The sequence below is a fragment of the Notolepis coatsorum genome (genome assembly GCF_963971535.1).
Source record: "Notolepis coatsorum genome assembly, chromosome: 18".
Taxonomy (NCBI): Eukaryota; Metazoa; Chordata; class Actinopteri; order Aulopiformes; family Paralepididae; genus Notolepis; species Notolepis coatsorum.
The window spans coordinates 53,149,079-53,414,225 of record NC_140182.1 but is presented as its reverse complement, the minus strand read 5'-3'; the positions used below and the strand labels follow the sequence as shown (position 1 = coordinate 53,414,225).

The 265,147-nt window shown below is 43.2% G+C and overlaps 4 protein-coding genes across 4 annotated transcripts in view; 1 reads left to right on the top strand and 3 right to left on the bottom strand.

The window, feature by feature from the left end:
* Positions 1 to 45,715: 45,715 nt before the first annotated feature.
* chtf8 (CTF8, chromosome transmission fidelity factor 8 homolog) lies at positions 45,716 to 61,705 on the bottom strand. Its single transcript, XM_084334792.1, has 3 exons — positions 61,452 to 61,705; positions 53,303 to 53,426; positions 45,716 to 46,984 (listed from the first exon to the last, which is right to left on the bottom strand). The coding sequence occupies exons 1-3, from the start codon at positions 61,469 to 61,471 to the stop codon at positions 46,709 to 46,711; spliced, it is 420 nt and encodes a 139-aa protein (XP_084190918.1). The 5' UTR covers positions 61,472 to 61,705; the 3' UTR covers positions 45,716 to 46,708.
* Positions 61,706 to 63,331: 1,626 nt separating this feature from the next.
* On the top strand, positions 63,332 to 141,186 carry utp4 (UTP4 small subunit processome component). Its single transcript, XM_084335345.1, has 17 exons — positions 63,332 to 63,440; positions 63,665 to 63,837; positions 65,871 to 66,059; positions 88,752 to 88,836; positions 94,646 to 94,735; positions 96,960 to 97,171; positions 97,521 to 97,692; positions 101,648 to 101,739; positions 103,798 to 103,894; positions 107,553 to 107,617; positions 113,312 to 113,434; positions 113,788 to 113,944; positions 120,098 to 120,204; positions 122,252 to 122,347; positions 123,275 to 123,460; positions 128,422 to 128,532; positions 140,976 to 141,186. The coding sequence occupies exons 2-17, from the start codon at positions 63,679 to 63,681 to the stop codon at positions 141,090 to 141,092; spliced, it is 2,058 nt and encodes a 685-aa protein (XP_084191471.1). The 5' UTR covers positions 63,332 to 63,440; positions 63,665 to 63,678; the 3' UTR covers positions 141,093 to 141,186.
* A 32,128-nt stretch (positions 141,187 to 173,314) lies between these two features.
* On the bottom strand, positions 173,315 to 194,012 carry LOC311245365 (uncharacterized protein; the record flags this gene model as incomplete). Its single annotated transcript, XM_084335208.1, has 2 exons — positions 173,315 to 175,389; positions 193,841 to 194,012. The coding sequence occupies 2 exons, from the start codon at positions 194,010 to 194,012 to the stop codon at positions 174,230 to 174,232; spliced, it is 1,332 nt and encodes a 443-aa protein (XP_084191334.1). The 3' UTR covers positions 173,315 to 174,229.
* Positions 194,013 to 252,188: 58,176 nt separating this feature from the next.
* LOC311245364 (neuron navigator 2-like) overlaps positions 252,189 to 265,147 on the bottom strand; it is a gene marked incomplete at its 5' end in the record, with an annotated part of 206,362 nt that continues 193,403 nt past the window's right edge. The window contains one exon of the mRNA XM_084335207.1: positions 252,189 to 253,140. Within this exon, the coding sequence (XP_084191333.1) occupies positions 253,039 to 253,140 (102 nt within the window). The 3' untranslated portion in view covers positions 252,189 to 253,038. The remainder of the gene's footprint in view (positions 253,141 to 265,147) is intronic.

The following is a 265,147-nucleotide window of genomic DNA, read 5'->3' as shown; positions in this document are numbered from 1 at the left end:
TATGCCGTAAGATGATAACAACCAGACTAATATTTCAATATAAAGATAAATTGTTGCTGGTCTTTGTGTTGTCCTGGCTGACAAAACAAAGCAGTCTGTTTTCCCTCCAAAAGTCCTTTGTTCTCGTTCTGCCTGCTTCCTTGGTGTTGATGGTGGGTGAGATGGTGAGAGAGGTCTTGTCCTTGGTGGTGTTGGTTGGTTCCAGAGTGTTCTTCGGTTGTTTCTTTTTTTGTTCCTCTCCCACCATCACACACCCATTATTATAGTCCAGGCCGTGTCTCCGAGTTGATGACATCATCACATTCGTTCCTCCAATCACAGGACTGCTTAAGCTGGCATTTGAAAATAGGGGTTTGGCTTATAGGCCAACCCTTTTCACAGTTACTGCAAAAAGAGGCTGTCTTTAACCCTCTACCTTAATCAAAGTTTAAACATTGCATCATTTTCATTTCCTTATATCTTTTACTTAAACACATTACTTGACTTGTTAGTACTTTGATGAATCAAAGTTTATATTGATTACCTAAACACAGATATATTTCTTTATTACTAAGTCTGTTTGACTTTCAGAACATATATCTAAATCATTCTGTTAGCTTAATAGAATACATTTCAATACCATATAACAAGCTTAACAGATTGCAGAATGTGTAACAATCAATTTAATCATATTGAACATTAATTGAAAATAGCACAGACACATTAACTAATTGTAGACATTTTAGTATGACCAAACACTAATTATATTTTAACTTACTTATTCAAATTACTATTTTAACAATATACCAGACAAATAGTTAGCTTGTTTGGAGATGTTCTGTGTGTGTGTGTGTGTGTGTGTGTGTGTGTGTGTGAATGTGTGTGTGTGTGTGAATGTGTGTGTGTGTGTGTGTGTGTGTGTGTATGTGTGTGTGAGTGTGAGTGTGTGTGTGTGTGGGTGTGTGTGTGTGTATGTGTGTGTGAGTGTGTGTGGGTGTGTGTGTGTGTGAGTGTGTGTGTGTGTGTATGTGTATGTGTGTGTGAGTGTGAGTGTGTGTGTGTGTGGGTGTGTGTGTGTGTATGTGTGTGTGAGTGTGTGTGGGTGTGTGTGTGTGTGAATGTGTGTGTGTGAGTGTGTGTGTGTGTGTCTCTGTGTGTGTGAGTGTGTGTGTGTGGATGTGTATTCGAAAATGTGTGTGTGTTAGTATGTGTGTGTGTCTGTCTGTGTCCCCAGGCCGTCTTTGATCACTGTGTGTGTGTCAGGAAACTTCAGCGAGATAACATGTCTATATGACCTTTTGGTCTCTGTTTGATCTTTACAGAGCCCATTGTCCCCGGCCATAGCAGATGTTCCTTGGGTTGCGGTCATAGATAGAATCTTTTGACCACTCAGTTCATGTGTAAATCGACCTGTGTGGCCTACAATGGCAATCACTTCTATGTAACCACACACACATTCATATTTCTTATTGTTTTGAGGCCTAAATATTTCCACATATTGAAAATCCTGAGTCTATGTTTGGGAATTTACTACAGAACGTTTTACTTTTTCATTCATAGATTCATACGAAAATACCGTCTAGAATATAAATATGTTTTTATCGTTTTCTGCAGTAATTCCTAGAACGTGAGATATAGGCATAAACGCATATATAGATTATCAAATGCCGTTTGTTGGCGATACACGCTATATAAAAAATTTCAACTGTACATGATCCTAAACGTTATGACTTATCATGCGCGGATGAACGGGGGGGGGGGGTCGTTTATAATTCCGTGATCGTCAGTAAATGCTTTATGTAGTATGGGTGATATATTGATCAGAGCAGTTTGCATGGATAATAATAAACAAACGCGCTGAAAATAACGTCAGCGTCCTCTTACCGTTCGACGATGAGACTGGAGGAAAAAGATCCCACTTATTTGACGGCGATCTCCTAAATCCATTTCCGGTTTGTATAATCATAATAAATGCCCAAATCGTATCGATTATTGCGTTATGGCAGCGATCGCTACACACGGACGTGTGTCTACAGTCCCGCAGCAATATGCGAGTGCCGGACGCATTTGCCAGATGCACCGGAGATCTCCAGAGATCCACTTCTACTTCTTGCAACTCGCCGATCATCCACCAGGCGGCAGTATTGAAGCGTTGCAGAGTTGTGCAGGCTCCCACTGCATCAGACCAGGCTCTGTGAGGGAATTATGAATATCATGGCGAAAAAATGAAATATGATCTCAATAACGTTGTACGCCGTGGAATGGCAGAATTCGCATGAACTTGAAACACGTCGTAAGCCGTTTCCGGCATGGGATGTGTTAATAATCGATATCGATTGATAATAAAAAAATATATAAATAATTTTTTTGTGACCTGCAACAGGGCAGTTTTAAAACCAGAGACAGTGGACAGACTTGTCTTGCCTGCAACTTAAAGTAATGGCTTTGCTTGTCCAAATGACAATACTGACCAAATTGAGATTTCTTTTTCGCTTGTCCATTTATTTTGTTTGCTTTCTAATTTAAAATACAGTTTGAAACCGTCTGTACACAGTAGGCTATGTGTGCTAGCAGAATAGTCTCCAGTCGCGAGTCAGTGTCACGGTGCACATGTGCGGTGGTTTGTCCACTAAAAAAGCTAAAAAAGATAGAAAAGAAACTAGCAGAGCCAGAACTATTCAACTCCCCTGGAGCCAGAGCCAGCAGAGAAGCTTGTTTACTTTCGCTTTTAAACCAGCTGCAGCCTGAGAACTGGAGTGTGAGAGGCTGTAACACTAAAGATGGCGGCAACGACAAAGAATTGCTGCAAAATAAACATACATCTGTTGTTAATTTTTTTTTAAATAAACGTATATTTTACTTTAATACTTTAATACTTATAACAATATCGATAATTATCGATATCGAGTGATATGATAACATTATCATATCGTTATCGTGATATCATTTTTGGCCATATCGCCCAGCCCTATTGTAATTGTATGTCTGTATGTGTGTGTTTAAAAAAAAAAATCACTCACCCAACCCTACTTGTAGAGGAATTACATCCTTATCTCTTTCATGGTGGCAAAAAAGTCAATCAAATACTCCGGGGGCCTTTATTTCATGCAGGTGGTCCAGGGGTTGTTTAGGACACCTGCCTTGCGGAACAGGAGTATGGCCAGCAAAATAGCTTCCCTCGCTTAGAATGAATGAATGAATGAAAACTTTATTTAACAGATTGCAGAATGGGTACAATACAGTACGGCTCAATACACACAATTGTTAAGGGGATGCAGACCAGAGAAAGACGTTTGTCTTGTTTACATCAGGGTCCCCCATTTTCAATTCATAGTGACATTTATGACATACGCCTTTCGATACATGACATCATGACATTTATGACATAGGGACATACATGACATACATGTATATAGTACTGTTATATTTGTGACATATATGATATGCAAATAATTATACAGTACTGTTACCCAGAGATCATAACAGAAAATATATACATATGATGGGGAGGAGACTGTCCATTAGGAGGGGGTGGGTGGGTGGGTGGGTGGGAGAAAATATATACATACAGTGGGGAGGAGACTGTCTATTAGGAGGGGGTGGGGGGTTTGGACATTTACGGTGGCCAGTTTCGAATTGCAGCCTCCCGTAAGAGCGGTTTTGAATGTGGGTAGGGATTCAAATTTGTTTACGGCTGTGGGTAGGGCGTTCCACATTGTTGTTGCATAATTGCAAAACGTGTTTAGTCCCTTGTTTGTGCCGAATCTGGGTTGCACATGATTTGTGGAACTCCCTCTGGTGTTGTGGGTGTATGTACATGGATACCTGAGTGGTGTAGTGTATCCTAGGTAGTCAAAGTGGGCAGGGGTGAGGTGGGTTTTAGGAGTAAGGTCAAGTAGTAGTCTGACCAGTTTGTTTTGTGATGTTTGTAATCTTGTTTTTAGCGCCTTTGAGGTGCTTTGGTACCATGAGGTGCAAGCATAGTCGTAGTACCCTTGAATGAGTGCTCCTGCCAGAGTCTTCAGGGTATTCTTGTTTACCAGAGAGGAGATCCGGTACAAGAATCTAGTTCGTTGGTTGACTTTTTTGATTACATTGGATGCCATTTTGTCACAGGAAAGATTTGCCTCTAGGATGGAACCCAGGTATGTAATTTCATCTTTCCTTGTGACAATATCGTCACCCACTGTAACTGAGAAGCCGTCGGTCTTGCTGAGTTTGTTATTTGATCCGAAGAGAATGGACTCTGTTTTACCCAGGTGTAATGATAGTTTGTTATCAGCGAGCCATGACCATGCCGCAGTATTTGCCCGCGTCCACCTCTTGTTTGATGTGGTCGTTCAAATAGAGAAGGCATGTGTCAGTGGAGTGGGATGTTCTGAAGCCAGATTTTTCCGCAAGGTACTTTTCGACCTGTTCATAGAATTTTTTTTCCATGACTTTCGAGATGGAGGTAAGAATAGAAACAGGGCGGTAGTTGCCTGGGTCTAATTTGCTGCCCTTTTTGTGCAGGGGGGTCACTCTCGCAATTTTGAAGTCCTTGGGGGACGTGTCCCTGTTTTATGGAGAGGTTTATTATGTGTGTGATGACTGGGGTGATGGCGGCTGCTGAGTCTCTGAAGAATTTGGAGGGGATGTTGTCATGTTGTAGCCGATCCAGTTAGCTTAGTTGTTTGTAGTTTTCGATATTAAAAGAACGTTGTCCCTTACTCCTTCTCCTCTGAACAATACAGTGTAAGTGCGGTGTAAGCCTTCCATTTTCTTAAATTTTCAATTGTTGTTCAAATCATAACTTGTAACTTGAAATCGTTCACTATCAGAAACTCTCTCCATCACCATCCATAGTTATTTGGCTAGCTAGAATGAAGGCTATGATGACGTTTAGCTTTTAATGGGATTTGATTGGTCCGAAGCCAAATGTCATCTGGCTTCCATTGGTGGGCGTTTTGATGTGCAAAGACCATCCACAATTGAGTTAAGCTCTAATCTTATTGGGTAATTATTATTTTTTTTATTTCAAGGGAAGCCAAAGTTGAGTTGGCTTCAATCAATCAAATGCTACCAGAGGCGAAGCGTCTTAGCAGGCAAGCCAAGCAACTGCTTGGAGCCCCCGCCAGTAGGGGGCCCCCGAGAGCTGACAGAATGTACTCAACAGCAGCGGCCGCAACGCCTTCTGCCTTAAACAATCAATGGATAATATGCAATGAAATGACAGTAGAAAAAAAAGATAAGAGAAAAAAGTCTGGCTCTTAAAACTGAAACTTTGAGCCAGCATCAGGACCGACATGTAAACAAGAAAAATGAGGACGAATGATGATGAGGAAAAAATAAAGAAAGACAGTGGTAAGTAGAGCAGAAAAGCTACCGATAATATAGATGTGATTTAGAAATAGTAGCGTGTACAGGCGAGAAATGGCAACGTTTTTAGTAGGGAAGTCCGATATTATCGGCCTACCGATATTATCGGCCGATATTGGCATTCAAATGTGATATCGGAAACTATCGTTTTCTTTTTTTTACATTTATTTAACCTTTATTTACCCAGGCAAGCAAGTAAGAACAAATTCTGATTTTATTTATTGTCAAAAGTATGCATAATGTTGTGTTAATTCCACGACAAGAGATATGTAAGGGATAATGTATAGCTACGAGTATTATTGCGCGTTGCCCCTAGCAGCGGTGAATTATCGAGAAATAATTGACCGCTGCTAGGGGCAACGGAGCGCTATTGACCAATCACAATCAAGCATTTTGGCTAATTTTAAAACGCCATGTAATAAGTAGGGATGTCCGATATTATCGGCCTACCGATATTATCGGCCGATATTGGCATTAAAATGTGATATCGGAAAATATCGGTATCGGTTTAAAAAGTATATATATATTTTGTTCGGCGGTCGAGCTACGCCACGCTCAGGTAGGGGGGGAGCAAGTTTTAGTACTAGCGTTTCACTACTGCTGGTTGTCCTGTGTGACGCGGGGGGGCTGTGTATTTGGATGACTGTGACACGTTGTTAAATGTCTTTCCATTTATCATGGCGTTTTTTACGTTTTAGTAGGGATGTCCGATATTATCGGCCTACCGATATTATCGGCTGATATTGGCATTGAAATGTGATATCGGAAATTATCGGTTTTCATTTTTTATTTTATTTTTTTTACATTTATTTAACCTTTATTTACCCAGGCAAGCAAGTAAGAACAAATTGAGATTTTATTTATTGTCAAAAGTATGCATAATGTGCATAATATCGGTATCGGTTGATATCGGTTGATATCGGTATCGGAAATTAAGAGTTGGACAATATCGGTATATCGGTATCGGTAAAAAAGCCAATATCGAACATCCCTAGTTTTTAGTGAATTGCACGTATTGCTGCATAGCGTCGTTTTCTGGGATTAGACAGGATTACTCTAAAACTATAGTCATATTCACCACGGTATAAAACGGGAATGTATGGATGAAAAATTATTTCTTCAACACATATTGAACGATAGATAGTCGATGTCAAATGGGCCATAGTATTGTATCCATAGCTATAATATAGAATATAGTTATAGCCCTGCAAACACCGCCACGTATTCCTATATTTTAGAGCGTCTGCCTTTTAACAACACATCACGCATATCGCTGTGGCGTCCATTGAGTTAACCTAGCTAGCTAACTGCAAAGGACAGGAACAATTATCAATTATAATATTCAATTATCATGTTTTTCACACTAACATGCAATCTTCTAGTGTCTCATTGCTTCATTTTGTGAAAAATATGCACATTGCAATATATTTGCTTTTCAAAAGCTCGTAAACACTGTTGGTGACTTCAGCATATTAACTTATTTATAAGTTATCATTTAACTTGGGCGGCTATGTGCCGTAGTGGGCAAGGCGCTCGCCACGAAATGCTGGAGACATTTGCTTTCCGTTTAGCTGGTCGTCCATACTAATACACATTGGCCGTATTAGGGGGTGGGAAACTGATGGGTGGGGATCGGGCGTTGTGGACAGCGACTCCTACAGGTCGGTTGGTGCGCCTGCGCAGTAGAATCAGGAAGTGTCGGGGGCAGCGTGAGCCTCCCACGCGTTACTCCTCGCCACTGAGAGATCGAGCTGCGCAGGTGAAAAGATGCGACTGCTGTTACCTCAAGTACCGGAGGGGACTTGTGCTATGTATGACTTAGTCCACATTGCAGCCGGCTTGTGGGAGGCAAGGAACAGCGTCCGTGACAGGGGAGGGTTGAATTGGATGATACGAAATTGGGATGGGAGAAAATATAGAAAATGGGAGAAAAAGTGGATAAAAAAAAAGAAGTTATTATTTAACTTATACTTAACTCTATTTTGGGTTATATATGCATACTGGCCAATCGCGTCTCGCTCTGCCATTATGAGATGTCATCTCCTCGCACCTACTGTGCGCGTGAAAAAATTGCACATGCATGTCACTTGCACGTGACCACGCCTACTACGCGCGCGTGTCTACAAGACACAGGGAGTGGTCACGTCCACGTCCTCCCTTGTTTTTTTCCATCCGTGGATCTGCTCATATGCACTTCAACCAGGTGAAACGTTATTATGAAGCAAAAGGAGAAATTAAGCGATGTTGGACTTCGCAGGTGGTTCGCCAGCCCCCGGACCCTCTTTGGCGCGTTCAGACGGAACGTCTGCCCTTTTCTGGTCTGTCCGCGATTCTGGCAGTGAACCAAGCGACTTCACGCGGCATTCGGCGGTCGAGCTACGCCGCGCTCAGGTAGGGGGGAGCAAGTTTTAGTACTAGCGTTTCACTACTGCTGGTTGTCCTGTGTGACGACCGGGCGGTGTGATGGCGCAGGGGGCTGTGTATTTGGATGAATGTGACACGTTGTTAAATGTCTTTCCATTTATCATGGCGCGCGCAGCTACTACTAATTCTGTTGCTTTTCAGGACGCTGCTCCCACGTGTGTTGTCCCGCCGGGGCTGTGTTCAGTTCCCACCGTTTAACCATTACACTGCTGTAGGTCAAACGGTATCCGAGGCTTGTCTACCCTATGCATTTATGAATTGAAAATGGGGGACCCTGATGTAGACAAGACAAACGTTTTTCTCTGGTCTGCTTCCCCTTAATAGTTGTGTGTATTGTGCCGTGGTAAGTGTGCCCATTCTGCAATCTGTTAATAAAGTTTTCATTCATTCATTCATTTATCCCTTACACGGGTGGACGGTCTGACGACGGGGCTCAGGACAGTTGTGCCGCAGTGGAGGTTACTGCATGACTACTAGTGAGGCAGTGCTTTACTAGTAAATAGAATTGGTCAGCAGCCGCCACTGGTGTGCCGTGCTTAGAGAAGCGGGTGGCATCGGTCCTTTGTCCTGACGTGGTAGAGCGGTATCCCGCCCGGTAGCCGACGCCAAAGGGCGAGTGGGGGGGACGTGTCGGACCGACGCAGTAGAGGGCAGCTGGCAAGGACCATGCTGCCTGGTCTGCACTACATATCAATGTGTTGGAATTGAAGGCAGTGCTTCTAGTCCTCGGACGGCTCGGCCATCATGTGATGGGCGAGCATGTTCTGACAGGACGGACAGCACGACGTCGGCGTCGTATATCAACAGACAGGGAGGAGTACGCTCCCCCTGTCTCCACCGGGCGGCGGCCAATTCGGTCCGTGGCTGCCCGGGATTCTATACGCGTTCCCCCTCATACTGTACACCTGATAGCTCAGCTGTTGGGGCGGGTACGTCAGGAGCGCGGGACTTTGATCCTGGTCGCACCGGACCGGGGCACAGCTGTGTGGTTCCCGGCCCTGATTCAGCTCTTGGTGGCCCCGCCGTGGCCTGTTCCGTGGTCACCGCAGGCCCTCTCTCAGGCACGCGGAACACTGTTTCTGCCTCCTGTTCTGGGGCAGCCTCTAATGGCTTGGCTGCTGAAAGGGTGAATCTGGAGGGGATGCGTCTTAACTCTACTGTGGTTAACACCATCCAGAACGTGCGCGCTCCGTCCACTACCGCGATTTACGCAGGGCGTATGGTTCGAGAGTGGTGTGTGGTTGGGGGCCTGGACCCGGTGTCATGCCCCCTGGACTCGGTTCTGTCCTTTCTCCAGTCTATTCTGGATAGGCGGTCAGCCTCGACAGTGAAGGTATACGCCGCGGCTATATCTTCTTGTCATGTGGGCTTTGAGGGCAGAACACTGTTCTGCCACCCTCTCGTGGGACGTTTCCTGCTTGGCGCACGCCGTCTCAAGCCTGTGGAACGTGCTCTGTCTCCGAGTCGGGACCTCCAACTGTTCCTGGGAAGGCTGTTGGGGGCCTCGATTGTCTTTAAGACCACGTTCCTTTTGGCCATCACCTCCGCTAAACGCGTGGGTGAGCTGTGTGCTCTCTCGGTGCGGTCAGAGTGCCTGTCTATTCGGGCCGATGGCAGGCGACTGTGGCCTAATCCTGCCTTCGTGCCAAGGGATATCCGGAGCTCTTATCGCTCCAGGGATATTGTGCTTCAGGTGTTTCACCCTCCTCCTCACACTAGTGAGTTGGAGGCGAGCCTTCACCTGTTGTGTCCTGTCCGTGTGCTGAAGGTTTACCTTAATCACACGCAGGATCTCAGGGCTACCAATCAACTGTTGTTTGTTACGGTGGCTCTCACGCGGGTAAGGCGCTGTCCAAGCAACGCCTGTCACATTGGTTGTGCGAGGGCATTGCCCTCTGCTACACTTTGGCTGGACAGGTTCCCCCTGCAGGCGTCAGGGCACACTCCACCCGTGGACTGGTGACCTCCGCTGCCCTGTTTGGGGGGGCCTCGGTGGAGGACATCTGCGCTGGGGCCTCCTGGTCCTCCCCCGGGTCCTTTGTTAGGTTTTCCCTCATGGACATGACTGGGGGCTCTGTCTCCCAGGCAGTCCTGGGGTCCGGGACCTCTCCTGCATCCCGCCATGAGGTGGGCTAGCAGGTGTGTGTGGGTGTGGCCCGCGGAGTGCTGTGTCACACGTGGTCCCGCTTGCACTGTGCGTTCTGGGGTGACTGTAGAGCTGCCGCGGTATTGATGTTTTCCTTACCGCACAAATTTGCGGTAACCCCCCCCGACCCTTTCTTCTTCTTATTATTATTATAACGTTACTACTTATGATTAATAAAGGCATTCATTTTGTGGCATTAACGTTATATAGTTACACGTTCAATAACATCAGCGTATTTACCGGACCATAGCAAGGCAAGCATTACTCAATTCATATCTCAGTTCCTTTCTTTGCTCAGAGTGTGCCGAGTTGTGCCCATTCTGCGGTCTGTTAATAAAGTTTTCAATCAGACAAGTGTATAGAACGAAGGGCTTTTATTATAACATTAGTTGCAGTAAAATAATTATGCCTTGTTTAGTACTCCTGAGGAGCGATGGTAATCCACTCCGGCAGGGAGCTAACGTTATTAGCCGTGTTGTGAGCTCTGATCAATGGCTGACTATTAGGAAGTAAAAACCTAATACGCGTTTGCCGATTGGTGGTAACAGCAGAGGCGGGTGCAAGCGGTGTGACGCAATTGGCAGAATCGACTGTCAATCAAAATTGTTCCGTTGCTTTGGTTGAGAGTATTATTATAAAAAACAGCAGTGATGCGGTATTCAGCTCAAATCTGCGGTGGGCGTGATGTAACAGCGATACCGCGGTAATGCAATAACCGCGGCAGCTCTAGGTGACTGGTTCCCTTTTTCGCACATTGGTTGTAGTTGACTGCCTCCCCCCCTTCGTTAGGATGGGCAGGTGGACGGGACTCCCCTCCTCCCTGGCAGGGGCTTATGGGCCCCACGCATCCGCTCTGCCCCTTTTGATCTCATAATGGCAGAGCGAGACGCGATTGGCCAGTATGAATATATAACGAAGGTTATCCTATAACCCTAGTTATATGAATACTGGCTGAGCGTCTCGCTCTTCAGCGCCCTGAGGTCCCTTGGATGTTTTTCACGTATGGAATTCAAACTTGGGAGGGCGTGGACGTGACCACTCCCTGTGTCTTGTAAGCACACACGGGAGTAGGCGTGGTCACGTGCAAGTGACGTGCATGTGCAATTGTGCGAGGAGATGACATCTCATAATGGCAGAGCAAGACGCTCACTTTAAGATTCCCCTTTTTTGTGTGTGTCTGCGTGTGTGTCCTACACCCCTGACAATTCTTTTTTTATCTCTCCTAGGGTCATTATTGAAGTTTTTTGGCACCCCACCCCCTGCCTATAATGTGCAGGAGGATACACCAACCGAGGGGGATGATGAACTAGCACATACACTAGCCGAGGTACATGCTCCCTTTCAAAGTGCTGATATTCATAATGAAGGTTATCCTATAACCCTAGTTATGAGTATAGCGAGCGCTCTGCTCTATTGGAACTGTCCCTTTAATATGCTATCATGAAAACTTTCAACCACGTGCACGCACCTCACCTGCCTGACCACGCCCACATCCGCTCACATATAAGCGGGGTCATGGCCATACAACGAGCTCCTTCCCCAGTCTTTCACCGCCAAAACGGAAGACACGTGGGGTCCTCAGTGAGTCAGAGCAGAGCGCTCGCTATACTCATATAACTAGGGTTATAGGATAACCTTCGTTATATTTCGTTATAGCTTTGCGCTCTGCTCTATAAGAGTGGAGCAGAGCGGAAAGCCCGACAGATGTACCCGCTGAGGTCCCCTACAACCATCAGAATACCGGGGAGGACCCGGACCCCCCCGCCCCCCCTAGTGAGGGGCGGGAGGGAGACCGGACCCGAACTGTGCGAAGAGGGAACAGTACCTCAAACGCACAGGGTGAGCAGACCGCAGGACTTACCTTTCGTTTAGAAGGGCCCGCGACTACTCGGACGCGCATCCCGCATGCCACCAGGGAACGGACGTGAAGCAAAAAACCCACGTCACAGCCCACAACATCGTGGGGTCGGGGTCAAAAAGCCCCAACCCCGTGGCAAGGCTGTAGCAGCGGGCGCGGAGGAGGGCCCAGCCCCAGGCCACATCCCGGGGGCCAGGACCCCCTGAAAAAGGGGCCTGGCGAGGTCAACAAGGCCACGGCATCGAGACCCCACCAGACGGTCACTGGTGACACCACCCCCCACATCGCCAGCGTATCAGATAGGGCCTAAAATAGAAGGCCCCTCTCCCCCTGGCACGCCACTCCGAAGCGCTCCAAGGAGGCTTCCCCCCCACAATGTCGTGGGGCCAGCTGGCGCACCGTGGAGACAACCCTCCAAGGAGGTTGATCCCTCAATCCAGGTCGACAGGCCTTAAGAGCAGAACTCGACCTGCGCCCGGAGCACTGCGGACTAGACAGGCGCCTAAGGGGCTTACTGTAAGAACAGTATCCCGGCGGAAAGGGTGTTCGGTATGCCGTGCACCATGTCACAATCTCATGGGGTCACGAACATCACGGAGTCGGAGTTAGCCAACCCCGCCAGCGAACATATTCCACCACGAACCCTGACCCTGCCAATTTATTAATCCTGCGGGGTCGAGGTTCAGAGAAAGAGTTTGACACAATTGGCAGACGTCATGAAACATGCAGGGGTATACTCTCGGCAGCCGGGGTCAGACCCGGGCTCAACCAGAGAGTCGACGATGCTACCAACACACCGGGGAGACAACCACCCCCCTATGTTTACTAACAGAAAATGGTTGCTCCCTTAACCCATTAAGAAACCCCGGAACATAACTGCGCGTATACACAGGCTATACAATGCAGTTCAAGGCGTTTCAGGTTTAAAAAAGGGTTAACCCAGGCCAACAGGTCAACGAGGGCAAGGCAAGGCCCGACCTGGGCCTGGAGGACCGGGACCTACACAGGGATGCATAGAGGAGTTGACAGAAGCAACCTCCCCGACAGCCCCCTCCCATCCCCGGTTTAGCAAGGAGGGATGGGTGAAAACGAATGGAGAAGGACCAACCCACATAACATTGTGCAAAAAGGTACAACACAGTATGGACCAATGCACACCACTGTTAAGGGCAACTCGTAGTGGCATCTATATGACACACACATTCATGACATCAACCCCTGTGACGTCCGCCCCGCCCTGGCATTTTCCCCCCGGAAAAGCTCAGGGTCCTTCGGGATACCAGAACTTGTCTGCGCCCCGGCGGACAACGGGTTAAACTGATCCGGTCCGGCGTGACCAGGACCAGTCCCGTGCCCTTGTCACGCCACCGCCCCCAGTCCTAAGAGGGGGGTAGTTACGCGTGTCGATCCAAAACATCACAGGAGGCGCCACCAAGATGGTCAGTATGCGAACGCACCGCTCCCGGTTGCCCACCCAACGGGCGTGAGACCCCCCTGCCAATGTTTGATCTACTCCGTCATCTCCCCCCGGAGATGTACGCGAGTCCTCGAGTCTAACCTAGTGCACTGGCACTCGGTAGAGAGGAAAAAAAACCTTCCCAGCCGACCGCATGAAAAACAGCGGGTTTATGATGTTGGGCAACCAAGGCGGATTCAATCATTGAAAAACACCCTGGGCCAGCGCTGATTGGTCTCGTAAGACCAAACGCTGATTTATGAAACAGCGTGTAAGCTAGTAAAGAACCCGAGAACAGTGACGGCGAATTTCTAACAAGAAAGAGCCCCACAAAGTTTTCCCTTGCTGTCTGGGACGAGCAGCAGGAAACCGGTCTACAAGAGACACAGACATGGGCTCTCAACGACGAGTCTGGGGAAGAAAAAAAACGTAAATTCTGCTCTTAATGTAAGAGGGGAAGACAGCAGTGTTCCCAGAGAGACCTCAACGTGAATAAAACAATTGAAAAAGGTTCATGTAACAATTGGACTAAGTAGACAAAACGGCCCAATATACACTACTGGTAGAGAGCAGAGCAGAAGAACCAATAGTCCTGACTGCATTGCATCATCTATGCTTTACAATGACAGCGGTCTGTAGCACAGGCTCTGAAACTCACGGACATGTCTCTTGGCCAATAAGAAAAAGCGTCTGTGACGTCTTCAATGGCCGGGGAAATCCTGTGTCCCACCTATCCTAATTTGGTGTGGGAAACAGGGAAATCCCCCCCCCCCCCTGTGACGAGCTTTCTCTCTCAGACTTGTCAGGGAGACTGATAGGTAGAAAAGGCACAACCTCTCGACCAATCAGTTTCGTAAAGGATATACCTGTATCCGGGGGGGGGGGGGGTATTTGTCCACCCCCCTCAACCGCTTCACCCCAGATACGATGCAATAAAAAAGCAGAGCCGTGACACCAGTTGCATAGCGCACTACATGAAAGCACATACACCTGTAAGGTAATAGCTTTACATCCTGTACGCCACCCACAGCCGATAACCTCGTTTGTGTAAAAAACTGGTTTTATCCACGGCTCTGGCTTATGTGCGAAACACTTGCCACCCGCTATTTTTTTACCTTTACCCTTAACCCTTTCAGTGCCAGCGACGACATATCTCGTTTTATCAGACCCCCATTGAGTGCTGACGACGACAAATGTCGTTTGTTTGCCGTATTCTTTTTTATTGGCGATTTTAATTCATATTTCATCAATCAAGCCTCGGGTTAGTGCTGCAGAGTCTCTCTGAGCTCAATTGGGAAGATACCGCCCCCTATCATCTCTCCCTGTGTAACTGCACCCCATCAGCTCAGACTGATACAGGGGGAGTGGTTAGTTTGCTCATTTAATTTTTCCATCAAGGCATCTGAAGAGACCAAGTGATCGCCGGCCCTCAGAACAGCGACGATTATGTATTTACAGTACCAACACTAATCAATAAGCGTCATCGATATTTGGAATGGCGATCAGGAATTGGAATAATCTTTTTGGATAACATCTGAGCTCAGGTAAGGAATCTATTTTACCAGTCTTAGGATAATCAGACCTGTTTTCACGAAGATATAAGCGTTTGCCCTATGCTGTGTGTGGCTGTGTGGCTGTGATCGCTGATGAGGAAATAAGAGAATCGATTTTTCAGCCCGCGTCTATAGCGTGCATAAGTACACATATACTATCGATAATCTAGCGTTTATTTGAAAACGATTCATATTTAGGCCGAAAAATGACAAAGTTTTTGTGTATTCTAGAATATTCCAGTAAATGGCTTTTATCACGGAATCTTTATATTTTCCTTGAAAACGAGGTCTTTTCAAAATGCTATAAAACGGAAATGAACCGATAAAAAAACAATCCGTTTCGACAATGTTGACAGCAAACAAGTCATTGATAAACGACAGGCAGATTAGACACATAGCCATAATTTAAGGGAGAATATGCGTTCACAACGCTATCATAGAAGTCGGTGGTGGCATTTAACAGGGTTTTACCATGTTCACCAGTGGTAATCAAAGTGTTAAAGGGGAACTATCTTATAAATGGCCTTTTTGAGTGTTTAGCATTGTTTCCTAGCTATGTGAACTTATATTAATATGATCTATGTCTCTAATTCTCATATTGGTGCATTCTTCCAATTCTCCTCTCACAATATTCACCCTCACTGAACTGAGTCGTTTGAAAATGTGCCTATATGTGATGTCATATAGTCACTGCTGCATGTTAATGTGGCTCCTCAGGCACCTGCACCTGCACCCCAGTCCACATCAGCTCAAAACAGCTCGAGATCTTGAGGTAGAAAAATGCTGTTTTTGAGGACTTGATTAGAAATACAAAACAATGAATAAAAAAAATATATATATTACAGAGGTGTTCCATAGACTCACAGGAATTGTGTAAAAGTGCCCAAATAGTGAAAGAAATAGTAAAATAGTTCCCCTTTAAGCAAAGAAAAAATATCAGACTGAAGAGAGGGACTCAAAAAGTCCTTGGTTCACATGCTACATAAAGCACAACTCTGTAAGCTAACAATAGCACACCAGTTGTGGACTCAAATGCTACGTTTACCTAAAACGTATTTACATGAAACACACACAACTCTCATCATACAATGAAGCCCCAAGTTCACTTTTACCACGTAAAAAAGAACACTGGCTTAAGTAGAGAGAAGGACATAAGCCCTTGGCTAAGTGCTAGAACTACAGGCCTTGTAAGTTATACACAATAGCAACCAACGCATGTTCAGAGAAAACTGCACAAACTCTCAAGCAAGAACGCAACCCTAGCATTCTTAGCTGTGGGTTTATATTGCACATGCCGTATCCCCCAAAATACAGTGAATCAACACACGTTTTGTAAAATATTTGGGGGGAAGGGGGGGGGGGGGGGCAGAAGGGGTAAATGTAATTTGTGTCTCCCGCCGCGCGCGGGGTGTCGTTTGCCCCCACGGGCAGCTGGCCTGGAGGGGCGGTGCTCGGGAGCCGTCTGGCCACGTCGTTCCCTATCGTTCCCCCCGGGCGCAGGATGACTGGCGGCAGCCGTGGCGGCGTCCTCTCCCCGTCCACTTTTAGGCTTCTTGCTGGCAGGGCCAGCAGTGGCGGTGGCGACGGCTGGAGTCCTGCTCCGGCGGCGCCTCCACGTCACGCCTCCGGTTGCGGTGGTGTCGGGCCGGGGGAAATGGGGTTGCAGGACGGACCGCTGCTCCTCCAGGTCCTTGCATCTCCTGCATTGCCGAGCCGAAGAGTCGGAGAGGGGGGCCATGAGGAGGGGGATCCTCCGGTGATCCGTCAGTGCCGCCTGCTCAAGCCATAGGTGGCGCTGGATAAGAGTGGCCAGGGCGCGTTGTTTCCCCGCAGCTATCGCCTGTAGCTGCGAGAGATGCAGGATGGCTCCCGTCGCCTGGGTGTGGAGGTACCTCTGATGGTCATCCAGTACCACCCCACCCGCCATCAGCCCCGACATGAAGCGCGCTAGCTGCACGATGTTGGAGGTCGCAGCTAGGCTCTGGGTCAAGGCGATGTATACAGGGCTTGACGTTAACTTTTTGGCTCACTAGCCACTGTGGCTAGTGGTTTTCCAAAGTCACTAGCCACTCAGCATTTTCACTAGCCAAAAATCCCCGCACTCGCGCCCCCACCCAAAAAGTAATAAATATAGGTAATTTCTTCTTCACTAACCCCTGCTGGGGACAGTATCATTGTAATCATACTGCTACACGCCAACTGTACAACTGTGCTTCTGACTGTTGACTCCATTGGTTACTACTGCCTGCAACCAGTGACTTAGCCGCAAAAGGAGCTCCAGTTGGGGCAACGGCTGACTGGGACAAGATGGAGGGTGTAGATGTGGAAGAGTTGTGTTGAACCTAGCAATTACATTGTTGCTCCAAACGCTGTGAACATTATCATTGACACACCTATGCCTTGGCTGTGTTGAACCTAGCAATTATATTATTGCTCCAAACGCTGTGAACATTATCATTGACACACCTATGCAGGGCTTGACGTTAACTTTTTGGCTCACTAGCCACTGTGTCTAGTGGTTTTCCAAAGTCACTAGCCACTCAGCATTTTCACTAGCCCTGGGCAGGTGTCAACGTCAAGCCCTGGATATATACCTGGTCACTCCAGACAGCCAACTGCTTAGCCGACTTCCCCTGGGGATAGATGCCATTGGGCTATCAAGCCGTGGCACCCCCTCCTTCAACCCCTGGACCAAACCCACCACCCGCGTGAAAGGCACGTAGGTGGAGGTGAGGCCGACAGGGAATGCAGGGAATTACCTGTCCCCGAGCCACGTAAGCCTCCATTGACGGGAAGAATGGGCAGACAATGCTCGCCTCCCTCACAGAACGGCGTTGCCAGAGATTACCTATCATGTCATCGGGAACAGGTGCCGGCAGTGGCGTCGGCAGCGGCACACCGTTAGCACGGCCGCTGCTGTCATGAGCTCGGGGAACAAAGCATGCAACTCCCTTTGCATACCTTCTTCCACTTCGCTTCCATCCCTCGCGTTTGGGAGGCTACACTCACTGTCTCCATAGGATAGGTGGGAGCCAACATCCAGTGCGGATGATAGCAGGGCATCTCGTCTCGGAGGTGGTGACTTTAACCCAGTCCCGGAGTACGAGGCTCTCCAGGAAGACACAACACCCTCTGCCACTCCCCGAAGGGGAGAATGCTCTGTCTCCGCTGGAGCGTCGAACAAGAATGCCCCCGCCCCCTCCATGTAATCCTCTGTTTCCATTGGATGCGATGGAGAGGAGACGAGGGAATCCTCGCTCGGTGCCGGCCCGACACAGCCGCTAAACTGTCCGCCCCCGCCGCTCATCATCGTATGACAAGAATGAGCCGAGGCGGAGAGCCTGCATCGCAAATCCCCGGCCACCATTGGGACCGCCAGCCTGCCGGCTGATTGCCCTCCAGCGGGGGAACCAGAGCCGGAACTCGGCCACCTCACAGGAGATGGGAGCTCGACGGCCCATCGGCGACGCACACTCTCCTCCGGACGCCGCTGAGGCGCACCTGCCTGCCACAACCATGGAGCCAGGAACGCCCCACGATGCATGGAGGAAGCCGCGACTGTGAAGCGCCGGTGGAGGTCAGAACGATAATCGTCTAAACCCTCCGGTGGTGAAGACATTATACCTTTCTTTTCCCGAAGATTTGCGAGAGAGAGAAAACAAAAGCACAATGTCAGCACAGCTCCTTAACTAAACTAACTACTTTAAGCACTGAACTTGAAGAGGTGCTATACACGGACTTCACCGTGGTGAAAGTAGGGAAGGAGCTGGTTGTATGGCCATGACCCCGCTTATATGGGAGCGGATGTGGGCGTGGTCAGGCAGGTGAGGTGCATGCACGTGGTTGAAAGTTTTCATGATAGCATATGATTAAAGGGACAGTTCCAATAGAGCAGAGCGCAAAGCTATAACGAAATATAACTGTTTGTCCAGGATTCTTAACCTCTTAACACTTTGAGTGCCAGCAGGGGGCGCACGATTTAGGGCTTGAGTGCCGGCGCTGTAGTCAATGGGAGGGCGAGCACATTTACAAACGCATAAACTATATCTTAAATTATGGCTATGTGTCTAATACGCCTGTCGCTTATCAATGACTTGTTTGCAGTCAACATTGTCGAAACGGATTGTTTTTTAATCTGTACATTTCCGTTTTATACCATTTTGAAAAACGTTCGTTTTTGGAAACTTCCAGAAAAAATGGTGATTCTGCAGGAATTGTGCTTTAGTGGAATACACAAAACACGTTGTATTTTCCCTGTTCGAGCTCAGATAGATCCCCAATGGTAACGTGAGGCTAGATTGATGAAAAATGAATGGAAATCGCTAATAAAAAAAGATTAAATAACGAGCTTTCTCGTTGTTGGCACTCAACGCATGGCATGAAATAGCGAGATTTCTCGTGGCTGGCAAAAATGGGGCTATTTTTTTGTTTTGTTTTTGACGATTGCATACCCAAAGTAATTTGCTATTTATTATACTTTATACTTATAGCACATGCATGAGTCTGGGCTCTTTTGAAAGGTAACATTCTGAGGTGTATTACACATTATACAACGGCATGCAAATTTCTCGATTCTGATTGGCCATTTACATGTCTTTATTGGCAACAATCCACGGTCCTGGGCTCAGGACCCGCCCACAACCGAATCACATATCACTCCCCGGCTCACTCCGGGAGAAAACAAGATCGCGGACAACAAATGGATATGTTGATAGCACCATAACGACTAAATATGAAGCGATTCTGTCAAGGGGAATGTGTTAGTCCTTTAAACAATGTTGGATGATGTAATTGATGGGTCTTGAGTCAATCTAGAACAAAAGAAAAATCGTGGATTGATTGATTGATTAAAATTTCTACTTCCTTCCCACTGACTGCAGCGTTCACTCTCACACTGTCCGACGCTGGCGTACCCACAAACACACACACACACATACACACACACACACACACACACACACATACACACACACACACACACACACACACACACACACACACTGTGACACACACACACACACACACACACACACGCACACACACACACACACACACACACACTCCTGTCTGCAACAGCGGGGGAGTCAGACTGAGAGAGAAGCAGCGCTGTTTTAAGTGAGCATGGTCTATTGAATTGATTGATTGGTTGATTGCTAATTTTATTACTGTACCCCTGGTTTCCAACTGGTTAAGTTTAGGCTAAAAGAAATAAATAAAAAAATAGGGCGAAGAAAACGTTTTTTTCCTATAGGGCAAAGAAAACGTTTTAATTTGTTTTACCTACTTTATATAGAAGCATCTAAGAATGAAGTTCTATGGAAAGTAGGTCTGCATTCCCTTAACAATTGTGTGTATTGAGCCGTACTGTATTGTACCCATTCTGCATCTGGTAATAAAATTTTCAATCAATCATTCCAATAATACACAGTTGGATGTGTTAGTTGGTTGGATGCACTTCAAGCTGCTTCCACATGAGGCAACTTCTCTCAATCATTCCAATAATACACAGTTGGATGTGTTAGTTTGGTTGGATGCACTTCAAGCTGCTTCCACATGGAGGCAACTTGTCTTTTTTGTAGTTGTGGGAACTACTTTTTCTGGCGGATGGTTTTTTCAATAAATCTTCGATTAATGTGTGTTTATTGTATAGAAATAAGGTTGGATGAATCTGGCAGTTGTATAAAAGCTTTACACCACTTGTAGTCGTGATTTGTGACCAATAAACCATGCCTAGGGGTGGTCGTTTATTGGTCACAAACCACTCCTGCGCGTGATGTAATGCTTAAATAATCACTTTGAGTGCTAAATAGAGTAACAGAGGTTTGAACACATTGAAGTAAAAGTTTTGTGTACTTACATTTCTGTTTAGTGGTTGCCAAATGCCTGTTTTTAAGTTCCAGCTGAGAGGTAGGAGCTGGAAAACATAACGGTTCCATAGCCTGAGGTCTTATGTAGTACAGGTCCAAAGTTTATAAAAATCCCACAGAAAATGAGTGTTTCACAAAGGTTTTTGTAATGTCTGTACCGGTAAAGATTCGGCGTGATTATCCAAAATGGCCATCCACTTCCATTAATTTCACCTCTCGACTCAAAACAAATGACTTCTTTGTCTTCTTGTCCCACCCTGAGTGGAGCAGACGCTCCTTGGCTACAAAGGTGGTCAATAATTTTCGCCATCAGTGGTGACTGGTCAGTTCAGGACCGTTCACAACCAGACGTGGTCACTCGTCAGAGCGGCTTGTGAAATGACACTCGCTGGATATTTTGTCTTGTAACTTGAGACCCGAAGCACACAATAGGTTGAGTGAGGTGACGATCGAAAGGCGGAAAATTCAACTTTCCAACAACAAATGCAAATGCAAATGCAGCCCGGAGCCAGCAGACGAGCGCAAAGTGCTGCAACGTGCGCGCAAGTGTGTGATGGCCCGCCGTCGGGTTAGTCTTAAATTATATAATCTGAATTGTAGGCCTTAAAAAGTAAGATGGGTCTTAACATTGTATTGGATTAGGAAATTACTTCCATGTTGCGATAACTTCTGTATCATGTTTAAATGTGTTTGGGGGGAAATGTCCAGGCTACAAAGTAAGCAGTATGGTAATAGCCTATCAGTTCATATGGAATTACTTCTTAGTAATTTTCCTTCCTTATTTCTTGCTGGTATAGCCATGAAATAAGTATTCAATTTTATTGAAAGTGGTAAAACAGTCTTAAATCTTAAATGTAACCTGTTGAAACCTGCAGGAACCCTGTCCGTCAACATCCACCTTCAGTGAGACTACTGTAACATGTCACCCACCTCTACAAGCAGCAGTATCACCTCCACCACTAAAGGTTTGACCTCAGAAGACCCTGCACAATGGCCAAGTGTCATAGGCCATACCCAACAATGTGATATGGTACCAAGGGGACCCAATATAGGTCAAAGATATTGTTTTCAGTTCTTCACACAGTAATTTGTTCAGCTGTTTCTTGTTTTTGATGGATGACAGGATAACTGTCTGGGCTTTTTGTTGATCATTGTCTCCCTGACATCTCTGGTGACGGACATACGTTGACTTAACATTTTTGTCATGGCCGGCTCAAAGACCATGACAAATAAGCAGACGGTGCTATTAAAGCAAAAGTAATATAAAATGTATTGTTATGTATTGATCGCACACACACACACACACACACACGCACACACACACACACACACACACACACACACACACACAGGGCACACGCTGATATCTCTGTGAAAATAGCTCTGATTATGCTAAGACTGGTAAAATAGATTCCTTACCTCAGATCAGATGTTCTCCAAAACGATTATTCCAATTCCTGATCGCCATTCCAAATATCGATCGCGTTTATTGATCCAATGCTGGGTACTGGAAATATGTATTCCACGCTGTTTTGGGGCTCGGAAATTACTTGGATCCCCTCGGGTGGCTTGCCCGAGAAGTAAAATGAGGAAGCATGTGTTTTCATGCAATCCATTCCAAAGGGGTGCAGTACCACAGGGAGACGATAGGGGGCGGTATTTTCCCAATGGAGCTCAGAGAGAGTTTGCAGCACTAACGTGAGACTAGATTGATGAAATATGAATTCAAATCGCTAATAAAAAAACAAACGACATATCGCGTCGTTGGCAATGAACGCCGGCATGAACAAATGGACACATGGTAGGACACATGGAGAAATGTTCCCCCATAATAATAATACATTTAATTTATAACGCATAAAAAAAGAATAGAATACAAATGGATATATAAGAAAGAAGAACACATAGCAGAACAACATATGAATAAGACATAAAACTAATAAAAGGCCTTTCTAAAAAGGTAGGTCTTGAGTCCAGGTTTAAAAGTATTAACAGTTTGTGGTGCTCTCAGGTGGTTGGGAGAGAGGAATGTCCTGGCCAGATAAGGAGATGGTGGTGATGGTGGATGACTGGACCTGGAGTGGGGTACCAACCAGCATGGCTTCCGTTTTGGAGCTGTTGACCTGTAGAAACCTGTGGTTCATCCACGCCTTAGTCTCCTCCAGGCAAGCAGTCAGTGTGGGGGGTGATGATGGTGAAGATGGTGAAATTCTAATGTACAGCTGGGTGTCGTCAGCATAGCAGTGGAACGACACACCATGCCGGCTGATGATGCGGCCGAGGGGGAGCATGTACAGGGTGAACAGCAGGGGGTTGAGGACAGATCCCTGGGGGACACCACAGGTGACGGGTGGGTAGAGGATGTTGCACCTCCCAGGGAGACACACTCAGTCCGACCAGCCAAGAGGGACTGGAACAAGCCCAGGGCTAGGTCACGGAGTCCGACGTCGGAATGGAGACAGTCCAGGAGGATAACATGATCAACCGTGTCAGGCAGCCGATAGGTCGAGAAGGACCAGAATGGATGGGGTAATATATATATATATATCATAATGTGATGAGTGTCTGGTGAAGAGAAATAACCAATGTCCAAGTATCCCTTTAAGTAAAAAGTGAACAAAGTTTGGCTCGTTGGAGGAAACTGCTCCACTTTGCAGAATTTGGTTTGGCTGTGAATCAGGCTGTACTGTTAAAAGACTAAATGCTGCAGCCTCAACCTTCAGCGACAGGCATTCATTCCCATGACATACTGTGGTGTTTTAAACAGTCTTTTTGGATTTCGAGAGAGGAGACTCCAAGGAGACTATACTAGCCATCCCTGGCCCCTATCCATAAGACATGAATCCAGAGATACAACAATGTAGTCCATTAAAGGAACACGCCAACATTATGGGAAATGCGCTTACCGTCTTCTCTAGAGTCAGACAAGAAGATAAATACCAGTTTCCTCTCTGTGATTTCAGTAGAATGATATCTGGCTGCAAGCTAGCCTAGCTTAGCACAAATGAATGGAAGCAGATTTTGATCAGCTAGCCTAGACACAACACCTCTCCTGGTCCCTGCTTACAAACAAAGATCACGTGACGCCGTCGTGTCACGTGAGACAAAAAGATGGTCCGACCAATCAGAGGCCATGCTTCAGACGCTCTCGAGGACGTAGACTGGGGGGTGTTGCAAGGAAGCACGAGTGACGTCAGCGAGTTCGCGGATACCGTTGTGTGCTTCATAACACCACTCGCTGATAGTATTGTCCCCGCGAAAAAGGTGCGGGTCGTCCCAAACCAGAAACCGTGGGTGGACAGTACTATCAGAGCAGCTCTGAAATCTCGCACCACTGCCTACAACCTGGGCAGAGAGTCAGGAAACATGGAGGAGTATAAGGCTACAGTCTATACTCTGCGTAAGGCTGTTAAACTTGCAAAACGGACGTATGCTGACAAAATGGAGACACAAATGGCACAGAATGACACAAGAGGCTTATGGCGGGGACTGAGGACGCGCAGGGGGGGGGGGCAACCGCGGGGGGCGGGGACGCTCTCTCATTGTCGGTACACAGTGTGAGAAGAGCATTTATGCAGGTGAACACCAGAAAAGCTGCTGGCCCAGATGGTATAACGCATACTTAAGTCCTGTGCTAACTAGCTAGCCCCTGTGTTCACCGCCATATTTAATCGATCCCTGGCGGAGTCAGTGGTCCCTGCCTGCTTCAAGATGTCTACCATCATCCCTGTACCAAAGAAACCCTCCCCAACAGGTCTCAATGACTACAGACCGGTGGCACTCACCTCTGTGGCCATGACATTTTTCGAGAGGCTGGTCAAGGATCACATTTGTGCCTCCCTCCCCAGTGATATGGACCCTATGCAATTTGCATACAGGCCAAACAGGTCCACTGATCATGCGGTCTCCCAAGTACTGCACAGCACCCTCTCTCACCTGGACCGCCAGAAGGGGGGCTATGTGAGACTGTTGTTCATTGACTACAGCTCAGCGTTCAACACCATAGTCCCCACCAGACTGGTGGACAAGCTGATCGAGCTGGGTCTGAGCTCCGCTCTGAGCACCTGGATACTGGACTTTGAGCGAAAGGCCCCAGGCGGTCAGGGTGGGGGGTCAGACCTCCAACACCATCACCCTGAGCATCGGGTCCCCCCAGGGCTGTGTTCTGAGCACCCTGCTGTACTCACTATACAGACACGACTGTGTGGCCAAGTTCAGCTCCAACTCCATAGTGAAGTTTGCAGACGACACAGTGGTGGTGGGGCTGATCTCGGACAACGACGAGAAGGCCTACCGGGAGGAGGTTGAGGTACTGGAACGCTGGTGCCAGGACAACAGCCTGCTCCTGAACATTGGTAAAACCAAGGAGCTGATCGTGGATTTTAGGAGGAGACAGCAACAGACACACACACCACTGAGGATAAACGGGGCCACCGTGGACAGGGTGAGCAGCTTCAAGTACCTGGGGGTCCACATCTCAGAGGACCTGACATGGACAACACACATAGACTCAGTCGTAAAAAAGGCGAAGCAGCGCCTCTACTACCTGAGTTTTTTTTTTTTTATCCACTTTTTCTCCCATTTTGTATATTTTCTCCCATCCCAATTTCGTATCTTCAAATTCAACCCTCCCCTGTCACGGACGCTGTTTCTTGCCTCCCACAAGCCGGCTGCAATGTGGACTAAGTCATACATAGCACAAGTCCCCTCTGGTACTTGAGGTAACAGCAGTCGCATCTTTTCACCTGCGCAGCTCGATCTCTCAGTGGCGAGGAGTAACGCGTGGGAGGCTCACGCTGCCCCCGACACTTCCTGATTCTACTGCGCAGGCGCACCAACCGACCTGTAGGTGTCGCTGTCCACAACGCCCGATCCCCACCCTTCAGTTTCCCTCCCCGTAATACGGCCAATGTGTATTACTGTGGACGACCAGCTAAACTGAAAGCAAATGTGGAGCGCTGGGCTCGAAACTGACGAGCCCAGCGTCTCCAGCATTTTGTGGCGAGTGCCTTGCCCACTACGCCATGTAGCCGCCCTGAGACAGTTAAGGAAGTTCAGAGTATCTGGGAAGATACTCCAGTCCTTCTACTCCAGAGCTGTAGAGAGCATCTTGACTGGAAACATCACTGCCTGGTATGGCAACAGCACGGCACAGGACAAGAAGGCCCTACAGAGAGTAGTGCGCTCAGCCGAGCGTACCACGGGTATTGCACTACCAACCCTGCAGGTCCTATACAACAAGAGGTGCAAATCCAGAGCCTGCAGGATAATGAAAGACCCTCACCACCCCAACAACAGCCTGTTCATGCTGCTGCGGTCAGGCAAACGCCTGCGAACACCAGTAACAAGGACAGAGATACTTCGGCTCAGCTTCTTCCCCCAGGCCATCAGAGCCTTGAACACTGAACTCTCCACACACAAGCACATATGAGCACACACACAACACACACACTGTACACGCTCACACACTAGCAGCCACTTTAACATGAGCACATACACACTCATGCTGCACACGCTCACACTTATGGACACTTTACAGAAGGAAAGGTCACTTTAAGAATAGTATAGTAGAGCTTGAGATTGTATAATATAGCATTGTATAGCAGTGTACATAAAGACCCAGTGCCTCATCCGTAGCTAACAGTGTACTGCACTACCACAGGACCTAGCATGGCCTACCATGCTCTATAAATAACTCATGTACAGAAACCGATATGCCCTACTTTGTTACTTGTTTATTGCACAATGTCGCTCTATTGGTTGGATTCTTATTATATATTATTACTATTGTATTATGCACATCGTTGCGGGCAAGACCCCCCGCATTTCACTGTATACCTGTATGCCGTGACAAATAAAACTCTTGTATCTTGTATCTTGTGTCAATATCCACTTCCATTTATTTGTGCTAAGCTAGGCTAGGTTGCAGCCAGATAGCCTTCTACTGAATGCACAGAGGAAATTGGTATCTATCTTCTTGTCTGACTCTAGAGAAGACGGTAAGCACAATTCACACATTTCTTTTAATGATGACAGCATCTGCTTTAGAGTTCCCAGTAACACGGCACGGTGGTGTAGTGGTTAACACTGTCGCCTCATAGCAAGAAGGTCCAGGGTTCGATTCCCGCTTGGGGACCAGGGCCCTCATTCATCAACGTGACGTAGAAAATGTTCTATTTCCATACTTAAGCACAGAATTCAGAATGTGTGCACGCACAAAAAAAACGGGATTCATCACACGTGCGTACACAGGTCCTACGCATACCTGTCATGATAAATATCACCTTGGTCCTACGCCGAGGCTCGTGCACACTTTCACGTATTTGCATACCAGAACCGCCCCGATTAACCATATACGGTAATGGAACACCCCCATGAAATGTGGAAAAGTGGACTAACCCAAGCGAACTCTGAGAGACTTCACTGAGAGCGAGATTGATCACCGAGGTCCGACCAACAACTTGAACGTATAATCTTAAGCCAAGGATGTTGACTGACCCAGTCCTGCTACAGAACCAGCACACACGCCAACTCTGCGCTCTACAATGCCTATTGTGTGAGCTCGTCATGAGCCCGTGGTTCTGATCAGAGTCATTATGGTTTCAGTGGATAACCCTGATCTACATTGTGATGTTTTAGATACCCCAGTAATAACATTACAATTGAATTAAATACAATTAGGCCTGAATGAGACTCCGGCCACCGGCACATTATCAGCCAAAATGCGCGTTTATTGATGGAGCAAACTCTGAGAGATTGTTCACAGAGGCGCTGCCGAACCAAGATATAATATGATGTGTATAATATAATGTGTGTAGAGGCATATGATACAATCTATTTCGTTGTTGGTATTAGGTAGCCTATGAATTACATATAATAGCAGCCAGCCTACATTATTATGCAACAGTAACTTGCGCATATACTGTATAACACAGCCCTGCGAAGCCTGCATACAGTAAACTAACTTGATCATTAATCTAGCTGTTGTATCTTTACGCTTATGAAAACATTAAATAATATGTATAGGCTATAGGCCGCCTATATTCTCAAATGGCTTAATGGCTATCCGAGTCCTCGATATCCTCGCGGACGGACCAGTATTTATATGATCATATCATATTCATATTCATATCATAGTTTACTCTATCAGCCTACCAGCATGTAATACGTTCTTTGTTAGAACTCAACTCGTTATTATTTTGCGCATAGATTGCAGAAATACGGGAACGTTTTGATTTAGGCTTTGACACAGAATACAAGTCATGATATCACCCACACGACATATGTGTCCAGAGCATGTATGCTTTTCATTCATGTAAGACACATTTATTGCAAGGGTTTTGTATACACATACACTCAACAAATAACCTCTGTCTGTTCTCGTTGCAATGCGTTTATATCGTGGGTGTTCATATGACTTGTATTCTGCTTACAGCTTCGGGGTTCCACTTATTACGTTTAACAATGGCAAAGCCTTTTAAATATAATCAAAACGTTCCCGTATTTCTGCAATATATGCGCAAAATAATAACGAGTTGAGTTACGCGGAGCGCAGTCAGTGCTTATTTCCGCGTTGTAAAAATATTCTACCACCGGGCGCCAACTACGCATGGTCCGACCTGTGCTTAAATATACGCACAAAGTCAAGCACAAGTTCAAATAGATAAATCCCACACTTTGCTTAGAAATGATCGTACGCACGGCTTAAGCACATATCTGTGCGTACGACAAGTTGATAAATGAGGGCCCAGCTGGTTTCCATGATGCCAGGTACCCAGGTGGGGTATATCCCAGGCCTTTCTGTGTGGAGTTTGCATGTTCTCCCCATGCTCGCAAGGGTTTCCCCCCGATAAGATAAACCCAATTTAAAAACATGCATTGGATTGGTTCCCGGGGCGCGGCTCACGTTGACGCCCTATCTGCTCCCGGCTGCCCATGGGGGGAAGGACGACGGGATGGGTTAGGCGCAGAGACTCTATCGCATCGGTGACTGAGAAAAACACAATGCATGTGTGTGTGTGTATCCCGTGTGTGTGTGTGCCGCTAATTGCATGTCCAGTTTGTTGCATGCCGATTAAAGACCCCCTAAAGAAGTCCTGCATTATTATTATTATTATTATTATTATCATTATCATTATCATTATCATTATTATTATTATTATTATTATTATTATTATTATTATTATTATTATTATTATTATTATTATTATTATTATTAACACAACTACTTAATCTGATCACTTTCACTTATGTTCCCATTACTTTACCTTCTAAATCTATTTTTAACAGTACTGTAGAGATTTGGGATTTGGGTCGGTTGGTCAGCCGAGCTGTCACTCTGCACTCCGCCATCCCGGGGCGCTATTGGTCGCGCCAGCCGCGGGTTGACAGAGTCGAGAGTGCACCTGGGGAGGCTATAAGAGGGTGGAGCACCTGGGGTGCGGCCTCTTGAGGCATGGGAAGTAGTAGGGATGAGTCACTTGTACAGAAGTTATACCTGATGCTTGAAAGAAGTACAGTGAGAACTAACAACCTGCCTCGAGAGTCGTATATAACGGTTGCACTTCAAAACGTTACACTGGTGTCAGAAGTAAAAATACGGAGAAAGAAGAAGGCGCTTCGCTCGGCGTCGGAAGGGGTTCGCCGGAGGTGTGCTAGCTTAGCGTAGCCTAGCTTAGCTGCAGTTAGTTGGCTAGCTAGGCGCAGCGGCATGGACATCTGTGACGGATCGAAAGAGGACTGAGCGAAAGAGGAGGATGGAGAAGAGTGGCCGGAAGATACTGTAGTTGACGGAGGTGTGCTAGCTTAGCAAAGTCTAGCTTAGCTGCAGTTAGCGGCTAGCTAGGCGCAGCGGCATGGATATCGCCGGCGGGTCGAAAGAGGACGGAGAGGAAGAAGGAACGTGCGGGTGGTCAGGAGACATGGACGAGGACGTTGAGAGCCATGAGGAGGCGAGAGGGTTCCTCGGAGGCTTCGCGGGGTGCCATTTTCCGCCGGACGGGGGTCAGAGTTGACCCGGGAGGTGAGCAAAGATGGCGGCGCCCATGGCACATGGCGGCCTCGACGGCGTGGACGACCGGAAGACCTGGGGAGCCGCTGCTGGGGTTGGCCGAGGACATTGGTGGCCTGGCCCGGCGGGCATGAGGACATGTGCAGAGTGTGCGGAGCACACAGCGAACTATGTCGTGTACAGAGCCGTGGTCAAATGGAACTCTCTGCATTGGTAGAGCCATGATGGAAATGGAACTCTCTGACGGGGTTTGATTGATTGATTGAAAACTTTATTAACAGATTGCAGAATGGGTACAGTACAGTACAGCTCAATACATACAATTGTTAAGGGGATGCAGACCAGAGAAAAACTTTTGTCTTGTTTACATCAGGGTCCCCCATTTTCAATTCATTGTAACATATTACTTGACATATTATGACATACTTGACATACAGATAGACAGTACTGCTACATCTATACATTTATGACATACCATTATCTGAAATGATTTATAAAAAAAAAAAAAGAAAAAAAAAAAAACCCTGACTAACCTTACTGTCATGCACTTGTCCTAATAAACTAACCTACACTGTAACACGCAACACTTGATGAACATTGTTACTCAGCTGATAGAGTTGTACCCTTCTTGCTGTCTTGTCGTACAGAACTTGTAAGTCGCTTTGGATAAAAGCGTCAGCTAAATTACTAAATGTAAATGTAAATGTAAATACCAGATTTGCAAATACAGTACTGTTTGTGATACAAAAAAAGTCCAGAAAAAAGAGTATATACATTTGACGTAGAAACTGTACATTGGAGGAGGTTGGGTAGGTGGGGGGGGGGGGGGACACTGTACAACTATACAAGCAAAACTGTACATTGGAATATTGACAAGACCATACTTGGTGATTTACTGTACATTGGAGGGGGTTGTGTTAGGACATATACAGGGGCCAGTTTCGAATTGCAGTCTCCCGTAGGTGTTTTTTTAGAGTGTTTTTGAAAGTGGGTAGTGATTCACATTCCTTTACAGCTTTGGGTAGGGCGTTCCACATTGATGTGGCATAATTGCGAAACGTGTTTAGTCCCTTGTTTGAGCCGAATCTGGGTTTAACATGATTTGTGGAGCTCCCTCTGGTGTTGTGATCGTGGTATTCACTGACCTTTGGGAAGTATTTTGACATGTACATGGGTACCTTGGTCGTGTAGTGTATCTTGTAGACCAGGCCCATTGCAAGTTGCTGTACTCTGTCGTCTACTCTAAGCCATCCTAGGTTGTCAAAGTGGGCAGGGGTGAGGTGGGTTCTAGGAGTAAGGTCAAGCAGTAGTCTGACCAGTTTGTTTTGAGATGTTTGTAATTTTGTTTTTAGCGCCTTTGAGGTGCTTTGGTACCATGAGGTGCAAGCATAGTCGTAGTACCCTTGAATGAGTGCTCCTGCCAGAGTCTTCAGGGTATTCTTGTTTACCAGTGAGGAGATCCGGTACAAGAATCGAGTTTGTTGGTTGACTTTTTCTATTACATTGGATGCCATTTTGTCACAGGAAAGATTAGCCTCTAGGATGGAACCCAGGTAGGTAATATCTTCTTTCCTTGTGACAATATTGTCACCCACTGTAACTGAGAAGCCGTCGGTCTTGCTGAGTTTGTTATTTGAATCGAAGAGAATGGACTCTGTTTTGCCCATGTGTAATGATAGTTTGTTATCAGCAAGCCATATGCAGATTTTGCCTAGTTCTGAGCTGAGGGTTTTTTCAACCTGTAACTTGTTCTTGTCAGAGACCAGCAGGGCTGAGTCGTCCGCAAACAGGAACAAGTTGCAGTCACAAGCTGACGACATGTCATTTGCATGAATTAGGAACAGTAGCGGACCTAGTATGCTTCCTTGTGGAACACCACAGCTTACTGTGAGGGGGGGGGGGGGGGGGGATAGGGTACCGTTTACCTCCACCATCTGCTCTCTCCCCTCCAGGTAGGATTGCACTGTGAACTGTGTACGGTGTATGGGGTACTGTGAACTGTGTACGGTGTACGGGGTACTGTGAACTGTGTACGGTGTACGGGGTACTGTGAACTGTGGGTACTGGGTACTGTGAACTGTGTACGGGGTACTGTGAACTGTGGGTCGGTGTACTGTTTGGAGATTTAGCTACTGTGTTTAGCGGGTATGGGGGTCGGGCTAGCAGTTAGCGTAGCGTCGCCCCCGTGGTTATGTGTAGCCACCAGCAGCGTCTTGTAGCTAGCTGCTGGCATAGCATTGTGTGGGGTGGGAAGCAAGACGTCTCTGATTGAGGAGGGCGTCTCTCTGTCGGTCTGGGAACAGGAGGACGCGAGCAACCTGGAACCAATGGGATTTGGTGGTTGTCGTCTCTTGGGGCCTGACAGAGAGGGGAGCATCCGGTAACCAACAGAGCACGTCGGGGCAAGCAGTGAGCGTGGCATCGTAACCGGTGGTTAGGTATAGCCACCGGAAGCATCACGTGGCTAGCTGGGGGCGACAGTGGGCGACAGTGGCTTGGGAGGTAGAGCAGTCGTCTGGCAATCCGGAGGCTCCCGGTTCGATTCCCGCTCCTCCCGGGCAGCGTGTCGATGTGTCCTTGAGCAAGACACTTAACCCCTAATTGCTCCCGATGAGCAGGTTGGCACCTTGCATGGTTGCCTCCGCCGTCGATGTGTGAATGTGTGTGTGAATGTGTGAGTGTGAATGGGTAAAATGTGAGTAACAAATTGTAAAGCGCTTTGGATAAAAGCGCTATATAAAAAAGCAACCATTTACCATTTATAGCTGCTGGCCATAGCATTGTTGTGGGGGGGGGTAATTGTGTTGACTGTGGGTGGTTTTGGTTCGTCTCTCGGGGCGAGGGACTTTGTTGTGGGGGGGTAATGTAGCGACCCTGGGATTTGGGTCGGTTGGTCAGCCGAACTGTCACTGCACTCTGCCATCCCGGGGCTGGCGGCGACGCTATTGGTCGCGCCAGCCATGGGTTGACAGAGTCGAGAGTGCACAGGCTGACCTGGGGAGGCTATAAGAGGGTGGAGCACCTGGGGTGCGGCCTCTTGAGGCATGGGAAGTAGTAGGGATGAGTCGCTTGTACCGAAGCTATACCTGATGCTTGAATAAAGAAGTACAGTGAGAACTAACAACCTGCCTCGAGAGTCGTATATAACGTTTGCACTTCAAAACGTTACAGTACCAATGGATTGCATCCAGTTTAATTAAATTTGGGATTCAAAATGGTGAAAACAACCCAATTTGACCTCACACTCTGCCCTCTTTTGTTGATGCTCTAATCACAACTGTTGCACGTATCAAGAAAAGAGGGCGGGGTATGAGACAGGTTAATTGGATGTTGGTCGAGTGATTATGAAAACTAGCTTATTACACATGGGAGCTAAGTTGCTATTTTCTTACTAACGATCACTCTTAACACATTGAGTGCCCCGCCCCTTCCGGGAAGTGCATCTGGCCTTGCCGTCCATTAACCCCATGTAATCGCTCACCTTGTTTGTAGAGCTAAACCTATATTTTATATTATAGCTATGGGTCTAATAACGCCGTCGATTGTCAGTGAGTTGCTTCCAGTCAACGTGCAAAAAACGGATAATTTTTTCATCTGTACATTTCCGTTTTATACCGTTTTGAATATGAATATAGTTTGGGTGCTTCTGAGTAATTCCAGGAAAAAGACGCGATAATAGCGTTTTTGTGTAATACACACGGTCATTTTTGCCTGATTATCGAATCTTCCTGAAATCAACGCTAGATTATCGTTATTATGTCTCCTTGTGCATACATGAAATGGGCCCTGGAGCGCGGCGCTCCCCCCCTCCTGCACCAAACGGTAAACAGCCACACACAGATAGCTTCAATCGCGGGAGAAAGAAATATCAGATCAACGCAAGATTGGATATATCTTCCTGAAATCAACGCTAGATTATCGTTATTATGTCTCCTTGTGCATACATGAAATGGGCCCTGGAGCACGGCGCTCCCCCCCCTTCAATCGCGGGAGAAAGAAATATCAGATCAATGCAAGATTGGATATATAGAGATTTACCTGGTCCTTACCTGGTCTCTGATGTAATGCAAAAAAAATAATCCAATTATCTGATTGCCATTCCAGTTATCCACAGCGATCCTGTCTCCGACGTTATTGGGCATTGCACATGAACGGGTGGGCGGGGTCAGTTGTCCAAGCCATCCCTACAAGCTCGTGTTTTTGAGTGTTTAGGACCCGCCCCCACGCCGCAGCTCGGTAGAGAAAATAAACGACACCGTTTCTAATGGAGTGCAATAGCGGCCGAAGGCGTTAGAGGGCGGTATAAGACCGTCTGCCAGCTCAGACACATTCAGAACAGTATGCACAAGGTGCCCCGCTGAATTATGAATGGCAATAGCGAATAAAAGAAATACCGTGAGAAAAACGTAGATCTACGTTTCCGGCTCTCAACCGTCGGGCGACAGAAACGTAGTTCTATGTAAAGGGCACCTAAAGGGTTAAAAAAAATTATATAAAAAGATGTGACACATGACTTCTCAACTTATGTTGGTCTTCGTACCAATATGTTATAAGCTGCCGATTACTCATTTTGAACCTGGCAACATCACATGTTATTCAATATGTGCTGTCTCTAACTACTGTATACACAAGAATTTGTTGAAAATAGCACATCCCTTTTTAGAGTGACCACCATCCATTTGGCCTGTTTTTGCATTACATGACCCCTTTAGTAAAGACTACATTATTTCACTGTATCCCACTCCAAACGGGCAAGTTAAGCAACTCCAGTATGAATCACCTTTGGATTAATGAGGTTATGTGAGGAATGCGAGTCACTTCAGTCAAATCACTTAGATGGTGCTCCAGGAATGGATTTGAAAACAGTTTCGTGAACAAATCACAGTCACAGAGTCCAGTCAGCTCAATGGTGTTTCAAGCATGACTTTGAAAAAAGAGAGAGAGATATCCTGTTAGTGTGGTGCCTGGTGTGTGTGTATGTAGATCGATGGTGCTTAGTTTGTTTACTGCATATGTGTGTGTGTGCCTGATGTGTACAGTAGGTCTGTATGTGGATGTATGATACTTGGTATGTGTGCGTGTACCTGTGTGTGTGTGTGTGTGTGTGTGTGTGTGTGTGTGTGTGTGTGTGTGTGTGTGTGTACTGGGGGAGGTGTCTGTACATTGCAGTGAAGGAGGAGAGATTTCATGGCAACTGAATGAATCGGTCCATTCAGCCACGGCTGAGCTAAAGGGTGGCTTTTTACTTCTATGGTTTCACCTCCACATGGAGGCCAGCAGGGAACCGCCCTCCTAAAACAAACACTACACATCTACCTACGCATATGTACCCACACACAAACACACTGTAAACACTGACTACCTTTCAGAAAGCAGGATTGAATGCTAGACCGCTAATCCAGACGGAATACTCCGAAAGTTTGCCAACACCAACTAAATCTCATCTGTTTTATTCCACTTTGTTTCAGATACACTTGTTGTGTGGTTGATGTAATGGATGTGTGGTTCGTTGCTGTGTGGTCCAGTTAATTGTAATCCACCTTGTATGGTTGATGGCAGAGTCGTCCCTAGATTTATGGGGGCCCTAGGCAAAACATTATAGTTTGTGGGAACCCTTCCGATTTACCTAAATCACATCTCAGGACCAGAGTGGTTCAGCCATTTCAACATTTTGCCGTTTTGGTTGAAATTATGTTTGACATGATGATTAACATTTGGAGGGGCCCTCTGATTGGGCGACTGATCTTCTTACGACCAATTAGAGGGCCTTGATTAAATGATTACACTGCTAATTCGGCAGTCATACTGAATTTCTTTTTCTTTTCTTCTAAATCAGATTGCTTAAGAAAGGTAGGGTCTTAAGCACAGTGCTGCGCTGTTCGGTGACACTGGTGGACAGCTTGTCATATGGTCGCCATCAGATTAAGAGATCAGGTTAATTTTTCACTGGCCTGTCCGGGTGTCGGGCAAGCAGCTTGGGTTTTCCGCATCCCTGTTGATCTATTTGCCATGTTCCTAGTGTGTCCCTGACACCTGAAGTCCTTGCATCTCCACAAAGTACACTTTTCCTGTTATTTAATCAAAACATTTCTAAAATATATTTTTTTGTATTACACAGTGAATTTGGAATTTATTTCATGGTTGCTGGGGTCCTTAAACTCAATTAACACATACGATACAATGTAAACCAAGATACAAATTAGTTCAGTGACTAAGGTATTTACCAGAGGGCAGTGGTTCACTTCTAGACACTGAAACTGTTGTGTGGCTGTAGAAGGCCGGCATCTCACACCCGCCCTGAAGCATGTACACTGGTTTTTCAAAGAGAAGGAAATCGGTATGTTATTACAGGGCACTTTTGTTTAACCCTTTCATGTTTTTCTTGGAACGTCCTCTCTCCTGGAATTCTAGAACTACAGTAGCTATTGAAACATCACCATTAGAATGTTCAGGTTTCTCAAGATTCTGTCTCACATGTGCCAAAAAGGCTGGATATAGGAAGAGGGAAGACAAGTGGGAAAATGTATAGGAGGCTATGTCCTCACTGAAAACTCAACACCACATCATTCATGGAATTAGTGAAACTGACAAGTGCAATAGCAATCAACTGCTTAATAGCAGGAATGTCAATTTTTATATTGTGAATAAAATATTTTCTCAATTTGATGTCAGAACTAGCCAAATCATTAGCATAACTTAACCTTCTTGTTTGTAAATCATCAAACAAGGTGAAATACGTCATCAGTGCAAAATATAACAAAAAAAATTCTAAGACCCTAAACATGGCAAATATGTTGCTCAATCAAATAAGCCTATTCTACTTTTACTGGTATAAGCCATTTTATGTCTCACACCATTCATTTAGTAGAGTCCCTTGTCTGCTTATTTTCCAAGAGCTGATGACGGACGTAGCTAAGGAGTTCCATGTCTCTGTTCGTACACCTCAAAGGGTTGAAATGGACTTACTCAGTTGCCCAGTGAGCTTGAGCCATCCTCCCCTAGCTACACTCTCTGAGCATCATGAGTAGGGATGGGAATCGAGAATGGGAATCGATTGGCAACCGGTTCCTAATTGTCCGATTCCTGGAATCGCATGCCTCCGTGACTATCGATTCCTCTTATCGATGCCATGTTTTTCCGACAGTTGCACATTTAAAAACAATAACCTAGCGCCACGCATGCAGCCATAGCAGACTATTTGATTCCTTGACTAGGAAAACCTAAAGGGCTCGATATTGCGACCGTTTTGTGTGTGCAGTGAAAACTGAAAGTGCTTTGCATCCTAGTCATTAATTTACATGGTAAAGTAACGTTAACCACTAGCTAGCTAAATAGCCATGCTCATTGCAGAGAGAGACAGAGAGAGAACACTGAGCTGGCCTAGGTAGGTTATTGCTAACAAATTATCTTTGGCAATAACGACATGTTGAATGCAACTACAGTTCAATAGATTAAATTAGTTCTCAAATACATTATTTTATTTAAGTGTATAGTTAATACATTTTTTACAGTTTTTGTATTTTTCTGACATGGGGGCTCAACAATAAATGATAAATGACAATCAGAAATGTCAAGTTGCATGTTGTTATTCTAACCAGCTTAATTCTGTTGCATTTCCAATTTATTTATTTAAATTATAAATGTATCAGGAATTGATAAAGAATCGTATCGATAAGCAGAATCGATAATGGAATCGGATCGATAAAATCTTATCAATTCCCATCCCGAATCATGAGTGTATCGGAGTTGCAGATATTTTACTCAAACTGTCAACTGGTGAAGCAGGAGAGGGCAGGACACACAGCAGACAACTTTACATGATTACTGAAGTCATATATGTTTCAATCAGAACCATATCTGTCGGATATACTGTACATGAAGTTGAACATAACTCTTCTGCTGACTACACAGTGTGTATATATATATATATGTACAAAAGGCTGGGAGATTTAGGAGACTGTCCCTTTAAGACGCCGTTTGTCTGGTTGTGTGTGGCTTGCGACTCGTGAGTAATAAGATAGTACGTTAGAGAGTTGAAGTTCAGTCCGTTAGACACACTCGTTGAAAGTGAACGTTAACTTGAATAATTATTTGATTTATGTGGGATCCATCCTGTAAGATTCAGATTGTTAGTGCCCGCAGTTTATCGTTTCACCTGTTAAATAGTGTTCAGTGATTGATTGGAAGAGGTTAACGTGATATTTCCTCACTGGTTAAATGTGCTAAATATTTTATATACTCATATTTATATATATATATATGATATAATTTGTGTTCATTTGTATCATTATATATATGCTTATGTATGACAGTTCTTGTTTATGTTTCAGCCGTGAATTGCTTTACACCTTATCAAATAACTAATAGCAACTATTGTTATTCCAGCTAAATGTGATGACAACTGGATATTGGCAGAAAGAAAATAAACCCTGATGGACAAGAATTCCACAAAAGGAAATATACATCTCCTCACCTTCCTTCGTGTCCTGATCGATGCACCATCCTGTAAAACTGTTAAATATATATGCACTAGCCCTAACTAAAGTACCTCACTAACAAATGGTCCTTTGAGCCGGATAACAGTATACAGGATGGAGTTGGATGAAGAGATGTATCCTGATGTGAGGCCTAAACGGCAATTACGTCTACCTGTTAGACTTCAAGGCTACGAAGTGAACTACATGGAGAGATGTTTATATCAAGCCACAGAGAGGAGAGTGTTTGTTCCACGTGAGGGTCCAGTCCACGTCTATTTGAAAGGCAACCGGTTTATGCTTCCGCGTTCGCGTTTTGCGCTCTGCTTGGCCACTGCTGTTTCTGGTCGCACCAATCGTGTGCCGGCAAGTTCTTTCACTGGTTAAGCTTAGGCACTCTTTCGAAGTTGGTTAAGGTTAGAGTTTGTCTTAGAGCATGGCGATAGAACGCCAGCCCTGATTCCAAACTCTAACCTTAACCAACTTCGAAAGAGTCGCCTAAGCTTAACCAGTGATAAACTGGGGGCGGTCAGGTGGCGTAGCGGAGATTGCGTTCGTCACCAACGCCGGAGACGCTGGATTCGCCTGTGCTGGATTCGCCTGTTCGAATCCAGCTCCCGGCGTTGCTATCAGCTTGGCTGGTCGTTCACACTAATACAATTGGCAGTATTAGAGGGTGGGAAAGCTGAAGGGTGGGTCCTGGGCGTTGTGGACAGCGACCCCTACAGTTCGGTCGGGGCGCCTGCTCAGCAAGGGTAGGATCTAGGGAGAGATAGTGCGGCCTCCCACACGCTACACTCTCCCCGGTGAGAATCTGCGCGGCCAGGCTGGCCTGCCGGCTGGCTGCACATGCGTCGGAGGAAAGCATGTGACAGTCTCTCGGTCTCTCGGACCAACAGTAGGGGAAAGTGCGCAACAACCAGGAAGGGTGGGATGGGAGAAAAATCGGAAAAAGGAGGGGAAAAAAGATAATAAAAAAAATTAAATAAAAAAAACGTTAGGTCGTTTGCTGCTGGTCGAGGTGGAAATGGGCGTGTCACGCGATTGGGTGCACATGTCACATGACCAGAAACGTCAGTGGCCAATCAGATTCGCAAAACGCATAAACCGGTTGCCTTTCGAATAGACGCGTCCAGTCCAGATGACCCCCTCCCACACAGCCCAGGCTCACTCTGGTAACTTCTATGGGAATGCTACTCACAGTGAGATTCCTCAGCTAGCCCCAAGCCGTATCCAGAGGAGAGACTGGGATAATAGTGTCCTACCTGAACATACAACCTCATATCACCAGGGCCCATACCTTGACTACCATCTCCACACTGAAATCAGAAAGAGGAGAACGTAAGGCTACTCCAATCACAACATGTCTTCCAGTCAGGTCTAAAGGAACTTAACGAAGCACAAAACAAGATTAAAGAGCTAATTGATGTACTGTAGCCCGCTCACTAAAAGCAGCAAATGCATCAATCTAAAGGCCCAGCCTCAACGTACCACACCCCCAGACCCTCACCAGCTGGCTCTGTAGCCTCAGTAAATTACCCCACTACAGCAGCACCAGAGGAAGGGGAGGAGGACTGGCCTGAGCCTCCACCATGGCCTGAACCTGACGAGGACGGACCTGCATAGAGGCATGTACAGCCTTACACTCGAGGAACAAAGGCTAGACCGTAGCCAATCCTACTATGCCCCTAAAGGAGCTGTATATGCTCCCTCTAAGCCTCCTCCGCCGATACAACGGCATCCCCAGCTTCAAACCCCTGCTCCACCAAGAGGGATCTCACCTTACCCCCCTACAGCTCCTGCTCCATGAGAGGGGGATCTCACCCTACCCTCCTGCACGCCCATCTCAACCGCTCTCTCCCCCTATTCCAGCCTATGCAGGTTCAATGCACGCCATGCCTGTACAAGCCTACTACCCCACACCAGCTATAGGAGCGGCACCTGGCATGCTGCAACTGAACTACATTATGCAGCCCCATGCCTCTGAACAAGTGTATAGAGGTCCCAAACCCACTATTCCAAAGTTCATTAACCCAGACCCCAGTGAGTTTGCAAGACTTCGCATAGCTCTAGAGAACCTACTCCCAGCTAATGCTACAGAACTATTCAAGTATCAAATACTTGTAGACCACCTGAAGCTGGAGGAAGCGAAGCGCATAGCTGATGCCTACCTACATTCACTAACCCCTTATACGGACACCATGACAGCCCTCTACAATAAATTCGGTCAACCCCATCAGCTTGCATTAAATAAAATTGCAAGTGTCCTTGACGCTCCTGAAGTCAAGCGTGGAGACACTGTGGCATTCCAGAAGTTCTCCCTCCAGATACAATCACTAGTAAGCCTGCTGCGGACCTTGGGTCCAGAAGGGGAAGTCGAACTGAACTGTGGTTCACATGTAGCTCGAGTGCTGAGTAAGCTCCCTACAGAACAGCGAGCTGACTTCCGACGGCATCAGTTCAAGCTGCCCGGAACCACCCACACACTGCATGATCTGTCAGAATGGCTCTCCTATGAGTCATGGTGTCAGGGCTTTGACAGTCAAACCACTGTAAGAAGCAGTAACAACAAACAGAATATGAAGACAGAAGGTCGCTCAGGGAAACAAATAGTGACAGTCCTGCATGGTGCTGGAGTGCCTTTGGAGAATGCCTCCCGAGTCCCTACCATATAGGGAGCGTTCAGCAAAGACAAAGGTCAAGACTAATGCATACTGTGCCTACTGCGAGAGCACTGAACATTACCTCAGTCAGTGCAGTGGCATTACCAAGCTCTCTAAAGATCAGCTAAAAGATTGGATCCAGGTTAACAAACGGTGTTGGCGCTGTGCACGGAAACATCAAGCAGCCCAGTGTACACTGAAGAAACCTTGCAACATATGTCAGGGAAAGCACCTCCTGGCTCTTCATGAAATAAAAGTGAGACAGGAGAAGGGCAGTCGAGATGTAGCAGTTAAGGAAGAGAGCTGCTTAACCAGCTCTGCCTCCGACTCCCTCTACCTTGACCGACCTGCAACCGGGAATCGGGCTAAAGGTTGTACCTGTGCTTGTACATTATGGAGGGCGGACTGTAGACACTTTCGCTATCCTCGACGACGGCTCTGAAAGGACTATGCTGTTACCAGCAGCAGCTAAGTCTCTTGGAATAAAGGGCACTCCTGAAGCGCTGCCTCTGGGTACGGTCTGCCAGGACATCCAGGTGCTCCATGGACACACTGTGTCTTTCCGTATCTCTCTGGCTACCAACCCGCAGACTAGCTATAAGATCGATGGTGCCTTTACAGCTGACCGCCTTAGTCTAGCTCAGCATACTTACCCTATCGACCGCCTCCAACAGAAGTTCAAACACCTACGTGGCATTCCTATGACCCTGCCTTAAAGGAAGCCAGGCCATCACTCCTCATAGGCTCCAACCAAACCCATCTAATCACACCTGTTGAGCCAGTCAGACTCTGCCCACCTGGTGCCCCAGCAGCAGTCCACACCAGGCTTGGGTGGACCCTTCAAGGCCCCATCCAATTCATGGGGCGGCCAGACCACTCTGCGCAGTGCCTGTTTACCTCATCCCCACCACTAATGGACGAGCTATACAAGCATGTCGAACGGCTCTGGCAAGTAGACACTAGGGCTGTCCCCGACTAAGGATTTGGATGGTCGACTATGATTGGCCAACATTTTCCGTTAGTCGACTATTGGTCGACTAAAAAAGAAAAGAAAAATATATATAATATTTTAATAAAATAAAATAAAATTAAAAAAAAATTATTTTATTTTTATCATTCCATTTGGGCTGTGGGGGGTGCTTAATGTCTGAAGGAGTCGACTGAAGGCTTCTTGTCCTCTGCAAAAGCATGCAATTGGTCCACTGATGGATACATCTTGATATTTGTCTAGTCTAGTGTGTTCATTAGATGGGTGAAATCCTCTTTCAGTGCCTCTGTGCCTGTTTTTGTAGGCAGTTAGCCTCTGGTATGCGTGCCATTAGCGTTAGCCACGCTTCTAGGCCTCTTTTCTTTTGGAAAGAATGATACAAAAAAATATATATAATTATAAATATATATATATATTTTTTTGTATTCGACTAAGAGGTTGGCTAGACGACTACGGCTCCTTTCGACCGATTAGTCGACTACTAATCGACTAATATGGGTCAGCCCTAGTAGACACTATACCTTACCGGCACGAGAAAGAAGTGACTCGGTCAAAGCAGGATCATCAAGCCAAGACGGTCCGTACAGAGGTAGATGGAATCCTGAGGTATACTATACCACTGCTGCGCCACGCAAACATGCCACCACTGCATGCATCAAAGGAGTCAGTCATGCCTATACTGCGTAGCACTGAGAGGCGTCTCTTGAAGGACCCTAAACAAGCAGATGCCTACAAGACAGAAATGCAGAATCTCATTAAAGTAGGTGCTGTGAAGGAGCTCACACAGGAGGCTGCTGCTAAAGACGGCTGGTACATCCCCCACCATCCCGTCAGCCACAACGGAAAGAATCGCCTAGTCTTTAACTGCTATCATCAATATCTCGGGCAGACTCTGAACCAGTATCTGCTTCCTGGTCCTACCCTCAGTGCCTCTTTGCTTGGAGTCTTGGTGAGGTTTCGTGAACATCCCATAGCAGTTAGTGGAAACATCAAAGGAATGTTTCACCAAGTACGCCTTCTTCCTGACGATCGCCCCCTGCTGAAGTTCCTGTGGCGTGACCTAAAGGTAGATGAGCCCCCAAGAACATTTGAGTGGTAGGTCCTGCCCTTTGGTACGACCTGTAGCCCCTGCTGTGCATCATATGCTCTGCAGTGCCACGTCGCCAACCACAGCCAGCCTGGAAATGACCTTAGATTCTCTGTTGAGAACTGCTTCTACGTCGACAACTGCCTGCAGAGTGTGCATACAACCGGCAAAGCCAAGCAGCTGGTAGATCGGCTCAGGGACCTTCTGGCATCTGCAGGCTTTGATCTGCGTCAGTGGGCCTGTAATGATACAAGTGTCTTGAGTCACCTCCCCCAAGAAACCAGATCTGAAAGTCTGGACCTATGGCTAGCACAAGATAAGTCCAACCCTCTGGAATCAACACTTGGCCTCAGCTGGAATTGGGAAACCGACTCCTTAGGCTACAAGTACAGACCTGTGACCTATGAGGCACCTACTATGAGGAACATTTATAGAGTCTTAGCTTCTCAGTACGATCCCTTGGGGGTACCCGATACCCTTCTCCACCTGAGCAAAACTCATCATCCGACAGCTGTGGGATAAGCAGCGTGGTTGGGATGACCCCAACTTACCTTCTGAACTCCTGCAAGCCTGGTCAATCTGGGAGGCTGAGCTTGAGTCCCTACCTCGCCTTACCTTTCCACGTGCATATGTGCCAGCAGAAGTCCACTTAAAGGACGCCACTCAGGAAGTGCAAATTTTTGCAGATGCCTCTGAGCAGGCCTATGGAGCCGTAGCCTACCTGAGAACTGAGGACAATGAGGGCCAGATACACCTGTCCTTCATCTTTGCTCGTTCCCGAGTGGCTCCAAGACGTCTGCACTCCATCCCCCGCCTGGAGCTCTGTGCAGCTCTTGTGGCAGCACAACTAGCTCACGTCCTTGAGAAGGAACTCACTGTGACAGTGGCTCGTACAGTGTTGTGGTCAGACTCCACGACTGTGCTAACCTGGCTACACTCCCAGTCCTGCAGCTACAAGGTATTTGTGGGAACCAGAGTAGCTGAGATACAGGAGTTAACGGAAATTTGTATCTGGCGCTACATAGACTCTGCGAATAATTCCGCAGATGATCTGACTAGAGGGAAGACCCTGGAAACCCTTATAGAGCCAAACCGATGGTCACAAGGACTGTCCTTCCTTCTCCAGTGCTCAGACACCTGGCCAGAGAGACCCAACACAGAACCACTTGAGGACCAAGTCGAGCTACGAAAAGCAGCTTTCTGTGGAGTAACAGTCACTTCACCTATCTCTATCAGCCTGGATGGAAAGGCATACAACACCTGGCAGGAGCTCATGGATGCCACTGCTCAAGAACTCCATGGCCAGACCCCCTCTAATTTCTCGCCCAATGCTGATGAGTATCACAAAGCAGAAGAAATCATCCGTCGGCAAGCTCAACAACAGTCATTCCCTGAGGAGTACAAACTCCTTGTAGGAGTTGCTTACTTACCTTGGCTCCTGAAATAGACATGTCTACGGACCTCATAAGAGTGGGTGGTGGGCTCCGGCGTTTAGAAGGCGTAGATGACTTGACCGTGCACCCTGTTGTCCTGGATGCCTCCCACCCTGTCACAGACTTGCTCATCCAGAAGTCCGATGGTGACCTGCACTATCCTGGCCCGGAGCGAGTCTTTGCTGAGCTGCGGAGGTCATTCTGGATAATTTGTGGGTGGGAGGCGATTCGCAGGCACCAGCGTGCTTGTGCTGAATGTCAGCGCTGGAGAGCCAAGCCTTCCATCCCCAAAATGGCTGATCTTCCCGCTGCCCGTCTCCGATTACACAAACCAGCCTTCCACTCTACGGGTGTGGACTGTTTTGGGCCCATGTTAGTAAAGGTTGGCAGACGCCATGAGAAACGCTGGGGAATTATATTTAAGTGTCTAACAACCAGGGCGGTACACTTAGATCTCCTCCGAAGTTTGGATACGGATGCGTACCTGATGGCCCTGAGGCGATTCGTCGCCAGAAGAACAACCCCTGCAGAGTTGTGGTCAGACCAAGGGACCAACTTTAAAGGAACGGGAACTTCGAGAGGCCTTCACAAGCATCGAGCCTACCCTACAGAAACTTGCCCGCCATAGGATTAAGTTCCACTTTAATCCTCCAGCGGCCCCACACTTTGGTGGAGTAGGCCGGGAAGCTCACCCCGGATCATGAGGTTGATAACAATGATGATAATACTCAAAGTGTCTATGATAACGATAATAATGATGATGATACTAATGACAGTGTCAATGATAACGGTGATAATGATAAGGGAAAGGTCAATGATAACGGTGATAATGTTGATAGCCATGAAAATGTCATGGACGATGATGATGGTAATAATGGCGATGGTGACAATGACAATAAGAATTCTACTGATTATGTTATTGTTGATGACGTTGCTGAGGACTATGGCGGTGATGATGAGACTCCAGTGTCACCCATGGAGAAGCTGGCGACGGCGAAACCCGAAATCGTCATGCCCAGGGCTAACAGGGCAAAGAAGGGAGGCTCCCAGCAACGGAGTGCTGAGCGGGCGAGACATGTCGCCCCTCCCTCACGGTCGGAATTTGTAGATTAGCTTTTTTTTCTGGAAGGTACTTTTCAACCTGTTAACTTTTTCCATGACTTTCGAGATGGAGGTGGGCCTGCCTAACATGCAGAGGCAGCTCATTCTAGTACTGTACAAACTGTACTTTCAGACCAGTTTGGACTCCATTTATTAAATGTTTCTAGTTTCATAGGAGACTAAGAAAATACAGGTGTTAAGTTTCATCAATTGCTGAATTGCGTTGAAATAAAATATTTCTGAAAATATAATACATGTAGCCTACCAACCCTATACACTTCAGACAACCCTCAATGGTAGTAATAAAATAACCAGATATGACGACTCAAACATTTATTTATGTACAAAAGATGAAAAACTAGTCATGTTTTTTTTGTATCAAACATGTTAAGCAAAACATCACTATTCTGCTTAAAAAAGAACATAATGTTGTCAGTAAGTATAAGCATGTTCCCATGTTAGTGGAAGTCAAGGGGGGGGGGCAAGAAGCATACCAACCATATTTAGAATGCTTCATGGCCCCCCCATTGACTTCCACTAGCATGCTTAGCATGATGCTAGAAATGTTCTGCTTCCAGTATACCAAAAGAAAAAACCCAATGTGTTAAGTGCTTTTTGTGTGGACTGAAAGGGCAAATCAGACACTATACTCTTAGGCTTCTTATAAATGTGGATCATCCATTTAAAAGGGCACTGCACCAAAAGACAATACACATTTATTTTGCACTCTAAACAGTTTAGCACACATTAATTTAGTTTGACAGTTATTGGGAGTAAATGAGTTTGAATATGGCTTGAATATAAGGACTGCTACCTTATCATTTTATTGAACTGTAACTATTTTCCTGAGCAATACTTTTTTTTGTAATAAAACCCTTCATATAATGGCACGGCGTAAGGCATAGCAGAACTATCAAATCCAGAAAGATATGATTCAATCATAACCATTAAGCAATAATCAAACCATTTTACCACAACACCATGCTCATTCATATCATAAAGTAATTTACCCCAATGTCCAACATAAAGATACTCTGGCACCCCCTGGTGTAATAATCCCTCATTCACAAATAATTCTCCTCATTACTTTGAAAAACAGACAGGAAACGGAACTTTTTTGAATCCCCCAACCAGCCACAGTGACTGGTGGAAGTTGTTCAAACCGTCAATATGATTTCTAGAACAGAAACAACCTCCAAACAATGTCTGATCTACTGCTCGAGTTACTATGTGAACTAGGAAAGTGTACCAGCCACAGCCCTGGCGTTGTACTAAGTATTTGACTGGTAACTAGTCAGCTGCAGCGCAGTCCTACACCTTCTTGGGCACATTGGTGATGATGGGTTTGGGGCGTGTCTTGAAGATGAGTTTCTTCTTGATGAGGGCAGAGACTGTGTAGGAGGTAGAGCCGCCGGAGCCTTGCTGCTCTGTTTCCATGGCTTCCTGGTTGTTGTCATCGTCGCCATGGCCACCGACAGTACCGTGGGCGTGGCCAGAGTGTTTGGTGAGGACGGCGAAAGGTTTCTCCAGTTTGGCGACCTTCCCGTACAGGATGTGATGCCCTACAATGAGCACGGGCACGCCCCCCTGACGGTGGAGAGGAAGGAGGAGAGAGGAAGGAGAGAGGGAGGAGAGGAAGGAGGAGAGAGGGGAAAGCAAGGAGGAGAGGGGAGAGGAAGGAGGAGAGAGGGGAAAGCAAGGAGGAGAGGGGAGAGGAAGGAGGAGAGAGGAGTGGAAGGAGGAGAGAGAGGGAAGAGGGAGGAGGGAGGGGAGAGAGGAGAGGAGAGGAAAGGAGGAGATAGGGGAGAGGAAGGAGGAGAGAGAGGAAGGAGGAAAGGAGGAGGAGGAGACACAGAAGAGAATGTGTCAGAATGTAGGATGTAGCTCTTTGCGTCACAACACCAGGTGCCGAGACGCTTCCTTTTATCATGCAGAAAACTCTCCTATATGCATGGCAAGAACAGTCTCAAATAATACATGCAGATGTCCAGAATCACTATGTACAAAAAAAACTGCAATAATGTGTACAGACATCAGAAATTTAACAATAGCAATCTCCGACTTCTCTTAGCTTGACCGAGGAACGCAACACTTGTGATAGGCGGGTCAAGAATAAGCCAGAAAAAAGCATTTAAGAAAAGAGGGCAGAGCTTTTGATTAGGCCTGCACCGATATGCAGGGTTCTTACACCTTTTCCAAAGCAAAATTCAAGCACTTTTCAAGCTTTTTCAATGTGCCTTTTCAAGCTTTTTCAGCATCTTATGCGGCTGTGGTCAATTAAATATTTACTCAAAATGATCATTTCGCTTCTTCCATCCCATTAAATCAGATGTTATTGTGCTATAAACAACCAAAATGATGTAGACTTGGCATCCTATATAAGCTGGCTGAGCGAATATGAAACAATCACTCAAATAATCACCAGATAAAACTTCAATTTCAATCAAATATTTACTGAAAATGTGCAAAATAAGAGAACAGTCTTTGAGGTAGGCAGTCAAACAGCTCCTTGAGCCTTAAAATGTATACAAAATCAAATCAACCTAGAATTAGTATATAACCCCCCACAGTGTGTTCAGTTGGTACGTCCCAGCAGGGACTAGGATGTAAGCTATATGATGGCCATGTTATTGGTTGTAATACAGACGCACAGTTGACACACGCTCTAGTCTCCTCTCTTGATATTTCACACAAACAGCTACCCCAAGCTAAAAGCAATTGGTTTTGATAGTCTATCAGTGAGCTGGATGCAATCCTACCTGGAGGGAGAGAACAGAGGATGGAGGTAAACGGTACCCTATCCCCCCTGCGTGTAGTCTTTTACCAACAAACTTGCAGTTCCGCATTCGGGTTGTGCGATCTGATTGGCCACTGACGTACGCTCTCTCTACGCCCAAACAGTGCGTTACGCTAGTTCTGCCTCTAACCTCTAACAGCCTGCAGCCTGCTAGCATTGTCCAATTCATATCAATCGAAATAACGTATTGTTTTCATCTATATTAACGTGATTCCATCAACACAACATAAATGTTCAAAACACGACAAGACAGTTTGCATCACTTCCCACGGTTCTCGGCACTTATTCTACCGGTAGTGCGGTAGTTGTTGCCACGGTATTGGGTCTTTGGATGAATACTTCATTGGCGGGGAAGAAGAACACTGATAGCGGTGTGTGGACCGTCCTGCGAGCCCCAGGCCACCGTCCCGCGAGCCCCAGACCACCGCCCGCGAGCCCCAGGCCACCGTCCCGCGAGCCCCAGGCCACCGTCCCGCGAGCCCCAGACCACCGTCCCGCGAGCCCCAGGCCACCGTCCCGCGAGCCCCAGGCCACCGTCCCGCAAGACTTGTTTCCCGTGCCCCTAAAATTCGACCTGGTCTCGTCCCGTGGGGCTCGCGGGACGGTCCACACACCGCTATCAGTGTTCTTCTTCCCCGCCAATGAGGTATTCACCCAAAGACCCAATACCGTGGTAACAACTACCGCACTACCGGTAGAATAAGTGCAGAGAACCGTGGGAAGTGATGCAAACTGTCTTGTCGTGTTTTGAACATTACGTTATTTCGATTGATATGAATTGGATAATGCTAGCAGGCTGCAGGCTGTTAGAGGCAGAACTAGCGTAACGCGCTGTTTGGGTGTAGAGAGAGTGTACGTCAGTGGCCAATCAGATCGCAGAACCCAAACGCGGAACTGCAAGTTTGTTGGTAAAAGACTACACGCATCCCCCCCCCCCCCCCCCCCCGCAGTGAGCTGTGGTGTTCCACAAGGAAGCATACTAGGACCGCTACTGTTCCTAATTTATGCAAATGACATGTCGTCAGCTTGTGACTGCAACTTGTTCCTGTTCACGGACGACTCATCATTTACATTTACATTTAGTAATTTAGCTGACGCTTTTATCCAAAGCGACTTACAAGTTCTGTACGACAAGTCATCAGGAAGGGTACAACTCTATCAGCTGAGTAACAATGTTCATCAAAGTGTTGCGTGCTACAGTGTAGGTTAGTTTATTAGGACAAGTGCATGACATTTCATTCATTTCATTCATTTCAGTAAGGTTAGTTAGGGTTCGATATTTTTTTTTCAGATAATGGTTGAAGAAGTGCGTCTTTAGTCGACGGCGAAAGATTGGACGGGTTTCGGCTGTCCTAACTGGGGTGGGTAGTTCATTCCACCATTGTGGGGCAAGGACTGAGAATACTAGGCGACTTCTCTTTGATGACCCTCCCGGAGCTTGGATAGGAGTAGGTCTGAGGCGGCCAGAAGATGCAGAGCGTAGGGGTCTTGAGGGTGTGTAGTTAGAGACCATTGACCGGAGGTAGGCGGGAGCGGTTCCCTTTGCTGCACGGTATGCTAGGTCGAGGGCCTTGAAGCGGATTCGTGCAGCAATGGGGAGCCAGTGCAGGTCCCTAAGAAGTGGGGTGACATGGGCCGACTTCGGTATGTTTGAGATCAGGCGGGCCGCTGCGTTCTGAATGAGTTGAAGAGGCTTGGTGGCAGTGGCCGGGAGGCGTGAATACTTTCAAATGTTTGTTTCCGCGTTCGAGTTTTGCGCTCTGATTGGCCAGGTCATGTGACATGTGCGCCAATCGTGGGACAGCAAGTTCTGCGCCTATTTCCGGGTCTAACAGCCTGCAAACTACCTGGAGTTCTATCGCCTTAACCAACTTCGAAAGAGCGCCTAAGCTTAACCAGTGTAGAAACTTGCGGTCCCACGATTGCCGCCATGTCACATGACCAGAAACGCGCGTGGCCAATCAGAGACGTGGAAACAAACATTTGTTGTCTAAAGTATTCAGGCGGCCGGGAGACCATGCTGGTCTCTGACAAGAAGGTTGAAAAAACCCTCAGCTCGGAACTAGGCAGAATCTGCACCTGGCTCGCTGATAACAAACTATCATTACACCTGGGTAAAACAGAGTCCATTCTCTTCGGTTCAAATAACAAACTCAGCAAGACCGACGGCTTCTCAGTTACAGTGGGTGACAATATTGTCACAAGGAAAGATGAAATGACATACCTGTGCTCACTAGCTCACTAACGTTACTGGGATTAAAGCAAGCTTTCAGGATTAATTGATTGAAAATGTTATTAACAGATTGCAGAATGGGTACAATACAGTACAGCTCAATACACACAATTGTTAAGGGGATGCAGACCAGTCAAATACTTTCGTCTTGTTTACATCAGGGTCCCCCATTTTCAATTCATCATAACATATATGACATACAGGACAGTACTGTTACATCTAGACATTTATGACATACCAGATCTACAAATATACAGTACTGTTTATGAGTACAAAGAATCTAAAAAGAGAGTATATACATTTGATTGCTCATTGGACCGATGCAATCAATAAAAAACACTATCACCAGCTGATATACTGTATGTTTGCCGATATATATATATCTGCCTGGTTTTGCTCATCGGACCGATATTATTGATATATGAAAAAATCACCATTGGCCGATACTGATATGGTCACCGATATACCGTGCATCCCTACTTTTAAGAGGTCAATTGCTGCATAAAGACATCTGATAAGCATGAATGTAGCGGACATACAAGGGGATTGTGAATATATGACATATCAAATGTCTTGAGCAGGTACTGTAGTGGTTGAGCTTACATTGTCCTCACTACTGGCCCGGTGGAAGGACATTGCAGTAGGGCGGGGCAATTAATCCAGTTTCAATTTCAATTACGATGTTACAACATGTTTCTCCAGTTATTTTGAAACGTCTCAGGTAACTTGTAGAAGATGATAGAAAGGCAGCCTTTGGTCGAGAAGAAAGGTAAGTCGTCGTTCAGTAGTCGTCATATGATGTTCTTAAATCAGTGAGTAATCGTGTTTAATAAGAGACAATCATCATCATGGACAATCAATGGTCATCATGGTCCAATCAACATTCATGGAACAACCCCTCCTGACGTGTATTTTCTTTTCTTTTATTCTTATTCTTATTCTTGACTTTTGGCTAACTAAATGTTCATTGTGCATCTAATGTGATGCATGTGAATCTTCTCATGGTTACATTGCACGGTTTGCTGCAATCAGCTTTATTTCCATCATGAGTAATGCTGGCCCTGATCAAGGTTATTTTGTTGTTAAAGAATAGTGCAAGTTCTTCACACTTAACCGCTGATGACTGAGGAGGTGTAGGGGCAGTGTTGAGTAGTAGATTAATAGTGGAAAAAAGGATTCTGGAGTTTCCAGCGTTTTCTGTAATGATTTTAGAGAAGTAGTCTTTCCTTGCTAAGCGGATGGTTTTATTATAAGCAGTTAAAGCATCTTTGTATATATCACAGCATATGGTGGTTTTTGTTTTTCTCCATTTTCGCTCTGCTGCACGATATTTCCTTTTTTCTTTGTTGACCGCATTATAGTTCAGCCAGGGCGAGGCTCTGGCTTTCTTCTTTTTCATTTTTAGTGGGGCGACAGAATCTAATACAGATGACAGTGCAACCCCCCCCCCCCCCTTCGATTTTTTTCTGGGTATTTGATAAAAATTATAGTCTGGTGGAGAAGCCTCTATCATTATTGATGTAACTGTGTCATTATTGAGCCATGTCTCTACTAGGCAGATGCAATCTAAGTTATTTTCTTTAATCAGATCATTTACTAAAAATGTTTTATTATTCAGTGATCTGACATTTAGGAGGGCTAATTTTATTTGTTGGACTTCTTTAGAGGAGGTCTGCTTTGGCTTGACCTTGATGGCTTTGAGGTTAATAGCAGGTGAACGCATTGATGGTGTATATCTTTTATAGGTTTTACCATGCCATTGGCTGGTTAAGATTACCGGTATGTTTTGAAAGATGGCATGGTGTTTGTACTATTCATTTAATACCCTTTTTGGTGCTAGCAGACTGTCCATCTCCTCTAGTGCGTTGTTGGGTCCCATATGCTGTTCAGCATGATGAGCTGATTTGATTAGCTCTCTCGGGGACATTTGATCAAGCGGGTTGCTGGTGGCCATGATGGCCTTGTCTGGGGACACTTCTATAGAATAGTACTTCTATTCTATTCTATAATCGTGATTTCAATCAAATCAAAATAATTGTGACTATGATTTTTGCCATAATGGAGCAGGCCTACCATGCAGACACAGACTCAAGCACTAAACTACATTACCTATAGACAGGTTTCTGGTTTGTAAAGACAATGTGTTCGAGCCAATCAGTAATACCCATTGAGTCACGTCACGTGACTGAGTTGCCCCCTACCTGTGTTGAGCTGCAGCGCTACAGGGCACTATGGAGAAATCATGGCACTCCCCCCTGACTAAAAGTTGATTTTGCCGAATCAGCATGGCTGAATGTGAGTCTTTCACCTTTTACAAATCTAGCTTTGGCATGGATTGATTATTTTGATCACTAGCATGGCTAACAAATGTAAATATATTGTAGTCCGCCCCGTTGCTCTAACCAGGATTACGTTCCTTTTTGCCTCCTTGCTGCGCACGCTGGCGTGGACGAGAAACCTGTCTATTACACGTAATTGTACATGGCTGGGTCTACACTGGCTGGGTCTACACTGTCCTATTCCAATATTCCCATTTTATTTTGATTGTACTATATTTAATTTAGTTTATATCCCATTTAATATTATTCAACCTCTTTATTTACAGTTGTACAGCCCTGGCCTATATTTAATTTTATTCCATAATTATATTATATTCTATTGTGCTTAACTTAGTTCATATTTCATCTTACTCCACCTCTTTATTGTATTATCTGTCTGTTAATATCTGTCCGCCAATGTCGCACCGAAAACGACCAAAGCAAATTCCTTGTATGTGAAAACTACTTGGCAATAAAGACCTTTCTGATTCTGATGTTCAAATGATAGGAAATCTTAGAGCATAATCGTTACCATCTAACCCCCCCCACTGTGTTACCTCTTTGGTATAGACTAGGTCTCCCATCACGTTGCCTGCCAGGCCAGAGTTCTGCCTGGGTACCACCTCTCCCTGGAGCTCCACCAACAGCCACTCCGGAGGGCTGCTGCTGTCCACGCTACCTCTGCAGGACAGAGAGGGCAGGGAAAAAACACTGCATTAAGATTTATCAGTATATAGACACTTTCACTGGAATTCTGTTGCTAGGGAACGGTTTGGGCCTAAATGTATTTCCAGTCAACTATTGCATTAGCTAAAATTGTGACAAATAAACTGGAAAAGAAGGAAGGGTCACCGCATAGTGCGTGAACACACATTGGTGCCAAGTGTGGAAACTTTCAGTTCAGCAGACCTTGAATTGAATGGGATCAGCCATCTCCTCGTTTATGTTATGTCATAAAATAATTTAAACAGGTTATTACCTCGGATGTCATAACATTTGATTGATCAGATAGCTTGCAGGCTTCAATAGAACTGGCACCAAAGTCTGGCACCAAGCAGACTAGCAGAGCATAGAACACTGGTATTCTGACGTGATGACCCTTTCTTCTTTTATAGTTTCCTACTTTCCTTATATATTGCGACAGGAAATAAACATGGGTCCTTTTAGAATGTTTTTGTTGTCACTTTGAAACCATCTATAAGTTGGAATACAATTCCACACAACAAATCAAAGTAGGTGGTGAAGCTAACATTAATAGAGTTCCACAGATGAAGAAACATATAACTCTGTTTTCAAGCTTTATTATCTAAAGATGGTAAGTTAGTGTTGTGTTCACTCATAGTTAAAGAAAGTCACGGTTGAGTACTTTATTATCTAAAGACGGTAAGTTAGAGTTATTGTTTACTCATAGTTAGAGAGTCGCGGTTCAGTAGTTTCTTGTGATATATCACATTCACACTCCAAGTGATTTAGATTAGCTTCACGATTTACATGAGCTGTACAAAGATGCTTATTACAACGAATGTAGCTGGTGGCACCTGGTGTTCGCTGCCAGTAGGCCAGTGGCGGCTGGTGAAAAATGTTCTAGGTGGGGCTGTGCCATATTCACTCAGTTTCAGTAACTACAGTATATAACCAGACCTGCAAACTGATAAGAGGTGAAAAATGTGACATGTTTGTAAACCAAACCCCTGTAGGGGTATGAAGAAAATCGTTGTGATTCTAACATGTAAACGAAGCACTCGTGGAAGAAAATAAAGGGAAAAGACAACCCGTTTCCGGGTCTGACAGCACTACAATTACATTTTCATATCATAATATCATAACGCAGAGGCTGAGACAGACTAACTTTTTTTGCTGCCGGTAGAACATCGCTGTACGAGAGCAGTCGCGTGTCGCGCTAACCCTTCCAGAAGCTTTGCGGTCCGAACTTGAACTTTCCATAAATGTATAGACCACTGCACTTCCGCATTACATTGAAATCGGGGAGGAGATTGCGGGGGGAGCAAATTAATAAATGTGGATGAGAGCCTTGATGTACTGTAAGTGGTTGCAGCTACGGCTGTGGGGGTGCTAGAGACATGATCCAATAGACTTTTATGCGCCTGAGTCTCCTGAACAAGGCGCGACCCATTCCTAATAGATCAGAACTAAATCGGCCAAGCTAAAGCCCCCTTTTCAGCACCTACTCCCCATACGCATGCGCAGATTGTCAACGGAGTCTGAACGGCGCAAGACGCGCAAATGAATGTTGAATGTTACATCAGAGGGGGGAGCTTCGGTGGCCAGTGTCCTTTCAGCCGAACAGGATAATGAAAAAGTTATCCCACTCAATGGCCAGACGCGTCTTATGGCGACATCTACAATTACCTCATTGAGTCTCCAGGTAGACTAATGTTTATATTTAAGTGCAGTGGTCTATAGCCGCTCACACTACCACCACAAGCTCCCCCCCTCTGATGGAACATTCAACATTCATTCGCGCGTCGTCTCACGCCGTTCAGACTCCGTTGACAATCTGCGCATGCGTATGGGGAGTAGGTGCTGAAAAAGGGACTTTAGCTCGGCCGATTTAGTTCTGATCGATTAGGAATGGGTCGCGCCGTGTTCAGGAGACTCAGGCGCATAAAAGTATATTCGATCATGTCTCTAGCACCCCCACAGCCGTAGCTGCAACCACTTACATCAAGGCTTGCATCCACATTCATTCATTTTTTTTTATCCACTTTTTCTCCCATACCAATTTTCATATCGTCCAATTCAACCCTCCCCTGTCTTCGAACGTTGTTTCTTACCTCCCACAAGCCGGCTGCAATGTGGACTAAGTCATACATAGCACGAGTCCCCTCCGATACTCGAGGTAACAGCCGTCGCATCTTTTCACCTGCGCGGCTCGATCTTTCAGCGTCGGGGGTCTGGGCTTTGGAGGGGCCCCGCCCCCGTCGCTTCTTGATTCTACTGCGCAGGCGCACCAACCGACCTGTAGGAGTCGCTGTCCACAACGCCCGATCCCCAACCTTCAGTTTCCCTCCCCGTAATACGGCCAATGTGTATTACTGTGGACGACCAGCTAAACTGAAAGCAATGTGGAGAGCGGGGCTCGAACAGGAGGCATCCTGTTCGAGCCTAGTCGCCAGCATTCATTGCGAGCGCCTTGCCCACTGCGCCACGTAGCCGCCCGCATCCACATTCATTCATATGCTCCCCCCGCAATCTCCTCCCCGATTTCAGAATCCCGGAAGTCTATACCAGGGGTTCCCAAACTTTTCAGGCCGCGACCCCCAAATAACGGTGTCAGAGTGCCGCGACCCCCACTATTATAGGAGGTAAACATCTTTTTTTTTTAAATATATATATAATTTTTTTTTTTTTTTTTTTTTTAATAAATGGAAATGTATGGTTGAAACATGCAAATGTTCAAACGCACACACATTAATAAGCATTGGAGGCTTTTAACCAGGGCCGGACTGGGGAAATCATTCAGGCCAGGAAATATAGTGCAAAATATAGCCCCAGTCAGGCCACTTTTTAAGCAGGGGGTCCCCCACCAGGAAATGTTTTGTTACAAAGACTTAATTTCCTGCATTCTGGTGCAGGAATTTTCTGAAGTGATATTAGTTTAACAATGAGTGTTTTATCTTCTCACAAAGTGGTTTAATCTTCTTACTGAAGTCCAGCTTGCTAACCACCAAGGTAGTTTGTCCTCTTCCACAGGTCAGCTCAGTTACACTTAGAGAAGCTGCTTAAGTGTAATGGTGATTACTGTTCAATAAATGTTGACACTTTTCTTACTATGATTCTGTTTCTGTCGTTCATTTGATAAACTACAATGGGACAGAGTTTCCCTTTAGTTCATTATTAAAATGCGAAAATGTGAATACACTCAGTGAGCTGCGGTGTTCCACAAGGAAGCATACTAGGACTGTTACTGTTCCTAATTTATGCAAATGAAATGTCATCAGCTTGTGACTGCAACTTGTTCCTGTTCACGGACGACTCAGCCCTGCTGGTCTCTGACAGGGACAAGTTGCAGGTTAAAAAAGCCCTCAGCTCTGAACTCGGCAGAATCTGCACCTGGCTCGCTGATAACAAACTATCATTACACCTGGAAAGATGAAATTACATACCTGGTAGGGGTGGGGGAAAAAATCGATACGTAGTAGTATCGCGATACTTTGCGTGGCGATACTGTATCGATACAGGGACGCCAAGTATCGATATTTAATTTTTTATATATTTTTTTAAATTGTTTGTATAAGGAAGTTGCATTGTTCATTTCAATACCTGTAATAGTACAGTAGTCCACACGCACACATGTGCATTCAGTTAAGTTGGAATATGACTGTAATACAAACAGTTCAGTTTGTCAGGTACATGCAACACAGTGTTTACATCTGTCTGCTTGAGAAAATACCATGTTCTGCAATAAAAATTATTGAAGTGTGATGAACAGACTGAACTTCATTTTATTAGATAAAACATGTTGACAAAGTTTTACTTTGCAGTTGAAAAAAGGTGGCTGGGTGGCGCAGAAGAAATTGCGCTCGTCACCAATGCAAGAGACTCTGGTCTCGAATCCGGGTGTCAGCATTGCCTCCGGCCTGGGCCGGCCGTCATACTGGCTCAATTGGCAGAGTCAGCGGGTGGAAGTCGATGGGTGGTAATCTGGACGTTGTGGACAGCGACTCCTACAGGTCGGTTGGGGGACGCCTGCACAGCAGAGACAGGAAATAGCGGGGGTAGTGTGAGCCTCCCACATGTCACACCTCGCCAATGAGAGTCCGCGCTGGCAGGTGAAAAGATGTGACAGGCTGCATCCTCGTGTACCGGAGGGGACACGTGATGCAAGGCTTCTATCCTCCCTACAACCGACCAGTGGGGGCATATGCGAGCAACGTTCAAGACAGGGGAGGGGAGAATTGGAAAACACGAAATTGGGATGGGAGAAAAATAGAAAATAAGGAGAAAAAGTGGATAAAAAAAAGATAAAAGGTAATAAATCGCAAATAAATATATTGCAATATTAATATCGCAATACTCAGCATATCGCAATATATTTAGTATCGCAATACTATCGTATCGTGAGGCCTCTGGTGATTCCCACCCCTCCATGCTAGAGGCAAATCTTTCCTGTGACAAAATGGCAACCAATGTAATCAAAAAGGTCAACCAACAAACAAGATTATTGTACCGGATCTCCTCTCTGGTAAGCAAGAATACCCTGAAGACTAACAGGAGCACTCATTCAAGGTTACTACGACTATGCTTGCACCTCATAGTACCAAAGCACCTCAAAGGCACTAAAAACCAGACTACAAACATCACAAAACAAACTGGTCAGACTACTGCAGCAACTTGCAATGGGCCTTGTCTACAAGATACACTAGACCAGTGGTTCTCAACTGGTCTAGCCTCGGGACCCAACATTTTCCTTAGTCATTAAGTCGCGACCCAAATATTTGAACCACTATGATTTATTTCAAAAGAAAAAATTTCAGTAATACACAATCTTTCATGCACTGTTAAAAACATGAAATAAACACAAGAAAGTTACAACTAGGGCTAAAAACCCAATGAAATAAAATAATAAATAATATATGCTTCTTAGCAGATTTCTTAGCTTAACATAACAAACCTAAGTTTGGGGGAACTAATGGGATAACTGGGGTTGCAACAAAAGTGCAGCTAGGGCTAAAACACAATGAAATACAATAATAATAATAATAATAATAATAATAATAATAATAATAATAATAATAATAATAATAATAATAATAATAATAATAATAATAATAATAATAATAATAATAATAATAATAAATAATATATCCTTCTTAGCAGACTTCCTAGCTTATTAACATCCCAGGGAACTAATTGGGATAACTGGGGATGTTGTTTGCTGCTGACAAGAGTCTGGGGTGATGGTCCAATCTGTTCCTCTGCTTTGTCTTCAGCTGGACCAGAGTTGAGAAGCCACTTTCACAAAGATAGGTAGTGCAAAAAAATTTTTTTTTTTTTTTTTTTTTTAACACACATCCGCGACCCACTCAAAATGGCCCCGCGACCCACTTTTGGGTCGCGACCCACCAGTTGAGAAACACTGCACTAGACTACACCACTAAGATACCCATGTACATAAAAGGTCAGTGAATTCCACGACCACAACACCAGACCAGAGGGAGTTCCACAAATCATGTTCAACCCAGATTCGGCACAAACAAGGGACTAAACACGTTTCGCAATTATGCCACAAGTACAACAATGTGGAACACCCTACCCAGAGCTGTAAAATAATGTGAATCCCTACCCACCTTCAAAACCGCCTTCAAAACTTAAAACCAGGTTCTCAAACATAAACATAAAGACGGACAACACGCTCATCACAGACAAGCTGGATGTAGCCAATTACTTAAACACTTTCTTCACAAACATAGCCACAACACTGGTAAACAAACTACCCTCCCACTCAGGGCATTATGGGGTAGAACACATAGTAGCATACTACAAGAACCTAGGCGTCCACAAAGACGACTTCAAACTGGAAATGGTAACTACAGATGAGGTACTCAAAAAAACTGAGCGCCCTCCAGCCGAACAAGGCCACTGGCCATGACAACATCCCCTCCAAATTCCTCAGAGACTCAGCAGCCGCCATCACCCCAGTCATCACACACATAATAAACCTCTCCATAAAACAGGGACACATCCCCAAGGACTTAAAAATTGCGAGAGTAACACCCCTGCACAAAAAGGGCAGCAAATTAGACCCAGGCAACTACCGCCCTGTTTCTATCCTTACATCCATCTCGAAAGTCATGGAAAAAATAGTATACGAACAGGTCGAAAAGTACCTTGCGGAAAAAAATCTAATCTACGAATTCCAATCTGGCTTCAGAACATCCCACTCCACTGACACATGCCTTCTCTATTTGAACGACCACATCAAACAAGAGGTGGACGCGGGCAAATACTGCGGCATGGTCATGCTGGACCTACAAAAGGCCTTCGACACTGTCAATCACACCATTCTGATTGACAAGCTAAAAGCAATTGGTTTTGATAGTCTATCAGTGAGCTGGATACAATCCTACCTGGAGGGGAGAGAACAGATGGTGGAGGTAAACGGTACCCTGTCCCCCCCCCTCCCAGTGAGCTGTGGTGTTCCACAAGGAAGCATACTAGGACGGCTACTGCTCCTAATTTATGCAAATGATGGTCGTCAGCTTGTGACTGCAACTTGTTCCTGTTTGCAGACGACTCAGCCCTGCTGGTCTCTGACAAGAACAAGTTACAGGTTGAAAAAACCCTCAGCTCGGAAATAGGCAAAATCTGCATATGGCTCGCCGATAAACTATCATTACACATGGGCAAAACAGAGTCCATTCTCTTCGGTTCGAATAACAAACTCAGCTTCTCAGTTACAGTGGGTGACAATATTGTCACAAGGAAAGATGAACTTACCTACCTGGGTTCCATCCTAGAGGCTAATCTTTCCTGTGACAAAATGGCATCCAATGTAATAAAAAAAAGTCAACCAACGAACTCGATTCTTGTACCGGATCTCCTCTCTGGTAAACAAGAATACCCTGAAGACTCTGGCAGGAGCACTCATTCAAGGGTACTACGACTATGCTTGCACCTCATGGTACCAAAGCACCTCAAAGGCACTAAAAACCAAATTACAAACATCTCAAAACAAACTAGTCAGACTACTGCTTGACCTGACTCCTAGAACCCACCTCACCCCTGCACACTTTGACAACCTAGGATGGCTTAGAGTAGACGACAGAGTACAGCAACTTGCAATGGGCCTGGTCTACAAGATACACTACACAACCAAGGTACCCATGTACATGTCAAAATACTTCCCAAAGGTCAGTGAATACCACGATCACAACACCAGAGGGCGCTCCATAAATCATGTTAAACCCAGATTCGGCTCAAACAAGGGACTAAACACGTTTCGCAATTATGCCACATCAATGTGGAACGCCCTACCCAAAGCTGTAAAGGAATGTGAATCACTACCCACTTTCAAAAACACTCTCAAAGAACACCTACGGGAGACTGCAATTCGAAACTGGCCCCTACAAATGTCCTAAACCAGTTGTACAGTAAATGACCAAGTAAGGCTTTGTCATGTATTCCAATGTACAGTGTAAAATGTGTGTGTGTCCCCTACCCAACCCCCCCCCCCCCCCCCCACCTCCAATGTACAGCCCTCACCCAACCCACCCAACCCCACCCCACCCAACCTCCTCCAATGTACAGTTTCTACGCCAAATGTATATACACTCCTTTTCTGGACACTTTTGTATCACAAACAGTACTGTATTTGCAAATCTGATATGTCATAAATGTATAGATGTAGCAGTACTGTCTATCTGTATGTCATGTATGTCATATATGATGAATTGAAAATGGGGGACCCTGATGTAAACAAGACGAAAGTCTTTCTCTGGTCTGCATCCCCTTAACAATTGTATGTATTGAGCTGTACTGTACTGTACCCATTCTGCAATCTGTTAATAAACTTTTCAATCAATCAATCAATCAACCTGCTGCAACGCAGTAAGCGAACACTAGTGTTACCCTGGGGTGGAATTAAGTAAGTAACTAAGAGTAGCCGTAGCCGGGATATACACTACTGTAACTTACCTCTAATAAACATCTCTTAAGAGTTTGTTTACTTCTTCCTTCACTTACCTTATAGCTATTTGAACCATTGTTGTCCTCCTGACAGATTATGATGGTGGTGGTGGTGGTACTTCCAGCCCCTCTGTGCGGTGCCTCAGAGTGGATGCGAGCGTAGAATAATCAATCCTAGCTACTGGCCGCGAATAGCAACATATACTCAGATAGCGTATATAAAATATATATAATCTTTGCTCACCTAATTCATAGCTAAAAGCTAATGCAGAAAACGGCGAGTATCTTGTATTTCCCGCCAGCTGATTTTAGCTGTACAGTGACGTATTTTCAGAATCAAGCGCGTGATTTCTTTCCGTAGCCTATGTTTACGAAGACGCTCTCTGATTGGCTAGCCGCGTACAGCGAAGACCCTCTCTGATTGGTTTAGCGCCGAAGGGTCTCTTCCGCATATTCAACAACAATTGATATTGTTCCCTAACCCAAACCTAACCCTAACCTTAACCTTAACAAACCCTAACCCTAACCCTAACTCTAAGCATAACCCACTTCATAACATAACCCACTTCAAATAACAAACTCAGCAAGACCGACGGCTTCTCAGTTACAGTGGGTGACAATATTGTCACAAGGAAAGATGAAATTACCTACCTGGGTTCCATCCTAGAGGCTAATCTTTCCTGTGACAAAATGGCATCCAATGTAATAAAAAAAAGTCAACCAACGAACTCGCTTCTTGTACCGGATCTCCTCTCTGGTAAACAAGAATACCCTGAAGACTCTGGCAGGAGCACTCATTCAGGGGTACTACGACTATGCTTGCACCTCATGGTACCAAAGCACCTCAAAGGCGCTAAAACCAAAATTACAAACATCTCAAAACAAACTGGTCAGACTACTGCTTGACCTTACTCCTAGAACCCACCTCACCCCTGCCCACTTTGACAACCTAGGATGGCTTAGAGACTGATAGATGACAGAGTACAGCTACTTGCAATGGGCCAGCCTGGTCTACAAGATACACTACACGACCAAGGTACCCATGTACATGTCAAAATACTTCCCAAAGGTCAGTGAATACCACGATCACAACACCAGAGGGAGCTCCACAAATCATGTTAAACCCAGATTCGGCTCAAACAAGGGACTAAACATGTTTCGCAATTATGCCACATCAATGTGGAATGCCCTACCCAAAGCTGTAAAGGAATGTGAATCACTACCCACTTTCAAAAACACTCTCAAAGCACACCTACGGGAGACTGCAATTCGAAACTGGCCCATGTAAATGTACTAACCCAACCCCCTCCAATGTACAGTAAATGACCAAGTATAGTTTTGTCAATATTCCAATGTACAGTTTTGCTTCAGTGTTCCCCACCAACCCCTCCTACCCAACCCCCCCCCCCACCCCACCCACGAACCACCTCCAATGTACACCCGCCCAACCTCCCCCAATGTACAGTTTTTACGTCAAATGTATATACTCTTTTCTGGACTATTTTTGTATCACAAGCAGTACTGTATTTGCAAATCTGGTATGTCATAAATGTATAGATGTAGCAGTACTGTCTATCTGTATGTCATGTATGTATATGTCCTGATGAATTGAAAATGGGGGACCCTGATGTAAACAAGACGAAAGTCTTTCTCTGGTCTGCATCCCCTTAACAATTGTGTGTATTGAGCTGTACTGTATTGTACCCATTCTGCAATCTGTTAATAAAGTTTTCAATCAATCAATCAATCAATCAATCAATCAATCAATCCACTTTGAAGCAGAGTATTATGTACAAGGCGGAAGAGACCCGTCGGCGCTAAACCAATCAGAGAGGGTCTTCGCTGTACGCGGCTAGCCAATCAGAGAGTATCTTCGCAAACATATGCTACGGAAAAGAATCACGCGAATCAAGCCCGTGTAGGACCATTCGCTTCCGGTTCAAAGGTCTTCAACGTGGTTCCTTCAGGGTGTTCAGCGTGTGTGAACCTCTTGGTAATGAAAGTTTGGCTAAAGTAAACAAAAGGGCGTATAAAGTAGCCGACAAAGTAAGTATAACGTGCATTTCATTCTTAGTTCCAATAACCCTAGAATGCGCTGCGAACTCATTACTAGCTTGTCGTTAATGTTAACGTTAGCGTATCTAATAACACTCCTTCTGTTTGCTAACGATGGAGAGAGATGCTGAGCTAGTAGCCAGACTAGGATACGCCACTTTTTGGCTACCGTTGCTTTTCTTTTTAGGCTCATCTTTTTCTTTGTTTTCCCGTAGACACCTAGGAGACGATGGGTGAATTCAAAGTGCACCGGGTGCGTTTCTTTGACTACATGCCCAGTGCCATCAGAGCCATGGCGTTCAACCATCACACAGAGAGGCTGGCCGTGGCCAGAGCTGATGGGGCTGTGGAGATCTTCAACTTCTCAGACAATTACTTCCAAGAGAAGGTACTGTATGGACCCGCATGCAATTACAAATAGATCTGTCTCTTGGTAACGATTACAATAGATGTGTCTCTTGATATCTTACAATAGATATGTCTCTTGATGTCCATGTTAACTATTCCTGAATCTATATAAATAATTTTGCTAAGCAAATAATGCCATGATTACAAAAATGGTAGGCTACATGATATCAAATGCACTTTGCATTGTTAATCTGTAGTAAATATCTAACGTAAGTAAAAGTGCTCCTTTAGTTATGTCACTGGGTCAAATTAATTCTGTTTAGCTTCAACCTGCTTCAAGTGGGTGCAGTTTGCCACAATGCATCAAAGAACGTTTTAAAGCATATACCGGTATGTCAATTTAATATACATTTCACAATAAGCCCCACCCATCTGGTATTCTCGGCAGGTTAAATAAAACTCATGAGGATTATTGGTAAATAGTGTTTTGATCCAGGTCAGGGTCCCGTTCCTCATACGAGGATAGCTTGAGTTAGCTGGATATGATTGTTGTTCTTCCTCATATCATTGCATTGATAACCTGTTCAACCGAGACAAAGTGGGTTGTTTTTTTTCTTTTTGAAGCTTTTGCCATATTCATCCATCAGACAATCATGACTGTTCATTATGGTTTCGTCTATCTACTTACATTACCTTCATGCCAGGACAGAAGTGCCCAGTTATCCTGGATGACTGAGGCTGCGGTTACACCTTTCGTTTCATTTTCGTTTCATTGTCATACGCGTTTCGCCGCGACGTCCTGCGCCTCGAGTCACACTTTCGTTTTTTGTTTGTTTTTGTCACCTGAGCACACTGATGTAGTACACTGCCAAAGCAGTAGGTGGCGAACATGAAGGCAATTTCAACCAATCAGAACTTGAATGTGCCAATACACTTCCTGGTAGCTCCAGCAAAGAAAATGTCAACAAGGCAGACGCCTATGGGCGCCACCATCTTGCCTATTTACTCAATGCAGCAATTCTTTTTCAGCAAAGCCTAATAAAAGTGCAATAAACAAAACGGATACATTCACTGTGTGTTCTGCCTGTCATTTGTTGATGAAACAAAACTAACATCAACACAAGTGACCACCAAGAGCGGATAGTTTAGTCTAAAAAAAGATCGGTAGCATTGTTAGCTGCATGCTAACGTCAATGGAGTATGCCATTATAACAGTATAGCATTGTGGCTAGAAGCTAACGTTAGCTCACGCTATTTAGCCAGTAGTTAGATAACATTAAACAAAGGTGAATAGATGACTGGGCCATTTTGTTTAATGCTTGTTAAGTTGAAAGAGGAGCTTTGAGCTAACAGGATCTGATAGCTCACGTTAGCCAGCTGCTCATGCAATCGGTAATGCTAGCAGAATGAATGGATGTAAACTTTATTTAACATATTGCATATGGGTACAATACAATACGGCTCAATACAAACAATTGTTAAGGGAATGCAGACTGTTGTAGCTTGGACTGGGATCCTTATAACAATAACAAACACAATTTAGCGTTTCAGCCGTATCCACCAAAAAATGCATTTCTGTGTAATAGGGACATGAAACGTATTCAAAAACGTATAAAAAAACGCCACAAAAACACCAGTCTAACCATGGCCTGAATCCAAGCTTGTCTAATCAATTCTGCATCTGCGTTTGAGGAACAGGTCATACTCTGTGGCCAGATGATCTGATACTGCAGATGTCCTATTATCCAGGACTAGACAAGAACACGCCAACATTTGGGGAAATTAGCTTATCTTCTCCAGAGAGTGACAAGAAGATATATACCCGTTTTCTCTCTGTGCGTTCAGTAGAAAGCTATCTGGTGGCAGTTAGCCTAGCTTAGCACAATGAATGGAAGCGTACATGGTCGGTTAACACCTCTCCCAAAGGCTAACCAGCCATGTCCGCTTCCATTTATTGTGCTAAGCTAGGCCATTACATTGCTGCTGACGGCACCCCTATTTCAGGGTAAAGCATTGATCAAACGCATTGAATCTTCACTGTTCATCTCACACATCTACATCCTGATTGTGCAGGTCATCCCCGGACGGGAAGGCAGGTCCATCGAGGCTGTATGCTGGGTGGGAGGCCGCTTGTTCAGCGCTGGTCTGAATGGAGAGATCACGGAGTATGACCTGGACAACCTGAGGCCCAGGTACACCCTGGAGGCCTATGGAGGAGCCATCTGGAGCATCAGCAGCAACAGCCAGGGGACGCACCTAGCGGTCAGTCAGACATGATGTAACACTAATCAAATCAAATTTATTTATAAGGCCCGACAACACACGTTAATGTCCCCATGGGCCGTACAGGTCTTCTTTAAACAAGTCAAGAAGAAAACATAACAATAAGTCAAGAACAGAACAAGAACACCATAAGGTCCAAACATTTTTAGATGAATGCAACAAAAAAATTAAAGAATGCAAGCACTCCCAGACATACCCCATGCGAAGGTAAGGAAAACTCACTAAAACCTAACAATAGGGAAAAAAGCTCCACAGGCAGTGTGGAGGAGAGAAACCTTAGAAGGGCCATTCAAGGGGGGGATCTCCCTTCTTAGGGGGCTTTCTCACTCAGCCTTTTGTATCGAATCACCGTCCCGGAGCACGGGGGGGAGTGTTCTCACTCACCCCTTTTGGGGTGCGAAACGGCGCTGATTCGTTTCACCCCCCGCTGAACGGGATCAGCTGGCAGAGGTGGTCTCGGATTCGGCCCCCGGGAGAACGGGGGGTGTGGCTTTGCGAGCTTGTACCTTTTCACGGGCGTGGCGCCTGGTGCTGACATAACGTCATACATTTTGTTTGCCATTGCTATGTCTATACATTGTTCGAATGCATTTATTATTTCTATTAGACCAGTGGTGCCCAACCAGTCGGCCGTGGTCGACCAGTAGATCAATGACATGCAATATAATTGCCACAAGCGATGGGATAATGTTAGCTTCTGAACAGGCTAGCTAACTAGCGTTAGCCGTTAGCCATTGCTGTATACTATACTTTCTTGTTTCGAATGCATTTATTTCTATTAGACCAGTGGTGCCCAACCAGTCGGCCGTGGTCGACCAGTAGATCGCTCAAAACGCTCAAAATCGGACTCTACAACACCATCCATTCATGATAAAATGGGGTGGGTTATATTGACAAGGCTTGACAACAGAGGTTCAAATATAACTGCATATTTATTGGCAATTTGTTCATTTTATATCAACACCCAGAGTCCGCAGTCGTGTTAAGACATTCCCGTTTACATTTTCGGTCGACCAGTAGATCAATGACATTCAATATAATCGATGCAAGCAATGTTACTACTTAAAAGGTTAAGCTAACCGTTAGCTTAGCGTTATTGTTAACCCTGCAAAACGATCAAAAGCGGACTCTACAACAGAGTTCCATTCGTGAGAAAAGGGGGGTGGGTTATATTGACAAGGCTTGACAACAGAGGTTCAAATATAACTTCATATTTATTAGTTATTTGTTTCTTTATATCAACATCCATTCTCCAGTCTCCGTGTTAACACTTCCTGTGTTTACATTTCGAGCGTGACATCATCGACTACGGCAAGCTTACAAGCTCAAAACGCAAACCGTAAACAAAACCCAGAGCGCACCCAGACTGAAGTGTGTACACAAACTAGAGGGGGGGGGGGGAGTTCGCATCAGATCTCGGAACGGGCAGAACGGAACGAAATAGAAACGAATAGGGTGAGTGAGAAAGGGCCCTCAGATGTTGGTGATAGTAGTGTTGCAGACGGACAGTTGGTAAGCATGCACTCATGTGTGTAGTGAAACACAGATGAGTGCATGCAATAGCAACTGAACATTTTGAAAGATTAAAGATAAAGCTAATAGCGATAGCAACTGAACATTTTGAAAGATTAAAGATGGAGCTGATAGCGGATCTATTTGAGGCACAGGGGCGGCGCAAAGAGGGTCACGTCCTCCCCGTCTTAGTCACGGGACATTCAACACTCCGGTCATTGCTCAGGGACAGCCGGAGACCGGGAGATAGGGGGCGGCGCAGAGAGGGTCGCGAACTCCCTGACATCATCGCGGGACGTCCGGCACTCCGGTCACCACTACGAGACCTCCGGAGACAGGGGGGCACGCAGAGGGGGTCGCAACCTCCCGGCCTTCATCACGGGATGTCCGACACTCCGGTCAGCACTCCAGGACAGCAAGTCATAGGGGGACAGGGAGACGGGACAGGCGTTAGACAGCTCATCTGATTGTAGTGGGCGGACATAGCAATAGATACAAGTGGTAAGCATATATGTGAATGGAGTAGATATATGAAGTAAGCATATTATGTGAATAGAATAGAAGTACTTAACCCAGCAATGAAACCGCGTTGACTGTTAATCTGTTAACAGTCTGTTAATACTGTTACCGTAATTCCTCTAATAGTAACCCCGGCTTGTATTTGTTTCAACTGTAGCGGATACCAGGCTTGTATTAGGAGGAGGCATGTATAAGAGAGAGGCCTATATTTCTAATTTTCAAACCGATCATATTGAATAAATCAACATTTTGTGTCAGTTTGAACCCAGTAAAATGTACTGGGTTCATTTATTGAAACCAAGTACTGTATGAAATACGGTAGTAAACAGTGCAATTACAGGTGGTAAAAAAAAAAGTAAAATAGTGCAATCACAATACTGGTATAATAATAGGGCTGCAACGATTAGTCGACATAATCGACGATGTCGATTATAAAAAATCGTTGACGAGAAATTGTTGCGTCGATTAGTAATTAAAAAAAATAAAAACTTTATTTATTTTTTTTTTCTTTTTTGTGCACTACCTATCTTTGTGAGAGTGGCTTCTCAGGGTTCCAGACATCATAACATGATGATCCCATAGCAAATTTTAGACATTGAAAACATTGTTCCCCTGCAGGAGATGATGATCAGACTAGACACACAATACATTACACACGCACTCCTCTCACTCACACACAGCGATCAGAGTAAGACACACACATACACACTCCTCTCACTCACACACAGCGATCAGAGTAAGACACACACACATACACACTCCTCTCACTCACACGCAGCGATCAGAGTAAGACACACACACATTCACACACCTCTCACTCACACAGCGATCAGAGTAAGACACACACACAAATTACACAGTACACACACTCCTCTCACTCACAGCGATCAGAGTAAGACACACACGCATACACGGACTCCTCTCACACACAGCAAACAAAAGACCTAGAAGTCTGTCTGATCTGACTCATCCCCCTCTCCCCTTACAGCTGTTCCACGTCACCCTCCTGGTCCTGGACCAAGTTACAGCCCCATCAGCCGCGGTGCTGGGGGCAAATGCTGCTAGTTATTTCTTTTTTATTATTATTTTTTTAGTTATTTAAAGTACACTTCCACATTAATTTGTATTATTTAATTTATTTATCTTGTTATGAGTGATTGCTGTATTGTTCTTCAAATACATTTTCATTTAAAGTGGCTTAAGATCCAAATTCAAATGTTTCATGAGTCATTATTTTAATTTGCTATGGGATCATCATGTTATGATGTTGTTGTTTGGTCCTGACAAGAGTCTCAAAGTCTGGGGTGATGGTAGACAAGCAACTCTGAGGTCATGCTCAATGTCCAATCTGTTCCTCTGCTCTGTCTTCAGCTGGACCAGAGCTGAGAAGCCACTTTCACAAAGATAGGTAGTTAAAAAAAAAAAAAAAAATGTTTTTTTTGTTGTAGTTTGTTTACATAATTGGTTTTCGATTAGTCGACTAATCGAAAAAATAAGACAGATTAGTCGACTACCAAATTAGTCATTAGTTGCAGCCCTATATAATAATAATAACTTCGTTTTATACAATTCTGAGGTAGGCTTACTCTCTTGGTAAACATTAACACCATACCATTATATGGTATTTACTGCACAGCCAGGCCAGCATATAACAACAATAACAAAATATACCCGGCTTGTATTAGGAGGCCGGCTTATAATTGCTTAGCTCAACAGCGCACCCGGTCATTAATAGAGACCCGGTTTTTAATTGAATACCGGTTACTATTAGAGGAATTACGGTAATCAGTTGACAGGACCACGGACAGACGACGGTAAATAACTGATCCAAGGCCTCGGAGGTGCATGTAGAGCAGTCACTACAATCTTGGCCAAGACCCCGAGGCATCCATCACCTTAGTCAGCGCCAGGAGACGGGCAGGGAGGGGGGGGGACACCCTGTGGTTCTCAACGTGGGGTCAGGGGACGCACCTAGCGGTCAGTCAGACATGATGTAACACTACACTACAGGGGACCACCAGGGGGTCCTTGTTCCAGGCGGTCCCTCCCCAAAAAAGGGGGATAGTTAACTTTTATTTTCTTCCCCCACTCATCGCTCTTCTGGGATCGCGTTCGGAGCAGACTCTCCTTGGCTACAAAGGCAGTCAATAATTTTCACCGTCAGGGGGGGTCATTGGTCCGCTCAGGACAGGGGCAAACATGACGTGGTCACTTGTCCGAATGGCTTGTCAAATGATGCTCGGCGGATGTTTCATCTTGTAACTGGAGACTGGAATCACGCAATAGGTTGAGTGGGGTGACGATCGAAAGGCGGCCAGTTCAACTTTCCAACAATGTATTGGTTGATCGGCGAAAACGCAGCCCGGAGCCGGCAGACGAGGGCAAAGTGCCGCGACAACAATTCAAATAAACATACAATTTTATTTAGGGATGCACCGGATGGGAAATTCTTGGCCGATACCAAAAATAGGAAACAGTTGGCCGAATGCCGAAAGGCCGAAAATGATTAATAGAAATATATATATATAATGTATTTTTTTTTGTTCAGCTACCTGATTATGGCAAAACTTAACATAATCAGCTACCTGATTATGGCAAAACTTAACTTAAATAATATTAATAATCACTATTATGGGTCCATAAAAGATTTATTCAGCACTTGTGAATGCATACATTAATTCCAGACTGACTGCTGAAAGATTGTACAATTTAAACATTTTCTCTTTGCATACAACAAAATGTGCATTAAAGTCAAGTGCATTTTCTTTTCTCTGTAGGATAACTACAACAAAGTGCATTCAGAACAAAGCCAAGGTGCTTTAAAACTGCATAAAGATCTGCACACACCAGAGGGAGAATAGCTTATAGCAGACTTAATGATGTTACTGTAGTGGCTACAGTAATCATTTTATATAAAAGTACTCTGTATTTTTGAATGACAACTAATAAAGAAACTTGAACTACTGTCATAATTCACGGCGTTCTAGCCTACACGGAAGGACTGTTGTATTTACTACATCTCCCGTGACTCTTAGCGGGTGATGACGTAGCTTAGGAGAGATGAGTGAAAGAGGAAATGGAAGCGCTGTTAGCTAGCTTAACGCTAACGTTAGTACAAAATGTTTTAACCGCGACGGGCATATAGTAATGGCGAGGATATAAAGCATGTTAAAGGCGCATTTATTGGACGCTATTGCTCGCGTAGTTTACATAGAAACAGCGCGACTCCCGAGTCCCAAGAGGAGTTATCACAGGCTGCAGAACGCAGGACTGAAGAGCTCACGTTGCCGCGTTTTGATTACGTCATCACAACAACACGTTAGGTAGGTTACGAACGTCCCTGTTCTTTGACATTCGGTGATATATTTTCGGTGCTAAAACCCTTTCGGCCGAAAGTGACTTTTTAACCATTATCGGCCGATAATTTTAGGGCTGTCCCCGACTAAGGATTTGGATGGTCAACTATGATTGGCCAAATTTGCCGTTAGTTGACTATTGGTCGACAAAAATAAATAAAATAACTATAATATTTTTTTATTTGAATTTTTTATTTTATTTATTTTTTATCATTCCATTTGGGCTGTGGGGGGTGCCTAATGTCTGAAGGAGTCGACTGAAGGCTTCTTGTCCTCTGCAAAAGCATGCAATTGGTCCACTGATGGATACATCTTGATATTTGTCTAGTCTAGTGTGTTCATTAGATGGGTGAAATCCTCTTTCAGTGCCTCTGTGCCTGTTTTCGTAGGCAGTTGGCCTCTGGTATGCGTGCCATTAGCGTTAGCCACGCTTCTAGGCCTCTTTTCTTTTGGAAAGAATGATAAAAAAAAATATATATATATTTCTTTTAATATATATATATATATTCGACTAAGATGTTGGCCAGTCGACTACGGCTCCTTTCGACCGATTAGTCCAGGGGTTCCCAAACTTTTCGAGCCGCGACCCCCACTATTATAGGAGGTAATTTTTTTTTTAACTTTTTTAATTTCTTTTTAAATTTTTTTTAATAAATGGAAATGTATGGTTGAAACATGCAAACGTTCAAACGCACACACACTAATAAGCATTGGAGGCTTTTAACCAGGGCCGGACTGGGGAAATCATTCAGGCCAGGAAATATAGTGCAAAATATAGCCCCAGTCAGGCCACTTTTTAAGCAGGGGTCCACCAGGATTCTTTTTGTTACAAAGACTTCATTTCTTGCATTCTGGTGCAGGAATTTTTTTATTTGTACCCTTTAAATGCCAGTGTTTGTGATGGCATCACAAATTATTGTTAAAAAACAGGCTAGCATAATGTATGATTAGCAACAACACAGATTTTTTTTTTATCCACTTTTTCTCCCATTTTCTATATTTTCTCCCATCCCAATTTCGTATCATCCAATTCAACCCTCTCCTGTTACGGACGCTGTTTCTTGCCTCCCACAAGCCGGCTGCAATGTGGACTAAGTCATACATAGCACAAGTCCCCTCCGGTACTTGAGGTAACAGCAGTTGCATCTTTTCACCTGCGCAGCTCGATCTCTCAGTGGCAAGGAGTAACGCGTGGGAGGCTCACGCTGCCCCCGACACTTCCTGATTCTACTGCGCAGGCGCACCAACCGACCTGTAGGAGTCGCTGTCCACAACGCCCTATCCCCACCCATCAGTTTTCCCACCCCCTAATACGGCCAATGTGTATTAGTACGGACGACCAGCTAAACTGAAAGCAAATGTGGAGCGCTGGGCTCGAACTGACGAGCCCAGCGTCTCCAGCATTTCGTGGCGAGCGCCTTGCCCACTACGCCACGTAGCTGCCCATGCAACAACACAGATTTTTATGGATTTTCAGTTTTTTTTGTAATTGATAAATACAATATTTTATTCAACTTCAGCCCTGATCATTACACCACATATTAATTTTATAATTTTAACCCTTTAATACTTTGCATGCCATGCCCGAGATTTCTCGGGTTTACCCCCCCCGCGGGTTGAATGCCCATCACGAGAATATTCGTTTTATTCATTTATTTTTATTTTATTAGCGATCTGAAATCATATTGCATCAAGCGAGTCTACCGTTGGAGATCCAGTCACCCCAGGCGCTCAGATGTGAAAAAAGCGCCCCCTATCGTCTCCCAGATGGTAAATCACCCTTTTGGATTGGACTCAATGAAAATGAATGCGTTTTACTGTATACACCAGGGGTGGCCAACCTTTTTTGAACCAAGATCTACTTTTTAATTTACCACCTAGCCGAGAGCTACCAGCCAAAATTGTATATTGTAAGCCGTCATTTGAGGCTTTATAAAAGCAGCATAATGAACACAAATCTGTCAGTGCCGAGTCCGACCTCATCTTAAATAACAAACAGCATTGCTTGTTGTAGTTAACAAAGAGAGGCAGAGTTGATTTAGCAAAAAAAAAAAAAAAAAATTATATAATAAAATGTTATTAATCGAGATCTACTTTAAATCAGCCCGCGATCTACCTGTCGATCGCGATCGACTGGTTGGGTACCACTGGTATACACGATGGATCAATCAAATGAGCGATTTTTTCCGAATGGCGATCAGGAATTGGAATAATCCATTTGGATACCATCTGATCTCGGGTAAGGAATCTATGTTATCAGTATTAGGATAATCAGACCTGTTTTCACGGATATATAAGCTTTTATGTGATTATGGTGATAGGCTGTTTGACTCTGCTCGCGGTCAGGAAATGGGAGAATTTTCAACTGGTGGCACGAGCGTGCATGCGTACACTATCGATCATCTAGCGTTTATTTGAAAACGATTCATAAATAGGCCGAAAAATGACCGTTCTAGAATATTCCAGTAAAAGGCGATTATCATATAATGTGTTGTTTTTTTCCGTGAAAACGAGTGATTTTCAAAATAGTTGGGGGCCTTAGGGCTATATGAGGCTAAGTTCGTGCAAATTTGTGCAAAAGCACCAAATTTGGCCCAGATGTAGCTCAGACTATGTTCTAATGATTCAGCTAGGGCACCCGAGCCAGTGACCACCGGGGTCGCCCTGGTGGCCAAATCAGTATGGCCGCCCTCCGAAAAAGGTTTTGGCTAAAACTTTTGAACCAAATGAGCTTCAAATAAAAACTTGGTGTCTATATTATATTTCTTGGGCATTAGAAACACATTGGAATGCTTATATTTATAATTGGGTGTGTCTGGACTCCTATTTTGCATATTTCCAAGATGGCGGTTCCCCGAAAATGAGTTTTACCTTAACTTTTTTGTTTCTGTTTCAATATTGACCCATTTCGCATTTGTGTCTTGATTATGAACTCCACACAACAAGATTCAAGCAACAGCTCCTCAAATATCTGCCTGAATGGAGTGAACAGTGAACACCAGAAAGGGAGGGACACATACATCACAAACAAGGAACAAGTGGCTAAGAGAGTAGCTAGAGGTCATGATTCCAACCAGATTGATCAGGATGAGGCGATTATGTTGATGAGGGCCGCCTTTGTTTTACACAAGTATTGCACAACCAGGCCACACATTTGACGGCTCCTTCCCATCGACGCTCTCCAGGTGGCTAAGCTGGTCACCAAGGCTAAGGCCTCCACCTGCTCCCTTGACCCCTTACCCACAGTCCTGGTCAAAGCTGGCCTACCTAATAATAATTAATTCCTCCCTGGAATCGGGCAGGGTACCCTCTAGCTTCAAGACAGCATCAGTCACGCCCATCCTGAAGAAGCCTGGTCTGGACCCAGATGACCTTGGGAATTACCGACCGATCTCCAACCTTCCTTTCCTAAGCAAGATCCTGGAAAGAGCAGTGGCTGCGCAACTGCACCAACACCTGTCCAACCATGAGCTCTATGAACCCTTTCAATCTGGCTTCAGGAAACACCACAGCACCGAGACTGCCCTCACCAAGGCCACCAACGACCTTCTCATTGCCACAGATTCCGATCACATCAGCCTCCTGGATCCATCTGCGGCCTTTGACATGGTCTCCCATTCCATTCTCCTTAACCACCTCTCTGACCACCTGGGTGTTACTGGGACTGCTCTCACCTGGTTTGAGTCCTACCTCACTGACCGAAAACAGTTCATCTCCATCTGCAACTCCACCTCCACCCCTGCCCCAGTCAACCAAGGTGTGCCGCAGGGCTCTGTTCTTGGTCCACTCCTCTTCACAATCGACATGCTCCCCCTTGGTCACATCATCCGGAAACATGATCTCAATTTCCACTCCTACGCTGATGACACTCACCCTCCACTCCTCTACCCCACAGCACCTTGTCAACTGCCTCCTTGACATCAAGGCCTGGATGTCATCCAATTTCCTGAAGCTAAATAGCAAGAAAACTGAGCTCATGGTTGTGGCCAAGCAGTCACTGCTCCGGAAGGTTGGAGATCTCCTCCTTGAAGTGGAAGGCTGCCTAATCCACCCTTCCCCAGAAGTTCGCAACCTGGGCGTCATACTGGACTCCACCCTTTTCTTTCATTCCCACATAAAAACAATAACTAAATCAGCTTTTCTTCATCTCAGGAACATTTCCAGACTCCGGCCATCTCTCCCCGACTCTGTAGCAGAGACTCTCATTCACGCTTTCGTCACCTCCCGTCTTGACTATGCAAACTGTCCTAATAGGGCTACCCAGCAATGCCCTGAACAGGTTACAATTAGGGGTGGACGGTATAAACGGTATACGGTATAAACGGTATGAATTTGCTCTACGGTATGGATTTTGACTATACCGTGTAACCGGTAGGGCAGCTCTAAAATAGCAATGACGTCATGTAACCACAGCGCGACTATTTCACTCGCATTTGCCCCTAAAAATAGATAGAATTAGTCATAGATAATAGATATGTGCGAACTGGAAAAAGTTATTTAGGAGGCTTCGCGCAGTGGGCGTGCCAGCCCTTACCGCACGCATGTAAACACGGGTCTAGTAGTCTAGTGGGACGGGACACGGGAGGACGGCGGCGTCTCCATGAGCTAATGTTAGCTTAGCTACCGTTACAAAATGACCCAGTCAACTATTCACTTTTAGTTTAATACATGATGAGGCATTGTCTAACCGAACGGTATCTAGTCGGCCAGCTACCGATAGCTCCTGACATCAACAAACGCTCCACAAAGTCTAGTAGAGACGTGTATGCTACCTGTTAGCTCACGTTAGCGCAAGTTAGTTCACCGTTCAAAACGAAATGTCCCATTGAACTAAATAATTCACTGGGGCGTTGTATTAACGTTATATATCCGGCTAGCAGTAGCTACAGATAGCTCCTGATATCAATGTCTTATAATACTGATTCGATGCGTATTCGAGCTGAGGGCTTGCTGAGCACAGTTAAGTAACGTTATACCAATAGGGTCCAGGTGCAGCGCCGGAGAATCCTGGCCGTAGCTCTGCTCGAGGCTACTCGAGTATAGGTCCAGGTGCAGCTCCGGAGAATCCTGGCCGTAGCTGGAGGCTACTAGAGTACACACAGACAGTGGAGCTTGTTGCGTGGTGGCGATGTCTCGCAGATAATACAAGTACAAGTCTAATTATCTAATGTATATAAAAAAAAAAATTATATAAAATTAAATAAATATTTTTTTAATCAAAAACGATGATACCGTGATATATACCGTTACCGTCTATGCTTCAAATTATACCGTGATATAAATTTTAGACCATACCGTCCACCCCTAGTTACAATATGTGAAATTCTGCTGCCAGGGTTCTCACCCGCACCAAGTCCTGGCAGCCTGTACGTTAATGCCAAGCAAGCAGTGCAAAAATGCTTCCGCATTCGTCACCGCACGCTAGTGCGGTAAAGCGCCCTTCTTTTCAGACAAATGCTACCGTGCGTGCACCGGCGGCGGCGTGCTCGCTCAGGTGCGTGCGTGCGCCGGCGTGCTCGCGCGAGGTGCCCGCGCATGCGCATGAGATCCGACACGAGCGGAGCTCAATATATATAAGTCACCGCCCCTTATTCAGTATCTAGCAATAGCTCAATTGGCAAGGACACATGGCTGTGGATCCTATGGCTTGTTTGCTGGCGAGTTCGAATCCCATCGAAAATATTTTTTAACGTGATTTTTTTTTAACATGTATTCTTTCGCCGGTTAAGGTTAGGCATGGTTAAGGTTAAGGTTAAGGTTAGGCATTGTTTCGGAGTTGGTTAAGGTTAGAACGGTTAAGTTTAGGCGCTGTTAAGGAGCTGGTTAAGGTTAGAGTTTGTCAAAGAGAATGGCAATATAATTTCTATGGTTAAGGTTAGGCATGGTTAAGGTTAAGGTTAAGGTTAGGCATTGTTTCGGAGTTGGTTAAGGTTAGAACGGTTAAGTTTAGGCGTTGTTAAGGAGCTGGTTAAGGTTAGAGTTTGTCAAAGAGAATGGCAATAGACAGCCTATTTCCGCGCGACCTGGGCGCTGGGCGGCGGAAAATGAAAGGCGCATTACTGCATGCCACTACGGTAAATTTTTGCACTGCTTGCTTGGCATAAAGCTACACGCGTCCTGGCACCACATCACCCCTACAAGTCCTGCATCAATTTCAAGATCCTCCTCATGACCTACAAAGCCCTTCACTCCCTTGCCCCCCGGTACCTAGCTGACCTCCTCCATCCCGCCCCAGAGGCTGCGGTCCTCTGACTCCGGTCTCCTCTTCATCCCCACCACCAACATGCGGACTGTTGGTCCCAGAGCCTTCTCTGTGGCCGCACCCACCCTCTGGAACTCACTCCCTCCAAACATCTGTAATGCTACATCCCTGCACTCCTTCAAACCCCAACTCAAAACCCACCTCTTCACCAAATTTGTAAATGACTCTGCCTGATTTCCTTTTTTTTCATTTTCTTTCTTTCTTTCCTTTTGATTATTATTTTGTTGTTACGTTGTTTCCTGTTCCCTCCCTTAGCTGCCCCCTCCTGTTAAGCGCCTTGGGTCTCCTCCTGAAAGGCGCTATATAAATGTAAGATATTATTATTATTATTATTAACTGTCTCACAACATCTGTTGCCGAACCCTTACGAGTGTTCAATGATATCGTCCTCCAGGGTCCAGCACTCCTCAAACCCTGTGCAGCTAGTACAGAAGATGCCAACCTGAAACCGAGAATGAAAATAGCAAGTCTCATCACCCAATGTCAGAAGTACAATGCATTGTTCTTCCTACTAATCTTCGTCAGGATGTCTTCACCTATGATGTTGACAATCTAGATGGGTACAGCAAAGGGAACTACTCACAGAACGAGTTCCATGGAACTGCACTGAGTGCTACAAATCATCTCTCATGACCATCTAGGACTTGAGCGTCCTCCTATAAAAGTCGACACTGAAGATTCATCCACACCCAAACTTCCAGACTCGTATACAATTGTTAAGCCAGCGGAACTCAATGAATATATATAATATAATATAGATATATTGGCACCCAGAAGTGGCACTGATCCTGTGCAACCATTGCATGATCTTGTGCGTGGAGCCAAAGTGAAGGATGAGAGTTGGTTGATGCATGGGAAAAGAGTTCTCGATCAGGAGACACTAGGTGAAGATGATGTTATTACATGGTCAGGTTATAACTCGCAGCTTATGAATGATGACACAGTGAAACCTCGTGCAGAGATTGGAGTGTACCCCTTATTCCCAGATAAAGCAGCATCTGCATCCATGACGAAGCATGCAATGGAGCTAGCACAGAAAGGCACATCATTCCTGAATCCTGGCCATATTGCTGTCCTTGGTGCTGATCAACCATTGTATGCTATAGCCAAGCAGCTCCAATGGCAATATCCTGCGACACTTGGTGAAGATAAGTTGGTCGTAATGATGGGAGCATTGCATATCGAAAACAAAGCTCACCTTATGTCGGGCAAGCTGCTCCGCGATTCAGGTTGGACCACCGTCCTTACCCAGGCACAGGTCTTGACTACAGATTAGCTCAGTCTTCCCTCAATGAGCACCATATTAAACACACACGTTATGTCCATCAAGTCACTCTCATGTCCCTTCATATTCTCAAGCAGAAGGCATACTCTGCTTATTGTGTGGATGTTCTTGGCCCATCTGAAACATTCAACATGTGGGACAAACGATCTCAAGCGGAGTTTCCACAGTTCAAGTACTGGTCTACCATCATGGAGCTAGAGTTACTGTTCTGTCGATTTGTAGTCACTCCGAGAAGGACACTTCAAGCTGTACATTCAAGTGTGATGAGCTCTGTGCTTGGTTTCACATGATGGATCACACAAACTACGCTCGCTGGTTACCCGTCAATGTTCGAGACATGTTTGAGCTGCCTGAAAAAAAATCCTGACATTTATGAAGGGGAAATTCGTAGTGCAGTGGTCAGAACGTAAGTTCAGCTTGATTGCAAAAGATCAATCCCAGGAGCAATCAAACAAAATCCTGCAGTCCTGTGGTGGAGCAGCTGGACTCTATGAAAGCCCTGAAGCCCTCACACTCTTCATGCTTGCAGGGCCTGACTGCACCAGGTTGGTGCGGTGCAAGATTTTGAAGCTGTGTATAACAGCAGCACATCATCGTCAACATCTCATCATGCAGAGGCACATAGCTTGCAGGTCATGTTCAGGAAAGATGTCAAATCCTTCAGAGGTTATGGAGACTCACAGAAATCCATTTCTACCAAATAGTTACCTTGTAGCACTCGACAAACAAGACATTATGGAAACAGCAGTGGCTGAATCACTTGCAAGGGTTCACAATGTTGGCAATGGTATAGCCCTTTTACTGGAACCAGGCGACCTCTGGCCAGCTAAATATCCCAGAGTTCAGTACATGGTGGTACAGAGCTGGTACTGGGACTCCACGACCAAGACTTGGGAACCTTACTGGACTCATCTTGCAGATGCCAGTAAAGCCTGCACCATTCTCCTCCACTGCGGCTGCAAAAAGTCATGTAGAGGGCGCTGCAAAGCTGGAGTCCATTGCACCTCAATATGTGGCTGTGAGTGTGCCTGTACCAACAATGAGGGTCGAGACTACAGTGAGACGACAATAAGTAATCTGGTTTTGTGATTATGATATAAAAATAGTCACCACAGCTTCTATCCACAATCACTCATCAAATAAAAAGGACTGAGCACATCCATCCCCATACACTTATATCTATAGACTGAGCACCTTGATGTGGTATGTGGATTGTAATTTTGGGCTAATGTGGGGTATGATTCTGTATTGTTTGTATTGTGCAGTATTTATTGTTCTGTTATGTTTTCGCCTTTGTTATTGTTGTTACGGCTGACAACCAATTGTTTAGGTTTATTTGACATTATAAATATTGCCTGGCAATCAACGTCTGATTCGGATTCTGACATAATTATATGTTATATAGAATTTCACTTTTATAGACCGAAAAAAAACAAGTTCTGGTAAAACTCACTTTCGGGTAGTCGCCATCTTGGAAATATGCAAATTAGGGGTCCAGACACACCCAATTGTAAAGATAAGCATTCCAATGTGTTTCTAATAGTCAAAAGACATAAAATAGACACCAAGTTTGTATTTCTAGTTAATCTGGTTCAAAAGTTATAGCCAAGACCTTTTTCGGACAGCGGCCATATTGATTTGGCCACCAGGGTGGCCCCGGGGGTCGCCGGCTCGGGCGCCCTGGCTGAATCAATTGAGCATACTCTGGGCTATATCTGGGCCAAATTTGGTGCTTTTGCACAAAAATATCCCTAAGGCCCCCAACTAAAATGCTAGAAAACGGAAATGAAGGGATAAAAAAACAATCTGCCATGACAATGTTGACTGGAAAATGAGTCTTTGATAAGCGACGGGCAGATTAGACACATAGCCATAATATAAAACATAGATTAGGCGATATTAACGTTAACATTGGAGTGGATGTGGGCATTTTTATTTTATTTATTTAATAAATTTATTTTTTATCATCTGACCTCCCCCCCCGCGGCGGAAACCCCTGGATTAGTCGACTAATAGGGGTCAGCCCTACTGTGTTCTAGGTCTGTCCCCGACTAAGGATTTGGATGGTCGACTATGATTGGCCAAAATTTGCCGTTAGTCGACTATTGGCAAAAAAAAAAAAAGGTGTAATATTTTTTTAATTTACATTTATTTTATTTTTTTATCATTCCATTTGGGCTGTGGGGGGTGCCTAATGTCTGAAGGAGTCGACTGAAGGCTTCTTGTCCTCTGCAAAAGCATGCAATTGGTCCACTGATGGATACATCTTGATATTTGTCTAGTCTAGTGTGTTCATTAGATGGGTGAAATCCTCTTTCAGTGCCTCTGTGCCTGTTTTCGTAGGCAGTTAGCCTCTGGTGTGCGTGCCATTAGCGTTAGCCACGCTTCTAGGCCTCTTTTCTTTTGGAAAGAATGATACAAAAAAAATTATAATAAATATATATATATCTTTATATATTCGACTAAGATGTTGGCCAGTCGACTACGGCTCCTTTCGACCGATTAGTCTACTAATAGGGGTCAGCCCTAATTCGGTGCATCCCTAATTTTATTATCCAACAGCATGTGTTTGTCTTCTACATGTACGATGATGAGGAGGAGACTGTACATTAGGAGGGGGTGGGTGGGTGGGTGGAAAAATATATACAAACGGTGGGGAGGAGACTGTCCATTGTTGTTGTGGCATAATTGCGAAACGTGTTTAGTCCCTTGTTTGTATGATAACAAGCCGTTTAGTTCATGGTTCAAAGTAATGGGAAAAGGGTGCTAGCTCGCCATCAATCAGAAGCTAGCCACAATACTTGCATTCACGCTCTCCAGCACACAGCCTCCCTGCCTGGCACAACAACAAAAAAGTAGGGTCTATAGTAGGGATGCACGATAATTATCGGGCCGATAATTATCGGGCCGATATCAGCAATTATGACGTCATCCCGATAAACTCGATAACGTTATTAATAGCTCCGATAATATAATATATTTTTTGGTAAAAAAAAATGCGGTGTGGGTGGAATTGGAATGAAGTGCGTTTGTTTTGACTAAAGGCTCCTCCCGTTTTGTCAGTACTGTGCTACGACTGACAGCGTGTGGTTTAGGAACAGGGCGGTTTACACAAATCCAGCGCTCCCTTACTTGGCTGTGACGTAGCCACGCAAGTTAACAACAAAGATGGCCGCGTCGGTACTCGGAGTTTCAGAGTAAAAAGATCGCTTGCTATTTGTAATAAATGCAATGCAGACGTTCCAGAAGGAGGGAAAAGGGCAACAACTTGCAATACATCCAGCCCGACGGGTCATCTGCGGCATCACCATCGCCACGACGGACAGACAGACCGGCGCATGCAGTTCAGCGTCGCGGAGCATTTAGCCTGCTGGCTACCTAGCTCCACTTCAACCAGCATCGGGAGATCCAGCAGCTTGTCGATGTGCTAATAGCCTCAGCAAGCTAACGTTAGCTGGCTCCAGCAGCTTGTCGATCTGCTGGAGCCAGCTAACGTTAGGTTGCTGAGGGTATTAGCACATCGACAAGCTGCTGGATCTCCCCAATGCTAACGTTAGCTTGACTGGTTGCTGGCTAACTAATGAAGCTACTCGTCCCGGGAGATAACGGCGTTGCCTGGCTGGTTGTTGGCTAACTAATGTAGCTACTCGTCCCGTGAGATAACGCCGTTGCCTGGCTGGTTGCCCTTCTGTCAAACTTCTTTAATTTAGCAAACAATGCTAATGATGGTGATGCCGCAGGTGACCCGTTGTTGTGGTGGTGATGTGTCCACTCAAAGCCTCTTTATCAAGGCTCCGCTTTGAAAAAAGAAGAACAAAAAGCTTCGAGCGTCTTAGGTTGGATGCACCACAAGCTGTTGACGGATTGTGAATTTTCATTTGGAAAAATAAATATGGTCACTTTATCAGTCAAAACTGTTGTCTTGGCTTTTGTTTCTGTTGTCTGGTTAGGTCACATTTAAGTTGGTGTTAAGTTACTGTCCTGGGAAGTCTTTTTATGTATTATTATTGTATTGTGATATGTTTTGTTTCATGTTAAAAAAAAATTTTTTTTGATCAAAAAAAATATATACATTAAAAATGTTTTATAATACAATAAATATCGGTTATCGATATCGGTTATCGGCTTGAGGAGCATAAAGTTATCGGTGTCAAAAAAGCAATATCGTGCATCCCTAGTCTATAGTCAGTCAGGACAGTAGGCTCTACAAGTACGCTCCCTTAAAACGCTAACGCTATTAAAAGAAAAATACAGTGGAGGTTAAAATAAGAATGACTTGGCCTGAAAAAAAGTCAGGAGAATTCTTTTTGCTTTAATCCCTGAGCCCTACTACTAACCCAAACAAATGTATTCTCAATAATTGTCAAACAAAAAATTAAGATCGTCTAGCCTAGCACAAATGAATGGAGGTGGATACGGACCACTAGCCTAGCTTAAAAGTGTTTTTGGCCAACAGCTAAGATAGCTGGTCTGTATCCATTTCATTTGTGCTAAGCTAGGCTAGCTTGCAGCCGGATAGCTTTCTACTGAACATGGAGACGGAATTGGTATCTATATTCTCGTCTGACTCTGGAGAACACTGTAAGCACATTTCTCATAATGTTGGTTTGTTCCTTTAACAAGTAGAATATTTTGAGGTTGTTTTGCTGATGTAAAACCTGATTTTTAATATAACTGTATAATAACCTATAAGCCATATCATTAACACTTTCGCGGCCACTGGGATGCGTCTAATATCACTCTAGACCAGTGGTTCCCAAAGTCGGGGTCGCGACCCAAAGGTGGGCCGCGAGCAGCCACGGGTGGGCCGCGAGATGATGTAAAAAAAAATTAAAAAAAATAAAAAAAATAATTTTTTTTTTTTTTTTTTAATTTTAAATTTTAAATTTTTTTATAATTTTTTTTTGTCAGGCCACTGAACTTAGAAGCAGGCCAGGACAGTGTTTCTAGTTGTATTCTAAAATTCTATTCTATTGTATTCTAAAATGTGACTATATGGTTTTATATTAACTTAATAAATAAACAAAAACGAAAAATCTACTTATTTCAACGAACATTTCAAACTAAATAACAGATTATGCACATAAAATGCTGAAAACAACCGAAGCAACAATAGTATTTTAATGAGGCTATTATTATTATCATTATTATTTTGCAACAAGTTAGCCCTCTCATAAATAGCACATATAAATGAATAACTAACTTGAACTAACTTAATAGGATTGAAGTGATATTTGGCGTAAAAAATCGGTCGCCTGGCAAAAAAAAAAAAAAAAAAAAGCCTGACGATGTGCATTGGGCCGCGGCTCTCTGACGCCTTATTTTCTGGGCCCTGGCCTGAAAAGTTTGGGAACCCCTGCTCTAGACGACCAGCATATGTAAACAGACTTGGGGCTGTTTGTAGAGCTAAATCTATACTTTATAGTATTGCTATCTGTCCATTCTCATTGTCAATTGAGTACATAAACCGTCCCTTCAAAATGGCTTAAAGAGAATTTTTTTCCATCAATACGTTCTCATTTTATAGCGCCGTGAATATAAGCGTTATACGGCATTTGGTCTAGTATATTTCCTGGAAGGCTAGATAAAGGGCTAATAGCTACTAACGTTATATCCAATGGCATTTCCGTTATACATAAGCTACAGTTAAAACTCAAACTGCATATGATCGGCACGATCCTCAAGCATGTATGCATGAAGGGGGCGGGGGACGTTGTTTCTTATTTTTATTTTAACTTTTTTAGCGTTTATCGCTTTTCTGGTCAAGCATGACCGACAGAAACAGGTTGAAACGGGATATAGAGCAGGGGAAGACATTCTGCTAAATGACGGCGGGTCCGGGAATCGAACTCGTGTCCACCAGATCCGTGACGCAGCACGGTTTTCCCCGACGCAGAAATAGCGCCGAGATATGCAGTGAGCTACTGGAGCTCCCCGTTTCTTATTATTGATTACCAATAACCGTGTTCGTCTAAGTAGCCACATATGCTGATCGTATCGTATCATAACAAGGCCCGATCGGGCTGTAATTTACGTGAAAAAGATCTTACCATGAGCCGGTTGGATCCCCCAGAGCATTTCCCCGCCATCTGGTAGATCGATATGTCCATTGGCTGATGATAAATCCCCTTATTGCATAGTGAAATCCGCGATCCAAAACGTAATCCAAGCTACAGGCTGCACATCCAGAATCCAGCTAACTGAAAACTCCATTGAAAGTAAAAAAAAATAATGCTCCGTTCAGCCACAGGGCACACTGCATTATCGCGACAGCGCCCCTAAGAGGATCTGGCCGGTATTGCACTTTGGCGAATTCAAAGAGTAGGGTACATCTGCAGTGCAGCTCGGCGACCTTGTTATTAAAATGGAATAAAAGCCAAAACAACTTGCCACGGATATATCCGTCCTTCGGTCCTTTAACACTTTGAGTGCCACGTCGGGTTTTCCTTTTTACACCCTTGATGCCACGGTCCACTTCAATGTTAACGTTAATATCGCCTAATCTATGTTTTAAATTATGGCTATGTGTCTAATCTGCCCGTCACTTATCAAAGACTATTTTCCAGTCAGTGCTGTCAAGGCAGATTGGTTTTTTATCGCTTCATTTCCGTTTCAGAGCATTTTGAAAAGCACCCGTTTTGAAATAAAAAAAAACAGTTAATTCTAGACCATTCTGTGATAATCGTCTTTTACTGGAATATTCCAGAACGTCGATATTCGTCAGCCTATTTATGAATCGTTTTCAAATAAACGCTAGATGATCAATATTATACGTGCACGCAAGCACATTTGCGCCGCGCACGGATAATCGGCGTGTTCATTTCCTCTTGGACTTTTCCAGTGAAACCGAAAGAGCCCATTTCACAAAACAGCCTATATCTTCATCAAAATTAGTCTGATTATCCTAACACTGATAACATGGATTCATTACCTGACATCAGATGGTATCCAACTGGTATATTCGAATTCCTGATCACTAGGGCTGTCTTAAATAGCTTCGTTCGATGGCACAAGCTTCGAACATTAAAAAAAAAATCGAAGTTAAAAAAAAAAAAAACTATTTTTTTTTAACTTTTTTTATTTTATTTTTTACTTCTGTGTGTGTGCATGGGGCCATTGGGTGGGGCCGGGGGACAAATACACTGGAGGAAAGTAACCCAGCTCAGCACTGCCCAAATTATATCATCACTATTGCCTGTTTGAAGGATATCATCCTCAAACACACCACCTACACGCCTATTCTCAGTCCTTGCCCCACAATGGTGGAATGAACTACCCACCCCAGTTAGGACAGCCGAATCCCATCCAATCTTTCGACGTCGACTAAAGACTCACTTCTTCAACCATTATCTGAAATAAAATTTAAAAAATAAAATAAAAAAAATCTAACCCTAACTAACCTTACTGTCATGCACTTGTCCTAATAAACTAACCTACACTGTAACACGCAACACTTTGATGAATATTGTTACTCAGCTAATAGAGTTGTATCCTTCCTGATGACCTGTCGTACAGAACTTGTAAGTTGCTTTGGATAAAAGCGTCAGCTAAATGACTAAATGTAAATGTGAATGTAAATGCCTTGTAGAATTCCACACATAACACCGGTTCCTGACAGGGAGCGAGCGAGCGAACTACAGACGAAATCGCGCGCGACACTGTCCTGATATGAGGCGGCGCGTGTCCGAGTGTGTCTGTGTGTGTGTCTGTGTTACCTGGAAGCACACGTGGGGGGGGCCTGCGATTCTTGACCAATAAAAAGTGTTTAGGGGCGGGACTCGGCCGCGTAATCGCTCAACTAGAGACACAGCGAGCGAATATCTGAGGGGTGGACGACATCGCTGCTCAGTTCGCTGTCGCTCGCGGCAGGTCAGGATAGTCTGATTGAAAGGAATACATTTTAATCATTTTCGCAATCACGCTCGCTCGCGTCGCTCCCTGTCAGGAAGGGGTGTAAGAAAGAAAGATACTGGGATGAATAAACAAAATAGGAAATAAAATGTAGAAATGCATGCAATACATAAATAAATATGAATCTCCATATATGAAATGGAACATTTAGATAAGGTGCTACTGAGATGTTTTGGTGAGTTCTTTGTTTTTTTGTGGAAGTAGCCCTTCTTAAAAATGCATGAACATTCACTGATAATTGGTCTGTAGTGGAGTCTACAAGGTCTACATTGTCGGACCATGTAGAATCCGGACCTTGTAGACTGACATAATTCTGTGCATACCGGTAGTTTAGTCTACACAGGCCATATTTCAAATAATCAAAATCTTACTTCATTCATCTTAAACATTCTTGATTTGGGGGATTGGTAGTTCCCATGAAATCTGAAGTTGTTCAAACGACAACAGCGATCCACCTTGAATTAAATCACACTGTGTTGGCTGCGTCACAGTCACGAAAGGGGCTACTTAATTCATTAATCCAATCCACTTTATTTATAGAGCACATTTAAAAACAACAAAGTTTACCAAAGTGCTGTACAAGTCCCACAACATAAGATTAAAAAAAAAAAAATTATTATAAAAAGAAAAAATGAATGAATTAATTTTTTTTTATTCAAAGCTTCGAATTAAAATCGAAGCTCGGCCCCGGAGCTTCGATTGCGAAAAAAAAATTTGAAGGTCAGCCCTACTGATCACCATTCGAAAAAATCGATAAGTGTATGGATCCAACGTGTATACAGTGCAGTACATGATTCCGCGGGGCTGAGAGGCTCCAGAATGAACTGTGGTAACCCCGGCTGGATCAGTGGACTGGAAAATGTGGAGTACCGGATTTTTTTCCCCATCCATTTTCATTGAGTCCATTCCAAAATCCCTTATGTCATCTGGGAGACGATAGGGGGCGCTTTTTTCCACATATGATCGCCGGCGGTGCTCGGGTATACTCGGGTAGGCTCGCGTGATGCAATATGATTTCAGATCGCTAAAAAAAGAAATCAGAGAAATCTCGTGAGTGGCTTTCAACATAACTATTGGAAACCCGAGATATCTCGTGTGTGGCAGTTAAAGTGTTAAAGGATAACTCCACTTTTTTTTTAAATTAGCTTATTTAACATCTTCCCTGGAGTTAGACAAGAAGATGCATACCTTTTTTGTCTCTGTGCGTGCATTTTAGCTTTGGGAATAGACGCTCCGTTAGCATAGCTTAGCTTCATCACTGGAAGTGGGGGAGGACAGTAGCCTTACAGTGCCTTACAGTGTATTGCAAGGTCCGACATTGACCAAACTTGATATGCATGACCTTGGTGGGCTCTAGGTCAACTCCTGAAAAGGGGGTCAATGTCAGACCTTGCAATCAAAAGTTAGGGGCGCACTGAAATTATGGCAAGGGTTATTAGCCCCCTAACTTTTGATTGCAAAGTCTGACATTGACCCCCTTTTCAGGAGTTGACCTAGAGCCCACCAAGGTCATGCATATCAAGTTTGGTCAATGTCAGACCTTGCAATACACTGTAAGGCACTGTAAGGCTACTGTCCTCCCCCACTTCCAGTGATGAAGCTAAGCTATGCTAACGGAGCGTCTATTCCCAAAGCTAAAATGCACGCACAGAGACAAAAAAGGTATGCATCTTCTTGTCTAACTCCAGGGAAGATGTTAAATAAGCTAATTTAAAAAAAAAGTGGAGTTATCCTTTAAGCATGGATTCGAAAGCCGGATATATCCGTGCTTGGGCGGGATTGTGTTAAGTGAGTTTATGTGACCGTTGTTGTTTCTTTGTTCTCAGATTGGATGTGAGGATGGGACAGTGAAGATGTTTGAAATACATAAAGAGAAAATTCAGTTCCAGAGAAACCTGGACAGACAGAAAGGTAGGAGCAGTGGTTCATTCAAGATGGACTCCTGGTGTTTTTACATTGTACCTAAATGGGTTTCATCCATGCAGTTTTCACTTTTATTCGATTTGACATTGGATTTTATTATTGTACTTAAAATGAGCTGCGTATTATGCAATTCATGTAAATTTGAATTTGTTTCGGATACCATAAAACATTTAAAATCAGAGTCTCAATTAAACGCTGAGTCCTTTTTACTGGCCGGGTAAATAAATGCTGGTCTCAATTAGGGATGCACGATATTGATTTTGACACCGATACCGATAACTTTATGCTCCTCAAGCCGATACCCGATATTTATTGTATTATAATATTTTTTTGAACTGTATATATATATATATATATATATAATTTTTTTTTTATCACACTTTTTTTTTTTTAGTAGTATTTATAAGCTCCGATGTCATCGGTACTGCTATCGGTACTCGAGAAATTATAGAGTTTTTTTTTGAGGAATTTAAATGTCGCAAACTAATCTTGTTGGCAGTTGTCTATCTCTCCTGCCTGTGTCTCTGCCTGCGCGGGGAGCTCTGTGCTCTCTGCCTGCTGTGCTCTCTCCTCTCTTCCCCTCCCACACACACTCACTCACTCACTCACTCACTCACTCACTCACTCACTCACTCACTCACTCACTCACTCACTCACTCACTCACTCACTCACTCACTCACTCACTCACTCACACACTCACTCACTCACTCATACACACACAGACACAGACACGGGTGCTGCGCTGCCGAGTACAGACCGCTCTGCTCTCATAATGGCGGACAGAACGAAATGTTCAAAAGTCTGGGTCTATTTTACTAAAGTCGATGCTGACAACGCTCGTTGCCATAAGTGCAACAAGACATTTGCCAGTAATGTATAAGCGCTGGTACTTGTCAATGTGGCTGGCGGGGAGATAACGTTAGCTCCGAGTAGAGTAATGGCTGACAATCCAGAGGTAAATAAACGAACGAGAGCTTCTGATTGGTGGTAAGAAGAAGAGGTGGGTGCAAGCCGTGGGACGTAATTGGCAGATCGACTGTCTGTCTCCGAATGTAACGTGACTATGTCACAGCCAAGAAAGGGAGCGCTGGATTTGTGAAAAACTCCCTGTTCCTAAACCACACGCTATCAGTTTTACCACAGTACTGGCAAAACGGGAGGAGGCTATAATAAAAACAAGCGCCCTTCATCCAAATCCACCCACACCGGATTTCTTTTAACCAAAAAATGTATTATATGTTATCGGAGCTATCAATAACGTTATCGAGTTTATCGGGATGACGTCATAATTGCTGATATATTATCGTGCATCCCTAGTCTCAATTATAAGCCGGGTCTGAATTCATTGTTATATTTCGTATAGCTTTGCGCTCTGCTCTATTGGAACTGTCCCTTTAATCATATGCTATCATGAAAACTTTCAACCACGTGCACGCACCACACCTGCCTGACCACGCCCACATATAAGCGGGGTCATGGCCATACTACCAGCTCCTTCCCTACTTTCACCACCGTGAAGTACGTGTATAGAACCTCTTCAAGTTCAGTGCTTAAAGTAGTTAGTTTAGTTAAGGAGCTGTGTTGACATTAGAGCTGCCGCGGTTACTGCATTACCGCGGTATCGCTGTTACATCACGCCTCACAACAAGGCTAATAACGTTAGCTCCCCGCCGGAGTGGACTACCAGCGCTCCACAAGGACTAAACGAGGCATAATGATTTTACTGCAACGAATGTTATAATAAAAGCCCTTCGTTCTATACACTTGTCTGATTGAAAACTTTATTAACAGACCACAGAATGGGCACAACTCGGCACGCTCTGAGCAAAGGAAGGAACTGAGATATGAATTGAGTAATGCTTGCCTTGCTATGGTCCGGTAAATACGCTGATGTTATTGAACGTGTAACTATGTAAGGGATAATGTATAGCTACGAGGTCATTGTCGCAAAATAATTGACCGACACAGAGTTTAAAATACCGAGCCGCCTCGGCGAGGTGTTTTAAACGTCAGTGAAGGTCAATTATTTTGCGACAATGATCGAGTATAGCTATACATTATCCCGCTTATTACATGGCTAACTTACTAACAATATACCTAATTCATTTTACATCGACTCGCAACACTGGTTCTGGCTGCGTTCTGGCTCCGCTCGTCGCTCCGCCCCCTGTCATCGCCGGCAGCAGAACACCGGCAGTGTCTAATAGACCTGTCTCAAACCCTGCCCCTTTTCTTGATCCTCCAATCACAGCTGTCGCTTACCTCTGACTTGTAAGCGACAGCTGTGATTGGAGGATCAAGAAAAGAACTATACCATTCCCAGTGGAGTGCAATACCAGCCAGAAGGCGTAGGGGGCGGTATTTGCCCTTTTGCGAGCTCAGACCCATTCCCAATGATAACATCAGGCTGGATGGATGAAAATGAATGGATATTGCTAATAAAAGATAACGACCAAAACCAGACTATACTCGTGATTGGCGCTCAAGCGATGGCGAGTTAAAGGCCAACTTGCAGGTTGTATTTTTGTTCAATAAACAATGTGACTAGGGCAACGGTGACTTTCATGAAGAGGGGGAAAAAAAATTGCGAAATTTACCCAGTTTTAGTGTTTTTATCAAACATTTTGTCGACCAAACCACAACCTCCACGCATGCATATTTTAATCCATGGTTCATAACGTGCGTGTGTCATCTTAATGATGACGTCACACAAGGTGCAGGGCAGCGAGGGGCTCCGAGAGTCACAGCAGGTAGTGGCAGGAAGCAGAGAGCCTTGCTACTACTAGCCGAGGAGCTAGTCTCAAACACTATTGCTCCGTGATCATAGCCATTCATCTCTAAAGCTAACCACTATTTGTAAAAGCCACAACCACGTTACCATATTTGTAATAATGTAAATCATTGTGTTGTTGTACATATTGTGTTTATAATGTTAGTAGTTAAGTTAGCTAGCTTGGTAGCAGCATTCTCGAAACGCCTAACATCACCCGATTTAAAATGGTTCTCTCCTCTTTGTATACCTTTGTCCTCACAAGTATTCTGCCAGGGAACTTATGGACACGACAATAGTAGTAGTTATAAGGTGTTTGAGCTTGTAATGTTAACGTTAGTTAGCTAATAGCTATCATGGTAGCCCGTTTCGTGACTGTGATGCACCGAGTGCTATCCGAGGGGCTTATATCGTATCAACATGCCGTGACGTGTAGCTTGCTAGCCGGCATGATGCGTGCAGTGCTTTGCCCCACAGGTCTGAGAAGAGGACCTGCACATTTTACTCGTTCCCCGAACTCTTTTACATGGCCCGATTTAAAATTGTTCACGACAGTAGACATAATGTTAACGTTAGCGGGGTAACGTTAGCCAGAGCCATATAGCCAGTAGTACTATGACCCGGACGGGGATCAGGCATAAGTTGCCTCGAGTGACATCACGGCCCTGCTAGCGTCTGATAAGCTTTTTCATTTGCTCCGTGCATGTTATTCGTGCGTGGACCTTTTTAACCCTTTCTGAGTGGCATTTCCGGCTTCAAATGGGAAAAAATAAATAATGAAATTAGATACCAATGATGTAAACTACCCATAATTGCAGAGTAGGGTTTAACCTGCAAGTTGGCCTTTAACCCGACTATACTCGTGATTGGTGCTGAATGAGTTAAGATCACTACTACTGATGCTCTCTCAAACATTAAGATCACTACTACTGATGCTCTCTCAAACATTAAGATCACTACTATTGATGCTCTCTCAAACATTAAGATCACTACTACTGATGCTCTCTCAAACATTAAGATCACTACTTATAAGGGCTTAAACTAACTTCACTAAACAAAACAATAAATCTATAAAGCCCTGAGGAGGCTGAAAACCGGCTAGAACATAAGTTGACGCGTCGGTGGCTTGTGCTGGATACTCGTCTGGTCAAAGGATTGAATGTCCACAAGATCAGTTCCAATAATGGGGGTTTATTTTACCACAGAATTACTGAATGCACAATTTGTATGTAATATAAGTAAACGCTAGTACCTTCAAATGAACAAACAAACACTATAAACTACAAACAAAACGATACACCAAACAATGATAACGCGCCGTGTCGACGTGACGGTCAAAAACGATTGGGCTCTGCCGGTCATCAGTCCCGTTACCCATTAACACATTGGACGCCAAAAACGAGTATACTCGTTATTGCCCGCCATGCGTTGTGCGCCAGAAACGAGTTAACTCTTTTTTGCGATCAATATAAAAAAAATTCGCCATGGCATTCATAATTCATCCAGCCTCTCTCCGGAACTGCAGCTGGACCCTGTCTGATATTGCAACGCCTCAATACCGCCGCCTGGTGGATGTCGGGCGAGTTACACTCCAAGCCAAACCGGAAGTGGCGCTCGGTGCATAGAGGAAATTCCTCCGGCAGTAATATCTTGTAGCGTGGGTCTAGATACACACTTGAGTGCATGGGATCGCTTTCGAAACGCAATAATCAATATGATTTCGCCGTTTATTGCGTCATACAAACGGGAAATGGATCTAGCAGATCGATGTCAAATAATTGGAATATTTTTCCTCCAGTCTCATCGGCGAACGGTAAGAGGAATATAACGTTATTTTCAGCCCGATTGTTTATTCATTTCACGGCAATCCATCTGACCAACGTATCAACCCATAGTAAGAAAAGACGCTACTGACGATCAAGGAATTATAAACGACTCCCCCCCCCCCCCTTTCTTCACGCATGATGAAGCATAATGTATACCGATCATATACATTTGAATTTTTTAATATAGCGTGTATAGGAAAGAAACGCAGATATCTATCATATGCGTCAGGGCTCGCGTTTTAGGAATTACTGCAGAAAACCTTAAAAACATACTTATATTCTCGACGGTACTAACACAACAATGTACTATGAATGAAAAAATGTAACGTTCCCACATCCGGAACGATAGATAACCGATGTTGAATGGGCCATAGTAATGTCGATATAGCTATAATATTTAAAAAGTTATAGCTCTGCAAAGAAGGTAAACATCTCCATAGGGTTACAGCACTGGCAAGACTGGGCATAAGGATGGGCACAATGCCTGGCAGACAATGTGTTAAGTAGCTTGGCAAGTCACCTACTGGTGAGCAACGGGAACTGATGCCATAAACCCAACTTGGCAGGCACAATGTATACAATGGCAGAACTCAACATAAAACCAAACTAATACATACAATATAACATATGGCAATACAACCATGCAAATTGGCTCTTACACTACTACTGATGCTCTCTCAAACATTACGATCACTACTACTGCTGCCAGACATCCAACTACAACTACTAGGAACATAAAAAGGACAATAACACTACCTTATGCATACTGCACCTTATGTGAATACTGTATATTTCAGTTAGTTAGTTAATTATATTGACTTGTTATATTGTTTACACTGCTTGTTTTTACTACCTCCCCATGCTGCTATGCTGCCTGAATTTCCCTAAGGGGATCAATAAAGGAATATCTTATCTCTCAAAAATTATTCTGTCAATTTTAGTAGCCTGCTGTGCACATGTCGTTTTCATTTGTCATATGAATATATTTCTGCACTAATAACAAATATTTCTGTACATATATATTACTTTTGGGCTTCAGCTATTCATCATTATTCTAAACTTTTTTTGAATTCTTGTTGGCTTTTTTTCCATTCTTCACACTATTCCAGGGGGCCGTGTGGTACTGGTGACGATGACGCAGTTCCCTCTTCAGGGACAATAAAGGTTTTATCTTCTTATCTTTATCTCATTGTGTTGTAGGTCGTATAATATCCCTATCCTGGCACCCCTCTGGTACACTGATTGCTGCTGGCATGATGGACATGATCAGAGTCTTCCACGTTGAGTCTGGTGAGCTTTTAACTTATTATTGATTTTATTTGATTTAATTTTATTGATGGATTAAAAACACACAAGGGCTGTTAGGCCACAACAAAAACACGACAATAACACAAAACGCATACATTTAAAACATTAGAAGACTAACCTATAGCTAACATTTTATACCCAACAATAACTAAAAACTGATTGGAAACCCATTAAAACTATAGGGGGCTATTCCTCTATTCTGTCCATGAGCCATTTCCTGACGCTTCTCTTGAAGCTGTGCTCGAGCTCTGCTTGATGGGGATAAGCAGCTTGTTCCAATCCTGGGCTCCAGAGAAAGTAAGGGAGCACTGGCCCAGTTTGGATCGGAAAGAAGCAGGCTTTAGGTTTGCTATGCTTGCGCTAGTTCTGTGGTTGTGGGATTCGTTGACTGGGGTGAAGTAGTTCTGGAGGTATCTAGGGGACCTTTGGTTTATAATATTGTGCACTATGTTCAGTATTAGCTGGGTAACTCTGGCCTCCACAGGAAGCCAGTTTAGCTCCTGAAGGTGACTCCTCCCTATGTGGGTGCGAGGGCCAAGACCCATTACCACCCTGTGGCAGAGACGGTACTACGTTTGCTAGTAGCCTGAGACTATCTCTGCCAAGGAGGTTGGCTTTCCTAGCTAGGTACCTGGTGCGGGCGTTGACTTTTCCCAGTACTTAGGAGGCCATAGCCTCCCCATCTAGGCTCCCGTCTATCATACAGCCTAGATACTTAACTTTTTTTTGGTGCTGTTTTAGGGTTACAGCTCCTAACTGGATGTTAAACTCCCGTGCTTTCCTGAGCTTGGGCTTGGAGCCCAATAGTACTGCCTCTGTCTTACCTAGGTGACACTTCACTCAACTGAAATATAATGGCTTGTTAGCACCAATTAGCATACGTCCGGTCAATGAGTACCCCTAGCCACAAGTTAGCATGTTGAATTAATCAGGGTTCCTACGGTCGGTGAAAACCTGGAAAAGTCGTGGGATTGGTTTTCCAGGCCTGGAAAATGTGTGGGAAATGATAAATCTACAAAACAATTACAGAAATATCATTTCTTCATTGTCAGTCAAATGATACATTTCAAAGCTTGATTGCTAGGAGAGTTATCTTTGAAGTAATAATAACCCAAATAACACATTTCCTTATTTAAGTTGAAGCCGGGGACATTGAAATCAAATCGGCCATTCTACAATAAAATATCACACTTTAACATAAGCACGGACAAATATACAGTGGTTCTCAAAGTTGGGTCCGGGACCCCCAGGGGTCCTTGATGGGGGTTCCAGGGGGCCCCCAGTGAAATTGGGAATAGTTTAATATCTAAAAAAAGTATTCACTAGAGGTCACTATTAGTGAATGTATACAAATGAATATTCTGATCATAGGTTTCACTCTCTCCTCTGTTATATCAACTACAATATAGACAGGAATTATCGACTAAATTAGGGCTGGGCGATAAAACGATAACGATAATCATCGCGATAAATTATTTCCTCGAAATAAACATGAAACGTGGTCGCAAAGTTTCGATATATCGATTTTCCAAGCTTGGACCAAACAACATGTATATAATCCAGTGGCGGTAGGTTGCCCCCTGGTGGAATATAATAATCTATGCACTGGGCTGTGATTACTGCATAGAAGAATGTGCGCGGACTGATGACGACATCAACTCGAAAGAAACATTCATTCAGACTGTGTTGGATATAACAAAATGGATTTATATGGATTATGGACTTGGACACATTCATGGAGAATTCAAGCCGGGACCACAACGCTTCTCAAAGGGTTGGCTTGACACGCGACGGCTCCAACTCGTCTCGTAATGACGTCTTCGACTCTTCGTTGGTTCTATTGCAGCAAAACAAGTGAGTATGAATAGCCCGTCGACCGCCGGCCATAAGAAGTTAATTAAACTTGACAGAAATGTATATCGACGATAATTATCGAGTTATATGAAAATTATTTTATTATTTTATCACGATAACGTTTTTGGCCATATCGCCCAGCCCTAAATCATTATCAAGCTAAATAAATCCTCTCTGATAAAGGTTCCTGGGATCAAATACATTTTCCTTAACCTTTTTGAGAACCACTGCACTAGGTCATGGAAATTGGTGTATTTGTAATGAGAAAGTCATGGAAAATTCGATCAGCAAAAGAATGTTTGGGAACCCTTGTTACAACGAGACTCCCCCTCTGCCTTGTGGCTGCACTCAGGCCGCGCCACCCACAGGCTGCTGGTGGAGAGAGGTGTGGGAGTGTCCAAGAGCCGGGAGGTGGTGGTGTGGAGCCTGGCCTTCCTGTCCAACCACACCATCATCAGCGGAGACTCAGCCGGAAAGGTCCAGGTATGGGACGGGCACACCGGTACGCTGGTCAAAACGCACCTGGTCACCAAGTGGGACGTCCTGGCCCTGTCTGTCTCACAGGTGAGTGTGTTAATGTCTCTGCAGTGCAGCGGTCTGTATTAGCCTGTGTAGAGCTTGGAATGCATCAGTCAGTCATCTGTCAGGCTGTTCCCATGCTGATCACTATTGAAGTATTTCCCTTTTGAACTTCTTCGGAAGCTGGAATTAAAATGTTTGAATCTTCCCTGAGATTGTAGCTTTGTAACAAAGGCCTGTGTCAATCAAACAGCCTGTGTTCTGCTAGCGACAACAACAACAAGACTTCAAAATGAAAGCTGCAACATGTCTTTTAATAATAACATAGTACCTCATCCCTGTGGTCTAGAACTAAGCTCATGGCTGTGAAACTGACCCAGTGTGTGATCGACAGGATGAGAGCAGTGTGGTGGCCGGGACATCGGAGGGCACCGTGGTCCAGTTCCAGTTCCTCTCCCCAACGGTGGACCAACCAGATAAGGAGTGGGTCAGAACCAGGACCTTCAAGAATCACACACACGACGTGCGGGCCTTGGCCCAGACCGCCACCGCTATAGTCTCTGGAGGTCAGTAGTAGGGTTGCCACGGTGATGTGAAATTTCCCATGATTAATAAACTTACTAGTGTTGTCACGATACCAACATTTGTACTTCGATACCAGCCTAAGTATCACGATACCGATTCTAAAACGATACCACAGCAAAAACCTAAAATATCAGGAAAACTAATGGAATATATTATTAGGTGACAGAACATGAAACATTCTTTATAAAATTCTTTAATTAATTATAATTAACCCCTTAACACTTTGATTGCCTAAGGTTAAATTCATGATATACCATCCGTTGCCAGCTCTATTTAACATGGAGAAGTTCCCCTTCTTTGCAGGGCTATAACTTTTTAAATTCTATTGCTAGATTGCCATTTATTAGGGCCCATTCAAGGTCCTATATGTATTGTTCATGGTGTAACAACGTTAAACTTTTTCATTCACATATTCATACTAAAATATGGTCTAAAGTATAAGTATGTTTTCATCTCTTTCTGCAGCTTTCTCCAGAACGTGATTTATAGCCCCAAATGCATTATATTGATGATGAAATACAGTTTGGTAGGAATCTGTGCGAGAATTTTTTTTTTTATTGGACCTACTTCTAGAATTTACTACACGTCATCTGATGTTGACCGGATGGGCGAGGGCGCGTTTATAATTCCGTGGGCAACGTTATACCATTCATCTAATGTGGGTCATATGTTCATCATAGCAGTTAGTAAAGAACACGTTAGAATATAAAGCTAAAACTCACCCCAGTCTCCTCGGGCCGTTGGGCGATCAGCGTGGAGTAGACAGTTTTCAATTATGGGATGTCGAAATACCGGATCTATTTCCAGGTTGTATAATAGTATATACGTCCAAATCTTGTTGTTTTTTTAGAGTTATTTCCACCGATCGATGTTCACTGTGTGAAGACTGAGTCTCTCTAACATTAGCGAGTGCCCGGACCACATATGGAGTGAGTCCTGCCGGGTTAAAGGTTGACATCCGGTTTTTCGATCGGCCACCAGATGGCGCTCTTGAACCGCTAGAGGATTGAGAGGAGATCAGAACTGTGTGTCAAGGCTGCAGAGGGGAAATATGATTCCGATCACAGATTTTTGAAATATTGATATCAAAGACTAGTTCCGGCGTCCTCGGCAACTTGAGCATGGCGGGGAATGACGAGTTCCGGCGTTTTCGGCAGTTAAAGTGTTAACACATTGGGCGCCAGCCATTAGCCTTATCCTTGTAGCCAACGCGCCAGGTTTCCATAGCCTACTTTCACTGTGCGTCACTATGTTTGGAGAGCTATATCTATATCTATATTCTTTTTTTTTTCTTTCTTTTTTATGCTTTGACAGCATAGTTTTGAACACCACACATGCTGATCGGCTGGATCGATATGAAAACATTGTAGGATCAAGGTGAAATTGATATCATATAGTCCTTACCTTTGATTGGGGTTATTCCAAAAAGAGTATTATAATTGTCTGATTGTGATTTCCAGTATTGATGTCCATCTGGTCCCGGACATAATTTGGCACAATTTATGGATAGTGTGCTAGATGCGTTTCGAAGTGGTCGGATGAAGCGATTTACTTTTTAATTCTTTGCCCGGAGGGGTTTAAATGTAACACAAGGTGAGAAATAAGGTTTCAAAGGGTGGGCGATACTGCCACCGAGCAGGATGCGGCCGGTATTGCACTTTGGCGATCTCAGAATGATTCCCTATGGCAGTGTTTCTCAAAGTGTGGGCCGCGAGGGGCAGAGGCATGACGGGGGGGGCCTTGAGATTTTTTTTTTTTTATTACAGAAAATTATCACTAAAGTGCTATCTGTTGCAGCTGCACTGTTCTCCATGAAAATACCATATTTGGATAAGTTTGACCATTTCTCAAAATCTGAAAATCATTATTTAATAAAACACGGAAAAGGATCACCAAGTTACTCTGGATAAAAAATAAACTTTACAGACAACATTGAGACAAAGCTTCCTGACACATCTCCATCCAAACTCTTGGAAGAACTCATTGAAATCTCATCTGATACCACCTGGAGAGCTAGTTTCAGAGTGTGGTGCTGAGTACCAAGTATCTCATGATGCAGCAGTTAAGGTGTTGATACCATTCAGCACCACATATCTGTGTGAAGCTGGCTTTTCATCCATGACAGCTCTGAAAACAAAATATATGGCCTAGTTGAGCCTTGAGGATGACATGCGTGTTGCCTTGTCAAATACTGACAGCAATAAAGACTGTTTGCTTATTTCCTATGTTCGCTTTGTAAATTCCCAGTGAAGATCTGCTGTTTTGCAAATATGTCAAACAGAGCGACAGCTGATGAGCTCTTCAAAATGATTGACAGTTACCTGACAGAACATGGACTGAAATGGGAGAACTGTGTGGGCTTTTTCTCTGACGGTACGCAGGCCATGGCAGGGAAAAGGAGGGCGCTACAGGCGCTCATCAAGGGGGTCTCGCCTAACGTGCAAATGGACACACTGTAAATTCACAGAGGCGCTAGCGTCAAGACAGCTTAGCCCTGAGCTCAATGAGGTTTTGACAGAAGTTATAAACGTGGTAAATTTCATCAAAACCCGACCCCTGAAAGCGCGCTTGTTCTCTGTGCTGTGTGAGGAGATGGGAGCTGACTATTCTGCAGTGCTGTTTCACAGCGAGGCAAGGTGTTGTCAATTTGAAAGGTCACGATATTGGTGTTATTTCAATAAATTTAAACATGGCCCATTTCATGACTATTTTGTTGGGGCGAGGGGGGGGCCCAAAATATTTTGGTCTGCCAAAGGGGGGCCTGACAGAAAAGGTTTGAGAAGCACTGCCCTATGGGAACACCAAGGTCCGTGAAGATATAATGAATAAAAATATTTAGGGCTGTCAGTTTATCGCGTTAATTAGATAAATTAATTACACAGCAAATGATCGCGTTATGAAAATTAACTCAAAATGTATTATATAAAAAAAAATTATAATGATTATTTTATCATTCATTCCATAAGAATGTAGAATACACATTTACAGATTTTTTTTTAATATGGTCCATTTGCATGTTCTTGGTATCTGATTCTAGGGACATCTATGGATCTCAGGGAATGTATTCCCAGTGTCAGAAATACTGTGTCTGTTACTAGGCTTGAGTAAATTGTAATGAACCAAATGAGAATATCAATACATTTTTTTTTTATCTTTGACTGAATAAGACCATGCTAAAATTGATCAGACCTGAAAAATCTAAGCAAATGAATAACTGGAAGATGATTAAACAGAAGGTTTTGTAGATACAGTACTGAATTCTGCCATCTGGACACATGCAATTTGAAATATGATTATAGAATAGCAGAATGGTTATGCGATAAAAAATGTGATTAATTAATTAGATACATTTTTTTAATCGCCTGACAGCACTAAAAATATTGAATAAAAGAAAAAACGCCAAGTGATTATCCGCCATTTTGAATGAGCGTTGAAATTTCAAAAAACTAAAAACGACCCAGCTGTTGGATAATCGTGTTCTCAGCCAGTAATCAACTCGTCACCTGTGGTTCCGTGAAGTTTCTGCGTTGTGTTGTTTGAGCCCCATTTAAACTAGATTAGTCCTACTTTGTCTAATTCCATGTGGAATCTAGTAAGCGAGGGAATCACCAAAGTTCCCACGTTAGAGTCACGATATTGTAATATCGCAATATATAACCTTTTTACAGCTGCAAATTATGATTTAATTAAGCTTTGTCAACATCTGCAAGAAAGATATATCATCAGAAGATGACATTTTCAGTCTGCTCACAAATTTCTATTGCAGCAAATTTGGATTGTCATGGAAACTTATTTTTTTTATATTGATACTTGTATACTGTATTGATATCATATCAGCACATAAAATATTGTCCGCTGTATTAATTCCCCCCCGCCTCACCCCTAGAATTTAGCAGGTCATACTTGCAACATTTTCAAATCTCTGGTTTATCCCAGGTATGGACACTCAGCTGTATGTGAGACCCTTGCTGGAGAAAGTGGAGAAGAACACCCGAGAATCAGCCCAGCACAAAATCCTTTTCCCACACGTGAGTATAGAAACTAGGTGTGTAACGGTACGTGTATTTGTCCCGCGACTTCATGGTTCGGTACATCCAGCCATGTATGTACGGTATGTATGTATTTTCACATCGTCTGTTAAAAACTCCCAGAACAATCACTCGCTGAGGAAAAGGTGTATTTGCACCATATTTCACATGGAGGTTCAAGACGCCTAAATATAACTTTCCATGTTGAAAAAACATTATTTCCCTGGTATATTATGGTGTTATTCAACAAGGTTTTTTCACTGGGTGTTCTTTTTTTTATTTCAAATATTGTATGCTCAGACAAAATGTATATATGTGACTTTACACTGAATTAGAAATAAAGGGTAGGTTCCCCTGAATCATACCAAACATTTGATATTGACTTAAGAAATAAGGTCAGAATTGGCAAAAATATACCACTATGTGTCCAGGCTTTAGAGGGTTAAAATCTGATGTCAAGTCTAACGTGCTAGAAAACAAAGCAAAGTGACTTGACAAGAAAAATATGTACATAATGGACAGACATACAGAAAATAACATGAAACAGTTACCATAATGTGTGTGATGATATGATAAAAGTAATTGGTATTAAATAGGTCTTACATTTTATTTGTTGAAACAATACCCTGATACTGTTCAGTAAAACTGATGGTCTATACCAGGGGTGGCCAACCCGCGGCTCGTGAGCCGCATGTGGCTCCTTTGCCTGTCAATGTGTGGCTCTTTCATCCATAAAATAAAAATATATATATTATATATATATATATTTTTTTGTATGTCACTCATTCCACAAGGATGTAGAATAAACATTCACAGATTTTTTTTTAAATGGGCTATTTGCATGTTCTTGGTATCTGAATCTAGGGACATGTATGGATCTCAGGGAATGTATTCCCAGTGTCAGAAATAGTGCCGTCTGTTAATAGGCTTGAGTAAATTGTAATGAACCAAAGGAGAATATCAATTATATTTATAAAAAAAAAATTATCTTTGACTGAATAACACCATGCTAAAATTTACCAGACCTGAAAAATCTAAGCAAATTAATAAAGGGAAGATGATTAAACAGGTTTTGTAGATACAGTACTGAATTCTGCCATCTTTTTTATAATGTAAATTTCTCCACCATTTTTCATCATATTGCAACACCGTTTTTTGCTAGACGTTCACAGAAAGGTAGAGAAACTAACTGCGTTCTGTTTTATGGCAATAACGTTCAGGTTTGTGGGAGATAATCCCAAAAAATAAGAAGTCCAGAAGTCAGATGATTGACAGGGGCTGGTGTGAGCTGGGTAGGGTAGTTTTTCCGAAATTCGAAAGCCCAGAGTCTCTTCCTTCAAAAGACTACACTCACTTTTGGCTGCTCCACTTCCTCCTGTCAATATGCGGCGATTTTTCCGACTCAATGCCCTGAGATTTCTATAATCTTATATTTCACTAATAACATTTAAAATCATTGGTAAACAAATGTAATGCTGAAAATATACACTTTTACTGTATATTTCGGGCATAAGAGGTTAAACCCTGTGAGGCTCAAATTAAAAAGACATTAGCAACTTCAGAGGGTGGGACATATAAACACATCTACTATCAAATAGCATTGTGAGGCTGAACAACAGGACCAACGTTTGGACTATACATGTGCTTAACATTTTTTAAATAAACATTTACAGATTATTATTATTATTTTTATTAATGGCTAAACATGATTTTGTAATTTTGCAACCGGGTGTCTCACCGGGTACTTTTAACCCTGTGAGGCCCAAATAAAAAAGACATTAGCAACTTCAGAGGGTGAGACCTATAAACACATGAAGGGTGCCGTGACTGAAAAAAAAGGTTGAGAAACGTTGGTATAGTGTGGCTCTTTGTGGTACCACAGTCATTTTTGTGGCTCTTAATCTCTGACTGGTTGGCCACCCTATACTGTTCAATAAAAGCGATGAATTGGTACTCTGCATCCACCAATACTGAACGTTTAATACTCTGCAGTGAAAAAGTAGTGTCATCTTTACAATGTCCCCTTACGATGTCAGTCCTGTCTCGTCTGGTCTGTAGAGAAGCCTGGTGTCCTGTGGGAAGAAGACAGGAATGCTGCTCTTCCAGTTCCCTGGTCATCTAGAGCTGTGGAGGCTGGGAGAGAGCGACGGACATGGTGAGACATTATTTAACCTCTTATTAAGCATACACCCCATTTTGCAGAAAGCGATTTGCATACCTTTTTTTGGCTTAGCTTTATATGTATAGCACATGCATGGGTCTGGTCTCTTGAAAGGTAACATTCTTACGTTGCTAAAGCAATAAAGAAAAATCACTGAGTGCTAATGTATTAGAGAAACAGAGATTTGAACACACTGAAATAAAATATTTTCTCCTTACTTTTGTGTTGACTTGTTGCCAGATTCCTGTTTTTGGCCTTCCAGGTGAGAGGTAGGAGCTGGAAAACAACGGTTCCATAGCCTGAAGTCTTATAGTCATACAGTCCAAACTAGTTTTGTAGAAAGGTTTTTGTAATGTGTGTGTATTGTACAGCGTGATTGTCCAAAATGGCTGACCATTTCTATTCATTCTGACGCTTGAGTCAGGACAAAGGCCATCAGCGGTGATTGGTCAGTTCAGAACCGGAAGTGGCCTGTCAAATGACGCTCGCCGGATATATCGTCTTGTAACTTGAGACCCGAAGCACGCGTGGTTGCAATCAAAAGGCGGCAAATTCAACTTTCAAACGGTGTATTGGATTATCAGCTGAAAATGTAACGTCACGGTGACCAATTGCAGCCACTCTTATTGTCTGGGACCAAATACGGCCACGCCCCACTCCCAGCAAAAAGTGGGAATCTCTAGAATGGGTTTGGGGCGGCGCTGTATACGGAAGTGGCTCTCAAGGTGACGATTAGACAACACTTTTTTGTTGTCAGTAGATGGCAGCATTGGTTTAAAATTAAAGGCTGAAAATTTTGAGAACTACAACACTGCATTTCCCAAGAGCGTTAGCACAGGTCGCAGGTCACTGGGATGGGTCTATATTCTCCGACGTGATCTGAACAGCGTTAAACTATTACTGCAACCTCGGTATAGCGACCGCGAATGGCCAACTAATTATCTTAACAAAAGTGCGCTGGTAGCATTACATATGTTGTCTAAAGGGGGACATATGGTACAATTTAAGATTCTAATGATAATCGGCATATAAAGGACAAGATAAAGCATCGTTAATTTGTAAGAAACCACAATGAAAACGGCGCAGGGTGCTATTGTTATGAAAATGTGATAGAATCCTATAAAAATGTGGACGCACTTGGCCTACGTTCCGTTAGCCCTGAGCCGACATATGAGCGCAAAGTGCCGCCACGCATGACAGCCCGTATGAGGGCCGTTGGACGTTATGTAAATCATCTAGGAGAAAGTGACGAACATGAAACGCATGCAATTTGAAATATGAATATAGAATATCAGGCCTATAAATTATCTTATTATGGCCAAGTCATACATCTATGGGGCCAAATCTCTTTCCAATGGCAGAGCTCAATCTGGATTTAGTACAACCAGGCGCCCGTTACAGGGCAGCAAAGACCGTGAATGAAATATACTGTAAGTACAGTTACTTTTTTATAATGTCCATTGCTCCGCCATATTTCATCAGATTGAGACGTTTTTTTCTAGACGTAGAAAGGTAAAGAAACAAACACCATTGTATTTTATGGCAATAACGTTAAGGTTTGTTCGACCCCTTGAGATATAATCACAAAAATAACGTCAGAATTGTTTGCAAAGAATATTTTCAATAAGCTTTGACAGAGGCTGGCGTGAGCTGCGTAGTGTAGCTTTATGAAATGTCTGCATGAAAGGGGGGGGGGGCGCGGGACGTTGTTTCTGATTATTGATTACCAATAACGGCATTAGCCTCATTCGCTGATCGGCTGTTTGGCTATCAAAGCAAGGCCTGATCAGCATGAAATTTACGTGAAAAAGCTCTTACCGTGGGCTGGTTGGATCCCAAAAAGGATTTCCCAGTTATCGATCGCCATCTGGTAGATCGATATGTCCATTGGCTGATGCTATATTCCTTTACTGCATACTGAATTCAGCGTCCCAAAAAGTATTACAGGCTACAGGCATAGCTTCAGGCTAACAGGAAAATTCACTGCAGGATGAAAAAAAACGTCATCCGTTCTGCCACAGGGAACACTGCATTATCGAGACAGCGCCCCTACCAGGATCTGGCCGGTAATGCACTTTTCCGAATCCCAAGAGTAGGGTAAATCTGCAGTGCCGCTCTGTGACATTGAGTAGGATATTAAAATGGAATAAAAGCCAAAACAACCTTAACACGTATATATACTTGGTTGGCCTTCAACCGTTGGATCCGAAACGCGTATATATACGTGGTTGGCCAGGAATGTGTTAAGAGGTTCATTTCAGCCCAGTACCCGTTGGGCTTAAGAGTTTATCAGGGATGTGATTTCTCTGTTTTAAACCGGATTTCCCGTTTTTCTGACCTAAAATCATGATACAAAAATATTCATAAAACTTTTTTATAACAATAAAAAAAAAAAACGCGAAAGCAACTTTTATCAGACCTGCTATTCTTGCATAACAGATTTTCATTGGCTATCGATAATGTTAGCAGTTGTGTTGAGTGGCGCGAGATGCTGTAAAGACGTCAACACACTAGGAAACACACTAACACTGATTGCTTTTGTAAAACTGACCAACCAGGGAAGGTTACTTGCAAGCAGTGCAGCAGTCTGCCACTCAACACTACTCAAGGGAGAGCAAGCATTGTCCAGTTAATGTGAAGCTCTGTAGAAACATCAAACTCTCAAGCATGAGGTACAGAAGCCAACCTAGACATAACCAAGAAGCTGAGATGGAGAAATGTCACCACCTTCATTCTCAAAATCGACCTGAGCGCAAAAGAAAAGCAAAAGAGTCCATTAGTCCAACTACAGCCCTTCGCAGTAGGCAAGACTTCCAGAGGAGGCGGTTACAGGTGTTGCACAATCTGGTTGCAAAGAAGAAAAGTTAAGGTCCTACCGTTAGTATTTGAGCCAGGATGACTTGGGAGGGGTCAAGATGACCCCCTTTAAATTTTTTAGGGGGTCACTGAGATATTTGATAAATTCTTTGTCCCTGTCCTCTCCCACCTTCCTCTTCCCTGTGAACAATTCAATCAATAGAATGTGTTCATTCTTTCAAATATGTTTGTCGCTTGCTGATGCCAGTACTCTTATCATCCTGAAGGGTGGTGTCGGCCAACCGGCTGGTTGCAAAAAAAATTAAAATAATAATAATTTAGAAGATTTTCAGGTTTCTTTCTTAAGGCGCAATCACATCCCTGGTTATTAACTGTGCATATGACAAATAAATATCTTGAATCTCAAAGTAAGTAGGATAGTATGGTTATTAGCTTATGTCTTGATTGTGGAGGTACTGAGGAATTTGACACACAGCAATAGTCTCCACCACACTGCGTGGCAGGTATTGAACAAAATCTTGCTGGCCGCTTAAAGCTCTTTGAAGACAAGCCTGCAGTCCTTAAACAACATACTGCAAGTCTATGGACATAGCCATGGCCAAATATCAGGACCATAAAGGCCGAATTAGACTTGCATGGGCTGTCATACCTACACCTTGTCCACGTCATCAATTTGACGCAGGAGTCTAACTTGGACTTTAGCCTACAGTCATAGCAACGGTCACTGACATGTGCAGCCAAGGACACACAGCTGCAGGAGGTTGAGCGTAGTGGGAAGTGAGTGACTGGCCTCTATTGGCTTAGCAGCTAAAATGACAGTTTTATGTGTTAACAGGGAAGCCAGGAGACACTCTGCCTGTGAAGAGGAAACCGGAGAAGCTGATTCACCTGAAGTCCAAGGTCTGTACTATAGTCGCTAGGCTTGCCGTGGTAGTGATCAAGCATCCACCAAGTACATTAGCTCAGAGGACCAATCCAGACCAGCAACAGTATGTACAGCTACATTGATCCGTCAACGGATAGAACATTTACGAAAGGTATTACTGTCCATTGGTTTTTTGATTGGTGTGGTATGTCATGAATATTGCCACGGCTGTGATGCACCCGCAGGCACGAGAGCAAAGCTAGAGTGTATTATTGCTTTTATACAGCAGGTTGCATCGGGAAAAATATAGGATGAATATAGACAATTCTAGGGTCTTTTATATCGATTTCAGTGAACTTTGCATAGAAAAATAGTTCCTAAAGATGTCTCGTTGCTATGGAATTTCAAATGGAGTAGGCTATCAACAAGCTTGGCAACTCAAACTAATGACATATTAGTCTAATGCAAGTGAAAGTCGGAGAAAGTCATCAGCACCTTGGGCGATCAGCACAGCACCTTGGACAGTGGGAGTTGGGCCAGTTCAATGCCCAGGCCGTCGACTTGGTGCTGTTAATTTCAATGCAGCTTTTTTCTCCAGCGCATCCAGTTTATCTTTCGTTGGATTGGCATGTCTAATAATGCTGTTTTTCTGAATACCGCTAGATGTAGGCCCGTCCTCTTTATCTATCCACTCGTTTATGGTTAACGGGTACGTTCAATCGAATGTAACGTCCGCGGAGTAGGTCATGTTGACACAGTTTCCGTTTGATGAATGGCAGTTGAAACTTTCTACAACATTCTAAAGCCAGCTCAGTGGTATATTCATGATATACTCGCTGTTTAGAACGCTCTCGACCAATCACAATGCGTCGTCGGAACTACCTGTTGTATAAATAATATATATATATATCGCTAATATCGCTTCTTCCAGCCAATCCGCAGTCATCATCATTGCATATAGGCATTTTCATATAATTTTGCTTCACTCAAAACTCAGAAATACTTGGTCCACCTAATGTTACACTTACAGTGAGATTGGTCATCAGCAGGAAATCCAAAACTGGAGTCACAAGGTTTTCATCTAATAGCAGTGATACGATAAGATGTATCTTTTATGTTCTCCTCTCATCCAGTTATTACATTTGGAAATGTTCTGAATGTTGGGAGCAAAGAGCTAGTTGGCCAAAGCTGATACAAGGCCGTGATTAGTGCAGGGTTCCCGTGGGGTCTTAAAACCAGACTATAGTTTTCATCAAATACAGAGAAAAAACAGAAGAGGAGGAGGTGTTGCTGTAATTTTCTCCTCAAAGCTCTTGTTTAGAATCATAGAACTAGGTGAGTTCATGTCGATGGAGTACCTTGCCATTGAACTCAAAACAGAATCAACCATTATCGTCACAATATATCGCCCGCCTAGACACTCACCAATATTTATACAGGAACTCTCTGAACTGATTTCATTATGTGTTACCGGATACGATAAGGTGATCCTAAATGGAGACCTGAACATCCACTTTAATAAGAAAACAGACTCCCGAACCATAGAACTCAGAAATCTGCTGGATAGCTTTGATCTAACACAGCATATAACAAATGCAACTCACAGGCTTGGAAATACACTAGACCTAGTCATAACAACAACTGGGCTAAGCATAAAACATTTCTCAATAACTGAATTACCTCTCTCCGACCATCACTGTATATTCTTTGATACACAAATAACCCTTTCTAAAACAAAAAAAGAAATCACTGTTCAAAAAAGGCTCCTAAATGACAAGGCTGAATCAAAATTCATTAATCTTATAAGACTACATGAACCACATAATCATGACAGCTCTTTAAATAAAATGGTAGAAAATCTCAATGATGCACTGTTATCTGTATTAAACTCTGTCGCCCCACTAAAAACAAAAAAAAAGAAAACCAGAGCCTCGCCCTGGTTGAACTATAATGCGGTCAACAAAGAAAAAGGGAAATGCTGTGCGGCAGAGCGAAAATGGAGAAAAACAAAAACCACCATCTGCTGTGATATATACAAAGATGCTTTAACTGCCTACAACAAAACCATCTGCTTAGCAAGGAAAGACTACTTCTCTAAAATCATTACAGAAAACGCTGGAAACTCTAGAATCGTTTTTTCCACTATTAATCTACTACTAAACACTGCCCCTACACCTCCTCAGTCATCAACGGTTAAGTTTGAAGAACTTGCACTATTCTTTAATAACAAAATAACCTTGATCAGGGCCAGCATTACTCATGATGGAAATAAAATTGATTACAGCAAACCGCGCAATGTAACCATGAGAAGATTCACATCCATCACATTAGACGTACTCTCCAAAACTGTCTCAGAATGCAACTCATCCACCTCAGACATCGACCCTATACCAACAGCCTTCTTCAAACGGGTGTTTAATAGTATCTCAAGCCCTGTGCTAGATATCATAAACACCTCCCTTAGAACCGGATCAACCGGTACTTTCCCAGATGCCTTTAAAACAGCAGTTGTAAAGCCACTACTAAAAAAACCTAACTTGGATAGTAATGTAATGGCAAATTATCATCCAATATCCAACCTACCATTCATTAGTAAAGTACTCGAAAAGATAGTTTCAGTTCAAATTAATTCCTTTCTTGAAGAAAACAACATCTTAGAAGAATTTTAATCGGGATTCAGAAAATACCATATCACTGAAACTGCCCTCACCAAAATAATCAGTGACCTCAGGCTAAACTCTGACGAGAGTAAGATCTCCATCCTTATCCTGTTAGATTTCAGTGCAGCATTTGATACAATTGATCACGATATTCTAATTGATCGTCTTGAAAACCATGTCGGTTTCTCAGGGCATGGTTAGACTAGTGTTTTTGTGGTCGTTTTTTGAATACGTTTGAATACGTTTGCTGTCCCTTTTACGGTACATAGAAATGCCGTTTTTGCCGGATACGTTGTGGCCCTACTGAAAACGCTAAATTGTGTTTCCGTTTTGGAGTAGCGCCAAAACATGTGTGTACCGTACTTTTCGCACTATAAGCCGCACCCGACTATAAGCCGCAGCAGCTAAATTGAATGATGTGTACATATATAAGCCGCACTGGACTATAAGCCGCAGGTGTTTTAATGTTTAATTACCATATGTAAGGGTTCGTGCACAGAGGGGATTGTCACAATACTGTCGTACAAATAACAAGAATTAACTCATTTACAAGTTGTATTAAGTTTAGCAAATAAGGGAACAGATAAATAACATTTCAATGCAGTAAAAAAAGCAATATTTTCGGGTTTGGTCCACATATAAGCCGCACCGTTATATAAGCCGCAGGGTCGAAAAATGGGGGGGAAAGCCGTGGCTTATAGTCCGAAAAGTACGGTAATCTGCGCGGAGCCGTTTTTGCTCAACGCCCATGCGCAGTAGACTGTCAGACTGCAGTGTAACCTACAGCCCGCGCGCAGCACCATGTATATCCCTCCTGTCTGTCTGTCTCGAGCCCGGGGGAGCAGCACCGAGCAGCGGCCGAGGAGCAGCTCGCGCGCAGCACCGTGTATCTCTCCAGTCTGGGCTGTCTGTCTGTCTGTCTCGAGCAGCAGAGCCCCCCATGCCCTGCGCGCCTCATCTCTCCTGCATCGAGCAATGCCATAACGTTATTTCGCGAGCGACTGTACATTGTAACATTAACACAGCGCACCCTAACTGCTTGTGTATTCTAGCAGTGTTTTAGAGGTTATTTTGTACAGTACCTTTATCTGCACTGAAACATACATTTCTACAGTACATGCAGTTGTTGGTAGATAACCGTGATTATGTTTATTTATTTATCTATCTCTCTGTGAGCAAAACCTATTAATATTACATGTGTTGGCGGAATCGCGTCAATGTTTGTTATGAATAAAGCGCTCAAGGTGCAAAACGAATGTCTAACTCGGCTGCGAAACTCTCCTGAAAAACTAAACTAAAAACAGCCTAGGTGTAACTCCAGCCTCAGACCATGTACTAAGCTGGTTTAAAACATACATCAGAGGGAGGAAATTCTATGTTAAACTAGGAGACCACATGTCTGAGATATATGACAACAACTATGGAGTTGCACAAGGGAGTTGCTTAGGTCCTTTACTCTTCTCCCTTTACATGTTACCGCTGGGTGATATCATCAGAGAACATAATGTAGGTTTCCATAGCTATGCGGATGATACACAATTGTACATATCTGCTGAACCAAATGATACAGCGATTAACTCCATTACAGACTGCTTACTGGCAATAAATAAATGGATGAGTAAGAACTTCCTGAAACTAAACGAGAACAAAACAGAAATTCTAATTATCGGCCCCAAAACAAAAAAAGAAATGTTAATAAAGAACCTGGGAGGACTAACCCCTTGGATCAAATCTGAGGTCACTAGTCTCGGGGTTATCATAGATTCAGAACTGAACTTCAATTCTCATATTAACAAAGTGACAAAAACATCGTTCTTCCATCTCAGAAATATAGCAAAAGTACGACCATTTATTAATCAAAACGATGCTGAGAAGCTAATTCATGCATTCATATCTAGCCGGTTAGACTACTGTAATGCACTTTTCACGGGTCTCCATAAGAAAACCACAGAGAGGCTTCAGCTTATCCAAAACTCTGCAGCCCGACTGCTAACTAGAACCAAAAGGCATTTAAATGAAAATTCCTATCAAACTCTGTGTCGATTCTATGCAAATGTTATCTTGCTATCTCCTCCCTCCTCTGCCGAGACAACTCGCATCTCCACTCCCCAGACTGTCGAGGTCGTCCTCACCCCCCCTCCCACTCTCGAGTGTGCTGGAGATGAGAACAGAACAGTGTTCCTCCTACGCGCGTTGCACTCGCCCCCTCACCCCCGGCCCTGCTGATATGAATTTAAGACTGTGTGCCATTATTACTACCAAATGTAATAATTGTGAAAGCCCCTTGAATATTGAATATTACTATAATGAAGAGCACTGCTCTGTTGTAATCTAAAATTGAACTATTTTATATGTTAAATACCCTGTTGTATGTCTGCTCCATTTTATAATTCAAAATTTAACTATTTTATCACACTTTTTACTTCTTACTGATGCACTGCTCTGTTGTATGTTAAATACCCTGTTGTATGTCTGTTCTATTTTATAATTTTTAGACTTTTTAAACCGAATCATTTTAAATAATTTGTATTATTTGTATTACTGAATGAAACTGTAAACCGAGAACCTATTGGGATGCTAGATCCTAATGTGAAACACTGTGATTTACCTCCATCTTTTTCATGCTCGCTTATGCCTGTATTTTTTACTGTTGTGAAGCACTCTAAACTGCAACTTCTGTATGAAAAGTGCTATACAAATAAAGTTATTATTATTAAAAAGTCAGAATCTGAATTGTAGTCCTTAAAAAGTGCCTTTAAAAGCTCTTAAATATGATATTTTGATGAGTCTTAAAGTGTATTGGATTAGGAAGATACTTCTATGCATCTCGTTTAAATGTGTTTGGGGGGGGGGGGGTGTCCAGGCTGCAAAGTAAGCAGAATGATAATGGCCAATTCATCAACAATTCATATGGAATTACTTCTTTCATAGTAATTTTACCTTTATACTTTTTTGTCAGTATGGCCGTGAAATAAGTATTAAAGGAAATTAGTATCTATCTTCATGCACATCCTTTAAATGTTGAAACCTGCAGGAACCCTGTAATGAGTTGTTATGTGACCTCTCCAGGGAGAGGACCATATCTGCTGCAGTGCCCTGTCTCCTTGTGGTGGCTGGTTAGCCTACTCTACAGTGTCCAGTCTACGCCTCTACAGACTACAATACAACAACAATAACATCAGCGTCACCAAGGTGAGATCCTCAACATCCAGGCAGGGGGCTACATTACCAACATCCAGGCTGCTGCTGGGCAGGGGGCTACATTACCAACATCCAGGCTGCTGCAAGGCAGGGGGCTACATTACCAACATCCAGGCTGCTGCAGGACAGGGGGCTACATTACCAGCAGCCAGGCTGCTGCAGGGCAGAAAGACAGATAGCTTTCTACTGAATGCACTGTATATGTAAATTGGTATCTATCTTCTCGTCTGACTCTGGAGAAGACGGTAAGTGCATTTCCCATAATGTTGGCGTGTTCCTTTTTTAAAGAAAAGCTTCTCATCTCCACCATTAGACATCTCTATTTGCTCTACCCCACCCTCCAGGTAGCAAAGCTGCCAAAAGCCCTCCGCTCTGCCCACCAGCTCTGCTTCTCCTACGACTCCTCCAGACTCTTCGCTGCCTCCGGCCAATCCTCAGTCGTCGTCGTCGCTCTCAGCCAATCGGAGTGCAAGTATGAGCGCACCCTCAAGCCCAATTCAGGTGAGACACACACTACATACCTATGCCATTTAGCGATGCACCCACACCGATACTGGTATCGGATATCTTTCCGATATGAGGCTAAAATGTAATATTGGTGTCAGAGTTTCCCAGATACTAAAATCCGATACGAAGAAACATGTCTAACGTGCCAGAAATCAAAGCAAAGTAACTTGATTTTCTGCATTGTTGACACGTTAACTCTCTAATGGAGTGTTATATCTCAAGAATCTTTGTCCAATTACCCCAAAATGACGGTCCAAGTCTATACTGCTAATTAAAAGTAATGGATTGGTACTCTGTATTTGCCAATGACCCGTGTTACCAAGTAAACAAATCACGGTGCTACTATCGTTGGCTCTCAGAATGGTAGCCAGTTAGCCTGCAGCACTGTAGTACTAATAACGTTAGTATTGTGTATTCAAAAACGCACCGGACTGCGACGTAACGTTTTACCGTTTATTTGCTTGCTCCACCACAACACACACATCAACTCTCGTTACCACAACGCTTTACGGTATTTTCACAGCATTGTCGCATCATTACCGTAAAACGTGAACCCTGTTGTGATCCACATACACAACAGTTAGCTCTCAGAATAGCCAGTTAGCCCGCAGCATCTAGTGCTACTATCGTTAGCTCTCAGAATGGTAGCCAGTTAGCCTGCAGCACCGTAGTACTAGTAACGTTAGTATTGTGTATTCAAAAACGCACCGGACTGCGACATAACGTTTTACCGTTTATTTGCTTGCTCCACAACAACACACACATCAACTCTCGTTACCACAACGCTTTACGGTATTTTCACAGCATTGTCGCAACATTACCGTAAAACGTGAACCCCGTTGTGATCCACATACACAACAGTTAGCTCTCAGAATAGCCAGTTAGCCCGCAGCATCTAGTGCTACTATCGTTAGCTCTCAGAATGGTAGCCAGTTAGCCTGCAGCACCGTAGTACTAGTAACGTTAGTATTGTGTATTCAAAAACGCACCGGACTCGGCGGACTGCGACATAACGTTTTACCGTTTATTTGCTTGCTCCACAACAACACACACATCAACTCTCGTTACCACAACGCTTTACGGTATTTTCACAGCACTGTCGCAACATTACCGTAAAATGTGAACACCGTTGTGATCCACTCGCTCCACTAGTGAGGACTGGTCTCGCCCTCTGCTGGCGCGTGTGTGCACTACAACCACAAAACTCCGTTTCAGTGTAATTATACTGAAACGCATCTGTGATTTTGACGGTATTTATTTTCAATACCGTCGGGATTTCTAAATACCCTGGTATACCGTAATACCGTCATACCGCCCAAGCCTATCACACACATCCCAAAACTCAAAACAGTTTAGCACACATTCATTTAGTTTGACAGTTATTGAAAGTAAATTAGTTTGAATATGGGCAGCAGTGATGTCATCGGGAACATTGATTCCTTAACTGCTTCTGCGCCAAGAACGAGTTTACTCGTTGTTGCCCGCCAATCGAATTGCGCCAATAACGAGTTTACTCGTTTTTATGATAGTTATTTCCTTTATTTGCTATTGCCATTCATAATTCATCCAGCAAGGCTCCGGGAGACTCTGGACTCTTTCTGATATTGCAACGGCTCAATACTGCCACCTGGTGGATTTTTGGCGATGTTGCACTCACTCTAAACCGGATGGTGCGTTCTGTGCATCGGTGACAATGTTCCGGGCAGAGCTCTCTTGTTATGTGGATCCAGACAAACACTCTAGTGCATTGGATCGCTTTCGAGACGCAAGAATCAATATGCTTTCGGCGTTTATTGCGTCGTACAAACGGAAAACGGATCTAGCAGATGGAAATCAAATAATTGGAATATTTTTTCTCCAGACTCATCGGCCACAGGTAAGAGGAATCTAGCGTTAATTCCAGCTCGATTGTCCATTTATTTCATTGCAATCCATCTGATCAACGTATGATGTCGTACTAAAGAAAGCCGTTACTGACAATCAAGGAATCATAAATGCCCCCCCCCCCCCTTTCCTTCACGCATGATGGAGCATAATTTATACCGATCATATGCATTTTAATTTCTTTGTGTAGCATGTATAGGAACGAAACGCCAATCGATTATGTATAATATGTAGAGTTGTTCCGATACTGATACCAGTATCGGAAATGCCTCCGATACTGCCTAAAATGCTGGTATCGGCGAGTACCCTCTAATTCTGCGCTCCGATACCATATGACGTAATTTATCATTTTAACAGCAGATACTTTCTTAAATGCCATCGTCCCGAGAGAGGGGTGTTGACGGGGAGCTCTGATGGTTTCGCTTGCTGGTGTTATTAGCATTAGCTGAAGAGTTAACCGAAAAGCTAGTTTTAGCTTTAACGTTACTGTAACTGAGGGGTACAATTCCCTGACTCTATTAAATAAGTATGGTATCATTAAACCACTACTGTCTTATGTACATTACTACTGGCCATACAGTACACAGGTATATGAGATGAACACCTCCACAATAACACGGCTTCACAACAAATACTCGTTTAGAAGAATATTTATTAGCAGCACGAAGATTATCTTACATTACTTTACTTATCAAGATTGAGAATTGCGCTTGTAAGGCGAAGAATGTGCATGAATAGGTCAAGAGCGTAAGTCCATGAGCATATTACGCAGGAGATAATTAATACCACCTGTATCATAAGAATTATATATATGGTACACTAGTAGGGCAGCTGGAGATACTAAGAGGGTCCCTCCGGTTGTAAGCCAGCAGGGGGCAGGAATGTTCGAATGCAAAAGTCTGGATCAACGGGGAATCAATAAGCTCCAGCTACGGGAGGCGGTACATTACTCCCTTGATCGGCAGACGAAAGCAGCAGCTATAATCCAAGTATGCGTGCAGCATAGGTGAAAGCCAGCCAGCCTCTCCTAGAGACGGCTCGAGTGATGTTCCTCACGGGTAAATCCCACACAGCAGCGGGTGTAGACGATTCTCCGCTCCAACAGCCTCAGGACCAAAGCAATAATCCAGCCGGAAAAGGCTCTGCATTCACCGGTGTAGATTCTCCGGTGCGCGGTACTTCACATTAACTAGGTCGAACTTGACGTTATTCCACTAAGCTCTGACACTTTACTATCCTATTCGCACGCGGTTATAAGTGCTCTATTTAGATGCACGGTTGCTCACTTCACTTGGTCGTTGACTCGTGATGAAGGCTTTAACGTTTGAGGGTAACACGTTTCTAGGTTAACTAACTGCTGTATCCACCTGCAACGTATTTATACGTACGGTGAATAATCTAGTGCCAACCTTATTTCTGTCTCGTATTCCTGCGCAAGGCCGGGCATGTACAGACATGTCTTAGCGGTGACTTTGAACTAGACATTGGGGGGTATGGCCGTGGCGCCTAGGGGATCGCTTCCAATAGGAGAACGAATATTATGGTCTGTCCTGTACCAGGTAAAGGGATATTCCGTGTATATGTACAAAGAATATACAAGGGATATCAAACGATATACAAATATTATACATGGGATCTCAAGCAATAAATATATATATTCGGTTTAATCTGACCCCTTTGTAACAGTTACCTTGGCTAAAGTTGGGGCTATTCATAATCTAGAAATAATGGCTGCAGACCTGCAAGCAAAGTACAGCAAGTTGGCACAGGCGTATTCCAAGGTAAATCACTTTTTCACCAGTAACGTTATATTGTCTTGTTTCCATCTAACGTTAGCTCATGCTAACCTAGCTCACGCTAATGTGGTCACTGATCGACCTCTCGCACACAATTAATGACATGTTGCAGACAGCCATATCGTGACAATGTTTAGCTTTTAGTGCCAAATGATAAGAGTCTGAGGCGAAGTCTCAAAAGAGAATGTTGAATATTTATTGTGCAAAAATCACAACAGAGCCTCTACTACTAACTGAAGTTACCGGAGCCTTCTGGAGTGCAACAACATATAACGTCCATGCGGAATCAATGTCCCAGCAACCATTCCGTGGGTGAACTCATTGAGATAGTTGTCAATTAATGATACTAATACTAATCTATACAATCACCTGTTGTTGAATAAATACCATTACTTTATAGTTATTACTAAAAAACAGTATATACCGTAATTCCTCTAATAGTAACCGGTATTCAATTAAAAACCGGGTCTCTATTAATGACCGGGTGCGCTGTTGAGCTAAGCAATTATAAGCCGGCCTCCTAATACAAGCCGGGTATATTTTGTTATTGTTGTTATATGCTGGCCTGGCTGTGCAGTAAATACCATATAATGGTATGGTGTTAATGTTTACCAAGAGAGTAAGCCTACCTCAGAATTGTATAAAACGAAGTTATTATTATTATATAGGGCTGCAACTAATGACTAATTTGGTAGTCGACTAATCTGTCTTATTTTTTCGATTAGTCGACTAATCGAAAACCAATTATGTAAACAAACTACAACAAAAAAAACATTTTTTAAACTACCTATCTTTGTGAAAGTGGCTTCTCAGCTCTGGTCCAGCTGAAGACAGAGCAGAGGAACAGATTGGACATTGAGCATGACCTCAGAGTTGCTTGTCTACCATCACCCCAGACTTTGAGACTCTTGTCAGGACCAAACAACAACATCATAACATGATGATCCCATAGCAAATTAAAATAATGACTCATGAAACATTTGAATTTGGATCTTAAGCCACTTTAAATGAAAATGTATTTGAAGAACAATACAGCAATCACTCATAACAAGATAAATAAATTAAATAATACAAATTAATGTGGAAGTGTACTTTAAATAACTAAAAAAATAATAATAAAAAAGAAATAACTAGCAGCATTTGCCCCCAGCACCGCGGCTGATGGGGCTGTAACTTGGTCCAGGACCAGGAGGGTGACGTGGAACAGCTGTAAGGGGAGAGGGGGATGAGTCAGATCAGACAGACTTCTAGGTCTTTTGTTTGCTGTGTGTGAGAGGAGTCCGTGTATGTGTGTGTGTCTTACTCTGATCGCTGTGAGTGAGAGGAGTGTGTGTACTGTGTAATTTGTGTGTGTGTCTTACTCTGATCGCTGTGTGAGTGAGAGGTGTGTGAATGTGTGTGTGTCTTACTCTGATCGCTGTGTGTGAGAGAGAGGAGTGTGAATGTGTGTGTGTCTTACTCTGATCGCTGTGTGTGAGTGAGAGGAGTGTGTATGTGTGTGTGTCTTACTCTGATCGCTGTGTGTGAGTGAGAGGAGTGTGTATGTGTGTGTCTTACTCTGATCGCTGTGTGTGAGTGAGAGGAGTGCGTGTGTAATGTATTGTGTGTCTAGTCTGATCATCATCTCCTGCAGGGGAACAATGTTTTCAATGTCTAAAATTTGCTATGGGATCATCATGTTATGATGTCTGGAACCCTGAGAAGCCACTCTCACAAAGATAGGTAGTGCACAAAAAAGAAAAGAAAAAATTAATAACGTTTTAATTTTTTTTAATTACTAATCGACGCAACAATTTCTCGTCAACGATTTTTTATAATCGACGTCGTCGATTATGTCGACTAATCGTTGCAGCCCTATTATTATACCAGTATTGTGATTGCACTATTTTACTTTTTTTTTTACCACCTGTAATTGCACTGTTTACTACCGTATTTCATACAGTACTTGGTTTCAATAAATGAACCCAGTACATTTTACTGGGTTCAAACTGACACAAAATGTTGATTTATTCAATATGATCGGTTTGAAAATTAGAAATATAGGCCTCTCTCTTATACATGCCTCCTCCTAATACAAGCCTGGTATCCGCTACAGTTGAAACAAATACAAGCCGGGGTTACTATTAGAGGAATTACGGTATATAAAACGGTAGCTGTAAAAAAAAAAAAAGGTTTTATAATTTATATATATATATTTTTTTAATGTATGCACTGGTATCGGATCGGTATCGGCCGATACCCAAAGCTTAGGTATCAGAATCGGATCGGGAAGGAAAAAATGGTATCGGAACATCTCTAATAATATGCGTTACTCTCAATAACTGTCGATCTAAATTAATGTGTGCAAAAAAGAATTGTTGGTTGTGTGTGAGATTATGTGTAAAATATAGCCGCATTGTTTTTTGGTGAAGTGCCCCTTTTAATGCAGTTTTTCTCTGGATTGTCATAATATACTTGTATTGATCAGGCACCAGGCAGCCCATCCACCTGCTGTGTGCCAGTGAGGACGGCAGATGGCTGGCCTCAGCCAACAGCGACCACGAGATTCATGTCTACAACCTGCAAAAACTAAAGGTGAGTTACAACCTTTAACCCTGTCCTGTCCTGTCATCTCTCTGTCCCCTGTCCATCTCTACCCCTTCCTGTGAATATCAATGTTGGACTAGAGTACACCCCAGGTTACCTATGTTATTGTTGGAAGTTATAACTCGGGTAAACCAAGACATGTCAGATCTGGGAGAAGAGCTAAGTTGTACCACATGTGGAAATGAAACTGATACTTTGTTTGTCTTGTTCCATATAAGACCTAACGACCTAGGCTCACTTCTTTCCTCTTCTCTTCTCTCCTCTTCTTTTTCTCTTCCACCGCTTATCCTAATTGTAGTCGGCCTAAGTACTGATAAATATCTGTTCAGTCAATGCCTCCTGGTTATTATATATTGTGATTAAGTATTCCTTTTTTATATTATCATCAATGTTCAAGAAAATCATCATAATAACATTATCAGTTCTTTCATAGTCTTGACTGAAGGGATGTCTCCTGCTGGCCCAGAGTTTCCTTTTCCCCAGTTCCGCTCTTTGTGTGTTGTTTTCAAACCCCCCCCTCTATGCGGAACAACAAAGTGCTAGAGCTAGATGGATAGACCCGCCCCTTGGCGATTTTGATTGGTTTAAGAAATGCAAACAACACGGAACGTTTTTTTTTCCTCTTTTTCCCCTTTTCTTTCTCTCTCAACCTGTGCAAAATGATAATGGGTTCTGCCCATTATCATGATTATGATCATGTACATTTCCTTAATTAGATTTTTCCTGAAAATGCTCTTCCTGTAATTATTGAGTGAAAGTGAGTTAACTGAACCCTAGTGCTGATTATTACCATCACACATGGGTCAGAAGGTATTTTCAAGTAATAGCAAGGTAGCATTTGTTTTTGCCAAACGGGTGGCGTTTAGCACATCAGGACAATTTAGATAGTACAGCTGTAGACAGAATTAAACATTCTGGTTCACCTATGTGGTAAACCTCATCAACTGCTATGTACGCTTGGGCGATAGGATGATATTATCGTTTACATATCATGCACATGGCTAATTTTGCAACACATGTTGTGAATCTTGCGCTTTCCCTTTCTCTCTTGCTTCACTGCATTGTTGTAATGTAGCCTATCAAAAAAGGTAACATTATGTGAGCCTACATTCTGACCCTGTATATAACATTACTGCATGTAGCCTAACTTTGGAAAGATGTTGGCTCTCGTTAGCAAAATAATGCAAATGCACTTAACTGGACTTTCAATTTCACACTGAACTCTGAGCCCCTCCTATGGTAGCCTCCTAGCTCTAAACTGTGCAACATAAAATAACCCATAGGCACAAACAACTCAATAAGGCACAAACAACAGGGTCTATTATTCTAACAGAACATCACCAACTGAGAAGGTTTAGTGAAGGTTTAACACAACGCAATACATTGGTTTCGCAATATGAATTACAAAGATGCAGATAACATTAACGGCCCGTATATGGATCTGCAGTGTTTTCCAGCTTATACCTATTTTTTTTTTATATTTTCTATTGCAACTGCTACAGAAAGATTTTTGTACACAAGTTGAAGTTCTTCAGACTAACTAACTTCAGAATGTTATCTTTCAAAAGAGACCAGGCTTATGCATGTGCTATAAGTATAAAGTATAAAACTAAGCTTTGCAGTCCAAGTTCAAGTAAAAAAGAAATGGCCACTTTTCTGGGTGCCTGTTAAGTCATATACAAGTAGGATAATTGTATGCACTGACCATAGGCATGTAGGATAATTCTAGGCACTGACCAGACGTGTAGGATAGTTATCTGCACTGATCACTGACATGTGGTCGAGTGTTAATTTACAGTGCTATATGTCCAGCACTGCCCACTTTAATCTTCCCCGAGATTGTAACATTAACTTTATAGTAAAAGCCTGTGTCAGGCTAGCAACAACAATAAGACTTCTAGTCTAAACCTAGTCCTAGACCAAGCAGGTTATGACCGTAAAAATCTGTGGAAAATAAGATGAGAACAGTACGATATCCATCCTCTTGCGGAAATTGGGTTTATGGGTCTGTCTTGACTGTGTGTTTGTGTTCCAGTTGCATTGTACAGTGCCAGTGTACAGTTCCTGCCCCACTGCTATGGCTATCCACCCCACCACCACCAACCTACTCATGGTGCATGCTGACCAACAGGTAAACACACTGCTGACCAACAGGTAAACACACTGCTGACTAACAGGTAAACACACTGCTGACCAACAGGTAAACACACTGCTACTGCTGACCAACAGGTAAACACACTGCTACTGCTGACCAACAGGTAAACATATTGCATTTGGATTCACCACAGTAATCCCATGACTAGGCTCAAAGAAATCAGATGCAATTAGTTTCAGATGGAGCAGATTGGATTTCTAAAATTACAAACAACATAGTAGGGAACAACTAGAATTCTGCAGATAATTGATAAAGTAATTATTTTCTGGATCCCAATGAACTGTCACCATAGCTGCACCTACTCTCCCTAGGGTGCATAATCAAACCAACAGGTTAACACAGTTAAGTTCTGCCTAGAACCTATGACTAGGCCTACATAGAACCAATAGACTGAGGCTACTCGGTTGAATTTCATGTTGTGACGTAAACATTTATGTTCCAAAGCAAAGGAAAACGACATGATGGAACAAGTTCATGCATTCATAATGTCAACCAGGAACAGGGCTGTCACCTCATAGTCAATTAGCCCATGAATCCGTCAATTCGGTCTTAGTTGACCAAGACTTTGTCAGTCGATTTCCATGCATTTTCTTTATCAGTTATTTCCTGAAAAGTGATAAGCACATCTCTGGTAAGGACTAGATTTAAAGAGATCCCTCTGCATTACTGCATGGTAAGGAACAGATTTAAAGGGATCCCTCTGCATTACTGCATGGGGGGAAACAAAGATTTTACAGATTTATGTGAAATCCACAAATCGATTCTTCAACTAAATCTATGACCATTAGTAGACGACGAGTTTCTTTAGTTGAGGGTGGCCCTACCCAGGAACATAAAAGCTTTGAAAAAGGTTGTGTGTGAAACTTAATGATTGTCTCGTTGTCTTGTTGGTTTGTCTCGTAGATTTTTGAGTATTCCCTGGTGCAGAAGGAGTACACGGACTGGAGCAGGAAGCTCCAGAAACAAGGCCTCCACCACCTATGGCTGGAGAGAGACACGCCCATCACCCATGTGGCCGTCAACCCCAGGAACCCCGCCCACATCCTCCTGCACGACACCTTCATGTTCTGCATCATTGACCAGAGTCTGGTGTGTAGCCAAACGGAAACGTGACTTCACACAGTATTCCAAATCAGCCCGATTTCGCTTAAAATATGTAAATAAAGTACCAATTGACCACAGGAAAAAAGGTACATAATGTATGTTATGTTATAGCCATAATAAGTAATATATGTGTAACTGAGGGGTACAATTCCCTGACTGTATTGAGAGTATGGTATCATTAAACCACTACTTAGTTATGTACTTTAATTACTGGCCATACAGTACACGGTATATATGATGAACACCCACACAATAACACGGCTTAACAAAGAAAGTCCTGTTTAGAATATTTATTAGAAGAGCAGCAATAGTAGATTACAGTATTGAGAATTATGAGTCGCGCTTATATGGCGAAGAACACTTAAATAGGTCAAGAGCGTAAGTCCATGAGCATATTACGATGGGTATAATTAATACCACCTGTAGCATAAGAATTATATAAGGCACAATCGTAGGTCAGCTGGAGATACTAAGGGGGTTCCCTCCGGTTGTAAGCCAGCAGGGGGGAGGAATTGTCGGGAGCAAAAGTCTGGATCAACGAGGAATAAAGAGACTCCAGGTACAGGAGACGGTGCAATAATTCCTTGGTCCTTAGACAAAGCAACAGCTATACTCCGGTATGCATTGCAGCATGGATGAAAGCTAGCCAGCCTCTGGGTCCTAGAGGCGGGCTCGACGGTGCTCCTCACAGGGTAGATCCCACACAGCAGTGGGGTAGACGGTTCTCTGCTCCAGCAGCCACAGTACCAAAGCAATATAATCCAGCTGGAAAAGGCTCTGCATTCGTCGGTGTAGGTTATCCAGTGTACATATCCACACGGTTCTCGTCTAGGACTCCTCGGATGGCGGCACAAGGTTAGGCCGCCCAGCCTGGATAAGCACACTAGCTCGGTACGATGAACCGGTGGTAATGCTGGTCACTGTAGAACGGTAGCCGCACGATACACTATACATAATAGACTATTACTTTATAATAGAATAAGTCGAACTCGACGATACAGCGTTAAACTCTGACACTTTAGCTTTCAATTCGCATGCGGTCTCAAGGCTCTATTTAGGGGCAAAACGGGCCCACTTCACAGCACGTTGTATCGTGGTGAAGGCTTCAGCTTTTAGTTACTAAGACTGGACTACTGCTGTATCCACCTGCGACGTATTTATACGTAAGGTGAATAATCTAGTGCCAACCTCATTTCTGTCTCGTATTACTGCGCAAACCTGGGCATGTTGAGACATGTCTTAGCGGTGGCTTTGAACTAGACATTGGGGGTATGGCCGTTGGCGCCTAGGGGGTCTCTGTCCAATAGGAGAACGAATATTATGGTCTGGCCTGTACCTAGGTAAAGGGATATTCCGTGTATATGTACAAAGAATATACAAGGGATATCGGACGATATACAAATATTATACAATATATCTCGAGTAATAAATATATATATTCGGTTTAATCTGACCCTTTGTAACAATATGTATGTATTGTATCAGAAATGTTACATGTGTATGTACCGTATTACAAATAAGTACACATATATATATATACTTTTTACGTTTTCATCAAACTTTTAAAGGAACACACCAACATTACCAATTTCCTCTCTGTGCATTCAGTAAAAAAGCTATCCGGCTGCAAGCTAGCTTAGCGTAGCACATGTGAATTGAAGTGGATACAGACCACTAGGCTAGCTGTTGGCCAAAAATACCTCCCCCGGAGTTTTAAGTTAGGCTAGTGGTCTGTATCCACTTCTATTAATTTGTGCTAAGCTAGGCTAGCTTGATAGCTTTCTACGTACAGAAATCACAGCCCGATCGCACCCAAATAGGGTGTGGTCGTCCTACTGAGAACGCCCCCGTCCCCGGGGACGCTGATTCGCTCCTAACCTGGACCGCTGAAATAGGTGGTTCCGGGTGCGCGCCAGTGGGAACGGGGGGGCGTGGTGTACAAGCTTGTACCAAAACACGGAAGAGGCTTCTGTATCAACTTGCTGACACACACAACGTCGTTACTTTAACGCTTTCATGCTTGCTTGAATTTTGGGCAGATAAAAACATACAGCAACAACTGGACAATACCCACAAAACGATATGTATGGGCAATTTGGCGAGTTCAGACCTCAACCAAACAAGCATGTTGAGCCTCACGGCTCAGTGGATGGAAACATGAAGCCACGTTACAAGCACAAGACTTCCCTGGCTCGCATTAGGCCTGGTAATTTTTTTGCCATTGCTATGTCTATACATTGGTTTCTTGTTCGAATGCATTTATTTTCTATAGACCAGTGGTGCCCAACCAGTTGGCCGTGATCGACCGGTAGATCAAAGACATGCAATATAATTGACACGAGCAATGTTAGCTGCTAACTAGTAATAAATAGGCTAAGCTTAGCGTTAGCCGCTAACCCTGGAAAAACGCTCAAAGCTCACTCCACGACAACAGAGGTTCAAATATAACTTCATATTTATTGGTTATTCGTTTCTTTATATCAGCATCCAGTTTCCACCACCGTGTGTTAAACTCTTCCTGTGTTGACGTTCGAGCGTGACATCGCCTACGGCAAGCTTACACGCTCAAAACGCAAACCGTAAACAAAACCCGGAGCGCACCAAGACTGCAGTGTGTACACAAACCAGAGGGAGGGGGGGGAGTTCGCACCCAAGGACGGAGCGAGGATTCGACCCCGAATGGCAGTGAGAAAGCCCCCTTAGTTAGCAGCTAGTTCAGGTTTTTACCTTAACTTGGGCATACAGGGGTGGATGGTGATGTGAAGCATGTTAGATGCATTGGACTCATTGGCAGACACTTTTCGTCTGCGTGTTGGATATCCGTCTTCAGCTATCTCCTGGTTATTTTTTAGATATCCAAAATGCGCCCACACACCTGATTTAAGGCGCTTTTTGGCCAGAATGCCCCCACTGACTAAAGACTCACGGGAAAAATGGCTTTGACAACCTAAAGTATCCGCACATTGGTTGTATTGGACTTTTTGTTTTTGCCCTCAAGTGCAAGAGGCTGGATATAGGAAGAGGGAATACAGGTGTGAAAATGATGCAATGTCCTCAGTGAAAACACTTGTGCTGAATAGCAATCAACCGCTTAAATGTGACCCGTCTTGTTAAGAGCTCACGATTCCTCAGAAAACCCCAAAATGTTGCGCAATTCAGAAATAGGTAGAAATGGAGATATTGGCAATTTTGAGTGCTTTGAAATGTTCTCTATATATCTCCTTATTTGCAAAACTTATTACGACTTGTGAATATGTTAATTATTGTTAGATTGTCCGACAGTATTATTTTCCTCGCTGTGTGAAAAAACTACAGTTGCGTCTGAGGGGCGTGGCTACTGGCTAAGTACTTTCTGTATCGGAGAAGCACTGAGAGGAGAGGAGACGCACCATAATCCATTCAGAAAACAACAGGCCCAGTACTTTGTTGGCAGTGTGAAAATATGCAGAGAAACATTAATATCTTTGGAAGGGTTTGTGTTCAATTGTATCTGAATCGGGAGATGATCTTCTCCGTCACAATTGAAAGTGTATTTCTCTGTCTCATAAAAGCTGGGTGGCAGTCGCATAGAATAATTACTCCAGTAGAGTCTGTAAGCTTGCGCATCATGTAGAACAAGCCGCGATACATAGAGTATACTCGATATATCACCCAGCCCTAGCCTAAACATGGCAAATCTGTTAGTTAATAAAATTAGCCTCCTCTACTTACTGGTATAAGCACTTTTTCATCTCACCATTAATTTCATAGTCCCTTGTCTTCTTAATTTTCCAGAGCTGGTGACTGAATTAGCTAGTAGGGAGTTCCATGTCTCGTTTCCTTCCCGTCTGTCATAACTTGTGGAGTAGGATGCGTTTTCCAGGCAGAGGAAATGATGGGTTTCAGAAGGAAATAATTTTTGGCACATAATGTTACATGAGAACTAGACAAATGGGGTAGAATGAAGGAACAAACATATTTAATTTCATGCTCTTTAACACATTGACCGCCACAGCAGGGGGCGCTAATACCCCATTCATTGCCAGGTCTTTTTTCAATGGATATAGTTTTAGACTGTGGCATTTGCGAGTGCATAAAATATATCTTATATTATATCTATGGGTCTAATAACGCCGTCGGGTCTCAGTGAGTCAACATTGCAGAAACAGATTGTTTTTTCATTGGTACATTTCCGTTTTATACCGGGTTGAATAGAGTGTGGTTCGGGTGTTTTTCAGTAATTCCAGGAAAAGGCGAGAAATGCATTTGACTGTAATCCAGTCATCACGTTGTAATTTTTCGGCTGATTATCTAATCATCCTGAAATCAACGCTAGATTATCACCGTCTCCTCGTCCATACATGAAATGACCGTCGTAGCGGGGCGCCCCCCCCCCACCCCCACCAGATCAACGATCAACTTCGTATATGATGTTCTTACCTTGTATCTGATGTAATGCAAAAGAGATGATCCAAATATCTTATTGCAATTCCAAATAATGCTCGTGGAGGTCCGCACCACACTACCGACCGTTTCACAATGACGGGCGGGCGGAGTTACTGATGCCATCGTTGTATAGAAGTGGCTCGCCTGAATATTTAAACCCCGCCCGCCCGGCTCAGATCGCCTCCTAAAAGACACAAGCCCATTTTCAATGAGATGCAATAGCTCCGTCTGGCAGTAGAGGGCGGTGTTGACCGTCTGCCAGCTCAGACAGGGTCTGAAGACTATACCAGAGGCTGCGGCTATGAATTATGAATAGATATAGCGAATAAACGATATAACGATCCCAAAAACGAGTAAACTCGTTGTTGGCGCTATTCGATTGGCGGCCCATAACGAGTTAACTCATTTATGGCGCAGAATGTGTTAATGTTTCTTCATTTGAAGCATTCAGTTGTATTTTAGAAGAGCAGACGGTGATATAGCATATATTATATGTTTTGTCTGCTTCTCTACACCGCCAGCCCCTTCCTGACCAGAAGGCTCTGCTGTTCAACCAGATGACCTTGAGAAGCCTGCCAGAGCAGGAAAGGACCAGACTAAATCATGCCTTCAAGATCTGCAAGAACTTTCAGGTGAGAACAGAGGTTCCTAATGTTATGAAGTCTTTGTCATAGGTCACTAACGAGTCGGGACCAAGAAGCCATCCCATACAGACCCGGTCCTACAGCCAAAACAGAAGGCTATAATTTTTTTTTTTTTTTATCTACTTTTTCTCCCATTTTCTATATTTTCTCCCATCCCAATTTCGTATCATCCAATTCAACCCTCCCCTGTCACGAACGCTGTTTCTTGCCTCCCACAAGCCGGCTGCAATGTGGACTAAGTCATACATAGCACAAGTCCCCTCCGGTACTTGAGGTAACAGCAGTCGCATCTTTTCACCTGCACAGCTCGATCTCTCAGTGGCGAGGAGTAACGCGTGGGAGGCTCACGCTGCCCCCGATACTTCCTGATTCTACTGCGCAGGCGCACCAACCGACCTGTAGGAGTCGCTGTCCACAACGCCCGATCCCCACCCATCAGTTTCCCACCCCCTAATACGGCCAATGTGTATTAGTATGAACGACCAGCTAAACTGAAAGCAATGTGGAGCGCTGGGCTCGAACAGGCAAGCCCAGCGTCTCCGTCATTCGTGGCGAGTGCCTTGCCCACTACGCCACGTAGCCGCCTAACAGAAGGCTATAATTTAAAACCTGACGGGGCGCTTCTATTTGAACCAGCGCTGCTTTTCTAGGCTTTACAATAAAGGTTTAGCGGATGCGGAAACACACAGACCAATTGCATGCGAGTTAAGCCATCCCACGTGATACTATTCAGCCAATCAAGTCTGTGCATTCCAACCGGTAAACATTGCGACTCTACAGTGCAGACAGATGAGAGTTGGAGGCAAGTTACACATGGAATGATGGTAGAAAGAAAAAGAAAGATACTGTAATGATACACGTAGAGAAAACAAAGTGAGAGATACAGATGACTGAGATGGAGAACGTTGAGAAACAGGAGTGAGATGGAGAAAGGGAAAAACACAGAGAAAATATAGTTTCAATCCGGAATGGACTGACTCATTTCTGTTCATACTTCCCACTGGGAGCACTAAACCATTGTGTCATGTTCAGAAACTGGCACTTAAACGCCATTATGAGACAAAACGGATAATAAATCTCAACACATCTTTGGGCTTTGAGATCTTACGTTTCTGAGTGGGTAGATTTTGAAAAAACATACCCACTCGAATCTGAAGTGAGATCACGGAAAATAAGTTATCTCAAAGCCCAATATGACCAGTCCACCAGGATCCTGAGCCACACATTCACTGCACACAGAGTTGATACTATAAACCTGTTAAATTGTTGAGATGTATTATCTGTAACATTGGTTGAGACTGCTGAGTCAAGATGTGAAACAGAAAAGGGGAAATTCAAGCTTTTTACATTAAATAAAATTTTATTTTATTAGGGCTGGGCGATAAAACAATAACGATAATTATTGCGATATATTTTTCCTCTATAAATATGAAACGTGGTAATTTTCCATTATTAATGCTAATTATAAAGCGCCAGGGGTCGCTATGGGCGTTGGGCCGTTGTGTGCCAGCGCTCTGTTCAATGGGGATAAGTTCCGGTGTTTGCAGTGCTAAACCTATATTAAATATTATAGCTATGGATCTAATAACGTCGATTGTCAGTGAGTTTCTTCCGGTCAACATGCAAAAAACAGATAATTTTTTCATCCATACATTTCCGTTTTATACCGTCGTGAATATGAGTATAGTTTTAGAATGATTCTGTGTAATCAATCCCAGGAAACTCCGCCAAACAGTGATTTACTGCATTTCTTTATAAATCGTGCCATTTCTCACCTGATTATTGAATCAATCTGAAATCAACGCTAGATTATCGGTATTATGTTTCATCATGCATGCCCGAAAATGGGGGGGGGGGGGGTTCTATGCTTCGAGCGCCACCAACGGCATACATTACACAGCACATTACAGACGCACGCTGCGATCGCGGGGAAAAGAATATCGGATCAACGCAAGATTGATAATATATAGTCCTTACCTTGTCTATGATGTACTGCAAAAAGAATAATCCAATTATCTGATCGCCATTCCAAATACTGATCGCGATCGTGTGTCCAACGTTATCCACCAAAACACATGAACCGGCGGTGCTCGAGTGTCCCCAATCCTTGTGTTATAAACGTTACTCATGCCCGAAAGGAAAACCTGGACCGGACTTCTTAGATCGACATACAGCCCAAGCCAGAGGGTTTCCAATGATGTGCAATACCGGCCGCAAGGCGTTAGGCGGCGGTATTGGCCGTTTGTGATCTCAGAGCCATTCCCAATGATAACATCAGGCTGGATGGATGAATTATGAATGGATATAGCGAATAAAAGAAATGACGATTAAAACCCGACTTTTCTCGGGTTTGGCGCTCAAGCGATGGCAATGGTTAACACATTGGGTGCCAGCCATTAGACGGGGCCCTCTGTAGTCAGGCCAGCTTTCCATTACAAACGTTCACTGTGAGTCACGTTGTTTGTAGAGCTAAACCTATATTTTATATTATAGCTATGGATCCAATATCATCAATTGACAGTAAGAACCTTCCGTTCAAGATGCAATTTTTTTTTCATCAATACGTTCCCGTTTTATACCGTGGTGAATATGAGTGTTATATCGGAATGATCTGGGATCATTCCTGTGAGGCTAATAACGTTAAATCCATTGGCGTTTCGTCCCTACACACGATACAGTTAAAAATCCAAATGCAAATGATCGGTATTATGTTCCATCATGAATGCATGAAAGGGGCGGGGCGGGGGGGGGGGGGGGGCGTTTCTGATTAATTGATTGCCAATAACGGTGTATCTAAATGGCAGCCTGTCCAGTAGCAGAGGTCTAGAGTGTGGCGTGCCGCAAGGAAGTTGCCTAGGACCTTTGCTCTTCTCTGTATTTACGAATGACCTATCTTGGGCTACCAAATGTGCTACAACAGTTCTTTATGCAGATGATTCAACATTGTATTACGCGGCACCATCATGCAATGTACTTAATGAAGTTTTGAGTAGAGAACTTAAAGTTGTGCATGACTGGGTAGTATGTAATAGACTTGTCCTTAATATCTCCAAGACTAAATGTATTGTGCTGGGAACAAGGCACAGGTTATCTACAAATCCAAAGCTTCATTTAAACTTGTGTAATTCAGCAGTTCAACAAGTTGAAAGTACTAAACTCCTTGGAGTGATGCTGGATTGCACTCTGTCTTGGTCTCAGCATATTAATTATATTGTTTTAAAAATGGGAAGAGCAATTGGTATTTCCAGGAAATGTGCTTCTTTTGTTGCCCGTCCCCTTTTATGTCAGATAGTGCAAAGTTTAGTTTTATGTCATCTTGACTATTGCTCTGCGATGTGGTCATCTGCTGCCAGTGGTGACCTCAGGAAGCTCCAGGTGGTCCAGAACAGGGCAGCACGGTTGGTACTGGGCTGCTCACTAAGGTCTAATGTGAGCCGTATGCATGCCCGCCTCTCTTGGCTTAACGTTGAAAATAGATTGTCTTTTAATATACTTGTGCTGTTCAAGTTGGTCATGAGCAGTAAGACTCCTGTTTTTATACATAATCAGATTGTTTTTAGTAATACTGTGCACGAGCATTACACTAGAGCAGGGGTCGCCAATTAGATTTGCCCACGGGCCAGATTTTCCCCAAGCCGTTGCTTCGCGGGCCAGGATCAAAAACAATGGCTAATTTAATATACTGATATTGAAAAAAGACAAACGTTTTTCTCTGGTCTGCATCCCCCCAACAACCGTGTGCACTGCGCCGCACTGCACTGCACCCACTCTGCAATCCGCCAAACAAAGTTCTCACTCATCCATTCATTCATGAACAGCTCTCAGCTGTTGCAGATCAGCTTAACAATTGTGTGTATTGCGCCGTACTGTATTGTACCCATTCTGCAATCTGTTAAATAAAGTTTTCATTCATTCATTCATGAACAGCAGATCAGCTGTTGCAGATCACCGCGGCGGGTGATGAACAGATCAGAAGACAGAATGCATGAAAACACGACTCACCATACCTTGTTTGTTGTTCAGTCCTCCAAAATCCCTGCTAATGTTTGAAACATGTCACATATCCACTGGCCGCCCTCCAATTCCAGATTGGCGTTGAATGCAGCTACTTTATCTGCCAACTTGAACACAGTTGTAATAACAACCATTTCCTCGTTGTTGTTGTCGCCACATATTATGCAGAGAGGACGTCGGCTCGGCACGCAAGAATCACCGACCTGTTGCAATAAACCCGTATTTTAAGTATGGCTCCTGTTTATTAAAAGAAGCGTTATATTTCCCTGTTGCATTTCCCTATCCAAAGATGTTTGTTTTGTTTTTTAACACATTTTGTTACTCGCTCCATCTCGAACGCGGAAGTGAAAGTTCGTTAGGGACTATTCCATTGGTTCTCCCAGTCCACGTGACCATTTCTAGCATTTCAATTGGCTATAGTGCTATTGATGACTACCGGTAGATAGATACAGCTTCACAATAAAAGACACCCTGGCGTCCCGAGTGAATATTTCCTGCGCGTAAAATAAATATCATATTCTCAAAATAATCTGACGGGCCAGAAATTATTGCTGGCGGGCCAATGTCGGCCCGCGGGCCGCCTATTGCCGATCCCTGCACTAGAGGTTCCAGTAGTGGGCAGCTTGAATTGCCAGGTCCTAGAACCAGCGCTCTGGGGAGATCTTTTATTTTTAGAGCATTAACTCTATGGAATGGCCTGCCTCGGAACCTCTGCTGCATTTACAGTAGATTCACGTTTTAAAAGAATCTTAAATTGTTTTTAACACTGTAAAGTGGTTTTTTGTTTTTGTTTTACACTAATGTAATTTTAGCTATATTAATTGTTACAGTAGGTTCATTATGCATTGTGTGTACTGACTTTTAATAATTTTGTTTTTTTGCAATGGTGATTGTTTTTGTGTTTTTTTGTGTGTGGACCCCAGGAAGACTAGCTGGTTGCTATCGCACCAGCTAATGGGGATCTCTAATAAAATAAAATAAAATAAAAATATTACCACAAGATATGCTGATGGCCGGTCGTTCATACTAACACAATTGGCAGTGTTAGAGGGTGGGAAAGCCGGTGGGTGGGGATTGGACGTTGTGGACAGCGACTCCTACAGGTCGGTTTGGTGACGCCGGTGCGACGGAAGCAGGAAGTGAGCCTCTCACGCATTACTCCTCGCGACAGAGTTCGAGCTGCTGCGGTGAAAAGATGCGACAGGCTGCCTCCTCGTGTACCGGAGGGGACACGTGATGCAAGGCTTCTGTCCTCGCTACAACCGACCTGTGGGAGGCATAGTCTAGCAACGTCAAGACGGGGGAGGGAAGAATTGGATATACGAAATTGGGATGGGAGAAAAATTTAAACTGGGAAGAAAAAGTGGACAAAAAAAAAAACATACGCTGATCTGGGGGATGGCTATGAAATCCTTGCACGATCAAGCTGAAATTGACGTCAAATTGCTCTTACCTTTGGCCGGTTGGATTCCAAAAAGAATTTTCCAATTATTTGATCGCCATCTGGTAGATCATATGTCCATTTGGCCCACGCCATAACCCTCTACAGCAGGGGTCTCAAACTCAATGTACCTGGGGGCCGCTGGAGGTAGAGTCTGGGTGAGGCTGGGCTGCATCAAATATTCCACAAAAAAAGGGTTTCAAGTATTCCAAAAAAAAGTACAACTGATCCAATCTTCTCAATCTTTGGCAATAACATTTCAGAACAGTTCTTCAGAACATGAACGGTTCTTCAGAACATAGGCTTCTCAGTGGTGTCAGTGGACTCATCCACAATGCAGCTATGGAAATGCACTGCATTTTTTTATTCTATCACAAAGCTGTTTAATCAAATCACCAGCCAGTATTTCAGTTATTCTGGTTGCTGTGCGATCTGAGGGGGAGTTTGCCTTCAAACATGGTCTCCATCACTTCAGTCATACATTATTTTATTATGTATGCATCAGAGAGAGAATGGCTTCTTGTGTTTAGCCAACACCCATGCCACTGAGTGAGGACTTCAGTGGTGCAGTGGTGGTCCCACGCGGTACCACGCCGACCCAGCAGTTTTCTGAGCAGAAGTACGCGCACGGATGTGCATGCGCGGGCACGCGCGCACACAAATGCGTTCACAACTTTCACTCGACTCGTCGCGCCGTGCGCCAAGTACCCGGCACTTATCTATCACCTAGTCTTTGCATAATAATAGGATACCAATAGCATAACAAAGAAAGAGAAGTACAAAACCAAAATACAAGCCCTGTGGGGGTTTGCTTGAGCTGTGGAACCAATGGTCCCGACTGGAAGTATGAGACATTTCGTTGTGCTTCAGAAGGAAACTGTAAACTGTAAGTTACATTGTTAATTTAGTTTGTATTTACTTTTCTAGTTTAAGTTAATTCAATTAAAAAAATTTTAACTACAATATTGTATCTACAATTACATTTAAAACATTGTTTGTTTTTCAACCATATCTGTTGACAATATAATTTCTTTATATATTGAAGGCTACATCCTGCTACCTTTTTCAGCTTCTCTATTTCAAGGCAATATTTACAAAAACTAAACTAAAACTAGTAATTTCCTATACAAACATGTTTCCTACTATTTATGCATAATAATCATCTGTTCTGTGCGCACGCGAGGGAACATGTATGCGCGGGAGCACGTGGTGTAATTTAAACAGCGCACAGGCAGTTCTGATATTACGACTGCACCCCTGGAGGATTTGGTTGCTTTTTCTCGTTGTGACATAGATTTAACAATAATTCTGCTTGCAGCTTGATATGATTTTCATTCCATTTCTTTTTGTGGTTCTTAGCACTGAATTTTGAGGAAAGGTTGCATCAAAATAACTGTTGTTTCGTAGTGGCGTTTCAAATTGCCACTCTTCACAAGAGCTACCGTTTCTTGGCATATTAGTCACATTGATTTGGTGCTGGGACTCAGGATGAACGCATATTTTTCAGTCCATTCACCTTTGAATTGCAGTCGACTTTTCTTTTACTGGCCATCTTTGAACATGCCGTATTTTTCTGCTGGCTGCCTACTGGCGAAACTAGGCTACTAGCTACATTTATCTCACAGAGATAAAACTGGGAACGAGGCTACTGTAGATGCGCTGTCAACTCTCTGCTCTGACTCGGACTGAAAGAGACGACACGCATTCCGTGAAGACCCGCCCTACTCTGCATCTGATTCGCAGACTGTGGGTGGGGGGGGAAACGCTGACGGGACGCTGAATGTGATTGGACCAGAGCAGAGTACACAGACAGACAGTGGCAGTGCAGCCGGACATGCACTGCTTGCAGAGGAGATGGCGAGGATGCATTTGCCTTCCACTTTACTTGGTATCACTCCAGAATCACGTTTCAACCAAGTCACTAACGTAACGTTGCTGTCATGAGCCTGCACTATGGTAGCCTACAAGTGATAAAATAAATAAAACTTCCAACTCGCGCAATGACTCGGCAAAAAGTTGCGTGCGGGCCGCACTAACACTAAACTTTGATGTCAAGTAGGGGGCCGAAAGTTTGAGACCCCTGCTCTACAGCATAATGAATCTGGCATCCCAAAAAGTATTCCATGCGATCGGGTGAAGCCCTCGCTTCAGGCTAACAGAAAAGTCCGCCCGGAGCGTTTTCAGTGTGACACCCGGTCTGCAACAGGGGTTACTGCATTCTCGAGACAGCGCCACTACCAGGATCTGGCCGGTCCCAATATGCCTTTTCCAGGCAAAATACAGCTCTGTGACATTGAGTAGGATATTAACACAATCATACAACATCATGAGCATCTTATACCTCTCACTGCCAGTACTGTAAGCCTATGGAGTCGCTCACCTTCTTTGCAGGGCTATAACTTTTTAAATATTATAGCTATATCGACATTACTATGGCCCATTCAACATCGGGTATCTATCGTTCCCGATGTGGGAACCAGCGTTTCCGTTAGCCGGTAATTACCGGTATTTGACCGGCAAAATCTGTTGAAGTCCGACATATTTAATCTCTCCGGTCTTAATGTCCGGTGAAAATAATTCCCTGAGTCTAAGCACAATTTGATTATTTGAATTGTATTAAAATAGGCTAAAATTAAATAGCCTATGCGATGAACGAAACGATCATTACATTTGTTTCCTCGTTGCTTCTAATAATGACAACGACGTTGTCAGCGAGAGCTTAGTGCTGGGTGTGCAAACTTTTGTGAAGCTGCAGAGCCGGAGCAGCAGCAGCACAATGCAGTATTCCAGCAGTACTCCAATTCAGCCATTTTCAATTCAATGTTGGGTGGGGGGCGCTGCTGTGCGTTCCCCAGAAAAGAGCCAATAACAGCTGAATCAGCTGCTCTGCAGCGCCATACTCTTTGCAAATAAGTCGTTGCGAGGTGGAGAGAGTCGTCACGCAAACCCACGATAATGTTGCCGTCTCTCTCTGCCAAATTTCTCAGTTCTTCGCTTGATATAATTAATACAAATGTCCAATATAACGGAATTCGTTAGCTCATAAAAATGTGATTATAACAGACTGTTGTTTATTAATGTCGGGCGACTGCCCACAGACACCTATTTGATTTAAAGTCGGCAGCAGCACGAGTCTCGGGACTTATTTTATTTGGAATATAATGACTTTATACGCAAAAGTAGCCTAGTTTTAAGTAAAAATATTATAAATCTACATGCCTTGATGATGTCATTCTTTTGTTGTCATTCTTTTGCCTATCAATTGTTTTTAAGCTCAATAAACTCTGACCGGAATTTCTGTCATTTGACCGGTAGATTGAAATCTACCGGACACTGAGGCTGGCAACAATTTTTTCTAATGGAAACCCTGGTGGGAACGTTATATTTTCCCATTCATACATTGTCGTGTTAATACCGTCGTGAATATAAGTGTTTTTAGAGTGTAGAGCAGTCATTCCTAGAACATGAGTTATAGGCCCCGACGCATATTATACATAATCGATTGGCGTTTCGTTCATATACACGCTATATTAAAAAATTCAAATGCATATGATCGGTATACATTATGCTCCATCATGCGTGAAGGAAAAGGGGGGGGGGGGGTCGTTTATGATTCCTTGATTGTCAGTAACGGCTTTCTTTAGTACGACATATGTTGATCAGATGGATTGCAATGAAATAAATGGACAATCGAGCTGGAATTAACGTTGGATTCCTCTTACCTGTGGCCTATGAGTCTGGAGAAAAAATATTCCAATTATTTGACTTCCATCTGCTAGATCCATTTTCCGTTTGTACAACGCACAATAAACGCCGAAAGCATATTTATTATTGCGTCTAGAAAGCGATCCAATGCACTAGTGTTTGTCTGGATCCACATAACAAGATAGCTCTGCCTGGAACATTTTCCCCGATGCACAGAACGCACCATCCGGTTGAGAGTGGAGTGCAACATGCCCGAAATCCACCAGGCGGCGGTATTGAGCCATTGGAATATCCGACAGAGTCCACAGTCTCCCGGAGCCTTGCTGGATGAATTATGAATGCCAATAGCGAATAAAGGAAATAACGATCATAAAAACGAGTAAACTCGTTATTGGCGTTATTAGATTGGCGGCCAATAAGGCGCAGAAACGGTTAAAATCGGGGGAAAAAATTAAAACGACCCAGAAACGAGAATCTTTGTTTCCGGCACTGAACCGCTGGGCCACAGAAACGAGAATTCTCGTGAACGGCACCCAAAGGGTTAATACCAGAATTGAGATTTAATAAAACTATTAAGTCATTGTTAATGCCAGTTATACACGTTTTATAGTTATACAGTTCGTGTTCATGTTCTACCTCAGATTTGTGGTTTGGCAAGTAGCCCTAGTTTGTCATGTTCTGACAATAAAGAATATTCTGAACCACAATTAACCTTCTGGTTTCTTCAGCTTTCATTCAGCAGCAAAAATAGCCTTTAAACTTGACAGAAAAAATTATTTCATGTATATCGATGTAACAGTAAAGTGCAACAGCAATGTACAGGTGATTAAAGTGGGTGCAAAATATACAAATTAGTACTACTGAGTGTAGTGCTAATCAGATGCATGTACAGAGTTGTAGTATATTAAGTACAGTGATACATGTGTAAAGACCGTATGGTAGTAGTCATACTGGCCAGCAATGTAACTAGTAAGAGTAGGATATGTATAGATATAGTATCTACAGATATGTAAAAGGACTATGTGCACGTAAGTACAGAGGTGTGGATAAGTATATATGTGGTGAGAATATATATATATATATATATTGTTGTCGAATATTTCAAATGAGTGAAACTAGAAATTCAGACGAGTCAATTTGTATATATAAAAATATAGAACATACCGTAGTTTATTTCTGTGGCCAGAGCTCAGTTTACAATCAGACACGAACGTCTGACCAGAAAGTGAGAGAGCTTTGGTCAGACATACAATAAATACATGATTGACATGCCGTACATAAGATGCCCAGATATGACCCAAAAAAAGCAAACAAAAATGCCCTAGTGAGAAAATTAAAACAAAGAATGGGTCTATGGCTTCGTTATGGCTTCACACAAAGAACTGGAGAGGAAAATAACCTTGGACGTCTCGTATCTGCTGGCCCTTTTGGCTTATGTTATAAGAACACTGTTAAGATTGTCGCCCTAGTGTCTTTGAGCTGTAGCTAGTTAACCTATATTAAATAATCAAGGCTATCGACATAGAATATGTATTTTAACACAGAACTATATGACATGATGATATTTTCCCATCACAATATGGTATATAGAGCATTTGTACATGCTATCATACAGAGCTATGGATTATATGCAGGTGTATATAGAGGGGTTATATGCAGGTATATTCAGACAAATGTGGATATATATATGCAGTAAATATGAAAAAATGTTGCTCCCGTTATTTTATCTTATCTAGTTAAGCACTTTATTTGAAAATGTTATTTATTTTCTCTTATTTTATTTTATTTTTATCCACTTTTTCTCCCATTTTTCTATATTTTCTCCCATCCCAATTTCGTATCATCCAATTCAACCCTCCCCTGTCACGAACGCTGTTTCTTGCCTCCCACAAGCCGGCTGCAATGTGGACTAAGTCATACATAGCACAAGTCCCCTCCGGTACTTGAGGTAACAGCAGTCGCATCTTTTCACCTGCGCAGCTCGATCTGTGTCGAGGAGTAACGCGTGGGAGGCTCACGCTGCCCCCGACACTTCCTGATTCTACTGCGCAGGCGCACCAACCGACTTGTAGGAGTCGCTTGTTCACAACGCCCGATCCCCACCCTTCAGTTTCCCTCCCCGTAACTAGCGTCTCCACACTGGTGGCGAGTGCCTTGCCCACTACACCACCTAGCCGCCCCATTTTCTCTTATTTGTTGAGAGAATATTATTCATATCTGCAGTCATGCATATGTTCAGTTCTATGTTGCGTGACAATAAATATTGTCAAAAGGTTTTTGAATCGTCCTGAATTAATTGGATTTGACAGTCAGGTATTGATCACATGCAGATGTTGAACTACTAGGCTACTTAAATATATATCACACTAAATAGTTAAGACATTATAATCTTCCGGACCTTTGTTTCTTAACATTTTTGTTGAATACCCCTGCTTTAGGGGGACACAAATAATTTATCAAAGTAATGTTCATAATTTTACATTCCAAATTGTTCAAACCTGAAAAATGCAGATGGTTACCGGTACATCCTTTTTAAAATATTGCTTTTTTTGTGAGCAAAGATGTTATGGTGGTTAAAGGGGCACTCCACCAAAAAACAACGCAAATTTATTTTGCACATAATCTCACACATCCAGAAATGTTTTTTTTTGCACTGAGGATATTGAATCCTTGTGTTGGGTTTATTAGGTCAATTAAATCATTTTGATAGATAAATAGCAAGACCCTGTCTTTTTTTTTTTTAAACTTTATTTTTTAGCGTTTATCGCTTTTCTGGTCAAGCATGACCGACAGATACAGGGTGAAACGGGATATAGAGCAGGGGAAGACATTCTGGCAAATGACGGCGGGTCCGGGAATCGAACTCTGAGTCCACCAGATCCGTGACTTATCACGGTTTTCCCCGACGCAGAAATAGCGCCGAGATATGCGGTTAGCTACTGGAGCCCCCTGCAAGACCCTGTCTTATAGGCACTGCTATCTTATCATGTCATTGAGCTGTAATTAACACAAGGATTCAATGTCCCCACTAAATTAATGTGTGCAAAACTGATGTTTTAATGTGTGAGATTATGTGCAAAATATATCGGAATAGTTTTTTGGTGAAGTGCCCCTTTAACAACTTCAGTCAACATTCATTAGTGAGACTTACTTTAGTCCAAGCAGTTATTTGGAGTAAGTGTCAAACTTTTCAAATGCTAGCATTTATAACATTTTGGAAGGTAACCCTTGAGTTACTGAATGGTTTTGATTTCCCTGCGTTCCCCTCCAGAACCTGCTGTGTGTGAATCTACTGGAGGACCATTCTCTGGTGGTGGTGGAGCGCCCCCTAGCGGACATCACCTCTCAGCTTCCTGCACCAGTTCGACAGAAGAAGTTCGCCACCTAGGGCCACACCTGGTTTCTTATTGCTTAGACTGTTATTGTTCATTGATTTCTAGTACAGCAAAGATGATGTTTGCACTCACATCATTTCGGGGGGGGGGGGGGGGGTTACAGAGCAGAATTATCCCACTTTACCATATTAAACTTAGTTCCTGAAGAAGTGTTGTTGCCATAGCGACTAATCATGACCTTCACTGATGACCCTGCTTCTTAGAATCTGAATCAGAAATGTCTTTGCCCTTAAGCTTTCACATACAAGGAATTTGTCTTGGTAATTTGGTGCATCAACATTAACAGACAATTCAATTAGAATAAAATAAAATGGAATATTGTCCGAGTTCAGGTTGTGTGATCTTTAGTAGGGAACTTTATCTGCTGTGTGTTCATGTCTCTCTGCCCGGTTCCTTTGCTGTGTAAAGACTGTTTAATAATACAGTAATAAATATTACTATTTACTATAATGATGGCTTGAAATGTGTTTTTTGTTATGTATTGTTAGATCAGTCAGATTAGCCTGTTGATTGTTATCCGCCTTCACCGTCTCTCCTATTGTGTTTGTTAGTAGTTCATGGCGGCAATCGTTCTGTGAAATTATTTTCCCACACACTGACTAGCTAAAACACTTGTCTATTGCCCATTGCATCCGGACAAGAATGTACGTGGAGTCGTCATCTCATATCAGAAGGATGGTTTATTTACACAAACAAGTTCTCGTTCAGAATGAACAAATTGAAAGTCTTTAGAGGTATAAGAAAAGCATCCATCTGTCTGTCTCGCCATCATCGGCCATGCGCTCCATTTCCCAATTTTTTTTAAATGATAGATTCATTAATATGAACTTTTAGTTTAATGAAAACATGTGTTTTAGATGTTCCAAAGTCACATTTTGGCCAGTATTCAAATGAGTGTAAACTTAGTGAAACATTATATTTTTGTCTTTAGCTTTTCAGAGGTGCATTTAGCACCATTTCAGCAAACATGGATACATTTCAGTCGTTTGAGCCGTAACATAGCAAAATGTGATTTTACAAGAATGAAATCATTCACAACACTTGTAATTGATGGTAATCTGTGTTTTAGATGTTCCAAAGTGGTAAACCTACCTACGGCAGAGCGCAATCAGCGTTAGATGACAGTCACAGTGTAACTCTCCTCGGTTCGGCAAATAATGCAGATGGTGAGTTCAAGTGCATTTACTGGGCAACAACCTCTTCAAATCACAGAACAGCCTGCCTTACAAGATGCTTTAAGAGAACATTCTTTTCACAGGAATAACATTGCCTCTTAACCTGCTTATAATATATATAATATTTTTTGAAGATCAAATCTTTTTATAAATAGAAAATCAGACGTGTGACCTTTTACCAGTAATACACAGAAAATGGTAAACTGATATCTTTTAAATTAAATGATTTTGTTTGAATAAGCCAAAAACTAAACTGTAGCCTAGTGGTAGGCCTATTTCTAACACACTTTAATCAGCTAAAAGTGAAAAAAAATAGAACCTTTCCTTTCTTCCTTGGAGCCCTGAAATCCCTTCCCTTTCGTGGGGAAAGACGTGACTGAGAGGGGCAGTATATATTGGTGCTCCAGCATCAGCAGTATATATTGGTGCTCCAGCATCAGTAGTATATATTGGTGCTCCAGCATCAGTAGTATATATTGATGCTCCAGCATCAGCAGTATATATTGGTGCTCCAGCATCAGCAGTACATATTGGTGCTCCAGCATCAGCAGTACATATTGGTGCTCCAGCATCAGCAGTACATATTGGTGCTCCAGCATCAGCAGTATATATTGGTGCTCCAGCATCAGCAGTACATATTGGTGCTCCAGCATCAGCAGTATATATTGGTGCTCCAGCATCAGCAGTACATATTGGTGCTCCAGCATCAGCAGTATATATTGGTGCTCCAGCATCAGCAGTATATATTGGTGCTCCAGCATCAGCAGTATATATTGGTGCTCCAGCATCAGCAGTATATATTGATGCTCCAACATCAGCAGTACATATTGGTGCTCCAGCATCAGCAGTATATATTGATGCTCCAGCATGTTAGCCAGCACACACTAGCATTCTAATGGGAATCTGTCTTCAAAAAACTCTCCAAATACAAGCAAAAGATGTTAAAGGAACACTCCAACATTTTGGGAAATTAGCTTATTTGCCATCTACCCTGGAGTTAGACTAGCCCCTTTCGTGACTGTGATGCAAGCCTTGCTTGAATACGCAGTCACTGATTCGACGGTAGTAGCCAGGTTAATGTGCACCATCAAGCACTGGTTAAAAGCGAGCGGTGGGTCCAAAATATATCGGATATAAATTTCAAAGGTACTCACCGTTGCATTAGGGTTTCACACACAACAGTGGGGGGGTTTGAAAGCTCGGTGTTGCTAATAAACATTTTAAATCATTTTTATAAACTAGTAAAAAAATCACTGAGCTAGCCTTGGCTAAAATGGCTGCTTCTGCATTTTGATGCAGGAGCGCTGTGATTGCTGGCTGCTTTGTCACATGCCTATGGTGCGCCCAGCAATCACAGCGCTCCTGCGTCAAAATGCGGAAGCAGCCATTTTAGCCAAGGCTAGCTAAGTGATTTTTTTACTCGTTTATGAAAATGATTTAAAATGTTTATTAGCAACGCCGAGCTTTCAAACCCCCCCCACTGTTGTGTGTGAAACCCTAATGCAACGGTGAGTACCTTTGAAATTTATATCTGATATATTTTGGACCCACCGCTCGCTTTTAACCAGTGCTTGATGGTGCACATTAACCTGGCTACTACCGTCGAATCAGCGACTGCGTATTCAAGCAAGGCTTGCATCACAGTCACGAAAGGGGCTAGAGTTAGACAAGAAGATGCATACCTTTTTCTTCTCTGTGCATGCAGTAGGAGTAGGAAGACGTTGGGAACTAGGATAATGGAGGAACCTACTTCCAGTGACTGACGCTAAGCTAGGCTAACGGTGCACGTCTTCCTACTCCTACTGCATGCACAGAGAAGAAAAAGGTATGTATCTTAACACTCCAACATTTTGAGAACCCTGGAGTTAGACAAGAAGATGCATATCTTTTTCTTCTCTGTGCATGCAGTAGGAGTAGGAAGACGTTGGGAACTAGGCTAATGGAGGAACCTACTTCCAGTGACTGACGCTAAGCTAGGCTAACGGTGCACGTCTTCCTACTCCTACTGCATGCACAGAGAAGAAAAAGGGTATGTATCTTATTGTCTAACTCCAGGGTAGATGGCAAATAAGCTAATTTCCCAAAATGTTGGAGTTTTCCTTTAAAGTGGAGATGAAGCAGTGAGCAATGTGATCCTAGTTTGTTTGTTGTGTACCTTGTGTAAGACAGGGTTCTATAATCAAATGTGAAATCTATCTTATTTGTCTGAAAAATATAATATAATATCCCTGTTTTCAACATGGGCGCCGCCATTTTGTTGCTGACGTCATACCGTGGCTTGGGTGTATACACTCTGGTTAGCTGCCTATATTGAATGGGTCAGTCAGCAAATAAAATGTTGCCTACAAAACAACGGGACCGCGGTGGTTCTGTTTGTATTGCTCCTGGCTGTTCAAACTAATTTTACCATGTGAGAGAGAGGAAAGTTGGTTAATTTCCACAAACTACCAGTGAAAAAAACAGTGTTGTTGACATGTTGGCTCGGGCTGGCTGCACTCAGGCGGCGCGACCAGCCTGTTGGACAGGGAAGGAGGATCTGCAGAGAACACTTCATTGCCTCGGATTATGTTGTTGGGGTGGGATGTTTGTCCAGAAGACCACTAATCAGCTGAAGCCGGACGCGGTTCCCTCGGTCTTCGACAGACAGACCGGCGTTAGCTCTCGGGAGCGATCGCTAGCTAGTTGGCACCAGCCGGGGCCAGGCGTTAGCTCTCGCTAGCTAGCGTTAGCAACCGGAGCGTCGCGGAGCATTCAGCCTGCTGGCTACCTAGACCCACTTCAACCAGCGTCGCGGAGCATTCAGCCTGCTGGCTACCTAGACCCACTTCAACCAGCGTCGCGGAGCATTCAGCCTGCTGGCTACCTAGACCCACTTCAACCAGCGTCGCGGAGCATTCAGCCTGCTGGCTACACAAGCTGTGTAGCCAGCAGGCTGAATGCTCCGCGACGCTCCGGTTGCTAACGCTAGCTAGCGAGAGCTAACGCCGGGCCCCGAGAGCTAACGCCGGTCTGTCTGTCGAAGACCGAGGGAACCGCGTCCGGCTTCAGCTGATTAGTGGTCTTCTGGACAAACATCCCACCCCAACAACATAATCCGAGGCAATGAAGTGTTCTCTGCAGATCCTCCTTCCCTGTCCAACAGGCTGGTCGCGCCGCCTGAGTGCAGCCAGCCCGAGCCAACATGTCAACAACACTGTTTTTTTCACTGGTAGTTTGTGGAAATTAACCAACTTTCCTCTCTCTCACATGGTAAAATTAGTTTGAACAGCCAGGAGCAATACAAACAGAACCACCGCGGTCCCGTTGTTTTGTAGGCAACATTTTATTTGCTGACTGACCCATTCAATATAGGCAGCTAACCAGAGTGTATACACCCAAGCCACGGTATGACGTCAGCAACAAAATGGCCGCGCCCATAATGCTAAATGCTTCAGAAATGTACACAACAAATCGTTTTTTCTTAGAAACTGCTTATTTTTATAACGTGACTTCTTCTGTGGCTTATCTAAATACTAATGTGATGCTATGAATATGTATTTATCGCACTGCTTCATCTTCCCTTTAAGGGCATTAATAGGATTACATGAGAGCTAATACTCAAAAACATAAACGTTTTGTCATTGCACTATTCATGCAGCTAATTTTAGCTAATAAATGTTAGCACATGAGTAACATTAGCACATCAGCTAAATATTTTCAGTTTGTTAAATAAAATAAATTTTTGAAAAGGGGGTTAATAAACCTCTTTAAAGGTGGCTTTAAAGGTCGAGTTCATGTGATCAGAGAGGAAGGATGGGAGACGATATGGGGAGGAGACATTGCAGTGCGTTACGTGGTGCGCCACTCTGGCGCCCCGGGGACAATCTTTTTTTAAAGGCCATTGATTTGATCCATCAAATCAATGGTCAATGATCCATAACATTGGGTAATGTTATCCAGCAACAGGCATAATAAGTGTCCGGTTAGCTGTAAGTTAGCTGGAGGAGGTAACGTTAGTTCCAAGCCTCAGTCTGTGGTTTCTCGGGAGCTCCATGGCTATCTTACCTGGCCGGCTGGATGCCTCTCTTGGCATATCATTTTGAGACTACAAATCTACGAATTTAGAGTCAATATTGGTAGATCGGTGCTTCTGTCCTCTCCAGGGTGACACTTGTGAGTACGAAGGTTTCCTGACTGGCGAAATCTTTTCCTACAGAAGCTACACCTGTAAGGATATTCCCCAGTGTGGATTCTCATGTGTCTCTTCAAACTTGCATTTTCTCCAAATCTTCTGTGACAAACTGTACAACCGTACGGTCTCTCTCCGGTATGAAGTTTCATGTGCACCTGCATTTGGTCATTCCGAACAAATTTTCTTCCACAGACTGTGCAACTGAAGGGTTTCTCTCCTGTATGAATTCTTACATGCCTTTCATGATCGGCAATGCAACGGAATACTTTACCACAAAAATGACATGTCCTGTGAAGTTGAAGGTGAAGTTCCAAACTCTCAGTTGGCGCTAAATGCTTTCCGCACAAGGCACAATCACTTGAATGAGCTTTAATGTGCCTTGAAAAGTGAGCAGGAAAAGATTTTCCACAAACTTTACAGCACGGAGGAGGTGGATTGTGATGATGGGATTTTCGTCCTTTCGATTTCTGTGTCTTTGATTTGACTGTGTTTGAACCTTCCTGAGGTTCCCTACTCCCTTTCCCTTCATCACTGCTATAATCAGTCTCAGAACAGTCTGAGGGGAGGAGTTGGCCGCCACCTGTCAGTTCAAAACTGTGGGTCGATTCTACTTTAATATCCGGTTCTAATACCCCACAGTCACCTCCTTCGAGTTCCGTTTCCACACATTCTGTTGGGGCACTGGGGAGATAATTTGTTTCTCTGGTTTCTTCATTTATGGTTTGACCAAGCTGAGAAATCCAAAGTTTCTCATCATAATTTTCACTATTCACAGGGACAGGAGTGAATGTGAACTTTACGATATCTGCCTCCTCCGGCCCTCTAAGTGTCTCTCCTCCCTGACTAGACCAGAGGTCCTCCTGTTCCTCTTTGATATGGGGGGGCTCTGGGTCTTCCTGGCATAGACTGTGAGTCTTGTCCTGCCGCTGTGGCCACAGGAAGTCTAGAGAGAAGAGTAAAATATTATATGAACAAACAATTTATGCTTGTTGCTTTGGCTTTGTAACATTAAAGGGTAAGGCTGGATTTCAATGTGTAAACCTCGAGTTTACATTTTGCAGTTGGCTCCAGCTAGAACAGTGAGGAATGGAAGAGACTGAGCCCGATACGCTTTCCATACCTCTCTCGCCCCCTCCTCTCTGTACATTCAATGATTTTAAGTAGCCAAACTTTACACTATAAAAGATAACTATAGTTGATGATAATAAATATTTCACTTCATTAGCAAAAATATTCCAAAATCATTAAGTGTGATATAAGCTATTCTCCCTCTCTCTCTCATGTGTGTGTACATTTTTTACCTAGCTTCAACAATCCTGATTTATTCAAAAGTAAGATATTGATTCACGTATGTAGATATATGATCTTATCTCCTGTGCTGGCACAAGCACTAACATGGTGTGGAGTGGAGAGATAACACATAATACATATATTTAACACTATTACTACTAAAAAGCTATTTATCATTTTTGGCCATTAAAAATCTCTGGCTGACAGATATTAACACTTTGGGTGCCAATCACGTGTTAACACGTTTCTGGACCCCGACCGTTGAGTGCCAAAAACGTGTTAACACGTTTCTGGGTAGTTTTTCCTTTTTTTTCCGATATTTTTATTTATTATCCACCCAGGGAGCCTGTTGTTACCATAGGGAATTAGTCTGAGGTCGCCAAAGTGCAATACTGGCCACATCCAGCTAGACGGCGGTATTGAGCACCCTTTGAAACCTTGTATCTTGGCCTGTGCATCGATCTAATCCTAATGGGTCTGGGTCGTTTATTTTTTTTGCTCAAGCTGAGTGGTTATAACGGTCGGATTGAGAAGAATCAAATGCTCCCGACGCATGATGTGTGGTGGATTATGTTGGCGACACGATGGACATCAATACTTGGAATCGCAGGGCCACTAATGCAGGAGATGCTGGGTTCGAGCCCAGCTCTCTGCATTGCTACCAGCTTGGCTGGTCATTCATACTAACACAAAGGGCAGTGTTAGGGGTGGGAAGCTGGTGGGTGGGGATCGGACATTGTGGACAGCGACTCCTACAGGTCGGTTGGTGCGCCTGCGCAGCAGAATCAGGAAGTGACGGGGGCAGCGTGAGCCTCCCACGTGCTACTCCTCGCCACTGAGAGGTCGCGCTGTGCAGGTGAAAAGATGCGACGGCTGCCTCCTTGTGTACCGGAGGGGACACGTGATGCAAGGCTTCGTCCACATTGCAGCTGGCCAGTGGGAGGCATGGCCTAACAGCGTTCGAAACAGGGGAGGGTAGAATTGGACAATACGAAATTGGGATGGGAGAAAAATAGAAAATGGGAGAAAAAATAGATAAAAAAAAATACTTGGAATCGCGATCAGATAATTGGAATATTCTCTTTGGAGTACATCCTAGTCAAGGTAAGGGCTATATGATATCAATCTTGCGTTGATCCAAGCATGTCTTCACCTCAATCCGAACGTGTGTCTGTAACATTAGTCCACAACGTATGCCATTGGTGGCGGTCAAAGCATTTCATGCATCCATGGTGAAACATAATACCTATGATATAGATTTCATTTGAGAATAATAGCGGGTCCAGGCAAGAAACGGCAACGGTTATAGTATAATACGGCTATAAGGCTATTCCTCAGCATTTCAGGAATTACCCCAGACCGATCTAAAAACATACTTATATTCACCACAGTATAACGCGCGAATGTATGCATGGAAAGATATCTCTTTTTTGCATCTTGACCAGAAGAAAGTCACTGGCAAATGACCATAGTATTGTATCCATAGCTAGAATATAGAATATAGTTAAAGCTCTACAAACAAGGTGATGGACTCCTATCGTTTATAGCGTGGCACAGAATAGATGGGCCCCAAAAACAGCGTGGCACTCAAAGTGTTAATATTCAATAAAATAAATAAACATTTGTGTTATGAGCTCCATTGATCGCTGTCAAAAACGAGCTGTAGGACTGCCGTCAAAAAAGAGCGGTTGGACTGCCATCAAAAAATAGCTGTTGGACTGCCATCAAAAACTACCTGTAGGACTGCCTTGTTGTTTCAGAAACAACCCGAGATGCACAGCGCGCTCCCCACCTCTCCTACGTTACTGCACTGAAGACCAGCCTTCACATATGCCAATTCCAGGAATATGATTTATAGATCAGTGTTTCCCATTAATTACCTAGACTGTGGCGGCCCGCCAGAGTCTAATTAGTCCCGCCACAGTTGTATAATTACTATTTTTTTTAATATAACGTTTTCCAATAGGGATGTAGTATTGGCAGTGGTAGTAGTCGTAATAGTAATCCAGTATATTTTTTTTAGTAATCCAGTATATCTCCAGACACACACTGTTGGTGTTATCAATTGGAAAACCACAGTGCGTATTGAATATGTTATAGGTTTGTGTTTTTCTCCTTCCTTGGCCCTGACATGAAAGCAGAGTGATTAGCCTATATAGGACTAAAGTAATGATGCCATGTAAAATCATCTTTGGATTGGCTTATTCTAGGTGTACATATGATTACTTTACTAAAGCGACCTACCTGTCAAACCATTGTTGTCTTTTCTCAGTCACTCTTCATCACAAAGTGACGACATAAAGTCATTATGAAACTGGACTACATAAATATTGATATACAAACATGGTTTGCCTGGTGCTCTAAAAAAATGTTTATTCATTTACAACAGTACGTAACTTTTGGTCCTAAAATAGCAGGATTGACGTAAACAAAGGGCTACAGTGGAATGGAAATGGCTCAAGGTGGATTAATCCTGCTAAAGTTCACTTTCTAAGTACGAGACATTAAAGGTAAGACATTGTAAAATAATGTAAACTGGGTGTAAATAAGTGCATAACCATTTGGTGTAAAATGTAATGAGGATGCTTAGCGTTAAGATTGACCAACCTGCTTCGTGTTTCTTCGTCTCAAGCTTCAGAACATCCAACATCTGGCGCTGGCGAGCGATCTCTTCTTCATAAACTGTTATACTGTTTTCAAATACTCCAAATATCTCATCGGCAGCTGCAATAAGTCGCTTATTGACTAAAGCTCTCAGTATTTGTAATGTCGACATTTTCAAAGAATGAGAGTTCGAAGCTGAGCCAGAGAAGAGACGACGCGCAAAGATGGTGGACTCACGTAGTTGGCGCGTGAATATGACGTCACGTATTCTTTACGCCCAGATGCAGATAGCGCATCATAAATTAATGAATGAATGAAAACTTTATTTAACAGATTTAATAATGGGTACAATACAGTACGGCTAAATTCACACAATTGTTAAGGGGATGCAGGCAGCAGACCATAGAAAGACGTTTGTCTTGTTTACATCAGGTTCCCCCATTTTCAATTCATAGTGACATTTATGACATACACAACATATATGACATGACATTTATGGTATAGGGACATAGCCTACATGACATACAGGTATATAGTACTGTTACATTTGTGACATATACGATATGCAAATATACAGTACTGTTACCCATAGATCCTGACAGAGAATATACATGGTGAGGAGACTGTACAATAGGAGGGGGTGGGTGGGAGAGAAATATACATACGGTGGGGAGAGAATATATACATACGGTGGGGAGGAGACTGTCTATTAGGAGGGGGTGGGGGAGGGGGGGTTTGGACATTTACGGTGGCCAGTTTCGAATTGCAGCCTCCCGTAGGTGCTCTAAGAGCGGTTTTGAATGTGGGTAGGGATTCACACTCCTTTACAGCTTTGGGTAGTGCGTTCCACATTGATGTGGCATAATTGCGAAACGTGTTTAGTAATTGTTTGAGCCGAATCTGGGTTTAACATGATTTGTTGAGCTTCCTCTGGTGTTGTGGTCGTGGTATTTGTAATATTCATGCCTTGAATATGTCATTTACGACAGGCGCGCCAGGTGCACCTTCCTGTTATGTATACCTGCACACGGGGTCCTGATGACCAGTTGGCTGCTAGCCGTGGATAGAGTCACACTCATCTTGCTTAACTGTGCAATAAACAAGTTAACGTAATCTCCTCGTCCTGAATGATTATTCTCTAAAACTCGAATACGACATGGTGTCAGAAGCGGGATGAACATGGATATCAACGGAGTCCCATCGCCATGGATGAATTGGGATTCTCTGGACTTGCCGGGAGAATGGAGGAAGTTCAGACAGCACGCGGAGCTAATGTTTTCGGGCCCACTTAAAAAGAAAGGAGAGGACGAGAAATGTAGCTACCTGCTACTGTGGAGCGGAGAAAAAGGAAGAGACATTTACAACACATGGACTCTCAGTGCAGATGAAGCAAAGGTATTGAAGAGCTACTATGACAATTTCGAAGCATACATACTTCCAAAAAGGAATACGATTTTCGCTAGGTACAAATTCCATGAAAAAACCCAGCAACCTAGCGAGTCGTTTGAACAATTTGTCACTGCATTGAAACTACTCGTGAAGGACTGTGCATACGCGAACAATGATTGTTAGAGACCGTATAGTGTTTGGCATACACTCAGCAAAAGTAAGAGAGAAACTCTTAAACGTCGGATCAGAGTTGTCATTAGACAAAGCAATAGATGTAGCTAGAGCCCATGAGCTAGCACAATCTCAGATAAAGAGTTTTACTGGCGCCACGAGCAGCGCGTATGAGCAGCTCGTGCACAAGGTGCACAGACATGAGCAGAAGAATGCCGCACAGAGGTATCGCCCCAGAACAGAGTGGACAGAGAGAGCGCACAGAGCGAGTGACACAGACACACGAAGGAACTGTGAATACTGTGGGAACAGAGCACACAAGGAAGAAGATAACTGTGCAGCAAGAGGGAAACAATGCACGAAATGCGGAAAATGGAACCACTTTGCTAAAGTTTGCAGGGCCGGTAGCTTCCAGAAAAAGTCAGTACACGAGGTTAGCATGCGCCCTGAGTCAGGCGAAGAGTCAGACGAACTGTATGTAGCAGTGGATGCTGCTGACCAAATTTTTAGGTGAAGCACAAATTATTATATTATATTATATATTAAATTATATTTTTAATATAATATATGGTCAGTGGACACAGATGAAAACATATTAACATTAGGTGACAGCGGACCTGACCAGATGAAAACATATTAGGTGACAGTGCACCTGACCAGACTAAATCATATTAGGTGACAGCGCACCTGACCAGATGAAATCATATTAGGTGACAGCGCACCTGACCAGATCAAAACATATTAGGTGACAGCGCACCTGATCAGATCAAAACATATTAGGTGACAGTGCATCTGACCAGATCAAAACATATTAGGTGAAGGTGACAAGGAAGCCACAGACTCATACCCCCCCCGACACTCAACTAACCGCCTCGGACAGTCCTTCATACCAGTGGCCATCAGGCTCCACAACAGTGGGCAGGGACTGCTGCCAGACATCGACCTAGAACTAATAGGAACCCAAGTAGGACAATAACACTACCTTATGCATACTGCACCTTATGTGGATACTGTGATACTGTGAATAATGAATAATGTATATTTCAGTTAGTTAGATAGTAAATTATAACACTACCTTATGCATACTGCACCTTATGTGACACTGTGAAAATATATTTCAGTTAGTTAGATAGTAAATTATATTGACCTATTTGTTTACACTGCTTGTGTTGTTTTCACTACCTGTACCCCCCCCCCCCCCTTCCCCCATGCTGCTATGATGCCTGAATTTCCCCAAGGGGATCAATAAAGGAATATCTTATCTTATCTTAAAAGGAAAGATGAAATGACCTACCTGGGTTCCATCCTATAGAGGCAAATCTTTCCTGTGACAAAATGGGATCCAATGTAATAAAACTAAGTCAACCAACGAACTAGATTCCTGTACCGGATCTCCTCTCTGGTAAACAAGAATACCTTGAAGACTCTAACAGGAGCACTCATTCAAGGGTACTACGACTATGCTTGCACCTCATGGTACCAAAGCACCTCAAAGGCACTAAAAACAAGATTACAAACATCACAAAACAAACTGGTCAGACTACTGCTTGACCTTACTCCTAAAACCCACCTCACCCCTGCCCACTTTGACAACCTAGGATGGCTTAGAGTAGACGACAGAGTACAGCAACTTGCAATGGGCCTGGTCTACAAGATATACACTACACCACTAAGATACCCATGTGCATGTCGAAATACTTCCCAAAGGTCAGTGAATACCACGACCACAACACCAGAGGGAGTTCCACAAATCATGTTCAACCCAGATAAAATAATTTAAAAAGTAAAAAAAAAATATATATATATATATAACTTTTTTTTTAATAAAAGAAAAATCGTCATAACTTAGAAATGAGATTGCATAGGTCAATGAATCGATATCGCGATTCTGTTTTGATTAATTGCCCAGCCCTACAGTGTGTACAGTAAGTTAGCTTGGTGATCATCATTGTGATGTAGGCTAAGCTGGCTAGCTACTGTTAGCATACAAGCTTTTACAAACACTGTAGCCTACTTACTTTTTCATCCCCAACTTTTTTTCTGATCCAGATGCATAAGTCCACTTCTTCATGTTGCTCAGTTGCTGGTTTATACTTCGGTCCTAATGTTGGCGCAAAGTTTAATTTAGCCTACTGTGTTGTTATAGCTGTACAGCTTACTAAACTACTAGCTTGCTATTTCACACAGTGAAACCAGTCCAGCTGCAGGTCCGTAGGTTAGGTTTGACTCGGGCCAATCTCAAGTTTCTCAAGTTTCTTTATTAGTTGTCATACAGAAGTACAGAATACTTTTATACAAAATGCTTCTTTCTGTTACATTTTGTATAAAAGTATTCTGTTCTTCTGTATGACAACTAATAAAGAAACTTGAGAAAGATTGGCCCCAGCTAAACCTAACCTACGGACCTGCAGCTGGACCCGTTTTGACTGTGCAATGCAGCAACCTCTGATTGGATTTTCAAGGCTGCCAATCATATTCAACCTCTGTGTATTGGATGTCAAGGGCTGTCAATAATTCAATCCCCCATTCAATGGCAAGAGTTTAACTGCACAGACCGTGCTTAGATGACGTTAATAGCCTATTTTGATTGGCTATTATTTATTATTTATTTAATCCTGGGTCAACCTGTGCACCCATCTGCATGAATATACTGCAGTCATTACTGCAGTGCAGGCCTGCTCAGAGCTGTCAATTTTGGCCATTTTTGAAGAAAAATTAAATTCACTGGCATTTTTTTTACAGAGGAAAACATTTCTAATAAAAAAAATTATGATAATAATAATAAAAAAAAAAAAAAAAAAAAAAATATATATATATATATATATATATATATGTAAATTAATAATAATTATGAATTATGAGTGAATTTGTGTTTCACGTGTTGTCATAGAGAAACCTCCACTGGTATGTAGACACCGTGACAGACAGACGGTTTGATGAAACAGAACAAGCTTTCGCAGACATACAAATAGGAAAACAGGGCACAGAGCTTAAATTTAAGCTAGACACAGGTGCACAAGTAAATGTAATTCCCTTGAGAGAGTATAACAGTTTGCAAGATAAACGCAAAATCCAGCCTACTTCACGCAGACTGACAGGATATGGTGGAGAGAAACTAGTAGTGGGGCGGCGTGGCTCAGGGGTAGAGCGGGTCGTCCAATGATCGAAGGGTTGGTGGTTCGAATCCCGCTCAAGCCCATGTCCATCCCACTGCCGTTGTGTCCTTGGGCAAGACACTTAACCTACTTGCCTTGTATGAATGTGTATGCATGTGAATGAATGTTGGTGGTGGTCGGAGGGGCCGTAGGCGTTGATTATTCGCCACGCTTCCGTGAGTCTGCCTCAGGGCAGCTCTGGCTGCAATTGTAGCTTACCACCACCGGTATGACTGTGTATGAACGAATAATGGACTCTGTAAGCGCTCTGGGGTCTCTGGGGTGTCACGAAGAGCGCTATATAAATCCAATCCATTATTATTATTATTATTATTAGTAGTAAAGGGCACATGCACGTTAAAGTGTAAATACAAAGAGCGTGACATGCTGTTAGACTTTTACATAGTAGACACTCAGGCACCCCAGTTCTAGGTTTACAGGCATGCCTGAATATGGACCTCATCAGGGGCGGAGATATAGACGAGGCAGCCGCCTTAGGGCCCGCGGGGGGTCTGGGGGGAGGGGGGGCCCGGGACTGAATGGAGTTGCCGTTCGCGTGTGGGACTGGATCGACAGACTGACTGTGCGTTTGTTTTGACTGTAGGCTCCTCCCGTTTTGCCAGTACTGTGGTACGAGTACGACTGATAGCGTGTGGTTTAGGAACAGGGCATTTTACACAAATCCAGCGCTCCCTTTCTTGGCTGTGACGTAGCCACGTAAGTTTCACAAGCAGCGCGGAGGTAAACAACAAAGATGGCGTCGGTTACGAATAGTTTCATGCCGCGTTCACGTTACGTGGGAAGAAGCGGAAGAACCAGCTTCCGACTGGGAAAAACCATTCACGTCAGCCTCCTAGTGGTAATTCCTACTAGGACATATGGGATTTTTTATAGACCCCGATATCTCCCACTTCGCGTCACGAATTGCGGAAGTATGGATGTGGGCGTTTCATCGAGTCAATGCGTGAAGGCTTCCTAGTTGTAGCAACGAGATGTCCTCTGGTTCTTCCGCTTCTTCCCACGTAACGTGAACGCGGCATCAGAGGAAAAAGATCGCTTGCTATAGGGGCAACAAGCTATACTGTAACACATCCAACATAATAAGTCACCTGAAACATCACCACCGCTACGATGGTGTATTAAAATCCGACGACGCCGAGCAGCTAAAGGGGACATTTACTGAGGACCAGCACAAAGTGTGGATATATTATGATTTAACAAGTCTATCTGTCCAGGACGATGACAACGTTATTGCAGGTAAGCAGGCAGCCTAGCCGTTTCTAACTACTAACGTTATCACGCTAGCTTGGATGCTAACTAACGTAATGTCATGGTGAATGAATGAAAACTTTATTTAACAGATTGAAGAATGGGTACAATACAGTACAGCTCAATACATACAATTGTTAAGGGGATGCAGACCAGAGAAAGACTTTCGTCTTGTTTACATCAGGGTCCCCCATTTTCAATTCATCATAACATAATGACATACATGACATACAGATAGACAGTAGTGCTACATCTATACATGACATACCAGATTTGCAAATACAGTACTGTTTGTGATACGAAAAGAGTCCATAAAAGAGAGTATATACATTTGACGTATTATTATTGTATTGTGATATGTTTTGCTTCATGTTGAAAAAAAAAGATTTTTGATTAAATTCTTTTTTAATAATACAATAAATATCGGGGGGGGGGGGCCCGAGCTGTCAATCTCGCCTCAGGGCCCGTGGGGCATTCCAACCGCCACTGGACCTCATTAAACTAGTGTTATCAGTCACTGCGTATACAGACAAACAAACCATCATGGAAGAATACCACGATGTGTTTAAAGGAATCGGACTGTTCCCGGGAGAGTGTCACATCCATATAGACCCAGATGCCACGCCAGTGGTCTGCCCACTGAGAAGGACAACGATCGCCCTGCGTAGCCGACTGAAAAAGGAGCTACAACATATGGAAGACACACAGATCATCACCAAAGTCATTGAACCAACGGAGTGGGTCAGTGCACTGGTCATTGTTGAGAAACCACGCACAGGCAAGCTCAGAGTATGCTTGGACCCTAAGGAGCTAAACAAGGCTATCAAGCGCCCGCACTACCCTCTGCCGACACTAGAGGACATCACACCCAGACTAACAGGCGCACACTATTTCAGCGTACTGGATGCAAGGTCGGGATACTGGTCCATCAAGCTCTCTACAGAATCATCAAAGCTGACGACGTTCAACACACCATTTGGACGGTACAGGTTCCTACGCTTACCGTTTGGACTCGCCTCTGCTCAGGACGAATTCCAACGGAAAATCGACGAGACATACAAGGGTTTAAACGGAGTAGCAGCTATAGTAGACGACATCCTCGTCTATGGCGCGACCAGAGAGGAGCACAACAAGAATCTCCATGCAATGTTAGAGAGATCACGGGAGAGAGGCGTCCGGCTCAACGCAGACAAGTGCACCATCGGAGCCACCGAAGTGAGCTACTTCGGGCACGTCCTTTCAGCTGACGGCATGACGCCTGACCCAGGCAAGATAGCTGCCATCAAGGAGATGGAGGCGCCAAAGAGCCGTGCAGAACTGGAGACCGTGCTGGGTATGGTCAACTACCTGGCAAAATTCGCCCCGAGCCTCTCCAAGATCAACGCACCCATGAGACAGCTACTAAAGCAATCAAATGAGTTCCTGTGGGACGTGCAGCACGATGCTGCATTCCAGAAGATGAAAGACATACTCACCAGTGAACCGGGGCCAGTCCTCATTTACTTTGACCCGGAAAAGGAGCTCAGCTTGCAAGTGGACGCATCAAAGTATGGTCTGGGTGCTGTGCTGATGCAGGAAGGAAGGCCCATTAGCTATGCATCCAGATCACTCACAGACAGCGAGGTCAACTACGCACAAATCGAAAAGGAGATGTACGCAGTCCTATATGGATTCAAACGCTTCCACCAATATGCCTACGGTCGCCATGTTATGGTGCAATCTGACCATAAGCCCCTGGAGTCGATCATGAAGAAGCCTATCACCGCAGCTCCACCAAGGCTACAGAGGATGATACTACAACTACACAAGTGTAACGGATGGTATAGTGAAGCGCAGTCAAGAAGGGCTGGGGTGAGTAGCGGTGCTATGGGTTAAACTCACTCTCACATCCTCAAAAGACAGATAGACACGTTGCAAAGTAGTGAATTCACCTCTTGGTATAGCGGTCTGTGTTGTTGCCCACGGCGTGGGAGACCGGGGTTCGACTCCCACTCGGGGCATCGAAGTGCCTTGGGTGGAGTGGAGTGAGTTTGAGAGGGTGAGTGTAACGGATGGTATCGTGAAGCGCAGTCAAGAAGGGCTGGGGTGAGTAGTGGTGCTATGGGTTAAACTCACTCTCACATCCTCAAAGACAGATAGACACGTTGCAAAGAAGTGAATTCACCTCTTGGTATAGAGGTCTGTGTTGTTGCCTGCGGCGTGGGAGACCGGGGTTCGACTCCCACTCGGGGCATCGAAGTTTTAGGTGACGTTGTCACAACCGTTACACAAGTACAACTTCACAATCGTGCACCGCCCTGGGAAAGATATCCCAGTTGCCGACACGCTGTCCAGGAAATCACTCACCTCTCACGACGATGGACTCAGTGAAGGGATGGACCTTCAAGTTCAAGTTTCAAGTTTCTTTAATAGTTGTCATACAGAAGTACAGAATACTTTTATACAAAATGCTTCTTACTGTTACGCTCCAGAGACTGTGCTAGACAAGATAAGTATGAAATAAAATAGTATAGCATGTAAAATAGAAGTAAAAATAGAGGTCACAGTGTTCAGTATAGACATATGTACAATGTTCGATGCAGAATAGAAGTAACTGAGTTACCATACAATATACAATATACTATGCAATGTACTAATATACAATACTATATAGTGCAAAGCAGAAATGGGATGAGGTACAATTTAGGTACAATTTACAGTAAGGTGTACGAGTTGTAGTGCAAATCCTTTACCAATAAATATAAAGTGTGTTTAGGTGATCTAAAGTGTGGAGAGTGGGTGCTGCAGTGTGTTGTTTGTTTAAAGTGAGTGTGTGCGTGTGGATGTGTGTGCTGTGTGCATTTGATGGTTGTTGCATAGTGTTTATTGTTCGTTGAGCAGCCTGATGGCCTGGGGATAGAAGCTTCTTCTGAGTCTTTCTGTGCTCGCCTTGAGACTCCGGTATCGCTTGCCTGACCGCGTGAACACTTAAGGTAACCTACTTGCGTTCAGTGTTTCTCTGATTGGCCACGACGCCCATGTGACCGCGGCAGAGCGAGAGAGCGGCAGAGCGGAAATAGGCTGCTGCTCCGGCGAAAGAAAGACAGGCATTCTATTGCCATGCTCTGCGACAAACTCTAACCTTAACCAACTCCAAAAGAATGCCTAAACTTAACCCTAACCTTAACCAACTCCGAAAGAATGCCTAAACTTAACCCTAACCTTAACCAACTCCGAAAGAATACCTAACCTTAACCGGCGAAAGAAAGACAGGCATTCTATTGCCATGCTCTAAGACAAACTCTAACCTTAACCAACTCCGAAAGAATGCCTAAACTTAACCCTAACCTTAACCAACTCCGAAAGAATGCCTAAACTTAACCGGCGACGTTTATATAGAGAGGCTGTCATGTACAGAGGTCTAACGACTATACAGGATAGTTAACTGGGCAGGTGGTACATGAGCAGAAACAACCCCCTCAGTAGAAAAATGCTTGTCAAAACAGTCCCGGGTAGGCAGATAGTAAACAAAGACGTTTTCAAATGGTAAATAATATTTATTGTGGTGGGGCTTGAAACCCACGGCTTTCCCCAAAGGGAGAATGATGTTTATTTTGGAGGGGATTTAAACCCAGAACACACACAAAGGGAAAAAGGTAAGGGGAGACAAACAAGGGAAGTATAAATAAATAAACAAAATTAGCGTCCACCGACGCTAAAACGTACCAAAGGTACAAGTCCACGCAAAGTGGCACTGGCATACAGCCTACCAATATATATATATATACAGCTCTACTTGAATGAAACAACAGCAAAAAGGGCAGTGAAGTATCAGTCCACACTCAGTGGAAACAGGCACAAAGGCCAACAAGAGGACACTCACCCAGATAGGAGAAGTGGCACATAGGCCAACAATATATATATATAAACACAACAGTGGTTTAACCATGGCAACCTCACTCTTCTCTAGTCACTAGCAATTGACAGAATGAGGCGCCGAGACGTGTGTGTGCTGTCAGGTATTTGGCTACCCATCCCTCTTGATGTGATTGCCATCAGCTGTCATTCATTAGGCAATCAGCACTCTTCAGTAGGGATGGGCAGCACCTGACAGGGAGAGAAGAGACAGCATTAACTCTCATGTTCACACACACACACATCATATACAAAACATAACACATTAAATATACTAACCTGATCAGAAGGTGTCATAAATACAGTAATAATGGTAATGACCAACCCACGTACCCAGGTACGTCACAGAGGCGATAAATTAATTAAACGTAAAAAAAAAAGAAGAAAAAAAAATGTAAGTGATTCGAACTTGTCACCAACTGGACCGCAGGCTCCACAGTAAGCTGAGGAACGAGTTGAGCTAACCATCGATGTTAAAACAGGGGGGATTGGCGTATGCATAATGCCGCGGCAACCTGCGCGCCGCTGCCGCTCTGCCGCTGTGTCGCTGCCGCCTGCCGCTCCGCTCTGCCGCAGGGGCGTGCTAGGCGTGGTCACGTGGGACGCTGAACGCAAGTAGGTTGCCTTAATGAATGAAGCTGCCTGACCACAGCAGTTCAAAGAGGCAGTTGTTTGGGTGGCTGGAGTCCTTGATGATTCTCTTAGCCTTACCCCTGCACCGCTTGTTGTAAATGTTCTGGAGGTACACATGGTATACAACAGCCTACCTGTACACGACGACAGGCTACAGGAGATCAGAGAAACAACAGACAATGACACACAGCTCAAGCTGCTTAGCCAGGCTATCATGGAGGGATGGCCTGAGGAAAGAAAACAATGCCCCCAGAACATCACTGAATACTGGAACCACCGAGATGAACTATCCAAAACGAATGGAATCATCTTCAAAGGGGAGAAAATAGTCATCCCTACCAGCCTCAGAGGAGAGATGCTGATCAAGATCCATGCAGGCCACATGGGCATGGAAAAATGCAAACTGAGAGCACGAGACATCATGTTCTGGCCTGGAATGGGTAAACATATAGAGCAAGTTGTGGAAAAGTGCTCAATATGTCAAGAGCGCCGCCCATCAAACACCAAGGAGCCCATGGTGCCTCATCGTATCCCAGACCGTCCCTGGCAGGTCGTAGGGACAGATCTCTTCAACTGGAACAACCAGGACTACGTTGTGACCGTCGACTATTACAGCAGGTTCTTCAAACTAGACAGACTCCACAGCACCACATCGGCGGCTGTAGTCCACAAGCTAAAGGCAGCCTGTGCCAGGAATGGCGTCCCAGAGACTATTGTGTCAGACAATGGACCACAATATAAGTCTAGAGAGTTCGAGGCATTCGCCAAGTCGTGGGAGTTTACACACGTCACGTCAAGCCCACATTATCTGCAGAGCAACGGACTAGCGGAGAGAACCGTAAAGACAGCAAAATCACTCATGGACAAGGCTAAAGCAGACGGAAGAGACCCCTACCTAAGCCTCCTTGAGTATCGTAACACCCCAGTCGACAACTTCAAATCGCCGGCACAGCTGTTGATGAGCCGCAGGCTGCGCTCAACCCTCCCAAGCACCAACCAACAGCTGCGGCCAGGGGTAGTTAGCCCCAAAGATGGACATGACAAGCGAGTGCAGAGACAACAGCACCAGAAGAAATACTATGACAGGTCAGCTAGACCAGTGGTTCTCAACTGGTCTAGCCTCGGGACCCAACATTTTCCGTAGTCATTAAGTCGCGACCCAAATTTGTTAACCACTATGATTTATTTCAATTTTCTTTTTTGCAGTAATACGCAATCTTTCATGCACTGTTAAAAACATGAAATAAACACAAAAACTATGGCTAAAAACCCAATGAAATAAAATAATAATAAATAATATATGCTTCTTAGCAGATTTCTTAGCTTAACCTAACAGACCTAAGTTTGGGGGAACTAATGGGATAACTGGGGTTGCAACAAAAGTGCAACTAGGGCAAAAAACCCAATGAAATAAAATAATAATAATAATAATAATAATAAATAATTATGCTTCTTAGCAGACTTCTTAGCTTAACATAACAGACCTACGTTTGGGGGAACTAATGGGATAACTGGGGTTGCAACAAAAGTGTAACTAGGGCTAAAAACCCAATGAAATAAAATTATAATAAATAATATGCTTCTTAGCGATTTCTTAGCTTAACATAACATACCTAAGTTTGGGGTAACTAATGGGATAACTGGGGTTGCAACAAAAGTGCAACTAGGGCTAAAAACACAATGAAATAAAATAATAATAATAATAATAAATAATATATGCTTCTTAGCAGACTTCTTAGCTTAACATCCCAGGGAACTAATGGGATAACTGCAGATGTTGTTTGCTCCTGACAAGAGTCTCAAAGTCTGGGGTGATGGTAGACAAAGCAACTCTGAGGTCATGCTCAATGTCCAATTTGTTCCTCTGCTTTGTCTTCAGCTGGACCAGAGCTGAGAAGCCACTTTCACAAAGATAGGTAGTGCAAAAAAAAAGATTATATTAAAAAAAAAAAAAATGTATTTTTTTTGTATTTTCTTTTTAAACATTAGACATACAAGCATTAACAGTAAACATCCAATGAAATCACCATTTAAATAAATGTAGTATACGAGATATACACCTAATACTTGCTATCTAATACCCAACATACATATGCTCTCGCTCGCCCACCCCCCCCCCGGACCCCCACTTGGATAATCCATCCATTATCATTCGTTCCTAACCAGGCACTACCATTCATATGCTAGCTTTTATTCTCTCCACCACTTCTAACCAGATTGCAATTTTGGCTTCACTGACACCTAAAATTCTTGCTGTAGATATTTCTAGATAGATCACATCGAGATATGTAAGAACCCATACCTTACGACACATTTTTTCCGGTTGAAACCATCGTGATGCTATCAGATTTTTAGCCGCTGTGAGACCAGATAAAACTAATCTATTTAGCTGTATAGGGGCTCCATACTGAAAAACATCATTCAACAGCAATACAGAGGGGTGTACAGGTATGTTCAGAAATAAGAAATTTGATAATTGCTGGGCCACTTCTTTCCAGAATATCTTAACTGGTGGGCAATCCCAATACATGTGCATACATTTTTTATTTTTTTACTTTATTTTTTATTTTTACACACACATCCGCGACCCACTCAAAATGGCCCCGCGACCCACTTTTGGGTCGCGACCCACCAGTTGAGAAACACTGAGCTAGACCACTACCCCCACTACACTGTGGAGAATCTGTCAGACTCCAAGAGTATGGACACTGGAGGCCAGCAGTAGTCATACAACCAGCCGACACTGCGCGGTCATACCACGTTCGCACCCAAGATGGGAGCGAATACCGCCGCAACCGCAGGCACCTGAGGGACACAAAAGAAGAACACTTCCAGGACAGCGACGGTCTGCCAAGTACAGAAAGCGTCGATCAACCACCGGACACCAACGCCCCTGAACTGTCTCAGAAGCGAACTCAGCTTCATACTACACCAGGTCCGGCCGAGCAGTGAAGCCTCGGGACATACTAGACTTGTGAATGTACAGGGTGTAGGCGGATCGCTGCCCTATTATAAAAAAAATTAATAAAAAAAAAAATGAGTGAAATGTAACCTTAATACTGTTATTTACCCCATTGAAAAATAAAATTAAAAAAGGGGGGTGAAATGTAACTGAATATTAATGTCTACTGAAATGGATGACTTACTATGTTTACTGAAATGTATGACTTACTTACCCTGTTTACCTGTCGAATATGCTCCCATTTTTTAGCAGGTTATTCTGTGAATAAGAGTTGCATACGGTAAGAGCTGTGAGACCGACTATAATATACTATAAGCTTTGAGTACATACCTTATTCACAGCTGAATTGTTCAAATATTCAAGCAGACCGTTCCAGAATAAGAGTGCACACGATACGAACAGTAATACCTTTGATACAAGAATACATTTTTTATGTTTAACATATTAATGCTTACCTGTTTACATTGCCTGGTCCTGACACAGTGTAACGCACATGGTTAATGTTTACAAAGAATGTCTTACAGAGTAATGCATAATATTTCTTTATTTCAGTCTCTGTTCATAGCTTCTAAAGCTTTCTTTAAAAGAAGGAGGATGTAATATTCATGCCTTGAATATGTCATTTACGACAGGCACGCCAGGCGCACCTTCCTGTTATGTATACCTGCACACGGGGTCCTGATGACCAGTTGGCTGCTAGCCGTGGATAGAGTCACACTCATCTTGCTTAACTGTGCAATAAACAAGTTAACGTAATCTCCTCGTCCTGAATGATTATTCTCTAAAACTCGAATACGACAGTATTCACTGATCTTTGGGAAGTATTTTGACATGTACATGGGTACCTTAGTCGTATAGTGTATCTTGTAGACCAGGCCCATTGCAAGTTGCTGTACTCTGTCGTCTACTCTAAGCCATCCTAGGTAGTCAAAGTGGGCAGGGGTGAGGTGGGTTCTAGGAGTAAGGTCAAGTAGTGGTCTGACCAGTTTGTTTTGTGATGTTTGTAATCTTGTTTTTAGCGCCTTTGAGGTGCTTTGGTACCATGAGGTGCAAGCATAGTCGTAGTACCCTTGAATGAGTGCTCCTGCCAGAGTCTTCATGGTATTCTTGTTTACCAGAGAGGAGATCCGGTACAAGAATCTAGTTCGTTGGTTGGCTTTTTTTATTACCTTGGATGCCATTTTGTCACAGGAAAGATTTGCCTCTAGGATGGAACCTAGGTATGTAATTTCATCTTTTCTTGTGACAATATTAGTATCAAGTAGTGATGGTGATGATAGTCGATACCACACATGTAGGATTCAATCACACTCTAATCCTTACATTTTGTTGAGTGGCTCTAGAGCCAAAAACTGACAGTTTTCACACATCGATCATTTATTTATGTCCAAATACAATTACAAATAGGCAAGGGACTCTGGTGCGATTTATCCATCGAGATAGTTTTGGTGTGATTTGCCTAGTTTTGGATATCTACCATCACATTTACATTAACATTTTGTCATTTAGCTGACGCTTTTATCCAAAGCAACTTACTTTTTGTACAACAAGACAGCAGGAAGGGTACAACTCTATCAGCTGAGTAACAATGTTCATCAAAGTGTTGAGTGCTATAGTGTTGGTTAGTATATTAGGACAAGTGCAAGTAAGGTTAGTTAGGGTTAGATTATTATTAAATTTTTTTCATTTCAGATAATGATTGAAGAAGTGCGTCTTTAGTCGACGGCGGAAGATTGGACGGGTTCCGGCTGTCCTAACTGGTGGGAAGTTCGTTCCACCATTGTGGGGCAAGGACCGAGAATAGGCGACTTCTCTTTGATGACCCTCCCGGAGCTCGGATAGGAGTAGGTCTGAGGCGGCCAGAGGATGCAGAGCGTAGTGGTCTTGAGGGTGTGTAGTTAGAGACCATTGACCGTAGGTAGGCGGGAGCCGTTCCCTTCGCCACATGATATGCCAGGTCGAGGGCCTTGAAGCGGATTCGAGAGGCCATGGGGAGCCAGTGCAGGTCCCTGAGAAGTGGGGTGACATGGGCTGACTTCGGTAGGTTTGAGATCAGGCGGGCCGCTGCGTTCTGAATGAGTTGAAGAGGCTTGGTGGCAGTGGTCGAAAGGCCAGCAAGCAGTGTGTTGCAGTAGTCGAGGCAGGAGATGACTGTTGATTGGACGAGGAGTTGGGTGGCTTCTTTTGTCAGGAAGGGGCGGATCCTTCTGACGTTGCTCAGGAGGATTCTGCAGGTTCTGGTTGTCGCTGCGATGTGAGCGGAGAAGTTCAACTGGTCGTCAAGGACAACACCAAGGTTCTTGGCGGTCGGGGACGCGTCACAGTTGAATTCTCGACTCTGATGGAAAGGTCGGTCTGGGGGGAGGATTGGCACCGGCAGGTGAAGCAATTCTGTTTTGCTTAGGTTCAGTTTGAGGTGGTTGGACGTCATCCAGGCGAAGATGTCGGACAGACAGGCCGAGATCCGCTCAGAAACGTGGATATCTGAGGGAGGGAAGGAGAGGAAGAGTTGAGTATCATTGGCATAGCAATGATACGAGAAGGCATGAGACGTGATAATGTTACCCAGAGATTTAGTGTAGAGAGAGAAGAGAAGGGGTCCAAGGACCGAGCCCTGGGGGACACCGTCCACAGGGGGCGGGTGGCAGACAGGGTCCCTCTCCATGACACTTGGTAGGAGCGGTCATTGAGGTATGATGTCAGCGCAGAGCCAGCCACTCCCATTCCTGCGAGGGATGCAAGGAGGATCTGATGGTTGACTGTGTCGAAGCCTGCAGATAGGTCTAGGAGAATCAGGACAGAGGAGAGGCCTTTCGCTTTTGCCAAGTGAAGTGCCTCTGTGACCGCAATGAGGGCCGTTTCTGTGGAGTGACCAGTCCTGAATCCTGACTGGTTAGGGTCTAGGAGGTCATTCTGTAAGAGATAATCAGTGAGTTGGTTGGATACAGCACGTTCAAGTGTTTTAGAAAGGAAGGAAAGAAGAGAGACAGGACGATAGTTGCCTATGACGGTGGGGTTCAAGGTTGGTTTTTTTATGAGCGGTGTGACTCTGGCTTGTTTTAGGGAGGTGGGGACCACCCCCGAGTTGAGGGAGGAGTTGATGGATGCAGTTAGGAATGGGCGGATGTCTGGTGCTATGGTCTGGAGGAGTGGGGAGGGTAACTGATCCAGCTGGCATGTAGTGGAACGGTTTGACGTTACCAGTTTCAGGGTCTTGGCGTCTGTAATGGGAGAGAAAGATGACAGAGTGAAGGATGAGGTTCTCGATTCACCAATACAATGGAGCTGAATGGCAGTCAAAAGCTCAAAGCACCAAAAATACATTTGAAAAACTCAACAGCAATGTCTCTTTCCAGAAATCATGACCCGGTTACTAAAGATAATTGTTGTTGAGCAGTTTCATGTAGGAAAGATTTTCTACCGAACTATACCCCCCATAATAATGAACGGGTGTACTTGTATTTCAACAAGCCAAATTACTGTCCACATTGTCTTGGAGATATTTTATTAAGCTGGGTTCTTTATATATATATATTTTAAATACTGTAGCGACCCTGATATCGGGGTCATTGGTCAGAGGGGCTGTCACTCTGCTCTCTACCAACCCGGAGCTTGCCGGTGACGCTGGTGTTCATGCGGACCTGCGGTTGGTGGAGAGGAGGGGGCAAGGGCTGACCAGTGACCCCGGGGTTATGAAGTTGTCTGGTACACGACTATGAGAGGTGATGCACCCAGATGTTGTACTGTGATGAATTTTGAAATAATAAATAAGTGACATATTAAACGGCAACGCTTGTCGTGAATCATCCTTGAGCCGATAATATTACAATACTCTTACCCCAAAACTGGCTAAACTGGTCCACAGTTTAATGTAAACCACTCTGGCACACAGCACTCCAGAATATCTAAAATAATGGCATCCATCTATGTTGGATCTGGTGGTGTGACTATGCAAGGAGAATAAGGAAGTTCTCCAGCTGGGACCTATGTCATATGGAATGTAACCTGGCTGATGCAGCATGATAATAGCCCCTTGGTGTTTCTTTGGATATTCTCAGGTTTATAAATCTGATAGTAAAAACATGAACTTTCGCTTTAAACTATATTAGGGGAAACACTGTACTCACTAATGGTCTGTAAGAGAAAACAGTAGAATCTTTACTTTACAGCAGAATTTATTAAAGAGAGCATGTGAGAGAGTGGAGTGTGTGAGTGTGTGTGTGGGGGGGGGGCTTAACCTTCAGTCTTACAATTTACTATAAAGATTCCCAACACAAAAATATCCATGATTATGGCTGGGCGATATATACTAAAATCCATATCATGGTAAATTATAACATTTACCCCTGTAACGATAAATTAAATGATAATGATAAATTACCAAATTCTGCCACATTCACCATCATGTTTGTCATTCAACATTTGATTGATTGTTGCAGATTGAGTTGAATACAATGAAACAGCCTATGCACCAGATGAATGCATTTACCAAACATATCGATACAGGCTAAATTAGGTCGGTAAGAGATTGATAATGTCTATCTGTACATTTTAGTTTATGAACAACAAGCCCTATCAGACATGCCAGAGTCAGAACATAATAACATAGAAGAAAAGTCCCTCAAGACTATTTTCTTCTTCTTTCAAAAACTTGACTATATACATAATAGTTTTGGGTTTATTATAGAATGATGGACTATCACATTGTGTAAATCCTTTGTACCATAACTGCTGAACGATTCACCTAAAAGAGGACATTTACTCACGAGATGTGCAGTTTAATCCTTTTTTCAAGTGTGGATTTTCATGTGTCTTCGTAGAATTCCACTTTCAGAAAATCTTTTGCCACAAATTGTGCAACTGAAGGGTTTCTCCCCTGTATGTCTTCTCATGTGTATCGTCACAGTACTGCTCTGACGAAATTGTTTGCCACAAAAAGGGCAACTAAAGGGTTTCTCCCCTGTGTGCGTTCTCATGTGTTCCTTCAAAGCTGTTTTTGTGCGAAATGTTTTGCCACAATAGGTACAATTAAATGGCTTCTCTCCCGTATGAGTTCTCATGTGTACATTCAGATTTCCTTTCTTACCAAATGCTTTGCCACAAACTGTGCAACTAAAGGGTTTCTCCCCTGTATGCTTCCTCATATGTACTTCCAGATTTCCTTTCCTATCAAATTGTTTGCCACAAACTGTGCAACTAAAGGGTTTCTCTCTAGTCTGGGATACGTTCAAATGGTTTTGAAAATACAAATTGCAAGTACATCTTTCACCACAAACATTACATGTCGTCCTGTGAGCTTGAAGGTGAAGTTGGAAGTTCTCTGTTGGGTTTAAATGTTCATCAGCATTCTTGCTGATAGAGGAATGCTGTCCTTTTTCCATTTTCTTTGATTTCACTGTGTTTAAACCTGACTGAGTTCCTCCACTCTCATCCCATTCACCACGACCATCCGTCTTGGTTTCAGAGCAGTCTGAAGAGAGGAGCCAGGCATACTCTGCATCAGGTTCAGTTTTAATCTGTGCTGCTGAGGTGCTGGGCAGAGGGTCTCTCTTTCTGTTCTCTTCCATTTGAGTTTGATTAAGTTGTGAAGACTGAGGTTTCTCCTCATCATCATGTCTACTTTTCACAGGGACAGGAGGAGTGAATATAGACTTTGTGATATCAGCCTCCTCCAGCACTTGAAGATGCTCTACCCCTTCACCCCTCCTGGCTGTGAGCTCCTCCTGTTCCTCTTTGATCAGTGGAGGCTCTGGGTCCTCCTGGTCCAGACTGGGGCTCCTCTCCTGCTGCTCAGAGGAAACCTCCTCTTTACAGGGAAATAGCTGCAGATCTGCATCTAGAGACACAAGAAGAAAAACACAATAGAAAACGTTGAAAAATATAGAAATAGGTAATCAAATGTCATAAATTACATACTCACTAGCCAGTAGGGCTATACTAAATTATACTGTATTTTCTAAAAGGATAGTTCAGATTTTTGAACATTACAGATCCAGTAAGGATTATGATTTCTTTCAGCTTAAGATGTATCATTTGATTTGTTATAACTATGTTGAGGGGCCGTGGCTTTCTGTTAATTGAAAGGAGATGTCAAGTAATTATAATAATACATGAAGCTTTCAAATGTAAAGAAATTCATGTGACCAGTGTGATCAGTTGCTATGGGAGATGAACATCAGCTAACCTGTGCTAGCAGGTGATAAATTGCCATAGTTGCTGTGGACGTTTTTGAACCACTAAAATTAACAAAATTTGACCAAACTAGTTTTATTACTTGTTTGTGGACTAACTAGCTGATATCCCATGAAAGACAAAAGACAGACTGAATGATGGGGCCAATCAGAGTAACCAGAGTAGATTATGCAATATCTTCAGGGAAACAGATTGAAATAGTTTGATTCTGTTGATATCAAGGGGAATAATGATCAAAGGGCGTTAGTCATCATTGAACTAAAGGAAAAGCATGGCCAACAACACCATCATGCCAGGGTGTTGTTGGTCAATGATAATATCTTGGGATATGTTGCAAGTCTGCATCCCAGAGAGACAAAGCGATGAGACAGTGGTTTATGAGGGAACCCTTTGTGAAGTAATAAGCATTATAGAGGACTTTTTATTTATTTCTTGTTTTAAATGATGGAAGACCAAGGTGGGTATAGAAAAGGTATGGTGTATAGATGGGACAATAGCACAACAGAGTGGAGAATGGGATATTCTTGATAGGTACACAGTGGAGAGTGAATCACTTTCAGGTTTGGGGGATCCTTAAAGAAAAGAAGAGGGTCTGGGTCCTGAAATATTTGATTTAAGAGCATGTTACAGTTGTCCGAATCTCATTGGCGGTCTTTCCCATGCTCCTCCTTGCGTAACTTGAAAGACACCTTGAAGTTGTAGCATCCAGAGCCACGGCTCTAGCATCTGCAGCCACATCATTCTCATTCCTGCCAGTTAATTGAAAGGATAATGACGTCGCTGCCGATGCTAGCAGTTAGCCGACAACGGAGACGTTAAAGCAGGGTAAAAGTCAAAATGAAGGCTGAGTGAATTGTACAACTTCAAGTTGTAATATCACAACTAACTAAACCACAACTATTTTCATAAGAGAGGCGCTGCCCCATGCCACTACCCCAGTGGGAATATTGCTCTGTCCATCTATCAGTTGTTGCATGAAAGATGGCATAGAACAAAGGCTGACCACATGATATAATACTTAAATTAGTTTTGGTAAAAAGCTCACGATACATAATCAACTGGCTGCCTTATTTGACTCCTCCTAGAGTTTTTGCGCCAGTCAAGGGTAATACCTCAAATTGAGCAGTATTGACCTCAGATAAGAGGAAGGGCCAGAACATGCTGTTCTTCTTGATGAGCCTCAGGTCCTTCAACATGTGCAATAAGCTGCTGAGAGAATAGTGAAGAGAACATTCACAATGGAGGGTTGAAGCTTATCACAAATTACATGCCTTTATTATTATTATTGTGTTTATTATTATTATTATTATTTATTATTATTATTAATGGACCTTATAGAATTGAAGTAACATTGCTGACAAATGCTACATGTATCTCAAAAACCAAGACGGATGGACTGAAATAAGACGTGTTAAACATGCACTTTTTATTTAAACTCTAATAGGGAAAACAAACACCATAGTCACTGTTAAATGGTCTGGAAGAGAAAACAAGAGAATCTTTACTTTCCAGTCGAATTTATTAAAAAGAGCATGTGAAAGTGGCCAGGGACTTCATCTTCAGTCTTACAATTTACCATACAGATGTCCCAAACACATCAAACACAAAATAATCAGATTTAGGGCTGACCTGACATTTTTATTTAAGCTTTATTTTACCAGGTAGTCACTTGAGATCAATGATCTCTTTTTCGAGCAAGACCTGGCCAAAATGGCAGCAAAACAAAAACAAACATACAAGACACAAACACAGAGAGACATAAAAGGCAAAGTGGGGCAAGGGGATACATTTGAGCTGCAGCAAACAAGATTGAATGGGATTGGGGAGAGATTGGAGGGTAGGGTAAAAGGTAGAAAGAGGGAAGGTGAGGCTTTGCAGGAGGTTGCTTGGGAGAAAAGGTCAAGTTAATAAAATATAAAATATAACACCACATTAAGCAGTGAAGCATCGAAATTCTCCCATCTCATTCTTTAAAATGCCTGTAATTTGAACTTTAAAATCAGATATAGTAGTGAGGGGGGCCTGCAGTTTCAATGTTTTTTGAAGTCCATTCCAGGCAGAGGGGGCCGAGAACATCAAGGCCCTTTTCCCAAACTCTGTGCGGGTTCTGAGGCATATAAATAGTCCTTTGATCGTAAGCTGTAAAATGGGTTTGATGTGATGGTGAGGTATGAAGCAAGGTAAAAAGGGAGCTGACCAATAATTGCTTTATAAATGAAGGTGTACCAATGGAGCAGTCTACGGGCAGTCAAGGACGGCCAGTTAACTTAGCATACAGAGTGCAATGATGGGTAAGTGATCTATATCTGGTAATAAATCTTAATACACCATGGTAAGCAGTGTGCAACATACATGTGTATTGAGGTGGAACAGGCATTCATGTATAAAACATCACTGGTAAAAAAGTGGCAGCAACTAGTTTCTTTTTTGCATTAAAAGAAAAGCACGATTGGTTTCTGAAAAAGAAACCCAATCTCATAGAGAATTGAATGGGACTGGGGGAGATGGGAGGGTAGGGTAAAAGGTATGCCTTTTAGGTACCACAAGACATATCAGTGGTCGACCGCTGGTATATTGATATTGGCTGTGAATATTGATATTGGCTGTGAATATTGTTATAATATTGTTGTTATAAGTCGTTTATCGGCCCACCAACATTGGGCCGGGGGGGGCTTTCTGTATTTTTCACCCATCCCAATTTAGTCGTTATGCCAATTCCCTTCCTGGTCGTTGCGTGAATTGCCCCCACTGTCGGCCTGGGGAGGGTGTAGAACTACCACATGCCTCCTCCAATACATGTGGAGTCACCAGCTGCTTCTTTTCACCTGCTAGGAGTTTCACTGGGGGAACGTAACGTGTGTGGCGGTTCACGCTATTTCCCACAGATCCCCTCCCTGCTGAACAGGCGCCCTGACCGACCAGTAGGAGTCGCAGTTTACAACAACCAGGACACATACCCCACCGGTTTCCCACTCGCTAACACTGCCAATTGTGTTAATAGGGACGACTGACCAAGCCGGAGGTACCGCCGACAGCTGGATTAGATCCCAGAGTCTCTGCGGTGGTAGGCGACTGCGCTACCCAGCCCTCTTTTAATTGTTTGTGAAAATGATGGTAATGTATAAAACTACTCACTACTCAAAATCACAAGGAATCTGTTGGTATCGATCACTTCATGCTATCTTAACTGGAAAGGGGCCAAATACGGCTCTGAATTTCACATATCTCTTGAAAGGAAAAATATTGCAATATTTTATATCCAAAGGTTAGTAATATTGTCAGACTACATTTAAGTTAACTCTATGTTGATTTTGGCTAACATTACATAACATAGCTCAAATCTAGCGGTTATCAACCACCTAAGCTGGCTAGCTAACATTAGTGAACCTAAGCTCAGCAATTTTGTGTCTCAATTGTTATTAAGTTGTTGTATTTGATCAGATGCAAAAAATTATGATAATAATTCTTATGGCCCTCGGCCGCTCTGCTCTCTAAATATCAGTATGTGCACCCTACCCTAAGTTTTGTACCTCATCTCATTTCTGCATTGTACCCCACTGTTACTCATTTTACTCTGTATTGTATATAGACTGAACATTCCTTTACTTCTTAATTACTTTACATTTTTTACTTACTTTTTACTGTATGTAGCACACTTTCAGGGGCTCATACAGAAACAAGCATTTCATCATAAAGTATTCTGTATTTTATTATGACAAATAATAAACAAAACTTGAACATTAAAAAACCCATATTGGTCGACCACTATCTGAAATCCATATCATGGTATATTATCACATTTACCTCGGTAACAATAAATTAAACAATAAGTACTTATTTTAAACACCAACACACAAATAACCCCCAAATACCTACCCATCTACTTTGCCGTGGCAATCTAGTGAGGTCAAATATAGATCAAGGAGGCAGCGTGGCGATACCAAAAACGTCACAACAAAGGCTAAATTAGGTGTGGAAAAGATTCATAATATCTATATCGGTCAAAGACCCAGGCCTATCACACATGCCAGAATTTCTTTTGTTTGTCATTTATACTGCTTATGTGTTTCTTGTGTAACATACTGTAAGTTAAGTCCATCAAAAGCTTGACTATATACACATTTGTTTTGAGTTTCTTTTAGAATGATGGAATACCACATTGTGTCTTTTCATTGTAACTGCTGAATTCGCCTAAAAAAGTGCATCTACTCACCGAGACATGGTTTCATCTGCTACTATTCTCACCATGACAATTGTGTTGTTTAACATGTGAAAACTGAATAAATCTTTTCTTACAAACACTGCAACTGTATGGTTTTTCACCAGTGTGGATTTTCATGTGTCTCCGTAGAATTCCATTTTCAGAAAATCTTTTGCCACAGACTGTACAGCTAAAGGGTTTCTCCCCTGTGTGCGTTCTCATATGTACCTTCAAAGTTGTTGCAGCACGAAATCTTTTGCCACAGACTGTGCAACTAAAGGGTTTCTCTCCTGTGTGCGTTCTCATATGTACCTTCAGAGTTGTTGTTGTACGAAATGAGTTACCACAATAAGCACAACTAAATGGCTTCTCCCCTGTATGGTTTCTCATGTGTACATTCAGATTTCCTTTCTTACCAAATGCTTTGCCACAAACTGTGCAACTAAAGGGTTTCTCCCCCGTATGCTTCCTCATATGTACTTCCAGATTTCCTTTCCTATCAAATTGTTTGCCACAAACTGTGCAACTGAAGGGTTTCTCTCTAGTCTGGGACATGTTCAAATTATTTTGAAAATCCAAATTGCAAGTACACCTTTCACCACAAACATTACATGTCCTCCTTTGAGCTTGAAGGTGAAGCTGGAAGTTCTCTGTGGGGTCTAAATGTTCAACAGCTTTCTTAAACATATTGCTGATAAACAAATTTGGTCCCTTTTCCATTTTCTTGGATTTCAGTGTGTTTGAACCTGAAGTTCCTCCACTCTCCTCCCATTCACCACCATCATCCGTCCCAATTCCAGAGCAGTCTGAAGAAAGGAGCCAGGCATACTCTTCATCTGGTTCTGTTTTAATCTGTGCTGCTGAGGTGCTGGGTAGAGAGTCTCCAGTTTGAAACAGTTCTGAAGACTGTGGCTTCCCTTTATAATCTTCACTGTTGACAGGAACAGGAGTGAACATAATCTTTGTGATATCAGCCTCCTCCAGTGCTTGAAGATGCTCTACCCCGCCTCGACTCCTCCTGGCTGAGAGTTCCTCCTGTTCCTCTTTGATCAGTGGAGGCTCTGGGTCCTCCCGGTCCTCCCGGTCCTCTGGGTCCTCCCGGTCCTCCTGGTCCAGACTGGGGCTCCTTTCCTGCTGCTCAGAGGAAATCTCCTCTTTACAGGCAAAGAGCTGCAGCGCTGCATCTAGAGACATAAGACAAATTTAATTATATAAATAGGTCTACAATGTTATAAATTACACAATTACACACACTCACTAGCCAGTAGTGACTGCAATTTAATAAAATACAATTATTTTGATTGATTTGTGACCCCAAAATTCCTCTAGAGCCACAATACATTTGAATATTATATAAATAGGTAGCCATTAAACACCATACATTGCATACTCACTAAACAGTAGGGCTATGAATAATAAATGTTATTTGCTTGCCATTTGAACAAGATATTTTTTAATATTGTGTCACCATATTTGATCTCCATTTAAATTAATTGCAAATAATTAACTATACGCACATCAACGGTGATAGAAATGCTGGGTTAAATGTAGAGCATCATGAGCATGATTTGAAAGTAGAACCTGCACACCGAGGTATAATTTAGACTTCGGTTACAACAACCCCTGTTCAATTAACACATTAAAACCTGTTAAGCCCGTAGGTCCCCCTTAGGGGGACCCTGCTTTTCTTTATCATAAATCGATCAATAGAGACCGTATTAGATCCCCAATTATCATATCATGGGGTGTCATTGGAAAGCCACACTCATTGGCTACAACCCTGTCCAAATTTTCGAGATCGCCAAATGATTGACGGAGCTAGAGCCCCTGGAGGTCGGGGGTGGTAATGTGTACTTTGGCGCACGCCTCACATATCGGCATGTAACTCGAGAACCGCTGAACGGATTTTGTCAACTGAAAGGGCAATTGACGGGCAACAAATAGGGCTTTAATTCTATCTATATATTGTATTAAAAGAAATGCACACCCGAGCCGCTAGAGGTCGGCAAAGTGGCGCGCCGCGAATCGTCCTCATGAGGGCCCACATGTGGGCCCTTGGATGTTAAGAGGTTCTGTTTTTTTTCCAATTTCTTTTGTAGCCAAGAGTAAATACCATAACCCTATCAAAACAGTAGTCAAAGTGTATATTTAAATGTTTACCGATGTTTTATACGATTTACCGAAAATAAGAATTTATCGGAAAAATGCTAATTATATCTCTTTTATCGTAAAACCGCAAGGAAATGATTATATCCAGATTCAACCCTGCCATTGGAAAGAGGAGCGCCAGGATGATTTGGCCATAATAAGGTCAAGTTCAAGGTCAAATATGAATTTATAATTAAAATCAATTATCATTTATTACTGTATCTACAAATCCTTCTGTTTAATCATCTTCCCTTTATTCATTTGCTTAGATTTTCTTTACACTTGATCTCAAGAAGGTGCTGAATGAGCTCAGTGAGCGAGCTCGGCTTGCTCACAATTGTAACATGGTGTTATTCACCGGCACAGATGCAAAAATAAATCATAATTTATATTCTCCCTTTTTTCATTACAATTTACTGAAGCCTAGTAACAGACACAATATTTCTGACACTGGAAATGACCCCCAGGTCCCCAAATGTTCCTAGATACCAAGAACATGCAAATTGACCTTGTAGAAGTGGAGCAATCTTCCATTTACTTAGGCATGTACCTTTAGGCGAGATTTCTGAAAATAGGGCTACAGGTTAAAAGGGGGACTTTGCCAGTTTTCAACCCGAATCCTCCTAACTTTTATAATGTATTTGTAGCAATATGCAAAATGCAGTTAAACATTTATTTTAAAGTACAAATAACTTTGTACTTTTATAACTTTTTATAACTTTGTACTTAAATGTGTTAGTTTTAATACAAATTTGTAAGTAAATCAAGACCGGTGTTTACTGACATCTTCAACCCGTCGCTGGTCTCAGCGACAGTACCCACATGCCTAAAAACCACTGCTATTATCCCTGTTCCTAAACAGTCATCAGTAACGCTGCATTGCTCCCACTCCCGTTAAAATGAAGTGCTTTGAGAGACTTGTACTGAACCACATCAAGGCTACAAATCCCCCCCTCACTTGATCACAACATCAGTTTTGCCTATCGCTCCAATAGGTTGACAGAGGATGCCATCTCCACTGCACTTCATTCCACCCTCACTCACCTATGTCAGAATGCTGTTCATTGACTACAGTTCAGCATTTAACACCATCATCCCCTCAAAGCTGGTCCCCAAACTACTGCACCTTGACCTGAACACAACACTCTGTAATTGGACCCTGGACTTTTTGAAAAACAGACCTCAGACTGTCAGGTTGGGAAATTATTAGGGGTGGGACGATACATCGATCCAGATCGATACATCGATGTAATTATCAACAATCGAATCGGATCGATGCAATGTAATAAGATCGATTCATATCGATACTCTTATTTTGAAAATCCTGTGGCGAGTCTCATATCCGCCCAAGAACAACAGCAGTAGCTCCGTGTGTGTAGATGTTACAGCATAGCATTCTCCCTTTCTGTGTGTGCGCGCGTCTTTGGAAAGACCAGATGAGGTCAGAGGAGTTTGATGTTTAAATGTTATTTAAACATAAACAATATAATACATAATAAATGTAGGCCTATACATAATCATGCAACATCAACAAATTGTTGTAGGAACGGTTTGGGAGAGGGAGGTTGTGAGTTTTGAGTTCCAAAAAATGTAGCTTAAAGTTTAAAGCTCAATATATAAAAACGTGGCACTTTACAGTGAACAGGAGGTCTATTTGTATTAAAAACAATAGATTGATTTTCCTTTAAATGTCTGGAAGAGCTCAAAAATACAAATGTCAAATGATATTTTCATTACCTTTTTTTTGTTGATCTAAATGTTACTGATTGTGTTAAATGGGCATATGATATCATCTCATATCGATCGCAGGCACCTGAATCTAATCGTATCGTATTGTATCGTGAGAGACTTTGTGATATCGGCAAATATCGTATCGTTGTCCAAAGAATCGATATCGTATCGTATCATGATGAAACTGGTGATTCCCACCCCTAGAAATTATACACACACCTTCTCCACTCTGACCCTGAGCACAGGTGCCCATCAGGCAGGGCTCCAGACTAACTTTTTTCACCACTGTCAGAACCGTCCCGAAAATACAATTTTAACCATCCTAAAGTGAATGTAAACCATCCCAAAAATCTAAATGTCGTATCTTTACCCTGTTTTTTTAGTCTATAGTTTTTATTGCCATAAAAACACCATTCAAATGATTAGGAAATACATTATTTAATTTGTATTTGAAATAATTATTTATTTTAACAATAGGCACATTAGATCAACAGGTAACAACAAAACAACCAAAGCAATAACAATATTGAAACACCTTTCTTATTTTATTGTCAGAGTAATACTGTGTGTGATGAATGAGATCAAGTCTCAGTTGCCTCAGTCTTTGTTTCTGTAGAGAAAGAAAATGAATTGATTTAGTCAAAAGGCAAATGATTTCACAAGAATCATTATATATATATATATATATAGTTGGTGTTAATGATATCTTGTAGATTATTATGGATATTTGCAACTATTATTTTAAGGGCCGATAGGATAGTTTAAGAAGTAATAAAACATGTAGTGAAAGGTACAGAAATCATCTTGACATATGTAAGGGAGTCAAAGTGTACAATTTCATGGATACTGTAAGGAATACAAGTGTGTTCATTCAGCCATATTTATTCCAAACTGAACGTTTTCGGTGGCAACATAGTCATTACAACAGACACAGATGTATTGGGTTTGAGTTTGAGCCTCTTGGATTCCGTAGTTGAGTGATGTCACACTAGGAAGTCAAGACACACAGAGTTGTAATCTGGAGCCCGATGCATGAAGCGAGATGTAAACGAACAGCCATAATGTGAAGTTAACTTTGAACCTTGGTTGTCAAGCCTCGTCAATATAACAGATTACACCTATCCAACATGGGGCAGGCTGCTTTGAGCGAACGATACACACTAGGGGTGTAACGATTCGACCTCACAACGATTAGATTCTATTACGATTCTTCAGGCAACGATTCAATGCATCATGAAATCTCTTCATTTGACCACGATCAGTTAATTCCCCAAAAAAAATTTGAATACACAAATGTGGCTGGGGGAACTGATTCACTCAGCATGAATGGACTATAGGTCAATAAAAACAATACACAAAAAATAAAAACATTAAAAAAAAAAGTTTAAATTTGTATTTCGATGAATATCGATTATAATCGATTCTAACATATTCAAATCGATGCATCGAATCGAACACATTAGAATCGATGCATTTCAATTAATCGATGCATCGTTACACTCCTAATACACACTCAAATCAACTGCTCAAATGTTAGCTATTACTGCTGTGTACCGTTTGTCACACACGCCACACACACAGGGCTAACATTAGCTAGCAAACAGCCCGCTAACTAGCAGCTGACTACTGTATACAGTTCCAATAGACTAACATTACACCTCTGTGATTTAAATGTGTCCTTACCTTAGACTCAGGGGTTGTACTAGGGTTGGATGCAGTTCACTGTTGGTCAGTCTGGGTCTGTTTTCCATCTTCTTCTGCTGTGTTTAACGTTATCCTCTTCAAATAGCACAGCATGTTTACGAGTACTCCCTAGTCCCTACACTGAGAGGATGACCAGTACCATTGGAACTTTTATTAAACAATAAACATTCTATTAAACATTGATATTTTTGCAGGTCTCGTGCCACTGTAGACTAAGCGAGCACTCGGAAGATGCACACCATTTGCCAGTCGGCGCAGTTGACATCTTCGTCCCCACTGTGTCTCGGGGAGGATTTCTGTTCATCCCAAATACATATTTTATCGTCCCCGGGACGGTGTTGGTCTCGAGCCCTGCCCGACGTACGAGCAAATCTATGAAGGGGAGCAAGATATGACAGGATACTTATTTTGCAAAAACTCAGTTTTCATTGACCACTAATAAGCTACAAAACCTAACTGTCTCTATCATAACAAAACACAATCTAGGGATGTATAGGAATAAAATAAATCACATCTAGAATTTGCCCACCCAATTGATACCAAAAAAGTGTTTGGCCCAAGGACTAGAAGAGCTACAGTATTGATTGTCAGGACTTCCAATTCACGATCAGAGAATTGAAGCTTCCGTTTTCTGTCTGCCTTTGTCTATTGTGCTATTAGCGGGCGCAATCCATTCTTTGTGAATTCGCCCCTCTGACTATCAAGGTTTGCTGCTGTTCATTCACATTTTACCTTGGAGGTGAGATATATTAAATTTTCTTCCAAAAAGGGTTAAGTAGATTTTGTGGGGGTGACATCTGGTAAAATATAATTGTGGACTGTTCCACTCGACGGGGTCGGTACCGACCCCTTTTGACCTTATTAAATTATATGCATATTTTTATGAAGATGCAAAATAATTTGTGATTTTAAAATCAACCGTTTTCAAGTATTATCATCACTACTATGTCACAAATACATGTAGAATGTAAAACGTTAGGTTGGCAATAGTTTAGCAATAGGTTAAAAGTGTACTTATATCATTTTAAGTTTTCTATTTGCGATCGCCAATTTGACCCGGAACCGGAAATGGAAATGTTGAACATTGAATAAATGTGCGAATTGGCTATAATAAGGTAATGTATAAGCATATATTCTATATTCTATAATAATATTTCAAATTGCATTGGTCCGGATGGGAGAATTCAGTACTGTATATACAGAACCTTCAGTTTGATCATCTTCCCTTTATTAATTTCCTTAGATCTTTTGTACACATGATCTCAAGAGGGTACTGAATGAGCTCAGTGGCAGTTTTTTAAGTTTCATGGTTTTATTCACTGTCAAAGATGAAAAGAAAAATCATAATTCATATTTTCCTTTGTTTCATCACAATTTAAGCAAGCCTAGTAATAGACACAATATTTCTGACACTGAGAATACATTCATTGAGGTCCATAGATGTTCCTAGATACCAAGAATATGCAAATAGCCCTTGTAGAAGTGGAGCAATATTCCATTTACCTAGGTATACATTTTATGCAGATTTTCACCTGGGGTGGAACAGGTTAATGACTGGGGGTGCTTGGCTGATAGCAGATAAATCAACTTAGTAACCTAGTAACTCGTGAACAATGGCCTGGCCTGTTGTGTGTGTGTGCAATATGGTCATGATCATGGTGGAAAGCAGCCTAAATCGGCTAAATTCTCAAGCCAGCAGGAATACTTTCACTATTAACACATTGGTTGCCAGCAGGGGGGCCTCTATACTTTCCACAAGCAACTTGTCCTTCTGCGTTCCTTTTGCACAATCTGATTGGCCACCGACGTTTCTGGTCATGTGACATGTGCGCCCAATCGTGTGACGGCAAGTTCTTTGGACGGTTAAGCTTAGGCGCTCTTTCGAAGTTGGTTAAGGTTAGTTTGTCTTAGAGCATGGCGATAGAATGCCAGCCCTGATTCCAAACTCTAACCTTAACCAACTGCGAAAGAGTCGCCTAAGCTTAACCAGTGATAAACCAGGCGTTAGGTCGTTTGCAGGCTGTTCGACGCGGAAATGGGCTAAGACACTGCTCGTCATGCGATTGGGCGCACATGTCACATGACCAGAAACGTGCATGGCCAATCAGAGCGCAAAACAGGAATGCGGAAGGACAAGTTGCTTGTGGAAAGTATAGACGCAGCAGGGGACGTGTGCGCTATTTATCGCTTGAGTGCCAGCGCTTTAGTCAATGAGAGGACGGGGATATTTGCAAATGCATAAACTATATCTTAAATTATGGCTGTGTGTCTAATACAACCGTCGCTTATCAATGACTTGCTTGCAGTCAACATGTACGAAACGGATTGTTTTTTCATCAGTACATTTCCGTTTTATACCGTTTTGAATACGAGTATAGTTTTGAAGATTTCTAGTGATTCCAGAAAAATCAGAGAAAATAGCCCTTTACTGGAATACACAAAACACGTTGTCATTTTTCGGCCTATTTATTAATCGTTTTCAAATAAACGCTAGATTATAGATAGTATATGTGTATTTATGCACGCTAGATAATCGGGCTGAAAAATCGATTATCCATGACCTGGTCAGCGCTAACGTCATATACACACAGCCTATAGGGGACACGTTGTGAAAGCTGTGAAAAAAATATCTGATTACCCCAAGACTGGTAAAATAATAATAATAATAATAATAATAATAATAATAATAATAATAACTTTATTTGTATAGCACTTTTCATACAGAGGTTGCAGTTCAAAGTGCTTCACAACAGTAAAAAATACAGGCATAAGCGAGCATAAAAAGATAGACAGGTAGAATCACAGTGTTTCACATTAGGATCTAGCATCCCAATAGGCTCTCCGCTTATAGTTTTCAGTAACACAAATAGTAAAAATAGTTTAAAATGATTCAGTTTAAAAATAGTAAAATAAAAATAAAATAAAATAAAATAAAAATTATAAAATAGAACGGACATAAAAAATACAGGCATGAGCAAGCATAGCAAGATATGGCAAGTGACAACAATGCATAAAGTTTACAGACAATCCATGCTGATTGATCTGCCATAAGCAAGTGAAAGTTTACAGACAATCCATGCTGATTGATCTGCCATAAGCAAGTGAAGATTACAGTTAGGGATGCCCCGATCGATCGGCCACCGATCGTTATCGGCCGATACTCAGTATAAATATGCAATCTGTGAATTCCGATAATTAGTCATATTCGCCGATAGCGGAAACCGATCAAGCGAAGCTCTCACTCGCTGTCTGTCTCAGACACACACGACCTGCAAACTGCCGCTGCTCCTCCTCCCTAGCCCCGCCCGCCCCCGTGTAGAGTTTGTAAACAAAGAGGTGCGGCTCCTCTGCTCGAGTCTGTAGTGCACTGCATTCGACCTGCGCTAACGTTAGCTACCTAGCTATCGTTACTGTTTAAACAAAATTACCCAGTCAACTATTCACGTTTAGTAGGCATTGTCTAACGGTATTTAGCCGGCTAGCTACCGATAGCTCCTGATATCAACAAATGATCCAGAAAGTCTAGTAGTTCATGTTCATACCTCAGTTAGCTTGCGTTAGCTGACGTTCGTTTACTGTTCAAAACGAAATGTCCCATTGAACTAAAGTTCTGTCTTAACGTCATCTAGCCGGCTAGCAGTAGCTACAGATAGCTCTTGATATCAATGTCTTATAACATTGATTTAATGCGTATTCGAGCTGAGGGCTTGCTGAATGTGAAACGACCAAAGCACTGAACGTTACCAATGGGGTCCCGCTGCAGCGCCGGAGAATCCTTTTGAGCTGGGCTACTAGAGTACACACAGACAGTGGAGCTGTTTGCAGATAGTGAGCATTTTGACTTGTTGCGTGGTGGCGATGTCTCGCAGTCGCAGATAATACAAGTACAAGTCTAATTATATAATATATATATTTTATATAAAAAAAAAAAAAAAACTTTTTATATAAAATAATTTTTAATTTCTTTTTAATCAAAAACAATCGGTATCGGATCGGTATCGGCCGATATGGATCACGCCGATCGGTGATCGGTATCGGTGGCAAAAAACGTGATCGGGGCATCCCTAATTACAGTCTGTTCTAACAAACCAAACTGCCATGTATTAAAGTTTACAGACAATCCATGCTGATTGATCTGCCATAAGCATAAGATTACAGTCTGTTCTAACAAACCAAACTGCTACAGCCAGGACACAGTTAACCTGGTTCTACTAACAGCCAGGACACAGTTAACCTGGTTCTACTACAGCCAGGACAAAATAAAGTCCTTACCTCACATCAGATGTTCTGCAAAAAGATGAATCCAATTCCTGATCGCCATTCCAAATATCGATCGCGTTTATTGATCCAATGTTAAACCTCGAAACAGATCCACGCTGCTTTCGGTTGCCTCAAAGAATGTAAAATGTGGAATCCGGAGTTTTTTTTTCTCATGCATTTTCATTGACTCCAATCCAATGGGTGCAATACCATCCAGGAGACGATAGGGGGCGGTATTTGTCCTTTAGAGATCAGAGCCAGTCCCAATGATAACGTGAGGCTGGATGGATGAAAAATGAATGATATCGCTAATAAAAGAAATAACGATTAAATAATGAGATTTCTCGTCATTGGCACCCAACGCATGGCGGCCGACAACGAGATATCTCGTTGCTGGCACAGGGCTGTACGCTAAGCTTTTTCACTAGGGGCACACTTGCCCCTAAATGAGAAATTTAGGGGCAAAAAATATTTTTTAGGGGCAAATTTTTAAATAACAATTTTACCATTATTTATATCGATTGTTTTTTATTTAAAAAAGAAAAGAAAAAAAATTATTTTATATAATTTTTTTTTAAATAAAATATATATATTATATAATCATACTTGTAGTTGTATTATCTGCGAGACATCGCCACCACGCAACACGTCTAAATGCTCGCTATATGCAACCAGCTCCACTGTCTGTGTGTACTGAGTAGCCTCCAGCTACGGCCAGGATTCTCCGGGGGTGCAGCTGGACCCTAAACGCTACATTCAGCATGCAAAAGAATTCTCCGGCGCTGCACCTGGACCCTAGTCAGCAGCCCTCACTCATGCGATGTAAACCAGGGACTCGAATACGCATGTTGTTGTTGTAGCCAGGACATTGATGCCAGGAGCTTTCTGTAGCTACTGCTGGATGGCGTTGGGACAACGCCTCAGTGAACTATTTAGTTTACTGCAACATTTCGTAGTGACTAGTTACCTAGCCAACGGAGGTATTATGCACTGGACTATTGCTGATGGATTTGTTGATGTCGGGAGCTATCCGTAGCTAGCCGGCTGGATAACGTTACACAATGCCTCAAAGTCATGTATTAAACTAAGTGAATAGTTGACTGGGTCATTTTGTAACGGTAGCTAACGTTATCTCACGAAGGTCCTACTGACTAGACTAACGTCACGGTGAGGCAATAGCCTCTGTTTACATGCAACAGGTGGGGAGGGGGTAGCAGCAGCAGCAGCAGCAGCAGTGCGCGCTTCATGTGTGCTGAGACAGCGAGTGAGAACTCCGCTAAAGAATTGGATCATGATTTTCGATTTTCACATGACTATTTGATTGAGCGCGCCTCAGTGGGAGGCGCCAAACGTAAAAACTGAGCGCAAATGGCGGGTGGCGCTCTCTAGTTTCGGTCCCTGAGTTCCCGCTGATCATACCTGCTGAGTGCTCACTGCTCAGCTCGCGTGAGTGACGTCATCGCGTCATCACACGCCTTGGATAATTTAGGAGTGAAATGCGAATCCAAGGCTTGAAAGCACTACTCGCAAGCCCGCCCCCAGATAATATTTACCAATCGCAACGGCCAATTAAAGGGGCAATTCGCGATGATATCATCGCAGTGTACAGGCCTGTGGCACCCAATGTGTTAAAAGCCTATTTATTCTTTGTGGGCTACATACTGCATAAGCAGTGATCTGCATGATCTGATTGAATGACAACCATATATTTTTTGGATGTAAACGCTTTTTCCCCCCTCTCTAACGTGTATCGATTGTCATTCGTTTTATAGCAATTAGTGATGCACGATATATCGGCCGCCGATATAATATCGGCCGATATGGCCGTTTTTTTACACATCGGTATCGGACCGATATCAAGATAGGACCGATATTAAAAAAAAAAAAGTGGCGACATTTTGTGAGACCAAAATCCAAAATGGCTGTGGAAATTAACTTTTTAGTGGTTTGACATACAATGATGCACAAATTAATACATGGTTTCAGAGCTTATTTTGATCAAGGAATACATATTTGGTGTTTATATAATGATTTGCCCTATTTTTGACCTTCAAATGCAAGATGGCTGCAAATATTTTCCTACAAAAGAGATTTTTCAAAATAGTCACAGAACCATCATATTAGGCTCTAATGAAAGCTCTGCTCATGATGAGTTGAATAATATACAGTATCAAACGCCTTAGACAAATCTACAAACAGGGCAGCACAATGCTTTCCTTTGTCAAGGGCTGATACAATGTCATTTATAACTACAGTAGCCGCCGAGATTGTACTGTGTTTTTCTCTAAAACCAGATTGGTGTGGGTTTAATATAGAGTGTTTTGTGATGAATGTTTTAAGTTGGTTGTTTACCAATGACTCCAGGATTTTTGCTAGACAGGATAACTTGGAGATTGGTCTGTAATTATTTAGGTCACTTTTATCCCCCCCTTTATGCAAGGGGGTCACATGGGCTGTTTTCCAGGCAACAGGAACCACACCTGTTAGTAGTGAAAGATTAAATATGTGTGTTATTGGCTTTGAAACCAATGGTGCAGCTAGTTTGAGGAAAAAAGGATCCAACCCATCCTCTCCAGTTGATTTCCTGGTATCAATGGCTTGAAGTGCCTCAAGAACCGAGTTTACAGACAAGGGTTGTAAATGAAACTGAAAATCATGTCCTATCTGCACAGGGAATGTACAATTATGCCTCCAGTCGTTTAGTCATCCTGCGGAGCTAAAAGCTAAACGTCGGCCGCGGGGAGCTACCGCTACCATTGTTGTTGTCATTGAGCTCTCCAATGGCGGAAGTAAAAAATTAATACGCGCTTGCCGATTGGTGCTAAGAACAGCAGGGCGGGTGCAAGCGGTGTGATGTAATTGGCAGACTCGACTGTCAATCAAAATGATTCTGTTTGCCGTCTGAATGAATGAAAACGAAAACAGATTGCAGCATGGGTACAATACAGTACAGCTCAATACAACAACAGTGGACTGGAGGATGCAGACCAGAGAAAGACTTTCGTCTTGTTTACATCAGGGTCCCCCATTTTCAATTCATCATATTTCATATCTAAATCATATAATATCTCATTGCTAAATATATGCAATATATAATCTAATAATCCAATAATCTAAATCTAATATATAATATAAAAATGCTAAATGCATGGGTATTTTATTTTGTCTTTAATGTTAGCTTGCAAACTCAAATACTGTCTTGGTAAGCCTCATAATGAATTGTTTGGGGAAAAAAAGAAAAACATCGTGATGCGTATCGCCGAAAGGTCAGAAAATATTGTGATATCATATTTAGGCCATATCGCCCAGCCCTACCCTGGTATACCGTAATACCGTCATACCGCCCAAGCCTAATACTCGTCTATATGGGAAATAGGCTTCAGGCAAAAAAATCTTGAGGCGATCGCTGTGTCGGTCTATCTCCGAGGAGCCCTTGCAAAAAAAGATAGAGAGAATAGGTGTATCCACACCAAGCCACTCCAGTTCATAAGGTAGGCGATACTGCCACCTGGTGAGATTCGATCATCATTGCAATTCCAACGTAGGCAGATGAGCCAGGGACACATAGAGGGCTCTGGCTGACCGTATAGAACGGGGATCAAAGAAAAATGACCAAAGGATCAAAAACCAAGAAATATCAGGTATGGCACTCAACGCATGGCGAGATAACCTGACTTATCTCGGATATGGAGCCCAATGAGTTAAACGTCTCTTGTAGTGGAAAATTACTGAGCTCATGCAAAAGCTAGTAATAGTTTTTTCTGTACAGAACACAAGTTATTCCTGCATTTCTTATCTTGCACTAATGTCAGGCTATATCGGTTTAAACTGTCAAACCATGTACATCCTTTTTTTCAAGATCTGTGAAAAATACTTGTCTGAGAATGTTCTGCATAGGACATAGGACACAGCCTAATGTGTGTGTGTGTGCGTGTGTGCGTGTGTGTGAGAGAGAGCGAGATCTGCACGAGACCCTCACCAACACGGAGACGAAACACCCGGACACTGCCCTCATAGTAGCTGGTGATTTCAACAGAGCCTTGCTGAAGAAAGAATTGCAGAAATACTATCAACACATGTATAAACAAACTTGCGGTTTGGCTATTTTGGAGCGCATCAACATCAGGAAAGCAGCCAGCCAGGGTACAAAATAGTTACACGCCCAGCGCCACTGGCTTGTAGATTTATTCTTTGGCGATTAGAATTTAAGGTCTGCCCGCCACCTGGCGGCTAACAAAATACACTGCATCTACCGCTTCTCCTCCGCTCCAATCCACTCCCTCCAGGCCGCTCACAGTGGTTTAACACTGATGTAATATACATGTAGTACAATGCCAAAGCAACAGATGGCGATGTACAAACATGAAGGCCATTTTCAACCAATGAGAAGGGTGAACCTGTGATATCCTGTTCAGGCTTTGTCACTCACATCCTGTTTTGACGCCATTGTTGTTGTCGTTAGCTTACATGCTAACGTTAATGGCAGCGACCATAGCATTGTGGCTAGGCTAGCTATTATCGCTTAATAGAGCTAGTGAATGGATAAACAACGTTATTTAACATTGCAGAATGGGTACAATTACAATGCGGCTCAATACAAACAATTGTTAAGGGGCCCAGGGCCCCGTTCCCCGTACCTGGCTAACTGAGTTAGCCGGATAATTTCCAGTATAGCCTGACTTAAGCCGGACCTTTCTGTTCCCCGACGCTCGATTGTCCAAATCACCATGACAACAGATCAAAAAGTTTGAGCCTGGTCGAGAGCAGGCTTAAGTTCAGTTAGCTGGATGAACCATGGCCACGCCCCCGCAAAGAAATGACAGCTCGCTTCCTGAAATGATTCTCACAGTCTAGGATCTGCATTATACCATTCTGAATTACGTTTTTGTGCTTCATTCTTCCAGAGGGGGCTTTTGAAATGTAAAATAGACCCAAAATGCTGATACTAAATTCACGTTGTCCTAAATAATGCACGTTATATATACCGTGGCGCTCGCTAGGTGCGATGTACACATTATGTGGTTATTTTAACAACGCGCAGCATTGCAAATGTGAATCCTGCGGGGATATTTTTAATGATTGAAACCTATCGCTCGTTTGGCTCCGATTCCTTTCATATTCTCCGCTGTGGGAGCGCCTGGATTGTGTTTCATTCAAGCATAAAATTGAAGTGTCTATGCGTGGATTGTGGTTTTTGTGGATTATGAATTACGAGGAATCTGAGGATTGTTGAATTGTATCATCACTCACACGTTATTGTGATATTGTAACTGGGATTAATGCATTTGAGAATAAAGAGATAAAACTTCATTCAAAAGAAAAATATTCTAAACACGGGTAGAGCTGCCGCGGTATTGATATTTTCCTTACCGCACGAATTTGCGAAATATTTTCTACCGCCGCGGTATTACCGCACAGTGCGCACAAAGAAAAAAGTTTGAATGCATTTTTTTTTTTTTTAGTAGTCTACTCTTATAGCCTGCCTCTAGTCTAATGGCGCTTTTCCACTGCATAGTACCTACTCGACTCGACCCGCTTTAGGCACCTGGTACTTCGTTCCTTTTCCACTGCAGCCAGGTACTACTCCGTGTGGGGACGCAGGCGGCGCCGCTTGTGTACACTGAAAGCTCCGTGGGCATAGATGTCCGAGGGCTTGCAGCAAGCCAGAGTTTAACACAGTTTCAATCAATCAATAACAACATTAACCAGACTCTCGTTGCGTCTATTCTGCCAAAGCTAACGTTACCTCTCATTGTGTATTCTACCAAGCAAACCCGGGTTTAACGTTACCTCTCGTGTATATCAGCTGACGGTAGCATTAGGCTAATAACAACAACAAACTTAACACATCAGCGATCTTGTTGTGACACTAAACTCTCCGCTCGGTGGTAAATTGGGTTGATGTCGGTTTTGTTTCATCAATAAATAAGGCAGAATACACAGTGAATCCATTCTTTTTTGTTTATTGCACTTGGTTCTGTCGCAAACAAATCCTGAATGAAATGCATCCTTAGCGAGGCAGTAAAGATGGCGGCGCGGCGTTCTGTTTTCGTTCAGAGGCTACAAAGTGTGACGCGTCTCTCTTCTGACCAGTCAGTGGTCTGCAATGTTTCACATGCCTTTTCTGGTACCACTTCTACCCAATAGGGTCGCTTGGAACCGAGTAGGGTATATCTGCAGAGCCGCAAGCCAACTTTATTATTATGATAAAAAACAGCGGTGACGCGGTATTCAGCCTAACTCTGCGGTGAGCGTGATGCAACAGCGATACCGCGGTAATGCGGTTATCGCGGCAGCTCTAAACACGGGTCTCTTGTCCATTGATGGTCTTGGATACACAATGGATATATCCCGTCTGGCACAGTGGTCCAACGGCCAGTGTTCAGTCCTGGCAAGCCGGCGACCCGGGTTCGAGACCCCGCGTTTCCAATATGATTTTTTTGGAATATAATATTAATGATTATACGCAAAAGTAGCCTAGTTTTAAGTTGAAATATTATAAATCTACATGCATTGAGGATGTCATTCTTTATATAGCTCTCAACGTGCACCAAATTGAAGTATTTACATTTCAAAAAGAAAGCCAGAAGAAGTGGGATTCGAACGCGAGTCGTCCGTGTGAAAGACAAAATGCTCGACCATCAGACCACGGTGGCAGACAAATGAAACATCAACCATACATCCATCAATGGATAAGAGAGCCGTATCCTTATTCTGAAACTGTTGAACTAATTATTTTCGCTAGCAAGATCTCATTTGATTATCCATTCCATGAACCTACTGCCAGCAGGGCACGTTTAAAGAAATATAATCTGATTGATTGATTGGGGTAATGAGGGACTTAAAATTTGCCTATAGATTATGCATTTAACTTGTCGGCGAGGCTATTGAGCCGTACTGCAATCTGTTAATAAAGTTTTAAATCAATCAATCAATCAATGCCGTTAGAAAATCAGGATCTCTGCTCTCGACACTTGCTGTCTTCTCGGCTGAGGCGGGCGCGCGCACTGATCCTGAGTATCAAGTCTGGTTCGAGTTAACGAGACTGAATCCACCTTCGAGGAACAGGAAAATCCCGGCTTCAAACATCGGGTTAATTGAATCTGGATAATGGGACTCTTGATCGACTTAGTTGAACCAGGTACGGGGAATAGGGCCCAGGGGGTGTAGACTGTTGTAGTTTGAGCTAATTTACACCATGCTCCAAAAAAAAATCTGCCGAGCGATGTGACGCGGGGAGCACTCGATTCAAGGTGAGCGGTGAGCGAGCGGAGAGCGACTTGGGGGCGGGGTCAACATGAGCGATTAGCGGAGCAATTCGTTTCCTTATATCGCTTCCTCCAGGGTTCCAACTTGTGTTGACAAAATGCAACACTGTTCAGCTACGGAATCAGCGCTCTCTCTCTAGACTAGAAAGGTGCACTCAGTAGAGCACAGATGTCCGCCAGGGCGGCAGCCCTGGCCACACATAATAATAATAATAATAGATTGGATTTGTAATGCACTTTTTGTTCACTGGGATCCCAAAGTGCTACACTACATGGTTAAAACAGTTAAAAAAATAGAAATAAAATGTGTGTCCCGACCCCACTTCTATGTTTCAATAAATTATTTGCATTTAAAACTATTAACACTGACTCATTCCTTCAGTCCACTCAAAATTATGCTAATATTCCTTATGTTGTTTATGATATTATTTGAAAATAGCATATGAGAGTATTATATGTAATAATAACACATGGCGATATACTAAAAAGCTATTTATAATTTTTGGCTAGTAAAAAATCTGCCCGGCTGGTACTTTTAAAAATCTACCAGCCAGATGTTCCCTGCAGCCAGCCCAGATGGAATTCCAGGACGAATGCTCCGGCCATGTGCAGCACCTTCACCTTATGCAAAGTGCCAGCCTGCTTCAAGTCCTCCAATATCATCACCAACAAGGTCACTTGTTTGAACGACTGGCGGTGTTGCCCTCACCCCCATAGTGAGCAAGAGCCTTGAGAGGATTGTGAAGCAGACCGTCCTCAATGAGATACCACCCACCCAAGACCCCCACAAATTTGCCTATCGGCAAAACAGATCCACAGACGAGGCAATAGACACTCTCATGCACCTGGACAAACCCAACACCAACGTGAGGAACTGGAAGCTCAGCTTTCCTCAACCCCAAGTTCCCAACCTGTGCAGCGGCGACAGGTGGTGAGGATGGGCTCCAACAACTCTGACCCCCTGATCCTCAACACAGGAGCCCCCCCAGGGCTGAGTCCTGAGCCCCCTCCTCTACTCCCTGTACAGTACACCCACGACTGTGTACCCACACACACAACTCCAACTTGGTGATCAAGTTTGTGCCAAGTGCACACAGGATCCTGAAAGACCCCAGCCACCCAAACCACAAACTGATTGAGCCAGTCTCAGGTCCACATCCAAAAGAACACCGAACAGCTACTTCCACCGGGCAAAAAGACTACTGACGGACAGACTCTAAATCATCACACAAGCATACATGAATACAAAAGCACCTTAGTGATTTAAACACCACACAAGCCCACTTATAACCTATATTTATTTAGTATTTAGTTATAGTTCATAGTTTATTTATAGCTTATGATGATGATGATGATGATGATGATGATGATGATGATGATGATGAATAGTTTTATTCGTCTTAGCTTATCTAGTTTATAGTTTATATTTATAGCTTATAGTTTGTATAGATAGAATATGTTGTGTACTATGTTTACAAATCTAGTAAGGTTGAGGAGCCGGGGAAAACAAGCATCTCTTCTCAGGTTTGTTCTTCTCTTTATTCTCAGGTTAAAATAACCTGAATCTGAACACATTATAGACTATGGAATTCTGGACTAAATCTTTAAAACAATGATCTTCTCAGAGTCCAGACAAGCAGTAACATACAAGACGTACTGCTATATCTGGCTCAGTGGCTCATTCATAGTAGTATCGTCACGATGAGTTTTTCCATAGAATATGGTGCAACGCCACAGCTCATTGGCCATGGTTGTCATTTAATGATAGCCGGTAGACTCTTGGGCCGGCAACATAGATACCATCTGTTCAGTTCTCCGGATGTGTGAGGTCATCAATTTCTTGAAAATCTATTTGATCACTTTCATTCTCTGTCGCCTATTGAGTATGTTTCTAGATTACAGCTCCTTGTCAATATGACACACACAGCTGCCTTGATGATTATTTTGTGATAGGTATCAACTGTAACTTTCCTGAATTTCCCCAAGGGGATCAATAAAGGATTATCTTATCTTAACTAGGCTCTAGTCAGTATATTTTGAAGCACAGTTCAGCACGGTCACATAGACCTCTCACATCATTATGACGAGCCCTGGTGCATTCCCCCTCCATCTATGGCAGTCTTTCCTTTCCTGTTTACCAGTCATTTGTGTCCTTGATACTGCATGTGGGCTTGCATTTCACCAAAGGATTTTATGTTTTGTTATTAGACTGGATAGATTCTTTTAAATGCTGTTTAACATGTAGTTTGTTGTTTTAAGTGCTAAATAAAGCTGTTTCAATAACTAATGTGTGTTTTAGACTTGCTAGCTGGCTAACTAACTATACAGGAAGCATAACAAGCTGCCTCTCTAGGCTCGGGCCTTTATTCCGATTCTTTCATTTTATGTCCCAAATACATTAAACACGAATAGCGTGGTTGTTGAGGAATTATATCCAATATGAAGTAGTACGGTAAAAACTATTAAAACCTACAGGAACCAACAACATAACGCCAAACAGAAAGAACTTTAACATTTCACCAACCTTCTCTACACAGCTTTATTTGAGGGTTTGAAATAACGTCCAAAAGCCTGCGCTGTCGGTCGATTTCCTCTTCGTACTTAATAACAGTACTTTCAAAAAACACACATATCTCCTCGGCAGCCGCATGTAGTCGCTCGTTGACCAAGGATTTCAGTATTTGTATATTATCCATCTTGTGAGAATAAGAGAGATATTAAAGATTGAACAGCAACTGAAAGCTAGCTAGCCTCCAACGCCCGTGTTGCTCTGCTTCCGCTAGCAGCAGCAACAATACAACTTCCGGTAGTTTTTTCAAAATAAACAGAAAGAAGCAGCAAAAGAAACATCCCGGAGAAATTCCATTCGGGGTTTAGGGATTGATTGATTGATTGAAAACTTTATTAACAGATTGCAGAATGGGTACAGTACAGTACAGCTCAATACATACAATTGTTAAGGGGATGCAGACCAGAGAAAGACTTTCGTCTTGTTTACATCAGGGTCCCCCATTTTCAATTCATCGTAACATATATGACATACATGACATACAGATAGACAGTACTGCTACATCTATATATTTATGACATACCAGATTTGTAAATACAGTACTGTTTGTGATACAAAGAGAGTCCAGAAAAAACAAGTATATACATTTGACGTAGAAACTGTACATTGGATTGGGTAGGTGGGGGGGGGGGGGGGGGGGGTTGGGTAGGAGGGGTGGGTGGGGGACACTGTACAACTGTACAAACAAAACTGTACATTGGAATATTGACAAGACCATACTTGGTAATTTACTGTACATTGGAGGGGGTTGTGTTAGGACATTTACAGGGGCCAGTTTCGAATTGCAGTCTCCCGTAGGTATTTTTTGAGAGTGTTTTTGAAAGTGGGTAGTGATTCACATTCCTTTACAGCTTTGGGTAGGGCGTTCCACATTGATGTGGCATAATTGCGAAACGTGTTCAGTCCCTTGTTTGAGCCGAATCTGGGTTTAACATGATTTGTGGAGCTCCCTCTGGTGTTGTGATCGTGGTATTCACTGACCTTTGGGAAGTATTTTGACATGTACATGGGTACCTTGGTCGTGTAGTGTATCTTGTACTTGTAGACCAGGCCCATTGCAAGTTGCTGTACTCTGTCGTCTACTCTAAGCCATCCTAAGTTGTCAAAGTGGGCAGGGGTGAGGTGGGTTCTAGGAGTAAGGTCAAGCAGTAGTCTGACCAGTTTGTTTTGAGATGTTTGTAATTTTGTTTTTAGCGCCTTTGAGGTGCTTTGGTACCATGAGGTGAAAGCATAGTCGTAGTACCCTTGAATGAGTGCTCCTGCCAGAGTCTTCAGGGTATTCTTGTTTACCAGTGAGGAGATCCGGTACAAGAATCGAGTTTGTTAGTTGATTTTTTTTATTACATTGGATGCCATTTTGTCACAGGAAAGATTTGCCTCTAGGATGGAACCCAGGTAGGTAATATCTTCTTTCCTCGTGACAATATTGTCACCCACTGTAACTGAGAAGCCGTCGGTCTTGCTGAGTTTGTTATTTGAACCGAAGAGAATGGACTCTGTTTTGCCCATGTGTACCGTTTACCTCCACCATCTGCTCTCTCCCCTCCAGGTAGGATTGCATCCAGCTCACTGATAGACTATCAAAACCAATTGCTTTTAGCTTGTCAATCAGAATGGTGTGATTGACAGTGTCGAAGGCCTTTTGTAGGTCCAGCATGACCATGCCGCAGTATTTGCCCGCGTCCACCTCTTGTTTGATGTGGTCGTTTAAATAGAGAAGGCATGTGTCAGTGGAGTGGGATGTTCTGAAGCCAGATTGGAATTCGTAGATTAGATTTTTTTCCGCGAGGTATTTTTCGACCTGTTCGTATACAACTTTTTCCATGACTTTCGAGATGGAGGTAAGGATAGAAACAGGGCGGTAGTTGCCTGGGTCTAATTTACTGCCTTTTTTGTGCAGAGGGGTCACTCTCGCGATTTTGAAGTCCTTGGGGACGTGTCCCTGTTTTATGGAGAGGTTTATTATGTGTGTGATGACTGGGGTGATGGCGGCTGCTGAGTCTCTGAGAAATTTGGAGGGGATGTTGTCATGGCCAGTGGCCTTGTTAGGTTGGAGGGCGCTCAGTTTTTTGAGTACCTCATCTGTTGTTACCATTTCCAGTTTGAAGTCGTCTTTGTGGACCCCTAGGTTCTTGTAGTATGCTACTATGTGTTCTACCCCATAATGCCCTGAGTGGGAGGGTAGTTTGTTTACCAGTGTTGTGGCTATGTTTGTGAAGAAACTATTTAAGTAATTGGCTACATCCAGCTTTTCTGTGATGAGCGTGTTGTCCGTCTTTATGTTTATGTTTGAGAATCTGGTTTTAAGTTTTTTACTGCAGCCTAGTTGGTTATTGAGTAATTTCCAAAGTTCACGTGGTTTGTTTTTGTTTTCCTCGGTTTTGTCATTGATGACATATTTTTTTGCTGTTCTGATCATGGAGTTTACATCATCTGTTTCTTTCCAGTTTGAGTTCAGTCACGTGGGCTTGGAGTTCACTGCTCGTGCTCATGGTAAGCTTTGACTGACTTTTACGAAACTCAGAGCATTTTTTGTCTCTGGTTTTCATAGTGGTCAGTATTTCAGCGTGCATCCACGGCTCCGCGCGATTTTTTACCCTGGTGGTTCTTAGATGGTGTTTAGTATCGTTGAAAATTTGGTTTTGAAGCCAAGCCATGTTTCTTCAACCAGTGTACCATTGAGCTCATCTGACCAGTCCAGACCCTCCAGTTCAAGGTTAAAGGCCTCGCTAGAGTAGGTTTTGAGGTCTCTAGATGTGACACTGTCCGCCCTCCTGAAGGTTCTCAATGATCTTTAGTGACCAGACATTTTTATATCGTTTTTTTTAGCTTTTCAGGAAAACATGGTACAATTACTCTAGTTTGAGCCGTAACACCTTAGTATGGGATTGTAAGTGAATTTATGTAACAGTACAGTAGCCTACTGTATATCTGTATGTCATAAATGTCATGATTAGATTAGATTAGATTCGATTTTTATATCTGTATGTTGTGTATGTCATAAATGTCATTATGAATTGAAAATGGGGGACCCTGATGTAAACAAGACGAAAGTCTTTCTCTGGTCTGCATCCCCTTAACAATTGTGTGTATTGAGTTGTACTGTACTGTACCCATTCTGCAATCTGTTCATTAAAGTTTTCAATCAATCAATCAATCAATCAATCAATGAAAACCACTCACACCAGTTGTAAGTGAGCATAATATGTGTTGTACATGTTCTGAAGTCACATTTAGACCAGTACAAAAGGTTCCCAATTTTTTTATGACGTTTTTGAGCTTTTCAAGCAAACATGGTACAATTACCCAGGGGTGTAAAAAGTACACAGAAATTATACTTAAGTGAAAGTATGGGTAATGTCTCAAAATCGTACTCAAGTAAAAGTCAGAGTATCTGGCTAAAAACATACTTGAGTAAAAGTAAAACAGTTTCTACTTTTAAATGTACTTAAGTACTAAAAAGTAAAAACCTTTTTTTATTGCAAGGGATAGACCAGGGGTCTCAAACTCATTCCATCGTGGGCCAAGTTTTCATTTTAACTACACATTGCACCAGGTGATTTAGTTGAAGAGGTGAGCCAATTAGTGAAATCATCAGCTGGTGTTTAGGCAGCGTCTTCCTTAATGATAAGCAAGCAGTGCAAAAATGCTTCCGCATTCGTCACCGCACGCCAGTACGGTAACGCGCCTTTCTTTTCAGGCCCCGCTTAGACAAATGCTATGGCATTTCCGCGTACATTGCAACGAATCACTTGAAACCTCGGCTGTCTTTAACTATGAGTGAACACAACTGTCTTTAACTATGAGTGAACACAACGCAACATTGTAACGTTAACGTGTAATTTACTATGGAATATAGTATATTATCGCGACGATTGTAACGTTAACGTGTACTTCGCGAATATAGTATATTATCGCGACGCGTCGTCGGACTAAACGCTGTTGTGAACACAACACATTGTAACGTTAACGTGTACTTTACTATGGAATATCAGAAGAAACTACTCAACCTCGGCTGTCTTTAACTAAACAGTGTTGTGAACACAACACATTGTAACGTTAACGTGTACTTTACTATGGAATATCAGAAGAAACTACTCAACCTCGGCTGTCTTTAACTATGAATGAACACAACACTCTAACTCACCAATGTACAGTTTCTACGCCAAATGTATATACACTCCTTTTTCTGGACACTTTTGTATCACAAACAGTACTGTATTTGCAAATCTGATATGTCATAAATGTATAGGCGTAGCAGTACTGTCTATCTGTATGTCATGTATGTCATATGAATTGAAAATGGGGGACCCTGATGTAAACAAGACGAAAGTCTTTCTCTGGTCTGCATCCCCTTAACAATTGTATGTATTGAGCTGTACTGTACTGTACCCATTCTGCAATCTGTTAATAAACTTTTCAATCAATCAATCAAACCATGTTTAGATAATAAAGTACTCAACCTCTACTTGTCTACTGTCTGACTGAACACAACACTCTAACTAACTTACCATGTTTAGATAATGAAGTACTCAACCTCTACAGTCTTTAACTATGAGTGAACACAACACTCTAACTTACCATCTTTAGATAATGAAGTATGCAACCTCTACTGTATTTAACTATGAAGGAATTACAACCTTTATTTAATGGTTAATAGTTTGATAAAAGGTAATTTACTATATTTGTATGGCATTTACACTTAAAGTAGAAAAACAAAAGTAATCTGTAAAATAATAGTGGGCGAAGGAAAATGAAAGGCGCATTACTGCACGCCACTACGGTACATTCTTGCACTGCTTGCTTGTCATTAAGGAAGACGCGTTTAGCCAAGGCTGGAATGAAACCAAGCATACACTCGGCCCACAATGGAATGTGTTCTGCGATAGACAATGCTGAAATTAAAGAACAGAGGACCCTTTTTTGCAATGCATTTCTCCATCGAATTTGAAAAAAAACATGTCAAGGTAAACTAACATGGATGGCATTTACATCACAGCATCCAGTTGTAAAGTTGGCCAAACTACAGCCTTGGAAAAAATTAAGGGTTTAGTTATTTAAAAAAAATATATATATATGTGGATTCGACATTGCACATCCTAAGGTTCTTGTCAAATAGTTGAAAATCATTTTTAAATCGGCACTGGTTAGTGGTTAATGAAAATATCCACTGAAAGCTTGTTAACATTTTGTAGCAATGCTAATCGAAACACATGGGTTCAGCTTGCCAGTTTACCAAACCAGATACTGGCTAGCTGACCCCATTCACATGTGGCCATCTTCTGTAGCTTGTCACTCTGACTGTCTATTCTTCTGATAGCAGGTGTTTAATCAAAGATCCCCGCTTTCTAGTCTTGCACAAGGACCAATAATTAATTTGCCATTGATGGGGATTTGATTGGCTGTTTTTAAATAAAGTGCGGCCGTAGGATTAATAACGTTAACAAATATACTAATTAAAATGGTTGGACCTGCAAGATTTGGACTTTGTAGGTCTGCATTTTAAATGTAAGGAGTAAAACGTTTTCTCTAAAATGTATTTGAGTAAAAGTACAAGTATACAAACCTAATAATACTAGAGTAAAGTACAAATCCCCCAAAACAGTACTTGAGTATTGTAACGAAGTACAATTACTCAAGTACTTTACACCCCTGGTTCTCAATTACCTCCTCACCATGGACACTGGGAAATGTGCTGCAGTGGTCCTCCTCGACCTGAGTGCAGTATTTGACACAGTGGACCACTCCGTCCTCACTGACCGCCTCCAACAGTGGGTTGGCATCACCAACACCACCCTCTCCTGGTTCAGATCCTACCTAAATAATAGAACCTACTCTGTGAGTCTAGCCAACTTCTCCTCCCAGCAAGCCAACCTCACCTGCGGGGTCCCACAGGGGTCAAACCTGGCTCCCATCCTCTTCAATCTTTACATGCTCCCCCTCAGTCAAATCATCACTCGGCACAACATCTCCTTCCTATGCCGATGATACCCAGATATACCTCCCACTCACAACAGCTGACTGTTTGGCACCCCCACCTCAGTCACTCTGAGCTCCAGAAACATGGGAAGCCTCTCCTCCTTGGTGAAACCCAATGTGAGAAACCTTGGGAGTCTTTTTTGACTCCGATCTCAACTTCAACCAGCAAGTGAGATCAGTGGTACAGTCCTGTTTCCTTCACATCATTTCAAAAATCAAGTCCTTCCTCTCCCCCAGTGACCTTCATAAAGTCATCATCATGCTCATTTTCTCACGACTGGACTACTGCAATTCCCTCTACTCTGGTCTTCCTGACAAAACCATCTTTCTCCTCCAGCGAGTTCAAAATTCTGCTGCCAGGCTGCTCTCAGGCACCAGAATGAGGGACCACATCTCCCCAGTCCTTGTCTCTCTCCATTGGCTCCCAGTGAGGAAGAGAATCAAATTCAAAACCATGTTGTTTTTTTACAAAGCCCTCAATGGTCTCGCTCCGGCCTACATTGCATTATACAAAGCATCTTCACCTTCTCCATAACTGTTTGGTACAGCAATCTGGACACTCACTCAAAAAACAAACTACAAAGAATCATCAATAAATCCTCAAAAATAATCTGCACCCCCCTCCCTTCTCTCGAATCACTCCACCGCCAAATCACAATCAGGAGAGCCAGGAAAATCATCTCCGACCCCACTCACCCAGCACACCACATCTTCCAGCTGCTGCCCTCCGAGAGGCGCTACAGATCCCTGACCACCAAAACATCCCGGTTCAAAAACAGCTTCTTCCCCACTGCCATACGGACACTGAACTCCCTGTAGTACCCCCCGCAACCCCCCTTACCTCTGCTGACATGGACATGGACAACTCTGAACTGTATCTATGTAATTGTGTTTTCTTTTATGTACGCTGTAAGTGATGTTATATGTTCTATGTTTTATGTTGGAACTGCTATGCTATGCACTAATGCACTGAAACCAAATTCCACCAGCCTGGCTGGGTGGTCATTAAAGAAATTGAAATTGATTGATTGAGGAACTCTTGGTCCAACCCGTCAGCTCCAGGTCCCTCAGATCGAATGACCAACTGTGTCTGAGGGTCCCGTGGGCCAAACTGGTGACAAAGGGTTTTCCGGGCCTTTGCAGTGAGGGCGCCAACACTGTGGAATAAGCTCCCTCTCAACATCAAGTCTGCCAACACCGTACAGACATTCAAGGCCTTGCTTAAAACCCACCTTTTCACTCTAGATGATTGAGTTACTTGTTGTGTTGTGTGTCTGAGGTGTACTTATGTTCTCTGTCTGTCCGTCTGCCTGGTTCCCTGTCTCCATTGTCGTGTCTATTTATTCATATAATTCCGCCCCCCCGGGCTGCGCCCCGGACAGATGTAAAGATTGGCTGGGGGGCGCATTATAATTTAAAATATCATATCATTCTACATACATACGTAAGTCATATAAGTTATTGTAAAAGCTATATGCTATATATATAAGCTATATCCATGCAATACAAATTATGGTGTTGTATGAAAATAACGGTTGTAACAGGTTTAAATAGTAAATACCGGTAATAAGGTTTTCGGTACCTAAATGAGTAAATTATGTTTAATGGAGTGCACAGGCTATACATATTGGACAATTTACAGGTCTACTTGCAGTGTATCAGCATAAAAACCAACTGAAATTAACATGAACGCTTTTGGCCATTTACTTTTCTAATAACCACATCACTGCATAACTCACACGGTTTAGCAGGCTGTGACGTGCAGACTGTGATGAATCAGGTGCTCTCCTTGATTCTGAAGAATCTGTCAACCATGCGTCACTCCATCCGAGGTTAACTCAAAAACGTTAACTCAGAGATGGAGCATATGGCATTAACAAAATGTTTTTTCAACTTTAGCCATCATGAAGAATTTGGATTCTTTCTGAAATGTCAGCAAGGTTGAGATTCTCCCAAATGATTAAACCCTGACGATAGGGGTCCCCTCTGAAAGACCATTAAATCCCTAATGAAAACCTATAATCTGAACTGCACTAGTAGGCTACTGGCCCCAGATTGTAAACATGCTGTAAAACAGACTTCTGCAATATGATTGTTAAAAAAGTTACAAAAAGATTATTTTCCATCTGTCGATCAAACTGCAGTATGTGAAAATGTACCACTGACCTATATGAATAGACCCCTCATTTATATAGTAATGTGGCGAGAAAATAGCGAGCCAGAGACGTATTTCGAGTCGAGGTATTTTACTTATCTTCACGTATAGCATTTACAATAACAGCAACTCTCAACCCGGAATCGGAAGTGGTATTTCCCCTTTCCCCTAAACAGTAACCCCCCCGCTCTTAAAGGCACAAGCCCACCTTAGTGAATGTCTCTTACATATGGGTCACCACAGTAAAATAAATACTGGATTGGACAATAATAGTCTATCAGATCACTCATTAACTCATTCAGGGCCAACATTGCCCTCTGCTGATGGCCCTTCGGTGCCAATGCTTTATCCAATGGAGGAATGGACTTATTTGCGAGTGCTTAAAACATATCAAATATAATAGCAATAGATCTAAATAACAGTGATCGTCAATGAGTTGCTTCCAGTCAACATGCACGAAACAGATAATTTTTTCATACATACATTTCCATTTTATACCGTGATGAATATCAATATATTTCTAGGGCGTTCTGTCTCATCTCAATAAACTCCAGCAAATCGAGCTTAAATGTATTTCCTTAGAAATCGTGCCATTTGTCGCTTGATTTATGAATAGTTTTCAAATAAACACTAGATTATCAAATAGATTATTCATGCACGAAGAGAAGCGGGGTCTGAAAAATCGCTTCTCTGTACTTTGGTCGGCGCAAACCTCACACACGTTCCGATGGTGGTGATAGGAACATCTGATTACCCCAAGATTCGTAACATAAAGGCCTTACCTCACATCTGATGTCATGCAAAAAGATTAATGCAATTCCTGATTGTCATTCCAAATATTGATCGCGTTTATTGATCCAACATTATATATCCAAAACACATAATCCATGCTGCTCTGAGTGTCCTCAGTCCATCTCTTATAACGATACTGCATGCCCGAGAAGTAAAACCTGGACCGGACTTTTTTTTTTGATGCACAGTCCCAGCCAATCCAATCCAATGATGTGCAATACCATCCGGGAGATGATAGGCAGCGGTATTTGCCCTTTGCGAGCTCAGACCCATTCCCAATGATAACGTCAGGCTGGATGGATGAAAAATGAATGAATATTGCTAATAAAATAAATATGGATTAAAACCCAAGATTTCTCGGGTTTGGCGCCCACAGCATGGCGAGTTAACCCGGACTATCTCAGGTTTGGCCTCCAGTGAGTTAACAGTTGAATAAATTGCCAATTTACCCAACTAATAATTTCCAAAAATCTACTTAATTTAATTACACATACCCTATAAGGGTTAGAAAATACATTAGACAGTAGTTGTTGGCGAATGGGTCAATAACCTCTAACCTCAAAATAAAATGTATGTAGAGACATTGAGACAACATCCTTAATTAATGCAGACAAGCAATTTATTGAGAATTTCTAAATTGAGTGATAGACTGTGGAGCTCCAGGAGGCACCAGGTTGGAAGAGGAAACCTCCTCTATAGTCCAGCCAGGGGAGAAGGAACCTCCTCTAGTCCAGCTATAGTCGAACCAGAGGAGAGGGAACCTCCTCTAGTCCAGACAGAGGAGAGGGAACCTCCTCTAGTCCAGCCAGAGGAGAAGGAACCTCCTCTAGTCCAGACAGGGGAGAAGGAACCTCCTCTAGTCCAGCCAGGGGAGAAGGAACCTCCTCTAGTCCAGCCAGGGGAGAGGGAACCTCCTCTAGTCAAGCCAGGGGAGAGGGAACCTCCTCTAGTCCAGCCAGGGGAGAAGGAACCTCCTCTAGTCCAGCCAGGGGAGAGGGAACCTCCTCTAGTCCAGCCAGGGGAGAAGGAACCTCCTCTAGTCCAGCCAGGGGAGAGGGAACCTCCTCTAGTCCAGCCAGGGGAGAGGGAACCTCCTCTAGTCCAGCCAGGGGAGAAGGAACCTCCTCTAGTCCAGCCAGGGGAGAGGGAACCTCCTCTAGTCCAGCCAGGGGAGAAGGAACCTCCTCTAGTCCAGCCAGGGGAGAGGGAACCTCCTCTAGTCAAGCCAGGGGAGAGGGAACCTCCTCTAGTCCAGCCAGGGGAGAGGGAACCTCCTCTAGTCCAGCCAGGGGAGAGGGAACCTCCTCTAGTCCAGCCAGGGGAGAGGGAACCTCCTCTAGTCCAGCCAGGGGAGGGAACCTCCTCTAGTCCAGCCAGGGGAGAGGGAACCTCCTCTAGTCCAGCCAGGGGAGAGGGAACCTCCTCTAGTCAAGCCAGGGGAGAGGGAACCTCCTCTAGTCCAGCCAGGGGAGAGGGAACCTCCTCTAGTCCAGCCAGGGGAGAAGGATTTCCATTTCATTCTCTAGGTTGTTCAGGACCTGCTGCTCCAGCATATCTGTAACTCTTCTGGGAGGGAGAAGGTAGTGTCCAAGAAGACATTTGCACTATAAGAGACTATCGACTGTATAGTTGCTCCATGTTGCCATCTGTTCCTTGGGGTTTATCTCCAACAATAAACCTTTCCATATTTCTCCAGCAATCTGCATAATGAAGTGGATCTGATGTATTCCTTTCAGTCCATCCCAAAAGTCTGAGCCATGCTAGAGCAGCCAGTTGGGCTGGAAACCAAATATAATTCTATAGTGTTACATTTGTAAATGTGTATACGCCATTTGGAATTTATTCGTTTTTTCTTAACCTTATGGAATTAGAGACAAATGCTGCCTGTAAAAAACCAAGATGGATGGATGGAGACAAGAACCAGTTAAAAACATTAACATTTTCTTTCAACTATAACAGCACCATAGTCACTGTTAAATGGTCTGGAAGAGAAGACAAGAAAATCTTTACTTTCCAGCAGAATTTATTAAAAAGAGCATGTGAAAGTGGGTGTGGCCAGGGACTTCACCTCCAGTCTTACAATTTACAATACAGATGTTCCAAACACAAAATAATATGACATGCCAGAACCAGATTTGACAAATTCCCTAGATTATATAACTATATATATAACTAATATATATATATATATATCAGCTTCATGTAAACTAGGGCTGACCTTCGAATTATTTTTTGGAATTCGAAGCTTCGGGGCAGAGATTCGATTTTAATTCGAAGCTTCGAGATTAAAAAATAATAATAATAAATCAACAAAGATCACGTTGTGGGATTTGTACAGCACTTTGTTCAACTTTGTCAGTGCTATAAAGTTTAAACCTTTTTAAATCTTAGACAAACGAAACACTTTGCTTTCATGAAATATTGTAAGCAGTCATTTGAGGCTTTATAAAAGCAGCACAATGAACACAAATCTGTCAGTGACGAGTCCGACCTCATCTTAAATAACAAACAGTTTTTTTTTTATATATTCAAATTTTATTTTCATATTCGAATCCCATGTCCATCGAACGAAGCTTCGAAGTATTTAAGACAGCCCTAATGTAAACTACTGATCCATTTCTTGTTTCACAAAGTCAATACAGCCTAAAAGCTTGACTACAGAAAGGGTGTTAGGGTCCATATTTAAAATTGTATTTCTAAATAGCACATTATGCCTCATGTGATAATAGCTCAGAAACAGGACCTAGCAATGCAGATATATAGTTGCCAGAGACATAAGTCTTAATCCCAACATACTTTGTTGAATAACCTTTGATAGGCTGGCCATATGACATTTTCAGTTCTGGTGAAGAAGATTAAACTTGATATGGGAACGTGTATTACCTTACGCATTCTAAAATATGCAAATTAACATTGAATGTGCTAATTAGTCCCATAGTATGAGTACATACTGACATTACAAGCATTATTAGGAACTATTTGATCAACACATTCATGATTCTTTTGCATGAAACTATTTGTAATTAGACTACTTTCACTGGCGCATACACACACACACACATCAGGAAATAATTTTAAGATGACATGCTTAATCCTAAAATAACAATGGGGTAAAGCACATTTCTATGATTAATTTACCCCGAAATGTTTTACATATTATGGATTGAGGCTTTAGACGTTTCAGCCTTTGATTAAAATGGCAAAATCTAAAATAGGTTTTAAAAATTATATATAGGCCTATAGGTTATAGCCAGGCTCTCTCTTTCACATACCCCAACATACTGCATGACGTATTAATAAGTTCTGTGGGTCAGCCAATTGGTTCCATCAAAGCAATCCAAATGCCCATTCTGTTTGCAACAACTAGTCATTTCATTTACTACAAATGATTGAAAAGTGATCGTTAGATTTAGTAGTCACCCCTGCTGGTCGGTATATCTATCGGTTTGATGAGCAAAACTGGGCAAAAAGAGTCAGTGCCATAAATATTTGGACATCAACACAAGTTTAATAATTTTGGCTCTGTACACCACGACAATGGCTTTGAAATGAAACTATTAAGATGTGCTTTCAGCTTTGATTTCCACAATGTCAGCTATGTTCTTAAAGTTCCCGTGTCTTATAAATGGGATTTTCCAGTGTTTAGCATTGTTTCCTAGCAATGGGGGTTTGTATCAATGGGGTCTGTGTCTCTAATTCTCATTTTGGCGGATTGCTCCAATTCAGTTGAGACAATATCCTCCCCCAGTGAACTAAGCTATTCTGATTTGACTCACTATCCTACGTAGCAAGGAGCTGATCTGCAGTAACGCCCCCTCTATGGTTGTAGCGCAACCATTCGCTCAACAACAGAGCGAGTGGAAATACCGACACTTCCTCAAGTGGGTGCAGACAGAGAGAGGCAGAGAACGAGCGAGCGAGCAAGAGAGAGAGAGGGAGAGAGAGAGAGGGACAGGAGCTTCTCTCGGGGAAACACACTCACACACAACCTCCTGACCGCACGTGCAGGGCTGGAGCTCCTCCACTCGCATATCACTGTCAAAATATCTGTGACTCCCACGCGCATGCCCATATTCCGATCCTTGCAATAATATTCACAGGGGTATATATTGTCATTTGAAACAAGTTACCAATGCATTGTCCCGTGGGATTATGCCCCCCCCCCCCCGGCGAAATTAATTAGTATCCCCCTCAATCTCTCTATATCTCTCCGTCTGCCAGTGCAGACTGTGGGTGACTTTCACTCAAAGCGCTTATGGGTGGAGCCCAGCCCAAAACCGCTTGAAATCTTGAAGTGGAAAAATGCTGCTTTAGAGTACTTGATTAGAAATACAAAACAAAGAATGTTTTTGATTTTTTTTTTTTACAGATGTGTTCCATAGACTCACAGGAATTGTGTAAAGTTGCCCAAATAGTGAAAGGAATAGCAAGACATGTCCCCTTTAACAGCTTCATTTGGGAGAAATCATTGGTGATTGTGTTCACATAGATTCTACAGACATCCTTTGATTTGAAATACCCACAAATTAAAGCTGAAAGTCTGCACATGTTGATTCAAGTCTATTGTGGGGGTGTAGAGCCAAAATGATGTCAATGTCCAAATATTTATGGACATGACTATATATCGGTAAACATTTATCAGCTATGATCGTTTTTATTTTTTATTGATTGCATCCTGTGTTTTTATTTTTTTGGCGACAAAAAAAAAGGTTTGTTGGTTTGGCTAATGTTACTTGCATGTGACAATGATGCACCACATAATTGGGGCTAATATTAATTCAGTAAGTACAAAATTGTATTATCATAGAAATTCGTTTCATTTATACAAATCATATCCAGCCAGACAGAAATGTTAATATTGGTATTGCCCAGAATTTCCATATCGGTGCATCCCTACGAACAACATGTATATACATATTTTGATGTTGAAATTTCACAGCTAGAAGAAATATTATTGAAGTAATCCGACTTAATTATTATGAGTCCCATTTTCATAGAACTTGGGACTTGGTGTCCACCCTACTATACGTTAGTTTTGGGTTTATTTTAGAATGATGGATCAGACTACCACATCGTGTCTATTCATTGTACCATAACTGCTGAACAATACACCTAAAAAGTAGCTCTACTCACCAAGACAGTTTCATCTGCTACTATTCTCACCATGACAATTGTGAGTTTTAAAGTGTGCAAACTGAATAAATATTCTCTTACAAACACTGCAACTGTATGGTTTTTCACTAGCGTGACTATTCATGTGTCTCCGTAGAATTCCATTTTGAGAAAATCTTTTGCCACACGTTGTGCAACTATAGGGTTTCTCCCCTGTATGTCTTCTCATGTGTGTCCTCACAGTACTGCTCTGACGGAATATTTTGCCACAAAAAGGGCAAGTAAAGGGTTTCTCTCCTGTGTGAGTTCTCATATGTTCCTTCAGAGCTGTTGTCGTGCGAAATGATTTACCGCAATAGGTACAATTAAATGGCTTTTCCCCTGTATGAGTTCTCATGTGTACATTCAGATTTCCTTTCTCAGCAAATTGTTTGCCACAAACTGTGCAACTGAAGGGTTTCTCTCTAGTCTGGGATACATTCAAATGTTTTTCAAAATTCAAATTGCAAGTACATCTTTCACCACAAATATTACATGTTGTCCTGTGAGCTTGAAGGTGAAGTTGGAAGTTCTCTGTTGGGTCTAAATGTTCATCAGCATTCTTAAACATCTTGCTGATAGAGGAATGCTGTGCTTTTTCCATTTTCTTTGATTTCACTGTGTTTAAACCTGACTGAGTTCCTCCACTCTCCTCCCATTCACCACTACCATCCGTCTTGGTTTCAGAGCAGTCTGAAGAGAGGAGCCAGGAATACTCTTCATCTGGTTCTGTTTTAATTTGTGCAGCTGATGTGCTGGGTAGAGGCTCTCTGGTTTGATACAGGTCTGAAGACTGGGGCTTCCCTTTATAATCTTCACTGTTGACAGGACCGGGAGTGAACATCAACTTATTGATATCAGCCTCCTCCAGCACTTGAAGATGCTCTACCTCTTCACCCCTCCTGGCTGCGAGTTCCTCCTGTTCCTCTTTAATCAGTGGAGACTCTGGGTCCTCCTGGTCCATACGGGGCTTCCTCTCCTGCTGCTCAGAGGAAACCTCCTCTTTACAGAGCTGTGGAGGTGCATCTAGAGGACAGAAAAGAAAGAAAAGATCATATACATTTAGGAAATGGATATAAAATGACATACACTCGCTAGCCAGTAGTAGGGCTACCATTTGGCCACCAGTAACCATTATAAGAGTTTCTTTAAAAAGCTATTTATAATTTTTGGCTGGTAAAAAATCTCTCTGGCTGGTAGTTTAAAAATAAATAAAAAAGATGTTTATATCTAAAGTCTAAAATTAGGGATGCCCCGATCACGTTTTTTTGCCACCGATAACCGATCGTCTTGAGCCATATCGGCCGATACCGATTATTTAGTTTAATGGGAAGTTTCATTTTGAACAGTGAGCTAACATAAGCTAACGTTAGCTCACGGAGGTCCCAGTGTCCCACTAGACTAGACTATACTAGTGTTTACAGTACACGGGTGCAGGAGGGGCTGGAGGAGGAGGAGGAGCAGACGCCGCTGCTCTCTCCGTGTGTCTGAGACAGAACTCAGAGAGTGAGAACTCCGCTCAGAATTGGATCATGTTTTTCAATCGGTTTTGACGATCGGCAAAAATAAAGCATTATCACCGATCACCGATCGCATATTTATACTGATTATCGGCCGATAACGATCGGTGGCCGATCGATCGGGGCATCCCTATCTAAAACATTATTTTGTTCCCCGTTTTTCTGCATTTAGCTACAGGCAAACAATGGACCCGATGCTCGAACGGACTTACAAGAAAGTTACAAACAAATTTCTTCGTAACTCCACTTACAAACTTCTCAAGCCGATTTTGGCATGAGCGAACGTTTTATTTGGCAATTTTTGGGAAATTCCGTTCATAGCTACGAATAGGATTTACAAACTCGAAAAAGGCGGACAGACTTGTCTGCGCCCGTGTTCTTAAAGGTCCCATGCATTGCGGCTACGTGGCGTAGTGGGCAAGGCGCTCGCCACGAAATCTGGAGACGCTGGGCTTGCCTGTTCGAGCCCAGCGCTCCACATTTGCTTTCAGTTTAGCTGGTCGTCCGTACTAATACACATTGGCCGTATTAGGGGGTGGGAAACTGATGGGTGGGGATCGGGCGTTGTGTACAGCGACTCCTACAGGTCGGTTGGTGCGCCTGCACAGTAGAATCAGGAAGTGTTGGGGGCAGCGTGAGCCTCCCACGCGTTACTCCTCGCCACTGAGAGATCGAGCTGCGCAGGTGAAAAGATGAGACTGCTGTTACCTCAAGTACCGGAGGGGACTTGTGCTATGTATGACTTAGTCCACATTGCAGCCGGCTTGTGGGAAGCAAGAAACAGCGTTCGTGACAGGGGAGGGTTGAATTGGATGATACGAAAATTGGGATGGGAGAAAATATAGAAAAATGGGAGAAAAAGTGGATAAAAAAAAAAAAGGGTCCCATGCATTATAAATGGCCTTTTCCAGTGTTTAGCATTGTTTCCTAGCAATTGGGGATTATATCAATGTGGTCTGTGTCATTAATTATCATATTGACTCATCAGTCTAGTCTCGAGTTCACGAGATCTTCCCTCACTCAACTAAGCTGTTCTGATTTGACAGTATTGCCGACGTGAATATAGCACTGATTTGCAGTAACGCCCCCTCTATGGTTGTAGCGCATAGTGTAACCCGACACTTCCTCAAACGGGTTTTGACAGAGAGGCAGAGAACGAGCGAGCGAAAGAGATAGAGGGACCGGCGGGCGAAAGTGTGTGTAAGAATGCGTGTGCGCCATCTCTCTCCCTCGACAGAGCATTTACACACAAACTTGACTGCGTGTGTGTCGGGGACGCATCTCTCCTCTCTCTCTCGTCGGAGCCTTTACACACAAACTTGACTGTGTGTGTCGGCGACGCAACGCCTCTCTCTCTCAGCCTGAAATCCTGAGGCTGAAAAATTATGCTTTTGAGTACTTGATTAGAAATATAAAACAATGAATTTCTTTGAAAAAAAACCTTATAGATGTTTTCCATAGACTCACAGGAATTGTGTAAAGTTGCCCAAATACTGCAAGGAATAGCAATGCATGTCCCCTTTAAAAGCTAAATTTTGGACAAATCATTGGTGATTGCGTTCACATAGATTATACGGACATCCTCGGAATTAAATAATTATGATAATAATAAATATGACAATATTTGTATCATTAACAATTACGTATTACGGATGGCTAAGTGGCGCTCGCCACTAACGCAGGAGATGCTGGGTTCGAGCCCAGCTCTCGCCGTTGCTTCCGGCTTGGCTGGTCGTTCATAATAATACAATTGGCAGTATTAGGGGGTGGGAAAGCCGGTGGGTGGGGATCGGACGTTGTGGACAGCGACTCCTACAGGTCGGTTGGTGCGCCTGTAGAGCAGAATCAGGAAGCAACGGGGGCAGCGTGAGCCTCCCACGCGCTACTCCTCGCCACTGAGAGATCGCGCTGTGCAGGTGAAAAGATGCGACGGCTGCCTCCTCATGTACCGGAGGGGACACGTGATGCAAGGCTTCGTCCACATTGCAGCCGACCAGTGGGAGGCATGGTCTAATGACTAACAATGTTCGAGACAGGGGAGGGTAGAATTGGATAATACAAAATTGGGATGGGAGAAAAATAGAAAATGGGGAGAAAAAGTAGAAAAAAAAAAGTATGTATTACATTTATAGTCATGACTCAACGAGGCATCATGATGTCCAACAAATGACAGTGAATAAATAAGAACTAATCCCAATCACACGGATATAGCTAATTAGCTATAGTGGAATAGACTGTATTCAAATTCCATATGCAGTCTTGTTCTCTATTGTTATTAGTTATTGTTGGTTTTATTGATTTTTTACATAGTGTGCACATTGTAAGAGCCAGTGGAGAAACATTTCCAGTATTCCACTGATACTGTTTACGAGTTGAAGCTAGGGCTGGACGGTATGGTCTAAAATTTATATCACGGTATAATTTGAAGCATAGACGGTAGAGCCATATGAAATCCGCGTTCACGGAATCGCGGACGGAATCGCGGAATTAACCAATAAAAATGGAATCAACTGCAAAACGTGGAATATTGCAGAATTTGGCCTAATCTGGACTGAAATTCAGTTTTTGGGTGGAACGTTTGATGCACACGCGACTAGGGATGCACGATATTGATTTTTTGACACCGATACCGATAACTTTATGCTCCTCAAGCCGATATTTATTGTATTATAATATTTTTTTTAACTGTATATATATATATATATATATATATATATATATATTTTTTTTATCAATTTTTTTTTAGTATTTATAAGCTCCGACGTCATCGGTACTGCTATCGGTACTCGAGAAATTATGGAGGTTTTTTTTGAGGAATTTAAACGTCGCAAACTAATCTTGTTGGCAGTTGTCTGCGCGGGGAGCTCTGTGCTCTCTGCCTGCTGTGATCTCTCCTCTCTTCCCCTCCCACACACACTCACTCACTCACAGACACGGGTGCTGCGCTGCCGAGTAGGCTACAGACAGCTCTGCTCTCATAATGGCGGACAGAACGAAATGTTCAAAAGTCTGGGTCTATTTTACTAAAGTCGATCTATCTATCTCTCCTCCCTCGGTCTCTCTCTGCCTGCGCGAGCGGGCTGTGCTCTTACACACACTCACTCTCACACACAGGTGCTGCCGAGTAGACAGCTCTGCTCTCGACAGCAGTGCAGCACCCGTGTGTGTGTGTGTGTGAGAGTGAGTGTGTGTAAGAGCACAGCCCCCTCGCGCAGGCAGAGAGAGACCGAGGGAGGAGAGATAGAAAACGGCCAACAAGATTAGTTTGCGACGTTTAAATTCCTCAAAAAAAGTCTGGGTCTATTTTACTAAAGTCGATGCTGACAACGCTCGTTGCCACAAGTGCAACAAGACATTTGCCAGTAATGTATAAGCGCTGGTACTTGTCAATGTGGCTGGCGGGGAGATAACGTTAGCTCCGAGTAGAGTAATGGCTGATAGACCCAGACTTTTGAACATTTCGTTCTGTCCGCCATTATGAGAGCAGAGCTGCAAATACTGCGGCATGGTCATGCTGGACCTACAAAAGGCCTTCGACACTGTCAATCACACCATTCTGATTGACAAGCTAAAAGCAATTGGTTTTGATAGTCTATCAGTGAGCTGGATGCAATCCTACCTGGAGGGGAGAGAGCAGATGGTGGAGGTAAACGGTACCCTATCCCCCCCCCTCACAGTAAACTGTGGTGTTCCACAAGGAAGCATACTAGGTCCGCTACTGTTCCTAATTTATGCAAATGACATGTCGTCAGCTTGTGACTGCAACTTGTTCCTGTTTGCGGACGACTCAGCCCTGCTGGTCTCTGACAAGAACAAATTACAGGTTGAAAAAACCCTCAGCTCAGAACTAAGCAAAATCTGCATATGGCTCGCTGATAACAAACTATCATTACACATGGGCAAAACAGAGTCCATTCTCTTCGGTTCAAATAACAAACTCAGCAAGACCGACGGCTTCTCAGTTACAGTGGGTGACAATATTGTCACAAGGAAAGAAGATATTACCTACCTGGGTTCCATCCTAGAGGCAAATCTTTCCTGTGACAAAATGGCATCCAATGTAATAAAAAAAGTCAACCAACGAACTCGTTTCTTGTACCGGATCTCCTCACTGGTAAACAAGAATACCCTGAAGACTCTAGCAGGAGCACTCATTCAAGGGTACTACGACTATGCTTGCACCTCATGGTACCAAAGCACCTCAAAGGCGCTAAAAACAAAATTACAAACATCTCAAAACAAACTGGTCAGACTACTGCTTGACCTTACTCCTAGAACCCACCTCACCCCTGCCCACTTTGACAACCTAGGATGGCTTAGAGTAGACGACAGAGTACAGCAACTTGCAATGGGCCTGGTCTACAAGATACACTACACGACCAAGGTACCCATGTACATGACTAAATACTTCCCAAAGGTCAGTGAATACCACGATCACAACACCAGAGGGAGCTCCACAAATCATGTTAAACCCAGATTCGGCTCAAACAAGGGACTAAACACGTTTCGCAATTATGCCACATCAATGTGGAACGCCCTACCCAAAGCTGTAAAGGAATGTGAATCACTACCCACTTTCAAAAACACTCTCAAAAAACACCTAAGGGAGACTGCAACTCGAAACTGGCCCCTGTAAATGTCCGAACACAACCCCCGCCAACACCCCCCCCCCCCCCCCACTCCTACCCCCCCCCCCCCCCCCCCCCCCCAACCACCTCCAATGTACAGTCCCACCCCCACCTACCCAATCCAATGTACAGTTTCTACGCCTAATGTATATACTCTTTTCTTTCTGGACTCTTTTTGTATCACAAATACAGCACTGTAATTGCAAATCTGGTATGTCATAAATGTATAGATGTAGCAGTACTGTCTATCTGTATGTCATGTATGTCATATATGTTACGATGAATTGGAAATGGGGGACCCTGGTGGAAACAAGACGAAAGTCTTTCTCTGGTCTGCATCCCCTTAACAATTGTATGTATTGAGCTGTACTGCACTGTACCCATTCTGCAATCTGTTAATAAAGTTTTCATTCATTCATTCATTCATCCGGAGGTAAATAAACGAACGAGAGCTTCTGAATGGTGGTAAGAAGAAGAGGTGGGTGCAAGCCGTGGGACGTAATTGGCAGATCGACTGTCTGTCTCCGAATGTAACGTGACTACGTCACAGCCAAGAAAGGGAGCGCTGGATTTGTGAAAAACTCCCTGTTCCTAAACCACACGCTATCAGTTTTACCACAGTACTGGCAAAACGGGAGGAGGCTATAATAAAAACAAGCGCCCTTCATCCAAATCCACCCACACCGGATTTCTTTTAACCAAAAAATTTATTATATGTTATCGGTAGAGCTGCCGCGGTATCGGTATTACCGCGGTATCGCTGTTACATCATGCCCACCGCAGCGTTGGGCTGAATACCGGCATCACTGCTGTTTTTTATTATATTATTATTATTATTACGCTCTCGTTGGGCTTGCGGCTCTGCAGATATACCCTACTTCTCTGTCGAGATTCCAAGCGACCCTATTGGGTACCAGAAAAGTCACATGAAACACTGCAGACCACTGATTGGTCAGAAGAGATACGAGTCACATGCTTTGGAGCATCTTGCAGTGCGTTTACTTCCTGAATCTCAGCCACCACAACACGGCTAATAGTACGTTAGCTCCCACCGGAGACCCGAGTGGATTACCGACGCCGTCGCTCCTCAGGGAACGAGGCATAATGATTTTACTGCAACGAAATGTTATAATAAAAGCCCTTCGTTCTATACACTTGTCTGATTGAAAACTTTATTAACAGACCGCAGAATGGGTACAACTCGGCACGCTCTGAGCAAAGAAAGGAACTTAGATATTAATTGAGTAACGCTTGCCTTGCTATGTGGTCCGGTAAATACGAACGTGTAACTATACTAACGTTAATGCCACAAATCGAATGCCTTTGTAATCATAAGTAGTAACGTTATAATAATAAGAAGAAAGGGTCGGGGGGGTAACCGGCGGGCGCGACACCGAGGGGAGACTTCGAATCCGTGTTTCACTTTTAATAACGAATGCGTGCATGCCGAATCCCAAACAATATTCATGCTGCAAAGTCATCCTCTAAAGATAGACATTTAGACTAGAGGCAGGCTATATGCTATATAAAGAGTAGACTACAAAAAAAATGCATTCAAACTTTTTTTTTTGTGTGTGTGTGCAGTAATACCGCGGCGGTAGGAAATATATTGCAAATGTGTGCGGTAAGGAAAACATCAATACCGCGGCAGCTCTAGTTATCGGAGCTATCAATAACGTTATCGAGTTTATCGGGATGACGTCATAATTGCTGATATCGGCCCGATAATTATCGTGCATCCCTACACGCGACCGGGGAGGCGGACGCTAGAGCGGGTTACACACGACAACACAGCAGTCTCCAAGCGTCTCGCTGCTTCGGTGTTAACATCGTCAAGAAGCTAAGAAATTCCCCAATAAGCCCTCAATTCAGAGCAGAGCAGTATCCGAATGACTTTTATGCCTCCGGCGATAAGGTGTTTTGCAAATTCTGTCAACGTTCCGTGGACTGGAGCCAAAAAAACACTTGCGACACTATTGTGATTAAATAGCTATAACGTTAGGACATGATAGCTTCTTGCTAAATCTAGTGCACCCATCCATTTGTTTAATGCAAACGATTGTCATTATACACTGCCCTTTATAATCTAAATAAACTTAAATAGCTATGAAACGTTACAGTACATAGGACTATATTAGATGGAAATGATAGCTTCTTGCTAAATCTGGTGCACTCATCCATTTGTTTAATGCAAACGATCATCATTATACACTGTCCTTTATAAACAAAATAAACTAAAGGTGCCTAAATTATGCATTACTATATTTCATCACAATATAATAGATATAGCTAGGCTACTGACATTGTCATTGTGATAATGTCAGTAGTAGCTAGCTGTATCTATTGTTTACACTTGAAATGTGTATTTTTATTTTGTCACAATATTATTTGAAAAGTATTGTGTAAAATTGAACTGTATTTCTGAGTTGCAGCACTTAAAAACATTAAATGGACTGTTATATCATATTCAATTGTGGACATTTATTCATTCCCACTTATTAGACACTATTTCTGATGGTAAAATGAGCATAAAAAGCAAAATACAGAATTCTGAAATATTAAAACAGAAAAAACTGAATTTGGGAAAAAATAAAATGGAATTTGGAAAATAATAAAACGGATTTCATAAGGCTCTAATAGACGGTAACGGTATATATCACGGTATATTCATTTATCTTAAAACTTTTTTTTTTATTCTTCTGAACGGGTAAAACACTGGTATGGCAGTTATTACTAGGGATGCACCGATATGAAAATTGGCCACCGATACCGATTGTTCAACTAACACAATCGGCCGATACCGATACTTGTGGCAAAAAAATAAGTATTTTTACTTTTTTTTAATTACATTTTTTTTATGAAACTACTGTATATTTGTATGTGTATGTTTGTATTTGTAGGCCTCTTTACTTAAAAAAAGGAAACATCAAGAAATATGTTTATAGTATTAATTCCACCATGCCATGTAGCACTATCCCTCTCCCAGTATCGTCTGGCGGCCTGCAGATGGTTACTATTCTCTCAACCAGAGCTCTCAGCCAATGCAATAGAACCATTTTGATTGACAGTCGATTCGGCCAATTACGCCACACCGCTAGCACCCACCTCCTGCTGTTCTTACCACCAATCGGCAAGCGTTTATTAATTTTCTACTTTCGGGCATGCCGCCATTGATCTGCTTGCGAGAGCACAACAAACTTAACGTAGCTAATACGTTAGCTGCCCGGCCCGCCGACCAGCGCTCCACAGCATGACCAAATGAGACATAATGATTTTACTGCAACAAATGTTATAATAAAACAAAGCCTTTCTATACATTTGTCTGGTTGAAAACTTTATTAACAGATTGCAGAATGGGTAGTTGGGTACGGAATGAGCAACGGAATGGAACTGAGCTATGAACGGAGTAATGCCTTGCTTACTTGCTGTGTTCGGGTAAATAATATGCTGATGTTAATATTGAACGTGTAACACTAACTATATAACGTTATTAACTAACTTACGTCTTAACGTCCCGGGAGCTCACGTTGATGCCTGGATGGTGCTAACTAACTAGCTACCGTCCCGGGAGCTCACATTGATACATGGATGGTGCTAGCTAATTAGCTACCGTCCCGGGAGCTCACGTTGATACATGGATGGTGCTAGCTAACTAGCTACCGTCCCGGGAGCTCACGTTGATACATGGATGGTGCTAGCTAACTAGCTACCGTCCCGGGAGCTCACGTTGATACATGGATGGTGCTAGCTAACTAGCTACCGTCCCGGGAGCTCACGTTGATACCTACTAACTGGCTACCGTTCTGTGATTTGTTTACTTCGAGGTTGAAGAAAGTGCACTTTTAGGTTGAAAGAACGGGGGCCGGGGGCGGCTTTGTGCAGGTCGCGACGCGTTTTGCCTTTTGACGCGACACAAATTGATGGATATTTATCGGCTACTGCCATCGGCACATTCGAGCTTATCGGCCAATAGGCCGATTGCAGTCAACAAGGCACTTATTGGCCGATACCGATACCCGACCGATACATCGGTGCACCCCTAGCTATTACTATACTCTTGTATTACTAGGACATATTTCACATAGTACAGAGGTATTTTAATAACATTTATTGTGCAAAACTGCAATAGAAAAATGCAAAACCTTTTCTCAAGTGTCTGCGGGCAGGTAAGAGAGAGAGAGAGAGGGATGGGGAGACAGAGTGAGAGAGAGAGGGAGGGTGCTGCTAGAGTGGAGCTAACGTTAACATTAACGTGTAGGCTACATCAACAGGCTGCTAGTAGTGGAGTTAGCTTTCTGAGTCTACATCAACAGTTAACATTACATAAGGTGGGCGACGTGGGCATTCCAGAATGGCAAGGATGCAAAGCATGTTAGACCATTGGACTCGTCACTAGAGATGTTCCGATACCATTTTTCTTCCTTCCCGATCGGATTCCGATACCTAAGCTTTGGGTATCGGCCAATACCGATCCGATACCAGTGCATACATTAATTATTACATATAGTATATTATATAAATTATATATTTTTTTTACAGCTACAGATACTGTTTTATATATACTGTTTTTTAGTAATAACTAGAAAGTAATGGTATTTATTCAACAACAGGTGATTGTATAGATTAGTATTAGTAGTTCTATGCTCAATGAGTATGGGGCTGCGGCACTGCAGATATACCCTACTCCAATGAGTTCACCCACGGATCCGCACGGACGTTAGACGTTGTTGCACTTGCTACCCAGTCTGTTAGCTAGTAGCAGATGCTCTGCTAGTAGTAACGTTTATGTTGTGATTTTCGATGCAAAATAAATATTCAACATTCTCTTTTGAGACTCCACCTCAGACTCTTATCCTTTGGCACTTGTAACTTGCTGTACTTTGCTTGCAGGTCTGCAGCCATTATTGCTGGATTATGAATAGCACGAACTTTAGCCAATGTACCGTTATCAAGCTAGCTCGTCTTCCCCGCAAGGTTTTCACATTGACATTTGATAACGTTAGTCAGCTAACTCTAGTCAGTAGCTACTTGACTTAAATACGATTCACCGTGGGTGCATTATTGTTGATAGACGGACAGTGTCAGGTCCTGGAGAAAGGACAGGCGATCATCTGATTTGATGTAACGTTAAAGCGGATGTTGTTCCAACTAGCTAGCTTTTCAGCTAATGCTATAATAACACCAGCAGGCAAAACGCATCAGAGTTCCCCGTCACACCGCTCTGTCGGGGACAATGGAATTTAAGAAAGTGTATCTGCTGTTAAAATGACAAACAGCATCACACTTTAAAACACGTTAATTTTATAATCCTCACTCTCCGCAGGAGATAAATTACGTCATGGGATCCGAGGCTAGACTTTCAGCGTACTCGCTGATACCAGTATTTTAGGCAGTATCGGAGGCATTTCCGATACTGGTATCGGTACAACTCTACTTGTTGCAGAGTTTACATTACACATAGAAACTGCGCGTTGTCACACAGCCTTCAAACGCAGGGTGGAAGAGCTAGTTTGCTTCTAGAATTGAAGGTCCGCTCTGCTCTGTGTCTATTATGAAATTAACCGTAGCGCAAATTCATACCGTTTATACCGTCCACCCCTACAACATAGTACTGTGATATTCTGATATATATCACATTCAGATATATATTTGTGTAAAATACAAATTAAAATTATCATTTAAGTTAAGTGAAGGTTCGAACCCATTAATTAATATTCAAATGCCAACTTAACGAACGAAGGTCCGAACGTTTGGGCTTAGCCCTAGTGGCAATCCCATATCTCCAGTCTGGGACCAAACTCCATCCTCCAAGATGACAACGCTCGCCCCCACAGAGCAGGGTTTATCAGAGACTATGTCCAGAATTTGGGAGTAGAGAGAATGGAATGGCCTGCCAACAGTCCTGACCTCAACCCAATTGAACACTTGTGGGATCAGCTTGGGTGTGCTGTTCGTGCTAGAGTGACAAACACAACCACGTATGCTGACTTGCGACAAATCCTGGTTGAGGAGTGGAATGCCATCCCACAGCAGTGCGTGACCACGCTGGTGTCCAGCATGAGGAGGTGCCACCGTGACAGGCTGTTGTGGCTCTGTATGGTTCTTCCACACGCTACTGAGGCCCCTGACTAGAGTTGTTCCGATACCGATACCAGTATCGGAAATGCCGCCGATACTGCCTAAAATGCTGGTATCGGTATCGGCGAGTACCCTCTAATGTTGCGCTCCGATACCATATGACGTAATTTATCAACAACACTGCGGACGTTGGGCTCTGTAGATATACCCTACTCGCTGAGTGAGCATTATAAAACAAACGTGTGCTTAATCGACCGTGAATTAAAGTGTCAATTGCCATTTGTCATTTTAACAGCAGAGCAGATACTTTCTTAAAATGCCATCGTCCCGACAGAGCGCTGTTGACAGGGAGCTCTGATGAGTTCGCTTGGTGGCTGGTGTTATTAGCATTGAACAGCTAACCGAAAGCTAGCTTTGACGTTACCTTGGCTAAAGTTGGGGCTTTTCATAATCCAACAATAATGGCTGCAGACCTGCAAGCAAAGTACAGCACGTTGGCAAAGGAGTATTCCAAGTTAAATCACAATGTCACCAGTAACGTTACAGTCTTCTATGGTCTTTCCATATACCGGTAGCTCCTGCTAGCTAACCTAGCTCACGGTAACGTCGTCATTGCACAATTGCACGTCGCGTACACAATTAATGACATGTTGCGGACAGCCATATCGGCGACAATTAGGGATGCCCCGATCACGTTTTTTGCCACCGATACCGATCACCGATCGTCGTGAGCCATATCGGCCGATACCGATCCGATACCGATCGTTTTTGATTAAAAAGAAATTAAAAATGATTTTATATAAAAAGTTTTTTTTTTTTTTTTTTATAAAATATATATATTATATAATTAGACTTGTACTTGTATTATCTGCGAGACATCGCCACCACGCAACAAGTCAAAATGCTCGCTATCTCTCCACTGTCTGTGTGTACATACTCTGCTTTGATCAAATCACATTCGGCTCTGCAGATTTACCCTAGGCTCTGCAGATATACCCTACTCCCTCAGCTATCCCCGTTAATGACTGTGACGCAAGCCGGGCTTCGAATATGCATCGAATGAGTGTTATAAGACATTGATATCAGGAGCTGTCTGTAGCTACTGCTAGCCGGAAATATAACGTTAAGACAACGCCTCAGTGAACTATTTAGTTGAATGGGACATTTCGTTTTGAACAGTGAGCTAAGCTAACGTGAGCTAACAGAGGTAACATACACTAGTACTAGATAACTAGACTATTGCTGGAGCATTTGTTGATATCAGGAGCTATCAGTAGCTAGCCGGCTAGATACCGTTCAGTTAGACAATGCCTCATCATGTATTAAACTAAAAGTGAATAGTTGACTGGGTCATTTTGTAGCGGTAGCTAACGTTAGCTCATGGAGGTCCCGTCCCACTAGACTAGACTAGACCCGTGTTTACATGCGTGCGGGAGGAGCTGGAGGAGGAGCAGAAGACGCGCAGCACTGTGTGCAGCTCCCGGTGTCTGAGACAGAACTCAGCGAGTGAGATCTGTTTTGACGATCGGCGAAAATAAAACAGTAACGATAGCTAGGTAGCTAACGTTAGCTCAGGTCGAATGCATTATCTAGACTCAGCAGAGGAGCCGCCTCCTCTGTGTTTACAAACTCTACACGGGTGGGCGGGGCTAGGGAGGAGGAGCAGTTTGCAGGTCCTGTGCGTCTGAGACTGATCAGTTTCCGCGATCGGCGAATATGACTCTATCGGAATTCCCCGATCGCATATTTATACTGAATATCGGCCGATAACGATCGGTGGCCGATCGATCGGGGCATCCCTAGCGACAATGTTTAGCTTTTAGTGCCAAATGATAAGAGTCTGAGGCGGAGTCTCAAAAGAGAATGTTGAATATTTATTGTGCAAAAATCACAACAGTTCCTCTGCTACTTCAACGGAGCCTTGTAGACTGAGTAGGGTATATCTGCAGAGCCACTGGGTAGCGAGTGCAAAGCGAGTGGATCATTGGAGTAGGGTATATCTGCAGTGCTGCAGCCCCATACTCATTGATTAATGATACTAATACAAATCTATACAATCACCTGTTGAATAAATACCATTACTTTCTAGTTATTACTAAAAAACAGTATATATAAAACAGTATCTGTAAAAAAATATATATAATTTATATACGTTTTTTTTTTTTTTATTATATATGTATTAGGGCTGCAACGATTAGTCGACATAATCGACGACGGCGATTATAAAAAATCGTTGACGAGAAATTGTTGCGTCGATTAGTCATTAAAAAAAAAAAAAAAAAAAAAAAAAAAAATTTGTGTGCGCTACCTATCTTTGTGAGAGTGGCTTCTCAGGGTTCCAGACAACATCATAACATGATGATCCCATAGCAAATTTTGGACATTGAAAACATTGTTCCCCTGCAGGAGATGATGATCAGACTAGACACACAATACATTACACACGCACTCCTCTCACTCACACACAGCGATCAGAGTAAGACACACACATACACACTCCTCTCACTCACACACAGCGATCAGAGTAAGACACACACACATACACACTCCTCTCACTCACACACAGGGATCAGAGTAAGACACACACACATTCACACTCCTCTCTCTCACACACAGCGATCAGAGTAAGACACACACACATTCACACTCCTCTCACTCACACACAGCGATCAGAGTAAGACAGCAGGGTTCGAAATTAACGGGGGCTCGGGGCAAAATGCCCTTGAAAATGGACAAAATGCCCCCGAATATCAGTTAAGGGGGGCAGAAAATGCCCCCGACAGTTTACTAATTATATATATAATTATATATATGATCTACAGTGCGAGCATTTCCCTTGTATTTGGCCCTAATAATATGTGTGTGTGCGCCACCCGGAAAAATCATTTACTCGAGACGAGTGACGATTACAAAACAGCTCCGCTGTTATAATAGTCCCACATTACACAAGGCGCATAAACGTCCAATCACAGTAGCGCCCGAAAACAAAGTCACGGTACCGGCTTAGGCAAGTTATACATTCAGAATCAGACAACGCAAAAAAATCAGCCAGCCATGAAGCCCATTCATTTTTATTTTGAGCAAAAGATAGACGAGGAGAAAGAGAGGAATCCGGCTGACATGGCTTTTGAAGTGATATTCGCACGTGTTTTTGCGGGTCCAGTCCCCACGGTATGTTGACAGAATTAGCAAAACACCTTATCGACTGAAGCATAAAAGTCATTAGGATACTGCTCTGCTCTGAATTTAGGGCTTAGTGGGGAATTTCTTCCGACGTTAACGTTAACGACGCACCGAAGCAGCTAGACCATTTCTCCGTGTTGTGTGTAACATGCAGCGGTCCCCGCCTCCTCCCTCCTTGCAACAAACGTTCCACCCAAAAACGGAATTTCTATTTCATAATGAATTAAATAATTGTATAAAGAATTTTCAATGTTCTGTCATCTAATAATATATTCCATTACCTTTCCTATCTGTATCAAAGTCAAAATGTTGGTATCATAACAACACTACAACATACAAAAGCAGCTTGACAACCGATATCCTTTGCGTTTGATTGATTGAAAACTTTATTAACAGATTGCAGAATGGGTACAATACAGTACAGCTCAATACACACAAGTTAAGGGGATGCAGACCAGAGAAAGACTTTCGTCTTGTTTACATCAGGGTCCCCCATTTTCAATTCATAGTGTGCACACGCACAGTATAATAATGCATGAGATAAATAGTTAATAAACTCTGTGTTACTTGAACAATTTTCACTGTGCTCCTAAATTTCTTTGTGTGCTCCTAAATTTTTATTTAGATTTTATTTATTAACATTTTATTTAGGAGCACATGTGCTCCTTGGGAAAAAGGTTAGCGTAGAGCCCTATATATGGAGACATTAACATTACATTATCAAACATAGGGACGAAGACTGTAAAAAAAGGTGTCAACAATGTTTTATAATCCTTATGTTAATTTTCATCATAAAAATTCAGTGCCCCTGAAATACAAAAAAAAGCCCCCGAAAAGCAATTAAGGGGGGCAAAAAAAGCCCTTGAAAAAAAATGTTAATTTCTAACCCTGGTAAGACACACACACAAATTACACAGTACACACCTCTCACTCACACAGCGATCAGAGTAAGACACACACAAATTACACAGTACACACACTCCTCTCACTCACACAGCGATCAGAGTAAGACACACACACATACACACACACAAGGACTCCTCTCACACACAGCAAACAAAAGTTATTTAAAGTACACTTCCACTTTAATTTGTATTATTTAATTTATTTATCTTGTTATGAGTGATTGCTGTATTGTTCTTTAAATACATTTTCATTTAAAGTGGCTTAAAGATCCAAATTCAAATGTTTCATGAGTCATTATTTTAATTTGCTATGGGATCATCATGTTATGATGTTGTTGTTTGGTCCTGACAAGTAGAGCTGCCGCGATAACCGCATTACCGCGGTATCGCTGTTGCATCACGCTCACCGCAGAGTTAGGCTGAATACCGCGTCACCGCTGTTTTTTATCATAATAATAAAGTTGGCTTGCGGCTCTGCAGATATACCCTACTCGGTTCCAAGCGACCCTATTGGTCCAGCCTGGCTCTGCGGCTCTGCAGATACCCCCTACTCGACGCCTCTGAACGAAAACAGAACGCCGCCATCTTTACTGCCTCGCTAAGGATGCATTTCATTCAGGATTTGTTTGCGACAGAACCAAGTGCAATAAACAAAAAAGAATGGATTCACTGTGTATTCTGCCTTATTTATTGATGAAACAAAACCGACATCAACCCAATTTACCACCGAGCGGAGAGTTTAGTGTCACAACAAGATCGCTGATGTGTTAAGTTTGTTGTTGTTATCCGATATACACGAGAGGTAACGTTAAACCCGGGTTTGCTTGGTAGAATACACAATGAGAGGTAACGTTAGCTTTGGCAGAATAGACGCAACGAGAGTCTGGTTAATGTTGTTATTGATTGATTGATTGAAACTGTGTTAAACTCTGGCTTGCTGCAAGCCCTCGGACATCTATGCCCACGGAGCTTTCAGTGTACACAAGCGAGCGGCGGCGGCCCCGCCTGCATCCCCATTCCCCAAACGGAGTAGTACCTGGCTGCAGTGGAAAAGGAACGAAGTACCAGGTGCCTAAAGCGGGTCGAGTCGAGTAGGTAATATGCAGTGGAAAAGCGCCATTAGACTAGAGGCAGGCTATAAGAGTAGACTACTAAAAAAAAAAAAATGCATTCAAACTTTTTTTTTTTTTTTGTGCGCACTGTGCGGTAATTACCGCGGCGGTAGGAAATATTGCGCAAATTCGTGCGGTAAGGAAAATATCAATACCGCGGCAGCTCTACTGACAAGAGTCTCAAAGTCTGGGGTGATGACAAGCAACTCTGAGGTCATGCTCAATGTCCAATCTGTTCCTCTGCTCTGTCTTCAGCTGGACCAGCGCTGAGAAGCCACTTTCACAAAGATAGGTAATAATATAAAAAAAAAACATTGGTTTTCGATTAGTCGACTAATCGAAAAAATAATCGGCAGATTAGTCGACTACCAAATTAGTCATTAGTTGCAGCCCTAATATGTATGCACTGGTATCGGATAAGTATCGGTATTGGCCGATACCCAAAGCTTAGGTATCGGAATCGGATCGGAAAGGAAAAAATGGTATCGGAACATCTCTACTCCTGACTGTTTTTTTTTTTTTTTTTTTTGGTCTTTTTCCCCCTCCATTTTCCTCCGATTTTCTCCCATCCCAATGTTAGTCGTATGCCAATTCCCAGTCCCTTCCTGGTCGCTGCGCACTTACCCCCCACAGTCAGATCATCTGGGAGAGTGGAGGCTACCACGTGCTTCCTCCGACACACGTCCAGCCAATCACCGCTTCTTTTCACCTGGCAGCGCGGATTCTCATCGAGAGGGCGTAGCGTGTGGGAGGACCACACTATCCCCCTCAAGTCCTATCCGCGCTTAGCAGGCGCCCCGACCGAACTGTAGGAGTGTTTACAACGACCCGGACCCACCCCGCCAGCTTCTCCCACCCTCTAATACAGCCAATTGTATTAGTGCAGACGGCCAGCCAAGCTGGTGACAACGCCGGAGCTGTGAGCTGGATTCGAACAGGCGAATCCAGCTCACAGCTCCGGGGTTGGTGACGAACGCAATCTCCGCTCGGCCACCTAACCGCCTTCTACTCCTGACTGTTTGTTAAATTAATCAATTGTAAAATTGCCAATATGTTTTGTTTCTTCCTTGTTACCGATAGACTTCAAGACTTCAATCATCCAATCCACCAAATAAGAGTCAATAGAAACAGCAGAATAAGCTTTTTTTTTTTTTTATCTTTTCCCCCCTCCTTTTTTCCCGATTTTTCTCCCATCCCACTGTTAGTCGTTATGCCAATTCCCAACCCCCTTCCTGGTTGTTGCGCACCCCCCCTACTGTTGGTCCGGGAGGCCGGAGACTGTCACATGTTTTCCTCCGACACATGTGCAGCCAGCCGGCAGCGCAGATTCTCACCGGGAGAGTGTAACGTGTGGAAGGTCACACTACCTTTCTCCAGATCCTACCCTCGCTGTGCAGGCGCCCCGACCGAACTGTAGGGGTCGCTGTCCACAACACCCAGGACCCACCCATGGCTTCCCTCCCCCTAACTCAGCCAAACGAGTTAGTATAGCGATCAGCCCAAGCCAAGGCAATGCTGACTCTCCGGGAGTCGAGACCGCAGCCTCTTGCATTGGTGACGAGCACAATCTCCGCTACGCCACCTGACCGCCTAGAATAAGCTGTTTGAATAAGAGTTGGCAAATTTTTCATGGGCACAACCCACATACTCAGCTGTGCTGCTCATCCCATATGTTCGTTACAAATAGGGCACCATCTACACGCTCTGTCAGGGCTAGCTCCAATCTCTCGTAATCACCTATTCTTACCATCCTGTTCTGATCCTGTATTCAGAAGCTGGGCAAACAAAGGTTTGCTAACCATTAATGACCTCTACTCCGGAGGTGTGTTCTCGTCGTTTGCAGAATTGTCGAAAAAAAATTTGGTCTCCCAAATTCCCACCTTTTCCGTTTTTTTCAGATCAGACATTTTGTTCAGAACCAATTCCCACAATTCCCTGGCCGTCCTCCAGACTCTAGGACTGACCCTCTCCTATCGCTCGGTACCGGGCGGAAAGGGCTCGTCTCAATTTTATATGATCAAATATTTTGGATGAACCCAATTTGCTTAGACTCCCTGAAAGCCAAATGGGACGAGGATCTGGGAATTATCATTACAGATGAACAATGGGATCATATACTAGACCTGGTACACACTTCCTCTATATGTGCAAGACACAGTTTGCTGCAGTGTAGGATACTGCATAGAGTTCACTACACCAATGCGAGGTTAGCAAAGATATACCCGGATAGAACGGATGCGTGTAATATATGTAAACAATCTCCAGCCGATTATATGCACATGTTTTGGACGTGCCCAAAACTCTGAGTTTTGGACTACAATATTCGATACACCGGGAGTGGCGTTAGACCCAGATCCACTCACTGCCTTTTTCGGAATCCCGAATACCCCTACGATAATATCTAGGGCTGCAAAACGAGTTGTGGCGTTTACTACCCTCCTCGCTAGGAGACTTATTCTCTTTACAGGGCTGTACACTGCGATGATATCGTCGCAAATTGCCCCTTTAATTGGCCGTTGCGATTGGTAAATATTATCTGGGGGCGGGCTTGCGAGTAGTGCTTTCAAGTAGGGGTGGACGGTATAAACGGTATACGGTATAAACGGTATTAATTTGCTCTACGGTATGGATTTTGACTATACCGTTTAACCGGTAGAGCAGCTCTAAAATAGCAATGACGTAATGTAACCACAGCGCGACTATTTCAATCGCATTTGCCCCTAAAAATAGATAGAATTAGTCATAGATAATAGATATGTGCAAACTGGAAAAAGTTATTTAGGAGGCTTCGCGCAGTGGGCGTGTCAACACGCAATTGTCATTTCATAATAAACACATATCACCGCGGCGCACAGCAAGTTTCAATTTCAGTTCCTGGCATTTTTAACCAGTGGAGAAAGGTAAGATATTTCCCTATCGTTTTTCTTATATGAATTATTCTACGTTAATAAAACATACCTGGTGATCAACTACAGTTTGCTGTAAACATTACGATATGTGTGTAGTGTTATGATAACGACGGCAGCAGCGGGAGCCGGGAGGAAGGCGTGCAGCAGTGGATTTGCGAATAGCATGCAGCTGCAGAGCCGCAGAGCCAGTGGCTCTTTCAGGTCTGGTCACAGGCCCGTCAAACAGCGCCCCCTAGGCCTGTTGCAATAAGCAATAAATCAATTTATCGCGCAATAATGAAAATGAATGCAATGATTTTGATGAGCGCAATTAATTGCTATTTGCGTGTTTGTTTTAATGAGGCGGGAACCAGTACCTCTCCGTGTGGGGAGGCGGGCCGCTGGTGTTACTACAGAGTACAGCACGGGAGCTCCTGTGAGCACCATGCGTATGTTGGGCAGTAGCAACGCTACATAGCTTAACTATATTTCTCAGTAGCGTGATGGTAGCGTCGCTCCTTTTGAACCAAGTAGCGTTCTTTGTAGTGTAGCTATTTTTAGACCCAAGTAGTGATGTAGCGTGAACAAACGCTATACGCTACTGCCCGGAGAAACTGGACTGCTAAATAAAGATTAAAGATCTAGTGTTGATGCTATGACGCTTCCTCCTCATCGTTGATTGCCTGTAGTAGCTGCATCTAACGTTAGTAGCTAACGTTAAAACTAACCTAAAGTTAGTTGTTCACCAACAATCTCAACATTTGTTTTATCATTAGCTCAAAAACACAGAACCGGACGACACAAGTTGTCCGCTCATAGGTTCTGCTAGGATAATAACAACAATACTTCCGGTCGGTGGGTTCCAAAATAAAAGAGCAAAGTCTAAAACACCGGAAAAGACATTTATTTTGTACAGCGTTTTCCTCCACGAGTACTCAAGTACATCATGTGATCAATCGATCTGTTTTTTTGCCCATCCCTAGTTTATCCTGTGCTGAAAAGTCTCCATTCCAATAGAGATAGTATATATTTGTGTTTATTTGATTATTGTTGAGCTATATTTTAATCGAGAGTAACTGGTAGTGTAGCTTACTACATTTTCCAAGTAGCTTGCCCATCACATAATCCGCGAGCCACAGTAAACAAACGCGAGCCACAGTTAGGGTGACCAGGTGTCCCGCTTTTAGTTGTATACTGCACAGCCATTTTACCTAATGTCCCACGTCCCGCATATTGAGAGGATGTCCCTCTTTTCGAAGCAAAAATAAAAACATGGGTCTAAAAGCCCCTTCCTACAGTAAACGTAGCAACCCGCCTCTTGTCCACACACATTGCTCTGCTCGTTTTATCATTGCTCTCACGGAGATAAAACTGGGAACGAGGTTACTCTGCTTTTGACGCTACCTCATATCTGATTGGTTAGGTAGTAATTTAGGATATTTAAAATGTCTTCCAATGTTAAATAAAGGTTTATTGCACTTTGAAACGGTTTCCTTGCATTATTATGCTATTATCATTATATTAGTAAAAAAAAAAGTTGATTGAAAACTTTTGGGAAATACATTTCTCAAAAAAATTATTTCTCTCAAAACCGCAATAATATCACTTATCGCAATAATTTCTGGGACAATTAATCGCCCAGCAAAATGTGTTATCGTGACAGGCCTAGCGCCCCCCCACCCTTGCGCCGTTCTGACCCCCATCGTCTCTAAGCATTTTGTGTGTCAATTTGTTGACACATGTGTCAATTTGTTGACACATGTCAATTTGTTGACACAATTGTCAATTCTTAAAGCTGAGGATGAGTGGCACCTTTGTCTCAATTCTTCTTCAATTCAATTCGCTCTGCGGCTCTGCAGCTACATATGCTTCTAGCAAAATCCAGCCCCGCTGTTTGCAATGGGAGCAGGAGTCTCGACTCGGGACTTATTTTATTTGGAATATAATGACTTTATACGCAAAAGTAGCCTAGTTTTAAGTTAAAATATTATAAATCTACATGCCTTGAGGATGTCATTCTTTATATAGCCTGCCTATCACAGTATCAGGCAAAACAAATTATTCTAACAGAAACACTGATACCGTGATTACCGTTACCGTCTATGCTTCAAATTATACCGTGATATAAATTTTAGACCATACCGTCCACCCCTACTTTCAAGCCTTGCATTCGCATTTCACTCCTAAATTATCCAAGGCGTGTGATGACGCCACTCACGCAAGCTGAGCAGTGAGCACTCAGCAGGTATGATCAGCGGGAACAATCGACTGAGCACTCACTCTGATAGACTGGCTGACTGTCTGATTTAGCTATGAAGAAAAGTAAAGTTAGTATTGCTTCATATTTTCGACGCGTTCGACCTCCTATAGTGAGCCGAACTGAACTGAACTCAGACACACGGAGAGAGCTGCGGCGTCTGCTGCTCCTCCTCCCTCCCGCACCCGTGGCTGTTGTAAACACTAGTCTCTAGTGGGACACTGGGACCTCGGTGAGCCTGCCAGCCGGCTAGCTACTGATAGCTATCAACAAATGCTCCAGTAAGTCTAGTAGTGCATGATAGCTCCCGTTAGCTTACTGTTCAAAACGAAACGTCCCATTAAACTAAATAGTTCAGATAGCTCCTGATATCAATGTCTTATAACACTGAGTCGATGCGTATTCGAGCTAAGGGCACGCTGAATATAGTCAATAGGGTCCAGCTGCAGCGCCGGAGAATCCTGGCCGTAGCTGGAGGCTACAGTATAGGGTCCAGCTGCAGCTCCGGGGAATCCTGGCCGTAGCTGGAGGCTACTCGAGTACACACAGACAGTGGAGCTGGTTGCATATAGCGAGCATTTAGACTTGTTGCGTGGTGGTGATGTCTCGCAGATAATACAACTACAAGTATGATTATATAATATATATATTTTATTAAAAAAAATTATATAAAATAATTTTTTTTTTATCAAAAACAATAGATATAAATAATGGTAAAATTGTTATTTAAAAATTTGCCCCTAAAAAATATTTTTTGCCCCTAAATCTCTCATTTAGGGGCAAGTGTGCCCCTAGTGAAAAAGCTTAGCGTACAGCCCTGCTTTGAGTGGATACACCCTTCCCCACCCACTCACAACAGATGGATACATGAGATACTACATTGCGTTAAGCTTGAGCGAATCAGATTCTCCCTAAAGGGCTCCCTTGAAACATTCCAAGTGACCTGGCAACCATTTCTGCAACACATCGATACCCTGACTATCAATGAAGATTTTAGAAAGGATAGAGCTTTACACTTCTAACTACACTTCCTTATTTTTCATCGTTATTTTATTCCTATTTTCTAATTCCCCACCCTCCTCCCTGTCCTGGTATGTATGGGTATGAATGAGACCCCCGGGGGCTGGGTGGGTAACTGGGGGAGGGAGAGGGGAACGGGAGACGCAGCTGCGGAAGGTCAAACTACTCAAGAATTACCACAATATTATGGGCAGGGGTGGGGAAAGGAGTGAAATAACCTCATTGATGACGTTCTTCCACAGCCACAGCCGTGCTGGAGAAGTTTTCTTTCTGTGTTTTTAGTTCTCTCTTTACTTCTTTGCATCTAAATATTTGTGCATGATACAGATAGGTCTGATTGATACTATTATTGTTTTTTGTTTTTGTTTTTTTTCTTTCCCAGTAGCATCTATGCTGTATGTTTGGATGTTTTGCAGATGTGTCTTCAAAAACCTCGGTGTGGGGGGGAAGGGGTGGGTATGAGGGAGGGGAAGGGGAAATGAAACGAGAAGAAAAGATGGAGAATGTATAATATTGACGATTGTAAATGTATGTACTGTATGTATGTTTCCTGCAATAAAGAAAAAAAGAAAAAAAAAGCACCATTTAAAAAAGGGAAATAAAAAATAAACAGGCTTTCCAACAGTATAAAATGTATTGCCAAGAAGCATTGTTACAACAGAAATAATCGACCAAACACAAATTTCCAAACTTTTTGTTCTATGTTTATTAATAGTACAACTCTGTACGCATCTGATGAGCACTATTACTCAGTAGTATTTATATATGTTATACCCAGTTTAATCACCTGTGCATTGTTACTATTGCACTTTAATGTTACATTTGTACCCTGGTTAGATGCCAAATTTATTTTCGTTGTATTGTACTTGTGCTGTATAATGACAATACATTTTAATCGAATCTAATCTTGATCAGTCGCTAATTGCTTTCGCACTACCTGTTGAATATTTACCCCCACTACCAGAAATTATGCACACCGGGGTCAGCACCAGATATATATAAAGTAGGGCTGGGCGATAAAACGATAACAATAACTATCGCGATAAATTATTTCCTCGAAATAAACATGAAACGTGGTCGCAAAGTTTCGATATATCGATTTTCCAAGCTTGGATATGAGCACACGCACTAACAACCAATCAGTGAAGGACATGGCCGACAGCGGAAGAAGACCCGGAAGGAGACCCGGAGGTAGGACTCAACAACCAGGCTGGCTAGGCTATTTAGCTTGCACTGCGCTATTTTATATATTTACGTGCCGAGTGGGTGTGTGGCGTGAATTCTGAGGCCACGTTTATAGTAGTGTGGGGTATACAGTGGACGTCGTTGCAATGTTTTGCGGCGGAAGAGAGTATTTTAGGTGATATTTAGTACATTGTCATGAGATACTCCGCTTAGAAACAGGCTGGCTATGATAATTAGCTTGCACGGCGCTATTTTATATATTTACGTGCCGAGTATGTGTGTGGCGTGAATTCTGAAGCCACGTTTATAGTAGTGTGGGGTATACGGTGGACGTCGTTGCAATGTATTGCGGCGGAAGAGAGTATTTTAGGTGATATTTAGTACATTGTCATGAGATACTCCGCTTGTCGGCTAACTGCTAACGTGCGCGGACTGATGACGACATCAACTCGACTCGAGACATTCGCAGCAGCATAAGAAGTTAATTAAACTTGACAGACATTATATCGACGATAATTATCGATATCGAGTTATATGAAAATAATTTTATAATTTTATCGCGATAACGTTTTTGGCCATATCGCCCAGCCCTAATATAAAGACTAGATGACTCACCCGCGCTGCTGGCCAAGAGACCGACGTTGTCACATGGCGGCCATCTTGCTACAGGGTAGCACGCCCACTCATAACATGAATGTCTATAGTGCATGTACTATTGTAGTATTGAAATAACCATAGCTTGCTCAATTTTCAACCGTTTGGTTTGTTAAAAACGTCAGAGATGTAGTTATCATACTGCATACTTATAGACTTATGAAAATGAAAATTTTAAAGATTTAATAAAGTCTTCCAAGCAAGAAGCATAGCCATTAGCCACTTTAATAATGTTTGTAGTAAACCGATTTCAGCGAGTTAAGAGTATTTTTGTTTGTGCATTTCACTCACCTTAAAGCAGTAGTTAACTGTAGCAAGATAGCCACCGGTGAACTATGCGGGAGACTCCGCCTTGCGCCATCTAGTCTTTTATATATTATCTATGGTCAGCACAACCAAAGTGCAATGCTTAGCCTCTCCCTTATAAAGGAGCTGGCGGGGCATTTCCAGCTGAGGAAGAACAGACTGGAGGAGCAGCTGATGGTGACCTTCTATCGCTCTGCTGTTGAGAGCCTGCTGACGTAGGGCTGGGCGATATAACGATAACGATAAATATCGCGATATATTTTAATAATCGATATCGAATATCGAAATTAAAAAAAAATCGAAAAATCGTTTTTTTTTTTTTTTTTTTTTTTACCTGCAACAGGGCAGTTTTAAAACCAGAGACAGTGGACAGACTTGTCTTTCTTGCCTGCAACTTAAAGTAATGGCTTTGCTTGTCCAAATGACAATACTGACCAAATTCAGATTTCTTTTTATCTTGTCCATTTATTTTGTTTGCTTTCTAATTTAAAATACATTTTGAAACCGTCTGTACACAGTAGGCTATGTGTGCTAGCAGAACTAGACTCCAGTCACGAGTCACAGTGCACATGTGCGGTGGTTTGTCCACCAAAAAAGCGCCAAAAGATCGAAAATAAACTAGCAGAGCCAGAACTGTTCAACTCCTCTGGAGCCACAGCCAGCAGAGAAGCCGGTTTACTTTAGCTTTTAAACCAGCTGCAGCCTGAGAACTGGAGTGTGAGGGGATGTAACACTAAAGATGGCGGCAATGACAAAGAATTGCTGCAAAATAAACATACATCTGTTGTTAAAAAATAAAATAAAAAATAAAATGTTTTTTTTTTTTTAATTTTTTTTATACTTATAACAATTCGATAATTATCGATATCGAGAAATAAAATAAAATTATCATATCGTTATCGCGATATGATTTTTTTCCATATCGCCCAGCCCTATGCTGACGTACTGCATAACAGTGTGGTACGCCAGCTCCACTGAAGCAGACAGAAAGGCGATTCAGAGGGTCATAAACTCGGCACAGAGAATCATCGGCTGCCCCCTCCCCTTAGGACTTACACAACTCCCGCTGCCTCAACAGAGCAAAAAACATTACAAAGGACAGCTCACACCCTGGCTTCCACCTGTTGCCATTGGGCAGGCGTTACAGGTGCATCAGAGCCAGAACAAACAGGCTCAGAGACAGTTTCTTCCCCAGAGCCATCACCACCCTGAACTCTAACATGCACTAATAATTCACCCCTTCCCCCTCCTCCCACACTGTGCCAGGGTTTCCGTTAGAATTTTTTTTTGCAGGTCTGAGTGTCCGGTAGATTTCAATCTACCGGACAAATGGGATAAATTCCGGTCAGAGTTTATTGAGCTTAAAAACAATTGATAGGCCTATATAAAGAATGACATCATCAAGGCATTTATAATATTTTAACTTAAAACTAGACTACTTTTGCGTATATACAGTCATTAATATATTCCAAATAAAATAAGTCCCTCGAGACTGCGTGCTGCTGCCGACTTGAGGTGTCGGTGGGCAGTCTGCCCGACCTTAATAAACAGCAGTCTGTTATAATCACATTTTTATGAGCTAACGAATTCCGTTATATTGGACATTTGTATTAATTATATCAAGCGAAGAACTGAGAAATTTGGCAGAGAGACGGCAACATTATCGTGGGTTTGCGCCGTGATGTATATCTCCACCTCCCAACGACTTGGTGCTGCTGCTCATAATGTCCGGTGAAAATAATTCCCTCTAAGCACAATTTGATTATTTGAATTGTATTAAAATAGGCTAAAATTAAATAGCCTATGCGATGAACGAAACAATCATTACATTTGTCGTTGCTTCACCAAGCAGCCGGTCAATGACATCCTGTGTCAGCGAGCTGGCAGCTGATATATTTACGCGAAGCATGGAGCAGGAGCAGACAGAGCAGAGCAGCGGTGTCAGCAGCGCCCCCACCCAACAGCTGAATTGCCAATGGCTGAATTGGAGTACTGCACCCTGCCAAGCCATGCTTCACGTAAATATATCAGCTGCCAGCTCGCTGACACAGGATGTCATTGACCGGCTGCTTGGTGAAGCAACGACAAATGTAATGATTGTTTCGTTCATCGCATAGGCTATTTAATTTTAGCCTATTTTAATACAATTCAAATAATCTAATTGTGTTTAGAGGGAATTATTTTCACCAGATATTATGACCGGAGAGATTAGATATGTCGGACTTCACCAGATTTTGCCGGTCAAATACCGGTAATTACCGGCTAACGGAAACGCTGCACTGTGCAACATCCTGATGTGCAATATTATCCACAGTGCAATACCCACCCACTACCGTCTGACACTGATTGTTATTTGTGTATTGTATACATATCCGAGGACTTGACATGGACCACACACATTGACAGTGTTGTGAAGAAGGCACGACAACGCCTCTACTTCCTCAGGCGCCTAAGGAAGTTCCAAGTCAGTCAGAAGATCCTTAAGAACTTCTACTCATGTACAATAGAGAGCATCTTGACCGGCAACATCACCTCCTGGTTTGGGAATAGCACTGCACAAGACCGAAGCAGACTACAAAGAGTGACACGTTCAGCCGAACGCACAATTGGAGGGGGGCTCCCCACCCTCCAGAACATTTACAACAAGCGTTGCAAGGGCAAGGCTAAGAGAATCATTAAAGACTCCAGTCACCCGAACAACTGCCTCTTTGAACTGCTGCGGTCAGGCAAGCGATACCGGAGTCTCAAGGCGAGCACAGAAAGACTCAGAAGAAGCTTCTATCCCCAGGCCATCAGGCTGCTAAACGAACAATGAACACTACACAACAACAACCACCAAACGCACATAGCACACACATCCACACGCACACACTCACTTTAAACAAACACACTGTAGCACCCACTCCACACACTTTATAGCACACACCCACTTTAAACAAATACACTGTAGCACCCACTCCCCACACTTTATATTTATTGATGAAGGATTGCACTACAACTCGTACACCTTACTGTAAATTGTACCTAAATTGTACCTCATCCCATTTCTGCTTTGCACTATATAGTACTGTACATTAGTACACTGCATAGTATTGTATATTATATGGTAACTCAGAACATTGTACATATGTCTATACCGAACACTGTGACCTCATTTTCTTCTTCTAAATTACATGCTATACTATGTTATTTGATACTATCTTGTCTAGCACAGTCTCTGGAGCGTAACAGTAAGAAGCATTTTGTATGAAAGTATTCTGTACTTCTGTATGACAACTATTAAAGAAACTTGAAACTATATTTGTGTATTTAGTTAAATACAGTAGAGACTGAGTACTTTCTGGCGATATGACATTCAAATACATAAGACAATACCTTGTCTTATAGGGACTGCTACCTTATAATTTCATTGAGCTGTAATTAGACTGATTCAATGTCCCCGATTGCATCACTGGTGGCCACATTCAAACTGATTTACTCTCAACTGTCAAACTAAATGAATGTGTGCAAAACTGTTGAGTTTTAGATGTGTAAGATTACGTGCCATAAAGATCTGCATTGTTTTTGGTGGAGTGTTCCTTTAAGGCACAACAATAAGATCACCCTCAAACTATTCATAAATGGTTAAGACGTTATTAAAATTTTGTATATAACTTGAATTTAATTGGTGAAGTGCCCCTTTACTAACTTGAATTTAATTGGTGAAGTGCCCCTTTACTGTAAGGCCCCGTGGATTCTGAGTTATCATTGGACGTTTGTTCAAAGCTCAATTCCGTGATTCTATTCGTGATGTTGGCATTACAGAAACTATAGAGCCCACATAACAGAAACTATAGAGCCTACATTACAGAAACTATAGAGCCTACATTACAGAAACTATAGAGCCCACATTACAGAAACTAGAGCCTACATTACAGAAACTATACTATAGAGCCTACATTACAGAAACTATAGAGCCTACATTACAGAAACTATAGAGCCCACATTACAGAAACTATAGAGCCTACATTACAGAAACTATAGAGCCTACATTACAGAAACTACAGGGCCTACATTACAGAAACTACAGAGCCTACATTACAGAAACTACAGAGCCTACATTACAGAAACTACAGAGCCTACATTACAGAAACTATAGAGCCTACAGAAACTACAGAGCCTACATTACAGAAACTATAGAGCCTAAATTACAGAAACTACAGAGCCTACATTACAGAAACTACAGAGCCTACATTACAGAAACTACAGAGCCTACATTACAGAAACTACAGAGCCTACATTACAGAAACTACAGAGCCTACATTACAGAAACTATAGAGCCTACATTACAGAAACTACAGAGCCTACATTACAGAAACGACAGAGCCTACATTACAGAAACTACAGAGCCTACATTACAGAAACTATAGAGCCTACATTACAGAAACTACAGAGCCCACATTACATAAACTAGAGCCTACATTACAGAAACTATAGAGCCTACATTACAGAAACTACAGAGCCCACATTACATAAACTAGAGCCTACATTACAGAAACTATAGAGGCTACATTACAGAAACTACAGAGCCCACATTAACAGTGCCTCCCGTCGAAAGACATGTTCGGGCCTAACAGTATATTTCTGGGGAAACCCTGGCGAGATTGAAATGATGGCCGACGTTCGCTAGCTTGTTAGCTAACGTTAGCTTCTCTTGCATTTCTAAAATGGAACGTTAGTGCAAACTGTGAGTGTACAATTTCAACAAGACTGGCGTTAGCATTTTGAATGAGCTTTAAGATGTTTATCGCGTTAGTTTCAGTGCGGTCGGAAGGTTGTTTTTTCCTCCTGGGACAAGATTGGATACCAAACAACGTTATAGGGGCTACATTTAACCAACCTGCTGTGTACAGCTTTGTCTCAGGTTTGGAAATGACGTCCAAAAGCCTGCGCTGACGGCCAATTTCCTCTTCGTACTTAATAACAGTACTTTGAAATGCGCCAAATATCTCCTCAGCGGCCACATGTAGTCGTTCGTTGACCAAGGCTCTCAACGTTTGTATATCCATGTTGTGGGGAAAGCCAAGACAAAACGCCTACAAAGCCAGCCGGTGCGGAGGTCTCGTTTTATCCAGCAGGCAGCAGCAGTGTCAAGTTAGGATAAATAAGAGTCTGTGTTTCCGGTCTGAATTGGTCTAAACTTTCCAAAATAAATGTTTTGGAGGTAATACTAATAATAATAATAATAATAATAATAATAATAATAATAATGCAATTGTATAGATTTTGTATGACCGCATAATTATAGCCTACTGCATTTTTTATCAATATTTATTTCCCCAAATCATGTTTGAACGAATGCAAAATACAAGAGAATTTGTTCGAACTAGTTCAAACTCATGTAATCAGAAACCAAGCCAATCTCAAGACCCGAGGCCAACAGGGCGCGCTATTGCACAGAAGAAGATAGACTTTCTCTATGTCAGACACAATAACTTGTTGAACTTAAAGGAACACGCCAACTTTTTGAGAAATTATCTTATTTGCCATCTACCCTGGAGTTAGACAAGATACATACCGCTTTCTTCTCTGTGCAAAAAAAAGCAATAAGAATAATCAACAATGTAGGATATTATGAACACACCAATAACTTATTTATAAAGCTACAAGCATTGAAATTTATGGACCTAGTGGATTACAAAACTGCCCTCATTGTATACAAAGCCAGATACAAGCTAATCCCAGACAAAGCTGTAAAGGAAAGTAAATCACTACCCACCTTCAAAAACACTCTCAAAGAACACCTACGGGAGACTGCAATTCAAAACTGGCCCCTACAAATGTCCTAACCCAGTTGTACAATAAAGACCAAGCATGGCTTTGTCAGTATTCCAATGTACAGCCCCACCCAACCCCACCCCACCTACCCAACCTCCTCCAATGTACAGTTTCCATGTCAAATGTATATACTCTTCTTCTGGATTTTTTTAGTATCACAAACAGTACTGTATTTGAAAATCTGGTATGTCATAAATGTATAGATGTAGCAGTACTGTCTATCTGTATGTCATGTGTGTCATATGATGAATTGAAAATGGGGGACCCTGATGGAAACAAGACGAAAGTCTTTCTCAGGTCTGCATCCTCTTAACAATTGTATGTATTGAGCTGTACTGTACTGTACCCATTCTGCAATCTGTTAATAAAGAGACAGGGAAGGTGAATATAATTTAAGAGGGAGAGGGAATCTCAAACAACCAATGGTACACACCACGCTGAAAAGCATGTGCATATCGTTGTGTGGAGTGAAGTTGTGGAATAATTTACCCGAATACATCAAACTGAGTAAACATGTGGCACAATTTAAAAAGCAGCTAAAAAAATACACATTAGAAAAATACAGAAATGAGTAGTGAGGATAAACAAAATTATGTTATATTGTGTATGTAGTGATGTACTATATTCACTGCAGTCAAGTGAATCATGTTTTTTATTGTAAACTTTTAATATAATTAAAAATAATATACTATATTGTAATATACTAAATTATGTAAATTCTAGTAATATTAATGGAAGAACAAATACAAATGTAAGGGGGTAGGGATCAATAAGCTAAGCTTCCATCTACTCCTTTTTTTGGACATGTCTGCTAACCAAACACAATGCTCTTTTGTTTATAATTCCTGTTTTTTCTTTGTTCTTTTTTTTAAATGTTTTTTTCCTTTAACACTTTGATTGCCTAAGGCTAAATTCATGATATACCATCCGTTGCCAGCTCTATTTAACATGGAGAAGTTCCCCTTCTTTGCAGGGCTATAACTTTTTAAATTCTATTGCTAGATTGCCATTATTAGGGCCCATTCAAGGTCCTATATGTATTGTTCATGGTGTAGCAACGTTAAACTTTTTCATTCACATATTCATACTAAAATATGATCTAAAGTATAAGTATGTTTTCATCTCTTTCTGCAGCTTTCTCCAGAACGTGATTTATAGCCCCAAATGCATTATATTGATGATGAAATACATTTTGATAGCAATCAGCGCGATATAAAAAATTCCAACTGGAAGTACTTCTGGAAGTTACTACACGTCATCTGATGTTGACCGGATGGGCGAGGGGGCGTTTATAATTCTGTGGGCAGCGTTATACCATTCATCTAATGTGGGACATATGTTCATCAGATCAGTTAGTATCGAACACGGAAATATTACACGCTAAAACTCACCCCAGTCTCCGCGGGCCGTTGGGCGATCAGCGTGGGGTAGACAGTTTTCCATTATGGGATGTAAAAATACCCGGTCCATTTCCAGGTTGTATAATGGTATATACGTCCAAATCATGTTGTTTATCGAGTTATTGGCAACGGATCGCTATGTATTGTGTCAAGATGGAGTGGCGGGAGCTATAGAGAGTGGCCGGAAGTAATATGGGTGATCAGCACTTCAGCCACATCACTTCCTGTTTGGCGCTTCTGCCGATCGGCCACCAGATGGCGCTCTTGAACCGCTAGAGGATTGAGAGGAGCTCTGAACTGTGTGTGAAGGCTGCGGATGGAAAATATGATTCCGATCACAGATTTTTGAAATATTGATATCAAAGACGAGTTACGGCGTCTTCGGCAACTTGAGCATGGCGGGGAAGGACGCCTAAACTCGTCCTTTGGCAACTAAAGTAAGGATTTTTTTTTATTTGTTGTTATGATTGTTTGGTCTGACGGATCAAGACACTGTGAGTTGTTTGAAGAAATAAGAAGAATAACATGTCCAAGAAATAAACTTTTCATTCATTCATTCATTCATTCATTCATTCATTCATTCATTCATTCATTCATTCATTCATTCATTCATTCATTCTTCTCTGTGCATGCATTAGGCTTATGGAACAACCGCACCGTTAGCCTAGCTTAGCGTCATTCACTGGAAGTAGGTGTGGCAGTGTAGCCTAGTTCCCAACGAAATACACTCCAAAACTCTCCTGTAAACATGTTGTGACCTGTGTATTTACCACATGGAGAAAATAAAATACAAAATTTGACATTTTCGTTTTCGTTTTCTAAGCAGATATATACTCTGAAATTCTTTTTGCCGAACCACTGCTGCCTGGGCGCAGTGATAAAAAAACAAAAAAAACACGGCTTTTGAGGTGATGAAATCACTGCGCCCAGGCTAATTTCCCAAAAAGTTGGCATGTTCCTTTAAGTTAATAGCAAACTCAACTTTGTCTACTTAACACTTTGGTCGCCAAAAACGCCTTACCACGTCATTCCCCGCCATGCTCATTCTGCCATACCACGTCTTTGATATCAATATTTCAAAAATCTGTGCTCGCGATCATATTTCTCCCCCGGAGACTTGAGATCTACTGTTGATCCCCTCTCAACTCTCCAACGGTTCAAGAGCGCCATCTGGTGGCCGATCGGCGGATCGCCCAAACCGGAAACAGGAAACGGAAGCTGGTGCTCATTCCAATTCGGTCCGATCACTCGCTAATAGTCCCAGGACTCGAGCTAGACACAATGGATAGCAATCCGTTACCAATAACTCGATAAACAACATGATAGTTGTATATACTATTATACAACCTGGAGATGGATCGCATATTTCTACATCCCATAATAGGAATATTTCTGCTCCACGCTCATCGCCCAACGCTACGAGGAAGCTACGGTAAGTTTCAGCGTTATTTTTTAACGTGTTCGATACAAACTGCTCTAATGATCATATCACCCACACTAGATGAATCATCTAACGTTGGCCACAAAATTATAAACGACCCCCCCCCCATCCGGTCAACATCAGATGATAAGTAGTAACTTCTAGAAGCACGTCCATTTGAAAATTTTTATCTCGCGCAGATCGCTATCAAACTGTATTTGATCATCAATATAATGCATTTAGGGCTATAAATCACGTTCTGGAGAATGCTGCAGAAAACGATAAAAACATACTTATACTTTAGACCGTATTTTAGTATGAATATGTGCTACACCCTGAACAATAGATACTTGACGTTGAATGGGCCATAGTAATGTCAATTTAGCAATACAATTTAAAAAGTTATAGCCCTGCAAAGAAGGGGAACTTCTCCATAGACAAATAGAGCTGGCGTGGGATGGTTTATTATGAATATAAGCCTGGCGACCAAAGTGTTAATAAAGTGTTTCGAAATGTTCATTTAGCAATTTCTCTTGAAAAATATTACTTTGTAGCATGTGTCAAGAATGTGTCTTTGTTAATGTAAACTATGGATTAGTCGGTCGCAGTCAACCAGCACCTGCTAAGGGATTGGACCCTTTAGCTCAGCTGGTTAGTGCGGCTGCTTGTGGATCCTATGGTCACAGGTTAAAATCTCTTGGTAACATGAATGATGCTGCTTGGCTGTTTTGTGTTTGGTACAAGATACAGGATACTTTAATGCCACACAACTATAGTTGGTGGTAATCGTTTGCGGTACAGCATGTTATTTAAGCACTGGGACATCAATATGGAACATCAAACGCCCCCCTCCCACCTCCCAATCCCCACAATAAATACATAAATACATACAGGACAGTCAGTTAGTGTCAGTTCATGTTCACTTCAGTTTGGATGCTTGCCTGTCTGTGCAAGGGGGGGGCGGGCCAGGATGTTTAGTGTTCGGACTGCTGTGGGGAAAAAGCTGTTTGTGAAGTGACCTGTAGCGACCTGAGGGCATGCGCTGGAATAAGTGGTGTGCTGGGTGGGAGGGATCGTTGACCAGAGCGGGTGACTGTGCGTGAGGTGTAGATTGAGTCCAGAGAGGGGAGGGGGCAGCCAATTATTTTGGAGGCTGTCTTGGTGATGCGTTGGAGTTGGAGTTTGTGTTTGGTGTGTTTGTCAGTGGAACCGTACCAGACTGTGATGGATGAGGTGAGGATGCTTTGGATTATGGCGGTGTAGAATTGGACCAGCAGGCGTTGTTGGACTCATTTGAGTTTATTGCTGATGTGGGTGACGAGGAACTTGAATGATTCAGTTAGGGTTATGGGTTGGTCTGAAATGGTTATTGGGAGTATGGGTGTTTTTTTTTAAGTCCTGAAATCTATGGCAATTTCCATGGTTTTGGAGGTGTTGAGCAGGAGGTTGTTGGTTGAGCACCACCCCACTGCTCTGTCCACCTCCTGCCGGTAAATGGACTCGTCATTGTTGGAGATGAGGCCCAGGATGGTGGTGTCGTCAGCGTACTTGAAGGCCTTGACTGAACTATCCAGGGGAGTGAACTGGTTGGTGTAGAGGGAGAAGAGCCAAGGGGAAAGGACGCAGCCCTGGGGGCGTCTATGCCTTCTACAACGCTGTTCGGTTTCCGGGTTCCTCTGATTGGCCGCTGAAGCACGCCCCCCGAGTGACGCGCAAACAGCCAGCCTTCACCGAGCTCTAGTTCTAACCAACTCGATGGAGATCAACCCCGAGGTTGGAAAATCACTTAGATTTCGTAAATATTTACCCGTTTCTCATACGGTTAACGATTCAGAAACAATCATTGCTCATCTCCGTGTGTTTATGTCGTTGCAGATGCTCAACAAGGTAGGTTTGATACGCAGTCATGGCGGCGAAAGTGTCTTTATTATTTAGTTAACGTTAGGGCGGCTACGTGGCGCAGTGGGCAAGGCGCTCGCAACGAATGCTGGAGACTAGGCTCGAACAGGATGCCTCCTGTTCGAGCCCCGCTCTCCACATTGCTTTCAGTTTAGCTGGTCATCCACAGTAATACATATTGGCTGTATTACGGGGAGGGTAACTGAAGGGTGGGGATCGGGCGTTGTGGACAGCGACTCCTACAGGTCGGTTGGTGCGCCTTCGCAGTAGAATCAAGAAGCGACGGGGGCGGGGCCCCTCCAAAGCCCAGACCCCCGACGCTGAAAGATCGAGCCGCGCAGGTGAAAAGATGCGACGGCTGTTACCTCGAGTATCGGAGGGGACTCGTGCTATGTATGACTTAGTCCACATTGCAGCCGGCTTGTGGGAGGCAAGAAACAACGTTCAAAGACAGGGGAGGGTTGGATTGGACAATATGAAAATTGGGATGGGAGAAAAAATAGAAAATGGGAGAAAAAGTGGATAAAAAAAAAATTATTTAGTTAACGTTATCATTAGCAGGTAAGTTATGAAGTCATTGTTTATCATAAAACCAACAGCATGACTGGCTTGTCTATTCTGTGCTAGATCAAGACACTATTTCAATAATGGATGACGGTGCGGAATTATCTTTTTAAAGCAGAGTAGGAGTAGAAAACAATTCATGAAAGTAGAAGATATAGGTGTGCAACCTCGCTAGCTGACGTTATATCTACAGAGTACTAACTGTTCTCTGTGGCGTGTATGCTTTCACCGTCATCCATTATTGAAATAGTGATTTTCCAACCTCGGGGTTGATCTCCATCGAGTTGGTTAGAACTAGAGCTCGGTGAAGGCTGGCTGTTCGCGCGTCACTCGGGGGGCGTGCTTCAGCGGTCAATCAGAGGAACCCGGAAACCGAACAGCGTTGTAGAAGGCATAGACGCGCCCTGGGGGGCCCCAGTGCTGAGGGTCAGAGGGCAAGATGATTTATTGTTTACCATGACTGTTTGGGTTCTATTGCCGAGGAAATTGAGGATCCAGTGGTTGATGGATGGGTTGATGTCAATGTCCTGTAGCTTATGGAACAGATTATTGGGGGAGATCCCGGAGATGGTGTTGAAAGCTGAGCTGAAGTCAATAAACAGGATACGGTGTAGGTGTTAGGGGTTTCCAGGTGCTGTAGAGTGTGGTGGAAAGCCAGGTTGATGGCGTCCTCTACTGACATGTTGGTCTGGTACGCAAACTGGTGTGTGTCCATGTGGGGTTCTGTGGCGGTTTTGAGATAGTCCAGGACCAGATGTTCAAATGCTTTCATCGCTACTGATGTAAGGGCTATGGGTCTGTAGTCATTGAGACAGGTTATTTTGGTGGTTTTGGGGACTGGGATGATGGTGGATTGCTTAAAGCACTGTGGGACTGAACAGAGTTGTAGGGATGTATTATAGATGTCAGTGAATACGGGGGCCAGCTGGTCTGCACAGTAGTGGAATACTGCAGAGGAGAGGTCAGGCCCGGCTCTCACTTTGTCCTCGTGGATGATGAAGGGAGGGTGATGAGGCCTGTTTGTCGAACCGGGCATAGAAGTGCTTGAGCTTGTCAGGGAGGTCCGGGTCATCATCTGTAGGCGTTTTCTGTAGTTTGTTATTTCTTGTAGGTTTTTCCAGACTGCTCTGGGATTGTTGGCAGCGAATTGATCTCCCAGTTTTTTTGCATGATTTGATTTGGCCTGCCTGATGGCAGATCATAGTTTATATTTTGCAGATTTGTACTGCTCTTTATTTCCGTTTATGTAGACTGTGTGATTTGATTTGGCCTGCCTGATGGCAGATCGTAGTTTATATATTGCAGATTTGTACTGCTCTTTATTTATTTCCATTTATGTAGGCTGTGTTCTTTTCTTTTCGTAGTGATGCTATGTCCTTGTTGAACCAGGGTTTATTGTTTCCAAGTGATGGTGGGGCACGAGCTGGCCCTACTGCACCCGCAGTGTTCTGAATAAACCGCTGTGCATGTATGCGTGTGAACTTCAACGTTAACTGATGGCCAGGAACCCTAGAAGCATCTAGTCAAGTAAAAATGTATTTGTATAGCCCAAAATCACAACAAGTTGCCTCGATGGACTTCACAGATCAACAAGTAACATCACAATAGATCCACAATAAAAACCACCATAAAATCCACAACAGTACAACACCCCCAGACTTTCCCCAATGAAGAACCCCCCCCCCCAACCACCTCCAATGTATAGTTTTCCACCACCCCCTCCACCCCACCTACCCAACCTCCTCCAATGTACAGTTTCTTCGTCAAATGTATACGAGACCCCCCGCATTTCACTGTATACCGTATGCCGTGACAAATAAAACTCTTGTATCTTGTATATACTCTTTTTTAGACTCTTTTTGTATCACAAACAATACTGTATTTGTAAATCTGGTATGCCATAAATGTATAGATGTAGCAGTATTGTCTATCTGTATGTCACGTATGTCATAATGTTATGATGAATTGAAAATGAGGGACCCTGATGTAAACGAGACGAAAGTCTTTCTCAGGTCTGGATCCCCTTAACAATTGTGTGTATTGAGCTGTACTGTATTGTACCCATTCTGCAATCTGTTAATAAAATGTTCAATCAATCAATCAATCAATCAATCAATCAATCAAGATAAGGAACAACTCCCTGTAACCTAGCAATAGGGGAAAAAAGGAAGAAACCTCAGAAAACGGCTATTCTTTTTTTTGATCCACTTTTTCTCCCCAATTTCACTGTGCCAATTCTCCCCTCCCCTGTCTTGAACATTGCTCGCATATGCCCCCCACTGGCCGGTTGTAGGGAGGATAGAAGCCTTGCATCACGTGTCCCCTCCGATACACGAGGAGGCAGCCTGTCACATCTTTTCACCTGCTAGCGCGGACTCTCATTGGCGAGGTGTAATGTGTGGGAGGCTCACACTACCCCCGCCATGTCCTGTCTCTGCTGTGCAGGCGTCCTCCAACCAACCTGTAGGAGTCGCTGTCCACAACGTCCAGATTACCACCCATCGACTTCCACCCGCCAACTCTGCCAATTGAGTTAGTATGATGGCCGGCCCAAGCCGGAGGCAACGCTGACAGCCGGATTCGAACTCGGTGTCTCTTGTGTTGGTGACAAGCGCAATGTCCGCTGCGCCACCCAGCCGCCTAGAAAACGGCTATTCAAAGGGGATCCCCCATCATGGTGTCTGTGATATATGGGTGTCGCTATGGATGATAGAAGGATGGATAATAGAACAAGCCAATAATTGGTATGTATAATTTGTCTTCGATAATCTTAGTGCCAGGATGCAGCCAGGGCTATATCAGGCTGACTCTAGAGGTATGTGGCAGGGCCTCAGAACAATGACAGACTACAAAGGCACCTCCCTCAAACTGAACAGTGACATCTCCTTAGCAAATGATCTCAATTCCTTCTATGCGAGGTTTGAGGCTGTGAATAACAACACCAGCCTACAAACCACGGCAATGGGGGGGGGAGGGGGGGGTCTGCTGATGGAGACTCAGTGTTCAGGGTAACAGAGCATGAGGTGAGGCGGACCTTTAAAAAAGTGAATATCAGGAAGGCAGCAGGACCGGACGGCATCCCCGGCCGCGTCCTAAAAGTCTGTGCCGACCAACTGGCCCCGGTATTCACTGACATCTTTAACCTGTCCTTGGAACAGGCTGTCATCCCCACCTGTCTGAAGAAGTCCACCATCATCCCTGTACCCAAAAAATCTACGCCCGCTTGCCTCAACGACTACCGCCCTGTAGCCCTCACCTCCATAGCCATGAAGTGCTTTGAGAAGCTAGTGAAGGGCTACATCTGTTCCTCCCTCCCCATCAACCTGGACCCCCTGCAATTTGCATATCGCACCAACAGGTCCACGGAGGACGCCATAGCCCATGTGCTGCACACAGCAGCATCACACCTGGACAAGAGGCAGGGGAACTATGTGAGAATGCTGTTCATCGACTACAGCTCAGCATTCAATACCATAGTCCCCTCCAAACTCATAGCCAAGCTCAGGGACCTGGGCTTGAACTATGACCTCTGCCAGTGGGTCTTGGACTTCCTGACGGGCAGACCCCAGGTGGTAAGAGCAGGAAAATGCACCTCCTCATCCATCACGCTCAACATAGGGGCCCCCCAGGGCTGTGTTCTGAGCCCCCTCCTCTACTCCCTGTACACACATGACTGCGTGGCACAGCGGAACAACAACACAATCATCAAATTTGCTGATGACACAGTAGTGGTGGGCCTGATCTCTGCCAACGACGAGAGGGCCTACCTAGAAGAGGTAGAGAATCTGTCACAGTGGTGTCAGAAGAACTGCCTCTCCCTGAACGTCAGCAAAACAAAAGAGATGATTGTGGACTTCAGGAGGTCGGGGGTCAAGGACTACAGCCCCCTCAGCATCGACGGGGCACCGGTTGAGAGAGTGAACAGTTTCAAGTACCTCGGAGCCCACATATCCGAGGACTTGACATGGACCACACACATTGACAGTGTTGTGAAAAAGGCACGACAACGCCTCTACTTCCTCAGGCGCCTAAGGAAGTTCCAAGTCAGTCAGAAGATCCTTAGGAACTTCTACTCATGTACAATAGAGAGCATCCTGACTGGCAACATCACCTCCTGGTTTGGGAATAGCACTGCACAAGACCGTAGCAGACTACAAAGAGTGACACGTTCAGCCGAACGCACAATTGGAGGGGGGCTTCCCACCCTCCAGAACATTTACAACAAGCGGTGCAGGGGGAAGGCTAAGAGAATCATCAAGGACTCCAGCCACCCGAACAACTGCCTCTTTGAACTGCTGCGGTCAGGCAAGCGATACCGGAGTCTTAAGGCGAGCACAGAAAGACTCAGAAGAAGCTTCTATCCCCAGGCCATCAGGCTGCTAAACGAACAATAAACACTATGCAACAACCATCAAATGCACACAGCACACACACACTCACTTAAACAAACAACACACTGCAGCACCCACTCTCCACACTTTAGATCACACAAACACACTTTATATTTATTGATAAAGGATTTGCACTACAACTCGTACACCTACTGTAAATTGTACCTAAATTGCACCTCATCCCATTTCTGCCTTGCACTATATAGTATTGTACATTAGTACACTGCATAGTATATTGTATATTATATGGTAACATTGTACATATGTCTATACTGAACACTGTGACCTCATTTTTTACTTCTAATTTACATGCTATACTATGTTATTTTATTTCATACTTATCTTGTCTTGCACAGTCTCTGGAGCGTAACAGTAAGAAGCATTTTGTATAAAAGTATTCTGTACTTCTGTATGACAACTATTAAAGAAACTTGAAACTTGATATTTATAATATATATATTATTATTATTATATTATATATAGCCTTGGCTGCATCCTGGCACTATATATAGCCTGGGCTGCATCCTGGCACTATATATAGCCTGGGCTGCATTGATTGATTGATTGAAAAGTTTATTAACAGATTGCAGAATAGGTACAGTACAGTACAGCTCAATACATACAATTGTTAAGGGGATGCAGACCAGAGAAAGACTTTCATCTTGTTTACATCAGGGTCCCCCATTTTCAATTCATCATAACATATATGACATAAATGACATATAGACAGTACTGCTACATCTATACATTTATGACATATCAGATTTGCAAATACAGTACTGTTTGTGATACAAAAAGTGTCCAGAAAAAGAGTGTATATATGTAACGGGGAAGCCTGTGGGTATGTCCACAGTCACGGAAACAGGTGTGTTGACGAGTGACTGTGGCAGTGCGGGCTGGTAAATTAAACTCACTTACCCATAACAGGGTTAACAGACGCATAGGTACGGTAGAGAGCAGCGTTGCATGAAAATGGATTAATCTCTTCTTCCGCATTGTGACATGCCGGAGTGCTGTGATTGGCTTCTTCTCTTCTTCTGCATTGTGACATACCTGGTGCGCCCAGCAATCACCGCGCTCTGGCATGTCACAATGCGGAAGAAGAGATGAATCCATTCTCATGCAACGCTGCTCTCTGTGATCTTTACACGTTTATAAAAATTATTTAAAATGTTTATTAGCAACGCAGAGCTTTCAAACCATCCCGCTTTTTTGTGTGAAACCCTCGTGCAACTGTGAGTACCTTTGACATTTCTCTGTGATACTTGTATAATGAACCGTTCGTCCAAAACCAGTGCTTCATGGTGAACATTCCCTGGGTTAGTAATGACGAGCAAGTGACTGTGTATTCAAAGCATATTGGCGTGCATCACAGTCACGAAAGGGGCTAGAGTATTGTATATATTGTATTTTATTTTGTTTCAGATGTATGTCTTGTGAATTGTCTGTTGAATTGCACAATGGAAATTTAGTAAAAAGAACATAAACAAGAACTGGAAAATGAAAATAAAAACATTGTGGGAAAAAAACCCCATCATGGATCAACACAAAATGATGTATTTTTACAATACTGTAGTCAACGGTATTTAATTTTTTTTGTATCCAATGTATGTACAAATTGAACATTGTCCAGGTATCAGAAAACACTTTATCATGGGAACAGATTTCAACATTGTTACAATGTTACAATAAAATAGATGTGACATTACAGTGTAATTTGTACTGGAAACACCAAATACTCTCAAATACTATGTCTATGACATTAGGAGTGGGAATCACCAGAGTCCCCATGATATGATATCACAAGTCATGATATTGCGATATTGCCTTTTAGATACATCCTCAAGCCAGTCAGCACACAGAGTCATCTTTGAGATGGCCACCAAGTCTATGAGCGATACAGAGAAGTCTCTGGTGGCCGACTACCTCACCCACAGTAAACATTACCACAGTAATTTATTATCTTTTTTCAACTGCAAATTATGTCCCCAACAGAAAACGTTGTCAACATCTGCAATAAAAAAAGATATACATCAATTGTGTTTTTATTGTAGCAAAATGGTATTGTCAAAATCGATACTTTGCGTCAGTGTATCAATATAATATTGGCATGCAAAATATCACGATATATCGCTGTATGGATTTCTTTCACACCCCTATGTTATACTGTGAGATAGGAGCAGGAAAACAAAGTGTGATATGATGTATGGGCTCTATTGAGCTCTACCGTCACATGAGTCACGTCACTGTAATCGTTCAGCAGTGCTTTGTGATTTTGATCGATAACATCTCCTCTTGACTGAACTGTCTTCAGACCATAATAACATAGGAATTCTGGAACACAGAAATACTGGGAATCTGACGGCGGGATTCCCATCAGATTCCAGAGGTACAGATCTTGACCTCAATGCTAGCTCTAAATAAGGATTTTCCTTTAATGAGCAAAATGGAGGACCTTCTATTACCACCGCTAGTGGCTGGCTCGTTCTCTCCTTGACAAGAGCTGTTTCTTTTTTTTTGTATTGATCTTTTTCCCCCTCCATTTTCCTCAGATTTTTCTCCCATCCCAATGTTAGTCGTATGCCAATTCCCAATCCCCTTCCTGGTCGCTGCGCACTTACCCCCCACAGTCAGATCATCTGGGAGAGTGGAGGCTATCACATGCTTCCTCCGACACACGTCCAGCCAATCAACCGCTTCTTTTCACCTGGCAGCGCGGATCCTCCCTGAGAGGGCGTAGCGTGTGGAAGGATCACACTATCCCACTCAGGTCCTATCCGCGCTTAGCAGGCGCCCCGACCGAACTGTAGGAGTCGCTGTTTACAACGACCCGGACCCACCCCGCCAGCTTCTCCCACCCTCTAATACAGCCAATTGTATTAGTGTGAACGGCCAGCCAAGCTGGTGACAACCCCGGAGCTGTGAGCTGGATTCGAACCAGCTCACAGCTCCGGGGTTGGTGACGAACGCAATCTCCGCTACGCCACCTAACCGCCCACGACAAGAGCTGTTTCTGTACAGATCCCAACATCAGTTCAGCTCAGTTCACATGAGATCTGATATAGTTCAATCCAATTCTGCTCTGCTCAGCTCAACTCAAGTTCAGTTCCGTTAAGTTGAGCTGACCTCAGTTCAGCTAAAACCTGAGACAGCTTGTCACTCTGTAATGTGACAAAACAAGGTCAGTACCCTGGTTTGATTGGCGCATGCAGTAGCTCTCTGAGATGTGACTGGCACAAGGGCTTTACAGCCTATGATATGAATAGAAAGCCAGATGTGCCATTTTGGAATTGGAAATGAAAGACCAATCAGACTGAGTCATGACTTAACTCAGCAGCCACACTTTGATTGGTTGACAGCTCACTTGTGCAGGATGTGTGTGTTCTGCTCTTCAACTCTCTAAGATGAAGCGGTGAAGCACACACTTTAATTTCACATCCAAGCTCTCATCTGCGCAAATTTTGCGGCAACCATCACTTCAATTAATTAATTAACATTGAATGTCCATCTTAAATGGAAGTGGAATTAAATAGTAGCTCAAAAAAGTGCATTCAGGAAGCAGTAAACAAACAAAAAAAAGGATTACATGAAGAATTAAAAAAAGGTGTCTTTAGCTCCTTGTTCCGCGGACGTAGATGGGTCCAGATAACATGGCACACATTTGCCCTGTCCTTACATTATGCGCTTGGTTACTGAACACACTGCATAGTTCCAGATGAAATGTAATTCCATTCACTCAGCCTTCTCTAACCTTCGCTGTTTTATCTATTACTATTATCTAAGCGTCCAGTTTCAGCAAGAAAACCCTTTTTGCAAAGCTACCGAACTCTTCGCAACATCCCATAATAATCAGAGCGCCGACTCCAGGGACGGTTCTGATGCCGTCTCGTCATGGTGACCATTGCTGTGGTAACAGGGGGCGGCCTCTTTAAGCCTCTGCAGCATGTTGACCTGGGCAGGGGGGATAATAGGTAAGAGGTTAGTTTATTAACTGTTAGCTTATCTAATAAAGAAACTACAACATGCTGTAAAAGGCACTTATTCAGGACTTGCTAGTTTTATGGTAATTATACAATAATATTTGTATTTTAATACAATACAACATGACATAGAAAAACAATCACATCTTATCCACATTATTAATGAACAGACAGATGAACCAATAAGGCGGTGTGTCCATAATAGGCTGTATGGTGAAGGCTGAGAAGTGGCTAGAAAACAATTCTCGTTCCCACCTCACCGAATTACACAATTTTCACTCTGGGTGAAAGATAGATTGGTGTAGATTTAGGAACAAAAAGTTCTCCATTGACAAACTAGCCCATTTTGAGCAATCATAATTTTAAAGTCGGGACTAGATCTTTCCTCGCAAACGGATACTTGGTCACAGCAGAGTTTTATTTTACGTAATTGGTGCGAGTTCGGTCACGTGTGTCGTGCACTCGACCAATAGCGATCCGGTGTCAACAAAATCCACAGACTAACGTTACATCAGAACAGGACAAAAATGGACAGAAAACACCTTCTAAAGTTCGCAAAAAGGTTTCTAAACAATGTTATATGCATCTCACGTCCGTTCAGAAAGAACGTGTACAAGATTTTACACAGACACGGTGGGATAGATATAGAAACTGCATCGAACGGTGGCTTAACCTACCAGTCCAGAATCATACCATTGTGGAGACATACAAACATTGTTTAGATCGATTTGTGTCATAAATGTCATGATATATATATGTATATCTGTATGTCGTGTATGTCATAAATGTCATGATGAATTGAAAACGGGGGACCCTGATTAGATTAGATTGTACTTTATCATTATATTTGCATACAACGAGATTTGGGACTCAAACCTAAGGTGCAGTAATAAAATCACAAGTAATAAAAGAGAAGCATAAAATCCTATACAGAAACATTAAATGCTATACAATAAGACAAAGTTAGTCCTGTACAATATACAAAATAACAACAATATACAGAATAGCAATACACAAATAACAATCACAGTGTCAAACGGTAGTGGGTGGGTATTGCACTGTGGATATTGCACATCAGGATGTTGCACAGTGTGGGAGGTGAATTACCCTAGACCAGTCTACCTTTGATGGTCTTAGCAAATATGTGTGTCACCTGTATGGCCAGCCATCAGTTAAGAATGTGAATGATGCCAGATATAAAGCATTCTGCATGGCATCATCGGCTTTGCCAGAACTCTCTATGCCCCCGACACGTGGTGCATTGTACCAACACTGCAAAAGGGCAAATTACCAAGCAGCTATAATGAGACATTCATGTGTGCCCCTTTACCTGTTGGCAATGGGTGGCATGTCAAGGATGGGGAGTTAACAGTGACAGTGACTATATATACAAAGGGATTCAACCAGTGGCTGACAAGGTACAGGCCATTGTAAATGCCCCACAGCCGACTGACCAGACACAGTTAAAGTCTTTTCTGGGCATGCTAAACTATTATCACAAGTTCCTGCCAAATGTGTCGACCATATTGGAGCCACTACACAAGCTTTTGAGAAAAGAGATCCCATGGAGATGGGGAAAATGTCAGACCCAGGCATTTGAGGAGGCAAAAAAGTGCCTCCAGTCTGAAACATTATTAGTGCACTTTGATGAGACAAAGCCGCTCTACTTGGCTTGTGATGCATCACCTTATGGCGTCGGAGCAGTATTATCACACCGGTTTCCAGATGGCTCCGACAGGCCAATCGGATACATGTCACGGTCACTGTCATCAGCAGAACGGGGCTATTCACAGCTAGAGAAAGAGGCGCTGTCTATCATTTTTGGTCTAAAGAAATTCCACCAGTATCTGTTTGGAAAACACTGCACTATTGCGACGGATCACAAACCACTACTAGGCCTTTTGGGAGAGAGTAAGGGCATCCCACAGCTCGCGGCAGCCAGAATGCAAAGATGGGCATTAATTTTAGCCGCCTATGAGTACACCTTGGAGTATAAGGAGGGCTCAAAAAACGGGAATGCAGACGCACTGAGCAGACTCCCACTGCCCATAAAGCCCGGAAATGTACCACAGGAGGAAGAGGTGGTGCTGCTTATGGAGCATATGAATGGTACACCACTGCAGGTAAAAAACATCCGAGACTGGACTCGTCGGGACCCTATCCTGTCCAGGGTCCACCAGTGGTTGTTGCAGGGCTCCTGGCCCTCACAGAGCACAGACCCAGAAATACAGCCTTACACGAGACGACAATATGAACTGAGTATGGAGGACGGGTGCATCCTGTGGGGAAGTAGAGTGATAATACCACCACAAGGAAGACAGACTATGATCAAGGAGCTTCATGAGGCTCATCTAGGGGTCTCAAGAATGAAAACATTGGCCCGCAGTTATGTGTGGTGGCCAAACATGGATGCAGATTTAGAGTCAGCAGTGCGCAGTTGTCATTTGTGTCAGTTGAACCAAGCCGCCCCAGCAGCAGCACCTTTACACCCGTGGGAGTGGCCAGACCAACCGTGGATGAGGCTGCATGTGGATCTTTGTGGGCCAGTATATGGAAAGATGTTTCTAATAGTCATTGACGCCTATTCAAAGTGGATTGAGGCTCACCCAATGCAGTCTATTACTTCATCCATGACAGTGGAGAAATTGAGGAGCATTTTTGCCACCCATGGAATCCCAGCAGTCCTGGTTAGTGATAATGGACCAAGTCTGGTTAGTGCAGAGTTCAAACACTTCCTAAGAAAAAACGGCATAAAGCATGTGACAACAGCACCATACCATCCATCTTCGAATGGCTGTGCTGAGCGTGCAGTGCGGGTGTTCAATTCCCCGACTAGTTAGTATAGTGGTCAGTATCCCCGCCTGTCACGCGGGAGACCGGGGTTCAATTCCCCGACTGGGAGCCAGTTGTGGGAGCTATTAACTATTTTTACATTTATTTGTTATGTGATTTTGTAGTATCAATTTGTTTACGGCCATATTATTTAAGTTATTATGAGTCGCAGCTAAATGCTTTTACTTTGAAGGGGTTCTGGGCAATTGGGAAGCACAGCTGGGTGTATTTAGGTAATTAGAGGCAATAGCACAGTGGGCATCAGGGAAGGTATATGGTTTTTATCAGTGTCAGGAGATCATATAGAATCAAAAATTATGTTTGATTCTATATGATCTCCTGACACTGATAAAAACCATATCCAAACCAGATCCAAAATAATCAACTCCCACTTTAGTAAAAGGAGCCTTGTCTGGCACAACTCGCTCTTCAGGCAGGTCTGCCATCTTCTGTTCCCCAAGTTTTCCTCTGTGCCGTCTACACACCATGCACTCTGTAATAGTCTTCCTTGCAGCTGAATTGGCATTGATTATCCAATACCTCTGTCGAAGTCTGTACAACATGTGGTTCCTCCCAGCGTGTCCTAGTTGTTGATGGATATGACGTAAAATGAGCTGGGAGACATGCAGGTCTTTGGAAAGAATGACAGGGTGCTTGGTTTCTGATGGTAATGCAGACCTGTTCAAACGACCACCAACTCTGAGGATGTTGTCCTCCAGTATGGGGTCTAGCTTGTACAGTGGGCTGTCCTTGGAGACGATATTTAAGCCATGTTTGAGGGAGGCAATTTCACTCTTGAACCTGTGTTTCTGAACAAAACAAATTATTGCCTTTTCTGCTTCATCACAATCGTCTGGAGTCAAATGTTTTCCACAGAGTGTGGCTTTGAAGCTCTTGAGTTTCTGTTCAACTGTACTTTTCACTCCAGCATCTTTGTCGTCTTCGGTAGCTTTAAGTTCCTTTCTTTTTTTACTCAGAAGCAACAGAAGTCCTTTAAGTTCAAGGAACCAGGCAACAGACGTTTTAAGCTTCTTCCAAGATGAGAAGTAGCTGATGAGATGGTCTGTTGGATTTTCTGAATCCTTAACAATGGCATTCACTGCCGCTTCTCTTTTGACCTCCGGGTCATCAATGGGAATCACTGAATCCATTTCCAGTGTAGGCCACTCATTTTCAGGCAAATACAGGAAATCTGGGCCTTTAATCCATTTTCCGTGTGCGAGAAATTCTTCAGCTCTCAATCCACGTGATGCTTCATCAGCAGGATTGACCTTGGAGCCCACATACTTCCACTGGTCAACATCTGTAGCTTCTCTGATTACAGTGACTCTGTTGGCAACAAACGTATGAAAACGTCTGGTTTCATTGGAGATGTATTTGATGACAGTCGTGCTATCGGTCCAAAACACTGACTTCTCCAGTGGCCACTGTAGTTCCCTTTGAAGCATGCCATCCATTCGGACAGCAAGGACTGCTGCTGTGAGTTCCAAACGAGGAATGGTGATGTGCTTCAGAGGTGCAACTCTGGCCTTTCCGGCAAGAAATGAAACATGCACCTTATCGTCTCTATCTTTATCCTTCAGTCTCAGGTACGATACTGTACCATAACCAGCTTCACTGGCATCAGCAAAATTATGAATTTGTGCTGTCACAGATGTTTCAAAGTTCAGGGTTTTGATACAGCGTTCCACCTTGAATACACTCATCCTTTGGAGGTCGCTCAGCCAATCAGACCACTGTGGAGAAGTTCATCACACTTCAGGTTTTGCCGGCAAAGCTCCTGCAACAGTAACTTGGCTGGCATTGTAAAAGGAGCCAAAAATCCTATAGGGTCATACAGAGAGCTGACCACCGACAAGATACCTCTCCTGGTTTGTGGGCGTGGCTGTAATGAAGTCCTAAAGCTGAACTGGTCGGACTCAACGCACCATTGCAGTCCAAGTGCTCTTTCCATAGGCAGGTGATCTTTGTCCAAATCCAGCTCTTTCATCTCTGCTGCTCTGATGTCACCTGGGATCGATGACAAAACATAACGGCTGGTTGTCACCCATTTTTGAAGGCTGAATCCTCCCTGACTACAGAGCAGAGTCAAATCCTTTACAAGCTTAATTGCATCTCCCTCCGAGGATGTAGACTTCAGGCAGTCGTCTACATAAAAGTTGTGATTGACTGTTTTGATCACTTCAGGAGGGAAGTGAGTTGCATTGTCCTCTGCAGTTCGCCTCAAGGCGTAATTGGCGCAACTGGGGGACGAAACAGCTCCAAACAAATGTACCCTCATTCGATATTCCCTTGGTTCCTGGTCAGTGTTGCCCTGAGGCCACCAAAGAAAGCGAAGAAAGTTCACATGTTTATCAGGCACCCGCACCTGATGAAACATGGCCTTGATGTCAGCCATGATTGCGACAGGCTCTTTCCTGAAGCGAATGAGGACCCCCATAAGAGTGTTGGTGAGATCGGGGCCCTGCAAGAGCTGACAGTTCAGAGATGTTCCTTTGAATGAGGCTCCACAGTCATATACAACCCTCAGATTTCCTTTGGTGGGGTGATGTACTCCATGGTGGGGAATGTACCACACTTTTCCCTCATCTTGTTCCAGCTGTTCAATGGGTACAACTTCAGCATAACCTTGAACCAGCATATCATTGATACATGAGGTGTACTCCTCTTTAAACTTGATGTTCTTTTCAAATTTCCTTTTCAGGCCTTGAAGTCGCTGCTCTGCAACACAGCGATTATTTGGCAAGACCGGTTCCTCTTCTCTGAAAGGTAAGTCAATGTAATAATGTCCATCTTTCAACTCTGTTGTTCTTCTCATTATCTTCATGAATTGAATGTCCTCCCTTGACATTTCCAATGACCCCTCTGATGTTTTTTCATTAAAATCATGGTTGTATTGCTTCATGAGCATTTCTTCCAGATGTTCCACACATATTCGATTTGTTGTGACAACAGAGCAGCCAGTCTTAACTCTGCTGTTACTTCCACTCCTAAGTGGTCCATTTATGACCCAGCCGACTCTTGTTCTGACTGCATATGGTCCTTCACCTTGGCTGTTGATCAGCTCCCATGGTTCCATTACTTTTGCTGCATCAGTTCCGATGAGCAAATCCACATCTGCATTCAAGTCGTGCAGCTTTATGTTACTCAAGTAAGACCATTTTTCCACATCATCCTGACGTGGAATGTTCACACGTGACACTGGCATAGCTCTTTGGGTTAAGACATTGGGCAATTCAATAAAATCCTCCTTATCTATGCCAGACACTTCCAAGTGAGACAATACATTGGTGCTCACAATTTTCTCTTGCCCCATTGTTCGTAATAGAATATTGGCTGGCTTGCCACTTAGCCCCAGTCTCTTTGCCAGGTTATGAGTGCAAAAAGTACTGGAACTTCCGGGATCCAAGAATGCATATGTCTGCACAACTCTGTCAGTCACTTGGCTTTTCACTTGAACTGCAACAATCGAAAACACAGCATTGTCCTCATCTCCGGCCCCTATACGGCCACATGTTTGAGACTGAACAGATGTTACACTCAGATGGCTCACAGGCTCTTCTGCCTTATTAAAAGGTGTACTTATACCCTTCTGCTCAATGTGTAGGACTGATGGATGCTTTTGCTGACACACACTGCAATCCAATCGACTCCTGCAGTCTTTGCTTATGTGTCCCACTTTCAAGCAACCAAAACAAATTCCATGCTCCTTTATGAAATGGATTTTGTCCTTTTGTATCTTTAACTTAAACTGTGAGCATTTTTCAAGTGAGTGGCTTGTTCGTTGGCAGAATAAACAGCATTTGATGTGACTTTGGGCAGAGAAGGACTTGATCTTATTATCCATGTACCTTTTGTTGTTTCCTTCTTTCATTGCAGTGACACTGGTGGCAAAGGTGCTCTGTTTCCTTTGCCTTGGTTGACTGTCAATGGGGGGTTTGTTGCGGCTGGTACATTTTGAATCCTGAATATTTCCAAACAGTGGATCAGAGACAATTCTAACTTGTTTTTCAACAAAGTTCACAAGGTCAATAAATAGTGCTCTGCAACCACGTTGCTCCTGCAAATCACATGCGACGTTCCTCCATTTCTCCCTCAGCTTATAAGGAAGCTTCATCACAATGTTCCTGAGGTTTGATGGCATGTCCAACTCATTCATTTGCATGATTCTCTGTGTTAAATTAGAGCATTCTCGCAAGAACAGAGAAAATGATTGTAATGACTTTACATCTTCATCTTTAACCAGAGGCCAGCTATCAATTTTGTCCATATAAGCAGAAGCAATTTTGTATTCATTTCCAAAATGTTCAGCAAGCAGGGATTTAGCGCGTTGATATCCCTGAACAGAGGGTAGGTGCTGACAGCTTTTCACCAGGTCTCTTGGTTGTCCCCTGGTGTACTGCTCTAAAAAGTGTAAACAATCACTTGCATTGTCAGTTTTAACCTCAACACAATTTTCAAAGGATCTGATGAAGGAATGATACTGAAGAGGATCACCATCAAATATGGCTATATTTCTCACTGGTAGAGAAGATGCCAAATTTAGCTGTACCAACATTGTAGTGATGTCAGTTTGGCGTTGCATGATATTCACAATGTCATTTTGGGTGTCATTATTGCATGCCATATTCAGGGAGGATGCTCGTCCTGTCTGTTGAGCATCATGAACCACTTGTGTTGGTGCCTGAGTGTATAGTGGTCTGAGGTCCGTCTGTAATGCTGCCATTTGTTTAGGCCTGACAGTCTGTGATGCATCTTTAAACCCGATGGTCTGTGATGGTCCTTTGGGCCTTACAGTGACAGCCTGGGCCTCAGGATGCAATTCATTTTGCATGTTATTTCCCTGCGGGACAAATTGACCAGCTTGAGGATTGAGTTGGCCTGTCATTCTTTGAGCCATATTCCTGTCCAGATACGAGTTCATTCCATCCGACCTTTTAGAGTTACATTTTGAATTGGTTTCCAGCACATTGATTTTCGCATTGGCTGCAGCTAGGTCAGTTTCCAGAGCAAACTGTTCCTTTTCCTTCCTTAGTTCCTCCTGCTTTGCCCTTAGTTCCTCCTGCTTTGCCTCCAACTCATGTTTCCTTTTTAAGGCTTTCATCCGCTCTAGTAGTGATGCTTTGTCAGCCTCCGCCTTTAGCCTGGTAGACGCGGTGGATGATGTCTTTGATACACTGGAGTGTGGCTTTTGTTGCTTTTCATTTGTACATGAAATGTTAGAGGCACTGTCCTCAGGATTGATATCATCAATAACAACACTTTGTTTAGATTGAGCCTCATCATCATCTTCATTTGTTTCAACAACATCATTAGTTTCATTGTCAATATTTGCATTTGATTCCACCTGAGGGTGCCCAGCAGCAGACAACCAAACCCTTACATCCTCTGTGAAATTACAAAATTTCATTATTGTTGCATTGAAACATGTATTTTGCCTTTTAACCTCTTCCTCAGGCAAATCCATATTTATGAAAGACTCATGCATGTCCTTAGCGTCCTCATAACAATTGATGAAGTTACTCAAATGAGCTTGCACATAGTTCACATTGTCAGTAGATTTCAGCAAGGTACGTATTGGTTCAATGTATTTCTTGGCCTGTTTGATTTTTGCAGACCTCTTTTCTTGGCATGTTTGCATGTAAAATGCCAACCCTTTTGCGGTAAACTTGATGCCCCGTTTTACAGAGGGCTTGGGCGGAGCAACATTCTCCACACTTGCAACGTTTGAACCAACCACAGGCGTTGTCTCATATGTCCCAACCAGCTGCTCCATACTGTCTGATTGGTTCATACAGCCAACTTCACGTCGGAGATTTATGAATGAATGTCTTTACAATGAAGTTCAACAACTCCCAATATTCATCAACATCATTTAGCGTCGCGAGACAATAATTCAGTCACTCCAATAAGTTTGCCTTTTTCCAATAAAGCTGACGGATTATTCTTCACATACCAATGATGTTGTTTTGTTCGAGTGCGACGTCCATTAGACCGTGTGGTCCTCCGTTCTCCGATCGTGTCTTTAACAGGTCGTTGATCCAAAGCAATTCAAGCTTCACAAAAGTCACTGATCATAGTCTTCGATCTCCAGACCAAACGCTGGAGCGCCAGCATCCATGTCCTCTGATGAATGATCCTCCGTTTGAGCGTGGTGTTTCCATGTCCAAAACGTCCAACGGCAAAAATCCAAAACAACGATAAAAAGTGTCCGCTTCAATAAGGAACGGTTTTTACTTTATGTAGTGGCTATTTGTCAACAACAACTAATAAAAACTAAAAAGCCACTGAAGCACCAGGGCAGCGAATCTCACGCAGATCAGGAAGTCCATTGTCCAGACAGCATTTGACAGTTTTGTGGCGTTTATTGTCTGTTAATCAAAGAATACAGAAAAATTATGTTTGATTCTATATGATCTCCTGACACTGATAAAAACCATATACCTTCCCTGATGCCCACTGTGCTATTGCCTCTAATTACCTAAATACACCCAGCTGTGCTTCCCAATTGCCCAGAACCCCTTCAAAGTAAAAGCATTTAGCTGCGACTCATAATAACTTAAATAATATGGCCGTAAACAAATTGATACTACAAAATCACATAACAAATAAATGTAAAAATAGTTAATAGCTCCCACAGAGGGCATCAAGAAGATGGGGGAGGGTAGTGTGGAGACAAAGCTATCCAGGTTCTTGTTTAAGTACCGATCAACCCCTCAGACCACAACCGGAGCTACGCCACCTGAGCTACTCATGAACCGGAGAATAAGAACTCAGTTGGATCTAGTGCGTCCTTCACTAGCGAATAGAGTTGGACTAAATCAGGACAAACAAAAAGAGCAGCATGACAAGCATGTGTAACGGGGAAGTCCGTGGGTATGTCCACAGTCACTGAAACAGGTGTGTTGACGGGTGACTGTGGCAGTGCGGGCTGGTAAGTTAAACTCACTTCCTCATAACAGGGTTAACAGACGCATAGGGACGGTAATTAGGAGTGAATTCACTTCTTAGTGCAGCGGCCTGTGTCGTCGCCCGCGGACGCGGGAGCCCCCTGTTCGATTCCTCCTCGGGACATTCTCATTTAACATCAAACACAACGCAGACCCAGTATGATCCGTCACAGTGGTGCCCAGTGACCCGGATGTCCTGAGGGGCGTGAGTTTAGGGAGGTGAGTGTAACGGGGAAGTCCGTGGGTATGTCCACAGTCACTGAAACAGGTGTGTTGACGGGTGACTGTGGCAGTGCGGGCTGGTAAGTTAAACTCACTTCCTCATAACAGGGTTAACAGACCCATAGGGACGGTAATTAGGAGTGAATTCACTTCTTAGTGCAGCGGCCTGTGTCGTCGCCCGCGGACGCGGGAGCCCCCTGTTCGACTCCCCCTCGGGACATTCTCATTTAACATCAAACACAACGCAGACCCAGTATGATCCGTCACACATGTCAGGGACAGGATGTTCACAGAGTCTGACTCCGTCTATGTGAGAGGGTACTCAGGCCAGAAGTGGATTCCCGCAACACTCACAGAGAGGACCGGTCCAGTGTCTTGGAGGGTGACACAAAAGGACGGCAAGTTGGTGAGACGTCATCAGGATCAGATGCGTCCATGTTATGATCAAAACACCACGCCAGCAAGTCTACCGGAGAGCTTTTCACCACAAGAAGCAGTCCATCCAGGGTCAGAGACTCCTGCACCTGAGGCAGTCGTGTTGAGGCCTCCGGAACCTCCTGCACCCGAGGCAGTCGTGCTGAGGCCTCCGGAACCGGGTCCAGGAATAGGACGTCGTTATCCAGGTAGAGTTAGGCAGGCACCCACTTATTTTAATGCAGGGGCAGAATAATCCCCTTGGGTGTCTGGAGGAGGGGCAGTCTACCCCCTACCTTGTAGCTGAGATTAAGCTTAAAAAATGTATACCAATGATATTTCAAGACTATGGGGGAAGGGATTGTTATAATGGGGGTTCACCGGGTTACGTCAGTCAGACCTTCACCTGCAGTGTTCTATGAGACACACCTACTTAGTAGTATAATGGGTAGTATAATGAGTAACAGCTGTGTGTTGCACTGGACCTGTATTGCTTTTGACAGCGTGAAATAAACATCACAAAAGAACATTTGGACTGGACCTTTACATTATTACAGTTGTAAACAAGGACAATTTGAGACAGGAAGATGTTCATGTGTGTCTGCAAAACTGCCATGTACAGATCTTTGTCAATGCCAAAACTGTGCAAATGTTTCTAAGGAAACCGAAGATAGGGCTACATGGGATGATGACTCAGATGATAGTGGTGAGGATGATTAACATCAGTGTTGCCTGGGAAGTGTGGTGGTGGATGAGGGTGTGTACTGGGTTGGGATGTATAGGGCGAGGGGATTAGGATTATACAGTAGTAGTGTGATTTGTTTGTATTTGTTGAGATCAGTTTGACACTGATCTCTCCACACACCTCACTGTTTACTAATTTTACTCTGTATTGTATATATGTATATTGAATAGGGGTGTAACGATGCATTGATTAATCGAAATGCATCGATTCTAATGTGTTCGATTCGATGCATCGATTTGAATATGTTAGAATAGATTATAATCGAAATTAATCAAAATAATTTTTTTTTTTTAATGTTTTTTTTGTGTGTGTATTGTTTTTATTGACCTATAGTCCATTCATGCTGAGTGAATCAGTTCCCCCAGCCACATTTGTGTATTCAAATTTTTTTTGGGGAATTAACTGGTAGAAAATTAATCGAAAATTAATAAAATCGAATCGTGGTCAAATGAAGAGATTTCATGATGCATTGAATCGTTGCCTGAAGAATCGTAATCAAATCGAATTGTTGTGAGGTCGAATCGTTACACCCCTAATATTGAATATTCCTCTTTACTTACTTACTTTTTTTTACTGTATGAAGCACACTCTCAGGGGCTCATACAGAAACAAGCATTTCATCGTAAAGTACCTGTATTTTATTGTGATAAATAATAAACAAACCTTTTTTTTACCAACTTTTTCCTGTGATTTTTCTCCCATCCCAATTGTTCCTCTCGTGCCAATTCTCCCTCCCCTGTCCTGATCGTTGCTCGCATGTGCCCCCCACTGGCCGGTCGTAGGGAGGATAGAAGCCCATCACATGTCCCCTCCGA

Excerpts from the sequence above, each read along its gene's own strand:
- utp4 (XM_084335345.1), top strand. The coding sequence starts at position 63,679 with ATGGGTGAATTCAAAGTGCACCGGGTGCGTTTCTTTGACTACATGCCC. Across the intron at positions 88,837-94,645 it reads AAACCTGGACAGACAGAAAG|GTCGTATAATATCCCTATCC; the intron begins GTAGGAGCAGTG and ends ATTGTGTTGTAG. Across the intron at positions 107,618-113,311 it reads TGATTCACCTGAAGTCCAAG|GGAGAGGACCATATCTGCTG; the intron begins GTCTGTACTATA and ends TGACCTCTCCAG.
- chtf8 (XM_084334792.1), bottom strand. The coding sequence starts at position 61,471 with ATGGTTCAAATAGCTATAAG. Across the intron at positions 53,427-61,451 it reads ATGGTTCAAATAGCTATAAG|AGGTAGCGTGGACAGCAGCA; the intron begins GTAAGTGAAGGA and ends TCTGTCCTGCAG. Across the intron at positions 46,985-53,302 it reads ACCTAGTCTATACCAAAGAG|GGGGGCGTGCCCGTGCTCAT; the intron begins GTAACACAGTGG and ends CTCCACCGTCAG.